This window comes from Canis lupus, chromosome 2, assembly GCF_003254725.2.
Source record: "Canis lupus dingo isolate Sandy chromosome 2, ASM325472v2, whole genome shotgun sequence".
Taxonomy (NCBI): Eukaryota; Metazoa; Chordata; class Mammalia; order Carnivora; family Canidae; genus Canis; species Canis lupus.
Window position 1 is genome coordinate 74,935,832 of NC_064244.1, and position 282,926 is coordinate 75,218,757.

Here is a 282,926-nt window from a genome sequence, read left to right on the forward strand (position 1 = left end):
GGCCATACCACCCTCTCACCTGCCCTGGATGGTGGGCCAGGGGTAGATAGATCTGGCAAGGTAAAAGCTGAGGTGAAATCTGGGAGTTTAGGGGCAGCCCAGGTGGCTCAGTGGTTTAGCGCCACCTTCAGCCCAGGGCGTGATCCTGGAGACCCGGGATCGAATCCCACTCGGGCTCCCTGCATGGAGCCTGCTTCTTTCTCCCTTTGCCTGTGTCTCTGCCTCTCTCTCTCCTCTGTGTGTTTCTCATGAATAAATAAATAAAATCTTAAAAAAAAAGTCTATCTGCAAAGAAAATTTCTGTAAAAAAAAAAAAAGAAATCTGAGAGTTTAGATCAAAGGGACAAATCAAGATCAGGTGGCAGGTTGAAAGGCAAGATCTGATTATTAGGTCAAGGACAAGCCAATTATTTGTACTCAGTTCTACACTGAAGACCTAATTTCCCTCAATATACAAAGATTGCCTACAAATCAATACCAAGACCAACAACCCAACAGAAAAATGGCTGAAGAACAGGAACAGAATAGACAGCTCACAGAAAAGTACAAATGGCCCTTACGACTACTAAAATGATGATCAACCTCATTCATAACAAAATGTATGTAAATTAAAACCACTGAACAAAACACCCCCCCCCACCACCACCATCAGGCTGGCAAAGGCCAAAATGGTGAGTGTACTAAGTTGGTGAGGTTAATGGTGAAATAGGCCCTCTTATCCATCCGTGGTGGGAACTTAAATTGGTGCAACCTGTATGGGGGACAATTGATAACATTTATCACAATTTAAAATGTATATATCCTTTGACTCAGCAATTACCCTTGTAGGAAATTCTACAGAAGCATTCACACGTGAGTGTTACGAGGTAGGCACACATTCATTACAGCCCTGTTTGTAATAGTGAAAAGTGGAAACACTTAAAGATAGGAGAGGGGTATACAATCAAGATGTAGCCCCAGAAAAAAGGGTAACAATGTTATGTACTGAGATGGAATAAGACATAATGTTAATTTAAGTAAGGAAAAAGCTCAAACAGTATATATTATATGCTACCATATGATAAAATATGGATAAAATAATACACACATTTAGTGCATACCTGTGCATGAATGTATATATGTAAGAACGTATAATGTACATATTATATAACACACTTATGTAAACCTAATGAATATACACATACTTGCCATTCTATCATCTCGAAAGGCCTGAGGTCTCAGTCAATGGACATGCCTGGTTATCTCTTCTGAGCCCAGATGGTGTCCCCAAGGCTCAGCGAGAGGATGGAGCCTCCCAAATTAATTCAGGCAGGACAGGATCAGTCATCGTTGTCGTCTTCTTCTTTAAAGATTTTATTTATTTATTCATTAGAGACACAGAGAGAGGCAGAGACAGAGGCAGAGGGAGGAGCAGGCTCCCTGCAGGAAGCCCGATATGGGACTCGATCCCGGGACTCCAGGATCACGCCCTGAGCCAAAGGCAGACACTGAACTGCTGAGCCATCCCAGGTGTCCCTTCCTCATTTTTTTTTTTTTTAAGATCTATTTATTTATTTGAGAGAGAGAGTGAGCAGGGGGAGGGGCAGAGGGAGAGAGAAAAGCAGACTCCCCGCTGAGTAGGGAGCGCAATGCAGGGCTCAATCCCAGGACCCCAGGATCATGACCTGAGCTGAAGGCAGATGCTCAACCGACTGAGCCACCCTGGCGCCCCAGCATCAGTCTTCTGGAGGGAAGGCGGCCCAGTGGTTAAGGGCACAAGCACTGAAATTCCAGCTCTGCCCTTCCCAGCTGTGTGATCTTTGGCAAGTCATTTAACTTCTCTGAGCTCTATGTTTCTCTTCCATTTGCATAATTAGTGGGGATTAAATGAGCTAATGAGTATAAAACACTTAGCAGAGCACCTGGCACACAGCAAGCACTTGTCAGGGTAGCTTTGGTTATTCTATAGCCAGGGTTAGACCCAGGTTCAGTGGGGTCTGATGTGGATGTAATTCTGGGGGTCCTTTTTAAGGGTACATCATTAAAAATTCAAAATTAGATACAGGCCTTGGAAGGGGCCATGCAGGTGAGGAACGTTGAAGCTTAGGCTCCTCCAGCCTCCTGTTAAATCCACCCCGGTTGTAACTCTGACTCTAGCGCTCCCTCTAGGGGTGTGTTGTGGATTCTTCTTTAATCCATACCCAGGGACCCAAGCACCAAGTGCTTGGTTAGTTTTAAAACATTCTACACATCTTCTCCTACAGTCTCAGGGGCCCAGCTGAGCCAGTGGCTGCCTGAACAACTCTGTTCTAGGCTCTGAAAGTCTTTCGTGATGGACTCAACACTATAACCTATAAACTCTCTCCCATTCCTGGAGCTTTTCATCCATTCTCCAGGTTAAGCCTTCCAAACCTCACAGGGAAACCACTGCAGGTGCTTAAGTCCATTTAAAGATGGGCAAGTAGAGGCTCAGAGAGGTAAAGTACACGGTTTTAGGTCGCACAGCAAGAAGTGCCAGAGTCAGGGAGTGCCTGGGTGGCTCAGTCAGTTAAGCATCTGATTCTCGATTTCAGCTCAGGTCATGATCTCAGAGTTGTGGGATTGAGCTCCATATTGGGCTCTGTGCTGGGCGTGGAGCCTGCTTGATTCTCTCTCTCCACCTCTGCCCCTCCCCTTTCCAATAAAAAAAAAAGAAGAAAAGAAAAGAAAAAAAAATTAGAATTACCAGAGTTAGAGTCAGAACTTAAACTCAGGACTCCAGACTTCATCTCCCAGTTGCTTGAGCCAAAAAGCTCTGAGTCACCCCTGATATCTCCAATCCCCACACCCTCCAAATCTCCTCCAATAGTAAATTCTGTTGGGTCCCCACTCAAAATATATCCAGAATCCAACCACTCCTCACCATCTCCACTGCTAGCACCCAAGTCTAAGCCACCATCAATTAAACATGGATTCTCAAGTCTTCTTACAGACTTCCTTGCTTCTGCCCCTGCCCCTCAAAAGTCTGTTTTTAAATAGCAACTAGAGCAACCTGATAAAATATAGGTCAGTCCTCTGCTTAAAACCCCTGCAGTGGTCACATCCCACTCAGAGAAAAAGCTAAGTCCTTCTAGCACTCTCTAGCACCCCATGGCATATCCCTGTATCTCTCAGCTCCAAAGTCTCCCTCTTCTCACTCTTCTTCAGCCACTTTGGCTGTTCCACACTGGTCCCCAAACATGCCAAGGCACTGTTGACTCAGGGCCTCTGCATTAGCTGTTCCTTCTGTGGGAGACACTCTTTCCTCACACTGCTGCGTGGCTCTCCCCCTCACCTCCTCCAGCTTTCACCTCTCAAGGGTCACCTTCTCTGTGAGGACTTCCTCTGGTCACCTTGGATAAATAACAATCCCTCCCTTCTTACATGCAATTATTTTTCCCCACAGCATGAGTATTTATTTATTATCTTCCCCTTCACTTGAATAGAAACTCCTTGTGGGCAGGGACTTTATCTTGCTCACTACAGAACCTCCAGGTCCCAGAACAATCCTTGAAACAAAAGGGATGCTTGAAACCCATTGAGTGGAAGGATGGAAAGAAGCCCAGTCTTGTGATCCTTCTAAGACTGGTTGCATTCAATAAACAGTAAATTCCAAGTGGGCAGAGGAGTCAGTTCCACAAAACCTGTTTGAGTACTGACCTCAAGAATTTTGTGGAATCAGACCTCTATGGTTGATGACAATTATTTTTGAAAGTTACTGCGACCAGACCCCATGCTAAGCATTTAAAAATTTTGAGAGAGAGAGAGAGAATGAGAGAGCGAGCGAGCACAAGAATGGGGGAAGGGGCAGAGGGAGAAGCCGACTCCCACTGAGCAGGGAGCCCAACGCACTGCTCAATCCCAGGACCCTGGTATCATGACCTGAGCCGAAGACAGGTCTGAGCCACCTGTGCTAAGCCAGGTCTTAGTCACCCTATGCTAAGTATTTTATTTCAACTAATCCTCAAATGAGCCCTATGATATAGGAAATTATTTCCCTCGTGTTACAGATGAGGGGACTGGAGCTCAGAGAATTAAGTGACTTGCCCAGGAAAACACAGCCGGGATTAGAGTCCATGCTAGACGACTCCTTCTGCTTCTTCTTCTTTAAAGATTTTGCTTATTTATTGATGAGAGAGAGAGAGAGAGAGAGAGAGAGAGAATGGGGCAGAGACACAGGCAGAGGGAGCAGCAGGCTCCATGAAGGGAGTCTGATGTGGGACTTGATCCTGGGACTCCAGGATCATGCCCTGGGCTGAAGGCAGGCACTAAACCGCTGAGCCACCCAGGGATCCCCTTCTTCTTCTTCTTTTTTTATTTTTTATTTTTATTTTTTTAAAGATTTTTAATTTATTTACCAGAGATACAGAGAGAGAGAGAGAGAGAGAGAGAGAGAGAGAGAGAAGCAGGCTCCATGAAGGGAGTCTGATGTGGGACTTGATCCCGGGACTCCAGGATCACACCCTGGGCTGAAGGCGGCGCTAAACCGCTGAGCCACCGGGTCTACTCTCTTCTTTTTTTAAAGTGGTTCTGTGGTCCTTATCTTTCAATTCATGGAAGGTGGGGGAGGGAGTGCACCCAGGGACCCACTTCCAGCTGGCCCAGCAGGTCTGATCACTGCTCTTCCCCAGGGCTGCCTAGAAGGCTCCGGTCCACTTCACTGCTGTGGAGGGGCAGCACCCAGGAGGCCCTGAGCCTGCTCAAGGATGATGTGCTGGTGGCAGACCCGGGAACCAGGTGAGGAGTGTGTCTGATGCCCCGACAACATTAGGAACCTCCCGAGGCGACATACCCCTCCTAGGAGAGAGCCTGTGTCACCTCATCGTAGAGAGCTGGAGCCAGGGGAGACCTCAGGGATCCCTGAACGCATCCCCTGTTCCACAGCTGGGAAGACAGGCCCAGACAGGCGGCACAAGGCAAGGGGGAGGCTGGGCCCATATCCAGTTCTGTGTGAACCTTGTATTCTGTTAATACATCAACTCAACTTTTTTTGAGCATCTACTCAACTGAGATATAGCACCTAGCTTTATTTTTATTATTATTATTAGATTTTGCTTATTTATTTGACAGAGAGCACAAGCAGGAGGAGCAGCAGGCAGAGGAGAGGGAGAAGCATGCTCCCTGCTGAGCAGGGAAACCGATATGGGGCTCCATCCCAGGACCTCGGGATCATGACCTGAGCCAAAGGCAGACACTTAACCCACTAAGCCACCACCCAGGCACCCCCAGCACCTAGCTGTTGAGGTACAGCGGGGAACAAATGTAAAGCAGGCTGCTCCTCATGTAGTGTGCATTCTTCTGAGTGAACAGAGGATATTTTTATCAGTGAACAGATAAACAAGAGAAATACAGATTTTGCCAAGTGCCATAATGGAAATAAATGGGACGCTGATGAGACGAGGAGTGGATGCAGTAGGGCTTGGGAGAAGGGAGGGGGTCCAGTCCTGCCTCCTATTTGTTTGTTACCCTTGAACTCCTGGCTGCCTGTCATTTTCACCCCACAACAGTCCGCGACTCTAGTTTTCCATTTGATGAAAATAAATCATACTAAAGTGTAAGGAACCAATAAGACTTGTTTACCACTAAAAAAAAAAAAAAAAAAAGACTTGTTTACCACCTTTCCCAGGTGCATTGCTGAGTCCAAGCTGCTGTGTGCCCCTGGGCAACTCTCTGCCCCCCTCTCTGGCTTTTAGTCTTTCCAGGGGTAGGATAGTGACTTGTGTGCAGTGACCTGTGGAGTGTCTGCTGGGTCTGACCACGTGGGATGCAGCGAGGCAGGCTCCTCCTCAGCCGCACCCAGTCCACATTTCACACAGTCTGGGTGGGTGGCTCGGGGCTCCTGAGGGCCACGCATCCCAGTTTCCACCGTTCGTTCCTCTTGCAGGTGCCACTACAGCACGCTGGCCTTCTCGCTCCTGGCCCACGTCCTGGCAGCGCACACGGCTCAGGGTGACTACCAGCGCTGGGTGTCGGAGAACGTGCTGGAGCCGCTGGGGATGGAGGACACGGGCTTCGACCTCACGCCGCGCGTGCGCGCCCGCCTGGCGGCCGGCTTCTACGGCAGCGGGCGGCCCGCGCCGCTCTACGACCTGGGCTGGTACCGGCCGTCGGGGCAGATGTACTCCACGCCCGCCGACCTGGCCAAGCTGGCCATCGCGCTCCTGGGCGGCGCGCCCCAGCGGCTGCTGCGGCCCGACGCGGCCAAGGCCCTGCTGGCGCCGCTGCTGGCCTGCCCGGGCGCCTACTTCGCCGACGAGACGGGCACCCCGTGGGAGTTCCACGCGCAGCGGGGCTACCGCGTGGCGCGCAAGGACGGCGACCTGGACGGCTACGCGGCCTCCCTCTCGCTCGTGCCGCCGCTGCGCCTGGGCCTCGTGCTGCTCCTGGCCGGGCCGCGGCCCCCCGGGCGCGACCTGGTGGCGCGGGCCTACGACGCGCTGCTGCCCGCCCTGGAGCGGGCCCTTCGCGAGGCCGAGCCCCGGCCCGCCCCGCCGCCCAGCGCGCGCCCCTTCGCCGGCTACTTCACCTTCGCCAACCTGACCTTCTACGAGGTGCGCCCCGGGCCGGCGGGCGAGCTGCGCCTGCGCCAGTTCGGGCCCCGCGTGGAGGCGCTCGTGCCGCCCGCCTTCCGCACCCTGGCGCTGCGCCACCTGCGCGGCCGCGTCTTCCAGCTGCACGTGGCGCGCGAGTTCCCGTGCGCGCTGCCCCTCGGGGCCGGGGCCGGGGCCGGGGCCGGGGACGCCTGGCTCTCCCTCGAGGCGCAGCACGGCCAGCTCGTCCGCTTCTACCCCCCGGACCGCCACGGGCTGTCCCCCGGCTTCGACGTGCCGGGCCTCAACACCTACCGGGTGCTGCGGCTGCAGCGCAAGCCCGCGCTCCAGGCCCCGTGACGCGCGGCGCGGCCCGGCCTTCCCCGGCCTCCCTCGCCTCCTCGGTCCCGCGGGACTGGGAAGGGGGGGCGGGGCGGGGCGGCGGTTAGAGACCCCCTGCGGCCGGCGGAGCGCGGCTCTGCTCAGGGCTGTGGCCTGCGGACCGCGGACCGCGCCGGGGTTGAGCTGTTCGTTCTCCATGGGGGGGAGGAGTTAAGCGCAGACACTGCGAGGAAGCATCTCGAAGCCGGCCTAGCAAGGGGGCGTCCCTGGGTGGCTCGGCGGTTTGGCGCCTGCCTTTGGCCCCGGGGCGCGATCCTGGGGTCCTGGGATCGAGTCCGCATCGGGCTCCCGGCATGGAGCCTGCTTCTCCCTCTGCCTGTGTCTCTGCCTCTCTCTCTCCCTCTATCATGAATAAATAAATAAAATCTTAAAAAAAAAAAAAAAAAAGAAACTGTCCTAGCAAGTTGACAGAGTACCTTCTTCTTCCATCTTCTTCCTCCTCCTCATCCTTCTTCCTTCTTTTTTATTCTTCCTTCCCTCCTCCTCCTCCTCCTCCTCCTCCTCCCTCCTCCTCCTCCTCCTCCTCCTCCTTCTTCTTCTTCTTCTTCTTCTTCTTCTTCTTCTTCTTCTTCTTCTTCCTCCTCCTCCTTCTTCCTTTTTTATTCTTCCTTCCTCCTCCTCCTTCTTTTCTTTCTTTCTTTCTTCTTCTTCTTCTTCTTCTTCTTCTTCTTCTTCTTCTTCTTCCTTCTTCTTTCTTCTTTCTTCTTCCTTATTTTTCCTTCTCCTTCCTCCTCCTCCTCCTCCTCCTTCTTCCTCCTTCTTCTTCCTTCTTCTTTCTTCTTCATTTTATCTATGTATTCATGACAGACACACAGAGAGGGGCAGAGACACAGGCAGAGGGAGAAGCAGGCTCCACGCAGGGATCCTGATGCGGGACTCGATCTCAGGACCCGGGACCACGCCCTGAGCCAAAGGCAGATGCCCAACCACTGAGTCACCCAGGTGCCCCCGAAGGCGTACTTATAAAAAAAGATTTTATTTATTTATTGGAGAGAGCACGTGTGAGCAGGGGGAGGGGCAGAAGGCGAGGGAGAAACTCAAGCAGACTCTAAGCTAAGCCCGAGTCTCACCACCTGCCCTGGAACCAAGAGTGGGTTGCTTAAGGGGCTGAGTTACCCAGGTGTCCAGAGTATGTTTGTGTCTGTTGAATATAAGACAAAATATGAGTTTGCATTTTGTCTTTTAGAAACAGGCCCTACTGAGTTTTAATTTGTATAAAACGAAATGCATACCTTATCAGAGTTGACAAATATTTATGCCCACTACAATCAAGATATAGAAAATTTCCATTATCCCCTAAACTTCTTTTGCTGTCAGTCTCCTCCCCTGCACCCAGCCCTAGGCAACCACTGATCTATTTTTGTCACTATGGATTAGTTTTGCCTGTTTTAGAATTTAATATAAATGGAATTATACAGTGTAGTCTTTTGTGTATGTCCTCCCCCCCCCCCAGCATGATGTTTTTGAGGTTAATCCATGTCTTTACGGGTTATCAATAGTTTGTTTCTTTTTAAAGCTTTCTTTTTTTTTTTTTAAGATTTTATTTAGTTATTCATGAGAGACACAGAGAGAAAGAGAGGGCCAGAGACACAGAGGGAGAAGCAGTCTCCATGCAGGGAGCCCGATGTGGGACTTGATCCCAGGACTCCAGGATCACAGCCCCGGTGGAAGGCAGGTGCTAAACCGCTGAGCCACCCAGGGATCCCCAGTTTGTTTCTTTTTATTGCTAAGTAGCATTCCGTTGTATGGGTACCACATTTGCTTATTCATTCACCTGTTGATGGACATTTGGGTTGTTTCCAGATTTGGGCTATAAGGAAAAAGCATTCCTGTATAAGTCTTTTTGTGAATACATGCTTTCATTTCTCTTGGTAAATAGATAAGTCGTGCAGTTTTCCAAAGCACTTGCATTATCTGGATGTCCAGCAGCAAAATGTGACACTTAAAAGTCGTTGCTCCACAGCTTTTAAAAACTTAGCATTGTCATTCAACTTTAGGCATGCTGGAGGTTGTGAAGTCCTAGCTCACTGCGGTTTCGATGGCATTGTAGTCCTCATATTGTAAAAGTTCTCTATATGCTCTGGGCGCAAGTGCTTTGTCAGATCAGGTATTGCAAATATATTCCCTTGGTCTTTGGTTTGCCTTTCCAGTTTCTCTCCTAATGATGTCTTTTGGTGAAGAACAGAAGTTGTAACATTTGGATGAATTTTATACCTGTTGGATCCAATACAAAACTTAGGCTTGTCTTTTGCATGTCCTTTAAAAAAAATTAACCTTTTTACTTTGAGGTAATTGTAGATTCACATGCAGCTCTAAGAAATAACTCATGTACCTTTTACTCAGTTTCCTCCAATGAAAGCATCTTGCGAAACTATAGTTACAATAGCATAAGCAATAATTGACATTGATAGAGTGAGGATACAGAACATTTTCATCAGGACAAGAATCCCTCATGGTGCCCTTTTCTGGCTGTGCCCACTTGCTTACCAACCCCACCTCCTCCTTAACTCCTAGCAGCCACCAATCTGGTTTCCATTTCTGTAATTTTGCCATTTTAAGAATACTATATGTATGGAGCCATACAGTATATGATTTTGGGGGATTTTTTTTTTTTCACTCAGCGTAATTCTCTGGAGATTTATTCAAGTTGTTGCAAGTATCAACAGCTTTTGTCTTTTTGTTATAGAGTAATGGTTGCATGGTATGGATGGGCCACAGTTTATTTAGCTATTCATTTGATGAAAGACACCTGGCTTATTTCCAGTGTTAGGCTATTACAAATAAAGCTGCTATTAACCTTTGTTTACAGGTATCTGTGTGAACATAAGTTTTTATTTCTCTGGGATGAATGCCCAGGAGTGCAACCGATGAGTTGAATGGTAGTCATTTGCTTTTGTTTTGTCTTGTTTTGTTTTGTGTTTAAGAAACTTGTCAAACTGTTTTTCAGAGTGACTGTACCATTTTGTATTCCAATCAGCAATATATGAGTGATCTGGTTTCCTTCATTTTTCTTTTTCTTTTTTTTTTTTTTTTAGCTTCCCCACATTTGTGCCATCTTTTGGTATTGTCATTATCATTATTTTCGTAACTGTAATCTCTTTCTTCTTTCTTTCTTTCTTTCTCTTTCTTTTTTTTTGTAATTCTAATTTCTTGATAATGAATGAGTTTTTTTTAAAGATTTATTTATTTATTTATTTATTTATTTATTTATTTATTTATTTATGATAGACATAGAGAGAGAGAGAGGCAGAGACACAGGCAGAGGGAGAAGCAGGCTCCATGCAGGAAGCCCGACGTGGGACTCGATCCCGGGACTCCAGGATCGTGCCCTGGGCCACAGGCAGGCGCCAAACCGCTGAACCACCCAGGGATCCCTGATAATGAATGAGGTTGAATTGAATTTCTTTTCATGTGTTTTTTTTCCCCCTACCAATCCATATATCCTCTCCAGTGAAATGTCTCTTATGTCTTTTGCCCATTTCCTGACTGGACATTTTAAGAAATTGTAGTTTTGGGAGTTCTTTGCATATTCTAGATACTGGTCCCTAGTTTGCAAATATGTTCTAGTCTGCGGCTTGTCTTTTCATCCTCTTAACAGGTGTGTGGTGGTATCTCGTTGTCTGCACAACTTTGGCACACAGGTCATTGTCATTGTGTCTTTGTCCTTTTCTGGCTTTATCATACTTCCTTGGCCAAACCCCTTCACTCCCTAATTTGTATCTCTACCCCAACTACTCCCCTGACTCCAGACTCATGTGTCCAACTGCCTACTTGGTGTTTAGGAGGCATTTCTACCTAATGTCCCAAAGGGAACCTCAGTCTCACCTCCAGACCAGTTCCTCTTGTAGTCTGTCCAACTCAGGTAGTGGCAGCTCTGTCTTTGCTGTTGCTCGGGGCAGACTCCTGGATCCCCACTTTCTCTCACATCCATTCCACCCACAAGTCATGTTGGCTTACCTTTACTGTGTCCAGAATCCAATCTCTTCTCATCACCTCTGCTCTTCTCGCCTTTTCCAAGCCATCATCTTCTCCCTCCAGGTTTATTATAGCAATTCCCTGTCTCCCCACTTCCACCCGCCCACACCCCCACCCCTGTGGTGGTTAGTTTTCTGTGTCAACGTGACGAGGGTAAATACTCAATTATTCAAGCACTCATCTGGATGTTGCCATGAAGGTATTTTGCAGATGCAGTTAACATCTGCAGTCAGTGGACTTTAGGTAGAGGAGATTACTGTCAAAAATCTGGGTGGGCCTCATCCAATCAGTGCAAGGCCTGAAGAGCAAAACTGTGGTTCCCAAGGAGGAGGGAATCTGCCTCTGGATGTGGCATCGGCTCCTGCCTGAGAGTTTCCAGACTACCAGCCCCAACTCCAGAGTTTGGATTTGCTAGCCAAATCATGTAAGCCAATTCTTCGAATTAAATCTCCTAATATATATCCTAGTGGTTCTGTTTCTCTGGAGAACCCTAACTAATATACTCCCAGCCATCATTCTCCAGAGCACTCAGAATGATCCTTTAAAAAGTCATATCATGGCACCTGTATTCTCAAACACTGTCTGGGCTTTCATCTCATTCAAAGAAAAGTTGAAGTCTATACCATGGCCTGTGGAGGACCCCTGTTCTTTCCACTCTCCTCTTGTTCTCTCACCCTCGGCCACCCTGGCTTCCTCGCTGCTCCTTGAACATGCCAGGTGTCCTCGGCCTTTGCTCTCGCTGTCTCCTCTGCCTCTACAGTTCTTTCTCTGAGAACCACTCCTCTCTTCTCTTTGATGTTTACTCATCCATCACCTTCTCAGTGAGGCCTTCCTTGACCACCCCATTTTTGCAAACTGATAATTTTTTAAAAGGATTTTATTTATTTATTTGAGAGAGAGAGAGAGCGAGCAAGCATGAGCAGGGGGAGAGGCAGAGGAGAGAATTTCAAGCAGACTCTGTGCTGAGCGTGGAGCCTGCCTGATGCAGGTCAAGATCCCATGACCCTGAGATCATGACCTGAACTGAACCCAAGAGTTGGACCCTTAACCGACTGAGCCACCCAGGCACCCCAATTGATGATTTTTGTAAAGCTATGTCTGCTGTATTTCCAGCACCTGGTGAACTGACCATCACTTGAAGGCAGTCAATAAATATTGGTTCAGTAAGTAATGAATCTCCATTTTCTAGGTGGTGACATTGAGGCTCAGAAAGGTGAAGCAACTTCCTCTTATGTCAGATAGCATTAGTGGCAGAGATAGGATTTGAACTGTCATCTGCCTGAATGGGAAGACTGTGCTCTTAACCTGCTGCATCAGTCCCTCCATGACTGAGAATCCATACACTCATATTCATATGTCTTTATGGAAGGAATGTATATGGGGCATGAGGGTATTGATTCATTTAGAAATATTTTCTGAGTGCCTACTGTGTGCCAGGCAGTGTGCTAGCACCAGGGGCATAATAATTAGCACAGACACATCTGTATGTTTGTACCTGTAGTTCTGTGTGCATACATGTGCATGTTTGTGTCTGGAGTGCTTGTCCATATGTGTATTTGTAAGTGCGTATCTTCTGTTGTGTATGTGAGTATAGCTTTGAGCCCGAGTGTGTAGGGATATGAGACAGCCCAGTTTTGGAACAGACCACCTGGGTTCTAATACTGCTTCCCATTCTTATTAGCTGTGTTAACTGTGGGCAATCTTCAAAATACTGTACCTTAGTTTTCTTATCTGTCAAATGGGGATAATGCCAGTTGTCCCCTTTCTGGCATGCTTTAGGGGCTTGCTACTCAAGACAGGACTGGTGCCTGCCCTACAACTGTTTGTTTCTGGTCTATGACAAGATAGGTACAGAAATTCCAGAAATATTTGTGGCATCGTGATATTGCCATAGCACCCACGTATGAGATCAGGGACTGGTCTCATGTAACAGGGTACAAACAGGTTTGGGTGTTGAGTTCACAGTCAGACCATATACTGGTTCACAAAAGACTGGAAATTAGGAGCAAAACAAAACCCCTCAAAAACAAACCTGGTCTTTCACCACAGATAATTTGAGAAGCATGGGTTTAAAAGATTAAGCAGGATGGTACATGTAGAGCACTCAGAACCACACTTGGCACAGGGGAAGGATTCTGTGAGTTACCTGTGGGGGTGAGTGCTGTGTATGTGTGACTTGATCTGTATGGGGTGAGTTTGAACATGAACCTGTAGCTATGGGTGTGTGTGTGTGCATGAATGTGTGGGTGGGTGCCTATTTGTAGCTGATGGCAAAAATGCATGCGTATAAAACCGCACTAGTTCCTTTTTTTTATTTTATTTTTTAATTTTTTTTTATGATAGTCACACAGAGAGAGAGAGAGAGAGAGAGAGAGAGAGAGAGAGAGGCAGAGACACAGGCAGAGGGAGAAGCAGGCTCCATGCACCGGAAGCCCGACGTGGGATTCGATCCCGGGTCTCCAGGATCATGCCCTGGGCCAAAGGCAGGCGCTAAACCGCTGCGCCACCCAGGGATCCCCGCACTGGTTCCTTTGGGCACGAGGGGGTCTTATTGCAGGTGTTTGAGTATGTAGGGGTGGGGTTGGGGCAGGCTTTAGCACACTTCTTGCTGCCTCAGGACCCTTCATCGCCAGGAGGGAGGAGGGGCCATGGCAGCAGCAGTAGTAGTAATAAAGTCTCAAGTTTTACCATTATGCCATCCAGGGGGCAGCAGGGGAGGAAGTGCCAGCAGTGGAGAGGGTGGGGAGGCTGCTACTGGCCCCAGGACCCCACACGCTGAGTCATCAGGGATTCTCGAGCAAGGCTGGTCTAGGCAGACACTTTGGTCTGATGGGATTGGTGGGGATTGGGGTGGGGGAAGGTGGTGGTGGGGTGGACTCTTATCTAGTGTGGGGGGAAGGGGTCCCATGGCTATGATGCCAAACCTGGTGAGAATCTATGGGGGAAATCTCCTCCTCTGTTTCTCTTTTTTTCCTTGGTGACATCTTTGTCATAGTGACATCTGTGTCCCTGTGAAATGACTGAGACGGTGGATGCCCATATAGAGCCAGGAAGGGCAAAGAGAGGTTGCAGCTACTTCCTGGATGGGCAAGAAGAGGGTTGAGAGGAACAAGGGTTTGGTGAGGATGTTGAGGGGCAAGAGACCGGGGTCAGTGTCCCTGAGCTAGAGCAACCCCCATGAGATTGTGCTGGATCTTGGAATGGGCAGGAGAGTCTAGGGAGGGCCCGGGGTTAGACCGGGGACTGGGACAGGTGGAACTAGTAAGGGGATCCAGACTTCTCAGAGGAGCTGGGCTAGGACAAAGGAAGCTGTCTGTGGCGTTGGGTCTGAGGCCCCAGGATGTTTAAGAAGGCCTTAAGTTTGGGACACCTGGGTGGCTAGTGGTTAAGCATCTGCCTTCAGCTCAGGGCATGATCCTGGGGTCCCAGGATCGAGTCCCACATCGGGCTCCCCGCATGGAGCCTGCTTCTCCCTCTGCCTGTGTCCCTGCCTCTCTCTTTCTCTGTCTCTCATGAATAAATAAAATCTTGAAAAAAAAGAAGAAGAAGGCCTTAAGTTTGCACACTGAGCTCTAATTGTGCTGTGTGCCCACAGGTGGTGTGTGACCCAATGGGCCTCACTGTGGGTTCTCAGAATCTCCTCCACCCAGTAGCCCTCAGCCCCTGATAGGAGCTTAGAGTCTGTATCTTTATATTTGAGTCTGTATGTTTATATTTGCACTACTTACATAGTAATTCACAAAATACATCCATGTTGGCTTCGTATGTTTGTATCTGCTGTTCCCTCCACGCGGAATACTTAGCTTCCAGAACTCCCGGGCCTGCCCTAGAACCCTGGTCAGGACCCCGAGGCGCTCCCACTCAGGATTAACTGCACCCTTTCTGGAAGCTGTAGGCACTTGGACTGTTGCACATTTGCCCTGAGTTGGAATGACCAGAGTACCTATTGGCTTCCTCCATTGACTGGGGAGCTCCTGTAAGTGAGGGCCCGCGTCTAAACCGCTACGGCATTCCTGGTACCAGCCTCATGTCTGGCACTGTGTGGGGGTGCCCAGTTGGTGTGCAGTGAGCCCTGCGATAAGCCTGATAATGCCCTGATAAGCTCTCCAGGGCGGGATGCACACGTGGGTCATTCCTGTGTCCCCCATGGGATACAATACAGCACCTTTTGTATAGTAGAAACACAGTAAGTATTTTTTTAAATTTTATTTATTTATTTGTGAGAGACACACAGAGAGAAAGAGAGAGAGAGAGAGAGAGAGAGAGAGAGAAAGGCAGAGACACAGGCAGAGGGAGAAGCAGGCTCCATGCAGGAAGTCCAATGTGGGACTCGATCCTGGAACCTAGGATCATGCCCTAGGCCGAAGGCAAGCGCTAAACTGCTGAGCCACCCAGGGATCCCCAGTAAGTATTTTTTGAATGAATAAGTATTGAATGAATGAATCAAATGACAGATTCATAGATTCCCATTCTCCCTGACTTGCTACCCTGTCTTGTTCCCAGGCCTCACTCCAGCCTCAGCTGTGCTCTACCTCTAACCTCAGAGCATTATTACCCAAGCACTGGCTCACTTCTCCAAGTCTGCTCCCAGAGACGCTGGTCCCATTCTCTCTAGAATGGGAAATTCATGAGGGGGGCACTTGATGGGATGAGCACTGGGTGTTAGGTAGGCTATATTTTGGTAAATTGAACTCCACTAAAAAAAAAAAATTAAAAAAATAGAATGGGAAATTTGGCAAATGAGAACACCTTTTCTTTTTTTTTTTTTTAAGTTTTATTTATTTGAGAGAGAGATTGAGAAAGAGAGAGAGCACATGTGAGCAAGCAAAGGGAGGGGCAAAGGGAAAGGGGGAGAGAGAGAAAATCTCCAGCAGACCCCCCCAAGCTGAGCACAAAGCCTGACCCAGAGCTCCATCTCACGACCCTGAGATCATGACTCTGAGATCACGACCTGAGCCAAAACCAAGAGTTAGACACTTAACTACTTATTGAGCCACCCTGGTGGCTTGATAACACCTTTTCAGATGTGCCCTTTTAGCATATTTAAGGCTCTGTAATACCCTGAAGTAAAGAAATTGCCTAACTTGTCAGGCCTAATTGTCAACTTGCCTAAGTCCAGAATTTGCCTAATGTATTTGACCATGAACCTTCTTTGAATCCCCCCAGCACTTTTTTTTTTTTTTTTTTTTTTAGCAGAAGGTCAACTGACATTTATTTGACAAATGTTTATGGAGAGTCTACTGTGGGTCAGGCATTGTCCTGCAGAGTGTATGACAGACATGGACCCCCCTTTCTGCCCAGCAAAATACTTAAAGCTGACATCTAGAGTGCGAAGGACCTGCCATGCTCCATCTCATTTAATTCTCCTCTGCCCTCTAGGTGTTAGGTATTATTGCCCCATTTAGCAGATGTGAAAATGAGGCTTAGAGCAGAAATATGATCTCTCCAAGGACACATAGCTAACAGATGGCAGAGTTGTGATTCCAAGGCTAGGATCCCTGATAGCAGAGCTCAAAATCCTATACATGAGTGTGCTCCTAGTATTTGCTCCAGCTCCACACCCAGCTCCAGCCCAGACCAAGTCCCTGCCCCACCCTCAACCCCAGTCCTAGCCTTGGCTGCATTCTTAGCCCTGGACAACTCCTAGTCATGCTTCAGGACCCTGCTGAGAACCTTTAGGAGCACCCATGTGTTCCCTGGGGAACCTCAATGGAAAAAGAAAATACCACAAACCATGAGTCCAGGTGATAATTTTTACAATTCACATTTATTTTGGAAAAAAAAAAAAAGGTTCTGCTAAAAATACTCCTACAAAGGCATTGGAGTAACAGGGTCAGGGTTGCTCATGACACAGCTGGTGAGATTTCCTTGGTCACAGCAGTGGGGGTCCGGAGCAGCCAGGTCTGACCCCCAGCCATCGCCACCCCAGCCGCATCACTTCCCAACCCCCCAGCATTGTCAGGAAAACCCATGCTCATGACCAAAGGAAACAGGGTTCTGTGAAACCCTGCCAGACGCCCCAGCCCCCGGCTGAGAGCTCTGGGCTGTATGGCCCTGGCTGGAGCGGACACCTGGGGATGGGGATGGAGATTGGGGCACTCTGGGTGCTCACCTCCACCGCCCATGGCTCTGACAGTGGCTCCAGGAGGCCGTGGTCAAAGAAAAGGTGCCCTGAACAGATTGCCTCCTGGGGATCTGGGATTTGATTGGCAAAGGGTCTGCCAGGGAGTGGGGCTGAGTGGGGGCCACTGGTAGCAGCATAGCATCGTGTTTATGAGGGCAGCTACTGGGGTCAGAGACCGCTGGCTGACTGTATGACCTGGGAAGGCCACCGTGCATGTCTCTGAGTTTCCTCGTCTGTGGAGTGGGGATTATAATTGTACCTGTCTCACAGAGCTGTGTGAGTGTTAAGCAAGACAATGTGTATAAAAAAGCTAAGCGTGTTTCCTGGCACGTTGTTGGCACTCAAGAAATAGCAGCTATGATTAGGATTTGGGGCTGGACATGATCAACCAGTAATTTCTCTTCTCTGGAGTCCTAAGAGGCTGGCTGGTGGGGAGCCTATGCTGGGCCAGCCTCAGGGGCTCAACGCTGTGCCCTCTGCTCACCAGAAACCCTGTCCACGGGAGGGAGGGCAGCCACACTGACCACTAGTTCTGACCAATCCAGAGGCACCTCCCTGACCTCCCACATCCCATAGGCAATGGCCTCATTAGAGAAGGGGAAGAGGTCCCTTGAATCGGGCAGGGGCTGTGTGGCCATGGACGCTGCATCCCAAGTGTCAGTGGGAAGGCACCTGGCTCTGGGGTTTGTAGCAAGACCCTATGGTTGCCCAGTGGCAAGCCTCTGGCTTGGAACAGAAAGGTGGTGTGTTTGGGCTCATTTCCTCAGCTAATCCCTTGTCTTGTACCTTCTACCCCAAAGAAGTCCCTTCCCAAATGGGGCCACGAGGGCCCCACTTGGCTTCTGAGCTGGACTGTCTTGCCCAACAGCTAGGAGGCAGCATGGCCTGCGTGAGGGCTTTGCTGGGCTGGAGCACCTGCCCCACTGGCCACCGGGAGGGCCAGGTGTGGGCATTTCTGTCATTTACCCAGGACAGAAATTCAGTATCGCACTCAAAAGGAGGGGTCCTGGGTCCCAGCTACAGTCCACCTCTGACTCAAATAATGGAGCTTTGCTAGTATTTGATTTTAGCTGTTTTTCTCACCGTCTTTAACTCTGTGCTCTGTTGCCTCTAGGGTCCTCCAGTTTAGGGACCAAGATGAACAATGGGACTTGAAGTTTTAAGAACTATCAGTCTAGAATCATATGGTGATGGAATCTTAAACACACGAAATCCTTCTGTTAGAATCTTAGAATTATAGGGCTTGTAGCCTTAAAATCTTGGAATCTCTCATCCATGGAATGTTAGATGGACCCTTGCAGCCTCAGTAGGGCCCCCAGAATGCATGTGGTCCCGGCCCTGACCTTCCTCCCTCTCCCGTTCCCCTCCTCCAGCAGGGGATGTTGGGCCCTGAGTAGAGACAGGGTCCTTTACTTGCTTTTCTCCCTCTGGAGAAAGCCATGTCTTAGTCTGGGTAGCAGAGGTTGAGGCAGGTGGTGTATAGGATGCTCCAGGCCCAGCTCGAAGACCCACCCTGACTTCGGCTGGCCCACCTGGCCAGGTGTTGAGTGAACAGGCCTGGATCGTAGCCTTGGACTGTGGGGTCTCCATAGGGCCCCTCGGAAGTATTATTTTCCTGTTTCTTCTCGCTATATCAGCTTTTCCGAGGCAGCCTTCATGCTGTGAAGCTAAACTCAAACTCCGGGTCTAGGGGGTCTTTCTAATTTTCCTGCAAGCTTAGCTCAGTCTGAACACATTCCTGAGGGTCAGCGCAGCCCCACTTCATGGGTCCTAATCCATGTCTGAGTTCGGGCATCTTGTCGGACCATGCCTTGCTGTTTTGCTAATCCCTGTCTACGCCTGACCCTCCCTCCCTGCAGGACACAGGTTGTCGTGGGAGATGTAAAGAGATGTCTGGAGGAATCTCCTGGAGGAAGTGGTTAAAAGTAGATACCCCTGGGCCTGGCCTCGGGGATTCTGATTTAGGGGGGTCACGACGCAGCCCAGGAATCTGCAAGGTGAGTGGCCCAGGAGATTCTAATCCAGGTGGGCCTTGGCAGACGCGTTGAGAAACCCCATGAGACGGGGAGGAGGGAGCATTAAAGGAGGATGGGTTGGTAGGAACGCTCTGGGAATCACTTCTGGGAATCTGTTTCCTCACTAGTAGAGAGGGGATGAGAACACCAGTAAAAGTCCCAGACGTGGGGCCTGGCGTAGGGACCAGCAATTACTGCAGTGTCTCTGGCATCAGGCTCCTGAGGCGAGCCTCCCACGGCGGCGTCCCTGCGCCTTCCTGTGTCACAGAGCAAAGGCCAAGTCACTGTCTTTGGTTTCCCTGAAGGGGAAACTGGCCAGTTTCAAGGCCACTCCTCATGCCGAGTGTTACGGCAGGAGCCATTTCATGGGAGGCTGGGGCAAGGCCAGCAAGTGGTATAGGCATGCTCAGTGTGGCTCCTGACTTCCCTCCAGGTGTCCCCAACATAACACACAATGGAAAACAGCAGGACCCCAGACCGACCCTCCTGACATGGCCGGGTAATCTCAGCAGGCCCAGGCCTCCCAGAGTAGGGACGGGCTTCTTGAGCAGGGCCCGTGCCACCCACCCAACCCCTCGCCTCTGCTTGCCCCTGCACTCCGCTCTGTTCCCCCAGGGCTCCGCCCTGATCCCCAACCTGCCTTCTCATGCCACCCCCGCCACCCACATCCACTCAACTCTGGTCATGACTGGCGGCTGTCTCGGTGCCTGGCACCTCTCAGTGAGGCCTGGCGGAAGTGGAGGTGAGCGTCAATTGAATGCAGCTGAATTAGGGATCAGGTAGCAGAAATCTAACCCTGCTGTTTTAAGCAGCTGAAATGACTCTTTGGATTATCTGCCTCAGTGAGTGAGGGTGGAAAATGAAGTGGCAGGGCTTGGATTCTCCTGGAAGGAACGAGGGCTTTTCCAGGGGGCTCTTCCTCCAGGAGGAGAAAGGGAGCGGTGAGGCATCTTGCCCCCCATCTGATGGCTGAACTGACTCTTCCACCCAGAACCCCATGCTCCTTCTGCTGCTCTTCTGCTCAAGAACCGGCTGTGGCTGGACTGGGCATCACGTTCATGCTACCTTCCCCTCCTCTTAGATCAGCCCCCACCTCCCACCACTCCTTTGGCTCATCCAGACGCGACTCTTGATGGTTGGACCATTCTGGCCTCTGTATCTTTGGTTACACTGTACCTCCCACCTGGAATGACCTTTTCAGCTCCTGTCATTTTCAAGACGGCCTCCTCCATGAGGCCCTTCCCTGACAACCCCAGCCCATTTGAGCTTTCCCTTCTCTTACCAGCCAGCATCAAACACTGCGTGCTTTATGTCATCTGACTGAGTGTGGTGGGGTGGGCATTGGGAACAGATGAACACAGCCCTGCTTGGCCCCTTCCTGGCTGTGTAATCCTGAGCAAGCTTCTTCCCTTCTCTGAGCCTCAGTTTCCCTGGTACCCATGGGAGGAAATAGTCCCTCCTCGCAGGACTGTGATGTATAAAGTGTTTTGCATGCCTGGCTCACCCAGTCCAAACTTCTCATTTTACAGATGGGAGATTGAGGCGCAGGGAGGCCAAATGGCTTGCCCAGAGCCATGTGTCAACTTTAGTGCCAGGAGCTAGACTGCCACTCTGGGGTCAGGATGCATCTTCCCTAAGCATCAAGGGGCCTCCTATACTTTGAATGCGTTTACGTTATTTCCTGTGGCCAGAATCTACTAGGCTTTAGTCCGGTCTGGGATCCACAGGAGCCCAGGAGAGAGCCAGGAGCGCCTGAGGGCCTAGCCCCAGGGTGGGTAGTGGCCTGGATCCTGGGTCCCTCCTGTGCTTCAGCCACGCTGTGGGGAGGGCTGGCTGGACATGAGCAGGGGCTCCGGGACATCTGGGAGGAGCCCCTGATCTGAGACGGTGCAATGCTAGCGACTGCACACAAGGGGGTGCTGGCAGAGAGCTCCCTGAGAGGTGGCGGCATGAGGACCAACCAGAAAGGACGGGGCAAAGGCCAGCTGATGCCACCTGAGCCGGAGGAAGCACGCTGCTTAGTGAACAGCACTGCCCGAGTCCCTAAGTGTCCCCGACTGCCCTCGCCACCCTAGCCCCTACTCCGAGGCCTTTCGGTCAAGCACTGAGACCATCGTCTATTCTGATTGATGGGCCCCCATCTTCCAGTTGACAGAGATTTTGAGGATCATCCCCCAGGAAGAGGCCCGCTGATCAACAATAACCCAATTTGGGGGCTTCTGGGGCAGTAGGGATACCAGCCTGGCCCTCCACAAATCTGCTTGTCACCCCCTCTGAGAGCAGCTGGTCCCCATTTCCATGGTGCCCTGGCCCGTGTTTACAAGGCAGCTTTCTTTCATCGGGACCAACTGTGGGCGCAGCAGCCGGAAACTCCTCTGACACTGCTGGGCAGGTGGGGGCTGGCACTTGGGGAGGTTGAGCCAGGAAAGGATTAGTAACCAGGCAGCGGGAGGCTCAGAGCTGTGTGCCCAGGCGAGTGGGCAGCGGCAGGGGAAGGCGCTTGGCAGCATGGCCTGCCACTCCCCGCCGAGAAGCGAGCGAGAGGTGGTGGTGGGGGGAGCTGCCCCAGCAGCAGGGAGAGGTGGGCATCCGCCCGAACCCCAGACAGTCACAGTGATATCCGATACCCTGAAGTGGGGGACACAGAGGGTCTGGGTTAGCACCCTCACTCTGAGAAGCAGGCACCTGGGGGCCCAGGACCCACTGAGGACTCAGCCCTCAAGGGGGGGTGGGCAAACGCGCTGGCTAGCAGACACCAGCCTAGCAGCTTAGGACAGGAAACCATCTGACAGGAAGCACCGAGTGCCAGCCCCCTGTGGGGCCCCGGAGTAGTGGGGGGTGGGCCGGGGAGATGGAGTTAATCTTTAGAGCATCAGGGCGGCTCCTTCCAGAAGGTGACCTTGTGTGCTAGGACAGCTGCCACCCGTGCGGGGCGGCTTTGGGGCACAAAGGGCGGCTGGCTGGGCCAAGGCTGGCCAGTTTGTAGGCAACCAGCCAGTGCCTTCCCTGTGGCTCACTCTGCTGTTCCCCCCAGGGGCCCGTGCTCCCCTCTTAATCCCTTCCTTCCCTTTGCATCTTGGGTTCTGGAAAACAGGTGAGTGACAGACGACAGGCTGGTTCAGGCTGCCCTCCTGGGGCCACCTGCAGCCGGGCTCCTTCCCACTGGTCAGTCTCCCATGGACAAGGGGGAAGGTCCTGGGATGCGCCATCTCTGCCTCTCCCTCCCCAGCTAGACCCGATAGCCACGGCACATCCGCCTCCCTGCCTCCTTCCGCACAGAGATTTCGGATTATGTGTGAGTAGGAGCGCATTTACGCGGAGATTAGCGTTGACCGGGATAAGGCGATCTTACCTGTGGCTTGGACTGGGGGTCCCGTGGGTACTCCAGAACCCTTACACTACCACTGTCACAGCTCACACAACACCCTGACCCCCTTCCTCTGGCCCAGGAGAGCTGAGTGCACCCCTGTGGCCTCCCTGCTCCTGATGCCTCCCGTAGTGGCTCGCCCTGATTTGCAGGGGCTGGAACACTGAATTCGGAGCCACTTTCAACTCGCTTCTTTGGCTGCCTGTGCTTTCGACAAGCCAGAGCCAGAAAGGCCATATGGACCTTTGGTGTCCTCCATGTGTTTTCTCAGCCCTGGGCCTTCTGAACCCTGAGGAAGGAAGGGTCCCTTAGAAGAGCATCATGGGACACTTGACATGTCCCAGGGTGCCAGGGTCTCTCTTGGAACTTACAGAGGACAGGGGTCATTTTATAACTAAAGTGTTTATTTCCATTCAATTCACTAACCGATTGTTCTGCTCAGCTGCCTGCATTTGCTCACAGGAGGGAGTTTGTGGCCAGACCCCCTGGCTGATGGTCTTCCCCTCTGGCTAAGACCTTCAGACCTGGGCAAAGGTGGGGGGGGGGAGAGTGGTGTGGGAGAGAACACACTTTCTCCTGAGTGGAGGAAAGAGCGCCTGCACATGTCTCTAAGGGTGACACTCCGGAGGGCTGGGATATCACAGTGAATGATCCGGGGCCCGGCTTAGGCTCCCAGAGGCGAAACTGGGTTCTGGCCATCTGAGGGCACTCAGGAACCTCGAAGGGGCCTATTTGCTTGGGAAGCACTGGACAGATTGGGGCAAGGGGGTGGAGAAGTGGACGAAGGTGTGTGGTCCTGCAGCCTTAGGGCCCGCTTCCTTCTCAATCTGGTGCTTTCAAAAGCAGTCCTGGGTGGGGGCTCCTCCACCCGGCCCCTCATCCTCCCAAACCTCACTCAGTCTCTGAAAGGCCCAGATGGCCCCGTGGCAGTTGGCTTTGGTGAGGCCTGGCAGCAGGGAGGGGGGGAATCTCTCTGCAGGGGGAGGAGGGAGGAGAGTCAATAGAGACCATATAAAAAAATCCAGAAATGTGCATATAAAATCTCGCCCTTGGTGTATTGCCTAAGTCAGTAAGCAGAAAGCACCTTCTTGGAGAAGGATCAAGTCCTCAAAAGGTAGGAAATGTCAAAGTGTCACTTCATTGTCATAAAAAAAAACCCGACAAACAAACCCCCCAAACCAAATCCACCCCTTGACCAAAATACCCCCGAGTCCACGAATTGCTGTAAACAAACCCAAATGCAGGAGCAATCCTCAGTGGCAGTCGTAGCTGATGGCGGACACCGCAGCGACAGGCCTCCGGGCAGGGGCTGCTGGGCACCGCGTGCGAGATAGGGACGCGGAGCTGCAGTCTTGGGGGGCGGTCATCCTCAGGAAGGCTGACCCTTCCAGTGTCCCCATGGTCTCCCTGACTGAGGAGGACAAAAGCCTCCTTTCAGCCCCATGAGCCGACAGGAGAAAGAAGTCTTTTTTTTCATTGGAGTTTCTAAAAGATTCTCCAAAGACAGATAAATTCTTCTGTGTGCCCAGTGGCAGCGGGAATGGATTATTTCCCCCGTGTGGTTCCTGTGGCGGCTGCCCATCCGCCCGCCTGCCCCGTCTGCCTGGCGTGTGGCTGTTGCCCGAGGCCTGGAAGAGCAGCCCAGGGACGGGAGAGAAGGGTGGCCCCCGTCTCTCCCTTCACATTGGTTTTCCTGAAAGTGTTTCTTGGCTCTGGCCAGGTCGCCTTCCCAGAGGGAGTTGGAGAGAAACTGCTTTTGGTCTCCGATTGGGACAAACCGCGTGGATCTCCCAAGCCCTTTTGTTTTGTTTTGTCTTGTTTCCCTAAGAACAATGATCGCTTTCCTTATGAGAATCCTCTTTAAAAAATATTCCTTGTATTTCCCGCCCCCTCCCAGGATCTGTTTTCTTTTGTCCCCGTTCCCTTTTTTCCATCATTTGAGTTGCACATATTCTTGGTGACGTCTCATGGCTGGAGCGCTGCTCGGTTCTTCCTGCTGCCCGTGGCCTCCTGGCAGGTGGCTGACCCTGCGGTGGACGTGGACGGAGAACCAGGGGGCCGGCAAGTGGGGCGGTGGGGCGGGGGGGTCTGGAGGAAGAGGTGAGCCGAGGCAGGTGAACGTCAAACCTCCACAGACTGGATCTGGTTCATCTGTGCCCGCATCACCTGGATACTGTTCAGGATTTTTTTCTGGTGGCCAGCCAAGGTGACCCCAACCCGGAGAATGTCCCTTTGGGAGAGAAGCATGTGTGTTAGGAAAATGTGGGAGTGGGGACTCTGGGCCAGGTGGAGAGCTGTCTGGACTTCTCCAGGGGGTTCCTGCTGAAGAGAGCAAGTGGGGGGGGTGGTGAGGGGGTGGATTCCCGGTGTCAGAGTGACTAGTGGGGGAGTCAGGACACTCGGGTACACAGGTCTCCTTGGTTATAGGAAAGGGGAAGAGAACTTGCATTTATGAAGTACCGGTCACTTTACATCCCTTTGGTCTTCCTTACAACCTCCAGTTTACAGAAGAAAACTGGGTCTCGGGGAGGTTCTGATTTGCTCACAGTCACAGGCAGACCTGGGTGTTGATCTGAATGCGACTCCGAAGTTGGCCATCTGGCCCCTTGGTCCCACACATCCCTGCTGGGACACTATCTATTCCTCACCCTCTAGAGCCCCCTGCTTGGTGGGACGGGGGGTGGTGGGGAGCAGTATTGATAATGGTGGGTGGAGGCAGCCAGGCACTTACTCCATCATCATCTGTGATACGACATCGAAGGAGGTGAAGCCTGCGTTGGCGAAGCTCTCCTTGTACTGCCCCATCTTAATAGCCTCCAGCCACTCATCCACGGTGTTAAAGCTGGTGTAGTCGGGGATCGTGCGGTCCAGCAGCGGCAGGTTGATTCTGGGGGCGGGGGCGGGGGTGGACAACAGAGATAGTTAGGGCAGGTGCTGGGACAGGGGCGAGGGTAACCATGGGTGGGGGCACATCTGCAGGCTTTGTACCTGCCTGTGTGTATCCATCTGCAGGGTCAAAGGTGAGTGTAAATGTATGCATTTCTGTGTGAGAGTGGGGGTGAATTTGCACCTATGTACATGAGCCCACATATGTGTGTGAGTATGTGAGAGCGAGTGTGTGTGCAGAACTCAACGCTGAGGCCACCTGGAAAGTCCAGGGATGCCTCTGAAGGGACTGCTGGGGGGCGGGACCACAGTAGTGAGGAGAGAGATCCTTCTTCAAGCCTCTGACTTTCAGGAGGAGGGAGTTTGGCTGGACTAAGTGTGTTCCTGTTCGCTGTTCCAACCTTCTCCAGCCTGGGTGTGCTGTAGGAAGCTGTGAGTTGCACCTCCAAAGTCTAGACAAGGCTGGCGGTGCTCATGGGAGCTGGCCAGGAGGGAAATGGCCCTCATGGGGCTCAAAGCTCAGAGTCAGGAGTGGCTGACGCAGGGTCATGGTGGGGAACGACAGGAGAGGCAAGTGCAAACTGTCGGCCACAAAAACTTGGCAGGTGAAGGACTTGAGTCCAAAGAGTCTTGGGACAAAGCCAGCCCTGGACCTGGAGGACACCTGGCTGGATGTCCCCCAGAAACTCTGCGTGATAGGGTTCCGGAGATAAAGAGTGTGCACGGCCAGAAGAGACGGGGGTCTGGGACAGCTACTCAAGTGAGGCAGTGGTGGTCTCAGCTCTGATGGGAGCATGCCCGGGGACCACTGGGAAAAGGCAAGCCTCAGGGTCACTGGAGCTAACACTTGTCCAGCGGAGCCAGTCTTTGTGATTTGGGGGATGATGACCAAGCATGGGCCTGTGTGTGTGGTCCGTATTTCTGGACGTGGGTGCTGTGGGTGCCAAGGGAGTGTAGGCTCGAGGGCCGGAGAATGGGTGTGTATCCATGTGTGTGGGAGCATAAGCATGAGCTTTTGTGCCTAATGGTGTATAGGATTGTATTTGTGTAAGCGTGTGTGCATGCAGGTGCGCGGCTGTACTGAGGAGGACGCAAATATAAGTTAGAGAGGGTCCAGGCTGGAGTGTGAAGGTAGCTAAGAAGGAAACCTGGTGACCAGTATATCTGTTTGCCAACCAAGACGTCTGGCAATTTTTCTTAAATGCTCTCCTCTCTGGCCATGCTTTAAAAAGTCCTTTCTTTACCACCACTACCATGTTCTTCTCCTCTTCTCTGTCCTGGGCTCCTCGTACCCCAAGGCAGGGCAAATGCCCAGTGAACTCTAGCGCTGGCCTTCCCTGAGCACAAGCTGCACTGCACAGCATCTGCCTGAAGCAGGGGGAGCCTGGGGTGGGTGGGGGTGTGCAGGGTGGATCTGGAGAGAGGAAGGGCTGGCTGGGGATTGGGTAGTGGGAGACGTACTGGGAGGAGGGGGCAGGGCCAGACCAGAGCCATACCCAGAGGAAAGGGGTGCCATGGCTTTGAGGCTGTTGGGGTTTCGGATCATCTTGTCCAGCGTGTTGACAATCTGGCCGAACTTGGGCCGGTGGTTGCGGTCCTTCTGCCAGCAGTCTAGCATGAGCTGGTGCAGGGCGCTTGGGCAATCCATGGGTGGCGGCAGCCGATAGTCCTGCTCTATGGCGTTAATTACCTGGGAACAACACGGGGCAGAGTGGCGTTGGGTGGGTACAACCTCATATGCGCCCCCACTCCGCCGCCCTCTGTAGCGCAGGACCCTCCAGTGGGCCACGTTTTCCTTCTCCTTTCTGAGGCTCCTCCTTGGCTTTGGTGGCCCTGAGGACTGCTCTCTCTGGCCCTTCACCCCAGGGTGACAATCATTGCCATTTATCGCTCCAGGTGAGAGATGTCTCCCAGGCCAGGCCCCACGGCATGGCTCACACTGCCCCCCCTGGACCCTCTGATCCGTCCTGCCACTCGGCCCAATTCACCTTCCTCAGCTGGACTTTGGTCCCCCCCGCTACTTAAGAAGCTCCTTCAAGTCCTCCCTCTTCTGTGGTGTTGCAAATCAAAATGCATAGGGTTGGCTTTCAAACACTTTGTTATTGAACCTTATCGACCTTTCTGATCATCTTTCCTCTCTACTGCTCCCCAGCAGGATCCCTCAGCATCCCGCCTTCGGGCCTTTGCACAGGCTATTCTTCGCATTCAAAGTCCTCATGTCTCCAAGTCCTACTGCTGTGGGTCCCACCTGTTCTATGAAGACTTCCTGACTGATCTTGCCTCAACACCTACAGGACTTGACACCTGTCCTCTCCGATTTAACATCTGATTGTAAAATTCCTGAAATAATCGTGTCATCTCCTCCCCTCCCTGCCCATTACATGGAAAACATCTCAGGGCAGATACGGTCTCATTTGGGGTTGGCCACAAGGTGAACGCATCTTGAAGATTTGCTGAATTGTGGATGTGTAGGCCTTTCCTACTCTTGACCCCTGGAGAGTCCAGGATCCTATGCAGACATTTGAATTGGGCTGGGCCTGGCCACCTTGGATACTTACGTCCTGGTTGGTCATGTCCCAGTAGGGTCGTTCCCCATAGGACATCACCTCCCACATGACGATACCATAGCTCCACACATCACTGGCTGAGGTGAACTTCCGGTACTGGATGGCTTCTGGGGCCGTCCAGCGGATGGGGATCTTCCCACCCTGGGGAACAGAATGAGGAGGGTTAATGGGAGGGAGGCTGCCCTGTCTGGCCTCTGCTCTCAACACTGCGCTTCACCCTATGCCCTGTGCTGTACTAATCACATGAAGTGCCACATTCTTTCTCAAACGCACCATGTTGCTTCAGGCCTCGGGAATTTGCACAGGCTGTTCCCCTCGCACAAAATGCCTTTTCTCACTCTGCCATCTGGAAACCTCTTCTCATCCTTTGAGTATCTCTGAAAACCTTTCCCTAAGTCCCAAAGAGTTGCTTGCTCTTTTTAATCTTACAACTGTGTCCCGTATCTCCCCATCCAGGAGGTGCCTCCCATACAGAGCAGTCCTCAAATCAGTCGCCTGTGTGCTTGGCTCTTCTTGTATTTATCTCTGAGCTCTTCGGGCAGGAGCTGTGTGTTATTCCTTTCTGTTTAAAACTCTTCAGCAGGAGAGAGTCCTGAGCTTAGGCATCAAGGGCCTCCACGACCAGCCCTGCCTGCCTCTCCCACGTTATTGTCACCACCTTCCCTCTGATAGACTGTGTTCCAGTCACATCTTGCCTCAGGAACATGGCATCTGACAACCTTTCACTGGCCTTTCAGCCGTCGGCTCAGATGTCACCTCTTAGCAAGCCTTCCTCGGCCTCCCAAGACTGATGTCCTGACTTATAGCTCTGTTCCTCCATGTTTCTCTGCACATCTGTGTCCCCCGCCAGCCTGTGAGCTCCAAGGAGGCAGAAACTGTGGTTTCTGTCTCTATGTCCTTAGGGCCCAGCACCATGCTTGGCATGAGCAGTTTTCGGTGAAAATATATTTTAGGGATAGATGGACATCTACATCTTCTTGCCTGGCACCATGACCCCACCGTTCTCTGCCTTTATCTTACCAGGGCGCTGGTGTAGGTGGGGTCCGAGGTATCATCCTCCAGAAAGCGTGAAAGCCCAAAGTCAGACACCTTGCAGACCAGGTTGCTGTTGACGAGGATGTTGCGAGCAGCTAGGTCACGGTGGACGTAGTTCATGTCTGCCAGGTACTTCATGCCGGCCGCGATGCCCCGTAGCATGCCCACTAGCTGGATGACTGTGAACTGCCCGTCATTTTGCTTTGGGAGAAGTGGAGAAAGCATAGTCAACAGAAGGGCATGAATCAGAGCTCTGAATCATCCACACAAAGGGAAACCAGAGCAGGACGCTGCCACCCTGGCCTGATGCTCCCTGTGGGAAGGATTCAGATGCTGGGGGTGGGGTGAGGGTGCTCAGAGAGGCCTGCGAGAGGCCAATTTCAGGGTGGAGGAAAGAACATGGGCTTCAGAGTAGACCTAGCTGGTCTGACTCTGGCTCTGCCCTTTGCCCGCTGAGCAACCTTGGACAAGTGACATCTCTGTGTTAAATGGGGATAAGCTATACCCACCTCCCAGGGCTGTCTGGGTTAAATAAGAAGGTGCATGGAAGGTGCCTGGCACTTACTAGATGCTCAATAAATATTTGTTAAATGGCAACTGGTCTAGCAGCATGCTTCTGTGTTCTTTTGTCCAGCTGGTGGACTGTGATCTCCTGGTGGGGGGAGTCTAGAAACTTTCCTCTCTTGACTTTGTGCTCCAGATTCCTTTCCCCAGCCCATATAGCTTTGGAGAAATCCAAAATCTGGTGAAAACCTGGACCAGGGTTCCAGAAACCAGGTTCCAGTCCTGGCTTTCACCTTGACCCTCCAGGCAAACTCTGTCTTTGGGCCTCACTGTTCTCTTGTGCATAATGTGAAGGCTGGCTAAGAGCACAGGTGGTAATAGATTTCAGGTTGCACGCCAACTCTGATGGACTGCTTGTGGTTTCCTAGATTGAAAAGGATTCTGAGATTGCTTCCTGGTTTAGTGGGGCAGACTTCTGGGATTGATTAGCAATGCCTGCCACGGGTAAGGGAAGAGCAAGAGGCAGCATGCAAGCCATTCCTGACTTAGATCTTTCCCCAAGACCCCATCAGGCTTTGGCACCATGGAGTTATGTCCACCACTCCTTTTCCACCCTATCTGTGGGCCCCTGGCCCTCCTGGGTTCCCCTACCCGGAGGAAGGAATCCAGAGAGCCGTTCTCCATGAACTCAGTGATGATCATCACAGGTGTGCTCTTTGTGACAACACCCTCCAGGTGGATGACGTTGGGATGGTCGAATTGGCCCATGATGGAGGCCTCGCTCAGGAAGTCCCGGCGCTGCTTCTCAGTATAGCCTGACTTGAGTGTCTTGATGGCTACAAAGATCTCTCTCTTGCCCGGCAGTTTTAGGTGGCCACTGCAAACCTCGCCAAACTCCCCTGGGACAAACACACACACACACACACACACACACACACACACACACCAAGAGAGGCAGGATGTCATTTGCTGGGTGGAAGTGCCACCTCCCACTGCTTGTAACCTCCACTCTTGGGTCCTGAAGGAAACTTTTTCTCCCCAGTGGTCAACACATCCTCTTAGACAAAGAACCCCTTTGTAGAAGGGGGAGCCCAAAAAAGTCCTAGCCACCACTAGGACGAAGAGTAAACTCTTCAGAGCTGTCCCACTGCATGTCCAGCTGGTATTTGGCTGACGGGGTGAGGCTCTAGGGGAGCCTAGGGAGAGGGAGAGAGGGATCTGGATGAGTTGCAGGGAGGACAGAGCACTAGACTGTGTCCAGAGAATGGGGTTCTAGAACTAGCCCAATCTCTGACATGATATGCAAGCTCCTTCCCAGCCCCGTGCCTCAGTTTCCTCATAGGTCGGTGAGGTGGTTTTACTGGATGACTTTTGAGGACTTTTCTACCTTGGGTGTTCTGAACATTCAGGCCTTGGAGGAGTCTCTGAAGTGCCTGCCCCCCATCCCACCCTCTGCCCCAAGGGTACTCCCCACTCATGGCTGAGGCCATGGAACCTGGGAGAGCATCAGCCACCTACCTGCTCCAATCACCTGCTCAATTTTGACACAGGAGATGTCAATTTCCTTGGCAAACTCCCGCACTGCCTCATTGGGGTCCTCATAGGTGAAAGGGTCGATGTAGATCTTCATGCCTGGGGTCACTGGGGGATAAGACCAGGCTTGGTCACATGCACAGACTCAAGATGTGGACAAATGGAAAGGCTAGAGCTAGTCCCTTGTGGAGGGAAATACACTCCCATGTGAACCCATAGAACTGGACAATCCTTTGCGGGTCACTTGACCTCTCTGGGCCTCGGTGAGCACTGGGCTGAGTAGAAAGGTGAGGAGATCACAGAGCTCAGCAGAGAGAACAAATAGGTCGTAGCTCTTGTTACAACTCTGATTCGTAATGTCTTCCTAAGGGAGCTAAGGGACTATCAGGATTGATAAGCAATGTCTGTTATGGGTATGGGCACAAAAGGATAGATTGTGTAGGGGAATCAGGGGGTGCAAAGTAAAGGGAGGGAGTAAAGGGAGAGGGAGTCAAGAAGGAAGAGAGATTTGGGATAAAAATACAGAAAGAGTAGGCAATAGCTCATGTTCTTGGGTGTCTGCTAAGGAGATCTCCCTGTCTTTGAGGGCCTAATTTAAGCATCCTCTCCCTTTAGGAAACTTCTTGGCTATCTCAGCTCTCTCAGGCAGGCCCCAGGGACTGGAGGGGCTGCCCACTCACCAGGGTCTGAGGACCCATGGCTTCTGGGTCCACTTCCCAGGTCTCCCATTAGCTAAGTCTTTAACCTTTCTAGATCTCAAATTCCCTGGTGATCAACGTGAGGCTGGACATGGAGCATATTAATTGGATTCTTGATTTGATTGTACATTTTTTATTTGATGTAGAAATTAAGGATGTAACTTGGATGCCAAAAACCTAATTCTGACCCTAGCACTGAGCCAGCAAAATACTTGGAAGGAAAGGATGATCTATCCCACATTCTCCCTCCCAGATAACTGGTCTTCTGCTGCCCAGGCCTCCTCCTTGCTTCCCCAGCTCCTTGCCCACATTGTCCCATTGCTCTAGGAGCCGTGACTTTGGAGGCAGTAGCTCTAGGAGTAGGGAGCTGGAGTCCCTGGGCCATAGGAAGGCTTGACTGGGGAGTGGGGCCATCAGCCCTACTTGCCTGTGTGGCCTTGGCCATGTTAGTTGACCACTCTCAGTTTCTGTTTCAGACATTCCGAGAACCTAAAGTCGGAACCTCTAACACATGAGTTGGCAAACTGGCCCACTGACCATTTTGTAAATAAAGTTTTATTAGAGCACAGCTGCCTGTATTCCTTTGCCTGTGGCTGCTTTCATGTTTCAGCAGCTGAGTTGAGTAGTTACAATAGAGATCATATGGCTATTGAAGCCTAAAATATTTACTCTCTGGTCCTTTTCAGAAAAGCAGCCAACTGCTGCTCTCATACATTAGGATTATTTTGGTCTAGCCCTTTATTTGATTAATTTATTATTAAAAAAGATTTTATTTTTAATTAATCTCTACTCCCAACGTGGGGCTCGAACAAAGCTCTGCACACAACATGCACCCCATGTCTGTAGAGCCAAGCAGAATCCAGGTGACAGAGATAAAAGAAGAATGACTGCAGCTACCCCTGACTGTGTCCTTTGTGCACCACACTGGGCAGGCTGCACCCAACAACTCGTGGAGGAAGGGATCATTATTTTCATTTCATGCATGAGGGAGCTGCAGCTCAGAGAGGCTGAGCAATCTGCCCAAGGCCACACAGCTGGCAAATGGCACAGCCAGGACTTGAAGCCAGGCCTGTCGGACTTGAGCCAAGGACCAATACTCTTAATCATGCTCATGGCCTCCTGCATGCAGTGCAACCAGATCTGGTCCATGCCTCCTCCTCCTGGACTGTTCAGCCACGACTCCTTCCCAAGTCAGCACTCCTCAGAGCAGGGACATTAGCTCCTGGGAGATGCTCCTGTGGTTCTTGGTGACTGGCTTATAGCCTCCCTCCAACAGAATTGGAGGAAACCCTTTCAGTCAGGCCAGCTGCAGAGGGGCGACGGGAACAGGTCAGCTCAGGGAGCTAAGGAGAAGCAGAGCAGGAGCTCAATGCTGAGTTGGGCACTGCCAGCCGATCAGATGCCACCTGCAAGCCTTGGCCGGGAGGGCTCTCTGCTGCTTGCAGGACTAAGGCGAGTGCCTTCACCTCGCATTCCACGCCTTCCATGTTGGGCCCCAACGACAGCTCCCTGCCCCTCTACATGCCAGCAAAAAGAATTATTCACCCAGACACACCTTAAAATTTCTTGCCTTTGTGCTTTTGTTCATGTGGTTCCCTCCACCTAGAATACCCTTCTCTTCCTTTTTGTGTCCAGATCAAATGCCACCTCCTCTCTGAAGCCTGCCTGGATCCTTCCAGTGGAGATCCATGCTTTCCCTTTAGGCTCCTGAAGCCCTGTCTTTGTCTGCACTCACTCCTATGGCCCTGACATCTGTATGGCTCTCCTGTCTTGTATTGAGTCTCCCAGATACGCATGCCCACAGCCTCCTGCCACCCCTTTCTGGAACACTCTGCTGCCTGTAAGGGCTTGCTTCACACTCTCTCTCAGGGGGACAGAGGCTGTGTCTGTCTAGTTCACGCTAAATCCCAGAACCTGGCACATCGAGGATGCTCACAAGATGCTTGTTGAAAGAATAATAGCATTACCTATTGAAATGTCCTCTTTTTCTCTTTCTGCCTGTTTGGGGTCATGAATACTTTTGAGAATCTGACAGAAGCTATGAATCTGCTCCTTAAAAAAATTATTCACGTGTGTGTCACACTTCCAGACTCAGTATATAATTTTGGAATGTTCTCTGGCCCTTGAAGCTCTCAGGGTCTGTGAACCCCAAGTTAGGAGCCCTTGCTCTAGAATGTTTTCTCTGTAAGTATGTGGAGGTGGTATTCAGTAGGTGCTTAATGTCCATGCTTCTGTGACCTCACTATTAATAACACAATCTACTTACAGTTCATTGTCAATCTACCAGGTGCCAGGCCCTGGTCTAGGTACTTTATAGATATCAGTGCGATTAGCCCTCCTGACAATGCTACCTGGTAAATGCTATCATTAGGCTGAGCCTTATGAAATTGTTAGTATTTGACTGTTTCTGACCTACAAAAATGGCAATATCATTTCGCCCAACCTAATATTACCCTCATTGTTTGGATGAGGACACTGTGGCATAAGAAAGCTTAGATGACCTGCTCCAGGGGACGTGGGCAGAGCTGATAAGTGGCAGACATGGGGTCTGAATCCAGGTCGTGTGGCTGTGAGTCTACACTTTTAACTGCCAAACTTTCAACTGGGTGTGTCCCCATCCTATTTCCTGGGATGGAAGGGGAGCTCCTTGCAGCTGAGACTCGCTCAAGGTCCAGCTCCCAGGATGGATATTTGCTGTCTGGAGGCTGGATAAGGATCTCTATAGTCAGAGTCTTCAGAAAATACTGGGCTGTTGTTTGGATGGCTTACCATTGTCAGGGCTACTACCTATTGTCCTGAACCCAAATGGGAAATTCAGGATGAAGGAGGGAAGAGGAATCAGATATTCAGACACCTGGTCTGAGTTCTGGATCTGCCAGTAATAACAGTCACAAATAAGCTGCTTTATGAGTTTGAATTGAGGATCAACCACGGTATTGATACAGCTGTGTGTCCTTGGGTAAGTTACTTAAGGTCTCTGTGCTTCAGTTTTTTCATATATATATAATATATATATAATCTCCATTGTGTGTGTGTGTGTGTGTGTGTGTGTGTGTATACACATAATGGAGATAATTAACAGCAGCCACCTCATAAAGGGACTGCAAGGATTAAGTAAGAATCTTTTTAAAGGGCTTAATATAATAGTTGGCGAATCAAAAACTGAATAATTGTTACCTGTTATAGAGAAGAGTTGGCTATTATTAAATATTATCAGGAAGCACTTTCATGTCCATTACATTAATTCATTTAATCCTCACAATTCTGTGAAAGAAGCCTCATTCTGGCTACTTCTCATGTAAAGATGCCAAGGTTCAGAGGGGTTCAACAACTCCCCCCAGGTCACATAGCTGGCCAGAAACCAGGTTGGTCCCTCTGGGCCACATCCAAGTACCATAGACCTTGGTCCTCACTCAGCACCTGCTGAGTGATGGGACAGGTGAGCTGGTGAGGGTGACTTCAAGCCAGTCACACACATCTCTGGGCCTCGGTTTCCTCCTCTGTCCTGGCCACACAGGGTACCACAGGGCTGGCAGTGGGACCAGAGGGCTGGTGGGTGGGGGACCAGAGGGCTGGCAGTGCTTTGAAAACAAAAAACAAAAAAACACCAAAGCCCTTTTTAGATGCAGGGAGTAGGAGCTTGACCTTGAGAACGTGTAGGTCCACGAACAAATCCTGGGCTCTATTTTAAAAATAAATCCCTGCTGGACGCCTGGGTGGCTCAGCAGTTGAGCATCTGCCTTTGGCTCAGGTTGTGATCCCCAAGTCCCGGGATCGAGTCCTACGTCGGGCTCCCTGCATGGAGCCTGCTTCTCCCTCTGCCTGTGTCTCTGCCTCTCTCTCTCTCTCTGTCTCTCATAATTAATAAATAAAATCTTAAAAAATAATAAATCCCTGCTGTCACTTATTTCCCTGTTCTCGATGGACAAGCTAAATAGTGATGCTCTCACATGGCTCCAGGTGGCAGAGTCCGTGAGCCCACCTTATCCCAGCTTAGTGAGGTGTGGACAGCACGGTGTGGCGAGGAGTGTGGACCTCAGCTCCGGCCCTGAGCTGCTGTGTGACCTCTCTGGGCCTCGGTTCCCTCATCCTCAAAGTTGACAAGTATAAGGATTGAATGAACCAATGCGTGTAAAGCATGAAAACAATTCTGGGCATACAGAACACACTCAATCCACCTGGCTCAATCTACAACCACGATTTCGCTACTTGGGGAAGAGGAGGGGGGCGGCACGTAATTTGTGATTTTTACTTTTGACGTACTGGTGATTTTTAATTAACAGGTGATTTTTAATTTCCATGTAAAGTGTTTCACCTCTTTCTCAGGAGCCTTCCATCGCTTTTATGCTTAGAATATCAGTTAAATAGTTGCCTAAATTGTCTTCTGGAAATTTTAATGGTTTCATTATTTTTTTTTTTACATTTATGTCTTCCCTGGATTGTTCTGACAGCCACCTCACAGGTCTCCCTGCTGTCCTGCCTGGCACTCTCCAGCCCCTTCACTCCATTTTCCACACAGTGGCCAGAGAAGTTCTGTAAAAACTGGAACTCAGAGCCTTTCAGTCTTTGGTTCAGATCCTTCTAGAGGTTCTCTGTCTCACTTGGAAAGAAAAACCGAGGCCCCTGGCTGACAGGGATCTGCATGCTGTGGCCCCTCATACCTGCCCCTCCTGCCTCCTGAATCTGCTCTCTAGTCACACTAGCCTCTGGCTGTTCCTGAAAAGCCTCAGGGCCTTTGCACTGGCTGTCCCTTCTATGAGGGAGGCTGTTCCCTCAGATCTGTCCATGCAACTCCCTCCACCAGCTCATTTGTCTTTGCTCAACTGAAACTCTCTCAGTGAGGCCAACCCCAGCTGCCCTACCTGAACAGACAGCCCTGACCCTGTAATTCTCAACCTATCACCCCATTCTACTTTGCCTTTTACTGCAGTGCTTTCATCTTCTAGCACGCCAGATGCTTTTCTCATTTACTACCTGTATTTCTTTTGTCCCTCCCAGTAGAATAGAAGTTCTGCAAGGGTGAGGATATGTAGTTTGTTTACCTGTGTATCCCCAGCTACCTAAAACAGTGCCTGGCATACACAGCAGGTCACAAAGACCGTGTGACAAGTGAAGGGCTAGGCCGATGGCCTCTCTTACCCAGTGGCATCCAAGAAGTCCTAGGATATCCCACGGAGGACAGCTTGAGAAGCCATATCGGACCCATGTGGAATTTGTTTGCTGAGTGAGTGGGTGTGAGGGTGAAGGTTGCCCAGCCACCCCCTACCCGCCCTCCGCCCCGCCTGCCCCATGTCGGTCTGCGAGGGTAAAATCAAGAGGAATCTATGCTCTGCTTTGGTCTCTGCTGGGCCCCTTGAGAGAGGACATCTGCTCTGGGTGTGTGGCACACGTGTCTCAGCCGTAGTCTGAGATAGGATGGGACAGTGGGGGAAACAGAGGCACTGGGTGGGGGGGAGTGGCTACCAGAGGAGTCACCAGGGAGGAGTGACAGGGCCTGCCACCTCCTGGGCTAGAGCCTGGAGTCCTCACCATCTCATTCAACTCATGGATTTATTGTGTGAGTACGTATCTAGTGTCCACTAAGTGCTGGGCAGCATGCTGGTGTTCGGGGGAAAGGGTGAGAGTCAGACATACTTTCAGGCCTTCAGGTGCTCCCACTATAATGTTGGGGAGACAAGGAAACGGCCACCAGCATGCAGCCTGGTAAGGGGGTGCTGTGCAAGCATAGACGGGGCCCTAAAGCCAGGTTGGGGTGGGGTGCTCAGAGCGGTCTGTATACGCTGTGCCTGACGGAGAGGGAGAGTCACACAGGTAAAGAGAGGGCCAGGGATGCTCCAGGGAGAGGGGACGGCAGGTGCAGAGGCCAAGAGGGGAGAGGGAGCTTGGCCTACTCAGGGAACAGCCTGACATTCACTCTGGCTTCAGCAAGGTGAGAGGTAGTAAGAGGGAGGATGGAGAGGTCGCCGGGGAACTGACAAGAGAGAGGTCCATGGATGCCGGCCCTGCTGGGGGGTACATACTGTGGCCACTGGTGTAGTGCTGCAGCTTGTCCGTGTACTCCGAGTCAGCACGCTCAAACCCCCGTCTTCTGGAACAAGAGCAAAGGGCTGGAGCCACCTGGAAGCCCCCGGGGAGCTGGGAGCCACAGTAGGTGATAGGGAGAGGGAGGGCAGGCCCTCAAAACCACACCCCTGCCAGAGGGCTCCCTGTCTGCCCCTGGCCTAGCAGCCTGACCTTTCCTAGCCACCTGCCCCCCAATCCTTCCCCACCTCTCCCACCTCAAATCCAGGCTCCCCATTGCCCCATTCTCTCTCTGGTCAAGCCCCTTTCAAAGTCATCTCCCATGGCCCCAGAAAGCCCAGGGGCTTCTGTCCATCTGACTTTATGGCCCAGTCTGTTCTAAAGTGGGGATCTAAGGAAGAAGAGAGTCTCTGCATTATGCCCAGCAGAAGTCAGGGAACAGGTCCCACCTCCTGTCTCCTGTGCCAGCCACTTGGGATGCCCCTTCCCCCACTTTCTCCTATCCACATTATTTATTTCTCCTGCCACCAAAGCCAGGGAGGCTTATCTGAGCTCATCAACCTCCCCTCGGACCCTCCACTTGTAGCCCTAGTCATGCAGGGGCCTCAACTAGTGCAGAGAGTGGGGCGATCTGGACTTCCTTTCTATCATCCCTTTAGTCCCTGCATCCTGCTGACTGTTCTGAGACATTCCTTCATGCGGAAGTATTAGTGTCTCTAAGGGCCACCTCCATGAAGAGCGGACTTGTCAAGGCAGCCCTAATCCAAAGGGATGGACTGTAGCTGATGGTGACCATTTAGGCAGGTGGGAGAGTATCCAGGCTTGCTTGCCTGGGCCTCTCTCTGGTCTGGGGTATGATGGGAATATCTTTTGGGGCTCACAGACTGTTCAGGAATGGTTGAAGAGACGGAGAGCCAGGCCTAGACAGGGCTGGGGATACCCACCCACCTGTTACACACGATGGCAATGACGACCACAGCAATGAGGAAGACCAGGCCAGCCGCCGAGGAGCCGATGATGAGTGGCAGCTTCTCCTGGATGCTTGTCTGGTACTCAGCTGGGGCAGAAAGCACGTGGAGTGTTGTCAGTCTGGCTCTGGGAGTCCTAATGCACCACCCCCCAACCGCCGGGTCTCGGGATCCCCAGAGACTCTGCTCCTGCTCCTGAGAGAGCACTGGAGAACTAGCTGGTACTCACTCATGGGTAACCTTGGACAAGTCCATGGACTGCTCCAACCCTTAGTTTCTCATCTATAAAATGGGCATAATACCTTAATGTTGACATGAAAATCAACAATAATAAGAAGCTGACATACAGAGAGGCAGTTTTTACCACGGACTCTGAGGCCAGCTCCCCGAGTTTGAGTCCTGACAGTGCCACTTCCTGTCCGTGATCTCTGGCAAAGTGCCTTACGTCTCTGTGGCTTAGTTTCCTTATCCGTAAAGTGGGGACAATAGTCTCCATCTCATAGGGTTGATGTGTAAAGCACTTAGAAGGACATGTGGCAGGAGAGTAATCACTCCGGAAATATGACCTATTATTGTTATTGAGTGTTTTATTTTTTGGTCACTGTGCTAAGTTTGTTATGGATCTTGTTTGATTCTCAGAATAATCCTATGATTCAGTGCCCATGACGCCCCCTCTCCCCATTTACAGATGAGGGCACGGAGGCTTAGCAATGCCATGACTTGCTTGCGGTCACACAGTTAGAAAGTGGCTAACGCCAGCATTTCAACCCAGGTCCGTGTATGGGCTTAAATGAAATAATGCATAAAATGCACTCATCATTGGTCTGGCTTTTGGAAACCACTCAGCACATTTTCAATGCCATCAACAGCATCATTGTTTTTAATTTTATTATTATTACTTCTCATTTGCTTCCATGACCAGACAAGAGCTTGTTGAAGTCAGGGACCGGGTAAGTGCTGGATCCTTAGCACCAGCATGCATTTGCCGAGGTAATAAAGAAGGATCTTGGGACAGTCCCTCAGGCCCCAGGTTAATGAAACCCATTCAACATGCAAGAGGGCCCAGAAGGGTGAAAATACTGGCCACAAGGAGGTGGGGTTTTACAGAGGAGGTGCTGTTAGCACCCTGGAAGGATGGGGGAGCCATTAGGGAGGAGTATTGTGATAAGACAAGAATTCATGGGTCTAGGAGCCTCTGGGATGTTCTGCAAGGCAAAGACCAAGGTCATGACCAGAGATTAAAGCAGGTCTAGAGGGGACGCCATAGTCTGGTCATAATTAAAGCTGCCCTGGAGCTTGGCAGGTTGGTGAAAGGGCTGCCAGACTCACAGCAATAACTATGACCTTTAACTACACTTGGTGAGCGCTAACTATGTGTGCGACCTAGTGCCAACCCTGGGCCAGGCTATATGCGTTTAGCCCCCATCTTTACACAATTTGGATAAAGATGATGATGATAATGAGGTAGTCATCATCCCCATTTATAGATGAGAAAACTGAGACTCAGAGCTGCTCAGGGCCACACAGTTAGGGCTGAATCAGCACTGTAATTTCCATCAGAGCCCATACTCTTAACTCTGTTGGTCTTCAAAGATTATTAGAGCAGGAAGGGCACTTAGAGACCATGTGGTCCCAGACTGGGAGACACACAGCATGTGGGCTGCAGCCTCCCACTCTCGCCCAGGGCAGACGTCACTAATCCACGCCAGCACTTCTTCCTGTTGAACTTCAGCATTCTTCTCAAGCCAACTGCAAGTCAATGCAGTAGTGAACAGACAAAATAGGTGTGCGCCCAAAGATTGAATATGATGCTTTCATTTTGTAGATGAGAAAAATTTGGACCATGGAAGGGAAGTGACTTGCTCAGGGTCTCTCTGCAAGTTAGGGCCGAGCTCCTGACAGTCCTGCGACATGATGGTGACAGAGGAGTCCACGTGCTTTCCAGCCACAGAAACAGTGCCTCTCTGTACGGCCTGTTCCTGCCCACCAGGGAGGGTTGACATCTACAAGAGGGGGAGCCTTTTCTTTTCTTTCTTTCTTTTTTTTTTAATTGGAGTTCAATTTGCCAACATATAGCATAACACCCAGTGCTCATCCCATCAAGTGCCCCCCTCAGTGCCCGTCACCCAGTCACCCCCACCCTCCGGGCGCCTTTTCTAATTTGTACCAAGACACTTTGGAGGAATGGTGGCCCTTAAGTTTATTCTGTTTGTGGAGTCAGTGCCCTCCTCTTGCTCACCTTCTGTCATGGTCTGGAAGTACATCTTGCCGCTGTAGCGCCCGTAGCCCGCCACGGTGCGTGCCCGCACCTGGAAGACATAGATGGCGCCGGCTTTGAGGCCCTGCACAGTGACCGTGTTGGTGGGGCTTTTTATGGCTGTGGCGTTGTACTCACTGAGCTCCTGCCAAGGAACAGAGAAGACTGTTAGCAAGGCTGTTGCCCACAGAGGGCCCAGAGCCCACTCCTGCCACTTGGGGTGGGTTAGGCCACTGGATAACCATCTGTGGTTCTCAATTCTTCTCTCCCTCCCTGTAAGAGAATTACACACCCATACTTTTTGCATGTGACTTCCCAGTACTTCCCACAAAAGAAGACAGAGTATATTTCTCTGCCTGGTAAGATGCCGAATTTGTCCATGTGGCTTGCTTTGGTCCTTGGAACACTCTAGAGGACATGATGCAAGTGGAGGCTTTAATGTGCTTGTGGAGTTGGCTTGGCCTCTTGTGCTCCTGCCTCTGGCCATCATGGGGCTGAACCTGGGGAACAGCTGGTTCCAGAATGAGAAATGTGTAGGGAAGACCTTGACCTAACTCCTAGGCTGAAATAGGGCCACTTCAGTTGACCCACAGACTCTAGCCAATGAGCAAGAAAAATAGGCAGTTGGAAGCCACTGTATTCTGGAGACTGTTTATTTTGCAGCAGCATCCTCAGTGATAGCTGACTAACGCACAGATGCTGAGTGGCCATCGTGTGCACACCCTGAGGTCTGGGCTGTGAGTTCTTGGAGACAGCCAAGAAGAAGGCCTACCTTACCCACTCCTGCATCCTCATCCCTGCTCCATGCCTTGATACGTTGTGTGGAAGGGCCCCCCGTTCAGCTATAGCACACTTGAGAGAGGCAAGAATTAAGGCCCAGATGGGGAAAATGATGCTTAAGTTCATGTATTAGCTGGTGGCTTCCTTGGGACTCAAAACCAGGCACCTACAGGGACCTACCTCTAATGCCCAAGGCTTGAGTACCCAGGAACTAATGTTCCCTGCAGAGAGCTGCAGAATGCGACTTATGACCGGAGTACTGCCCAGGGTGACCCAAGGAGTACGGGACAAGATGGGAACGGAGATGCAGTTGAACTGGATGCAGGTGCCTGCCAGTCTAGATGAAGCCTGTTCCGGCATCTGTCAGCTACCCCACAAACCTTCTCCAAACACCCTCTGTGCACTAGGCCCTGGGGACTCCAAGGGACGAAGGCACGGGCGCTGGATTCAGAGAGCTCAGTTCAGAAAAACAAACAGTGTGGAGACTTCAACCCCTCAGAGAAGCTGATGAAAGCTAAGAACGTTTGTGCAGAAACAGGCACACCTGATGGTACATGCCAGTCACGTGCATGCGCGGTCCACAGAGCCTTTGAAAACTCTCTTGAGACAATTAAATTCAGTGCGTGCAATGTCATTACGGGCGTCGTAGCATAGAGGTTAACATCACAAACTGGAGCCAGACTTTCTGGGTTCAAGTCCGGACTCTCCTACTTATTACCTCTGTGACCTTGGGCAGGTTTCCTTTCCTTTTCCTTCTTCTTCTTCTTTTTTTTTTTTTTTTTAAAGATTTTATTTATTTATTCATGGGAGACACACAGAGAGAGGCAGAGACACAGGAAGAGGGAGAAGCAGGCTCCCTGCCGGGAGCCCGATTGGGACTCGATCCCAGAACCCCAGGATCATGAACTGAGCCGAAGGCAGACGCTCAACCACTGAGTCACCCAGGTTCCCCCTTGGGCTGGTTTCTTGACTTCTCTTTGCCTCCTTTTCATCATCTGTAAAATGGGGATCATAGTCCCTACCACCTCAAGGGTTTGTTGGGAGGGGAAAATGAACTAATATGAAAAAAGCGCTGATACCAGTAGGATATGCACAGTGTGCTGGGGGCACGTGACCTCGCCGGTAGGAAGGGGCCATCCAGTGAAGTCAAGCAAAGCTCTCTGCAGAGTGGCGTGATGCAATGGGGTTTTGAAGAACAAACCAAAGTCACCCGGGTCAAAAAGGGCATGCTTGGTAAGGAGCACCAGGTGCAAAGGCAAGGAGGTGAGAAAGAACATGGGATATGGGGGCTGACCCGTGAGGGCCTCCTCCCCCCCCCGACCCCTCACATCTCCCAGGGGGCAGCAGCACAAAGAAAGTCTCTTTTCCTGAGCGAGCCAGCTCATCTGCCCCCTCCTCCAGGTAGCCTGCTTGACTTCTTAGCCAGAAGTGCCTCCCCTCCTCTGAGCCCCAGAGCACATGCTGTGGATGCCCTAGGAGGGTTTCTTCCATGTTCCCTCATCCTGGGCACAGGATGATCCCACAGCCTTGACTGTAAACTCCTGAAGGAAGCAGCTGGGTTTTGCTCCCCTGTACCAAGCACAGAGGTGTGTACACGGAGATCTGCCCTGATTCCCACAGGGTAAAGGCTGTACTCCTTAGCTTGGCATTCCAGACCCTTCCTGACTTGTCCTTTGCCAGTCTTGCCTGTCACATCCCCAGGTCCTCCAAATGCTTCCCCTTCCTTTCTTGGTAGGGCTGCCAGACTTCGCAAATAAAAATACAGGATGCTCAGTTAAATCTGAATTTCAGATAAACAACGAATACTTTTTTTTGTATAAGTTTTCCCCATGCAATATTTAAACCATAATTATACTAAAAATTATTTAAAAAAATTTAAATGTAACTGGTGTCCTATATTTTATTTGGCAACCCTACCTTCCCCAGACACTCTGAGGCTTTACAAGTTGCTGCTTCCCCTATCTGAAATACCCTTTCTCCATCTGCCTGGCAGTTCCTTATTCATCAAGACTCAGAACAAGTACCACTTTTGCTGGGGAGACTTCTCAGATGTCCCAGGAAGAGTTGCAGGTTCATTGTCTCCTCTCCCATCTGTTGTTCTGATATGCATGTGTGTTCTCCGAGGACTGTGGGTTTCCCGAGGGCAGAGACCTTGTCTCATTCACCTCGGGGACCCCCAGGATCAGCACACAGTGGTGCTCACTAACTACTGCCACTAACAAATGAAGGAACGTTGTAGACAAATTAAAAAATAATAATAATACGGGACGCCTGGGTGGCTCAGCAGTTTAGCGCTTGCCTTCCTTCCAGGGCGTGATCCTGGAGTCCCAGGGATCAAGTCCCGCGTCGGGCTCCCCGCATGGAGCCTACTTCTCCCTCTGCCTAGGTCTCTGCCTCTCTCTCTCTGTCTCTCATGAATAAATAAATAAAATCTTAAAAATAATAATAATAAAATAAATCCACGAACGTGGGTTGCAGTGCCAAGATTGTCCACTAGGTGCCCCCAGGCAACATGGAATCTGCTCTGGTTGATTCCACTTACAGAGGGTGGAAGTTTTCAGTTCCTGATTATAGGATGGAGATGGGGGTAACCGCCAGGGGCATAGGTGCCTCAGGAGAATGAGGAATCACTTCTCTAAAACAGGGAAGAGAACAGAGCGGGGGATTGGAAGCAGCTGGATGGCTCAGTGGTTGAGTGTCTGCCTTTGGCTCAGGTTGGGGTCCTGGGATCGAGTCCCGCATTGGGCTCCCCGCGGGGAGCCTGCTTCTCCCTCTGCCTGTGTCTCTGCCTCTCAATATGTGTCTCTCATGAATAAATACAATAAAATCTTTTTTTTTTTTAAAGGAAGTCATGTCAATGCCCATTCTTCCCCTAACCTGCACTGGGACCTTGGGAAACACCCTTCTCTCTCCTGGGCCCCTGTTTTCTACTCCAGAAAAGGAACAGTTAAATGCCAGCCTCTCACAGTTGTCGTGATCAGGTAATGTCTGGCACAAAGGGGCTGCTCTAGAGTCATCAGTTCCCCTCCTTTTTCTCCCGTGGCTGGAGTACTTTTATCTGAATAAGGACTAAGCATCGACAGGTCAGGGAAAGAAATTTAGTGTGAAATCCACTAGTCCTGGGGCGCCTGGGTGACTCGGTCAGTTAAGCGTCGGGCTCTTGATTTTGGCTCAGGTGGTGGTCTCAGGGTCGTGAGGTCAAGCCCCACATCAGATTCTGCTGGAGATTCTCTCTCCCTCTGCCCCTCCCACCTCCCCCACTTCATGCGCCCTCTCTAAATAAATAAATAAATGCAAAAGTAAATAAAATCTTTTTTTTTTTTTAAAGGAAAAAATCCACTAGTCCTTGGTTTGGATCCTTTTCCCAGAGACCAATGAGCCAGTGAGGCACTGGGTGCATTTCTTAAGCCCTATGCGCCTCGATCTTCTCATCTGTAAAGTGGGATAACACCACCATATGCCACATAGAGTGAGTGTGGAGATTCAATAGGAAAAAAATAGGTATGGCTTTTAGCATAGTCTCCAGGACACATAAGGACTTAATAAATACTGGTTATCGCCGTCATTGTTATCAACACCGTGACAGGGTAAGCCTTGATCGACATTCATGAAGTGGATGAGTGAGTATAAAAGGGAATGAGGGAGAGAACGACGCTCTCCACGTCCGCACTGGACAACCATCCACACTGCTCCACGTGCCCAGGACAACAACAACCTACGCAGCCCGGACTTTTGCAGCTCATCTCCCACGCCCCCAGCCCTCCTTCCCCTCCACTCTGCCAAGTAGAAATTCCTGTTGCATAAACACAAATCGATGAGGCCTACAGGGGCCCATCTGCCATAGGTGGCCCCACAAATAAATCTTCTCCTGGAGCGCTGGGGGAGCCAAAGGCAGCACGAACCTGCGTGCTTTGGGGCAGCTGCCAAAGGAGGCCACCTCCCCCAGGACGCTGGAGCCGATGGAAAGAGCCAGCGTGGGTCTGGCCAACACCATTCGTCAGCGGCATCCAGAAGCCTTCCAGCAAAGTGGTTTTTAGCTCCGGGCTCCGGGCAGGCTGGGAAATCCCCAGTGGAGCTGGGGAAAGGCCAAGCGGAGAGCTCGCTCCAAAAAGAGCCCTTTCTAAAGAAGGAAAGGAGGAGTGGGAAAGACAGTGGGGGCAGGGCCCACTCGGGACTGCAGGGCTGGCTGCCTAACTTCCCCACCTGGGAGGATGTGCAGCGTTCATTAAAGAAATCCATGGCAGGCCCCGGGAGGGTTCCGAGGTGTTGGGGAAGAGCCCGTGTCAGAAATCCAGCTCGCGCTCTGGTCGTCCCTCCCCGATGGGTTGGCCAGGCTGACCTGGAAGCCTGAGAGGTCGGGGACCGAGACTGCCCTGACCCCTGCGCTGGCGTCTCCTCCGACCCTTGCCATCAACTCCTTTTTCTTTCTCCCCTTAGGTCTGCCGTCCTCCTGATTCAGTCCATCCGTGTCCCTTTTATCTCTGCACATCCTCCTTTCTGTTCTTGGCCCTACCTTTCCACCCCTGGCAAGCACCGCACCTGTGTCTCCATATCACCAACCCACACTGGCCCCAGGAAAAGGTATCACCATCCACTGGGAGTTGTCCTTCATGCTTCCCTGGTCCCCTGAGTTTCAAAATGCTGTCTGAGTCTGTCGGCTTCTCACCATCTCTGCTGCCAGCCCCTACTCCATGCCACCGTCGTTTCTCACTTGGGGTCCTGTGAGAGCCCTCTGAAGGGTCTGTGCCCCCAGGTCCCTCTATAGTCTATTCTCCACACAGCAAGCTTCAGGGATCTTTAACATAATCCGAGTCAGATCACATCATTCCAGAACCTTCCAATGATTTCCCGTAGTACTTTAAATTGAATCCAGACTCCAAAGGCATAGAAGGCCCACCACATCCCAGCCCTGCCTCCCTCTCTAACTCTTTCTCTACTAGTCTCGCTCTTGTTCATATTGCTCCTCCACACTTGCCTTCTTCTGCCCCAGGACCTTTGCATGTGCCGTTCCTGCTGTCTGGGATGATTGCTCTCATCATTTGTCTGGTGAACTCCTAGCATCTTTCAAGGCTCAGCTCAAATGTCACTGGAATGAAGACTTCCCTTCACTTATATGCAGATCATGGGTCCCTCCTCGGTGCCCCTAAGGATCTTTGCTGGCCTTTCTGTGACCAGGTCACAACTTGTCTCATGGTAATTTGTGTCTGGATCTGTCTTTTGCCCTGGCCTGTGAAGGCCGTGAGGCCTGGGGATGTCTGGCTAATCTCAGCACTCCCAGTGCCTATCCCAGGGCCCAGCCCGGAGTTGGTGACAGTGGATATTGAATGAAACAGTGTCCATCTTCCACCGGCAGATGCCAAGCTGCCCCTCATGGCACCCCAGGACCTGGGAGGAGGGGCAGAGAGAGTAGGGCCATGTCTCATCACATCACCTCAGGCCTGTCCCTCTCTTGCCATGTGCACCTAAGATCCTTCTTCAGAGCCTCCCTTGGTCCACCTGTTAACAGTCATCCCAGAAGCATCCCTGAGAGAAAGCCAGTAGCCGCAGAGCCAGGTGAAGAGAGAGAGCACAGGCCCAGATCCTTGCTCTGCCACTTAGCAGCTGGGTGCTCTTGGACAAGCCACACAACCTCTCTGTGCCTCACTTCCCCCTCCCATCCAACCGGGTGAAAGGCACCGCCGTGAGTCGGAATGAGATGATGGAGGCAGTGCCCTTGGCACACGGTGTGCGCTCATGGAACATGCACAGGTGGCGGCCGCGGCCGCTGCAGGGGTGCTGGTCCTGCCACCTCGCCGGGGGCCCGGGGATGCCGGGCAGCAGCTGAAAGTAGGGCAGAGCTGCCTTCCCGGTTCACACCTCCATCAGCCTCCCTGGCTCCTCCCAGCTTGGTAGGAAATGGGTCGTAGGCAGGACCCGCGCCGGGATTCCTCATTTCCGCTCTAGTCTTCGAGGACAAACATGTTCAGTTTCATTTAATCATAAAGCTGCTTAATTAGTTTTTTTTTTTTTTTTGTCTTTTTTGAATTCTGAGTCACTAAGCTGTCCCCGCTAGAGGGGGTGGAGATGCTGGCTCCTGCAGGGCCTGGGGCCTCCTGGGGCTGGGAACAGCTGGTCTGGCTCAGGCTACGGGACGCCTAGGCTCCGTTAAGGCCCTCGAGGGCCCAGGAGGGGTGGAGCTGCTTCCCTCATGCCAGCCTCGGCTCAGGCCATCCAACAGCACCTCTTGAGCACCTACTGTGTGCCAGGCTGGGGAAAGAGCAGAGGTAAGGCAAGGTCTCCACCCTGGACAGGCCACAGGAAGGGATCAATTCCTTTATTCATTCAACCAGGGTGCTGGGGAGAAGATGGTGGATGGCCCTGGCCTCTCAGACAGCACTGCCTACAGCAAGGGATGAGCAAGGAAACAAGCAATAATAAGCCCACTGGGTGAGGCTGGATAGGAGTTGACGGCCCCCTGAGACTCACCAGAGTTGGGTTGAGCCGGCAGTTCAGAGAGTGGAAGGGAGGGGCTGGCTCAGAAGGCAGGGCTCCAGCAGGGGTGGCTGGAACTGCTTCCATCTCTCCTCCTCGCAGCCGTGAGGGAGAGCTTTTCCATCCATTTCCAGTTCTCAACCCTCAACCAAAGCACTTCTTACAGTCATTCACACCTTAGTCTAAATGAGATTCCCCATGACACCTTTCCCAGGGGCCATTACAGCCTCTTTGGCTGTTTGGTGCCTCGAGACATAGGTAAGAAAAGTCTTCAGTCAAAAAGAGGGAGTTTCCTGGGCCTCTGATGTCCAGCTCCTCTATCCACCCCCTAGTTCCTACCCCAGGCAGGGCCCATGTTCAGATGTGCTGGCCTCACCTGGCCTCATATCGTGTAGCTCTTGCCCACCATGCAGCAGGCAGGGCGGAAGGGAGGATGGGAAAGCATACTCTGTTAGGACCGGGAGTGATGCTGGGCACCGTCCCTGCCTTTTCTCCTTGACCTGCGCAGCCCCCAGTCAGGAGAGGCAATCTCCTTTGGACCTGACACAGGAGGAAACTGAGGCTCCGAGAGGTAAGATGCCTGTCCAAGGTCACATGGCTGGGTACGGATGGAGCTGGGATCTGAACCTACAGTCTCTCACTCCTAGCCCAGTGCTTCTCTACGACTTCAGTGGCTTCCAAGCCCGGGTACCTAGGTCCTTGAGGGCCCCAAGGGAGTAACAAGGGTCTGATCTAAAAGCTCAAAGAGAAACCACTCTGCAAACAAACGGCGCCCAGGCAAATGAAAACAAGTATTTTAGCTGGAATCAGAGCGACACCGGGAAGGAAGGAGCTCTCCGCTCACCCTGTACAGAAGCCCTCTTGAGTGCCTTTACCTCTCTGCTTCAGAATGGGTGAAACTTTTTGGGAAACCAGTTCTTTCAGAACATCGGGCCCACTGAAGTCAAGAGGAATGGTGTTGGGGAGGAAAGGACCGTGACCGTCACCTTTTCCTGAGATTGCTGGCCTGATGCCCCAGACCCAGAGAGGTCAAGGCACCTGCTTGAGTCTCACAGCCAGGGAGGACCGGAGTCAGAGCTGAGCCTGGCAGCCTGACTCTGAGGCCAGTGCTCTCTCTCTGCTGCACCAGGGGGTTGGGTCTCATGGGATGATGGAACCCCAGGCCCCAGGGAGGTGCAGGGGGGGAGGGCACCCAGGAGCAGGGGTACCTTCTCATAGTACTGCAGCTCATAGTCCAGGATGACGCCGTTGGGCTGGTCAGGCTGGGACCACGACAGGGTGATGCTGTCCACTGTGCGGCTCACCTGGTGCATGATGGACACGGCCGACGGAGCTGGAAGAGAGGTCAGAGGTCAGGGGTCAGGGCAGGAGAGGGTGCAGCCTCTGGCCTCAACTTTAGAGGTACCCAGACGGACAGAGTGTAGGATCAGAGAGGAGAAGGCATCTGGCTGAGGCCACACAGCCTGCCCAAGGGGCTGCCAGAGGCGGGGCAGAGGGTCTTGTGCAGGACCATGGGCGCTGCTTTCATGAAGCACCTTCAGATTTTATTTTATTTTATACTATTATTATTTTTTAAATATTTTATTTATTTATTTATGAGAGACACACAGAGAGAGGCAGAGACACAGGCAGAGGGAGAAGCAGGCCTAATGCAGGGAGCCTGATGTGGGACTCGATCCTGGGTCTCCAGGATCATGCCCTGGGCTGAAGGCAGGTGCCAAACCGCTGAGCCACCGGGCTGCCCGCACCTTCAGATTTTAGAAACAGACAACTCTGGCCATCCCTGGGGAGCTCAAGTCACACCAGGGGAGAGACAGATGCACTGGACCCTTCTCCAGACTCCCTGCCCCAAGCAGCTAGATGAAAGTGGTCTATTCTCTCTCGGAGCTCACAGCCTCCCAGACTAAGGAACCTCCAGACCCAAGACATGATGCCAGATGGGGCTCTGGGAGAGGGGCGCGATGGGGCTCTGGGAGAGGGGTGTGGGAGGCGGGGAGATTCACTTGTCACTTCAGCAAATATGCATCCAATGCCTACTGTGCGCCAGGGGTATAGCACTGAATAAACACGACCACCAGAAATAAATTCCTAAAAATAAACCCATAGCTCCCTGTGGGAAAACAGCTTGGCAGTTCCTTAAAGAGTTAAACATAGAGTTACCACATGACACAGAACTCGCACTCCTGATTTCATAACCCAAAGAACTGAAACCAGGTACCCAAGCAAATACTCGTACACAAACGTTTCTAGCAGCACTCTTCACCAGGCCCAAAAGGCGGGAACCACTAAGGTGTCCATCAACGGATGAATGGAAACACACATTATGGTATACACGTTCCATCCCATATTATTCAGCCATAAAAGTAAATCAAGGGCTCACACAGGCTACAACGTAGATGAATTTGAAAAACATGCAAAGTGAAAGACAGGCACAGAGGTCATATATTTTATGAGTCCATTTATATGAAATATTCAGAATAGGTGAATCCACAGACAGCAAGCAGTTGGTGGTTGCCAGGGCTGAGGGCAGGGAGGGAGAATGTTCTGGGTCTAGACAGGGGTGTGGTCGCACCGCACAGTGAATGTACTAAATGCCACTGAATTGTTGTTACACATTAAAATGGTTAATCGTATCTGAATTCCACCTCAATAAAATCCCACCCTCCATCCCTCCCCCTTCTGCCGCTAGTGCCCTCACAGAGGGTAAATGAAGGAGACAGGAAGGCAGGGGCAGCTTGTTCAGTGCTAGGAGGACTCGGAAATAATTTAGTCCCATCCCTTCGTCTTACGGATGTGGAAGCTGAGGTCTGGGGAGGGGCTGGGAGCTGCCCTTTCCTGGATCCCTTATTTCATAATTCACCCGGGCCTGTGTTTCTCGCCTCCTCCTCAAATAGAATAAACCTATGCAAAGCACCTACTATGTGTCACCCACAGCCCTGGGCCCTCCGCATCTGTTTCCTGAGCTGACCGTTGGTGAGGGGGCAGTACTGGCTCCGCCGACGGGTGAAGACGCCGAAGCTCAGAGTGGCCAGGGGCTTCCTGACATCACACAGCCCCCACGTCCCCCGTAGGGGAGCTGGGATTTGAACCTGGGTCTGCCGTGGCAGTGCTCGCCCCGTGAGCGGGATGGGGCGGGGTGGACTCCTGATGTGGTCCCTCCCTACTGTGTGACTGGAGTGAGCCTCCTTGCCTCTCTGGGCCTGAGGTTTTCCTGGTCTCAGGAGGGGCTGAGGACTCCCCAGGGGGAAGGGAGCACCTATTATGGTCTCTCTTGTCTCCTGGGCAAGTCTGTGACAAGCAGATGCCCCATCTCGGCTCACACTGGGGTGTCTGGAGCCTGAGACTGACCCTCCTCCTCCTCATCCAAATCTTGCTTCCCAGGTGCTCTGTATGAATGGGAGCATGGAGCAGGGACCGGTAGGAGCTCATCGGGGCTTGAAGCTTGGCAATGGCTCACCTGTTCCCTGCTGTTCCTGTCCCTTCAGCCCCAGGGTGGAGGGGACATTGTGTTGCTTCGAAGACCCAGGCTCTGTGCTCTGGCCTGCTGCTCACTGAGCGAGTGACCTTAGGCAAGCTGTCCCCCACCCCTGGACCTGCTTCCTCCTCTGTACCACGGGCAGGCTGGAAGGTCCCTGAGGTCTTCAGCTCGAATGCCCCCTGCTTGTCCTTCCCGGGCAGCCCCTCGCCTGGAGTTGGATTGGCCCAGAGGCCAGCATGAGCCTAAGCAGGTCCATGGGAACTGACCCGAGATACCCGAGACAGGCTGGCGGCGCCTGCAAGAAGGACTTAGACCGTGGTCCTATCATCCCTGACAACCTCTGCTTCTTCTGCACCCAAGGGGGTGCTGCTTGGCTCTTGGCTTGGCTCCCAGCCCTGCCTCTTGGGAAGATCAGGTCCCTGCGCCCTGCAGGTTCCTCCTCAGTCCAACACGGGGACTCTGTCTTCCTTATTGCCTCCCAGAGAGTCAAGAGACCCCAACGTGAGCGAAGGGGCCCCACTAACCATCGTTTATTGGGCACCAACTACATGCTGGGCACTGTGCTAGGCCCTGGTCATGGGTTAACCCATTGAATCCCCACCACAGCCTCGGAAGCAGACCTCCTCCGGCCCATCTTGCAGATGGGGAAGCTGAGTATCAAGCAGTATCTTCCCTGAAGCTATACAGAGAGTAAGTGGCAGCACAAAGCAACACACTCTCACCAGATGCCTGGATGGGAAGTGATGTTTCTCAGGCTTCAGGAAGTCACTTGAAGGACTTTTAGGGCAGTGCATACATTTATAATGCTAGCAATGATAAAGCCATGAACCTAATACCTACTGAGCCCTTAACTTTGTGCGCAGCACTGTTCTAGGCAATTTACGCCTGTTAACATAGGTGTAACAGAGAATTCTCACAATTGCTCCATGAGCTGGCGGCTATTCACATCCCCAGCTTATCATGGGGAAACTGAGGCTTGCAGCTGTTCTGTAACCTGCTCAAGGGTCACACAGCAAGGCAGTGCTGAGTTGGACTTGAACTCGGCAGCTTGGGCTCTTTACTAGCACAGTGCTGGCGACTGTGCCGTCAGCTCGGCTCCAGGAAGATGCTCACCGGAGATGAACTAGGTTGACTGCTAGAGTCCAGTGGAGGGACAGTCTGAGTGCTCGGTGACTCAGTTTCCTCATCCGTAAAATGAGCCTGAGGGTAACATGCCCCTGAGGGCTGTTGGGAGGAGCAGATGTGTGAAATCATGTCCAGTGCTCAGTGCAGCACCTGGCATATGGTCAGCGCTGGGGGCATTCACTAGTGTCACTGGGTATTTGCCACTGTGCCCTGAGCGGCTGACCCGCGTCACCTTTCGGTCCTCTCAACAACAATGTGGGATGGGGGTTTGCACAATTTGCAGAGGAAGAGATTGAGGCTCAGAGAAGCATGGTGACTTTCCCAAGGTCACACAGCTAGTGAGGCGCTTGAGCTGGGGCTGGAGCCGAGTTATGCTGCCCCACTATGCTCCCCTGCTGCCCCTCAGAGCAGTCCCTGCCACAGTCCCCTCATTCTCTGACCCCTTCTCCAGCCCAGACCCATCTCTCCCTCCGGAGCTGCCTTTGTGCAGAGCTGAGCCCTCTGTTCTGCACTGCTGAGGCCCTGGCTCCTCTGTGAGGCCCGGCTGGCCACCCTTCTCTCCCGCCTGCTGTAGGCCGCTTCCCCTGACAGTGCGCGCTATCGTCACGGGTCTGGCGTATCTGTGGAGCATCGGACACACGCTGCACCCACAAGCATGGGGAGCGGTATTGCCATCAAGCCACAACCATGTGAACCCAGTCACCTGGTGCTTTCTGCAGAGAACTGAACCCTCAGGGGAGAAGATTTCAACCAGCCCCAGAAAGGCAGTCCTGCTTAGTGGTCAGCGGCCAGAGGGTGGAATCAGACTTGCATGCAAACCTGCCCCCCACGCCCCAGTGCTGTGGCTTTCAGCAAGTTCTCTCAAACTCTCTGAGCCTCCGTTCCCCACTTGTCAAATGCAGACCCTTCCTGGCCAGGATGTCATGAGCACGAAAGGAGAAATGTGTGCAGATGTTTGACCATGGGGCAGCCCAGGTGGCTCAGCGGTTTACTGCCGCCTTCAGCCCAGGGTGTGATGCTGGAGACCCAGGATCGAGTCCCATGTTGGGCTTCCTGCATGGAGCCTGCTTCTCCCTCTGCCTGTGTCTCTGCCTCTCTCTCTCTCTCTCTCTGTGTGTCTCTCATGAATAAATAAATAAAATCTTAAAAAAAAAAAAGAAGTTTGAGCATGGTGCCAGCTACCATCAGGAGGGAGATCTTATTAAAAACATTTAAGGGGTGCCTGGCTGACTCAGTTGGCGGAGCATGCAAGTCTTGATCCTGGAGTTGTGTGTTTGAGTCCCACATTGGGTGTAGAATTTACTTAAAAAAAAAAAAAAAGGCAAAACCAAAACAAAGCAACATTTCAAGAGGCAGGGGGCGGACGCCTGGATTGCTCAGTCGTTTGAGCATCTGAATCTTAGTTTCAGCTCAAGTCATGATCTCAGGGTTGTGGCATTGGGCCCGGCATCCAGCTCCACGCTGGAGTCTGCTTGAGACTCTCTCCCTCTCCCTCTGCCCTTCCTCCCACTCTTGCATTCTCTCTAGAATAAATAAATAAATCTTTTTCTTTTTTTTAAAGGACATTTCAAGAGAGTAGAATGGTGTCAGGGGCTGTGGGCTGGGGGAAAGGAGGAGATGTTGGTCTAAGGATACAAACTTCTAGCTATAAGAGGAATAGGTTCTAGGAGCTAATGTACAGCATGGTGACTATAAGAAACAATGCCATATCGTATAATTGTAAGTTGTTTAAGAGACTAGATCTTAAATGTTATAACCACACGACATAGAGTCGTAATTATATGAGCGGATGGAGGTGTGAACTAACCTTACTGTGGTGATCATTTTGCAATGTATACTTTTATTAAGACACCAACTCATATACCTTAAACTTTCATGTTATAAGTCAATAATACCTCAACAAAGCTGAAAAATATTTCAATTCACAGAGTTGCTATAAGGTCAGCATGATGCTGGGTTCTGGGGCTCAAGAGAGGAACCTCTCAGGTCCCTCTATCTTCCAGGGGCTTGGGGTTAATGGGAAAAAGCATATTTGCTTCACACAACAAGTGTCTGCTCCAGGCTGGAGCTCCTGAGTCAGGACTCAGCCACGGCGATCCAGGCCTAAGAAGGGCCGACGCCTTTCCCTTTACTTCTCTCCTGGTGATTTCACCTCCCAACAGTGAAGAAAAGTGGTAGAAAGTGCCCCTAAAGATTACTGCCCTTTTCAAACTTGAAGGGGCATAAGGAAATAAATCAGGAGACTTTATTAAAACTCATGGTGCTGGGCACTGCCCCTCCCCCCCAACCTTTCCTAAGATTCTGATTCAACAGATCTGGGGTAGGGCCTGAGGATCTGCTGTTTTTTTTTTTTTTTTTTTTTTTGAAGATTTTATATATCTATTCATGAGAGACACACAGAGAGAGGCAGAGACACAGGCAGAGGGAGAAGCAGGCTCCCTGCGGGGAGCCCGACATGGGACTCGATCCCAGGACCCTGGGGTCATGCCCTGAGCCGAAGGCAGATGCTCAACCACTGAGCCACCCAGGCACCCGAGGATTGGCAGTTCTAACAACCTCCCTGGTCATGTTGATGTTGCTGGTTTGTGGACCACACTTTGAGGAGGAGTGGATTCGGGACCAGCGAAGGAAGGTGACTTGTTCCAGGTCACACAGCAGGTAGGGGTGGGCCTAAGAGCCTAGACCAGCTGGATCTTAGTCGAATGTATTTTCCACCCATCACACTGCGTGTCACAGCCTGGCTTCTGCAGACACCACCCCTCTCATCTTCTGGAGCCTTGAAGCAGGGGTACAAGGGATGGGAGGGGAGGTGCAGGGCTGAGGCCGCCCAGGAGTGGCAACTTGCTCCTCAAATAAAAAGCTTGTCATCTTGACAGCGCCTATATGCCACACGATGCCCAGTGGGAAAACAAAAGGAAGGTGAACATCTAACACTTACTCGTTCACTCTGAGCCAGGCGCTTTTCCAGATGCTTTACGTAGTGAACTCCTTTGACGCTCATCTGAACCCTATGAGGCTGGTATTATTATTATCATACCCATTTTATAGACGAGGAAATGGAGGCACTCAGGTATGAAGTAACTCGCCCAGAGCCACACAGTTAGCAGGCAGTGGAGCTGGGATTTGAACCCTGGGCCCATTCAAGTCCAACGCATCCTTCCCTTGGCTGCGGCCAATGCAGGCTGAGCAGGGAGGTCTGGAAACCCGCGGACATCACAGGGCCTCTGAGGACACCCTGGGCCGGCTCCCATCCTATTGCTGCAAAGCGAACTCCACCCGGCTCCCACTGACTCACCTCACCCACCGCCGCCCGGCCCGCCTCGGCTCGGGGAGCTCAGCTGTTAGTGGGGGCAGGTCCCCCACGGCCGTGGGGGTCTGGGCTTGCTGGGCTTAGCTGGCAGGCTTGGGTTACAGGCAGCTAACCCGGGCCTGATCCCATAAGCCCCGTAACCCTGGGCGTGGCAAGGAGGCGGCATTTGCTGGGAAGCTGATCAAGGCGGCCGTGGGGGCCGAGAGGGCTGGCCTTTCTCCTGGAATCCGGGGGATTAATGGGAGAAAGGGGAACAGCTGGATGCTCTCCCATCCTGCCGTCCACCGCCCACCGCCCACCCTGGGGTTTCAGGTTTCCCTGTAAGTTGGTCTTCAGGGAATTCTGGTATTTTCAATTACCAGGCGGGCACGCCGGCAGGGGGCTGGGGTCAGTGGTGCCCCGTGACCCCTGCAAGGAGATGGAGCCCCGGGGAGCAAGCACAAAAGAAGCCTGTGGCCGAGAGGGGAAGGGGGAGGCCGGCCAGGCAGGGCCCGCTTGGCTGGAGCAGGTGGTCAGGGGCCCTGCTGCCCCCGCCCGCCCTGGGGGGAGTGTCCAGTCCCGTTGTTCGCCGAGACTTGGGGAATCAGCCTTGGCCTGTGCCTCTGTTTCCCCCTCAGGGCATGAAGGGGTTGAGTGGGGACGTGTCTCAGGGCCTTCGGGGACAGGCAGGAAGACAGGAGGCCCGGGCACCCTGGCTGCTTCCAGAGGGCGTGTGTTTGGGCCTGGCCAGCTTCATCTCCGAGCCCTGAGCTCTGAGGCGGGAAGGAGACCCTGAGTGTGCTCGGCCTTTGCCCTTTCATGGGGCAGAAGACCCCAGGAGCTTGGAAGAGTAGGGAGGGACAGGTCGCTGGGCTTCAGCGCTGTGGGACCCCACGCCAAGGCCCAGTCTCAGCTCCCGCTGCCTCTGTGACCTCTTCACTGTTGTCGATGGCCCGCTGTGACTTCCCAATGCCCCCCAAATGACGCCCAGATGCTCCACACGGCTTCTGGGCCCACCTGCCTGGCACCCACCACCTCCGAGCACCTGCCACCTCCACTCCCAAGTGCCGTCCACACCGGCCAGTCACACCAAGGTCATCATTCCTTTCTCAGGGCCTTGGCCTCGCGCGCGTGGTGTTTCTGCCTTGGACACCTCATCCCCCAGATCTCCCTGGCCTCCTCGGGAGCCCTCCCTGACCACCCACCCCATCCTGCCATCCCACAGCGGCTTTCTTTACTGGCACCATCCGAGGACAGGGACCTTGTCTGTCTTGTTCTATCCTTTATCTCCAGTGCCCGGGACAGCGTGTGGCTCAGAGTCAGCACGTATCCACATTATTAGAGGAAGGAAGGAGAGGAAGGGCAGGCCCTCACCTTTTCTAGCACCTTCAGGAACCTGAGTCGCTGACCTTATGCAGTGTGCTTGTATGATGGGCACTAACCATTCATTCTCCCTCACACCCGGGGCTCTCGGAGATGGGACCTGCTGCTGTGGCTGGAGCCTCCCGCTGACCAACAGGCCTAGAGCCCCACAACAGTCCGTGACAACTGCGCCCGCATTCTCCAGGACCTGTAGCAGGAGCACTTTCCCCATGACAAGACTCCTGGAATTTCCGGTTGATAATGGGGGTCCCTGTTTTGACTGTAGCGATACAGTAAACTTCCAGAAAAATGGGCCTTGTTTCTTTCTGATTGGAGCAGACATTGGTGCTGTGGGCAGAAGAAAAGGAGAAGTTGAGAACTGGTGTCAAGGTGGCACTTTGCTATGAAAAAAAAAGGAGTTCCGTGGCCAAGAAACGTAGAGAAACACAGAGTTCTCTAGAACCCTGCTTGGAAGACTCACAGTGCACACTCCTTTGTTCAAGGCTCTGAGAAGTCCTGCAGGGGAGAGACCCAGTTAACCTGGCAGTTAAGGTCTCATTTGGCTTCAGAACCCCCTTTTCGCATAATAGTTAAATGTTGTTTGGAAGTAGCAATTTGTGGAACATATTTTTTGGGGAAAAATCTTCCCAAAACAACAAAAATTGTTTCTAGGAGATACTATACACTTTTTCCTTGAACCCAAGAAAAGATTGTGTCTAGGGTGGCCGTTCATCCGCTCCTTCATGCTTCCTTTGATTCAGCTCAGATTTAACAGCACCTTCTAGGTGCTACACAATCATATGGAGTGGGGTTAATCACGTCTGTTTCACAGATAAGGAAAGGGAGAGTCAGGTCAAGTCTCCTGCCTTAGGTACCTCGGCTCACAGGTGAGATCGGGACCCAGGCTTGCCTGACTCTACGGCCCGGGTTGGTTTATCCCGCCCCCCCCCCCCCCCCCCGCCCCGTTACGTGGCCTGAGCCCTGTGCATGGTCGGAGCAGATTAAGGCCAGGCCCTGGGCTTGGTACTATGGAAACACCCAATGGTCCACCTGCCAGACAAGGATGCTGAACACCTTTGATCTTACCTGTGGCTGCTGAATGGGACCCAGTTCTAACCCAGGATCTGGACCAGGAAGGTGGCAAGATCTGGATCAGGTAGCCCAGGCTGCATATCTCACCCCTCAGTGCCTCAGTTTCTCCTCTCTAGGTTACATGAAAACCTGCATATAAAGTGCTTAGCACAGGACCAGGCAGAGTCAGGGTCCGGGGACATCTGCCATAGGTAGCTGTCCAGGCTGCTCAGAATCTTTTGAATCTTTTTAAGAGAAATTATTTATTTACTTTATGTAAACTCTCCACCCAATGTGGACTCGAACTCACAACTCCCGGATCAAGAGTCGCATGCCCTCCGACTGAGCCAGCTGGGCGTCCCTGGGGTGCTCAGACCCATAAGCAGCACCGTGAGTAGCTAAGGGCTACTACTTTGCTCAGCAAAGGCCCTTGAACGGTGGTGGTGATAGTGGTGGTGGAAGGGAAAAGATGTAGCACTCAGGGTTCAGATCCCAGCTCTCATGCCCTGGCGACCCTGTGACCTCAGGTGAGTTACTTTGTCTCTGGGCCCTGTTTCCTCACATGTAAAATGGGATGTTGCAGACACGACTTACTGCCTGCCCAAGTATCCATTCTTTCTTTCTCAAATTAACAAAATCTTGGTTCTTAGCTAGGCACATTATGCCCAAATAAAATACTACATTTTCCCAAACTCTCCGGTAGCTACCAGTGGCCATGCGACAGCACGATTGCCAATGAGGTATAAAGCCAATGTAATATCTGGGACTTCTAGGAAGTCTCTCTTAAAGGGAAGGGCCTTTTCACTCTCCTTCTTCCATCCTGCTGCCTGGGACATGGATGTCATGGCTGTAGCTCTCATAGCCACGTTGGCCCATAGGACCAGAAGCTGTGTGCCGGGGAGCCCGGATCCCTGACGATTCCACAGAGTTGCCTAAACTCCTATCTTCTGACATCCTTTACCTATTGGAAAAATAAGCTTTCATTTTGTCTAAGCCACTATGGTAGACTGGTTGTATTATTAATCACCTCCTTGTATCTACATTCTTTGCCCTAGAACTTGTGTAATACCACCCCCACCCCACTTTCGGGTTAGCCATGTGACTTGCTTCGGCCAATGGAATATTAGCAAACATGGCATCAGCAGAGGCATGAACAAGCCCTTGCACATATCCGTTGCTGTCTTGCTTCCCTGTGATTGCCACAGAACCTGCCCAGGCTGACCTGCTGGGGAAGAGATACGCAGAACAGAGCTGTCGCCCTACTGGTCCCAGCCCGGGACCATCTTGACAATCTGACATCTGTCAACTCCAAACATGCAATAGAGCCCCGAAAATATCCAAAGATCTACTGAGGGCAAACACATGCGTGTGTAACCCGCCCCAACCCCCCCAGGATCTACCCGGCCAATCTGGGGACTCGTGGGCTAGATCAATGCTTCTTACTTTAATGCTGCAGGTATTGTGGTCGATTGTCAAACAGCATTACTGTGGCAGCAGCTATCTGCTATTTTTCTTCCTGTTATATGCAGCCAAACTCAATCCTAACTGACACTCCAGGCCGGCAGTGCCTCCCCTGCAGAAAGCTTGGAGTGATCAAAGAGGCCGATACGTGCAGAGGGCTTGGGCTGGGGAGGGAAGTGCCCTCTCCCTCTCCCTCTGCCTTCCTTTCTCCAGGTCTGGGCCTCACCAGAGGCTCTCTCGGCCCATCTCCTTCTGATCCTCTTGGCCCCCAGGGAGAGAAGTAGGTGAGTACATGCTCATGCCAGTTCTAGAGACTGAGCCACTGTATGCCTGCCCCCCAGGAGGGCGGGAGGATCAGAGGAGAACACAACAGCAGAAGGGGCTTTGGAAAGTTGAAAGTCTTTGCATGAGAAAGCCATATGGAGCGGTGTCATGGACGGAGGCCGTGATACCTAGCCAGGGTGTTGGAGACTGGCTGGGCCACGACCTGCTGCATCATCTTGGACGGCAGCTCGGGAACCTCTCCGGGCCTCCTTTTTCCTTTCTATAAGAAAAGAGGTTTGCATTCCAGGGCCCCTGAGAATGCTGATGTGCTTTAATTTGGCTTACATCACCTTCTGCAATAGGCAGGATAATGGCCCCCAAAGATGTCCACATCCTAATCCCAGAATCTGTGAATATGTGACCTTACACGGCCAAAGGGGCTTTGCAGACGCGATTAAAGTTATGGTCCTTGAGATGGGGAGATTATCCTGGATTATCCAGGTAGACCCAATGTAATCTAGTGAGTCCTTAAAGGAGGAGAAGCTTTTCCAGCCAAAGAGTCAGAGAACCAGAGGGCTGGAGCGTGAGGAGGGCTTGACGCCCCATTGCAGCTTCTGAGATGCAGGAGCCACATGCAAGGACTGGAAAGAGGGCTCCACAGGCGAAAGGCAGCTGCCAGCTGCTAAGGACAGGGGTACCTCACTCCTATCATCCCATGGCACTAGTTCTGCCGACACCTGAACGAGCTAGGAAACGGATCATTCCTCGGAGCCATCAGAAAGGAACGCAGCCCTGCCAACAGCTTGATTTGGGCCTGCTGAGATCCAGACTAGTCCTCTGCCCTACAGAGCTGAGAGACAGGAGCTGTGGCTCGTTTGTGCCATTTTGTTATAGCAGCAATAGGAAACTAAGACACCTTCTGATCTCGTTTGAAGCCTCGCTGCCATAGCTTATCCACTCACTATGTGCTGGGTGCTCTGTCTACGTGATAGCTAATCCAGCCACCATCCAGCAAAGCTGGAGTGAGAGATCAATGCCCATCCTCGAGGCGAGGACCCTGAAGCTGGGAGGAGTGAAGCCTCCCATGCAGCCTGGTGCTGGATGAGGGCTGAGCCTTTTTGCCCACACGACCCACTAGGACATGACAACAGGGGAACTTCCTAACATGTCAATCTCCTGTTCAGGACGGGTGATGCCAAAGACTGCCTCTGCCAGCCGGGCCGTGGTGCACATGGGCCCAGGCACACAGCTCGCCCCACCTCTGCGGAAGGCTTGAGTCCGGCCAGTGCTGGGTCCCGAGCACGCAGTGATAGAACTATTCACGCTCTGCCACTGCCTGCCTGCTGATTGCAGACAAGTCGCTTGACCCTCAAAGCCTTACTTTCCTTACCTGTGAGACAGGATAATAACAGGACCCACCTCATTCCGTGTTGTGAAGACTCATCATCAAGGACTCGGGATGGTGTCTGGCACACAGTAAACACTTGATAAATGGGAGCCATTATTATGATTAGGGGCAACGTAGGACGATCCCCGCGTTTTGAATGCCTGGATGTACCGGGCGGCCTGGGAGGCACCTTGAGACATGAGCTCAAAGCCTCCCAGCGGTCCCGCGAGGAGGGGTGGTGACGCTCACGAGGAGATGCATTCAGACGTGGGGTTAGTGACTTGCCTAAGGCTATGTGCCAGTGAGCAGCCAGGCTTGATTCCAAGCCAGGTTCGTTTGCCAGATTCCCAAACCCAGACCCTTCCCACCCCCTTCTGGAACTGGGCAGAGGTGCGGCTGCCTGGAGCTTGCTCCGGGTGAGATCGTGTCCGGCGCGGCCCTGGAGGGTGGCCAAGAGGACTGGACGCAGCGCTGAGGTTGAGCCCCACGTTACTGAAATGCGGCACACACCCCAGGTCTGCACGGCTGTCTCTGCCTCGAGGTCTCGATCGCAGCTTCAACACCACCTCCCAGGAGAAGCTCTCTCCTGACGCCCGCCCCGAGGCTCGCCCTCCTTCCTCCCGTCCCCTATGCTGTCCTGTTTGTTTGTGTCGAGGACCACAGACTCCGGACAGCAGATCGAATCCTGGGTCTGCCCCTTGCCAGCTGAGTGAGCCTGGGCGTGTGCTTGAGCTCTTCCCACGCCTGTTTCCTCCTTCCTCAAGAGGGGATCTGCGGCCCAGCCTGGCCTCCCTTCTCCAGGGGGCCCTGGGAGGAGCATGAACACGGAGTGGAAAGGCGTTCTGGAATGGCGGAGTGTGGTTCGAAGGTGGCATGACGGCTTTATGAAGTCAGAAGACAGCTCTGGCCCCGATGAATGCCAAGGGAGTGTGAGCAAGGCCCAGTCACTTGCACAAAAGGAACATTTTTTCCTTTTAAGGCAACAAGCTAGATATTTATATATTGAATTTTAGGGTCTGATTAAAACCGACCACTGAATGCATTTGTCTGGAAATCAAGTCCCCAGCCTTGCTTTCCAGCCTATCATACTTCTCTACACCCCACCTCACTCCATGCTTCTCTGAGCCCTTCTGCAAATGTTCACCGAGCATTCGCTGTGGCGTGCCCCGCGCCAGGTGCCAGGAAAACCGCGGTAAGGAAAAGCAGACCTATTGTGTCCCACCACATGCTCATGGTGGGGCAGACAGACAGGGATGACATGATCGAAGACGTAAGGCTAAAACCTCAACCAGGGAGGCCTGCGAGGGCCATGGTGCTGAGGGGGTGTGACCAAGTCAGGAAGGTCAATAACGATGAGCAAAGGTCTGCAAGAAGGGTGAGGAGAAAAGCAACCCAGGTCAAGGGAACATGTGTGGAGACACCTCATGCTCAGGAGGAACAGAAAGAACTCTCCCTCCAGCCTGCCTCCTGCACTTCCTTCCCCTGGGACACCTTCCTCCCCGCAGGATTCCATCTGTGCTTCTTACAAGCTTCTCCATTCTCCAAAGCCAAGCTCAAGTGCCTCTTTTTCCAGGAAGCCTTCCATGATTTTCCCTTCTCCCATTCCCCAGGAGGAAATGATCTCTCCTACTGTGATCTCTCTCCCCTCCCCTACACCTCCTTGGGCCCTCATTCATGCCACCTTGTATGCAGATGACTGTCTGTGTCCATGTCGCTTTTTCCCAACCGGGGCATGAATCCTCAAGGGGAGGAACTCCAGTGTAGACTTGGCAATCCCATAGTTCTGGGTTTATTTAAATCCTAGTTGAGGCCACTTAGTCGTGGGGCTTTGCATAACTGGCTCCACCTCTCTGGGCCTGTGTTTCTTTATCTGGCAAAGGGGGATAATGTGGTGAGGGTGTGGGGTGGCTGCATGGTTCCCAGCTGGGCCCTGACCACCTGGGGAAGAGTCGGCTTATCAAGGGGCTTGAAACAAAGAAGGGAGGGAGAAAGAGTATTCATGATCCAGAAAGCCTCAGGGCTTTGAGGGTATACAGGGGCTTAGGCCTGAGTTTCCCAAATTTGCCCGGTGAGAAGAAACACTCGAGCCACTTGTTGAACATGCAGATTCCCAGGGCCTGCTCCTGGAATCCTGATTCCACAGGTCAGGGGTGGGGGCCCGGGAACCTGTGTTTTGGAGAACCTCTCATATAGTTCTGATGCACAATTTGGTGGAAAAATCGAGGCCCTGAGGGAGGCAGTGACTTTCATGAGTGTGATGGGTTGGATCGGTTTTCTCAGTTTTGCCTCCTGGAACAGGATTATGAACCCACACCCTTTGCCAAGTAGCTCTGCGGGGCTCATTTGCTGTGGGTGACTACGCCACAAGCAGAGGCATGTGTTTGTGTGGCATGGCTTGGCTCGGCCGCTTGTGCTCCCAGCATTCACCATGACATTAACAAGCCTGGGTGGCTGCTGGTCCAAGGGGAATGGGAGACATATGGAACAGACTGAATCCAACCCACATTCTGGAGTCCTGCCCAGCCCAGAGAGCCCTGCTGATGATTAGCTAAACCCTAGCTGCCCCACAGACTAGTGAGTGAGAAAATAAATAGTTACGGTTGCAAACTACTAAGTTCTGGGGTGGTTTTGTTATGCAGCATTATCGTAGCAATAGCTGACTGATACACGGAGGTCACACAGCAAATGAATGGCAACGTTGGGATTCAGACTTGGTCTGAATGCAAGCTTCTCACTGCTTCTGTCTTATGATCCTGAGGGCTCTCCCTGCATCTTCCTCTTTGGAAGCCCCTCACTTCCACTCTGTCCTATTTCTATTCTCTGGGAACTTCCAGCTCCAGACAGGAAGAATCCAGCTCAAGCAGCCTGACTCTACCCCTTGCTGCTAATAAGCTGAGGCTTCTTGAGTAGGCAGTTCCACCCTCAGGGCTCTCGAATGGGTGCAGAGGAGGTTCCTACAGCTGGGGGAAAGAAGGGGGAAAGAACTCCCATCGCTCCACCCCATGGAGCCTGGGCGGGGCAGAGGGAGGAGTAGGGAGCCCAGGCTCCCCCACCCCAGGGCCTTGTCAAGTTGGAGGCCTCGTAATCTGTTAGGTGTCTCTGCCAACCGCTGTTGGCTTTTGAGAGTTCTCTCAGATTGCTTGCCTTGATTCAACTCCATCCAGACCCCAATCTGAGTGGGGCTGAAATGCACCCATGACCCTGTAAGAACTGCAGACACATGCTCACAAATATGCCCTCTCAACCGCAGCAATACCACAAACATTCACAAACAAAACCACACTCTTTCTCATGCACGAACACACAGATAGGCAGGGCCACATTCAGACATACATACTCGTGCTCAAACACACCCTGTTCCAAGCCCCTCAGATTCAGACACACCCATGCTCATGAATGCATGTATAAATAAGAAGCCACATGGCCACAGAACATGCGATCACAATCATAAACACATGGTCACCCAAGCACATACAGTGAGTGACACACCCACACCACACATCCTCACAAATACACTCGCTCACACGCACCGTCAGACCCTTAGTCAAACTCAAGTTTCCTTGGCCATACCCTGGATTGTGCCCAAGCACAAGAATCTTTTAGACCTAGTAGATTCCTTCCCTTTCCTGCTCTGTGACTCGACTTCTCTGAGCATCATCGGTAAAATGGGGACATGGATGCCTTCTACTCCAGGTGGCCCGGGGCATGCAGTGAGGTCATATATAGACAGTACCCCTCAACTGGGTGGAGCTGGCTGACCCTTCTCCTTCCATGTCCTCGTTCATGCTCTTCCTCATTCTCAAAAGAGATCTCTTTGTATCGCTCCTTTAAACGTCTTATTAGTCCTTTAAGCTGCAGGTCAAATCCTGCATCCTACAGGAAGCCTTCCCGGACTTCCATCTCTGGATCCCCTGAGAAGTTATTGTGTGGACCCCGCTGGACATCTGAAAGATAAGGTGGGTAGCCCATTCACCTTCTCTCCTGGAGCCTGGCCTCCCTTGTCTCTTCCTTGGACAGGGCCCAGACCCCGCTTGCAGCAGAGCTTGGCAAGAGTTGTTGAGTGCATAACTGAGGGGCACACTCAGAATTTTCAATCCACAGGTACCATGAGGTCCTTGAAATCTCACATGGCCCTTGGTTGGGGGGATGAGGCTGGGAAATGTCTCTTGGACCTGGCCATATGGAAGTCACCGGTGACCCAGGGCACAGTGGTCTTGGTGGAGAGATGGGGCCAGAACCTCAGTGGAGTGGATTGAAGAGGAAATGGTGGTAGTAGTGAGACTGCACTGTTTGGCAACATTTTTGCCATGAAGGAAGCAAGGCAGGAGATGGAGGGTGACATGGGGGTCCCAGAAAGGATTATGAAAGGTGAGCTGAGGGAGAAAAGTTTGCTGGAGCTGGACTGGAGTGGGCTGAAGGTGCCTGTGGAAACTGCTAGATATCTACTGGCTGTCTCCTTACCGCCTGCTGTGAGAGGTTTTGGTTAGGCTGGGAGGGATCACATCTGCCAGCCTCCTTTGTGGCTTGGCAAGGCCACATGACCAGGTTTTCTTCCAGGGGAGTGTGCACAGAAGTGATGAGTGCCAGTCCAGCTTCCCTGGGTCCTCTCTCTCCCACCCTCCCTGCAGATGGACATCCTGTGCCTCAGCTCCCACCACGCACGCAGGCGGGGAGCACGGGGCGGGGTGGGGGGGCGTTGACACAAACGTAAGAACCTGGACCTCCGCATCTCTAAGTGGATCCGCTCTACCCACGAATCTGCATTGCTGACCCCTGGACTCTTCCATGAGACAGGCCTGAAATTCTGTGTTCTTTTAACCACTGAACACTGAGCCTTTTTGTTCCAGCAGCTTCACGCTTACCTTCAACAACACACGTTCACCACGCGACAGCAATTGTTATGAACACCACAGCACCGGAGAGGGAGCGCTTACTCTCCCGGGTGAGTTCAGGCTTGGGAAGGTGGGAGCCAGTCCATGGGGGGTGTGTGTGTGTCTCCGACCAGGGCTGGCAGGATACCCTGCCTGCCCCCCACCCCTCCTGCCCCGACCTGGAGCATGCATTCGAAGTGCTCACCTGCCTGGTTGGTGGTGATGTTCACGGAGGCGAACTGAGGCGAGAAGGGGCTCTGGTCGGTGACGCCATTGACGGCCTGGATCTCGAAGGTGTACTGGGTGTGAGCCAGCAGGTCGCTGATGTAAATGCGCGGCTCAGTCAGGCCCAGCTGGCGGGGCGCGTACTGCACGTTGTCCCCACAGCGGGTGCAGGCGCCCCGGCCCGAGCCGCAGCTCTTGCAGATGATGTTGTAGACCAGGTCCTCGCGGCCCCCTGAATCGCGGGGCGGGGTCCACTCCAGCATGAGGGATGTCTCGTTGACACTGGAGATCACCGCCTGGGGCGCGGAGGGGATGGCTGAGGGTGGGGAGAGGTGTCGGTCAGAGGGGGCTGCGGAGGTTCATTCCCAAGAGACGGCTCTCTGCCCACTGCCCTGGCGCCAGCCCAGGCCCCCAAAGGCTTCCTTCAACTCCTTTCTCCCCTCCATCCACCTGAGAGATGCTTCTAGAATAGAACTCTCATATTGCCGCATATCGGTTTAGCCCTTTCTCCCTGGACTCCAGCCTCCTCGGTGTGTGTTACTAGGGCGAGTCTTTGTGTGTTGGAGACTATAGCCACCCGATTTCTCTTTTCCCTTCCTCTTTCTAAAAGAAACCAATTTTATTCAGGGTGGCAATATGTCCAGCTAGGAGACTAATTTCCCAGCCTCCTGTGCTGAAGGGCTGGCCACTGATATGCTGTAGAAGTTGCTGGCCAACACTTTTTCTTTAAAGGAGACAGCTGGGGGTGCCTGGGTGGCTCAGTGGTTGAGCGTCTGCCTTTGGCTCAGATTGTGATCCCAGAGTCCTGGAATCGAGTCCCACATGAGGCTCCCCACGGGGAGCCTGCTTCCTCCTCTGCCTGTGTCTCTGTCTCTGTGTCTCTCGTGAGTATATAAATAAACTCTTAAAAAAAAAAAAGAGGAGACAGCTGTAAAATGTCCTTCTGTCCCTTCCCTTCTCCTCTGCCTAGAATGTGTGTGATGGCTGGAGCTTCAGCAGCAATGCTGGACTGTGAAGTGACCCGAAGGCTAGGAACTGCACGCTGAGAATGGCAGAGCAGAGTGAGCCAGCCAGGTCCCAGAGAACTTCCTGGGTTTGCCTATCTTTGGGGTTCTGCTGTGTGAGAGAGTCCGTCAGTCCTGTGGTGTAAGCCCCTGGGGTCAGCTCTCTGTTGCTGGCAGCTGGATTCCGTTCTTGCCTGATACAGGGGTTGTAAGATGGCCCTCCCAGCCACTGCTTTCTTAGAGAACCTTGGCCTGAGATTCAGGCGGCCGCTGCCAGGTTAGAACACTGGGCATCGTTGCTGTCACAGACACCACCTGTGTTGGTTCTGTTTCTGCCAAGCCTCCCATTCACCGTCCCTTTGTGAATCGAGACCTTCACTTTATCCTCCATGTGACTAGCGGGAGGAGGTAAGGAGCCAGATGCCAGCTCCACGGTAGCTGCCTGCTGGCAGCACAACTACCCCAGGATGGTTCTTTTCCAACCAGTTTTTCATTTCCCCTCCCACCAGGTAATTGGCTGCTCCCCACTCAGGAAGGGCTGGCTGGAGCCAGGCCGCTGCCCAACCCTTGCTCTGAGCTTTCTGCAGGGGGCCTGGGGACCCGGTGAGGCATCGCTCTGCAGGGGCCCCAAGCGTACTTGTACAGGGCATGTCCAGGGGGTCCAGGTCTGCTCTGTAGTAGCCGTTGCGGCAGACACAGTTGGTCGCCCCTTCTGAGGTGGTCCGGCTGTTGATGGGGCAGTGCGTGCAGGCCTCGTCCCCTTGGTTGGCCTTGAAGGTTCCAGACGGGCACCCTGGTACAGGAGACAAAGAGAGTCGCTGGGGAAACCGGATGAGGTTACAGAGGTTTCAGAGGCCACAAAGCATGGGAAGACCTTGTAGTCTCCTGGAGAGGCCACACAGCATCACGCAGGGGCCATGGAGAGCCACTGTTGGGAAACCCATCTCCTAAGGCTCTTGGGGATCTCTAGGTTCCAACATGGCAGTCCTCTCTGCCCAGAAGGATCCAGGCTACCTGGTTTCTCATCTCTGAAGCTATCTATGGGCTCACCTGGGGCCCCTAGCAATCCCTCTTCACCGTTTCCAGGTTGGCTGTGCCACAGCTTCTAGGCTCAATCCTGACTTGTTTTGCAAACTCCGAAGGGGTCTGGGGCCAGACCTATATGGCCCAGTCTCACTCACTAATGGCTGGCCGAGCCCTGATTCTTATAACTAGGTTCCTGGCTTCCAGATGATTGAGATGATGACAGTAGACAAGTCCTAGCACAGTGCAGGCCATGCAGAAAGGCAATGTAGTAGAGCAGAAAAGAACACTGTCTTTGGAAGTAGTTAGACCTGGGTTTGAGTCCCAGCTTGGCCTTTTACTGGCTGTATGGCCATAGAAAAATGGCTTAATCATTCCTGAGACTCAGTTTCCCTATTTGTAAAATTATGATTCTGAGACTCATTTCTGAAGGCCACCGGGGGAATTTGGTATAGTGTGTAAGGCACGGGGCAGGAGGCGTGCACAGCACAGGTGCTCGATGAATTGAGCTGTTATTGTAGTAGGTGCTGGATCATTTTATTTCACCAAAGGGAGCCTGCAGTACCAGGGACAGCCTGAGCAGGGAAGTGCTTGCACTTGATGGGCAATCAGCAACCTGGCATCTTCCAAGGGTATTGGCCTTCTTCCCTGTGCTGGGGTGGGGGGGACGCTCAGGATTCGGGTTCAGGCCCTGCAGCTCAGGGCTTAGGTTCTACAAGCAATGACCCTCCTGTGTGGACCTGCGTGCAAATCCACCCTACCCTAGGCCTGGGCTGGGCATCGGAAGGCCTGGGGTCCAGGCCCTGCCCCTTTCCTGCCTCCCTTTCTTCTTCTGCTTACTGGGGTTCATAATCCCAGCTCTGCTGTGGAGCCTGGGGAGGGGGAGATCATGCCAGGGGTAAGTGAGAAGGTGGACCGGGAAGAGCTTTGCAACAGGTAGGTTCGCCCCTGGGGTAAAAGGTGGCTAAACAGGACAGGGGAGCTCACCTGGATCACATCCCATGCCTGTGTGTCGTGGGACCGTCGGCAAGCAACCCCACCCCTCAGAGCATCCTTCTCCTCACATGTAAATGGCCAACATACATTTCCCAAAATCATTTTTCTAGCCCCAGTCTTCAAATTTATCCTCCAAGTTAAAATCTTAGGCAACTGCCCTCCCCTAAACCCCTCAACCAGCTCGAGCCTCAGAGATCCCATCCTCCTTGATGCTTACATTACTGGAGTTCAGAAAGATCTGCTCCCTGGTCATAATTATTCATCAAGGGGACCCCTGTCATGCTCTTGGCTCCCTCAGGGTGGGAGCCGTGTCTGATTCACAGCTCCGTCCCCTGTGCCTAGCACAGAACCCAGCACCCAGCACATGCTCCATTCATACTTCTTGAAGTTGCCTTCCAAAGTGGGAAGAGCTTAGGCTTTGGGGATCATGGGATTAGAAGGGCAGGGAAGAATGGTGGTTAGTGTGCAGGCTGCTTGGCAAATGCCCGCTCTACCTCGGGCCGGTCACTAAAGCTATTTCCTTATCTGCAAAATGGGGACAATTGTATCTACCTCCTATAATTATGGTGAGGATGACATTGATTAAATTTAGGTAAAAATGCCTGGAATAATTCCTGGCATTATTGAACTGTATCTGGTTTAAATACCAATCTGCTGGGTGACCTCAGACAAGTAGTTCAACCTCTCTGAGCTCAAGTTTTCTCATTGGTATGAGAGCATCTACCCCAAAAAGTGGCCACGAGGACTCCATGCGATGGACAGTGTCTGGCATAGGGGAGGCGGGGGGTTGTCATTACAGTCTCGGGGCTTGCTGGATAAAACAAGTACTCGGTATATACACCATGGACAATTCCCCCTGGGTTGCTAGAAGGCAGCGCCCTCCCCCTGGGGCCCGAGTTTGCCTGTCTTTTGGAGAGGGCTTTCAGGAGGTGGCAGCCAGCTAACAAACAAGCGGGCTGATGCCACCCTGACCAGGCCCTGCGGGGACCTCAAAGAGCCAGTTCCAGCCTAGTCCTTAAAGAACTGATCAGGCAAGAGCAAAGTCAGGACTTTGATATCACCACCCAGGTCATCGTGACACCACTCGTGTCATCCAAGGAGGATGACAATGAGTGCTCTGGGGAGTTATTAGCACTTCCACTGTACAGATGGGGAAACCAGGACTTCAGAGGGTGAATATGAAACAGCCAACATTTATGGAGTTCTTATGAAATGCTGGCAGCGTGCTAAGGACTTAACCCATAGCAAGTCATCCAGCCCCTACCCAGCCCTCTGATGGAGGGAGTGTTATGACTCCCATTTTCAGATGGGGGCAGGAAGGCACAGAGTCGAAGTAATTTGCCAGGATGTGAGCTTACAGTGGCAGAGCCGAGACTCCATCTCAGGTGGTCTGACTCTAGGGGCTCCCCTAACCACACATGACAGTGCTCCGTGAGTGCTGGACAGGGATTGGCAGCTCCTGTTCTGGGCACCTGCCCAGGGCTCTCGCCACTTTGCTGCACTGGTTTCGGGGTCGCTCTTGCCCTCTCTCTTCTCATTTTCCTCTCAGGCACCAAACTTTTGCTGCAGGCTGGATGAAGAGACAGCCCTGCCATGTTGAGACACTCAGGCTGCAGCTCTGGCTCTAGTTAAGCAGATGACCTCTCTGAGCCTCGGTTTGCTCCCTTGTAGAATGGGGGCACCGGGCTCCTGTGGGGATCTAGGATCATCCTTACAGATGCTGAAAGGCTTTGGTCCCAAGATCAGGACCCTCCCGGCTCCCATTCAGGAAAGAGCCTGCCCTGCTTAGCACACCCCTTCCATCTGCTGGCAATTCCCTGGGTCGGGCTGGTGGGTCCCCCTCCATCTGGGCCACCTTCCTGGCTGCATTCTCTTGTCACTGTGTCCTAGCCCCATCTCAGACTCCCCAGGCTGCCTCCTCCAGAAGCCTTCCCTCATTCGGTGTGCTGCCCGGCCACCCCTCCCTCCTCCCACTGGGCATCTGGGGCTGCTGTATCTATCAGAACCATGCTTCACAAAACCTGCTCTTTTGTCTTCGAAGGTGACATCACCCTCCACCCAGTCACTGGGAACCCTGGATGCCTCCTCCCTACCCTCTTCCCCCGCAGCCAATCACCAGGTCTTCCCCACCCCAGCAGTGCCCCATCCCGGCTCTTCTCTGCTGCCGTCCTTCCCCTGCGAGCATCCAGAAAGCTCTTCCTACCTACACCTTAGCCTTTCATGGCCGCCTGGCCTCCTCCTGCCCATCCTCCACGGCCAGCTTTCTAAAGTCCAAACCTTTCTGTGTCACTTAAAAACCCACAATGGCACACAATGGAATATTATTCAGCCATAAAAAGGAATAAAGTGCAGATATATGCTACAGCATGGATGAACCTTGACAACATTATGTTTATAAAAGAAGCCTGACACAAAAGGCTATATAGCATACGCTTCCATTTATAGAAAAGTGTCCAGAATAGCCATCTATAGAGACACAAGTAGATTAGTGGTTGCCAAGGACTGGAGAGCGCAGAGAACGGGGAGTGACTGCTAATGGGTAATAGGATTTCTTTCTGAGGTGATGGACATGTTCTAGAATTGACTGCGGTGATGGTCGCACAATGCTGTGCATACACTAAAAATCACTGAATTGTACAACATAAATAGCTGAATTCTATGGTATGCGAATTATGTCACCATAAAATTGCTGTGAAAAATATCCACAATAGCTCCCCAAACTCCTCAGGGCCCCCAGAACCGCAGGGCTGGCACCTGCCCATCTCTCCGTGCCTGCCACCCCAAGCCTCGTGCCTGCTGCTCCGCATGGTCAACCACATATGGTGCCTGCCCCAGGCCCACCTCCACATCTCTGGCCTCTGTCCACCCCGCCCTCACTCCCTGCCACTGCCTCCCATTGTCATCAAACTCCTCTTAAAGAGACTTGGTGCAGGTACCACCTCTTCCAGGAAGCCTTCCCTAAGCCACCATTCGGAGTCGAGGTGCCCATTTTAATTACTCACTCAGGAATCTGTAAGCGCCTGGCTGGACTGGAAATTCCCAGCAAGATTCCCGGGTACCCAGTGGGTGGTGGAGGGATGAAGTGATTAGCTGGAAGAGTACCCAGATCAACCACCTTATCTGACATTTGAGGAAACGGAGGCCCGGAGAGGAGCTGACACACATGGCTCTTTGGCAGCAGAGGCAGATTCTGATCGCAGGCGTAGTGTGTGACTGTGGGGTGTGAGGGGCCTCAGCTCCGGTCAGCCCCTCTTCGCCCACAGAGAGATCTGGAACAGCTGCCTGCCCCCAGTACCCTGTGCCCTGGGGGCCACGCTACTCTTAGTTTCTCAGCTGGGAAAACATCCAGTCCTGCCAACGTCCAGATTTCATGCACAGAACTGGGAAATGAAGAGATTTGGCAGCTGTCCCTCTGATAGGCGCCCTCTCTGAGCCTCAGTCCCCTCCTCTGGAAAAGGGGCTGATGACACCTGTAAGGTGTGGGTACACTCAGAGTCTCTGAGTGGGTCTCCCTGCCCCACTTTGGCCCCCCTCAATCCCCTCTAGTCCTGGAGAGACCATTAGAATGAATGAGACCCACCACACCCCGTTTATTTTAAGCTCACCCGTGGCTCCCCATGGCCCTGAGAGCCACCCTACACCCAGTCCTGGCCCGGAAGCCCGCCAGGCTGGCTCTGTGGTCTTCCTGACGCTTCTGGAAGACATTGGCAAGAGCGCTGTCCCTGCCTCCCGTGGCTGATCTTCTTCCTCCTTCAGGCCTCCGCTTAAATTCACTTCCTGGAGAGGCTTCCCTGACCACCCCGGCCAGAGGGATCCTCTCACGACACTGTCTCCTCTCCGTGTCCCTCACTGGCCCTTGTCATAAGTGGTAATTATATTAGAAGCCAGCCTATAAACTTGCATGTTGTTTTTTCCCTGCCTTGGAAGTGCCTGCAAAGGGGAAGAGGAACGAGGTTTGTGGCTCTCAATGGGTCTCTAACTCCTGGCAGAGTGGTGGGAGCAGAGCAGATGCTCAGGGCACATATCTGTCCCATGAACGAATATGCCCCTTACAAGGTGTCCTGAGAAAACACGCGGCCAGGGAATGCCACCTTCGTGCCACCATTACCTGCGTGGCTGCTCAGATCCCGCTCCACTTCTCGGCTTCTCTCCCCGTGGGTCATCCCAGGGGCCCGTCCACTACTGTGACAACCCATCCTGCTGTTTTCAGACTGGAAGTCCCAAGTCCCAGGAATGCCCTCAGTCTCTGGTAACCCTATGGCACACTTCTCTGGCCCCACCTGTCACCTCTTTCACCTGCTTGCAGTTCCCTAGATGCCCTGGCTACACACACACACACACACACACACACACACACACACACAGGTCCCTTTGCCTGAATGCCCCTCTCCCCTTCAACCTTTCCCCTGGGACGGGGGTCTGACGCCTCTGGGAGGCCCATCTCCACTTTCTACAGCAGACACCTTAGACCTCCACTCAGGACACCAGACACACGCTCTGAGCAGTGACGTGCTAACATGGCTGTCTGGGGCGGGGAGGGGGACAGCCCTGATTTGTTGTATTTGCCGACTTCTGTGGCGTAAAGGCTCCCACGAGGGCAAATTTCAAGGTACCAATCTCACATAACTGAACATTGAGTAGGGAAGAAATGTGCATCGTTGGCTCTTATAAGCCAAGCAGACACCTGCTCCATCCTACTATGGACCTAACCCACTGGTTGGTGAACCCTGGTTGGGGTAGGGGCTGGGTCTTTAGTCTCTACATCCCTAGCACCTAATGCAAGGTGTGGTGCATAGTAGGTGCAGAATGAAGGCAGGTCTATCTCCCCGAGCGGACAGTGAGGGGCTCAAGGGTCGGATCGGCTGATAGGCACCCAGAATACACAGCAAGTACCATATAAATGTCAGCTATTATTACTCATCCAGTATGCAAGGACAATCATAATTCCTTTATGATTTTCCATTTATCATGTGCTTTCCGGGTGCCGAGCTCAGTGCAGGTGATTCCCATGGATTCTGTCCTGAAATCTATGTGACTACCCATGGAGGTGGTACCATTATCACCGCACCCCCCCCCCCCATTTTACAGATGAGGAAGCTGAGGCCTGGAGGGGGCAAGATGCTGTGTCAAGGTCACACAGCTACTAAATGACAGAGCTGAGGCTTGACTCCAGGTCTTTGTGATTCCAAAGACCTCTTGCCCAGGTATTCCTGGATGTAGAGATTATCAGGTGGCTTGAATGTCAGTACTGGAGACCATTTGTCAGGCCTAAGAGGGGACAGGGCTTGCTGGGCCACTCAGCAAGACAGAGGCAATGCCTGACCCCCAAACACAGGACTGGAGACCAAAGCAGCCAGCCAGGACCCGCCTTCTGCTGATGCCCAGAGCCCTTGGCCAGGCAACTAGAGGCAGGGATGGCAGCAGGCTGGGAGAGGGAGGGAGGATTATGGGGAAACAGATTTTCTCCCCACCTGCCCCCTGGGCTCCGGGGATAGGTGATAATTGACCGAGTGAGCCCTGAGTCAGGCCGAGGCAGGGCTCCATCTGGACCTGGCACGGCGGGGCCGCTAATTGGCACTGGGTGATCCTCGCAGCCTCCCTGGCAGCCCTGCTGCTCTGCTCCTCACTCTCTTCCCAGAGACTCTGGTTTAATCCCCAGACCACTGATGGCACAGCGGGGTCAAATGCTCAGTCAGGCCCAGTGTGCCAAGCCTTGGGGGTGAGGAAGGAGCTTCTCTGCCTTCCTGGGGGTCCTGTGGAGCAGAGGGCTCTGTCTGGACAGAGGCGGGCTCACCGTCTAGCTCCTGGGAACCTGGGCAGGAGGTCTGATGAAAGTAGAGCGTGGAGCTGGCTGCCAGGGCTGAATCCCAGGCCTGCCCCTTGGTAACAGCATGACCAGGGGCAAGGTCCCTGGCTCTCCGTTCCCTTGGCTGTGTAATGGGGACAGTACATTTGTACTGTCTATTTGGTGGGAAGATCACATGAGTTAATCTAGAGAAAACACGTACAGCAGTGCCTGCCTGGTTCACACTGAGCAGGACACAGGTGTCTGCTGTCCTATTTCCATTCATTCTTGGACCACCACCTCGCTATGTGCTAAGCCCTGTGGATACGGAGACAAAGATGTGGACCCTGCCCTCAGGAGCGTGGGTCCAGCTGGAGAGATGTTGAGTTATGAGTTTACTCAATAGGCATGTGGGAAGGCCCTATCCCGTGTCAGGCACTGTGACATTAGACAAAGGCCCAGACCCCGCCATGACTGAGCAGGGGGCTGGGACCATGACTGAGCAGGGGGCTGGGACATCTTCCTGCAACCGGGCCTGACTGCTGGCCACTGTGAGCAGAGAGGGAGTGGGCTCCAGGCTCAGCAGTGCCAGGTTCAACGGCAGCTGGCTCACTTTCCTGCCCTGGGATCTCCAGGATGTTTTGGCTTTGGGCTGGGGGGAGGAGTTTGGGCGGATGGAGAGTCCGGGGCCCAGGGAGGGAGGCTGGGCTTGGCTGCCCCGGTAGCTCCCTGCCCTCCTTGCTCCGTGAGCCCGGGGCCACTTCCTGCCCACTCCGGCCATGGCTGGGACCATTGCTATGGCCTCTGTCACCTGTGGGACTCTGGCCACGGACAGGCTCGGGCACTCAACCCTGGGTCCCACATTCTCCTTAAATTGTGGATAAACTGATTTGCATATTTTCAGGGCCTTGTGCCTTGAGGATGTCTGAGCTGGGCCTGTGGTACTCCTGTGGTGCAGCGAGAGGAGTCTGGGAGTCTTCCTCATGCAAAGTGGCTTTTGCAATTTTGCATGCCTCCCGCTTTTGCTGCTGAGGTTAAACCAGTGGAGTCAGTGGCCCTGGTCAGAGCTGGGAAGGGTGCCTGGTCCCCTGGGCCATGGGCACAGCCACGCTGGAAGCAGGTGGCAAGCTTCTGGGCTAGAAGGAGCTTCGGAACACTGTGTACCTGCCATGAGCCTGCGGGGTGCTGGGCCAGCAGCTTCCCTCGCTCATAACCTCATTCAGTTCTCACCGTCTCCCTGTGTAGTAGGTGGTGGTGTCTCCATTTTAGGGACGAGGAAACCGGCTCATAGAGCAGAATGCCGTGTCCAAAGTCACTCAGAGCCTGTGCGCCCACAGTCCATGTTCCTTCTAGCTCCTGCCTCCGAGGCCCTCAGTGTTCTAGCTTGACAAAGAGTGTCCCACCCTGCCTTTCTACCTCTTTCCCTCTCCTTCCCTGAGAAGGCCTCCCCTGCCCACCCAGCCTGGCCAGGTCAAGTCCAAGGAGTGCCTCAGGCTCATTCCCCTGCTGTGGTAGCTCCTCCTGGGACCACCCAGGGGATGTCAGTCATCCCGACACCCCCCCTCACCTCCCCCACATGCCCAGGCTACCCCTGCCCGCCCCTGCCGGGTCCCACGCTCTATGGATCCTCGCCAGCAGCTGGCAGGACTACAGAAGTCAGAAGGCAGCAGCAGGAACTGTGTTAACACGTCTCCTCTTTGCCTGAGGGGGGATCCCAGGGCCTCCCAAAGCCGGTCTCCACGCTGGCCATCTGTGGTGTCCCTCCTCTGCTCAAGACAAGACCCTTCAATGGCTCCCTTGTGCCTGTGGCAAGCCCAGCCTGCTCTGGCCTCCCCTCTATGGCCCACCTTGCCAGCACCTCTTAAGCACCTGCCAGCTCTTAGCACCTCCCAGCTGCACCCTGGGCCCCGGTCTCAGTAGACTGCATCCAGCTCCCCCACCAGCTGTGTTCCATCTCCCCACTCCGGGCCTTTGCTCGGCAGTTCCGTCTGCCCTGGTCAGCGCCAGCCTGGCTAACTCCTCTAGATCCTTCCAACCTTGGCTCCACCCAAATCACCTTCTGACCTTCCCCTAGGATGCCACCCCCTACCTGGTTTGGGGCCTCTTGCCTGTGCTCCCGAAGCATCGGCACTTTGCCTCTATTGCTGCATGATTATGTGGCTCTAAGTGTCTACCTCCTGCACTTGGCTGTAAGCCTGGTGCCAGCAGGAACCGTAATGTCTGGAACCTCCCAGACCCAGGGGCTGAGATGTGATGGCCAGGAGGCCTCAGGAAGTGTGTGTGTGTGTGTTGACTGACTGCTTGAGGCTCAGAAATACGGAATCTTATGCTGAAGGTCACTCAGCTAGTGTATGGACTGGAGACTTTGTTCTAGGCCTCTGAGTCCCCCAGACCACGTCGGAGCCCCCAGAGCTCCTCCCTGTGCCCCCAGTAATGGGGTCTCAAGCCATCCCACCTTCATCCTTCTTGGTACCTGGCTTATACCTGTCTCTACCTCCCACCTTTCCACTTGCTCAAGTATGAGCACCATGAGGCAGCTACCATGCCTGCCCTGCTCACTGCCTGCCACAGAGCCTAAATGATGGGCTACAAGGGGGCTGTAGGTGCCTCAGCCCCCAGGCCAGAGTAACCAGAACTTTCATAACCATTGGGTCTTTTGAGGTCTACCCTCTAGTTGTATATGTGTGTGTGTGTGTGTGTAGCAGGGGTGGAACTCACAGTATCTTGTGGATCCAGACCCTGAACCCCACAACCTGCGAAGGCAGGTTTCAGGCCCGGTGCGTCCAGCCTCTGGATCCTATGCTAGGCCCTGGTCCCGCTCTGGCCTGCCTCCCTTCGTGCCATCCCCACGCAGGGGCTGAGAGCTCCCGCACGCCCCGCAGGCAGCCCCATTCCTCCAATTTCCTCCCAATTAATCAAGCTCTGAACTTTTTAATTATCTGCCTGCAGGGTGACTCCCCACTCTGGTGAAGCAATTAAGGACATTTTCAAGTGCTGAGTGGCTGCCGGCAGGCAGCTTTGACCAGGCCCTGATGGAGGAGGTGAGTGGAGGAGCGGCTGGTGACAGGAGGGGTGGACAGGAATGCCCTTGGGCCGTGGGGCTGCTGGGAGGCTGTCCCAGGGTCCTGGCCAGGGCCATTCCGGGAATCTGGGCTCACACTGTCCAGGGCCACCCCCCATGTTTGTTCAACGGCCGGGTCTCCGTAGCTAGACTCTGGTTTCACGGATCCCAGACAGTGACTACGTGCCAGGCACTGGGTCAGATGCTTTACAATCTCACTGAATCCTCACCTTGACCCCAGGAGTAGCAAATAGAATTATCTCTGTTTTCCAGGGGAGGAAACAGAGGTTCAATAACATTAGGCCGTTTCAGAGATGCAGCTGGGATTTGAAGGCAGCTCTGAGTTCACAACCACTTCATCTACTGTCTCTGGGAGATTGGCGTGGCCTGTCGGAGTGCCCCGGGTCCCTGAGGAAGGGGACTGGGTCAGGGGAAGACTCTGGAGATGAACGTGAGCTTGAGATATGCTGAAGAACACGGGCTCTCCATGTGTGGGGTGGCTGGTGGCGAAGGGTGCCGCAGGCGGAGGGGACAGCCTGCGCACAGGCGCATGGTGTGTGTGTGTGGGAGCTACAGATAGTTCAGGGTCACTGAGGCATGAAGTTCAAGGCTGGCAGAGGTGGGAGATGAGGCTGGGGAGGCCCGCGGGGTCGGGTCACTGGAAGTCAGGAGAACCTTCACCATCTTCTGGTCCAAGCTCCTCATTTTCTGACCAGAGAATACACAACCCAGAGAGCAACGGTGGCTTGCCTAAAGTCACACAGCCAGTTAGTGGCTGATGGAGACTGGGCTCCAGCCCAGGAATCCTGATACCAGACCGGGGAAGCTCGAGAGGCCGAGGTGTGGTGGCTGTCAAATCACTGCGGTAGCCTCCCGACTGGTTTCCTGGCTCTCACCCTTGCCCTCTTACCTCCCGACTTGCCTCTAGCTGCAATCTGTTCTCAACAAATCAGCCAGAGAGGGATCCTGCGGAACAGGAATCAGCTGTGTGTCGCTCTTCTGCTCAAAGGTCTTCAACAGTTCCCACCTCAAAGTAAAACCCAATAGCCTATAAAGCCCCCTTTACCTCCCTGGTTAAATTTATCCATGATATTTTATCTTTTGTGGTGTAACTGTATCCCCCTCACCTCTCTGAACTCACCTCCTACTGCTTTCCCTCTCGTCTACTGCACTCCAGCTACCCGGACCCCCTGGCTCTCCTGGAGCACATTAGGCCTCCTCTCACCTCAGGGCCTTTGCACGTGCTACTTCTGCTGCTTGGTTCAAGTCCTAGCTCGGCTACTTCTTCATTATGTCCCTCTCTGAGCCTCACATCCCTCTTCTATAATTGGGTTAATGCTGTACACCCCACCTCCCTCTCCAGGCTAACAGGATCCCGATGACAAAGCAGGCAACAGACGAAGCCCTCCCTCCAGCTCTAGGCGATCCCTGCAAGAGGGCTCGTAAAGGTCCTCACTGCGTCCTTGAGAAAACAGGCCCTTTGATGAGCAGTGGGCTCTGGGCCCCCAGACCTTAAGCTGGATCGACACGCTGGAGCCTCCCAGCCTGCAATCCTCGGGACTTACAGATGCTGGAAAAGCAAGTGTTAAATAATAATCACGATGTGCCGGAGGGGAAGCCGGATGTGTTGGAAAGCTTGACACATCTGGCAGGGCCAGGCCCAAGTCCCCCGGCACATCTGGCTGCTGTATTGACAGGTGGTGCAGTGGGTCACTGAGGAAGGGCCTGGCGGGCCCAGTCCTGGTGCCACAAGCTGGGGGAGGGATTTGGGGGATGATGGCCGGATGTAGCCCGGGAGCATCTCCAACGCTGCCCACGGGCCATAGCCCTCCTGCGGGTCACCTCTGGGCCGTCCACTGTCCCTCGGTGTCTGTGCTCTAAGAGGCCACCTTGGGACCCAGAACCTGGTCTGCCAGATTCCCAAACCCCTGCAACATTGTGTCAGCGCCAGCCACCCCTGCGGGGGCTTGGAGAGTCAGGAAAGCCTCCCTCCCTTCTCCAGCTGGGGGGTGGGGTGGGATGGATTTTCGGGGTCACTTCATGTCGCACTTCCCTTTCTATGAGATCCAGAAATGTGGTCATAGCTCCACCTGAGGGAGCCCCCTGGGCTGAGGCTGGCCTCCCCCCTCCTCCCACCTGCCCTAAGAAAGCCATGGTCATTAATAAAGGACACAATTAGCTGTCAGCGGAGAACATGTCTGGAATTTCTTACCTGCTCTGTGTGCTCGGTTAAGGCAACAAAGCCCGGGACCCCCCAGGGAAGCAGCTACCACACACCTTTCAGGGGCCCCTGCGCCTGGGCCCGGGGCAGGAGGAGCCTGTGACTTTTGCAGCGTGGGCTCCGCAGGCCTGGGCCTGTGCGGGGCAGTTTTTTTTTTTTTTTCCTAGGCTAGTGGAGAAAGTGACACAGTGAGAGAGATTTCCTGGCAGAAGTGGTTTTCTTCAACCCAATAGGGCTATACGATTCAATACGGTCCTTTCCCCCTTTCCGTGCCCCCTAGGAGTCTTCAGGGCTAGGAGGACTTTAGAGAAAAGCTAGCTCAGCCTCTCATTTCACACCTCATTTTACAGCTGGGGAAACAGAGGCCCAGGCAGGGGAAGTGACCCTGTTTGCGGTGCAGGGAAATAAATACTCTTCTCTTTCACGCAATTTGGATTTGTAGCCAAAGTCCGAAGGAATGTTTCCAAAGATCCTTCCAGTTGCTCCGCACACGCTGCCCCGTCCTGGCTGTGCTGAGGCCGGGGAGGAAGGGCGGTGAATGAGGAAGGCTAGGGCCCTGTTCATGGAGCCGAGGGTCTAGGACAGCGACCGAGGGACACCGACACCATCCACGGTTTGTGATGGGCGTGGAGGTGACCACCAGGGGCTGAGGCAGGTGTACGGGGAGGGGGTCACTTTAGGGAGTGTGGCCTTTCTGAACAGTGGCATTTAAAAAGGCAATCTCGGGGATCCCTAGGTGGCTCAGCGGTTTAGTGCCTGCCTTTGGTCCAGGGTGTGATCCTGGAGTCCCGGGATCAAGTCCCATGTCGGGCTCCCTGCATGGAGCCTGCTTCTCCCTCTGCCTGTGTCTCTGCCTCTCTCTCAGTCTGTGTCTCTCATGAATAAATAAATAAAATATTAAAAAAAATAAAAATAAAAAGGCAATCCCTGGGGAGAAGCCCATTTGGCTGAGCAGGAGCAGTATCTACAAAGGTGGTATAAGCTCAGTGCCTCAGTTTCTCATTCAGTGTAATGGAGTAAGAGCTGGGCATTACTGGGCCCTTGGGGCCCGCTTGGGCCCCCTGTCTATGACCCCTACACAGACACTACTATGCCTGGAAGACACTCCCTGCATGGGCACCTCTGTGCTAACAACGCCATGAGATCAGGATTTGTCACCCCATTCTGCAGACGAGAAATGGAGGCTCAGAGTTATACAGGGCCTTTTCCAGGACATTTGGACATTGGGATCCTGGGCCTCCAATACTTGCCTCTCTCTCCGTGACCTTCTGGGTCTTTCCAGAACCACTGCTTTCCCCAGGAACCCACAGTTGGTCTGCTTGAGCCCTGGTGGCCTGTGACTTTAATGCTAATGAATTTCTCACTCAAGAGGTCCTGGCACTTGGTGCCTCAAGTGTAAGGGCTTAGAAACACAAACCAGGGGAGGGGGAGCTTACCCACATTTGCACAGAGGCTCTTGGGCTGGGGGCCTGCAATGGCTCTTTATCCTAGGGGTATGGACACCATCGCCTCCTCCTGCTGGCTTCTGGGGAGCAGGAGTGGGCCTTAGCTAACCCAAGCCATAAATCAAATACACAAGATGTGGCTTGGCAGCCATCCCAGTGAAAAAGATCTGGGGGTTTGAGTTGACCACAAGCCAAAAGCTGCTGAAAAAGCCAATGTGGTCTTAGACCGTAAGAGTAGGAGACTGACAGCCCAGCATCCTCCCTGCAGGGTCAGTCTTGAGTTCCACATTTTACAGAGGTCCAATGAGTGAGAGGGGACAGGCTTCCAGCTTGTTTGGCATCTGCAGCCTTCTCTGGGTTGTGCCTAGAGGTGCTTGGAGTAGGGTCCCAGGTATGAACTGTCTCAGGCAGCATTTTCTAGGCATCTCTCACAGAGTTCCAGAGCCCCATTGACCTGGATCCCTGGGAAGGATGAGTTCTCTCCTAGTCTTACTCAGCCCTTGCCTCCGTGTTCTAGCTCTCCTAGACACCAGAGATGTATGTGTGTGGTTTCACTAGGGCCTGCCCTTGATTTAAGGATGGATTTACTCAATAAAGAAATAAAAATAAAAAAAGAAAGCCCAACAAGTTTTTCCTAAGTAATGACTTTGTGTCCAGTTCTGGGTTGGGCACTCGGCCCAGAGTGGAGTAAGACACAGTCCCTAGCCTTGAAGTCCACTCCGGAAAGGGGAAGAATGAATATGATCGGCTACGGGTATCAAAAAAGGTTTCCCAGAGGAGGGGCTATTTGAAGTGGGTATCAAGGGATGGGTAGGAGTCCATCAGGGCTGGAAGAAATGAAGGACATTTGAGGCAAATGAACAGTGTGTGCAAACGTATAGAGGGGTGAAGGACAAGGTAGGGTGGCTGGAGCACAGGATGTGTGTGGTGGGGGAGAGGTGGGATACAGGGCAAGAATGGTGATCTGGGGTTATACCACTGTGGGCTTTGTGTGCTCAGTGATGGAGTTTGGGGTTTCTTTCTTTTTTTTTTTTTTTTAAGATTTTATTTATTTATTCATGAGAGACACAGAGAGAGAGGAAGAGACACAGGCAGAGGGAGAAGAAGGTTCCCTGTAGGGAGCCTGATGCAGGGCTCGATTCCAGGACCGGGATCAACCGCTGAGCCACCAGGGCATCCCAGAGTTTGGGGTTTCACTTTCTAAGAGCGAGGAAGCCAGTGGTGGTCTTGTGCTCAGATGGCCAACCTGGTGCAGCGCTTTCCCCCAGCAGCCTCCCAGGCCCCCGCCAACTCACGTCCCAGCCCTGCTGCTCTGGCCTCTGCCCGCCTACCCCCAGTCTCAACTCTTTCCCTGTTTCCTCTCCTTGTTTTCCCCTATTCTTCCCTTCTCCAGCTCTCAAGTCCTTCTTCTCGTGTTGTGACCAGTCTCATTTCTTCCATCTAAAAACGGACTACAAAAATGAATGGAGCTATCAACAACTGTCGACAATGGCAGCCACTGTCCATATGGAGAACCTACTGTGTGCCAGGTGGAGGGCTCCATGTACGTTGTTAGGGCTCCATGCATGATAGTGGTCAGGGGCACAGGCTCTAGAATCAGGGCCCATCTGGCCTTGAGCCCTGGTTCTCCCTACTGACCTCAGGCAAGTTACTCAACATCTCTTTGTGACTCAGCTTCCTCATCTGGAGAATGGGTTCTGCCAATAGGACTTACTTGTGAAGATTTGGAGTTAATACCATAGAGCCTGTTAGTGTCCACCAATAATTCTCTTTCTTATAGTTTAATTTTTAAAAGTAATCTCTGTGCTTAATGTGGGGCTTGAATTCATGACCCCCAAATCAAAGAGTCCCATGCTCCACTGACTGAGCCAGCCAAGCATCCCGCCAACAACTCTTAGATTAAGTCTATAAGGTAGGTACTACTGATAGTCCATTTATAGAAATAAGTAAGGTTCAGAAAGGATACGTAGCCCAACCCCAGGCAGGGTCAGGGCTGGGAGAGCAGTGGAGCACTACATTTGAGGCCAAAGTTAAGCCCTACTCTATCCCAGGGCCTCACGTCTTCCAGGCTCGTGCCTGGACCGGGCCTAGGAACCCAAAGCTCAACGGGCTCCTGGCCTGGTGGGGAAGATGCCCAAGTAAACAGGCAGTTTCCCCACAGTGTGATTAGTGCCAAGGGATACACAGGGGGAGGAGATGCTGGGCTTGGGAGCCCAGAGGAGGGGACCTTCCCATTGTTTCCTGGAGGTGATAATGCTAGAACTGTCTTTCGACGAAGGAGGACAAGACAAAAGAATGAAAGGAGGAGCGTGCTGGGCAGAGGAACAGTCTGCGCAAAAGCTTGAAGATGGGAAACTGTACAGGAAGACTAAGGACCTGCCGCTGGCACCCTGAGTCTGTGCGTGCAGGGGTGCAGGGTGTGAGGCTGGACAGATGAGCAGGGGTGGGCCGCAACAAGCCCCCCGCCCAGCACTGGGGGGTGTATCCATGTCTCCATGACCACCTGCAGGCCAGGTAGCTCTGGGCATGGCATGGGGATTTGTCAACCTGCAGAGAATCGGGAAGAAGCTTGCCCAGTCCTTGGACTGGAACACTCTTGGATCATAAAGAATGGGGCAGGGATCTACGGATCCTAGCCCCCTCTGCAGGGCTCCTTCCAACTTCCCTGGGGGTAGATGGCTTCTTAAAAAGTTATTTTAAAAACATCCTGTCCCCAAAGCTTATGGAAATCCTACATCTCAGTTTTAAAGGGTCAAAAGTTGAAAATTATGAGCCAACATCAAGATTTACAGAAAAAAATGATCTCTGGCAACAGCTAGAAATACTTCATGACAAATTGCCCAGACACGGTTGTTTTAGAGTGATCACCTTTAAATGATGCTTCCACCTTCTCCTAAATGTGTCATTTATTTGAACAGCGTGTTTATAGGACCGGGGGCTGCTCTTCCCAGCTTGCACTTTGGATTTTTAAAGAGGAGGAAACTGGGAGGGAGAGAGACAGAGGAAGAGAGAGAGAGACAGAGAGACAGAGAGAGAGAGAGAGAGAGAGAACACAAGAGAGACATCAAGGCGGAGGATGATGACAAACCTCTAATCTTATAAACTACTCTTATCTCAGTCTTTATAAAAATGGGGAGGCCTGGTTGTCTCTGAAAGCTCATAAACTTGACAAACACTTAGCTCTAGCACCCATAGGGAAGGACTCCAATCCTTGAAAAAAACCAGAGACATAAAGCGGAGAGGCAACTTCTGGTGAAGGGCAGCCTGCAGAGATAGCCCACGCTGTCACCAAGTGAGGGCTTGAGAGCACAGCTTCCCGGCTTACTTTCTCTGACCTCACAGCAGCCCTGTTGGACCGAGTCTCCCTGGTTACAAGAGAGGCCAGAACGACTATTTTAACATTTGTAATCTTCTGATAAATAACAGCTCACACGTAGAGCTTACTCTGGGCCAGGCACTGTTTTAAGTGCCTTATATGGATTAATTCATACGATCTTAAATTATAGTATAATTATCCTCATTTACAGGGGATATAGGCACAGGGCGGTAAGTCACTTGCTCAACATCACCGATTCACTGAGTGGTGACGCAGAGATTTAAGCTGAGGTGGGAGCCCTGTGGCCCCCCCTTACCTGCTGCTTGCTCACCACTTGAGAGGCTGGGTTCCAGGCTGGGTGGGGGCTTTACTCAGCTCTGTGTTCTCTTCTCGCCTCTCGAGACAACATCCTGATGAACTTCTGGCCCTGATTTACAGCCGAGGAATCCACGGATCCAGGCTGCAGGCTTTGTTTACTTGCCTGGGCTTGGGGTCCTTTTCTCAACCTGAGGGATCTGGAGCCCTGCCCGGCTTTGTCTCCTCAGACAGGCAGGACAGTGCAGTGGTTAGGGCCCGGGTTTGACTCAGCTTCAACACTTCCAGGCTGGGTGACCTTGGTGAGTCCCATAAGCTCTCTGTGCCTTAGCTTTCTCACCTGCAAAATGGGGACAAGAAAGCTATCTCCCTCCTAAGGTTGTCGAGAAGATGTTAGCACATGAGGCATTTAGAGTGTTGCCACACATGCAGTAAGTGCTCAGTAAATGTTAGGTGTTGTTTTCCTGTCCTCTTCTCCCTGAGGGTGTGCTCTGTGCCCTGGACCCTGCTGTCGAACCACATAGCCTCCGCCCTGTCCTAAAGCCCCTTACATTACAGACGGCTACCTGGCTGGGTCCTGCCATCCCTGTCGCTATCAAGAAGGCCGCATGTGTGGGATCCCTGGGTGGTGCAGCGGTTTGGCGCCTGCCTTTGGCCCAGGGCGCAATCCTGGAGACCCGGGATCGAATCCCACGTCGGGCTCCCGGTGCATGGAGCCTGCTTCTCCCTCTGCCTGTGTCTCTGCCTCTCTCTCTCTCTCTCTGTGACTATCATAAATAAATAAAAATTAAAAAAAAAAAAAAAGAAGAAGGCCGCATGTGAGTTCAAATCCCAGCCCCACCTCTTCCTGGCCAAGGCCCTTAGGCACCTGGGCACATCTCTCTGAATCTCTGCTATCTGTAAAACAGAGGTAATAACACCTGTTTTAATAACACAGCAGTAAGAGTAGAGAGTTAGACTCAGACAGATCCAGGTCTCTGCTTCTTACTATCTGCATATGACCTTGGGACAGTTGCTTGAACTCCCGGGGCCTCAGTTTCCTCAGCTGCAAAGTGGGGACATGCCCCTGCAGGGTTTTAAGTGTGCGGACAAAATGAAGTTACAGCTGGATGAGGCCATGGGCCTGGCAGGGTTTCTCAAGTGGCCGATGGTGTTAACCATGCAGGTCTCCTGCACGGATCATTCATTCGACAGACCCGAAGCCCTACTATGTGCTACAGCCACTGCTCTGGCTGCTGGGAACAGAGCAGCAAACAAGACAAGCTAGTTCCCTCCTCGTAGAGCTTCTAATCAAGTGAGGAAGAGGGACAATCGACAGCAAATCAATACAGAGTGACACGCTAGAGAGTCTCTCTAGAGTCCCCTAGGGGGGACTCTTCTTGCTGGGGTGGTACGGGAGGGCTTCTCTCAGGAGGGGACACATGAGCGGAGGCGCCAAGACTGAGATCTGGTGGTGGGGAGCGCACAGGGAAGAGGATTCCAGGCAGAGGGAACAGCACGTGCAAAGGCCCTTCTTCAAGGGGGGCTTAAAAAGGCCTTTGTGTGAAGAGCCTCCAGGATGCCTGTGTGGCTGGAAGGGGTGAGCAAGGGGCAGAGTGGGAGGAGGAAGCCGAGCCACGGGAGCTGGAGCTTGACTCTAAGTCCACGGGAAGCCCCTGGAGGGTTCTGGGCAGGGCTGTGAGGTGACCTGGGATTTGAACAGGTCCCCGTCTGCTGTGTGGAGAGGGGGCCACGCGGAGAGCCCCGGTGGGAAGGCTGTGCCACGGTCCGAGCAGAGGGGACGGTGGGTGGACAGGGTGATGACAGTGAGTGTGGAGAAGTGGTCAGGTTTAATGAGGACCTGTGACCACCTCTCCTGCCCACGGTCACACCCCATGTGGACAAGAGGGGTGCGGGGTGAGATGCTGCGCTCTGCTTCGCCATGTGAGCAGGGCCTCCTCCCCAAGGACTCAGTCAGCGGGCTGGCTGCCCAGCGAGGGCCAGTAATGAGGCTTCTGGGACAGGCGCCCGGGGGGCTGGCGGCGCCTCTCCTCTCCAGGCCGCGGGGCGCCCATGGCCATGCTGCTCCTTGGCAGACAGTTGAAAGGGAAGAAAGCTGCTCCCGGCAGTTCCTTGGCCCATTTTAAGGGTCCTCCTGTTGCCTCTCACTCAACCCCAGGCATGTGGCTCCCCAGGCTGCCCCGAAGTCACACAGGACCCCTGCTCCAGGTCCTTAGATCTCGCCCACCTCCCAGCGCCTGCCCTCTGCCCCCTGCTGCGCCTTGTTCCCTTCAACTCAGCTCACACTGAGAGGCCAAGGACGCCTCTTTGCCAGGGAATCAAAATGTTACACTGGCTGTACCCTGTGTGCATTCAAACAGGACCCCTCCTGGAGGCAGCAGGCCTCCATCCCAGGAGTTCATCAAACGGTGGACATTTCAGGCATGGTGACAGGTAGGGGAGGGGTGACCTTGCGTCTGAAGGTTCCCAAGGGGACCTATGGTTCCCTGCTGCTCCCACCTTCAAGACTGACCCACCTGCTCCTGAAACCAGCCTGTGAATCACAGCTTTCCAGAACAACCCCACCTCCTCCTTCTGTGTTTCCTGAGCGAGGCCACGGGTGAGCCCCTGGTGCCGAGGAGGAACACAAGACTCAGAGGGGGAAGTGACTGTCCGAGGTCACACGGATGGTGGTGGCAGGAGTGGGCCAAGACCTCCCCCTCCGGCTCTGAATCGAGTCTGGTCTCCGTGGCACGAGGCCCTCTGCCAGTCAGGTTCCCTCCTGCTCTCCAAAGACTGACGTGACAGGAGGAGGCCCTGGTTAGGATCAGAGGAGTAAGTGACAAGGCCACTCACGGGTGATGACAGACAGGAATGGGTAGCAGAGCTTTAAGTGAGCTTTAAAACTGATGATGACATTCACTTCGCTGTGACATGGCCATCCTAGATGATTTGGGCTCTAACCCACTGCCCTTTGTCTACCAATTAACAGCATGACGAGAGCCTGCCGCAGCGCTCTAACGGCGGGTGGTGTGCAGATTCATTCATTCAGCTGTTCATTCATTCACTCCATAGTGATTGAGAACCTGCCATGTGGCGGGCACCTCGATGGATAGAAAGATGCCGGACATAATCCCGGCTCTTGAGTGCTCCTACCTAGTACAACAGCTTGCTCTTTCCTTTCCTTTTTTTTTTTTTTTTTTTTTAAGATTTTATTTATTTATTCATAAGAGACACAGAGAAAGAGGCAGAGACACAGGCAGAGGGAGTAGCAGGTTCCATGCAGGGAGACCAACGTGGGACTCGAACCCAGGGTCTCTAGGATCACACCCCGGGCCTAAGGCAGACGCTAAACTGCTGAGCCACCCAGGGATCTCTTCCCTTTCCCTTTCCCTTTCCCTTCCCTTCCTTTCCTTTCCCTCTTTCCCCCTCTTCCTTCCTTCTTTTTTCTTTCTTTCTTTTCTTTCTTCCTTCCTTCTTTCTTAGATTTTATTTATTTGAGAGAGTGAGAGAATGAGTGAATGCACAAATGGTGGAGGGGAGGGCAGAGGGAGAGGAAGAAGCAGATTCCCCTTTAAGCAGGGAACCTGATGCAAGGCTCCATCCCAGGACCCCAGGTTCATGACCTGAACCGAAGACAGACACCTAACCAACTGAGCCACCCAGGCTCCCCCACAGCTCTGATTCTTCCACTGGGCTGGGAGCTTCCCAAATGGTTAAGAATGTGGCCTTAGGAGTCAGAACATGCCCTGGCTGTGTGACCTTGGGCAACTTGCTTTACCTTTCTGTGTCTCAGTTCACCCATATGAGAAATGGAGATGGTAACAAGGCCTACCACATAAGGCCATTGTGGGGGCTAAATGAGTAAAGTGCTTAGAACAATGTGTCTGCACAAAGTGCTTAGCTCTGTCCTTCCATGTTCTCAAGGGCTTGTAGGGTTTCCCGACCAAGGTCTTACTGTCCTGATGGGAATCACTGAATTCTATTTCTAACAATGGTTACAAATAACAATTTCAGGCATCCTCCTTTTTTTTTTTTTTTTTTTTTAAGGATCCTGACAGAAAGCATGCAAAATTCATTTGTCAGGATCTATCTGCTGAGAGTACCTTTGCACCTGAGTTTAAACAGTCATCATTATCCCTTCAATAAATATATTTTTAAAATACCAAGCAATATTCTAAGGGCTTAGCAGCATCATCTTATTGAGTCCTAACGATATCCCTGTGAGGTTGGCACTATCTCCCCCATTTTGCAAAGGAGAAAACAGGCTTAGAGAGGCTCCATGACCATCCATCCATCCATCCATCCATCCATCCATCCATCCATCCATCCATCCACCTACCCAGACACCCAGCCATCCACCCATCCAACCATCCATTCAAGATTTATTGAGTACCCATAATGAACCAGGTAAGCACTGTGCCAGTGCTAGTCTCAAGTCCCAACTAGTAAGAAATGAGACACATCTCTTTCCTATCAGGACTTCCGGTCTAGCCTGGGAAGACCTACCTTTGTTAAATAATGAGCAGTATGATGAGGGCTGCAAGTACAGGAGCGCATGGGTGAGTTGAATAGGGCCTGATGGTATATGTTGTTGGGTTTCAGCCTAACTAGGAAAGCAACCTAGGAAATTCCCCTTCTCCCCCTAAGTCACTCCTCCTAAGCCCCATCTTTGCCCCATCAACATTGCAACATTTATCAACATTGCAAACTCCTATTCACCGGGGTCGGTGGCTCCTCCTGTAACACCTTCTTGTCACCTCCTCGGCCACAGATGTCATTGATCCCCAAGGAAGACCAATGTATCTGGACTCTCTACTGGACCTCATGTTTGTCATGTGTTTGGGCTGAGTGCTGACTGCAATGTCCCCACTTTTGGAAGTCTTCCTCAATCACCACCCAGTCCCCCAACCCTGGCCCTGAGCCATCAGGTTGCTCTCTTCTCTCCGTTCCCACAGAAACGTGTGTGTAGCTCCAGCTGTCCCCCTATAATTATTTCCCTTCGACTTTCTTCTGCACCAGACTATGAGCCTGTAAGCAGGCCCTGCTCGTCTTTGAGTCTGGCACAAAGCTCAGTATGTGGTGGGGACTCGATACCAGCTGGTTTCAGGAATAAATGGAATGGCAGAGTGGGTGAGAAAATCTAGGTCGGAGTCCCTACGTGGATGATTCTAGTCAAAGGCCTCACTAGTGAGAGATGAGGATTCAGGATTTGTATGCAAATGGTTTCGTTTTATGCTCCAACTTCAACCCCTTGCTCGGGAGCTGCCTAATATTGTGTTGAGAAGGATCCTAAAGTAGTGCTGGAATTAGCGGGTCTTCCCGAGTACAATGCCTGATCCTCAACGTCTGGCTTGGAATCAGGGAGAAATGGCAACGGGCGCTTCTCATTTCTGATATCCTGGGAAAGCAGTTTTCCTTTGTAAGGCTTTGTTTTTTCCCATCTGTGAAACACAGAGACTAGACTCAATTACATCTTATACTGTAGGATCTGAGCCCTGCATCTCTTCTAGTGTCATCTTTCTTCAGGGACAGGAGCCACATGCCAGCCTAGCCCAGGGCCTGGTATGCAGCAGGTGCTCAGCGAATGCTGGTGGGATGCATGGTCCTCCTTGGTCATTGTGAGACTGGAGGGAGAACAGCCTTTCCACCCAGACTGATATGAGGAAGGTGGGGCCAACAGAAGCGAAGTGTAGGTTCACGTGCAGAGCCAGCTAGAGCCTTCTCAAGTGCCTGGGTCTTCTGACTTCTAGGCCTGTGGCTCCTGCCCCTGGTTGGTTGCACGTACCCATCTGAACAGGTATTTCCCCTGACGCCAATCAAATAATGGTCCCAGCCATGACCTGTTGCGCTTTGACTCCACAGAGCATTTTCAGCATCATTACTGCACTTAAGCTTCACAAGGACCCTGGCAAAAGAGAGCATTTACCCTCACCCTCAAGTCGACAGATTGGGACACCGATGCTCAGAGAGGGCATGTGATTTGCTAGGTGGGTCTCGAGCTCAGGTCTTCCGCTCTAAACCTCATGCTCTGATACTTGCCCCTTACCAACCAGCTCCTCTGTCCCACTAGTACTTCCTCTCCTCATGGCCACCTCCGCATTTTCAGTAAAAATAAAAGAGCAGAGACACAAAGGAGGTGTAACAGGAGCTAAGCTCTCCTCTCCCATGAGGCCAAGCCCTACTTTGGGCCGCATCTCTGAGGGGGAGGCCTTGGAGGGGAAAGAAGGGGTCACAGACCCGAGCAGTGGGGTGCCAGCTGGACGACAGGCCTCCCAGGTCCTCCCTGTGACCCTGGCCTGAGCTCACACCAGCTGGGTAAACAGGAGCCAGCCCGTCCAGGGGTGGGGGGCATTCCTGCCCCTCTCAGACTGCCTGTCTGTTGCTAAGGATTCTGGGAAGGAGGCGGGGAAGGCTTAAGGTGAAGAGCTGACCCAGAGCAGCCACACAGAAGGAATGGTCTGGAACTGTCCTCAGGAAGACAGGGATGACCCGGGAACAGGTGGGAAAAAGGCTGGACCTGGTCTGGCATCCACCCTCTCCCCTCTCTCCTGCTCCATACAAGCCTGGTTTTATCTCACACTAAATACTCTACAACTCTGGGTACTTGGTCTCCTGTGACTCAACTTTCCATCTGTAAATGGGCCTAGGGAGAAATCCTTCAGAGACGCTCTCTTTCCTCCCACCGCCACCCTCTTTTTAGAGACCCAGACCCTCCAGGTGGAGCAGCACCTATGAACTTATGAGTCTGTAAACATCACACCCCCTATAGCAGCCTGCGGACCAGGGAAAGCAGAGGTCTCTGTGTGTCTCCTCCTACCTGTTGCAACGCTTTAGGACTTTATCTGTATCTCTGGGAACATGAAAAGCTTTCTGCCTTTCTTATCACTGCCCTGCCCTGCCCACCTGCTGGGACTGGTGGCTTTTAAAGGTGGGGCTCTGTGCTCTAGTGACTCTAGTGTTCAGCCCAGGGCCTACCCCCATAACAGGTACCCATTATGGGGTTGTTTGCTGGACAGATGAAATGGGAAAGCGGGCAGATCACAGGCCCTCCCTGGCCCTGGGTCTAAGTTCCACGGTGGCCCCGCAGCCCAAATCCCCTCCTTTTCTTGAAACATACAGAAATGGTGAGACAAAATGTGAGCCCAGGCAGAGAGGGCTGGGGTTTTGAACGATCTGGTGGGATCCAAGGTCCCAGAGCACAGGAAGGCTCCAGACGGTCAAGTTCAGTTAACGGGCGGCTCTCAGGCCTTAGCTGGTCCATCCCATGACGCACTTCCTCCTGCCTGCAGGATAGAGACCTCCAGTGCAGACGGGAGGAGGCCAGCCGTACACGGAGGCACCTGTCACCAAACCACGATGGTGGTCTTCCCCCCACCGTGCTCTCAAAGGATGGCAAAACGGGGACGTGCAGGGCGGCCCTGACTCCTTGTCGGGTTCATCTTGTGCCTCGAGTGCCTGGTGCAGAGCAGGACTCGGCCGGGCCCGGCGATGAGCGGCTGACCCCGCACTGCTGAGCGCTCAGCACGCCTCCCCTCGGACAACACAGGCTCTGTGAGTGCAGACGATCAGAAGGCTTGGGGGAATCCAAAGCAGCCACTCAGGAAAGGCCGGGGCCCCCGCCCGAGAGGCCGCTCTGCGGGGCTGCTGGGCCCCCGGGCCGGTGATTCATGTCTCGCTCGCTCGGGGTGGGAGCACAGGCCGAGTATGAGCTGAATTCATAAGACCTTCTCTGTTTTATCTCACAGATGTTTCTGGGATGGATGTGTCAAGGAAAAAAAAAGGCTGAAGTTGAAAAATCCCAACTCAGCACATGTCCTCCAGCCCCTGGAGACGTGACAAGGGATTAAAACGCCTTTCTCCTCATTTGCCCAACATCTCAGGAGAAAGCTAAATTGCATGCCCGTCAGGGCCGTTCTGGGCACCTGCTGGCTGCGGAGGCGACCTCCTCATTAGCGCAGCTTCCCTCTGGAAGCAAGCTCACAAAAACCGTGTTATGGGTGCGCGTGTGAATGTGTGGGAGCGGGCGTGGTGTCATGCACCCCTCGCTGTTTCTCCAGAACCCGTTCCCACACGCGGACACTCGAGCTTCTGGGTTCCTACTATGCCAGGCAGTGCATCAAGCATCCTGTCATTTTATCCTCACTGCCCAGCGAGGTCTATGTTCTTGTTTTCCCATTTTCCAAAAGATTTGCCTCCAGGCAAAGATACATGCTCCTACACATACGTGTCTACCTGTGTGCACACAATGTGCTCATATGTACACCTGTCTTTCTCCATACATCCATGTGCAAACAGATCTACGCACATGCATGTGCCTTTGTGCGTACATGTATAACATGTGTGTGTGTACACATCCTCACGGGATGACCTTATTCACAAGAGGGGCTGTCCACTGAGCTCATTCCGTATAAGTCACTTTGCTTCTATTACTATTCCTTACGTCATCCCTAATCCTGGCAAGGCAAATGGTGTTATCTGCATCGGGGGTTGACAAACTATGGCCCACCGGCCAGATTCGGCCTGCCACCTGTTTTTGAAAATAAAATTTATTGGAACCCAGCCATGCCCATTTGGTTATGTATTGTCTGTGGATGCTTTTATGCTACAATGGCAGCGTTCAGTTATATATTAACTCTCTGGATCTTTACAATTTGCTGAGGGCTAATCTGCATTTTTCACATGAGAAAACTAAGACTCAGCTAGGGTATTTAACTGTCCAAGGTCATGGACCAGGTAAGTGTTTAGTTAGCTGAATACCTGCCAGACCCCAGGCCCCCTCCCTCCGCCTTCTGGGTGTCTTTGTTGGTGTGACACTGCAGTTGTGCCTACATACTTGTCACTCTCTGCCCCTGCGTGCTTATGCAGCTTATGCTTAAGGGCCGTGGGTCTGTGTGGCCCTCTCTGTGTGAGTGTGTCAGGAATAATTGCACAGTGTTTTTTTTTTTTTTTTTTATGTTGGGTTCAAGGTTCTTATATGCAGGTCATTCGAGTCTAATAATTTGTGTCTACTTAGTCACTTTCTGAGAAAGCGATGCTACAATATCTTACTAAGAATGTGAATTTGACAATTTCTTCTTGCAAGTATATCATTTTGAGTGTTTTTTAAAAACTGTTTTGAGAGGCGCGTGGGTGGTTCAGTGTGTTAAGCAGCTGCCTTCGGCTCAGGTCATGATCTCGGGGTCCTGGGATCGAGCTCCCTGCTCAGCGGGGAGTCTGCTTCTCCCTCTCCCTCTGCCCCTCCCCCTACTCGAGTGCACATGTGCTCTCTCTCTCTCAAATAAATAAATAAAATCTTTAAAAAAAAAGCTTTAAAAAATAAAAACTGTTTTGAAACTATGCTTGGGAGTGCATGCAAGTTCAGGATTATTACATTTTCCTGGTGAATTATTCATTTTTTTTTCATTAGTAATGACCCTCTCTGCCCCAATAATGCTTCTTGTCTTATTCCCTGATGTTTATCTTGTTACCAGTTTTATTACAGAGAATATGTTCTGATACATCATTTTATATTCCTTTACTTATACCCTTTGCGCATCATTATTTTTTAGGTGTGTCTCTTGTAAACAGAGAAGGAATTTTTTTCCACCGAAACTAACAATCTCTGTTTTTAAACAATTGAGTTTAATCCATTTGTATTTGTTGTGATTTCTAATATACAGCTGACCCTTGAAAAACACAGGTTTGAACTGTGGGGGGGGGCACTTATACATGGATTTTTTTTTTTTAAGATACAGTACAGTACTGTAAATATATTTTCTTTTTCTTACGATTTCCTTAATAATATTTTTTCTCTGGTTTACTTTATTGTAAGAATACAGTATAGAAGACATATAAAATACAAAATATGTGTTAATCGACTCTTTATGTTATTGGTGAGGCTTCTGGTCAACAGGAGGCTATTATTAGTAGTTAAGTTAGGGAGGATCAACAGCTATGTGCAGATTTTTGATTGTGTGTGTTCGGGAACAGGGTTGGTGCTCTTAACCCTGGGGTTGTTCAGACATCAACTGTTTTTTTTCTAAACAATTGTATTTATTTATTCATGAGACACACAGAGAAAGAGGCAGAAACATAAGCAGAGGGAGAAGCAGGATCCCAGTGGGGAGCCCAATGTAGGACTCGATCCCAGAACCCCGGGGATCATGACCTGAACCAAAGGCAGACGCTCAACCACTGAGCCACCAGATGCCCCTGACATCAACTGTATTTGACCTTATTTATACTCTTATGTGTTTTTACCTGTCATCAATTTAAAACTTTTTTCTCCTTTCTTGCCTTCTGTGGCACTGGTTGCATTTTCTTTATGTCTTTTAATTTTCTCTGCTGGTTCAGAAGTTATATATGTTAGTCTTTGATGGCTACCCTTACATTTTAACATGCGCATTTATTTCAACCAAGTCAAAAGTTACTTGATGTCTCCATCTGCTTCCCAACCAGCCTAGCACGCTTCAATTCCAGTCTTATTCCTTCTATATCTCCTTGTATGGCTGTATTTTTGTTCCACCTACTACTTCACAAAATCTCCTAAATTAAAAAAAAAAAGTAACCCAAGGATTTTCCTTTCTTCCAAGCTTTTGTCAATATCATCTCTCGTGTTGTGTGTTTGTATGCGTGTCGGGAGATGGGCTCATCCGTGTCAGCTCAATCTACCATATTCCAGAAAGTTCATCCTTTATCTGTACACATGTGTACTCGCCAACCCACATGTGCCTAACTGTGTCTATGCAGGACTAAATACCTATATGTGACAATATGTAGACCTGCATGCCCCTCTGTGTGGAAGCAGCTGCAGTTTTAATAAAATATTTATTGTGGCCCCTCTCCTTCCATAAAAAGCATGTGCTGGGCCCTCAGAGTCTTAGGTGGGGGTACCTAACAATGGTGACAATGTCTGATAAATGCTTTAACAGAAGTCTCGGGGCACCTGGGTAGCTCAGCGGCTGGGCATCTGCCTTTGGCTCAGGACGTGATCCCGGGGTCCTGGGACTGAGTCCCACATCAGGCTCCCTGCAGGGAGCCTGTTTCTCTTCTGCCTGTGTCTCTCCCTCTTTTTGTGTGTCTCATGAATAAATAAATAAAATCTTAAAAAAAATAGAAGAAGTCTGGAAGGCTGTAAGAGAGGAGGAGTACTTAACCAGGCTGTGTGGTCAAGGAAGGCTTCCTGGAGGAAGAGGTGCCTGACCTCACACTTGAGAGGAACAGACTGGAAAGGAGAGGGCTGGTGGGGGTGGCCCACTCTGTGACCATCACTAGGCTGCATCCCAGCCCAAGGGTTAGAAACTATGTGACCCTGGGGTGCCTGGGAGGCTCAGTCAGTTCAGCGTCTGACTCTGGATTTCGGCTCAGGTCATGATCTCAGGGTCCTGGGATCGAGCCCTGCATAAGACCTCCTGCTCAGGGAGGAGTCTGCTTGTCTCCCTCTTGCTCTGCCCCTCCCCCAGCACTCCTCATAAATAAATAAAACAATATTAAAAACAAAAAACAAAACTAAGTAATTCTGAGCAAGTCCCTGAACCTCTCTGATAAGAATCCTTGTACGGCTTGAAGAAATATTATGATGCCAATGAGAAGATGGATGTGAATGTGCCAGATAAGTTGAGAAGGGCTATCCTGGGGTCGTGATGTTAAAATCACAGCAATGGTAACAGCCACCACTTCTTGAGTACCTAACAGGTGTCTGGCATGGTATTGCCTCTGCCCAGCACCAAGAGGTGACACTGGTTTGTCTTTCCTACCAAGGGAGTACCTAAAGAGCAGAGAGTGATGTGACTTAGCCATGGCCTTCTGGGAGACGGGATAGGCACAGTGACTCAGGGCTCAGTGCTCTCATGGCCTGTACGCTGCCCTGCTGCTGCACCCTAGCCTGGTTTCTCTTATCCCTAATTTCTGGCTCTCCAGTCCTCTCCCCACTCTCTGCTCAAAGAGCCAGAGGCCTCAAAGGTCCTCCTGGACTACAAGAGAAGAAACTGATGCCATTCATTGGCTGCTTCATTCAGGGCCTGGGGAAGCCCAATTCTTCCCCTCCCCAGCTCCCCTCCCTCCCGGGGCTCCCTCTGCAGGTTTATGTGGGGCAGAGAATCAGGTTAATGGAATCCTGGCTGCCTCTGGCTAGGGGGGGGGACGGTGCAGATAGCCCCCCTCTGGAACCCATCATGGTCAGCCCAGACTAATACAACTCCTCCTGAGCCCTTGAAGAGCCCAGGGGATGGTGTCAACATTTCACACCTACCGGAGGAAGCCCAGATCAGCCTCTCCCACCAAGAGCTACCATGGGGATTTGATTTCAGTGTTCATTTTGGACATTCCCTTGAAACATCTCAGTCAGCAATTCTTGATATCTATGCCAGCACAGCATGGCGTGGGTTAAGGCTCTGGATTCGGAAAGCCCCAGATTCCTGTCTTGCTCCATGTGACCTCAGGCAAAACCCTCCCTGAACCTCAGTTTCTTCATCTGTAGAGTGGAAATAATAGTGGACTTATTCGTAAGAGTTATTGAGTTTAAATATGATTATTCATGCCAAGGCCAAGCAGGTTGCCAGGCACATAGAAGAAACTCAATAACTATGTGTTGAATAGATAATGTTATTATTCTAAAGAGTGTGCAAAGTGCTTGCAGCTGAATTTTTGTGCAAAATGCTGTCATGGGGGGGAGGTCAGCAGGGGGTAGTCAGTCCCATCTCAGTTTTGTGTTTGTAACTAGTGCTCACTTACCTGAGCATAATCCCTCCCAGGGCCTGCAAGACCCTCTGTGTGAGGTGCTTTACAAAAATTGCCTCAGTTAATGTCCATCACCTGCCCTGCGGCTCACCTTCCCCACCTGTGGCCCATGGAACAGCTGGACAGAGTGGAGAAGCTGCCAATCTGGACCTGCAAAGGCCGGATCAGTGCCTGCTGAGCTCATCTTGGGAGCCCTGGTGTTTATTGCTCATCTTGTCACCCCAGGTTCAGATTTTGGGCTTCACTCTACCTCTTTGCTTACCCAGCTCCCCCACTCTGGGCAACCAAATGATGGGCCACTCTGCCTCTGAGATATCTGCTACCGTTTTCCGGTCTCTGTTTGCCAACCTGTAAAATGGGGTTGAGTCCAACCATTTAGGTTGGACTAAATGCTTGCTGTCGATTCTAGGACTGCTGGCGTAAAGGGAACACACATGAACTGCAAGCCTGCTGGGGGCCAGGCATCCATTCCCTCCTGGCAACCCTGTGGGGGAGGTTGGGTCATCAACCCTGTGTTACAGCCGGGGAAACTGAGGCTTGAGAAGGTAACGTCACTTGCTCAACTAACTCAGCAATGTGCGGCCAGTCTGGAATTTGAGTGCAGAGCTGTCTGGCTCTTTTCCTGGTGTGCATGGCCTCCTGCTCTGAGAAAACAACCACAGAGACTGCCAAGAGCTGGAAGAAATTGCACGGTCCCCAAGCGGGACCTGTTCCATGCCTGGGGCCTGCCCCTGCCGCTTAGAGCACGGTGGCTGCTGCTGGCCTCCATGGACAAAAGCTACACAGCCAGCACCCCTTAGCACAGCCCTGGAATTCCCGCGGAAGCCCTTTCTCTGTGTTTTTGGAGCCCGGCCCGGGGTTAGCCCACCAGTCCTGGGAAGGAATTTGTAGTTTCTCATTTCTAAAGAAAGGAAAAGCAAACACTAAGTTCTCATCCTCCTTCCCGCCGGTCACACTCAAGCACTATCATGAACCTGCGTAGCCTTTTACCATTTACGAATCCCAACCTCCTTCGCCTGGCACTCAAAGCCTCCACCCAGTGCTCAACCTACTTCTCTTGCCCCATTTTCCATCACTTGGCACCTTTCACACAGCCTGAGCGAAAGCTCCCTGATGATTCTTGAACACATCCCACACACAGCTGTCTCTGGGCCTTTGCTCCTTCTGTTTTCCCTGCTTGGAATGCCCTCATCACTGTCTCTATATATCCAGATTATGCCTACTTCTAAGACCCAGCCCGGCCTCCAGGAAAGCCTCCATGATGCCCTGGCCATTTCTCCCACCTCTGACCCCATAGCCCATTCTCTGTGTTCCCAAACAGCCCCCACATATTATGCCGTTTCTGTGGGGGCTACTTCTGTGATTCATGTTCATCTCCCCGGCGCCCAGAACAGGGCTTGGCCCTTAGAGGGTTATCTGAAAACAGTGAATGAATGAACGGCTGAATGAATGAGGGAGGGAAGGGTGTTGGATGAAGATCAACGTGGTCATCAGTACACCAGACAAGAAGGTGAGGGTCAGGGCAGGTGGGGAAGGCCTTTGGGAATCAGGCACCCATGGCCCCGCACACCCTGGCTAGGAATCTGGGTGGGGCCTGCAGAGCCGACCCCACGAGGCCTCAGGCTTCCTGCCCACACACTGGAAGCTGACCCAGCAGGCCCTAAGACTCAAGTTAACAAAAGAAGAAACACCGTCCCATGCTTCCCTGCTCTGGGTATGTGCTGAGGGTTGTGAGGGGCCAAGCACAGGCCCAGGCAAAGGCTCCCACCTTCCCGGCCAAGACTCAGCGCCTGGGCGCCTTGCCCGTGGCTCCTGCCTCCCGGCCCCACCCTGCCCGTCCCGGAGCTGTGGCTTCATGGTTGCTGGCAGGGGTCATGAGTTAGTGGGTGTCAGGACCCATGTAAGGGGTCCTGGGATCGAGTCCCGCATCGGGCTCCCCGCATGGAGCCTGCTTCTCCCTCTCCCTCTGCCTGTGTCTCTGCCTCTTTCTGTGTCTCTCATGAATAAATAAGTAATATCTTTACAAAAAAATAGACATTCTCCTAGTTCTCACATTCCTCTAATTCTTGAGTGTGACATAACACCTGAGGATTGAAGTATTCTGTGCTTCTCGACTGTGACACTCTACGGCGACAGCATTTTATGATTCCTGAGACGGCAAGGGGATGTACACGTATGTGTGTGTTTACTGGAACAGGCCACAGTTCCATGACTGTAACGTTATAAAATTCCTGCTTGTAAAGCTAAATTTTTAATATTCTATAGTTGTAAAGTCTGTAATTCTATGATTATGACCTTTTTATGCCTGCAACGTTCCAAAACTCTTGCTTCTTAATCTTTTATGTACTTAATTAGTCTTCTTAGCGCCTCTATGATTACATGATTGTAACATTCTATAATGCCGTGATTATAACCTTTCCAGGCCTGTAACATTCTAAAATTCTTGCTTGCCTGTGATTTTAACACTGCACAATGCTGTGGCCATGATGGGCAGTGACTGTGACATCCTGGGGGCTTGCAATCCTGGGGTGCCTGACCTCTGACATTCCGGACCTCCAGCCCCTGGCCGTTCGCAGTTCTGGCAGGACTCACGGTCCCTCTGAAAGGTCTCCTGCTTTCTTCCAGAGCCTGGGCCTGGGGGCCTGAAGGCCTCTTCCTGCCAGAACGAGGATCAGGTGAACTCAATGTTCGCCAGTGCAGATGTGAAAGCTCCTGGGGTGGGATGGGCAGGGCTTTGGGGCTTCTGGAGGAGGCCTGGATGCCTTGGCTGGCTTCCTGCCTCGCTTGTTGGGTCTTGGAGCAGCACAGGCCCTGCTGGTACGTCCCACCAGGGTCCATGAACAGGTGTGTGTGCCTTCTGAAGCCTTAAGTCAGAAGAAGTCAAACTACCATGCAGTCCCCCAAATGCCCGTGGAGCTGAGGTCAGGGTGGCATCTCTATTCCTGGTGCTGGCATGAGCAGGAAACAGCCCTGACCCCCTGGGGACTGGCTCAGCCTAGCTAGAACTGACCAGGTGTGGCTGAAACCCACCCAGGAAGCCTGGGGAAGCAGCGCAATGGAGTTCTCTGCCCCACGGCTCCTGCTTTGAAAGGTTTGCCTTTGCCTGGCAGCCATCAAAAGTGGCCTCTTTCTCCTTATCCTGAGTGTGTGTATGTGTGTCTGTAGACACACAGGATGGTGGGTACTCATGTCTGTAGCTCTGTCCATCTCTGTGGGTATCTCTGTGCATGTCCCCGGTATATAGGTCTCATGCTTACACCCCCTGGGACAAGGCCAAGGTCAAAGGTCTGGTCACCTTTAGGCTGGTTATCCCTACAGTAGCCTGAGTGAGGGTTACTCATTCATTCCCGGTGAGTGAGAGAGGGAAAAACAGGTCTCACACAGGGCCAGACCCTAAAGAGAGAACAAAGCTTCTTTGAACTCCCCCCTGGGTCTGTGTGGACCACTCTGCCACCAGATATGGGGGTGCCAGGGATCTGGCTTGGGGCTCACGGCCATCATTGTCATTGGCTGCTTCCACTGAGCACTTAGGACGTCCCAGGCACTTTACATGGGTTTCCTCAGTTAAGGCCTCACAGACACCCCAGGAGGCAATAAGTGCAATCATCACCCATTTTCCGGATGAGAAAACAGAGACTTCAAAAGATGTGGCCCAAAGTTGCCAGTGAACTGGCAGGAGAACTGCAGTTGAAACCCAGGTCTGCTGGGCAGCAGAGCCACCGCCGTGACTGCCATGCCATCGGCCAGGCTGGTGGCCACCGGCCCCTCTGCTGAGAACACAGCTCACGGAGCATGTCTGCCTGCCAGGCTGGGTGTGAGGCTCTCTTCGCTTGCTCTGCAGGCTCCCTGCTGTGAGCCAGACACTGGGTGGGTTGGGGTGGGGGGGGGGGCATTGGGAGGGAGTAAGGGACACAGAACAGGAGCGATTCAGTTCCTGGACATGACTACCGACAGCACGAGGCAAGACCAGACCCGGAGTCCAGGGAGCAGCACATGTTCCAGGGTCTCCAAGATCTGACTGACACGCGTGTCTGGGGCAACCAGGGAGGGCTCTCTGGAGGCGGCGTGATCTGAACTGCGCCTGGGGAAATGTGCAGGGGTAAAGAAAGACGAATTTTTTTTCCTCCTTCCTTCCATAGGAGTTTTGTGCACCAGTGTGTATGTGGGGGTGGTGCAGGAGCTCTGAATTCCACACTAATTTACTGAGGATTTCAGGAAAAACTGGTTTGGCTCCACCGGACTGAAAACAAAGATCAACTGGAGGTCAAAGGCGGGGGTGGGGAGGGGGGCCTGTGGGGCATCCAGAGAGAGAATTCACCTCAATTCACAAACCCTCCTTGGGTTCAGACCTGTGTCAGGCCGCGGGGACGCCGAGACGGGCCAGAAATAGACTCGGTGTTGGAAGAGCTCGCTGTCCTGGGGGAAGGCGGGTCTGACAGCATTTCTCAGAGCTGGACAAGACTCAGGCCCTTCGGAAAGGGAAATGTTCTCTTGTGGACCTTGGAGACTCTCTCTCCAGACCTCAGGTGCCTGGCTGGGGAACGAGGATGTGCGAGGCCACTGTGAAATCAGCGCTGCTTTACAAGTGGTCAAAACAAAACAAAACTTTCCGGATCAGCATTAACATCTAAACATCTTAAATTCTCTCGCAGTTCCTAGAACCCCTGAGCATACATCTGGGCTCCCCCTCATCCTGGACTCTGCAGACCCAGTCTGCAAAAGCATGAGATACAACCTTGGAGCTGAGGCCACAGGGAAACTCGGAACATATTTGTGGAGCCCAAGGCCGCAGAGGGGGGCAGGGAGGAGAGGGAGGTGCATCCCACCTTTTCTACAGGGCACACACTTTACATATATTAGCTCCCTGCTTCTGGAAGTCTTGCTGAGCCGGCTTGACCTCTGCAAGACCTCACTGCCTTGAGTGAGACAGCAGCCTCATTGCAGCCCTCTCTGCCTCCCATCTCTTCATTCCACTTCACTCACCCCCTTGCCAGGGGCCAGTCTCCTGATCGTGCCACACTCCCACTCAAAACCCTGCCGTGGCTCCCCAGTACCCTCAGGGTTACAGCTAAACTCCTTAGCCGGCATACCTGCCTCAGAGAGGGCCTCCTCACTCCTCGAGCCTCGGTCCCCACTCCCTGCCCTGCACTCATAGCTCCCAACCAGGACAATGTGGACCAGGGGCCCTGACTCAGCTTCTCACTCCTCTCCACATCTTCTGCCTCCTGCCAGCCTCCCCTCAGATGATCCTCATTTGTCTAACTACCTTGGCAGGTGCTTCTCTGGCTCCCATCACGGGGGAAGGCGCGTTGATTTGTTTCCCACCTGCAGCAGGACCTTGTAACCTAGGCGGCCACACCCTCTCCGGTGGCGCCGACTTTGCAAGGCAAAGTTCCGAGGCCTCACCTGCCCCCCAGGCTGGCCCTAGCACCCAGTTCCCACCTGGACCCACCTGGACCTCCTGCTTCAGATTCGGGTTCTCTGAGCCAGCTGCACAGCAATTCTCCAACCCTGGTCAGAGCATGAGGTGGCTCAGAGCATCTGATTTCCCTCCCCTGCCTCTTCCAACTATGGTTGGGAGCCGGGGAGAAGCCCAGAGAGGCTGAGACATTTGGAGTTGTGGCAGAGCTGGGACTGGGACCCGGGCATCCTGACTCCTGCTCCAGTGCTCCCCTCACCCGATATAGGCTCCTTCTAAGTCCTCTCCATTCCTGCTGAAGGGTGGATCTGCCTGGACTGTGAGGGACCTGGGCGTGTAGCTCTCCCCCAAAAAACTGCATCCTTGGTGGGAACAGGGTGCAACACCTGGAGGATCGGCTCAGTTTCACAGGCACTCAGAGAGGTCAGGTGCTTTTCTTAAGGCCACACAGCTAAAAATTACCAGAACTAAGACATGAATCCAGGTCTTTCTAAACACAGAGCCCATGTCCAGGAAGTGTGGCCAGTCTGTGGAGCTGGATTGAGACCAAGACACGGTCACAGGCTGTGCTCCTGACCTATGAATGTTCTGGGAGCAACTGGTAGCCTGAGAACACTCCCTCGAGATGGGGAGGAGAGTGTCCAGTCCCCAAGTTCTCTGCCCGCGGGGCCGAGGAGGGGCCAGGCTCTCTGTGACCAGCTTAGCTCAACCCTGGGCTGCCTGGCAATGCTCCCCACGCCCCCCAGAACCTGGCTTTGGTCAGCCCACCCTGCCCTGGCCAGAGGAACCCTGGGACAGAATGCTCACCGGGCTGCCATCCTGGGCAGGAGCTGAAAATTAAATTAAAACCACGACAGGGACAGTTAATTAAAGCAGATTAGCGCGAGACTAATTAGGGACACTGACACTGGAACTATCGCACTCCAAGATGTTAATTAGCTGTTCATTAATGTCAGCTCCCCGTTCAAGAGAGAAATATGAACAGCCCTTCTCCGGGGCTTCATTCTGGAGCTGAGTAAACGGGCGGCTGCCCATTGGCAGCCCGAGCCCCAACCATGTTCCCTCCCTCCCTCTGGCGCTAGTGTCTGCTCACTCCCTTTGTCTCCCTCCTACATCAGCTTGAGCACTGGCGCTGCCAGAGACCATGGACTCATGGGAAGGAAGAGCTCAGCTGGAGCCCAACACATGGAGGCTTTTGAAGAAAGGTGGCTTATCTGTTTTGCAAGCCAGCCTTGAGCACAGGGAACCCTCTGTCCCTGCCTTATCGCTCTCCGGTCTGGGTCAGGAGGAGGCCACTCCCTGTCCTTCCTCCCACCTTCCCTCCGTTCCTTCTTCTATACACCCATCCATCCACCTTTAGTCCCTCCACCCAGACGGTCTTTACCTCCCACACACACAAATGCACACACACATTCTGTGTACAATGCCCATCCATCTGTCCAGCAGCTCATCTAATCTTCAGTCTGTCCATCCAACCATCCATCAGTTCATCTATTCAAATATCCCATAATCCCCTATATGCACACATCAAAATTTGGTTCCAATTTCCATCCACCCATCTGCCCATTCATCTACCATCTATCCACCCTTCCTTCCTTCAAGCATCCAGCTATCCTTCTACCCATCCCTGCACGAATCCGTCTGTAAGCCACCGAGTCACGTATTCATCCTTTCCACCCATCCACTGATTCTTTCATTGAAAACCTACCTACTTATCCACCCACCCCCAAATATCTATCCTTTTCTCTCTGCTATCCATTCATCTAGACAGTCACCCATCTGCTCCTCTGCTAACCCATCCACCAGCCAACCTTGCAACCACTGGTCCAACCATCCATCCATGAACTTACCAGTCCATCTGCTGAGTGTTCACAGATAGCAGCCACTCCCCCACTCACTCATCTACACATGGATGCCGCCTACCAAATCACCCACCCATCCACTCCTCTCATACACGTCCACCTACTGTGCGCCAGGCACCATGCCACGTACTAAGGCAAGAAAAGGAATGCAGAAATGAGGAATACAGATACTCTCACTTCCACTTTACAGATGAGGAAACCAAGACAGAAAGAGGCCATCCACCAAATTATTCATGCAACTGGCAATTACTGCCTATTACATTCCACTTGAGGATACAGTGACAGACATGCTTCCTGTTAAGATCACACAGTCTAGAGCAGTGATTCTCCAGAGAACATGGTGAAAGCTGTCACTGTTACTCCCCCAAATGCACATAAGCACGCGCAGGAAACATTCTGTGGACAAATCTAGTGAGTCTATCAACCTCCTGAAAGCCCAACCACACTGCTCAAGTCAAGATCCATGGTGCTGGTTTGGGAGACACACAAGTAGAGATGATGTCAAATCCCAAGTTCTACACTTTATAGGGCTGACCCTTGAACAACACAGGGGGATTAGGGTTCTGACCCCCTGCACAGTTGAAAGTCCATGTATAATTTTTGACTCCTCCAAAACTATTAATAGCCCACTGTTGACTAGAAGAAGCCTTACTAATAACAAACAGTTGAATAACATGTATCTTATATGTTGTATGTATCACAGACTCTATTCTTAATATGAAGTAAGCTAGAGAAAAGAAAACACTCTTAAGAAGATCATAAGGAAGGGGTGTCGGGGTGGCTCAGTCAGTTAGGCGTCTGACTCTTGATTTCAGCTCAGGTCATGATCTCAGGGTTGTGAGATCGAGCCCCGTGTCAGGCTCCATGCTCTGAGTGGAATCTGGTTGAGATTGTTTTGTTTCCCTCAGCCCCTCCCCGCTGCTCACATGCTCTATCTCAATCAATAAGTAAAATCTAAAAAAAAAAAAAAAAAAAAAAAAGGAGAGGAAAAGAAAATCATAAGGAAGAGAAAATACACATATTGTACTGTATAAAAAAAAATCTGCATATATGTGGACCCAAGCAGTTCAAACCCATGTTGTTTAAGGATCAACTGTAATATAGAAGTGAGGGGGGGGGTTGCTGAAGGCTTCCTGGAGGAGGTGAGCCCACATTAAGCTGGGCAAGATAGGCAGAGTTAGCTGAGTGAAGGCTAGCCCAGCTCTGTTCACGTGTTGTGTGTGCATGCCAAGCATGGAGAGGTGAGGCAGTGGAGGGTGCTGTCTGGGACCTGTGCGGGTGCTGGCTGCGATGTGACCACACCCTGCTGTGTGCGGGGATGTGGCAAAGTGAAGACTTGAACCCAGGTTCCCTGCCCAGTTCTTCCCAGGAAACAATGAGGACCCTCCTCTGGCCCCACTTTTACTGTTGCTCTGGGACTGGCTGGAGTTCAGGGGCTTTCAGCTTGGGGATGAGCCCTGACTGCTGCCAGACTGTGTCTGAGAGACCTCCAGGGCCTGCTGCCCTCTGCCAGGCAGGGGGACCTCCGCTCCAGGCATGAACCTCATCCCTGAGGCTCTGGGGGGCACATCTGCCCTCATCCCCAGCCTCTGCCTGAGGGCAGGAATTGGGAAGCGGGGGTGGGAGTCTCTGTGGGCACGGCCTGGAACAGTGCTGGGACCAGCTAAGGGCGGGCCTGAGTGGAGCACAGCAGGCACTCCGGGAGTCAGTCCAAGCTCTGGCCTGGAGGCTAGCACATGTTCTACCCAGGGCTGGTCCCTCCAGGGCCAATTCAGCCTTCCCTCCACTCTTGCCTACTCCAGCCTTGCTCTCTGATGGCAGGCACCTGGATCCAGATCGGTAGCCCATCAGGTCAAGGTCACGACACTGGTCGACTTCATTGGAGGCAGCTAGATATTCCCAAAGAAGTAGGAGTTTAGGAGAGAGAAAGACCCAGGTTCAAATCACACCTCTGCCAGTTGGGGCAGACATGACTTCAAGTGAGTCAACTTACCGTTCAGAGCCTCAGCCGTGAAAGAGGGATGATAAGGATATTGCCACTCCTGTATTCTTTTCCTGTCTGGTTTTTAATTTGTTTGTAGCATTTGTTTTTGCTTGGTAGGCCTTTTCCTATCCCTTCACTTTTGATCTTTCACCATTTTGCTTTAGGTGCGTCTTTCAAAAAGAACATGGAGCTGTATTTATTCTATTTTTAGCTCTATGTAAGAGTCACTGTCAATTATTGGGAGATATAACCTATTCACATTTATTGCAGTACTGTGTTGGTGCCTAGCAAGTGCCTGACAAAGATTACTCTTTCCTCCGAGCATCATCCAAGGGCCTCATCCATTAGCCCGCATCCCTTACCCACTGCCCTTTCCATAGGAGCCCTCCCTCCCCTCTAGTACTGCCCCTGGAGCCTCCTATGCTGAGGAATGTGCAGCTCTCCTGGCCCTAGGGATATATTTATTAAACAAAAGCTACCATTAGCTTCTGAGTATCTCATAGGCTGACTGTCATAGCAGGAAAGATCTTCAAGATCCTCAGACCAGAATACCAACGGCCAAGGTCAGCCATCTTTAATATAGATGTTGGGAACAGAATAAAGTTCTTTGTTACTCAATCTTAAAAGAAGCCCCAAAGTGTCAATGACCAAAGGCCCCAGAAAGGGAGAGGGGGAAAACGGGAAAATGAGAGGAACAACCCAAGAACCAGAAGAAAGGTCCCAGAAAGTTGGAGAGATGAGGGTGTTGTGCCAAGAGCTTGGGTTTTGTTACTAAGACAGTCTTCTAAATTTTTTTTAAAGATTTTATTTATTTATTCATGAGGGATACACACACACACACACACACACACACACACACACAGAGGCAGAGACACAGGTAGAGGGAGAAACAGGCTCCATGCAGGGAGCCCGACGCGGGACTCGATCCCAGGTCTCCAGGATCATGCCCTGGGCTGAAGGCGGCGCTAAACCCCTGAGCCACCCGGACTGCCCTTAAGACAGGCTTGTAAATTTGGCTCTGCCTCAATTTTCTGCTCAGTCCTGGGCAAGTCACATCCCCTCTCTGGGGTTAGACTCCTCTTCTGGGCTACCAGGAAGTGGGGGTTTAGTGACTTTCCAGACTGTACTATAGAATTCTGCTTATACATCTAGAGGGGCAATTAGAGTGATACTAATGGATGTCACTAATAATTGTACCAAATCTGATCTCCTCTCTTTCCTTAATACACTTGATTTATAGCTGGGCACATGGTCTTCTGGAACCAAGTTTACATTTCCTGCCTATGTTACACCTGAGCACGGTCATATGATTTCGTGCTGGCCAATGAGATGTTACAAAAACAGGAGGTGCAATTCCCGGGAAGTGTCCCTGAAAGAAACATGCATGTCTGTCATTACCCTGTCTTCCTTCTTGCTGGCTGGGATATGGATGTGATGGCTGGAGCTCTAGCAGCCAACTCAGACTATGAGACCCAGAGAGAGCAGGGACCTTCCTGATGGTGGAGCTGCCATTCCAACGGTTAACTACTTACCTAGGACTTCACTTAGTTGAGAGAGGAATAAACATCTATCTTGTTTAAGTCACTGTTATTTGGCTTTCTGTCATTCACAATCCAAACTGAAACATTCACCATCCAAACTTGGTTAAAAGCAGATGTGGATTCAAACAGACCTAGTTGGAATTCTAGTTTTAACACCAGCAATCTGAATGATAGGATGTAAGTCACTTAACCTTGGAGCCTGTTTCCCTGTCTGAAATGGTTAAAACAATGCATATTTCTCAGGAGGATGCGAACTACAAATATAAAACTACTGGCATAATCTTTGTTTCATAATTAAGGGCTCGGCAGGTAATGGTTGCTATTGTAGTTGTCAGTATTAATCTCATCAGCCAATCTCTTCCCTAGGAGCTCTTGAAAGCTGTGACTTCTGCAGCTCTCTGGCTTTTAGGGGGATCCTCATCACTGTATATGTGACGTGATGAGAAGGTACAGGTAAGAATGGGAAGATGAAGGCTTTGATTCCAGGAAGAGCTGAGTTCAAATCTCAACTTTACCATTATTAACTGTGGGATCTTAGCCGAGTCTCCTCTTTTCCTGGGGATGGTGATGCAAATCACAGTAGCACCGTGGTGAGCTGCCAAGCTGGCCGCCTCAGGGAGGGCCTATGGCAGGGTCACTGCCGGAGGAAGTGGGATCCCCGGCTGTGCCTTCAGGAAGTGCCGAATGGACAAGACACGGGTAGTGTGGGTATGACCAGCCCTGCTCTCAGCTTTTCTGGAGAGTAAAGTCATGCCATCACTCATCTTTTGGCCTAACTAGCCCTGAGGGGGTGGTTAGGATGCAGGGAGAAAAACCAAAGCTCCATTAAAAAAAACCAATCAATTTGCAGCAATCCAAATAAAAGCCATTAGATGTGGCTTCCCCACTGGAGACACCCAGGGGCCTCTTCCCCACCAGGATCCCAGGAAATTGATTGGCAATTACTGACACTAATGGGGGCCAGAGAGGCCTGGTGACTTCCCCATCACTCTCTGGGGACAGTGATGACACGTGAAGATCTGTCAGGCTGAGCCCTTCCTGGGGTAGTCGGGATCCCAGATCTGGCCAGAGACAGGGCAGCCAGCTGGGCTCGAGCCCCCCTGGGGACCCTCACCCCTTTACTTATTTATGGCTTCGTTTGACTCATAGTGAGTTAATGGCTCTACTGGGGCTGTGCAGATGGCAGATCCCGTGACAGGAGGCCGGTAGAGGGACCAGGGAGGCTTCTAGGCCTGCCCTTCGACCTGGATCTGGGGTTGCATAAAGGAGGCTGCAGTCCTTACAGGAAGTCTAGGGCAGAAAGGGAGAGAAAGGGTCACCAGACAGCCCGAAACAGAAGTTGTGAGAGGAAACGGCTGGAGATGGACTGAACAGGCACACAGAGCAGCAGAGGGAGAAGCATCACAGGAGACCCCTCTGTGGAACTGTGGGGCAGGCAGGGCCCTGAGCGGTCATCTAGTTCAGCCTCATGTCTTTGCAGACCCTTGGCAGCGAAGGCACAGAGAGGTGAAGGCACTGGCCCCAGGTCTCACAGCACAGCCCTGGAGATGCTGGGACTAGAGCCTGACCAGCCGTGCAGAGAGCAGGGAAGCAAGACTGGCCCTGGGACATTCACACTCACCTACTAGGGCCTTCTCTGAGCCTGGGGGTGGGGGGGTCCCGTCTAGTGGGCAGGGAGACGTGTAAATAGGCAATGACAATAATGAGGGATGGCAGCTAAGATGGGGGTGTAGGAGCTCAGGATGGCCCAGCCTTGGGGAGTGGTGGTTAAGGAAGGTTCCTGGAGGAGGTGATGTCAAAACTGCCCCCTGAAGGATCAGTGGGCATTAAACAATTGGGGAGGACGAGGGAGAGGAAAGAAGGGAATTCTAGGCCAAGAGCACAGCATGTGTGTGCAAAGGCTCAGGGGTAGGTCCAAGCAAATCCAGCTGCCCAGTGGGGCTGGAGGCAGAGGGGCGCCAAGGGAAGAGGTGGGTGAGAGGGGGCTGGGACCAGATGGTGACAGGCCTTCCCTGTGGCATGGAAAGGAGTGTGAGCTTTCCTCTGTGTGCAATCAGGATGTGTTAGGTAGACACGACCAGCTTTCCATTTTAGGAAGATGGTTCTGGAACTGCCAGAGGGGAGGTGGGGGGGGGGCAGGAAGCAGTTAGAAGGCTGCTGCACAAATCCGGGGGAAAGACAACCAGGTCTGGACCAGAGCAGGGACAAAGAGAGGCCTGGTGGGGAGGCAGCTAAGCTGATATTCAGGAGGGAAAGTGGACAGGACTTGGCACCTGACCGCATAGCAGGCACGTGGGGAGGGAGCGCTGGAGGAGGCTGAGAGGTGGGGGGCTGGCTGGGCGCACTGGGCACACTGAGGGAGACAAGGGATGGGCACAGTGACTCAGAATGAGGAGGAACCACATGGTCTGGGGAAAAGTGAAAGGGAGGTGATAGAGCCTCAGAGAGGTTAAGTGTCTAATCCAAGGCCACACAGCCAGGGCGCGCCCAGGCGGGTTTAACCCCAAAGCCTACAACGTTTCCTGCCACTTAGGGAGAAGACAGGGCCGGGCCCTTCCCTCTCAGCAGCGCCACATCTCATGCCCGGACTATCTGTCCCCACTCCAGCCTAATCCCAAGAAGCTCAGGGCTGTGGTTTCTCCTGCTTCACTTGTGAGGTGTGGGGCTGCAAAAGCTCAAGTTGGCCCATCCTTGGCTACAGGGATGCCATCCTGCGGCAGAGGGGCAGTGAGGCTGAGCTCACTGTGGTTGAAAGGTTTAGGCCCCAGAGAATTCATGCCAGCCACAGGGTGTCTCATGTCCAGAGTGACCTTGGGGGCCAGGCCTACCTTTAACCTGCCTGCTGTGAGCTCTGGCAGAATGAGGCTGAGGATGAGCACCTGCTGGGTAGGTGCCTCCCTCAACCTGCCAAGGAGAACCTGGCCAAAGCACATTCTAAGCCCAGAAAATGTAGCTCTGGAGCCTATGCCCCAGTGCCCAGAGTACAGACAAGGCTGGACATGGGGCCCCAAGTGGGCATTCTGAGCTAGTAGGGGCCTGCTGGGTGTGTGCGTGGCCACAGAGCGCTCTGTATGACTAAAAATGCAGAGTGTCTTCGCAGCAGCACGGGCTTTGAGCCCAGCAGGTGTGGGTTCTGGTCCTGACTAGGATACCGCCTAAGCTGTGTGACCCTGGATAAGTCACTACACCTTCTGTGTCACGTCGTATCTATAAAATAGGTTTGATAGCAGTACCTGCCTCAGAGGGTGGCTGTGAGGATCCAGTGAGGTAGCACATGCTAAAAACAAACAAACTGGGCACACTGGGTGGCACGGTAATGCTGCCTGGGTACGGTGATGATGATGCCACAGGTGGTCACGTCAAATCCATATCATTCTGGTCTGGCCTGGGCCGACCCCATGGAGGGAGCAGGCCTGGCTCTGTTTATTCCTGGCCCATTCTCACCCTTGGGGGATGGCTGTGGCATCGAACGAGGCTGCCCGCCCTCCGAGGTATCGATCTTCCTGTCTCCCAGGAAGGCACGATGCATTTAGCACATCAGTCAGCACCGGCGGATCGTCCCAGCTGGGAGCCAGCCTGTCTACTTGCAGCTCCGCAAGTGGGTCAGGGAGTTGGAGGAAGTAAAACTTCTCAGAGGGGCCCTGAGGATGGTCCAGGGCCTCAGGGGGTGGAAACCCTCATCCATGTCCTTGTAGGAGCTGTGGACTGTGGACCTGGCTTGGCGCCCAGCTCCCCGGGATGACCTTGGGCGAAGCACTCAGCCACCACTGGCCTGGTCACTTCTGAGTTTATAAACCTTATCCCTGTCCATCACCTCATTTGACCCTCACAACAACCCTGAGAGTTGAACAGAGCACGACTTATCATTTCCCCTTTATAGAAGGGGACACAGAGGCTCAGGAGGGCTCAGCCACTAGCCTGCCCAAGGTCACGCTGCAGGTAAGACGCCTAGTTAGGCCTGGGGTCTGTCTGACTCCACTCCCAAGCCTACCCCACATGGTGCAGTGGGGAGTCAGCAGGCAGTAACAATTTAGCTGAGGAGGTGATGGACCCAGATGGTGGACCGCACCACTCTGCTCATGACATGACAGAGCAGCGGGGGCAGTGGAGGCAGCACAGAAAGAGCTGAGGGGATCCAGGAGAGCCATAGGGTGTGTGTGCATGCGTGCATGTGTGTGTGTGTGTGTGCATGCATACGTGTGCAACATGTGTCAGGGTGGAAACAGGCATTCTGGGTCGAGGGAATGGCATGAGCAAAGGCCTGGAGGGAAGTGAAGGTGAATCTGAGACATTAGGTATAGATGGGTGGTAATGGGGTCCTTAGGCCCCTGGAAGGAGCAACACCAGGGATGGCAGTGTGGTATGGAGAGGCCGAAAAGCAAGACCAGAGAGAGCCTTGCATGGGGATGTGGGCAGGTGTGAGCGTTCTGGTCAACCAAGGCCTTCAGCCCAGCTTGCAGCCCCTCCCCCATGACAGGACACTGAAGGGCTGGACCTCGGGGTCAGGAAGGTCTGGCTTGAGGAGGGCTGGGAGTCCAGTCACTGCAGGTCAGGCTTCCAGCCTGCAAATCACATCCAGAGGCAAGTGCGTACCAGCCCTGGAGGAGGCTGTTCTCTGACTAATCCCACATATGCCTGAGATGAGATGGGAGGGGGAGAGTTGGGCCTGCAGAATAGAATGAGTGGGAGAAAGGGGGAGGGGGCAGAGAGGTTAAGCAATCGGCCCCAGGTCACACAGCCTGTGAGTGGCAAAGCTGGATTCTAAACTCTGTCCCCCTGCTGCCAACACCCACGCTCCTTCTGCTCCTCAGAACGGCAGATGCTCCAGTGGACTCAGTGGCTTCACAGGCTGGGTCTTGGGAGAGAAGGCTGGGGGCTCGTGCTGCCGGGAGCCCCACCTCCAGTGCCAACCAGGGCTCCCAGCATGCTTCCAGCCCCAGACCCCCGCACTGCCTCGGGGACCTCCGCCCAGGACCTCAAACCACTCTAGAAACCATGAACAACAGCCTTTGTAAACACAACAGATTCTGGAAACTTTAAATAGTTTTTGGAGCCTCCAAACAGCTTCCACGACTGACAAATTGCTTCCAAAATGTTCAAATGCCTTTGGAATCTTTGAGCAGCCCCGGAGACTCGGACCAAAATTGAGAGCCAAGAAGGGCCCGGGGCCAAGGCAGGACTCAGGCCGTCTTCCCAGCCAGCAAGCAAGCCCTCCTCCAAATGGGGGCTGGCTGCACCCTGGCCGTGGCCTGCAGCGGGGCCCAGCCTCATCTCAGGCCTGACTGAGCAGCTTCATGGTGGCCCAGAACGAGCGCTGGGCTCCGAGGAGGAGGCGACGACGCTTCCTCCGGCCTCTGCCTTGCTGGGGGACCTCAATCAAATCACTTCTCTCTGGGCCTTGGCTTCCCCCGCGCACAGAACGGGGCGGCTGTGTGAGAGTTTCAGGGTGTACAGATGTGCGGCCCATCTCTGGGATCCACACCCGGTCCCCACCCCCACGGCTTCAGCCTGTCCAGAGTGCAGGGCAGTGGGCCGGGGAGAAGGCACCGCTTCTCCGGGCGGAGCAGGCCCGCGGGCCCGCGAGGGGCGCCCCAGCCCACGGGGCTCTGCAGCCAGCGGGGTGGGCTCGACCTTTCCGCTTTCCGTGGGAGCTGGATGCACACCCCCACCCCCGGCCCTCAACAAGTGCGTCTCAGGAAAGGCCTGTGCGGGTGCCCCACCCGGCGTGGCGCCGACCCCAGCACCTGGCAGCCTTTCCGCGTGGCCACAGAGGGCGGCCGGTTCCAGCCACCCAGAGCCGTCTCCATGGTGACGGGCGCCGAGCCGAGCTGGGCTTTTGAAGAAGGCTCATAAAGACGCAAACTTACCCCAGATGAGCCGTCGTGCGTTTGTGAGGCAAACATCTCGGGCCAGCCCTGTGCCTTGTAAACCCCGGCTGGCCAGTGGCCTCGGCGGCCTTGGCGACGACGCAGCTGCTGGTGTGCCAGGCTTGGCGCTCCTGCCTCAGGCCCACCCACCCCATGTGGGGAGCTTCGGAGGTACATGCCGTCAGCTGGAGTCAGCTGCCTGTCTGTGGGACTCTGAGCGAGCGCCTCCACCTCTCGGAGCCTTGGCGTCCTCATCTGGAAAATGGGCAGGAGGCTAGACTGATGCAGATGGGCGGGATAGGGTCGGTGCTGGCTTCCCTCCGCCTCCTCCTCCTTTTCGGCATCACCCGAGCGCAGGTGCGTAGGGCCCCCTCCTCCTGGCAGTGTCGGCGGGCCCTCCTCCTGCTCCGGCACCCTGCACGTCCACCCGCGTCAGCACTCGGCGCACCGAACCGCAATAGTCTGTTCGCTCGTCTCCCAGACAGGCCCGAGTGACTGACAGCGGGGCCCTCCCCTCCCCGAGCCCGGCTCGACGGTGGCACTCGACAGGTCTTCAGTAAATGTCTAAGAGCAAATGAATCAGCATGGTGACCGTTGTTTGTGAGGCTCAGATCTAGGGCTGGGGCCTGGGGGTGGGGGCGGGCAGGGGGCATCCTGCAGGGTGGAAGGTGGAGGTGACGGTGGCCAGAATCAAATACTGGTACCTGACCGGGACACAGCCCGGTGCCCTGGGTGCTTCTGTGTGAAGGGCTCTGGATGCTGAGCTCTCCGACTTCTACTGTAGCTTCCGCTTCGCAGAGAAAGAAGCCAAGCTTCTGAGAGGTGAAGTCACCCGCGGTGGTCATGTGGCCGGTGGACAGTGATGTTGGCACCCACACACTTCATCCAGGAAAATCTGGGATGCCTGCCGGCCTCCTGAGGCCTGCGGTGTCTGCTGCTGGCTCTGCCACCACTCCTCATCCTTCCACCAACGCGCCCTCAAATGCCAGGCTTGAGGTCCACCTCCTGCGACACAGGCCCCCGTGGCCTCCACAGAGACAGACCACACTCTGGAACAGGCATTGAGCTGCCCCCACCCTCAGCCTCTGACCTGTGACCTCTCACCCAACCTCCCCTTTTCCTTGATCCTGCCCTCGGTGGCTCCCTTTCTCTCCTTTATTTCTTCATGGCAGGCTCCAAATTGCCTGGAATGTCCCACCCAGAATGATCTAGACAGTACACCGTGAACACAAAAGTCCCAAAGTTTGAATCCTGACCCTGCCGCTTGTGAGCTGTGTGACCTTTGACAAGTTACTGAACCTCTCTGAGCCTGGATCTCTCTCCTGGAAAACAGGAGGAGAAGAGGACCTGCCTGACAGGTTGTTGTGAGGGTGGAGTTGATGGGCGTGGACGTGTCTTATAACAGGGAGGTGATAGACTTTCATTAAAGAACTACAGTGACTTATTATATCAAACCAAAACATAAATACATAATATGCCTAATTCTAATTATTCACAAATAGTCATCGCAAAGGGTCGTGGCTGTCGGCAGCTGGCTGGGGGGTGGTGGGTGAAAGAAGAGAAACACACAACGCAGATTTAAGCTCCTGTGCCCAGTAAGCAGGGCTGCAGTCATTCATTCATCTCTTCTGTCCATCGGTCCGGCCGCCCCTCAGTCCACCCTGCAACCATCTGGCCGTCCACCAACACTCATCAAACCCCTGCTGGGTGCAGGGTGCTTGCAAGGCTCCAGACGGGGTTAGCAGTAGCACCGCTGCCACCCACCATGAAGACCAATACTGGCTACTCTTCATGGAGCCCCGGTGACACCAGACTTGTTCCCAGTCCCCCTTTAATCCTCATGCCCATTTTATAAACAAGGACACTGAGGCTCAGAGAGGCTGAGGCCAGGATCCAGTGATCGGGAAGCCCCTCCTCACCTCTGCGCCACATCCCTCTCCCCCACTGGCTGGCCCTGAAGTCCCCTCCTGTCTTCATCAGCTTAGGAGCACCTCACTCTCCAAGGCACCCACTCCCAACTCCTCTCATTCTGCCTGAAAGGCCTTCCTACTGTCCCCCCTCCCCACCAACATAGGTGGGTGGGTTTGGCACCTCTGGGTGCCAACCCCGCATCCCTTCTCCCCTGCTCCAGTTTCCAAGGCCTCACAATTTCCGCTTCCTTCTGTCCCTTATTAATTTTCTTTCAAAATGTGTTCTATGATTTCACTGCCATCACTGCTCTGACTGGAAGACCTGCAGAGAGTCCCCAGAAAGGCCTCAGAACGATCCCCTAGGGACACCTCCCTCAGCAGGGCTGCAGTTCCCCTGCTTCCTGCATGGCTGTTTGCCCCCCTCTGCCAGGCAGGGCATCTGGGGCCAGGCGGCACGGGCTGGTGGTGCCTAACTTTGCTGTTATTTCTTGCTCCTCCCAATACCAATACCCAGGCAGGTAGGTGCCACGTCTGCATTTTACAATGAGTGGTCAGGGGTGTGCAGATGGGAGCTGATCGGCCCAGAGCCACAGAGCTAAACCGGGCACAACGCTGCAGGCTCATCCCCTTGGCCTGGGGTACCTGGTTTTTGCCCTCCCTCTCTCCCAGTGCCCTGGTGGGGTTATTTTTAGCTCCTTATCTTGGCCAGGCCACTCCTGAGGACAGACTGGCTGGGTGACCAGCCATGTTGAGCGGGGAAACTGAGGGAAAAGATGACCTTCTGGCCTGGATATCCTGAGTGTGGTGGGGCGATCGCTGACCTGCTCTGTGGTCCTGGTCATCACGGTGCGAGGGGTCAAATCTGGGTTAGATGGAGAAGCAGAGTTCACAAGTATTGGAACTGGACTGGGCCCTCGGGGATCTCCTAGGGCGGCAGTGCTCTGATGGCCGGGCCCTTCCTCAGATCAAGAGCATCGGAGATGAACCTGAGGCCTGGAAGATTCCCATATTCACTTGGGGCTTAAGGACCACTCATCTATCCGACCCCCGTTATCGTACAGATGAGAAAATGGAGGCTCAGAGAGGACAAGGAACTCACCCAGGGTCACACAGCAGTGAGCTATCAAGCTGAGGCCAGACCCTGTTTCTTCTGACTCCCCAGTAGGCCCTTGTCACCTCACCCCGAAGACAAGGAATAGGGCATTTTAATAACAGGCCACTCAGGGGCTGCCAGTGGGCTGGGTGGGGTGGGGAGGAGGACTTGGGCTGCCGGGCCCTTCTCTGGTGTGTCAGCATATCTGAAAGTCCTGTGTTTGAGCTTCTCCAGGCTTGGGGTGGGATGACAGGGGCTAAATGACACCTCAGGGGAGATTAGGTGACAAGGAAAGAGATGGGGTCCAGATGGGGTGGGTCAGGAAGGTAGAGAGGTTGGAGGACAAACTTCCTGCCTTGATAGCTCAGCTGGGGGCAGTTGTCAGGCGAAGGCCTTAAACTCCCTGCCCCCATCCCCACCCACCGGGCAACTCCCCAAAGGCAGAGCTTTGCACTCATTTTTCAGACAGCTCTGGGATGCAGAGGTGTAAGCACCTTTGGAGACCTCTGGTGTACTCCCTTCTTTGACTTTGGGGGAGACTATGGGCCAGAGTGAGGTGACTTGTGCCAGGTCACAGAGTGAGCTAGTAATGGCTTGATCTGGGGACTGAGGGAGGACAGATGGATTTGTAGCTCCTGGAGGACAGCAAGGAGGAAGTGGCTCAATGGCCAAGCAACCAGCTTGTTCTTCCTCTGGCCACCACGAGGCCCGGGGAACAGAAGAAAGGCCAGTGGGCCCTTTGTGCTGTAGGATGTGCCAGCAGCAGCCAGGCTCCTGCTCCCAGCCCGTGTCTCTCTTCTCTTTGGTTAGTGCCCAGTCCCACCTGCTTAGCCTTCAAGGCCCTTGACCATCTGTCTCCGCCTTCCCCACCCCAGTTATCTCACCAGACCCCAGACCACACTGGGCACCACTTCCCCGGCACACGGAACCCTGGAGTGTTTGTGCTGAACTCTGCGCCCTTAATGTCCTTTGGCACCTCTTCCCCTGGCAGGTTACTTACTACTCAACCTTCACGGTCAACACCATGGTTTGTTTCCTCAGTGAGGCCCTGGCTGCCTTCGGCTCCTATTCAAACTGCCCCGATCTTCCTGGGCTCGTGTATCGTACAACATATACCTCAACGACGGCATCTCCCGGGGCAGGGAAGGGGTCTCCTATTCATATCCTTCCCTGGGCCTGGTCGGAGTAGGTGCCCAGCACACACTGGGTCGTATCTTGCCAGTGGTCATCCTGGGTGCCTAACACAGGGCTACCTACGCTTAAAGACTGGGAAGGAGACCCACTGCATGGTAAGAAGCAGAGCCTTGGATTCAGATGGACCTGGGGCCGAGTTCCAGCTCCCCTCTGCGACCTGGGAGATGTCTCCTAATCATGCTGGGCCTCACTTTTCTTATCCGTAAAATGGGGATGACTATGTCTACCTTGCAGAAAAAAGGAGAGGATTCCACAAAGTAACCTGGGTAAGGAGCCTAGCACATAGAAAATGCTAAATGAATGGATGTGTGTATACACACACACACACAAACACACACACACAATATAGGTTATAGGTATTAATATATCATATACTAGTAAAAATGACTAAACACCCCGGTTCCCTGGAAACTTGTTCTCAGGCACTGATCCCTTGGAAAAACATCTTAGAAGGGTTTTCGTCTGATCTGTAGACATCTCTGCACCCCAGCCTAAGCTCCACTTAATTGTCTTGCTCTGAGGGTGCCGAGTAAATACTCCAGGCCAGCTGGTGCCTGGAAACCGCCAATTGTCGGGGAGCAGCTCGTTAATTTTCCAGTCTCTGCATACAGACCTCGCAGCTTCTGCAACTCATCTCGGGAGATTGAGTGAAGCGGGTCAGCCTGGGGCCAGGGGTCGCAGGAAGTGGGGCTGGGGGTGCCAGGGGACTTGAAAGGGCCTGCAGAGACACCACTGGGAAGCCGTCCAGGCTGGAGGAAGTGGGCCTGGAGCTGCCGAAAGGCAGATGGATCCCAGGCCCGGCCTGGCCCTGCCGGCTCTGACTGAGCTTTCTCGGGTCTCCGCTTGGAGGGGAGGAAGCCGGGGAGCTCGCAGTGACACTGGACGTGCATCGGCGCTCAGGGTGGTCAGCACTGGGGACCGGGAGGTCCCACGCCCATAGAGGAAGGCAGGGTGGTGTAGTGGTCCAGAGCGGGACTCCCTGCAAATTAGGGACCTGCGCTCTTGCATCAGGTATTGACTTTGTGGCTCAGCCTCTCCCTCTGTAAAATGAGGAGGAAGACGAGGAAGACGACTCACGTCAGACGGTGTTGTGGGAATCAAACACACATTAAGAGCTTTAGAACGGTGCCTTGCGTGTGGAAATCACTCCGTAAATGTGAAGCTATTAGTACTATTATTACCATCCCTTCCTCCCCATTGGGAAGCATCCTACTTGGAAATTCTCATCCACAGACTGTGGGCCTGGACTTGACTCTGCGGGCGCACTTGCGCGCGCGCACACACACACACACGTCCCCACTTGTGCCAGCTCCGAGGGGTCCGCCTGCATCCCCCTGGGTGGGGCGGAGGAATGCGACAATGGATCTGTGATGTCTGTCCTGCGCCTGAAAGGAAGAGTGGAAGCCCACGCGCCTATCCCACGCTGGCACTAGGAACATTTCATTTACTCAGCAGATATTTACTGAGCTCCTGCTCGGTGCCAGGACTGGGTGAGGCCCTGGCACACAAAGGTGAGCAAACACAGACATGGTTTTCCACTGGCAATCAAAAGTCCGGTGGAGAAGGCCCTCATTAGCTGGTCTCAAAAGGATGCATCAATTTAGATCAGTGGAAAGTGCCATAGAGCCTGGTGGCGGGGGACAGGCCCCCCTTCTGGCACTAGTTTTCCGTGTGACCTTAGCCCACTCACTCAGCCCGCCTGGGCCTCTGTCCCCTCATCCACAATGGGCACAGTGACTCCAGTCCTGCCTGGATGGCTCACCTTTCTTGAAATTTGCTTTTCTTTTATGCCCCAGCTCTCTGCCCAGAATGTTTTTGCCCATTGTCCTCTTTTTTTTGAGAATAACTATTAATCCCTGAGCATTAGCTCAAGTAGTCCCACCTTTCCCTGCAAACAGTCACTCTTCTCTCTGTGCTGCTAGAGGATCCTGAGGAGCCCTCTGCTACTGCAGGGCACTGCCACCACGCACAGGTCTCACTGGGGCATCTTCCCTTCGGTCGGGAGCTCCTGGAGGGTATAGCTATGTCTGTGCCCACTTCAATACCCAGAAAAACCAGAGATTGCCTGGCACATGGCGCAGACTCTGTCCCTGGGGGCTGAGGCAGGTGGGGAGTGGGACATGATGACCCCTTGACCCTAAGAGGTGGGGCCTCTAGTATGCCTCAATCCAACTGGTACACTCCAGTCAGGAGGCCTGGCCTTGCGTGCAGGTTCTGCTACTCCCTTATCATGCTCGGCTGAATTACCGAGCCATTCTGAGCCTCGGCATCTCTGCCTATAGAAAGGGGATACCTCGGAATTATGCTGTGCGGGCTCAGGGTCCTAGCATACAGCAGGTGCTCAAAAGAAGTCATGTCTCCCTTTCCTTCCTTCTTAAAGTGGCACTCAGGGCCACCACTGAGGCCAGCCCTCAGTGCCCAGATCGGACACAAGGTTCTGGAAGAAAACACATGGGTAGCTCGTATTCTAAGAAGCAGGGCCCAGAGGACCAAGGAAATGGAGGGGAGAAAGGAAAGCAGCAGGTCCCTCAGAGATGCCCAGCTGGAGCTGGCACTCACAGGCCGTCACAGAGTAGGACCTGTGGCCCACGGGTGACAGGCCACTCCGGGGTCCTCAGCAATTCCCACTGCCCAGCCTCTCTAGAAAGTGCTCCCATCCCTCCCTTGCGTGAGGCGCCCGTCTCTTGGTGCTGCAGCCTGAGTGCTGATAATAAAGGCACCTCTGTATGTCTCTGGGGAAGTGGGGCTAGGGGCGGTGGTGGGGGGGGCCCCACAAAGCTCCCGCAGCTGTGTGTTTGCAAACAGGGGAGCTGAGCTGTGCAGAGGGGCTGAAAGCACTGATTGTCTTTAATTAAAGGAGGTTGGAGGCAGCGCAGGCTTTGACAAAAGAGGTTTCCAGCCTGTTAGCGGCTTCAGCCTACGCGGAGGCTGGGCCGCCCAGGCGCGCCCCCGGCTTTGTCCCCAGGGGGCCTGGCCCCCGCAGAGGGCACAGCCGACACCTGCCCGGTGGGGGTGGGGCTTGGAGCCAAGCACACGCAGTAGGGCCGGGACGAGGGAGCTGGGCTCCAGGGCCTGGGAAGATGTCCTCGTGGCGAAGCCCCTGCTCACTCGCTCGCTTGCTCATCCACAAGCACTGCTGAGCACTTGCCATGTGCCGGGCCGCTGCTCAGAACTGGGGGCTCCGAGGTGGGCCAGTCCCCGCACTTCAAGGATGTCACTTTCTAAGAGGCCAAATGGTCCAGTGGCGGCAAGCACAGACTCCGGCACCGGCTGGCCTGGCCTTGAACCCTGGCTCTGCCGCCTATGAGGTGTATGGTCTTGAGCAAGTCCCTTCACCATCCTGTGCCTCAGTTTCCCCATATGTAAAAGGAAGATGATAAAAAACAGCACATGCTCTATGGGTTGCATGAGGATTACCGAGGTATCCTACAATGTCTGTCCCACCAGTGCACATCACAAACCTCCACCGTCATTGTTTTTCCTTCATTTATCCAACTCCATAGTTGGGAGTCCCCAGGAGTGGTCAAGTAACGAGAAGAACCCTGGTCTAGGAGGCCACCTGGACTCCGGTCCCAGCTATGTGGCTTCCCAGCCTCAGTTTCCCCACCTGTACCATTGCGGGCGGGCAGGTCGGTGTGTGAGGGAGGCTCTGCAGACGCAGACGTCTCAATGATCCCTCCAGTGCCCTGGGAATTGAGACTCCTCTGAAGAGCCCGCCTCGCGGGGCTCCTGCTCCTGCTCCTGCTGCATACAAATGGGCTCAGCTTCCCACCCCAGCGGCTTCTTCAGCTCACTCCATTCTTTTGTCTTCTCTCTCTTGCAGGCTTGCCTTCCCGGGTCCTCAGACACATCTGCAGGCCCCCTAGCAGGCACACGTGCACTGGCGATCTCCAGCTCTCTCGCGCGCACACACACATGCACACGCATGCACACGCACCTGCCGGATTCTCGCCCTCACTCCCGCCCCCCTCCCACCTGATAGAATCGCAGTCTCCATCCTCCTCCCACACTCCAAGGCTTGCTGATTCCCTGGGTCCAGGGTGGGTGGGAGTGGGGGAGGTGCCTCGCAGCCTCTGATGGCCTCGCGCCCAGCTGGCTGGGCTGGGTGGTCGCAGGGAAGAGGAGGGAGGGGGCGGAGGGCGCAGTGTCCAGGGGCCAGACTCCTCAGGCAGTAGGAGGGGAGGTCAGTTCCTGAAAGAGAGGGCCCACGTGGGGCCCCAGGGGGAGGGCAGGTCTGGAATCCGCCCACGGGAGGGGGCACTGCTGGAGGCTGGGGGTGTACCCAAAACCCACTCCAGCCCCACAGCCCTTTGTTTAATCAACTCGAAGGTCCTGATGAGGAAACTGAGGCTCAGCGAGGGTGATGTGGCTCAAGGACCACATATGGGGTCATGCCAAAGCCGGACACCACTCTGGCCCTTCAGAACCCATTTCCCGAAGTCCCTTCAGGAACAGGCCAGCCCCCTGCTGGAGACGCCAGGTGGATGATGTGGATTCTAGGGGCAGGTGACTCATCCCATACCTGCAGGGGATACCGTTCCAAAGCTGTGGGAATCCAGCCTTGGTGGGAAGGGTAGCAGACAGACAAACTCCCTGCTGGCCAGGCCCCAGTCTGCGTCCTCAGCAATGACTCCCACTGAGGCCTTCACCTCAGCATCACTCAGGACTGAGGCTGGCCTCTTCCCTATGACCCCTGACCCCCGCCCGGCCCCTCACCCTGCTCTCCTGTGTTGACCTCAGGGGCAAAGGGGGGCAAAGGGCTGCACCAGCCCCCCAGAGCCCAAAGGGGTGAATTCTCCCAGTTATCTGCCTTCCACTGGGCCGTGAGGCCCCTGAGGACACAGCCCAGAATTTCTCTCATCTTCCATGGCCACCCTGGAGCACCTGCTGTGTGTCAGGCAGAAACAAGGAGCACTCTGCCGGCTTTAGCTCATCTGCGCTCCACACGACCCTTTCAGGCTGACTCTCCTGTCCCCATTTTGCAGACAAGAAAGCTGAGACTCGGAGGTGGGGCTCCCGCTCAGGGCATGGAGGAAATCTGAACCAGGGCTATGTGAATCCTCAGTTCCTTGTTGCCTTCCTCCAGGGCCTCACCTGTGCTGGGCAGGGGCCCACATAGCTCAGTAAGTACGTACAACAAATAAACTGGTGAGTAGGGAGCGTGCCCAGCCTGGCCAGATGATTCCACCAGTTGGCAGGTGGGGAGACTGAGGCAGCCAGACCTCCTCCCCCACCAGTATGTGTGTACCACGCCCCTCCTGAAGGGGAAGGTGATGCCCGAGGGTCTGGGTAGAGGACACTCTCCAGCCTACAGCTCACTAGGTTCCTGGGGTCTGGGCAGGGGTACGTGGTCCCCTTAGGGCCTGAGGAGAGAAATGGGGGAGGGAAGGGGCAAGGCAGGGAGACAGGAGACGAGATGGAGAGGCTGAGGGCAGTCAGATGGTACAGCAGGAAGGGCAGACAGAGGACCAGGCCAGAGGGCGGATCAAGGCAGACACCAAGAGAGGAGAAGACAGGAGAACACAGAAGAGTAGGGAAGGAGGGACAAAAGGAGGGCGGGAAGGGGAGGAGTCAAGTTCAGAGGATGAGGAGGGGTGGGTGTGCCGCTATGCTGGGAAGGGCTGGCAGGCAGGGGCTGAGCCCAGAGAGGCCCACTCCGGAGCTGGGGGTGAGGGGCAGGGTGGGATGAGGTCCCCAGCAGGCCATCACTGGAGCTGCTGTCCTAGCCTGGGGCACCAGCTTGTGAGGCAGGGTGTGAGTGGGTCTGGGTGGCTGCATGTGTGTGTTGCAGGGTGTGCTTGTGCTTGTGCTTGTGCATGTGCAACCCAGGCCGCGGCAGGTGTGGGAAGCACACTGGGGTGTCTTTTCTTGCTCTCCTGAGTCCATGTGCCCTTCTCATTTTGCATTCACAAGAACTGAGCTGAAAGATTAATTCATTTAATACAGCCTTCACTGGCAGGATGCGGGTTGGCGTAGTTTATGATTTTTTTTTTTTTAAAAAAGGCACCAAGTAGGGGAGAATTGATCAACTGATTGATATGTTTTATCCATCCATCCACCCACCCACCCAGCCACCCACCACTTACTGAGCACCTACCATGTGACAGCCACCTCGCTGGGGCAAGAGTACGGAAACCATATACCCAGTGAACTCAAATCTGCACCGACTGCCATAGCCTGGAGGGGTGGGAGAGGTCCACAGGGTCCTGAGCTTAACTGTTGGTTCCATGAATTAACATGCTCTGTGAGACCAGGCAAGTCCCTTCGCCTGCCTGTCTGAGTCCACTTTCTCACGTGTAAAACTGGGTGGTGATTCCTGCTCCGTGGGGTTGGTGTGAGATGAGGAGATGGGGTGGGGAAGGCGCTTGGCTAGACAAATGTTGGTCCTCTAATACTGTGCTCTCAGGCACCGTGGCCTCCTAACTACTACCACCGGCCAGGGGCCGCCTGGGGACTCCCCTGGCTCTCCAGTCCCACCCTGTGGTGATTCTTACTGAAGATGCCGAGCATCCAGAAACTGCCAAGTGGGTCAGGGTGGGGAGGCGGCTACAGCTGTGCAGCCCCACTGGGGCGTTGGGGTGGGAGGGGGGGTCAGCCCTGCCCAGCCCAGGCAGCTGTGGAATGAGGATGGAGACAGGGGTGGGCAGGTTCCCCACCCTGGGAAGCCCCACACCTGCCCTGCCTCTCAGGCCCATAACAGCCAGGACTTCCTCAAGCCATTTCTGCTTGTCCTCTTAGCCCAGGTGTCCCTTCCTCCCGGAAGCCCTCTGGGGGCTCCCAGGCTGACTGCCGTCTTGTCCCTTGCCCTCTAGGCCCCCTTGTGGGTTCTCACAGTCCTCGGCTAACCCCTTCACATGATCCATCCTCTGGACATCAGGGTCTCATCTCTCCTGGTCTCTCCACTAAGAGTTCCTGGAGGCAGAGGCCGTGTCGGATCCCCCTGTGTTTGGACCCAGCACACTAGAGGTTCTGGCCACTTCCAGAGGCTCTGGAGCATTTGCTGGTCACGGGCAGAGGGTGAGACCATCCTCTGTCTGGTGCTCCTGGGGACAGGGATGGGGCTGCTGTTTTCCCAGAGGGCCTCAAATACACCTGCTCAGATACCACATGCCTGCCTGGGGAGGGGTCACAGGGACTCTCCTCACAATCAGGAGGTTGGGGTGGGGGCAGGGTGACATGGGGGTTAGGGATTCCAGCTCTGCCCGGACTGGCCTCATTATCCCTAGGTAAAGCAGGAGGGCAACTTGTGGTGGAAGGTGTAGAAGGGCAGGGTCTTGGTCTTTGCCTGGTGGCCATGCCCAGGGCTGGCTTGTGGTGGCCGTCTCTTTAGGTATCATGTCTCATTGGCTGGCCCCTCCCCTTTACATGGGCTCCCCCCTCACCCCATCATATGTAAAGTATTTAGACGGTGGCCCATCGTTGCGATCACATCGGCCCCAAAAGCCCCTCCGAGGTGGACACTCTGGTGGACACTCTTGTCCCCCACAGTAGGCAGACCCAAGCTGGGTGGCCAGCTCTACTTCAGTCGAGATTTGGGCCTTGTCCCTCCAACATGGACCGTCGCTTCCCCTAGCAGCCCCTCTAGGTCAGGGTGGCCACTCCTCACCCAGCCAGCCGGCCCCCTGCCTCCCTCCACCCTCCACTGGGACGTGACATTCGCCAGCGTCACTTCTGGTCCCATCTGCGGAGCACCCCCCACCCCCACCCCCACCCCGGCAGCTAATCCCCACAAAGCCCGGCGCAGGGCCCGGCATGACAAGCAGGCCCTGCGCGCCTGCAGCTCCAGCAGGCGTGCTCGGAGGGGCCGAGGCGGGATTCGGCGCGGCTGTCACTCTCTCTGTCCGCTCCTCTAATTGGATTCCCGACACGCAGAGGTCAGCAGAAATGCTGGAGAGAAGGGAATCAAAGGGAAGGGGCATTGGGGAGATAAAGAGAGGCATTCTTCTTGGGCCACAAAGACTAGGGCTCGAGGGGTGGGAGGGGACCCCATCTGGAGGGGGAAGGGGCAGGGAGAGCCGCAGACCCGGGGCTTGCCTTCCTCCGGCCTGGCCTGGCGGTGTGACTCCGGCCTGGCAGCGTGACTCCGGCCTGGTGATGTCCTCCGGCCTGGCACTTCCTCACCACATTCAAATAGTGTCCGGGGCTCCTGTACCATCCTGCCACCCCCCTGCCACTCCGTGGGGGTCTGGGCATCCTTCAAGGCCTGGCCTCTTCCTTCTGCCCACTCTAGGAAGTCTTCCTGGGATGTGGCAGGAAGACTCAGGAGGTGGGCAGACCTGGGTCCCAATTCTGACTTGCCACCAGCTGCGCCCCGTGGGGTGCAGGCAAGTCCTCACGATTTTCTGGCCTCAGTTTCCTCCTTTGTGGGATGAGGAGAGCACCAGCTGCCACAGAGGGCAGCGGCCAGTGACATTAGGGACACAGAAGTGACATGAGCAAAGTCCTTGGCGCACGGGGGCCAGTGCACAGTAGGGGTGCACAGTTCACGGGTGCCCTTCCTCCTCTCAGAGAAGAGCCGCGGCTCCTCCACTGGCCTGTCCAGGACCCGCCTGGCTTTGGGGTATTGTGTAGACACTGCTTCTCTCCCAGGAAGGAGAAAGTGCTGCGTAAACATAACACCCGAGACAGATGTGAGAGGAATGACAATCCCCGGCCTGGGCGGGGGCTCCGTCATCAGGCCTTTTCCACCCTCTTCTGCAGAGAGAAGCTCGAGGCTCCAGGAAGTGAAGGGAAGTGCCGAGGCCAGCCGATTGGAAAATCGTGGAGCCCGAGGACCCTGACCCCAGCCCAGCGCTCTCACCGAACACCCCCCGGGTCCCCGTGCTTTCCCGTGAATGCCAAGCACATTCTGCATGTACGTGTTGTCTGCGCGAGCGGCGGGGGAGGCGGGCAGGCCAGGCTCGCTACAAAACGGGTCCTATTTGCTTTATGAACATTGCTGACTTTGGTTCATGAAAGAGACATGAAGAGGACCTCAAAGGGAATTTCTAAGAGACAGAAAATCAATGGCCCTGACATCCTGGCCCCCGAAATGAGTGTGTGTGTGTGTGTGTATATTCCACACACATACACATACACACACGCACACATGTGCACGGTCTGCTAGTTGATCCAGTGCATGTACACACACACGTGCTCACAAATACCCATTTTCCAGAGCATGTACCCCTGGCTTGATACAGCATATATACGTACACATGAACATATGTGTTCTGGCTGGGTCTCCCGTGGGTGGGTGTGCACAAATGCACACAAAGCTATCTGACCCGGAGCACACACAGCCAGGGACACCGACAGGGACCCTCACATGCAAGGAGAGATGCACACACTTGTTTGATGTGGCACCCACATTCCTTTACACGCACTGGTCCAGCTGATCCAGCATACGCATGAGTGTGCTCCCCACTGCACACACATAGGCTGAGGCAGGTCAGAGAGACGGAGGAACACACAAATACCGGGAGTAGTGGGCTGTGGGGTGACCTGCTTGGATGAGAGTATGTACATGTCCCACCCCTGAAACGTATACATGTGCTTATATGTCCAGATATGTTCCAGCCACACAAGTGGATGCTGGGTCAGTGGGTGTACTTGTGCACATCCAGACACACAAACACACTCCCAGCAGGCCCAGCAAATGCTCTCACACACCTAATGGGGCCAGCGCACATGCACACACATGTGTGCATGCATGTATGCATGCAAGCGAGCCGGGGTGCTCTGTGCTGACCCAGCGCATGTGTGCATGCACAACCCTCCCAGGCCTCCAGGGAGCTCCCACAGACAGTTCTGACAGCAGGGTGTGGGGGGAGGGCAGCCCAGGGCTAGGGTTGCCAGGGATACGGTTGTGGGGCTCCTAAAGCTGCACGGCCGCCCAGGCAGCACAAAAAGGCCAGCGACCACTCTTAGGTCTTTAAAATGTTGCTAAACAGATGGCAACACCTTCAAGGGAAGAAACTCGAGGCTGGTTTCCTAGAAGAAGCCAGGGTACCAAGAGCCTCTGGGCGCGGAATTTGCTGAGGACATAGGGACAGAGGTGGGCAGAGCTCTGATAGCCCCCAGACCCCACCCGGCCCACGACCCATGCTCCACTGCAGAATAGGGTTATGGGGCCTTACGTGCTGTGTGGCCTGGAGCAAGTCACCTACGCTCTCTGAGCCTTACTTTCCTCCTCTGTAAAAGGGGATGGTAACAACCCTGAACATTTAGATAGCAAGTTCCAGGCTAGGATGGGCACCGACCACACGCCACCTGCTGGGTGCTGTGCCCCGTGCTCTACTTTCATTATCACTGAATCCTCACGGCTTCATCTATAATATTCCATTTATTATTATACCCACTTTATAGATGAGGTGATCAAGGCTTTGGGAAGTGAGTCACCTGTCCAGGGTCACATGGGGAGTAAATGTTGGAGCTGGTATTTGCACGTAGGCAGCTGGCACTTACCTATGTTACTAAACTTTCCTGGCAGGCAATGTGGGGTCATTGTCCTCAGGTCACAGACAGTCACAGCTGCCCTGCTGGCCTCACCAGGGGTGCCGTGAGGACCAGGCATCACAGAACCAGAGGCTGTTAGTGCAAGAGTCATTCTATAGGTGGTGATGCTGAGCCCCAGATGCAGGAGGGGAGGGGGCTGCTCTGCAAGAGCCCAGGGCAAGGGGGGTAGAGCCCAATTTGGACCCAGGCACTATGACTGTGAGCTGCTCCTGTGCTGCTCAATAAAAGCGCCCTGTCTGATTAATATGCTATTCCACAAGCATGTATTAGGCTCCTGCTGTTTGCCCAGACTTGCTTATAACCGAGAGAGGATTATCAACGAACCCCTGTCCCCCGAAGACATGTACAAACAGCTTGTTCTCCAAGAGCTCCGCCAGGGCACTGACTGGTGCCCGCCTGAGAAACATTCCTTCCTGGAGCAGAAGCACCCCCTGCCCCTCCCTATCGCTGTCCATAACTCCTCTGAGCCTCTCCCAAACCCAGTGAGGCTGGGGCTGCAGACCACATTTCACAATGAGGAAATTGTGGCTCTGACTCAGTGAATCAGGCAGCAGGGTCAGGGTCTAAACCCACGACCAGGAGACTTGGGGTGCTGTACATCCCCCCCATCTCCTCCAGCTCTCTGCACAGACCCGGGCACATAGTGGGCTCCCACAAGCTCCTAGAGAGAGAGATGGGCGCCTTGGCAGGCTCTGTGCAGGGAGTGCAAACACTATCAGGCCAGCTCAGGCAAGGGAGGAGGGGCTGGGATTACGTTTGGTAATGTAAGAACATGAGTAAGATGTAAAGATGCTCCCTGAGGCCCCCAGCTCCGAGAAGGATTTGGGATTTTATGAGAAATGCTGAGTATCAAGAATAAGGACCCCAGGGTGCCTGGGTGGCTCAGTCGGCTGAGCATGTGCCTTCAGCTCAGGTCATGATCCCAGGGTCCCAGGATTGAGCCTCGCATTGGGCTCTCTGCTCAGCGGTCTGCTTCTCCCTCTCCCTCTGCCTCTCCTCTGGCTTGGACTCTATTTATAAATAAATAAATAAAATCTTAAAAAAAAAAAAAGAATAAGGACCCTCCATCCACACCTAGAAACATCTGTCCCAACAACAGACAGAGCTGCTAGGCATCTTGGCCACGTTGGTCTCCCCAGAGCCCACCGGAGGTGGTCGGAAGAAGCCCAGCCTCACCAAGGGCCTTTGTTTACGATCATCATGGGCATCAGGTGAACGGGCTCTGCAACAAACCTTTTCTGGGTAGCTCCTATGAGCTAACACTACTCTAGACACTGGAAACAGTGGTGGATAAGTCAGAAATGCCTGTCCTCAGGGAGTGCACACTCCAGCTGGGACAGACAAGTAGTAAAGGAACAAACACGTGAACGCACAGTATGTCAGAAGGTGGTTAGACTCACAGAGAGAAATAAGGGAGGGAAGGGGCAGGATGTACATAGGCCTGTGTGTACACACGTGCGCTCTTCAACACTAGGGCCGTGGGGGGCCTTGGTGAGAAGGTGACATTTGGGCAGAGACCTGAAGATGGTGAGAGGCATATCTGACAAAAGAACATTCCAGGCAGAAGAAACACCAAGGAGACCAGTGTGCCTGGAGTGGAGGGGGCAAGGACAAAGCTTGGTCAGAGGTACAGAACGGAGGGACAGCCTATAGGGCCTTGTGGGCTATTTTTAGGAACTTGGCTTTTGCTCAGTATAAGCTGAGGGGCCTCCGGGGGTTCTGAGCAGAGAAGAGGTATGATCCTCCTAATTTTTAGAGCTCTGGCTGCAGGGCGAAGAGGATATTATAGGGAGCAGGGGGGAAGCAGGGTGGAGATGTCCAGGAGGTAGTTGGGTATGTGAGTCTGGACTTGAGAGAAGGGGTCCAGGCTGGAGATAAGCCCAGGGAGGGCATTTGAAGCCATGGGGCTGGAGAGAAACATCCAGAGAGAGAAGAGAGAAGGGGAGGCCACTCAGCACTGGGCCCTTGAGGTGACGATGAGCTGGAACTGGCTATGGAGCACCCAGAGAAGCCACAGGGACACCAGGAGACAGCGTGGACCCAGAAGATGCAGCAGGCTCTTTGTCAAAGGCTGCTGACAGGTCAGGGAAGATGAGGCCTAGGAACTGACCATGGATTGGTGACATGATTTCACTGGTGGACCTGATTTTGAGCAGTTTAAAAAAAATTATTTATTTTAAAGAGAGAATGCAAGCGGGGGGAGGGGCAGAGGAAAAGGGAGAGGCAGAGAATCCCATGCAGACTCTGTGCTGAATGTGGAACCTGATGAGGAGCTCGATCTCACAACCATGAGATCATGACCTGAGCAGAAACCAAGAGTTTGACGCTTAACCGACTGAGCCACCCAGGCGCTCCAATTTTGAGCAGTTTCCATGGAATGATGGGGCAGAGGTGTGACGTGAGTGGGTTCAGGAGAGGCCCTGGAAGAGACTGAGCTGCAGGATGGGGGCTGGGAGGGCCAGTGCCTGGGCACCAGGGCCGAATGGGCATGGCAACAGTCTATGGTCCCACCTCTGACCCTTCCCAGCCATGAGCCTTGGGCAGTTCACTCCACTTCACTGAGCCCTAATTTCCTCATCTGAAGAGTGGGGGTAATACCCTCTTATTTCCCAGGTTGTCGAGAATCAAATGAAATAAGAATTGTGAGGGCTGCCCAGGTGGCTCAGCAGTTTAGCGCTGCCTTTAGCCCAGGGCATGATCCTGGAGACCTGGGGTCAAGTCCCACGTCGGGCTCCCTGCTTGGAGCCTGCTTCTCCCTCTGCCTGTGTCTCTGCCTCTCTCTCTCTCTCTCTCTCTCATGAATAAATAAATAACATCTTTAAAAAAAAAAGAAATAAGAATTGTGAGAAAATCTTGCTCACAATGAAACACTGTACATATATTCCAGGGGGAAGAGGACCAGTTTTGGATTTCATTTCTGGCTCACCATCTATTCACTAGCTGTGAGATCCTGAGCTGGTTTTTTAACCTCTCTGAGCCTCCACTTCCCTCTCTCTAAAAACAAGAATATCAACCATAGCCAGCTCCTGGGGCCTGTAAGGATTTAGTAAAGGATTACACCCCAAGCTAGGACATGAGGCCTACTGACAACAGGTGCTCGACCCACCTATGTGTGTCCCTTCCTCCTTGGGCTTTTGTCTCTGTTACTGACAACTGGGGTCTGACAGGAGGTACAGGGAACGAGGGTAGGACCTGACTGGATGCTGGGCCCCTGGGCAGGCCATTGCATCTGACATCTTTGGGCCTCAGTTTTCACAACCATGAGGTTGGCGATCAGTTGCCGCGGGCCCTTCGCTTGAGGGAGCAGAGAGGACAGGAGGCAATGCGAGTGTGCTATTTGGGTGCTGGTGCAATGGGAGTGTGCATTTGTGGGCCTGCTGGTTGGCTGGGCAGACAGGTTACCAGGACTGGGAAACAAATCCATGTGATTAAAACAATAGCATCACGCAACCTCTGTGGGGCTCTGTGGGAAAAGACTGTTTCTCCCCAGGGGGAAAAACAAAGGGCCAGACATACCAGCCAGGGTAGGAGTCCCAAGGCCAGCCCACCCTCAGGGGGACCCTGGTTGGTCCTCCCGGCCCTGGATTGGTTTATCTGCAGGGTTGTCGGGAGCAGGTTGTCGTATCTCACCAAACCCACCCCCACATCCCTCTGCACACAAACCTTGCATTCTCCGAGCTGCAAGGGACTCTTCCCTGGGGCGGACCACCCCTTCCCACCTGGGATGGACACTGGGGTCCCCTGCGGTGTTTTGGGGGGGCCTTGGGGTCTCATCCCTGCAGAGACAGAGGTTAAGGATGGAAGCTGTCTCTCTGAACATCTCAGAGACGACAAGGGGCTCCACAGGGAGCCCCGGAGCACTGGGCTCTAGTCCTGGTTCTGCCCCAGAGTGCAATGTGACTCTGGGAAAGTCAGGTCTTCTCTTGACTTCAGTTATCCTTGTCTCTAAAATGGTGATAGTAACCTTCACCTTGCTTCTCTCATGTGGGTATCATGCAGATCAAAGTATCTCATAGGGTGAGACCAAATGCTATACAAAAGCAGCCTCTAATCTTTTCTGGAACAAGGCAGGGTGTAAGTAAATAAATACCGTACATATGTAAGACATTATAATTACAAATGGCATTTCCCCCCCAAGCTATGGAAAAAAACCCCACCAGTTTGGTAGAGTGCGAAGAATTCTCATTAGGGCTTCAGGAGGCCTGGGTTCTGATTGGAGCTCTATACCTGACAAGGTGAGTGAACGTGGGCCGTCACCCCACCCGCTCCCTGCCCAAAGCCTTGGTAGGGATGGATCCCATGTCAATCATCGAGGAGCTCCATTAGTTCTGCAGGTTCATGTCCCCCACCTGCCCAGGGAAAGCAGGCTGGGGTGGGGAAAGGGGCTCAGGCTTTGCCAAGCAGGTCACTTCAAGCCTCTTACCTGCTGTGTGGCCCCGGCCAACTCCTGGAATTCCCCTCTCTGGGCCTGTTCCTCCTCCGAGGCCGAAGTTCACACCTAAAGGTTCCCAGTAGGGGGAACAGGGCAAAGCAGCGGGATGGGGGCTGAGGACAAAGGGCCCCAGGAGGGGGTGCCCCGGCAGGGCGGGGGCGGAGGCCAGAGTGGGGCCTGTGGGGCCTGAGCCAGCTGCCGCAGAGCAATGAAAATCTCTTAACCACACAGAATTGTTAACGGCTCCCAAATCCTGTTGTACCACAGGCTTAGAAAGGCTTAAACTGTTAAATGCATAAACTTCCTCAATAAACGGGCCTCTCTCGCCAGATCCTGAAGCCCCGCCAGATGTAAAGGCAGCGGCTGGAGGGCGGGGAGCTTCCCCAGCTGTTTATGGTCTTGTTGGAGTGCCGTGGAGGCAGCCTGCCACCAACCCGTCACCCTGGTGCCTTCAGGGTCCCACGCCAGTCTGGGGCCCAGACAGGAGAGCACAGGGGCTCCAGGGGCGGTCGGCCTGGGTTCAAGTCCCGTCCCTTCCTAACCGAGTCACCTCAGACGAGCTGCTTACTCTCTCTGGGCCTCAGTGTCCTCTTCTGCAAAACAGAAATGATGATCTCCAGCCCTAAGGGGGCCTGAGAGTCAGGGAGACCCTGGGTGACCGCTGCCTGGGCCACAGGAAGCTCCAAATGAACGTGAGCCCCGGGTGCCTGCCACAGGGCCTTCCAGGCACCTTCAAGAAGCGGGAGAAATCAGAAGTGGGGGGCACGAGAGGGCACACCTGCCTCTGCCACCTCCAAGAAGCGTGACTGTTGGCCCCAGTCTGCTTCCCACTCGGACAGGGGCAACCAATAAGGTGAGTGCGCAGTGAGACACACAAGGTGAGCATTCGGTAAATGCGGTGTGGGGCGCACGGGACGGGCTCTTCCGTGTGGCCAGAGCTTCGCCGGGGTGCATGGGTCTCCCTCCTGGGGCCTTCTCCCCCTGAGCAGGAGAAGAGACCCATAGGGGCTCCTCCACCCCGAGCCTCCACCCTGGGACAGCATTCCACAGTGCTCAGCATCTCCAAACGAAAGCAGCTCGTCCTCCCGAGGCCCCAGCCACGAGCCTCCCTCTTCTCCTGTCACCTGGAAGCCCTTCTGGTTGCCCCACCAGGGCGGCCCCACAGTCCTGAGTGTGAGTCCCTTCACCAGTTGCGTGTCAATCCTTTCACTTCCCCCATTTCAGGGGCCCCCTAGTAACCTGGGAGGTGAGCAGGACAGAGTACATTCAGGCCTCGCCCCGTTCTGGTTAATCAGTTGTCCCAGCAGGTGGAGAAAGCCAGGTTCACATTCCGCTGTTTACTGGCCGTGTGGTCTTGGGCTGACCCTCCCTGGACCTCAGTCTCACCATGTGTAAGATGGAGCTAATCACATCAACAGGAGATCCGAAAGGGTGACAGAGCACAGCATGGAACGCAGCAGCACTGGGCACACAGCGGGGACTGCCCAGCCCCGGCCCGCAGGACTCCTTGCAGCCTCTGCCTCATTCAGCGCTTCGACAGCATGGAACTAAAAAGCCTGGCAGCCCCTCTACCTGTCTTATCTCCCTTAGCCAACGTTTCTCTCACCCCATCCTCCACCCCTCAGTTGGCTGCATCTTGTGTGTCAGCAAGAGGTCAGAGCTAAAAGTATCATTTCTGATCATCTCTATCTTGGACTAATTCCTGCCGTTGGTTTCTTCCATTCTCCAAAGTCCTGGGAAAATGGCTCCTCCTCCAGGCAGCCTTTCCAGCTTTCCCTTGACTCCCTCCTAAGTGCTCCAAGACAATAGTTACAGATAGAGCCATCTCCCTCACCCTAGATTGGAAGCTCTAGGAGGGCAAGAAGTGTCTTCATCATCTCTGCAGTTCTCACTTCTGGCCAAGGGTCTGGTGCATAGAAGGTGCCTAGGGAAGGGGGTTTTAGGGACTAAAGTTGTTCAATATTTCCTGCCCGGAGCCCTGAGGGAATATGAAGACCATGTCATCTCATGCCCTGATATCAAGATCCTTCCATTTGGTTGACTCAGAGAAGAAACTGGGTTGATGTGGCTCTCCTTCCCTTTCTAAGAACACCCAGTCTGCCTGCCTCTGGAGCTTTGCACCTCCTCCTCCTCTTCACCTGGCTAATTCCTGCTCCTCACTTGGCTTCCATTTAAACAGCTCCTCTTCCCGGAAGTCTTCTGACCATCGTGGCGCTGGGTGGGTTGGGTGCCTTTTACTCTTCCACCTCCACTATCTGCAGATACATCTGTCAACATCTCTAGACTGGGTGTTCCTTAAAGGCAAGGGCCATGACTGATCTTTCCCCAAACCCCAATACCTGGCACATGATAGGCACTCACTATGTGTTAGCCTCCTGGACCTCTATGATGAAAGACATCACTGACCCCTCCAAGAACCAAAAAAAAAAAAAAAAAATAGAAGCTGGTGTTTAGTGAATCTCTGATGGCTAGCTGGCGGGACAGGTGGACCAATGTACGGATAGAGAGATGGACAGTTGTAAATAAAGATGCCTTGAGAGCATATAGGAAGGGGAAGCGGGGGAAGGGGCACTTCAATTTTTAATAACTAAGAACTGAATAATCTGAGTGTGTTGGCCAGGCTCCCTATCCAATTCCCTTCTCAAAAGGCTGGTCTGTGTGGTCTCAGTCCTGGTCTGAGCCTGGAGGCCTGGAGGGGGTGTCTGTTAGCACCCCCCAACTCCCCTAGCTGGGCGTCTCCATCCCACCCTTGAAGACATGCAGCAGAACTTCTGTGTGGGGGCCTGGACCTCTCCTCCCACCCACCCAGCATTCCAACCCTCACACCCTTTCCCTAGCCAGCATAGGCCCTGCCAGCTGGCGGCCTCCCTCCTCCTCACCCCAAGACTGACCGCACCCTACCCCATGGATTTGCCAGACACATCTGGGCCACTGGTCCAGCCTCTATGGGTAGGGCTGGGACTAAGAGCAGGGTAGGAAGGAGGCCACCCCGAGCGTGGCCCAGGCCCCAACCCTGAAGGCCCAGAGACATCCCTGGGGCCTCTCCCTACCTTGGCTGAGGGAGCACAGGATTCTGGGAGAAAAGCGAAAAATAAAGCGACAGATAGAACATCTCCTGCTGGTGAGCATACGGGGAAACAGGTACTCTGGATGTCTACTACCTGGAGGGTACCTGGGCCGTGCCTTTCTGGGGGGTAACTTGGCAGTATGTGTCAAAGCTCTAAAATACACACATGCCCCCCCCCCACAATTCCACATCTGGAAACATATCTACTCAAATACCAGTAATAGTGCACAAGAATACAGGGGCAGTGATGTGCATCCCGGCATTCGTGAAGACAGTGAAAAATGGCCAGCAATCTACATGTCGATCAACAGAGGACTGGCGAATGAATTATGACACATCGTTCCTCTGGAATTCCAGGAGCCTTCCACAATGACACTGGCGATCTAACATGACACGGAAAAGTGTCCACAAAATGTTAATCAGTCAAAAACCTTTGTGTGTTTCCTTAGTGGGAAGCCCCCTTTTTCTTTACATGTAATCAATACGCATAAATACCCCCAGAAGGATCTCCAGCAGCCTGTTGACAGTGGCTATCTCTGGATGATTTTAACTTTCTCCTTTTTGTTTCCTAGTACGTTTCTAAAGAGTCTACAAATAACCCACACTGCTTTTGTGATAAGAAATTTTTTTCCCCTCAAAATAAAAAGCTCATCAGAGACAAAAAAAAAAAAAAAACAACAACAACAAAAAAAAAAAAACAAAAAAAACCAACCCAAAAAACAAACCAAAAAAACCCCACAAAACCAAACCAAAACAAAACAAAAAAACCATTCACGGTAGAAGACAGTGTTGATAGAAATCCCTGTTCTTGTTTTTATAACAGTTTTCTAGGTATTTTCTCATTTATTCTGCACAGCAGCCTTTGTGTTTATCCTGTTTTGCAGATGGGAAGAGAAAGGCTGGGAGAGGGTCAGTTGCTTGCCCAAGGTCGCACTGTGAGGAAGAGCTGGGATTTGAAACCAGGTCTCCGAGGCCAAGGTCAAGGGGAGAGCAGGGCTGGGGGCTGTCAGGCAGGGCAGGGTGGAGGAGAGGGAGAGGCTATGAGAAGCCCAGCAGCTGGGAACTGGGAGTCTAAGCTAGAGCCAGAGGATCAACATGTGCGTGCAACCCCGCCCCCCATTCCCCTCCCCACTGGCTCGCAGCCCCTCTCCCTGTCCAAGCTAAATATTAAAAATCCCATTACGCCTCAACAGTACGCAGCAAACACGATCACTGTGGACCTGCCTCCAGATCTGTTATAGATGCCGGTGGGCCGTTGACAGAGAGGAGGGCAGGGGCCCCAACAGTGGTTTGGATGGGAATCTGATGGGCAGGGGCACAGTTGGGGCTGTGCTAGGGAAGGAGAGACCAAGAGGAATCGGGCTACAGAGACAAACTTGGGGAAACTGAGGCAGGGGCACATTCACAATCCAGTTCACGAACCTCTGGAAAGAGGGAAACAGATTTGGGCACTTGCGGCGAGCAGCTGCTGCAGGGAAGGAATTCCAGAGCCACCCTCCTGCCACCTCCAGCAGATCTGCTGGCGGCAAACCCCACTGGGGACTGTGATGCTGAGACTGGGGATTTGGGAAGGAGAAGGGGACAGAGTTCTTCTGGAGAAAGTCCCTGGAGTCCCTAACCTGGCAGCCGTACGGCCTGTGCGGGTCCTGTCAGGCATCCAACAAAGAGTGAAGAGACGAATAAATAGGGAGAAGTCATAGCCTAACACCCACACCCGATCAGGCCCTGGACACCCACCAAACACACCTCGGGGCCTTTAGTCATGCAGTTGGGTCCTCCCTCCTTTCACTCCTCCAAATCCTACTCACTCTTCAGGGCCTAACTCAAATGCCACCTCCTCCTTGAAGCCTTCCTAGACCTCCAGTCAGAAAAGATGCCTTCTTTCTCGTATTCTCAAAGTGCTTTGACGGGATAGACTTCATTTCTGGAAGGACCATTCCATGCCTTATTCTCTATGTGTCTGAGTCCCCTGCTCAGCCAGGAGCCAGTGAGACAAACTCTGCGTCTCAGGCGCTCTCCCGTCCAGCCTTCCCAGGGCGGCCGCTGTCAGCTCAAATGACACCTCTTCCAAGAAGCCTTCCCTGGCCCACCTGGCTAAAGCGAGTCTTCCTTTGTTCCCTCTTGCTGCATGCCTTTCCCCCTTGCATTCATCACAGCCTGTAACTATTTTATTTATCTGCTCACTGACTTTTTCCCTCCATCTTCTTCTGTCCACTGACCCAGACCAAAAACTCTGGAAGGGCAACGAACGTATCCCTCTCGTTCACCTCTGTGTTCCCTGGCACCGGTATGTGCTTGGCTCATAGACGGTACTCAATACCACAGATCTGCCTCGACGTGAGGTTACGTCCTGATAAATCCACCGTAAGTTGCAAATATTCTAAGTGGAAAACTCACTTAATACCCCTAACCTATCAGACATTAGTGCTTAGGCTCGCTTACCGTAAGCGTGCTCAGTTGAGCAACACTGTCTAACGCAAAGCCTGTTACATCTCACGCACTTGATTGAACCCAATACTGAAAGTGGAGAAAAGACTGGTTGCGTGGGTGCAGAATGGTTGCACGTGTATCGGTTGTTTACCCTCATGCTCTCGTGGCTCACGGCCCAGGCTAAGGAGGGAGTATCATCAGACCACCTGTCACCAGCCCAGGAAAAGATCAAAATTAAAAATCTGCTGTATATGTATCACCACTGCACCATCGTTACGTTGAAAAATTATGAGTCTGACCATTGTAAGTTGAACCATCATAAATGGGGGACTGCCTGTATTTGCTGGAGGACTAAATGGCACACAGAGGGTGCTCAATACATGCTTGAGTGGTTGACTGGCTTCTGTACGCCCCTCCTTCTCCCACTATGCCCTGCATACGGTTGGCACTGGAGGGAGTTGGTCAGATTGAGTTTAGGCTACGGTTCTGTGAAACGCTCCGGGCACTGGGAACTCCCAGGCCTTCATTAGCCACCCTGCCCACCCCTGGGATGGCCGCGCCACTCCCATGAGGACTCACCTACTCGCCATCTGTCAAGTAGATTTTATCCAGCCTTATCTTCTCAAAATTGTATTAACAAAGCAATGGATTTTTTTCCCTATCAAATTATACTTCAGTATTCAATAGATCTTTCCAAACCACGCTCCTGGAGATTCTGCTGATGACCCCTCGCATTCCTAGGGGTGGATGCTCCCTGGGGTTGTGTGTGTGGTGGGGGCTGGGCCCGTGGTCATCCATCCGGCTTTGAGTCCTGTTTGTCTGACCAAAGGTATGTTACCACATCGAGTCGGAGCTAATGGTCCTGCTACAGAAGCATCAAGGCTGCTTGTTTAAAAATGCTGATTCTTGGCCCCACCTCAGAGCCAAAGAACCAGACCTGGGGGATAGGTTTGCACCAGACCCAGGAATCTGCATTTTAATGAACTTCCCAGCAGATTCTGAGACAGAGTCAAGGCTGAGAATCCCTGAGCTGGAGACCAAGGAAGTACTGTGCCAACCACTCAGATGTGAGCTGTAACCACCATTCCCACATGTCCCAGGCAGGCGGGAACAGAGGCTGTGGGACTTGGGCTGGAACAGCCCCACATCTGGGTGGCTACAGCACAGGACACAGCATCAGCTGGTGTCCTTCTGGATTCCCTGAGCTCATTAATCACACCCGGACTGGCCTCCACTCACACCCCATGACTGACTGGGCTAGGCTGGGCTGCGCCTGTGCCTGGAGTGGGCGGGCTGTAGGTCTGGGGAAATGAGTTGGAGGCGGCCAGGGCCTCCTTGCAAGAAGCCCAGACTTGGAGAACCTGCCTGTGCCAGGCAACCTCTGTGATGGCCCCAGTGACCCCTACTTCCTGGGCACTCACAGCTCATGTAATTCACGCTCCTGGAATGGGGGCTGAGCTGAAGGACCGGCTTTTAACAAAGAGAATTAGCAGAAGCAATGAGATGAGGTCACAAAAAGATGGTTTCTGTTGTGGGTGCTCTCTTGAACTCTGGGGTCAGTTGCTCTGGGGGACACCACTGCCCACGTGGGTCCCTGTGGCCAGGGGCCGAAGTCTATAAACAACCATGTGGGTGCACGTGGACTCAGACCCTACCCCGGCACTGCCATCAGATGACACTGCAGCCCCCAGCCAACAGCTGGACCGCAGCCCCAGGAGAGCCCTTACACCCGAGGCACCCACCTGAGCCCCACCTGGATCCCCGACCCTCGGAAACTGTGTGATTACAGATGCTTGTTGTTTTCAGCTGTGACATTTCGGGATGACTTGCTGGGCAACAATGGGTAACTAATGTACCTCTTCATCTAGGCACCTTCCAGGGACAGTTCTTCCTCCCTCCCTCCCTCCCTTAGCCACGGCCATGCCAGGCACCGTACCAGACCCCACAATGGGACTGCTGCACACTGCTGCACGTCCCTGGATCCTTGCAAATCACTCATCCGGAAGGCCTGGGCCACCTATTTAACACATGGGTCTCCCAGGACTCAGCCCCAGTGGCACCTCCCCTGTTTCACCTCCTTTTCTTTCTGGGCCTACCACAGCCCAGGTGGTTCCAGCCAAAGCCAGCCAAAAGCATCCCCTCCCTTGTCCACTTACAGTCTGTCTCCCCTGCTAGACTGTGGCTCCTAGAAGGCAGGGCCGCGGTTGTGTTCTTCTGTCTTTACCTGACGCTAGGCACGAGGTCTGACACAGAGCAGGTGCGGGTGAGGTTTGACAAGTGAACAAATAATGCACGACAAGTGACTGTTCCTGCCCCCCATGGCCCACCACCTCCCAAGGCTGTGCAGTTTACACTCAGGTACAGAAAACTAGCTCTGTTATCTTCCCCTAGAAACCAGCCCTTTCTCCCAACTTTCCTGATTCTTTTCTAGGACCATCACCTCCCCACAAGCTGGAATCCCCCTGTTTCCTCCTTTCCAGCCTGTCTGCACACACCATCCTTCTCATTTATCCTCCTCATGTCCCTTGATCTTGGCACTGCGGCTGCTGCGTCCAGACAGCCACCATCTCTCGAGCGTGGCTGCAGCTTCCCCATGGGCCGCTGCTCCTGTCCCTCGTGCTCCCATTTATCCTCCCAGGAACCCCTCAAATGCTGCCTCAGAGCATGGAGGAGGGAACTGTGGGATGGTGGGCATGGCAGCATTTTATAAAGGGGAGGATCACGCAGCCACCTCAGGCCACGCTTTTATCGGCACTTCAGGAACCCTGGAATCAGGTCCAAACTCTTAGCCTGGCACCTGGAGGACCCCCAGGATCTGATTCCAACGAGGAAGGCAAGAGGAGGTGGTACAAGCAGGCTTTAAATCACCATCAGGCTCACACTGGGGAGTACCTGCCCCAGGCTGGGCTTCCTAGACATCACATATCATTTAGTTAATATTTATTAAGCTCTTACATTTATTAAGCTCTGCCCTCTGTGTACTACAAGCCATCCTAAGAGCTCAACGGTCTTGAATTGTTGAGTCTTCACAAGTACCCTGAGAAAGAGGGTTTCATGAGCAGCCCAGGACAGATAGCCAATAACAGGCAGGGCTTGATTGAACCCAGGTCTGCCTACCTTCACAGCCTTCTGACCACCATGCAGTCCCTCTTACCACCCACCTATGTGGTTGTTTGCCATAATCAAACATCACCTGTACCACCGCTTACTTAGGACTTCTTAAAAATCAACCCAAGTGGCTAAGGGGTGGGCTTGGAATCACACTACCTGGGTAAGACTCCTGGCTGCCCCACGTACTCTCTGAGCCTTGATTTCTTCATGGAAAATGGGCACCTTGCCTCACAGGCTTCTCATGAGGAGTAAGCAAGCTAGACATATAAAGTGCTCAGCACACAGTACAAGTGGCGGTCAGGAGGCCTGGCTCACGGTGGCCTCCCCTACCCCCTTGAATCAGAAGGAAGCATGTGACACCTCTGCCACTGAAGTGGCATGTGGGCCCCACCGCACGTACACTCGAGAGCCAGCACGCAATCCACCCCGCACTGCTTCTCTCCGTCCTCATGATCCCCACAATCCAAATGCAGGCTCCTCCATCCGCTTGGCTCCCCAAGGGAGGAATCCCGAGCCGACCCCCGATGGACAGGTAGCATTGCACGAGAAATAAATTGTGATTGTCTGGTCACTTCGGTCTAGCCTGGCCCTGTAGTCCCCCTGTGGGGACTGATGCAGCAAAGGTCCAACAAACGCTCACTTATAAGTGTTATTTACTAGGACTTATTTCCTTACCAATGAAACGACAACACTTTTGCCAATGACGACACACAGCACCGCTTGCTGTTGTTCATATTCAAGTAACAATTGAAATGAGAGACATTAATCCTCGCACCCACTAAAATCACCTGCACTCCCCGTAGGACATACACATACCGCCGTTCGAGACGTGATCTCCAAACGTCTCGCTCTGAGACACTGAACACCGGCTGCAGATTTGGAAAGCCTGGTCGGCTCCAGGCCACTGCCCTTGCCAGCCTGAGTGCCCGGGCCCACTTCTGCCCCCAGGCCCAGCTCCACAGCCCCCCGGGTGCAGGGGCACCTGCCCCGCTGCAGCCCTTACCTCTGCACACGGTGCCATTCTCCACGGCCTCGAAGCCTGCTTTGCACATGCAACGTCCGATGGGCACCAGCCACTCGCCGTCCCCGTTACAGTACAGCTTGATGGGCACGTCCACCTCCTCGGCATTGGGGATGCAGCTGCCCCGGGCAGCCACCAGCGAGGTGCTCTCGGCCCCCGACAGGGTCTCCTGGAAGACGGCGCCATTCTGGATGATGCGCGGGCACTTGCGGTAGAAGACGCGCACGGCGATCAGGGACATGCAGCCACCATAGTCCTGGAAGGCCAGATAGAAGCCGCTGCGGGACACGGGCCCAAAGCTCCGCACCTCGGTGTTGATCTTCATGACCCGGCCCCCCAGGTCCACCTGAGAGAAGCTCTCATCCGCCGCGATGGTGTCCACCTTCACCCACGGATTCTCCATCCAGTTGGGGAAGGTCTTGGTGGCCGAGTCGAAGTCGGCCTCATAGTAATAGAGGTTGAAGGTCTCCTTGCAGGAGCCGGGCACACTGGGGATGCTGCTGCAGTCACGCACCGAGAATTTCATTTCCACATGGATGCGGTGGGCGCCGCGGCGCCGGATGAACTTGGTCCGTAGCCAGTTGTTCTGGCTCGACTCAAACACATTGCATACCTGGTACGTGCGGATCGTGTTCATGTTCTCATCGTAGCCACTCACCTCTTCCCACTGTGGGTGAAATGCTAGTCAGGTGGGGGAGATGGGGCTCAGCCCCAGGGGTCATCTCTCTATAGGGGAGACACAGACCCTGTCTCAGAGAAGCTTTCAGTCCAATGGGGGGTAAACAGGGCTCTTACCACTGGGGGCCTCCTAGTCTAAAGGGGGAGGCACAGACTCTACCTTAGGCACCTTCTAGTCTGATGAGTAAGACATGATTCGTATCATCAGAGAACTCCTGAACCGAGGGAGAGACGTGGCCTTGGCCCCTGAGGAATTCCCCCGTCTGTGAGGGAGACATGCCAGTCTGATGGGAAGGGCATGCACCCTGCTCTTGGTTTTCCCCTGATGAATACGGGAGATGTGACCCTCATCCCCAGGGTGATAAAGGACACAGGGCCCCTGCTCCTAGGAAGCTCCCACCTGGAAGGGAAAATGGGGTGAGGCCCACACTGAGGGAATTCCCTTTGCTGAGAACAGACATAGTTTTGTGCCTGGGGAGTACTAGTCTGATGGGGGAGTCAGGACTTCTGCCTACTGGGAGCTCCTAGTCTGACCAGGGAGACACAGTCCTTGCCCTAGGGGATTCCCAGTCTGAGGGAACAAGAGTCCTTACCCCCATGATGAGGAAGTCAGGCAATCCTGTTCTGGGGCCTTAAGTGGTTAAGATACCACTAATATAGTTAAGGTACTTGGACAGAGACTTCCCATCCTTCCTGCCTGGGGTAGGTGCTTCGGCATCCTCCCTGGGCCCCAGCCTGGCTCTCCCACACCCAGCTGAGAGTTCCCGAGCCCCACTGCTGGCTGGGGCTGCGCAGGGCCATGGGAGGCTGGGGATGAAAGGCACAGGCCCCATGGTGTCTCCTCACAGACCCTCATAAGCCAAGCTCACTCACATGCTGAGCCTTTGTTCATAATTTTGTGCCCTCCTTGAGTACCCTCTCGTCTTCTCTATCCATCCTTCTGGAATCTCTTGCAACAGGCTCTCTCCAGCTGCAGTGTTTGCATTCGCTTACTCTCCCATGGGCCTTTGGGGATTACTGGCCTGGACGAGGGCTGGGCATGCTTGGCCCTCTTGGCCTGGTCTCCCCAGTGGGGCTGAGAGCTTGCTGAGAGTAGCTACCCATCCCCTCCCTCCTTCTCCTGAGTCGTCCCCTTTGGTATTGAGCTAGCTTTTCCTAGGCTAGACCTAAAAGAGCCAAAACAGCAGAGCACCCCCTCCCACCCATGCTGGTCTGGGGTGGGTGCTATAGCAGGACCTCATTTCTTTGTTATGATTATCACACATTATCATCACCATTTTACAGATGAGCAAATAGAGACCAGGGAAATGAGGCCATTTGGCCCAGGTCACATTGACCCAGACCCATTCCCATGCTTGTGCACGCTGCCATGAAACACAATGACCCACAGGTACTCCAGGAGTCCTGGGTTTTGTCCCAGCTATGCTTAACTTGATGCATGGCCTTGGGCAAGTCACCTCCCTTCACCGGGCCTCTATTTCCCCAACTGCCCAATGGGACTGTGGGTTTGGGGTGGGGGGGAGGCAAGTGGTATTAGAGGTGTCACCCTCGCATGGGTGTTCTTTGTCCTTTTCCCTCTTCAGATATCTGGGCCGAGTCTATGCAGGGTGGTGTAGTGGCTGCTGGCCTGGGGTGGGTCGATGTTGTGAAAGGCCAGTGCCCGTGAGGAAGGCCAAAGTGGAGCCTGCTGGCCCAGCCTCTACGTCAATGGCGGCTCCGAAGCTCCCTACACTGCATTTTTTTTTTTTTTTTGGTGGCACCATGTGACAAAGTCAGCCCCTTGTTACAACCACTGCTCTTCTTCAGAACTTAATTAGAGCACTTAATTAGAGCACTCTGCCTTTCTCCCCTCTCTCTAATTAACATGCGGAGGCCCTGCAGCCTAAACACCCCAAATAATTGCGTCCGGGGGCCCCACAGCCCAGCCTGGCCTCATTCCTGCTGGGGTGGGGCTGCGGGCCCAGCCGCCTTCGCAGATGGAAAACTGGTGACAAGAAAGAGCCACAGAGAGAGGCCTGACCCTAGGGCCCTGCCTATTGAGAGCACAGGCCTGGGGTGGGGGGTGGGGGGGATGCAGCTCCTTGGGGCAGCGGCCGAGTCCCAGGGGGAGGACCTGGGAGAGGGGGAGGGAAGGGACAGGCTGGGGGAGCCCAGAGCCCTCTCTGGAGCCCAGGGGGATGAGAAAGGAATGATATAAAAATTGATGACCGTGACAATGATGATGGTAGTGCAACTATAGCTACTCATCATGGGGGAGGGGGTTCCCCACTCTCTGCCAACACCATGCTAGGCGCGGTGCAGGAAAACCTCACAACAATCCGGTGCACAGGATGTGACCACCATCATTTTATAGGTGAGGAAACTAAAGCTCAGACAGGTTCAGGAACTGGCCCCAAATCACACAGCTGGTGAGGGGCAGAACTGGGACAGAATTTCAGGCGCATCTGACCCAATAGCCTGTATGTAAGTGCTGGGCCGGTTGGTGCTGGAAGAAAGAGGAACCTTAAATTGTGCCTGCACTTGCTCTTGAGTGACTCATAGCCTATATGGGCTCAAACCACCGGCCCCAGGGAAGTATGGGACTCATCGGAAGTGTGATGATAAGGGCTCAGGGAGGGGGATTCTTGTTATGGGGACCCAGGAGGGGGGCCCAGAGGACTCCATCAGAGCCCTGGATACAAACCTGAGCCCCATCATTAACAAGGTGTAACATCCGTGGCAGGCGGCTACAACTGTCTGAGCCTCAGTTTCCTTATCTGTAAAATGGAGGTGTTTCCTCCCCATATGATTGGAGATGATGTGTATAAAGGTGCTTCCGTGATACAGATATGCGATAGAATAGGTGCTCAGAAAATGACGGTTCACTTTCCTCATCTGCAAAATGGGGATAGAGCCAGTTCCTACTCCCAGCCTCGCCCTGAGGACACTGGGATAAAGGCTGAAAGCCTCTAGCATGTTGTCATGGTAACCAGCACTCCATCAATAGTAGGGGACCAGGAGGGTGGGGGCCATGAGAGGCCAGCTCTGGGCCCTCGAAGCAGGGAAAGGGGCTGGAATTTAGGGGGCATCCAGGCCCTGCGGCAGAACCCGAGGTACTCTGAGGGTCCTCGCAGGGTTTGGGGACCACCGACTCACCCCTGATGGAGGATGCACGATCCAGCCCAGCTCCGCCGTCGCTGTGGTCGAGTCCATCAGCGTTTCTGTGAGGAAAGCAAAGAGTCACTGCAGCCCACCTACAGAGTGCTGCCCATCACCCCAAGACCCTCATCCCTTTGGGCCCATCAGCCATCGGGCTGCACTCCTGCAGACTGCCCTCCCTCGAGGTTTCCCACTCTATAATCCCACCCACTCCCACCTTCCGGGCCAGTCGTCTGATTCTCCCCAGTCAGGCTCCATCCCTCAAAGCCCAGACCCCAACCCTTCTATGCGTGGTCAGGCCTCTTCTCAGCCCACCATGTCCCACCAAACCTGGCTCCTGCCACTTCCCTCCCTTGCAGGTGGAGAAAAGTCTTAGCCCGGAGTCTCCTGGGTGGGCAACCCTGCAAATTTTACGTCAAACTCAGGGTGTCCGTTTGCTTTTTAGCTTGTGTCAAATTCTCAAAAACTGGAATGTGGCCCTTAGAAAGGCCTCCCTGTAGTCCCAGCTGAATCCTATGAGTTACCCCACCTTGGCTCTCTGGCCCAAACTTCCTATCAGCGACACCCTACCCCCTTCTCCTCCACAGTGTCCCCACACTGGGGCTCCGTCAACTGTCCTAGGATAGGGCCCCAGGAGGGGAGGGGGTGTTGAGGGTGAGCACTGTGCCAAGTGGGTCCAGTCTGTCATCTGCCCTCTGGGGGTTGAGGACATTCAAATGAGCTTCTGAACCAGCCAGCGCCCCACCTGCCCCTCACCCCACCCCACTCCAGTAGCTGGAAGGAAAGAGCCACACAACCTATGACAAAGGAGACCCCTAGGGCCAGAGGGAGCCCCGGTCATCCCCAGGTAAGGCCCAGGACCCCTTCCCACTACCCCTTCCCTGCCACAGGGAATTCAAAACACTTCTTGAGCTGAACTGCATTGAACAGATTGACATGGGTCCCTTTCAAGCATTCATTCAACAAATCTATCCTGATGCTCCTTCTGTGCCAGGCACCGGGTACCCTGAGAGAGAAAAGGGCGAAGAGCAAGGCCCTCCTGTGGAGTTGTTCACAGTCTGTAGTGGTGATAAGGCGTGAATACAAACAGCCATGACAGAGGAGACAGAGAGACCTAGAAGGTCACAGCTGGCGCTTCCACACCACCTAGCTCTGCTTGCTGCTATGCTCCACTGCGGTGCCCGAGCAGACCTCACTAATCGATCCCCACACCCTGTGGCTGCACGGTGGGTGCTCCTCGCCGCTGTGTGCCAGGAAACTAACACCCACCATCTGAGACGTCATCCCTGGCCCTGTCGTTTTGGAGACAGGGCAGCTGAGGCACAGAGAGGGGAAGTGACTTCTAAAGATCACACAGGAGTTGGTGGCAGAGTGGGAAGTGCCAATCTCCTGCCTCCGACCCTATCAACTCCTAGATCCTTACTTGGGTGGCTTGGGCTGGACTTGGGTGAGGATAACGGGAGCAAGGGACATGGCATCCAAGCCACCATGAAGGTTGAAACGGGGGCAGCAAGGTCTTGAACTAGGGCAGGAGCGGCATGGACGGGAGGAAGCACGCAGCCAGAGGTGACCCGGTCAGACCCGCGAGCTGATGACAGAGGATCCAGCAGTGTCCCCATGACCCCCCGTGGCTTCTGTCCATGGTCACTGTGTCCCTTTGCACGGGAGGGGGGCTGGGGAAGGGGGGAGGAGAGGTGCCAGGGACGGTGGAGTCCAGTGCCAAGGGCGTCCTTTTGATGGCAAATTGGAGGGAAGTTCTATTGTGCTGCTTTGGAGCTGAAAAAAAGGGTTCCTTTTCACACTCCGAATGCTACAGATTTTTCTTCCTGGAGAGAACAAGGGCTGAACTTTTAACCTGTTTTCTCTCATCGGCCTCAGCCAGAGACGCGCCAAGCCGGGCTCTCTGCCTGGGCCTGCGGAACAGCTGCTGGGAGCCGTGTGGAACAAGGGAGAGGAGACTCTGCTCAGGACTAGAAACGGGTCGGGTGGGGGAGGCAAGCCTGCCAAGCAGGTGGCCCCACCCCTTGGCTGGATTCTTGGGCTGACCCAGAGGCCAAGCACTAGAGGATTCCACGGCCCAGAGGAGGGGCTGCGAGCTGACATCCTCATTGTATGGGTGGAAGCTCAGGCCCAGAGAGGGCAAATGACTTGCCAAAAGTCACGGACTGAAGGCTGGTGCTCAAACTTGAGGCTCCCGGGAGCTCCGTCCGGGGGTGTGTGTGTGTGTTCCACGGCCCCCGCTCGGCCTCCCACCACACCTGGAACCAGCAAGCGGAGGCTTTCAGGAGGCTGGAAGTCAAGGGGCGAGTTGGTTCACAGTCAGGAAGGGACAAAGGAGTGGTGCAGTTTGCAGATCCCTCGGGAGGGATGCAGGAGGCTCCCTTCTCCCTGTGACAGTCCTGGCTTCGCCCGGAAGCCTGACTCGGGGAGAGCTGTCACCCCTCGGGGCTGCAGCAGGAGGACACCCATGGGGCCTTGGCTTTTGGCTTTTCAGTGTTGACCTCCCTTCACCCTCCACACACATGCGCAGAGCAGATAAGAGCAGGGGTCGGGAGGTCAGAGGGACTTTGATTCCAACACCTGCTCCGCCATCTATTGCCTTGTAACCTTGGACCTGTAACCTTCCTAAGCCTCAGTTTCTCCCCCTGGAAAATGGCCATAGTGCCTTCTGAGTGGAGCCAGGAGACTGAAGCACAGGGAAGCGTGCTAACTTGGAGCCCAGCACAAAGCAGAGCCTCGCTGAGTGGCAGATATTCTTTTTTTAGACGGAGCGTGGTGCTTTTTGGCTGACCCGGTGCCTGCATACACACACCATTTCCTTTGGGCTCATTAGGTGGCCCCTGAAAGTGAAGGCGGGTCCAAGAGGCTCCCACTACCCCCAACTCCAGACAGTGCTTGCCAACATCTGACAAACATCAGCCTCTTGCTCCAGCTCCGTAGCCTCTGGGGAGCCCTTCTTGGTCCGTCTGGTGCTGCTTCCCGGGGATGCTCTGAGTTTCCTCTGTTCCTCTCAAAACAAGTACAAAAGTCACATCCAGTTCCCTGGGGAATCTGGAGTTAGTAGTTCTTGCCTCAGGAACCCGGGTGGGTTCAGGAAGCCAGGCCTCTTTCTACCACCAGCATTTCCTTCCTTCTTCCCAGAACTCCCCAGACATCTCCCCTCCAGCCCCAAAAATCTGCAAAAGGGAGAGAATGCATGTTCCCTGAGATGGAGACCTGTCTACTAGGAGCCAGAGACCCTCACCAACGAAGACACAATTGATACCACCCCATTTCACAGATGGGGAAAACTGAAGCTTATAGAGGCTTAGGAACTTGCCCAGGGTCACACATCTTGCATTCACTGGCCATGCTCCCGGTGCACAGACTGTGTGGTGTTCTCTCTCACCCCCATGCCCCACCCGGACGATTCTTTCTGACCGTCTCCCCCTCTGCACCTCCTCTGCCTACACCCGAGATCCAGCACGGGGCCTGGCACCTAGTAGGTCTACAGTCAGAGGCTGAAATCACAGCCCACCCCCAGGCTTGCGTTCTGCTCCAGCAGAACAACATTCCTGACTTCAGTCATTGCCACCTACAACTGTGCTATGTTTAGCTACTATTTTTATTCCAGTGGACTCTTTTTCTAAAGTGCATTTTAAAGAGGAAAAAGTGATCATTATTATAAATGGAAAACCAATATCACTTGCCATAAAGAGAAGGAAAATAAACACGCGACTATTACAATTAAAAATGTTCGTCTGCAAAGTACCTAACATCATTTCACTTCCCACACTTTGGGGACCGCGAGACTGCACCGAGCTGCTTTTGAAGCACTAGAAACGTCCCCATCCCATCCCCACTGTGACAATGACAGTCCCTCACGCAGGGGAAGCTGTTTTTGCTGTACACAGATAATTAATCACCACACGAGGTGACGGAGACTGCAACAGGGATGCGCGTGGGGTGCTGTGGGTATGGGAACTGGGTGGGTGTGGAAGGAGGAGAAAATGCTCAGTGTAGGGATGGCTTCCTGCGGGAAGGGACACGTGGATGGAGGCTCGAAGAATGAGTTCGAAGTCAGGAGAGGCTGAGCGGGAAGGGCCTGTGAGCCACAGGGCACCGCAGCGGCAAAGGCAAGGAGGTGAGCAATAGGACGGCCCGTGGGAAGAAGTCGAGGTTGGCAACGCTCAGCAGCTCTCTGAGGCCCCCTGGCTGGACCATGTCTGCCTGCCCACACCCCTGCCAGCTTCTCGGGTGCCCCCCGCCACCCCCCGGCCAACACCACCCGCTTCCTCGACCCTGCACACTCCCACCCCAGCCAGCCCTGCGGAAACGGAGTGAGTCCCAAATGCGCTCAGTGACTGTCTTTGAAAATCCCAATGGCTAGATGGGGAGACTGAGGCTGGGCGGACAGAGATTCTCAGCACCCTGGACGAAGCTGCAACCAGGGCCTCCAGCCGCTGACTCGGACGGCCCTCCTCGGTGGGGAAACAGGGTTCGTGCCTCGGCAGAGGCTTTGGCCGTCACCCCACTGCGCCCGCGCCCCCTCTCCTTCCTGGAGACTGCACAGAAGAAAGCAATCAGGAGGCCCTGATTGCACGGGCTAGGGAGGCCCGCAGGCCCCTCTGGCTATGTGTGAACGAGCAGTGTGCATTTCAGAAATATTTGAACTCAAAGGGGAGACACACTGAAGTCGTTAGTGTGGAGCCGACAGCAGGGTGGCTGCACGAGGAGGCCCCGGCGGACGCTACCACCACCCCCTGTTTCAGGCCGGCGGACGCGGCCACCCTCTGCTCCCCGGTCCACCCCCGGTCAGCTCTGTCTGACCCCCACTGGGGCCGCAGACACTGTCTGTCCTAATGGCAGTGTGTGTGTGAGAGATTTCCAAAGAGACGAGCAGGAACTTTCACGAAGCGCCTCCTGTGTACCGGCACCGAGAAGGGCACCCTAAATGCAGCTTCAGGCTCATGACAACCGTTTTACAGATGCAGAAACTGAGGTCCGAGAGGTGAAACAACCTTCAGGGGCACACAGGCGAGGCTGGCATTTGAAACCACATCTGTCTCATTTTACATCTGTATGACTTTTTTTTTAAGAGAGAGAGAGAGAGAGAGAGTGCAAGCAGGGTGAGCAGGGGAGCCAAGAGAGAGAGCATCTTAAGCAGGTTTCGCACTCAGTGCAGAGCCTGATGAGGGACTTGATCTCATCACGACCCTGAGATCATGACCTGAGCCGAAATCAAGAGTCAGATGCTCAACTCACTGAGCCACCCAGGCGCTCCCATCTGCATGAGTTTTAAGATGTTGCAGCTGTGGCCTTAAAAAACAGACCACACACACACACACACACACTCACCGGGGCTCTCTCTGGGGCTCTCTCTACGTGCTAATTTTCTCCCTCTGTTTAGGCCTGAGTGAGGATGGGAGGGGAAAAAGGGGAGTGTAGCAGGGGACTGGGGCTCAGCCTGTCCAGGCTAGAACCCTGGCTCTGGTACTCTCCAGGGTGTGGCTATAGGCAAGCCTGTGCTCCTCTCTGGCCCTCAGTTTCTCCATCTGTAAAACGGGTTGTATGAGCATTAGGTGACATCAAGTAGGTGAGTCCTGCTGACCTGCCCTCCCCCAGGGTCCTCGTTCTGGGGGAGCTCTGTGTCTGCCTCCTTCACCGCTGGATCCCTAGCCCTGAGAACTGGTTCTGACCTGCAGGAGATGTGTTTGACCTCCGCATGGCAGCTGGATGATGTTTCTAAAGTCCGTGTCTGATCATGTCTTAACTGAGCCTAATGCCTGTCAGAGCTCCTGCTGACGGCAAGAGAAAGTTCTAGCTCTTAGCTCCTTGCCCCAAGGCCCCTGCTGACCAGGCCAGTTAGTTCTCTCCTAGCCATGCTTTCCTATGTATCCCAGTCTCCAGCCGTCCTGAAGTTCCTTCTGCTTGCAGAAGGCACCATGTTTCCATGGCCCTGGTCACTTGACCATTCCAGGTTTTTCTGCCTAGAATGCCTGGCCCTTCCAGCTTTGTTAACCTGGCTAACTTCTCTTCCAAAACTTCACTCATGGGTTCTTTCTTCCTGGCAGCTGTTCCTGAATTCTCCTAGGTTAAGTAACAAGATCACAGTCATTCCAAGAGCATTGAATCTACCTACTGTGTGCCAGGCCCTGCACTGGGCATTGGGGACGTCAAAATAGATCAACAAATCCTTCCCTCAAGGAGGTTCTAGATTAGTGCCTGACATGTGGGCTTTCTACAGAAAGTGGCAGGGGGAGAATGCTGGTCCAGGTCAGGGGCCAGGAAATCCAGGGGCAGAAGGCGTTAGCTTCGACCAGGAAATTCGCAAAGGCGGAGGTGGCATTTGAGCTGAGAGAAGATGACAAGAGCACGCCAGGTACAGGGCACAGCAGCGTCAAAGGCACAGAGGCATGACACTGCAGGGGCGCTTTGGACAACAGTAAAGCCTGAGGACTGGTCCGCAGTGGTGAGCTCTGGGCTGAGGGTTTAGCATTCATGATCTCATTTGGTCGCACTGATTCATAAAGTAGGTACTTTATTATCTCCCTTTGCAGATGGGAAAACTAAAGTCAGGAGAGATGGTTTGAGGTTTGCAGGGCCAGGAAGTGGTGCCATCTGTGTGTGCCTCCCATCAGAGCGCATGTCCTTAACCCTGCACCGTGCTGGAGTTTCTGTCCCATGTGGTAGGAGCAAACTGCTTCATGGAAGGATATGGGAGCTTAGGATGGGGCCAGAACTTATAGGGTCTTGAATGTGGGGCTAAGGAGTCTGGATCTTGTGCCCTAGGCAATGGGGAGTTATGGAGGATTCCTGAGAAGGGTAGTGACGTGGTCTGTACTGAGAATATGGATGTAAGAACATCGTCTCTCTTGAAAATGGACACCTAGTAGTTGTTCCCCCGAGGTCTTTGTTCCAGACTGGCCAGCAGCCCACAGCCCAGGTAGCAAACCAGCCTGGTACATGACCCAAGCAGCAGATGCTGCTCTGGATCCTTTCCAGAAGCTCCAGCTGTTCCCTGTCAGGGCTGTGGTGACTTGAACTCAGGCCTGTCTACCCTACCATGGGCCATGCCCACGAGGTCACTGGCTGGGAGTTGGAGCATTCTTTCCACAGTCCACATCCACATTAGAAATTCCAAGAGGAAGCAACAGGCAGGAACCAGGAGAAAAAGTTCAAGGCCATTGACAAGCTGGGTGACTTCAAAAAGTCACTTTGCCTCTCTGAGCCTCAGTCTCCTCATCTGTAAAATGGGGATCACAAAATCTTTGCTCTGTGTACTTCATGGGGTTGCTTTGTAGATCCAAGGAGACATTGGGTACAAACTTTTTAAAAAGATTTATTTATTTATTAGAGAGAGAGAGAGAGCATGAGTAGGGGTGGGGCAGAGGGAGAAGGAGAGAGAATCTCAAGCAGACTCCCCACTAAGCACAGAGCCTGACATAGGGCTCGATCGAACAATCCTGAGATCGTGACCTGAGCCAAAATCAGGAGTTGGATGCTTAATCGACTAAGCCACTCGGGCACCCTGCAAGGAGTTTTATAACATGCAAAGGTCACGTCATACAAAAGCAGCAGTGAAAATCGCTAATACTCATGGAGGCTGATGTTGGGCAGGTACTTCATCAACACTGTCACCCCAGAGCAAGCCTGCAGGGAAACTGAGGCTCAGAGAGATCAAGAACTCCTCCAGGACCATGTGGCCGGTAAGGGATGAGGCAGGATCTGACCCCTTTGGTCTGACCCTGAAAACCCCAGGCTATGCTGCCTCACAAAAGGGAGGGACAAATCACACTTTCACGTCCCATGCCCTGAGGCACTCTGCACATCCTGCAAAGCCGGCAGTACTGTCCCCATCGTGTGGATCAGGAAATCGAGTTCAGAAAGGCTAAGCAGCTGGCCCAAAGTCCCATGGCCAGAAAGCAGCAGAGCTGGATTTGAACCCAGATCAGCCCGACTGGCTTCCCCAAGGCCCCTCCTCTGAAAACCAATGAAGCTCGGTGGCGAAGCAAGTCGGCCCAAAGCAAGGTGAGTGGGGGGCGATGCCAGAGAAGGGCTGAGCGGGCTCTGGGAAGATCCAGGCTCCAGGAAGACCGTGGACTTTCTAAGGCGAAGCCTGCCAACAGGCAGCACGTTGTTTTTGCAGCTTGGCCCCCTGCTCCGCCCTCGGGCTCCCGGAAAGGGGACGCGGCTAATGTAAAATCCTTCTGCCCCAGGACTCTGGCCCCCACGCCCCTCCTGGTCCTCCTGCCACTCGGAGGCCCTCCTCTGCCTCGGTTGCCTGCCTGGAGCGGCTCTTGTTTGCTCAGGCTCGGGCGGAGGGGTCCCCGCGACGCCGGCTCCTCCGCTCGGTCCCCCGCCTGCCCGCTGCTGGCCTGGGCATCCGCCAGCGCCCGCCGCCCTGCTGAAACCCAATCCTCCGGGCCAGCCGGGTTGCTCGCTAACAGCGGGCCGCATTGTGCGGCGGGGGCTGCGGGAGAGTTTGGATTCGCTGCTTGGGGACCCACTTAACCTCTGCAAAGGACAGGATGATGGATGGAGGTCTGGGAAGGGGTTGCTGGGGGTGGGGCGGGCGGGAAATGAACACCAGGACCTGACTGGGGAAGGGGAAGCGGGGAAGAAGGGACGGGAACAGGTCTGCACACAGAAGAGCTTCATCAGCCCTCAGGACGACCCTGGGGGATGCCCGTTACCGGCCCCACTTTACCCATAAGGAAACTGAAGCTCTGAGAAGTTAGATGACTTGGCCAAGACCACACAGCAGATCAGTTGAACCCAAGCCCATTGCCCTTGAGCCTTCCTGACACACCAAGCTGCCTCTCGCAGGCAGCATCTGCTCTGTGATTTTTTAATCTTTAAAGCCTCTTTCCTTAAGTGAATCCCCAGACCCTTCCCACCTACTGAGTAGGTAATAAAGATATAGTGATAGCAGTTGGCATCACTGAGCACCAACCGTGTGCCTGGTGCGGTGCAGAGAGCTCTTTGACTTCGTTTCATGAGATCCTAACAGTGACCATTAATGGAGAACAACTGTCATGGCCATTTTAAAAGGAGAGGAGAGAATGTCAACTATACTTCCATAACAAAAATTGAGAAAATAAATAAGAGGAGAGGAAATTTGTCACCCTGTCTTGCGACCTTGACTCATCAGCCCAACTGGATTGTGAGCACCTTGTGGGCCAGGCCGAGTCTGGCTTGCTGCTCAATCCATCTAACCCCCCACCTCATCTCCACCCCCAGCCTACCCAGACATCAAACGTTCTTTCCTGCTTACACCATCAGTCTGGGTGTCTGGATTTTTCCTCCAGGAAATATGGCCTCCGGTATCAAGATGACTCCATCTACTATATCATCCTAAGTGCCTACTGACTACAACCACTGTGCTGTCACTCCTCGGATGCTCACAACACCCCATTCGCTCATCCACCCATCATCCATCTACCCATTCACCCACTCGCCCTCACTTACCCTCTCCATCTGTCTTCTATTCCACTGGCCCAATCACCCACCACCCGTTCGCCCACCCACCCGTACATCTAGCATCCCACTTAGGTAATCCATTCATCACTACATTTCTCCATTAAACCAACTTCCCTTCCTTCATCTTTTCCTCCCTAGCTTCCTACAGATGTGGGAAAATGAGCTTCAGAGAGGTGAAGCAACCTGCCTGAGGTCACATAGCTGGCGAGCAGCAGATCCAGGACTTGAACGCAGGCAGGTATGCTTTTAACCACTCTGCTCTGTAGCCTCTCACTTTCTCACTTTATTTTGAACTGTCCTGTTGCATGCAGGTTTTAATATTATGTCACCTCAAATCCTTTTGGATGTGTGTGGAGTGTAAATTACAAATCAATAAGACACAGGCCACTGTAAGTCCAAGCCAGGGTCTGTCAGGTTGGAGTCAATTAGCAAGCCTGCTGCAGGACCTGCTGGGACTGGATCTATTTGCCTAATTGGCACTGGTTTCTCCCAGTGAAGGACAATTAACTCAAATCCCAGAATCCAGACCACCCCTCAGCTTCTGGGCAAGATGTCAGGCATTTAACCACATGAAATTTTACTGTTCATTCATCTACCCACTGACCTACACCCCCACTCATCCATCTTTCCAACCATTCAATCCTTGCAATCATCCATAAACTATTTTGCTATCTACTCACCCATCCACCTACCTATTTACCCACCTGCACACTCTTATCCTTCCATCAATCCATCCATCCATCCATCCATCCATCAATTTAGCCTCTCACTTACCCAACAGTCCACCCGCCATTTATCTATCTACCCATTCTCATACCCATCCATCCACTGAAACATCAAATCCAAAGAAATATTTATGAAATCATTCTGCCTTCTTGCCATTTGCCCATCCATCCATCCATCCATCCATCCATCCATCCATCCATCCATCCTTTCACCCTCTCACTCACCCCATCCATCAGTCTACAATTCCTTTCCCCAATAATCCACCATCCATTTGCTGCCCCATACATCTAGCATCCCTCTCAGGTATCCACCCAGCCGTCTTCCCTTCCTCCTTGCCTTTTTTTTCATTTGTCTATCCACCTGACCGTTCATTTACCTGTCCTTCTATTCATACCACTTATATATCTGAAATCTGCTACCCATCTATCCACTCCTCCTACCCAGTTAGGCTGCATTTATTGAATACCTACTATGTGTTAGGCCCATGCTAAGTACTAGGGGTTCAAAACTAGACATTGTCACTGACCTCAAGAGATGTTCTGATTTGGGACAGTCTCAGAGACTGAGAAGGAGAAGGAAGGCCTAGGAGAAAGAACTCAGGACACCACAAAGAGCCTCGAATGTCAGGTCAAATGGCTAAGATCATCCTGAGGGCAGCAGGGAGCCACTGAAGCGGGGGTGGGGTGGCCTGATTCAGCTGTCACTGCATTCTCTTGAGTAATTGATCCATTTTATAGATGAGGAAATTGCAGCCCAGGGGTCAGAGAGGTGCAGAGGACTGTCCCAAGCTACACAGCTGGTTAGGGACAGAGTAAAAATTCCACCCCAGTTTTGACATCTCCAAAGCCCTCGCTTATTCTGAGAGCAGCTGCTGCCTCAGAGGAGCTGTTTCCAGAATGCCTGCATCCCTCCTATGTTAACACTCCCGCCTAGCTCCGCTTCCATGGCCCTCGGCAGCATGGGTGCAGACCCCCCAGGGCACCATCTCTGCTCAGTGTGACTCTACCTGTTCCCTCTTGGTCCCTGGGCTCGCTTGTCAACTGCGCCTGGCATCTCGGGCACGTAAGCAAACATGGCCCTGCTGGGGCATCCTCTCATGTGTTTCACAGGGGAGACATCCAGCAAGTTCCTGCCATCGTCTTCGTAATCAGAGCCTCCATGTCTTTGTCATCAGTTACTGTTCATTCCCCATGGCCCCTGACACCCTAAGAGATGATGCCAGACAAAGAGCCAGGCCTGGGAGCTTCTGGCATGAGCTACTTGTGACATGGCTGTGCACAAAAAGGTTGATGACAGAGAAAGACCTGGAAAGGAATGGGACTTGAAACAATGGGGCTCTTGGGGCGGAGAAGACTCTGGAGGAGGGGAGCTCCAAGCCAGATACAGGGAAAAGACAGACCAGACGGGGAGGGAATACCACCCCTGCCACCAACATCCCCATCATCTCAGAGGGACCATTCACTGAGCAACCACGCTATGCCAAGCACTGTGCCACACAGTGGACATCCAGGATCGCACCTGAGTTCGTCCAAGCTTCCCCCAAACCTCCAAGGGATGGATATATCACTGTCCCCACTTTGCAGATAAGCAAACTGAGGCCCAGTGAGGTCAGGCGAGTGGGCCAAGATCTCCTGCAAGTCAGTGGCGAATTCTGAGCTGTATGAGCCAAACACCTTTTGTGAGTCCAAGGGAAGTCTGGGGAGTCTGCGGTCTCGGGTGAGGGCTGAAGCAGGTGGTGGGGTCAGAAAGTGGGAGCTCCCAGGCCTGAGGGTGGCAGCATGGACTCAGGGAGTAGGCATGGGCTGATCTGGAGGTGGGAGGCTGCTGCCAGGGAGGGTGAGTGGGCAGGGGACAAGGCCACTTGACCCCGAGTCCTGAGCTCTTCCTACAATAACCTCTGGATGCCTCTGCAGCCTGATGAGTGTGAGGAGCAGGGCGCTGGCTGTTCCAGGAGGTACACAAGGTGTGTTGTGACAGTCACATCACCTGCAATGGGCTTTCCTGGGTCTCTGACAGTGGATGGCGGCAGAGGAGACTTCTTGCCTGCATGAGATCGCTTCGTGTCATGAGCCTTCCCATGGAAGGCTTCCAAGGGGGAGTCGGCCACAATGCTGGGAGGACAGGGCCCCTCTTCCCTACCTATGATTTTACAGGCCTCCGGGCTGGCGCTGCCCTGTGACCCTGACCAGGTACCGACTTGCCATCGGCTGCCCTCGGGATGCTCCAAACCAGTCTGACATCCAAGGCCTTCTATGCGCTGGCCCTGGCCTCTGACCCCAATGGCACCTCCCTCTACCCCACAGGGCCAGGCTGCTCACTGTGGGGAGGCCACACCTGCAGCTCCTCCACTGCTAAGTTTTTGCTCTTGGTCATACCCCTGCTGGGAACACCCTCTCTGAAAAGATGGGAGCGTGGCAGGCAGGCAGGCAGGCAGACAGCCAGACAGCAGGGGTGAGGCCCAGGGCAGGAAAGAGGAGTTCCTTAAATGTGCTAGACACTTCTTTTGTGCCCATTGCCTGCCTAAGCTGCAGGCACCTCCCTTCTTCACCTGGAAAACTCCTCTTTACCCTTTAAGACTTAACTCAGGCATCTCTTCTTCCAGGAAGCCTTCCCTGACCACCCTTGACCCCTTCCCTATCCCTTTCTCTGGACCACAACTCACCAGAGTTTGTCTGACGCCCTTTCCTAGCTGGTATTTGGATGGGGCAGGGGTCCTGCAATGCTGGCTGCTGAGTGGAACATGGTGTCCCCGGTGTCCAGTGCAACCAGAAGCCAGCTCCCCACAGGCACTAGGAGAGGCTATGTCAGACGGTGAGCAGATGGCCTCAAGCTCACAAACACGGCCGGCCAGGCCTGCTGCAGAGCTGAGCCAAGGAGTAGACTTCCCAAGCTGCTGGCTGTGCCACTTGGCTTGTCCATCTGGGAGCAGGAGACCACAGGACCGCTGGCCACAGTCAGGCCGTCTCCCTGTCCTGATCAGCTCTCCAGCCCCCAGCCCCACACGGGCCTCCTCCTCACTGGGAATTCCGTGGTGGTGGTAGTGGCATGGGGCAGCCAGGCAGACGTGTTGGATGCTGGGAGCAGGCCTAGGAATTCCTGTGCTAACTGAGAAAGCAGATCTGGAACCTCATGCATCTCAGCCCCCGGGTGTATACCCTGCTAGGATGGGGATGCTTCTCTGACATGGGTAAGGTGTGTAGTGGGCGGTCCTGTGCCCTCATGCTGACCGCAGCTCCTGACCCCTTCCTGCCAGCCCTCTCCTTCCCCACACGTGCCCCAGGTCTGTAGCCTCAGTGACTTCATCTGGGAAATGGGAGCAGTAAACAAGATGTACCTCTAGGTATGGATGCAAAGCTCTGACCATCACACAAGGCCTGGTACAGTCACCCTGGCTCGGGAGAAGTTAGTACCAATTTTTATTACCCTCCTTGCCAGGAGGCTAATAGGACTGAGACCAGGTCCCAGAGAAACCTCTGGGTAGGGTGGGGTAGGTATCTGGATTCGACCAGGAATAATCATCATAATCTGGATGCCCAGCTATCGAGTACCTACTATGTGTCAGGCACCACGCTAGCTCCTCTCTGGAGGTGATGCCCATTGGTCCTCACTTGACAGATGAGATAACTGAGGCTTTGAGAAGGGCAGTGACTTGCCTGCGGCCACTAGGGAGTTGGTGGCAGCCCAGGAAGCTGAGCACGGTCCCCGACTTCCCGCCGCCTCCCATCAACACTCAGGAAGTCCCCCGTGCTGGGCCTGGCAGGGAGCGTTAACTTGGCCTTATTTAAAGTTGCAATTATCTGCCCCATTTCCCGCTGGTGATAGCTGAGCTCTCTGGGGAGATGGGAAGACCCTGATGGAAGATGCCACGAACAGGGAGTTTCTCAGAGAGCCTCCCTTGAGCCTGAGACTAAGTGCGCCTGGAGGACGTGTGTTCCCTTCCCGTTCCTGAATCTCTCCCCCTCTGCTTCTGCCCCACGGCGCTGACCAGGCCGGCACGGGGACTGCGAAGATGGCTGGACAGGTGCCTTGTCCGTCCTGCAGAGGCTGCAGGGGCTCACGCTGTGGGCCGAGGCCCAAGACAGCACCCAATGTAGAGATGGGAAGACTGAGGCTGCAGTGTGTGTGGGATACAGACCCAGGGAAGGGCCCCAGAGAGGCCGCTGAGAGATAGAAAGATAGGGCCTGGGAAGGGCCCTGAGGACTGCAGTCAGAGTAACAGGCTCACAGAATAGATTTGGGCTTCTCAATGGGCTGGTGTCTCCAGAAGACCTTATAGGGGACAGAGAGGCCACAGGAGCCTGGAACCACAGGTAAAAAGCCTCAGAGAGGAAGGACTGGGCCAAGGCTGCATGTTGGCCCCTCGCTGGTATGGCCAGAGTCAAGCTCAGGGAAGACAAGTCAGTGGGCCAAGACCCTGTGCAAGTTGGTGAGGAGGGGAGATTTTGGTTTCTGGGCTGTGTGACCCAAACTCCCTTCCTAACCCCAAGCCCAGAGAGTCTGGCTCCCAGTCCCCCTCTTCCCACTCAGACACAATTATTCAGGCACACACCCACTCCCCTTTCCTTCGTGCAGTCTCAATCCCACCCACCTTCCCTCCTGGCCCTCCCTGAGCACCTGTTGTGCAGCCGGGGCCCCTGCCTGGAGGAGCTTGGGCTGGCTAGAGGGAGACCCAAGCAAGCAGTCATGGTGCTTGCCATTAGGGTGGGGAGCATGCTCCAGGCTGCGGGACGAGAGGGGCAGGAGAGAAGGAGCCCGGCGGTGGAATCCAGGTGTTGGATCCAAACACAGGGAAGCAGCATATCCTGCCTAGCCCAGGGAGCTGACGGTGTGGGCTCAGCAGCGAGATCTACATCTGAACCCTTCTTCCTACCCCAGTGACCTCAGGCAAGCCACTTCCTTCCCTCTCTGGGCTGCGCAATGGGAATAACATTAGCACCTTGCAGGTGGCGGTGGCAGTTAGTGAGATCATGCATGGAAGAAGGTGTAGCCCAGTGCCTGGCTGTAGTACATGCTCAGTAAAATATTGGCTGTCATTACTAAAACTCTGATTTCCACACCACTTGGCACAGTCGCTCAGGAAAGGAGTTTTGGTACCGTGACCATCACCAACATTAGCGAGGCCCCTCTAGAGCAGACTCTAGCTTTCCTGTCTGTGGTGGAGAAAACCACAGCCCCCCTAAAAGTGTCCATTAGTGTCCTAATCCTCAGAACCAGTGACTGTTAGCCTTACAGAGCAGAAAGGACTTGGCAAAAATGCAATTGAGGGTTTTGAGATGGAGAGTTCCCTGGACTGTCCAGGTGGGTCCAGTGTAATCACAAGGATCCCTGTGGGAGAGGCAGGAGGGTCACAGTTGGAGAGTTGGGGGTACACGAGCAGAGGGCACAGGGGTTACTCTAAAGATGCAAGGAGAGGCTACAAGCCAGAAATAGAAGCTGGAAGAGCCAACGAAACGGATTCCTCCTCTGATCCCCTGGGGAAATGCAGCCCTGTTGACACCTTGATGTCAGCCCAGTGAGACCCAGTGCAGACTTCTGACCTCCAGTATTGTAAGATAGGAAACTGTGCTGTTTTAAGCCACTAAGAGGGGGTCATTTGTTAAGCAGTGGTAGGAACCTACGATACCATCCTCAACAGATCAAGTGCTCTTTTCCCGCACACTGGCATCTGCTCCATCCTTAAGAACCCATCGAGGAAGGGCCTAGCCCCTCTGCTGAGAGAGGTGGGGCCTGGGGGCCCACGGCTGTGGTGAGGACAGTCCTCCCCTCCAGTATTCCCAGTCCTGCCTGTCTGCCAGCAGCACGCGTGTCCAAGAGAGGCCCATGGCTGCAGCAGGCCACATGCTGGTCCCATGTAACTGGGCACCGGTGGGCCCAGTGGGTCTCTGTTCTGGACTCAAGAGCGAGCTGGTAGGGATGGGCTATTCTAGGGGCCACTGTCTATCTAGTAGGTATTTACCTTGCACCAAGCCCTGCCCAGGATCCAATCTTCCTAAAGCTTGGGAACCTATTTTACAGAGGAAGAAACTAAGGCCCAGAGCAGGAAGCAACGTGCAAGGTGGTCTGGCTTCCACGTGCACAGGCACAGGCATGGGCAGCCCAGCTCTGTCTGGATTCCCTGTCTGCACCCAGGCCATGCGGACCTGACACAGTCCTCCCAGGCAGCGGCCCTCTGTTACAGGCCGGGCTGTGGAACCTGGGGCTACTCCCTGCCCAGGCTCCCTTGGGGCCTCGGGGGGCGGGAGGGGGAGTAACTGTGCTTCCTTGTCTGCCCCATAGAGGTCCGCACGGTAGCCGAGGTCACAGCGGCAGGAGGCCCCCCAGAGAGCTGAGCCCCATGGGAGGAAGAGGCGCTGAGAGTCACGGAACCAGCGCTCCTGGAGGGGTGCCAGGCCTTCCTCATGGTGAGCGGCTGGAGCTTTGTGCAAAGCCCTCTCCCATATGACCTCACTCAGGCTGCCTACAGCTCGCCAGCACATTCCCATTTCACAGAAGACAGTAAGAATGAGAATGATGGTAGTAATGGCCATTTAGGAGCCCCTATCCACGCCAGGCGCCGAGCTAAGAGCTGGCCGATGTCCTCTCAGTCCGTCCTGTGACACAGCCCCTAGGAGGACACTCCTAAATCACGCTCGTTTGCATCTAGCCCCCTGGGGTTCAGAAGCCCATCCCTGCACCACTTCGGGGCCTCCGTTAATGTCCTTGCTGTGCAGAGGAGGGAGCAGGCCCAGAGAGGTTCCTGCCTGCTCTGTGCCCAGCACGTGAGCACAGGGGTGTGCAGCGAACCCAGCTCTCCAGGCCCCAGATGGGTCCGCTTTCCTTTGGGCCACAGGGCATCCCTCGTGTGACATCCTTCGGGGGCAGGGCCTCCAGCTGAATGCCCTGGGGACCTGAAGGGGGGACGGATGGATCCAGAGTCTGCCCAGTGGGGTGGCATATGCCTCTACATGCATCTTCTCCCTCCAGCAGGACCCCATGACCCTGGACACAAACAGCTAGGAGCTGGGAAGCTGGAACTGAGGGGGGTGTCCCCAATGGCCCCTGGCACTAATGGGGACACTGCCTATACCCTGGCCCCTCCTAGGAGCAGTTCGCCTCAGATGACTTCCTGGTGCTGTCGGTGCCAGGCTGGGAGGAGGGAGGAGGCAGGCTGCGCATCTCTGCCACAGCAGGCCTCAGAGCCCCGCTCGGAATCCCAATTGAGCTATTTTTAATGTGCTTCAATTTTCATTTTCTTTTATTGGAAAACACAGATGGTGACTTGCTGCCCCTCACACACTGAGCAAGGCGCCGGCAGGGAGAGAGATGTGCAGCGAACACATGCACACCCCTCCCGTGGCTGGGGAACCGGAGCCAGCAGCCAGGGTCTGCAGCTGCTCCAGGCCTCAGTTTCCCCGGCTGCAAAGTGGGGATGGCTGAGGCAGCCCCCAAAGCCCCTCCCGGCTGCACAGCCTATGAGGGTCTGGGCTAGAGCAGGGGAGGAGGCTCCAACCGGACACTGGTGACAAAGGGTGTCCAACGCACAGGGCAGCGTAGCCAGGGAAAGAGGCAAAACAGACACTGGCAGGAAGGACAATCGCCGGCCGTGGGGAATGATCCTGTTTAACACTTTCAGCCGCACTTTGAGGATTTCCTACTCCCATTTTACAGATGGGGAAGCAGAGGCCCTGCCCGAGAGCCCAGTAGCTGGGGAGGAGCAGAGCTGGCCACTCATGGACCCAGGTCTGGTGGGCACAGCTCCGGTTCTCACTCTCGCCCCTCTCCAATCTGCTCCTGTCCGCTGTTATTTATTTCTCCCATTAAAAAAGGCAATATATGCTCGTTACAGACTATTTGGAAAATGTAGTAAAGTCAGAAGGAAATGGGAAGTACAAGATCATAATCTTCCTCGTATTGGCCCTCCCCCGCTACATGACCTCCTGCTCACATTTTGGTACGTTCTTTCCACTCTGTTTTTTAATTCACATAATTTGTGATGCTTTTAACATCATCTGGTGGCGGCACAGGGCAGCAGCTGGCCATGCAACACAATGGACTCAGGTGCCTTTTAAAAACACCAATCCTAGCTGTCCCTTACCCTGTAAGACAGAATGAATTAGGATCTTGGGAGAGGCTGGCAGTTGGTGGCTGGGAATCTGTATTTTCAACCAGCTGCCCAGGTAATGCTGGAAGCAGCTGGCCTGGGTCTAGGCTGCAGACCTGCACTTACCAGGGCCATGGGCTCCGGAGACAGCTGGAGCCCACCTGGCTGGACCGTGGTCGGAGCTGTGTGGCCTTGGATGAGTGAATTCACCTCTCTGAGGTGCAGTTTCCTTGACTGGAAAAATGGGAACCTCCTCTGCAGGGTGGTGGCAAGGAGGAGAGAGAAGGGCCCAACAGGATCTTACACCCACTGGAGACACTGCTACCCTCCCAAGGCTGTCATCGTAACTGTCCCAAAGCCACCATCATAAGGGTCCTAGGGCGATTTTCCTGGGGTACAGCAGGTATGGTGGAGAGGCCCCCAGAGGAGAGAGGAATGGGTACAGCAGAGGAAGCAACCACCACAGTATTTGGGGTATGATCTGGTGTCTCACATCCCCAGGCTCATCAGCCCTCCCGGACTCAGGAGCATGTGGGACCCACAGGTCAGAGCCGTCCCTCCTGCAGCCAGGGAAGACAGGATGTGGATTTTTGGGGCCCAGGCTTTGGGAAGCATGAGAAGCCACTCCCTGAAGCCAGGGGTAAAGCCACCTGGAACCAGGGAAGAGCGGCACAGGTGGGGTAGGGCTAACTTTGAGAAGGAAAACCATAATACACGTTGATCAACACTCTGCCTCTGCCTCCCCAGAGCCTCCTTTTCCACGACACAACTCGGACCCTGTCACCCAAGGATGATCGGTGGGTCTCCATTACCACAGGGGAAGGTCCAAATGAAACTGGTAGTCAGAACCATTCACTTACCGAGAACCTACCATGTGCCATGCTTCCAGAATGAAGCTCCTGCCATTCCCTCCCCTGCTCCTCCCTGCCCCTCCTACTCCACGCACCAACCACTCTCATCCTTAAAAAACCAGGCTCCCACTGCCATGCATGGAATCGACCTTAGCCCAGCCCACCCTACTTCCCAAATTCTGTTCATCCTTCAGGGCCTGGCTCAAAGTTCACCTCCTGGGCTCCCTCAGCCCCCTTTCTGTGTGTCTCTGCTCCTGCACTCATGCTGGGACAGAAGGGTTTCTGGGCGCCCCGCACCCACCAAACTGAGGTTTAGGAGGGTTCGGTTGGATCAGATTCCATTCTATCTGAATAAACCAAGAGTGAGCTTCTCTGAGTCTGTTTTCCTAGCTGTAAAATGGGTGAATCATGTTATTTCTCTCACCTACCTCAGAGGCTTGTCATCTATAGCAAATTAGAGGGTGTGGATGCATTTTGGAAACTGTAAAGTACATAAGCCTTAAGCTGATGGGCAGAGAGAATGTTGCATGGGTGGGATTTAGAACAGGTCCCCGAGGTCGCCCTGCCACACACACACACCCAGGTCTGCTGTCAGCTGGGCCCAAAGTCTGGTGTTGTGAGCCAGGGGCCGCAGGAGCCATCAGGCAAATGTGGTTGTGTGTGTGGGGGGTGTGGCCCTCTGGAGGGTGCTACTGTCATCAGGGAGGTGAGCTGCTAATTGCTCCATGTGAGAACAACATTCCCCACACCTCCTCTACAGTGTGTCACAGAACACAGTGGGGGTGGTGGTGGAAAATACTTGGAATTCTCTGTCCAAAGGCTCAGAGACACCGAGAAGGGTAGCCCTGGAGGCAGAGCCATGGAGGGGGTGTGGTTGGTGCAGCCAGGGGCCAAGACAAGACTCCTTAGAGATGATGGCACAGTGCTCCACAGTTTACAAGGCACTTGCCCCTTCATCGTCTCGTGTTTGTCCTACAACCATTCTGCAACAGGGACATTCATTCATTCATCAGACCTTCCCTGAGCATCTACTATCTGCCTGCCTCGTGCTGGAGGAACGGGTTCCAGCCTCTGGGTCAGTGCAGATTACGAGGAGGTGGGGACAAGAAGAGCATGGGACAGGCCGACCAGCCTTACATGTAATAAAGGTTAATAGGTACCACAACGAGGAACACACGAGGGCACACAGGAAACAGGTCTCAGTGGCCTCATCTTACAAGTGAGGCCAAGGGTTTTGCACAAGGCCCATGGCGATCAGTGGCTATGCTACACTCTTTTCGAGATTCCTTGTGGAGGTGAGGGAGTGAACCAGGAAAACAACAGGAAAAAATATTCTAAGCGGAAGAAAGAGGAAGTGCAACGACCCTGAGAGGGAGTATGCATTATTTGATTCTAGTGTGTTCTTTGGCTACCTGGTGGTTGGGCACCATGGTGTCCTACTTATGGATGTCACGTACCCCCATTCGGGAGGCAGCGCCCATGCAAATGAATGCCAGCTGCCACTGGAAACCTGGACCTGCGGGGCTTGGATCCAAGAACTGACTGCCTGGTGCTCTGGTGAGGTGTGGCCAAACTCCCTGCCCTTGACCCGCTGCCTAAGGAAGCCCTTCCAGGAGGAACTGCCTCCTCTTCGCATTGCTTCACATAATCCTCCCTGACCCACTGCCCTTTCAGGTTGAGGTGCTGGACATCTGGCAGGGTGCTTTCAAGGTCTGCAAGGTCATCCCCAGGTTTGGGGGCCCCCATACCTAAAAATAATAGTTTACACATAGTGAGCACAGTCTTATTTTTAGTAACATTTAGGATGCCCATTATATAGATGAGAAAACCGAGGCTCAGAGACAGGACAAAATTTACTCAGGGTCCCATATCTGGTAAATAAAAGAGCAAGAATTTGCATTCACACTGACCCCAGACTCTGGTGTACTCCAGTCCTTCTAGAACATCCTCACTCTCTTTCCCATCTAGCCAAATCTTACCATACTTCAAGGGCCACTGCCTTTGGGAGACCCTCCTTGACTGGCCCAACTCATCTCAATGCTCCCTACAGCCTGTCTGCATGTGGATCAGTAGCATCTCCCGGAGTGGGGGTTCTCAGCAGAGACAGAATGACCCAAACCCTGAGCACCGTCGGGGCCTGACAACAGCAGCCCGCCCATCACCCAGAGCACGGAGAAGGTTCTCCCTTCTCTCTCTGACATCACACCCTGCCATTACTCTGAATTTTAAAAACATAGTTTTTAAGTGACAGACGTATATGCTTATTATAAGACATTGAAACATTACTGAAGAGTATAAAATGGAAAGTCAAAGCTCTTTTTCCAGAGGGAGTCACAATTAGGTATCATTTAGACATTTCCTGTGCATAAAATGTATAGAGGGAGAGGCATAAATGCATATTTATCCCTTTGAAAATCATAAGTGAAATCATACTCAACATACTGTTTGTAACCAGCTCTCAACATTTTATAGACATCTTCTGACCCTGGTACAGAAGGTTCCAGCACATTCTTTCTCCTGGCGACTGGTAATCTAGTGTGGGACAGCTTCTTTGTATCTAAAGATTGGAGTATGCAGCTCCTCTCTGCTCACCCCTTAGGGAGTCTGTGAGGAGAAACTGAGGCAACAGGTGCAGGGCCCTCAGGAACGGTGGGTGGAATGGGGCATGGGGTCATACCCTCTGCTGGGCCAGCTGGGGTCCAAGGTGGAAGTGGGGTCAGAGCAGGTCCATGGGCTGGAGAACATCCTCCCACTCTCCCCTCTTCCAACAGCTTGTCTCACGCGCCCACTACCCCCGCCTGCCCCGGCCCACTTCCCCCACACCTCATAAATCTGCAGACAGCCAGGCCTGCTCAACCCAGCCGGGACACCCTCCAGAGACTCCCAGATAAAGCGGCAAACTGGCAAAGGGTTGGGTCTCCAGGGCCCATTTGGCACCTCAGGCCCGGGCCCTGACCCAGCTGGGCCTCGACCCGGGGGCACCAGGGGTCAGTGTGAGTGAAGGTGGCCTGTGCCTGTCTCAGGGGACCTTTCCAGTCCAGCTGCCCCGCTAAGCTTCAGCCTCCCCTCTGGACCTTTCCACTGCCCATCCATCCTGAAACCGCAGCCACGCAGACCTGTCCTGAACACCCCTTTTATCATGTCACTCCCTGCTCGTAGCCTGCTGGTGGCTCCCCAGTGCCTGTGGGAGAAAGTGCAAACTTCTTCCCCCGGAATTCCATCCTGATGTCTCCCTACCCCCACCCCAGGGGCCCTCGCCTGGGCTGGCCTGGGCTGCTTCGGCTCCTCTTGCCGCTTGTTCCTGTCTCCCCAATCTGCCTAAGTCCACGTAGTGAATGTCCACGTGAACAGAGACAGATGTGGGCTGCACCCCCACAATGATGTGACCCTGGGCTCCTCACTCATGCTGTTGGAGCCCCACCTTCTTAGGGGACAAAGAGCTGCCCTTCTAGAGTTGTTGTGTGGATTGCAAAGAAGGAGCTATGCAGGGGCACCTGGGTGGCTCAGTCAGTTAGGTGTCTGCCTTCGGCTCAGGTCATGATCTCGGGGTCCTGGGATCGAGCCCCCCCATGGGGCTCCCTCCTCAGCAGGGAGCCTGCTTCTCCTTTTCCTTCTGCCCCTCCCCCTCAGTGTGCTCTCAGTCTCCCAAATAAATAAATAAAATCTAAAAATAAATAAAGAAAGAAAGAATCAGCTATGCAGATTAGAGGCAAGCACTTGGCCTGTGGAAGGACTAAATAAATGTTAGCCTCATCATCCTGCGCATCCTATCAGGATGGATAGAGCTTGTGCCAGGACAGATGGAAACATGTATCACTTTATGTAATCTTACTACTCCTCTAAGACAGGCACTGTATCATCCCCACTTTACAGATGAGTAAACTGAGGCACGGCACAGTGACGTAATTATCCAAGGCCATGTGACCAATCAGGAGCAGAATAAAAACTTAAACCCAGGGCCCCTAGCTCCCCCAGGAAGCCTCTGGAAGCCTAGCGAGATGGTCCCTGCTTTGTCTTACGTCATTTCTCAAATGGCAAGAATTCAGAGTCACCCTGGGGGCACTAAGCCTGGGTGGGGGCGAAGGGTGGGGAGGAGGGGGGAGGGCTGGGACACATGAGCCTTTCTTTCTGAGGCTCTGTCCTTTGCACACAACACAGCCTGGCTGAAGGCAGCCTCTTGCCTATTCAGTTTTGGGGATCCCCTGTCCTGCATCCATCTAAAAATTATTTTCTGGTCTTTATTTTTCACAACGCTGGCAAAGTGAGTGAAAATGAGTCTGGGGCCGGCAGGTCAGTGTAGTGAAAGGAGGAGTGAGCCTTCCAGCTTCCACGTGACTCGGACAAGGCCCTTTGCTTCCCGGACCCACTTCTCATGGGGGGTGAGTGGGGGGCCCCGTCTGCAAGAGGTGTAGCGGGACCTAACAGCGCTTCCTGGACCCCTGCCCAGTGAGACCGTTCCCTGCAGTGCCCTGACCTCAGAGGGAGAGCCTCCCCTGGGGGCTGCTGAGACTTTAACACCTCGCAGGAACCTTGGTCTTTTTAACAGGAGCTTCAAGCAGCCTCAGGTGTGGGGCCTGTGAGGCGCAGCCCTGTGCTCTCGCTCCCCACATCACTGCACCTGCTCTTGCCTTACCTGCTGACCTCTCCTTCCCGCCCCAGAGCCTGAGGGGCCTCTACCCTGTCTGGCAAACAGGGAAGTGCTCGGGAAGCAGCTGCCCCGGAGCAGCCTTGGCCAGGGAGGGGGGCAGGCTGAGGCTTGGCCTGACATCCTGGGATGCAGAACCCCAGGTGCCCGCAGCTGCCTCCAGCCTCAGGACAGGCCCTTGCCTGGCCTTTGCTTGCTTCCTCGTGCCCCTCTGGTCCCCTAAACCCCACCGCACCCCCGCCTCGGACTCCCCTCCTTTCTGCCAGGGCCCAGCTAGGAGAGAGAGCGTCAGGCTGGAGCTAGACCACAACCATCCTATCCTATTGCTGTTTTATTTATCGCGGGGCTATGGACTTTCCTTCTAATAAGTTTCCTCCAGTAAACAGAAAAGTGAGTCATTTCAAGAACAGCGGTGAGAACGTGGTTCCAGCAGGTGGAAGTTGAGACGGGCGATGGGGACCCGTCGTGGGACAACAAAGGGTTTCTGAGGCCCTCGAAGCCCTACCGCTCCGGCTTGGCCTGGGGACACGCCTGATATTTTTGTGGGGTGAAAGAGCTTCCTGGCTGCCCCGTCTCTCCCCTGGGGTGGCCACAGCGGGCCCGTCATCTCTGGGGTGCCCTGGAGGGGCCCACCGACGCCCCGGCATGCAGAGTGCTCGGGCCCAGGCCGCAGGGTCCCGCAGCAGCCTGGGGTCCCCATCCTGACCCAAGTGTCCTAGGCCCATGTGAAGATGAAGCCGAGGTCAGGGAGCAGACGAAGCCCTTCCAGTGTCCCCCAATCCCAGCACCCTCTGGGCTCGAGGCAGAGGTTCTGGGAAGGCCTCCTCACCACATCTGGAGCTCATTATACCGAGAAGCTGGAGAGTCTGAGGATATAAATGGGTCCAGCAAGGGTTTAGATAAATACGGGGATGATAGATCCGCACCAGGTTATTGAGGGGAAGTGAAAGGATGTTCGAAGAAGATCCTTAACCTTGTCAAGCTCCTCGACAAACTGTCCCCGGGGGGGCCGTCTACTCAGCAGCCTCATCTCCTGCCTCTCCCCCACACGCAGCCCAAGTGCGGCCAAAGGCAGAAACGGCTCCCCCCTCAAGACGCCAAGTGCCGGTCCCTCCGCCTGGCGTTGCTCTTCCCTTCTCTTCCCTTCCACTGGGCTCCGGGACGCCTTCGCTGGCCACCCAGGCTGGGTGTGGCGCCTGGCTTCCTCCCCCAGCGCCGGGACTGATTGACTTGTACGTTTGCCCAACTACTCGACTCGGCCACAAGAGTCTGGTGGAGGGCCCAGAGTGTAGTAACAGGACAACAGGGACCGCCACCACTTGGCGGGTGTCCACCACGGGCCAAGATGTACACCACGCGTTCCACATGCATCGACTCATCGAATCCCCACGACGACCTGGTGAGGCAGGTCCTCTGATCATCCCCATTGTACAGACAAGGAACCCGAAGCTCAGAGAGGTGAAGCAACCTGCCCAGGGTCACACAGCCAGAAACGGGGAGCAGCTGGCATGCAAACCCAGGGCAGCCGGACTTTGGAGCTCAGGCTCTTTATTCCACACTGCAAAGCTTCACCAGGGTTGTCAGTGAACAAAGACCGTGGACTGGAAAGACGAATGGGAAACCAAGTATCTGCTCAGATTCAACTCCACGGGGTCTTTTTCAGAGCCTCTTACCGAAAAGAGGGTTTTAATTTCCTTGTAGGTCCTGTCTACGCGGTAGGAGTGCGGCACAGTGATTTTTCTGTCACACAAGGCATGCAGACGGTCATAAATAACATCTGTAGAGTGCCTTGGATATTATAGAGAACATTCATCACATAAGTCTCAAAATAACCCTGTGTGGTAGGCTTCATATGACAGACGAGGAGACGGAGACCAAGGAGGAGAATCGACCCACCCAAGGCCACAGGTGCTAGTGCTCACCCAGGGTCCAATGCCTGTGAGTGGGGCCCCTGCCCACCGGTGGCATCCAGACCACTGCCTGACTTTGGGAGAAGCTGCCCCCCATCCTTGGGGCCTAGCTCTGCTCGTCTCTATGATGGGGACAGTGACCCTCATTCATTCTTCTCTTCAATGGAGCCTTATGCCCCTTGTGGCTCAGTGACTCTGAAAGAAGCTGAGCAGTGACACCCACTCCTGTGCCCTCCCAGCTAACTGTCCCTGATCTTGTTCATCCTCATTTCATTTATTTTAAAAAATATTTTATTTATTTATTTGATGAGAGAGAGCACACAAGCAGGGGAAGAGGCAGAGGGAGAGGGAAAAGCAGGCTCACTGTGGAGCAGGGAACCCGATGTGGGGCTCGATCCCAGGACCCCAGGATCATGACCTGAGCTGAAGGCACTCAACCAACTGAGCCACCCAGGCACCCCTCATCCTCACTTTATATATGAGGACAGCAAAGCCCAGAGGGACTAAGCATCTGGGTCCATGGCGAGACCACAATGTGAACCCTGGTCAGCCACGTCCTTGTGAGGCAGAGGCTGTGGAACCTTCTGGAAATGTATCAAGGTGTAAACGTGAGCACTGACATGCAGCTGAGGACAGAGCTCCACACTTGGGCTGTAACGAGTCCTGGGAGAGAAGGTAGAGAATGTGACGAAAGTCAGCTCAGAGGTGGCCAAGACGCCGTTGGGGCGATGGCCTGTCTGTGCCGGGAACAGCAGACACGGGAATTGTGTTACCAAGACACTTCCAGGCAGGGGAGCACAGCTCGGCACTCCCCCCTCCCGGCGCCCCATCAGCCCCCCACGTGCTTGCAGGAAGCAGACAGGTGTGAGCTGCAGGTGAGAGTTCAACCCTCCGTGCCCTGGTGGCTTACAGGCTCACCTGCTGTGTAACCTTGTCCTGTCCCCTCTTTGGGCCATCTGGCATAGGAGGGGCTTGGACTAGAATGGAGTTTCTCAAACCTGTCATTCTGGAATTATTTTTAGGACTTTGGCCACATCCATGTAACCACTTGACCTCGGCTTTACCTTTAAATTAACTCACCTATTTTTACTGAAATACGCTCATCAGCAGAGGAAAAAATCAGGTTGCTACTATAACTAGAAGCCAGCACTGATTCCTATAACCAGAAGTAGTTTGGCGAGGTGGTTGAGAACATGGCCTCAGCCTATTCATCTGTAAGACGCAGATAATAATAATGCTGATCTCATAAAGTTGTTATGAGGATAAAAGGAGTTTATATTTGCAAAGCACTGGCACTTAGTAAGTGCTGTCTATGTGTCTGTTAAATAAAAATAAGTAAACAAGCTATGCACCCTGGAAGCAAGACGACACCCTGGCATTCCAGCTCCCTAGTAGGGTCTGAGCCTGAGGCCTGCTTTTCCCTATTGAAAAGAGAGATTAGCGGCTGTCAGAGAGGTGTTAGAGACACGTTGGCAGGAAACAGAGACTTTCTCCATGAGTAATCAACAGGCGTGCAAGAGAGAGGAAGGGGAACTTTCTTACTGGGTGATTCAGTGTTATTTAATGCCATTTCCATGTCCCCCCGCCCCCACCCAGAGTCTGCGCTGTTGGACACCCCGGTGAACACAAGGCACATCCATCCGAAGCCTGGCTCTGATGCCCTGGGGCTCCAGAAGGAGAGGAGAGCAAAGCTCTGACGGCACGCAAGGGTCCGGGCTGGGGCACCCTTCCACCCCATGCCCCTCTCTGTCCTGCCCTGCCCACTGAAGACGCTGCCACCACCTGCCCTGGATTTTCTTGGTCGGCCCCATTCAAACTGTTCCACTCCGCTTCCTTTCACCGGGAGGTGGTGCCCGGTAGGAGTTGAGAATATAAAGCTTCTGGACTTTAAATTTCATCTCTGACTTGCCTCGGGCAAGTCACATCCCTGGCTCTGCTGCATTTCTTCACCTGCCAAATAAGGATGAAAGTGCCTACCTGAGAAGGTTGGTGCAGGCGTCAAGGCGATGATGCAGCGAAGGGCTTAGCATAGCTCTGGGCACACACTGGCCGCTGCTGTTTCAAATAAATGCAAAATCTGGGAACGAAGTCCCTTGTCCAACTATGTGTGTTGATTATGGTCATCACTTCATGCTCCATGAGAAGCAGGGACCAGCTGGCTCAGGTCAGTACCCTCAGCCCCCAGCGCAGGGCTGGACCCCAGCAGAAGCCCAGCTGCCTAAGTGTTTGTTGAGCGAATGAATGATGTAATGGCTCAGGTGGACTTAAGACACCCTGAGGATAGGGAGAGGTAGTGTCTACCCTTCTCCATCCTGGGCCCCATGCCTTCAGCTTCTTTTCCCCTCCCCTGAACAGAGAACAGGAAGGACAACTCTCCTCGGTGGGAGCTGATGTCACACCAGGATCTGTGATGTCAGACAACCCAAAACACCTTCTGTTGTCACCTACGAAATTGAACACCTTAATCTGAAGGCCTTGATTCACACCCACCTCTCTGCTGGAGGTCTAGGACGTGCCCAGCCCTGGGCTAGGAAGTGTGCGGGGAAGAGAACTCCAAAGGAAATGCATGTCCCAGGCCCTGCCCTCCGTTCCTCTCTTCTCCCAGGGCACCAATATCTGCTGGTAACCAGCAGTCACGAAGTACAAAAGAATGGGACAGGCCCTGATGATAAGGAGCTCACAGATAAGAGGCTCCATGGCATGGGTAGCCTACCCTGTTGGCTTTCATAAAATACTACATACTCAGTTGTTTCTAGAATTTGAAGGGAATTTATCATTTAAAAAAAATCTATACACGACAGCTAAATTACATTTATGTTAAAAAAAAAAAAAAAAAGCATCCAAAACCCCATGGAGGTAAGGGAAAAGAACCGTTTCATGAATCTGGGATGAGATCGTGATTGTAATCAGGAAACCATGTTTTGCCCTGAGCTTCCTGGCAGCCAAAGTGAGAAAGGAAACAGGTTGAGAGCGGAAGAGGAAGGAAAATCAGAACAATAGTCAAAATTTAGGGAGTGTTCACTCTGTGCCAGGCATTAAGAGCTTTACGTGCGGAAACAAATATAACAATATAACAAAGTAACCCAATGAAAGAGATCTGCCTCATTTTACAGATGGAGAAAGTGAGGAAGAAAGGACTGAGTCACTTGCTCAAGCGGCTAGCAGACAGGGGAGCCAGGACATGAACCAGGAAATCTAGCTCTAGCAGCAGGCAGCAGTTCGCCCCTGTGCTGTTCCACCAGGCCCTGTACCCACGCTTGTCCGCTGGCTTCGCTCAAGCCTGCCGGGCAGCGTGATTATCTTCATCTGCCAAGTGATGTAACTGAAGCACAGAGAGGTAAAGTGCCCTGCCCAAAGTTACACAGCGTGCCAATGGCACAGTGGGTCCTGGCCAACCTCCCCGCCTTTCCCCTCTCAGCTCCACAGCACGACAGCTTTTAGGGTTCGTGCCACTGACAGTGGGAAGCAAAGGAGTTAATTCCAGGTGATGAGACAGGTCACCCCGAGTCCCCAAATGGCAGTGGAATCCTGGAAGCTCACAGGCCGCCCCTGCTGGCATGGGTCCGTGATGACTGGGGGTCTGGCAAGGCCAGTTCACAGGCCACAAGCCACCCTGAAGTGTCTGCTTTGCTCCCCTGGGCAGGTGAGGAGTCTCAGAGCCCCTGCCCCTTGCCTGTGGCCATGGGGTAGGGGTGGGCGGGTGTCCACAGAAGGGATCTGGACTCCAAGCCTCGCTTGATTTGCCCTACCAGGATCACAGAGCCCCTGGCATAGCCTGGTTGGTCCAGAATCCACAGTCCTTGACGCAGTGTGACCTTGGGTAAGTCTAACTTCATTACTAGGGGGTAACATCGAGGACCGACTACAATAATTCAGGGAAAGAAGTGAGCACCATGTTTGGCACACAGAAAGCGCTTAGTCCATCTTCGCTATTATTAACCTGGCCCGGGCCTATCTGGTGTCCGCAGCTGCTCCAACCGGGTTGGATAGACACAAGCCTGCCTCACTGGGACCCCAGCACAGCGACGGAGGTCAGAGCAAGAGGCAGTCCTGCCCTGTCTACTGCTCTGCCTGGGTTTCTGGTATAAAGCAGCTGGTATGGAAACCAGAGTTTCAATCCCAGCCAGCCCTGCTCCTAGTGGGCTGTGAGATCTGGGGTCAGCCCATCCTCCTCTCTGGCCTTCAGCTTCCCAACTCCTATAAAGTAGGCTTGGACCGAGGGGCTCACCCACCCTGATCGCTTGTCACTTCATCTGTTACTTCATCTGACTGCCTGACACCTCCCAGGAGGGAAGCAGCGTTGGTCCTGACCCCTCTCCAGAGAGGAGGAAAGCAAGGCCAAGTGAACAGTGAAGGGATTTAAACCCCGAGGCTGTTGCGGAAAGAAGGGCGCAGTGGGGAGCGTGTGGACACAGCCTCGGACGGAGCCGGGTTTGCAGCCCAGCCCCTCCACTCCCTAGCTGGAAGGTCATGAAGGAAATACTTCACACCCTCCTGACCCGACTTCCCCACCTTAAAGGGTGGGAGCGAGAACCCCCCACCCCTTGCAGGAGAGGGTCAGGAATAGGAGTGGGGCCAGAGGGTCCAGCACGGAACACAGCCCACACTCAGTGGTCAATGAGGAGGCTTTGTTATTCTTCTCAAAAGACCAATTTCACCATCTCCTCTCTCTCCTGCAGGCAAGTCTGGAATGGCTTCCTGTTGCTCCAAGTAGGAGGACACACAGGGTGGGGCTTGACCAAGAGCTGGAGGCCTCTCTCCTCTTCTCCCTCTCCAACCCCCAGGTCCTCTCAGCCACCCATAATCCACACTCCTGCTGGGTCTTTGCCCAAGCTCTGGCCCCCGCTTGGTGCACCCCCCCTCCCTCTGAGCCAGGTCAGTTCCCACTCATCTTTCAGGCCACACTTGTATGTCCCTTCCTCCAGGAAGCCTTCCTTGGCTTTCCTATCAGATCCAATCCTCCCTTACAACCTTTTCTGAAGCAGCGAATATCTGTTTGTCCCATGTCTGTGAGGTTCTTTGATGACCATCTGCTCTGCCAGCAGCTCTAAGTTCCTTGAGGGGCGGGCATCTCGCGTGGTCTTCCCATTGCTGTATCCCAGCCCCTGGCTCGGGGCCCGGCCCACAGCACATGCACAGTCATTACTGGATCTTGATCAGTGCAGAGCCAATCACTATATGGCTGGAGGTCCTGTTCACCAAGCCTTAGTGGCCTACTGAGGGGTCACACCGATCCCACTGTGTCCCCACTTTGCAGGCTGATTGCAGGGGTGTGGAAACGCATGGGGCGGGGAGCGGGGGAGAGACGTGCTCTGAAAGATAAGCTGCAGATCATCATAGAAACCAGAGGAGTGCCAGCTAGCCACTCCAGTCACATCTGTGGGCAGACACCAGACCCCTCCTGGGCTCAAGGCTGCCGGGCCGTCTTGGCCCAGCCTGGGCCCCACTGGACCCCATCAATAAAGGCCCCACTGCTGAGCACCCGCCGTTTGTCAGGGCCCTGCATGGGTCATAATTCTCTGCACCGTTTGGATCGTTTATCTTTTAATCGAGGTATAATATGCATACAGTAAAGTGCACAGATTCTACAGATACAGTTGATGAATTTCTCAGATGTCTATACCCACATTAACTACCACTCAGAACGCTCCTCATGTCCCCTTCCCCGGACCGGCCACCGCAGGCACTCGCTATCCTGACTTCTACCACCATTGATTAATTCTTTTTTTTTTTTTTTAATTTTTATTTATTCATGATAGTCACAGAGAGAGAGAGAGAGGCAGAGACATAGGCAGAGGGAGAAGCAGGCTCCATGCACCGGGAGCCCGATGTGGGATTCGATCCCGGGTCTCCAGGATCGCGCCCTGGGCCAAAGGCAGGCGCCAAACCGCTGCGCCACCCAGGGATCCCGATTAATTCTGTTTGTTTGTGAAGTTGCCATAAATGAATCACTCAGATCAGATTCTTCAGTGTCTGGCCCTTTTTGCTCAGCATAGGGATTTTAAGATTTATCCACAACGCCGTGTTACCAGCAATTTGTCCTTTTTTATTGCTGTGTGGTATTCTCTTGTGTGGCTACACCATGATTTATCGACCCAGTCTTTGTGGATGGACATTTGGGTCTTTTCCAGTTTGGGGGCTATTATGAGCACAGCTGCTACGAACATTCTAGCCCAATACCTGCCTTGGCGAACACGTGCACTCATTTCCTTTAGGTACAGGCTGGACAGGGGAGTGGGACTGCTGAGCCACGGGAAGGCATACATCTAGATTTATCAGAAACTACAAAGCTATTTTTCCAAAAGGTTTATGTGCCTGTCTTCACATCATTGCCCCAATCTGTTTCTGAGGGGAATCGTGGTGTGGGGTGATTTTGTTATTTTGGATAAAGGTGCTCTATTGTGTTAATAATCACACGTTAATTGGACTCTTTGCAACACTACTGGTGATTTCTGTTAGAAATAAACTCATGAATCAATTATCAGCCCTTTATCAGACTTCTTATGTGCAATTTAGGGGTTCAGATAAATGGGGCTCCCTTGATAGCTGCCCCAAACATCAGGTCAGGCTCTTGGACTCAGAGCTGGGAGAGGGGCCTCCAGTCCAGAAGCAGATGAAGGGGCTTAGGGGTGTAGGAAGAGGCCAGGCACTGTACGCCAGGCTTTTAATCATTTCCTCTAATCCTGCCAAATGTATTTTAAAGAGCAGTCACGACTATCCCGTTTTACAGAGGAGGAAACTGAGGCTCAGAGAGGGAAGTGCCTCAGCCCGGGTCTCACAGGAAATAAGCGTATGGAAAGGGTGGCTTCCTGGGGTTGTAGGTCAGAAGCCTATGAGGACATTAGGGACAGCCCAACCGTCATCGAGCCCTGGGTTAATGCAACCATGAACAGCCACTGCATCCTAAGCCAACGACGCCTAGCAGTGAATCTGTGCTCAGTAAAGGCTTGCTGGTAACCAAATGACCAAACGAGTGTGGCTAATGTCAAGATAGAAACAGAACAAGGACCCTTCGGCAAAGTTGGAGGTTAACTTCTCTGCCTACAGACAATATCAAACCACTTGGAAAAAACAGTTAATAAACTGGATCCTCTTTTGTGCCGGGGGAGGCCCTTCCAGCTCTGAGAGCTATTCCCAGCTCCTGGTGTCGTTCCCACCCCAACCCTTGCCACAGACATGCCATCCATTACTCCTGACCGGTCCCCTAGGCCTGTCCTGACTGCAGAAATGGTCGTCTGTCTCCAACCTGTCTTCTTCTAGGTGGCCTCCTCGAGTGGCCTGGCAGCCTCGACGCCAGCGACTCTGGGACATGACCACACCACATGCCCAGAGCTGTGCAGGCCCAGGAAGGTGATACGCTTGGACCCTGGGAGCTGGGGCCCTGGGTCTGGCCCTGGCTCGACCCCCCACCCCCGACCCATCCACACACCCAGGGGCTTTAGGTTAGTCCTCCTCTCTGAGCCTGCTTTCCCATCTGTAACAGGAGGAGTCTGCAAGGAAACTAAAACAGTGCAGAGGGGATGTGGGGCAGTGATGATGTGCGTGGGCCCTGGAGGCTCTCACGCTGGGTTCAAATCCCCACTCTCCCACTTCCCTTCTGGGGCAGGTGCCTTACCCACACTGAGCTTCAACTTTCTTACCTCTGAAGCCGGGAGAAAACCAGAGCCCGCGTGGCAGATGGGCAAGAAAGGCAATCAGGCCAGCGCACGGCACGTTTTAAGCGCTCGTGCAGGTTAACTATTCCTGTTGCTCTCGTCATGACTGTTCTCCACTCCGGCTGGAGCTGACATGAGAAACTGATCGAGTTTTTTACTGGGAAGAAAACCAGGCTGTCAGAGTGAATACATCCCGCCTTCCCTGAGGCTTTTAGATTTCATTCCAAATCTCTAAACAGGAGGAACAGATGGGCCACACGGTCCACTCACTCACTCAACAAGTATTTAAGTGCCTACTATGTGCCAGAAGTTATTCTGAGTGTCAGGCAGTGAGCGAGTGTCTGACATGTGACTGTGGTGTTGGGGGGCGGGGGGTGCAGGGAGAGGGAATCCCCTTATCTCTCCAGGAGAGACAAGATGGCTTGGGATTTAGATAAGAGGGAGCCTGGGGGACGTGGGCTGGGGGGGAGAGCGGCCAGGTGTCAGATGGGAGGGAAAACAGACGGCTCTAGGAACTTGGTTTTAAGGAGTTTTTACTTAGAAGGAGGATAACATGGAGGGGACAGACTCTCGAGGTATCAGTTTGGGGAGACAAGTCCCAGCAGCCCCGGGGTGAGTGAGGAGACATCTCCCAAGGCTGCCGCTGGATGGGTGATTGGATAGAAGAAGAAGATAAGAGGGTGGGGGGCTCTGAAGCCAGCGCCAGCCCCACTGACCACCGTTAGCCCACGCCCGCCGGTGCACACAGCACCCTATGCAGTCAGGCCGCTGTTGCTGGGTAGGAGCCTCTGGAGGGTATGACTGCCCCCCTCCACTGCTGCAGGGCTGGAGGGGGGTGCAGGCAGGCAGCAGTGAGCAGGGTGCACAAGCTGGGGTGCCAGTCCCTGCCTTCAGCGAGGGAAGGCATGGCCATGGCAGGGGCAGCTCACCTTTACCCGGTGCTTACTTGACCAGGCACCAAATTAAGAGCTCTGCACAAACCCTGCTCCACACCTGAGGAAGGAAAGTTCTATTCTGCTCCTCATCTTACTGCTGAGAAAAATGAGGCTCAGGGAGCTGAAGAAGAAGTCCAGGGCCACCCATCAGGAACGGTGGAGAAGCCACCATGCTGCCGACTGCTCTAAGCAGGGGCTTCTGGGGCTAAGGGGGTACGGGACTCTGGAAGAGAATGCAGAGGGTGGGGAAGGGCATTCCAGGGGAGGGAACAGCAGGAGCCTGGGCTGCAAGGCAGCGTGAAAAAGGGTGAGTAAAAGGACTAGCAAGACATGGAGGGTGGCAGGACACAAGGGCAGTAGGTCTCGACTGGGCACCTTCCCCCTGGTTGGCATTTGGAAATGTGTAGAGGCAGTTTGGATTGCTGTGTGGACAACAGAGGTGTACGGTGCCGTTGGCAACCTGCTAGCTCGCAGGGCCCCAGGGTCGTTGTGGGTCCCCCATTTTAGGAACTGTGGAGGCCCAATGGGGGCTGCTATTGGCATTTGCGGGGTGGAGGCTGGGGTGCAAAATATTCTGCAATGGGCAGAAAAGTCCCACAAGAGGAAGAAATGTCCTGACCAAAATACAAACAACAACCTTGTTTAAAAAATCAAAGTACATTAGGCTAATCATGACACCCGCCCCCCCAAAGGGAGGACCATACCCCAGTGACCCTCTTTGAAGAGAATTACAGTGAGGCCAAATGATGGGGACATTACCCAGATGGAAAGGACCGGGCTGTGTTGGTACCACTGAAAGAGATCTCAGGGTCACTGGGGACCTCAGGCTGAGTACAAGGAAGCAACAAAAGGCTCAGGCAAATCGTTTGGGCCTGAAGCTTCAAAAACGGGGTTTATTTAGATAATCCCTCCCCAGGCCTCCCTGCCTCAGCGCCTGGTTTCTCTAAGGATTTATTTTGTGAAAATGTCTCTCTCAACAAGTAAGTTATCCTACCCTGAGCCGATGAGGGAATTCTTCTCTACGTTCAAAACCACAAACCCTGGGCAGCCCTTCTGCGGCCCAGCAAACTTTCTGCAGCGTCAGGTTATGAATCACTCATCAAATCTGAGTCTGATTCCAAGCCAGGCAGGGTGTGGGGGCAGGGAGCCTGCACCGCACTCCCTGCTCCGGGGCTGGGCCAGGGCCGGGATGCTGCGTGGGGCGGGTTCACACCAGTCTCTTCTGATTCTGACTCCCCAGGGGCCACCAGAATATCCCCAGACTGGCTTGGGTTTGACCCCTGGTACCAGGCCCTCCACACAGATGAGCTCTTTGGGGTCTTGGAATGGCCAGGTGAGTGGGGCAGGTTAGACCATTTCGGAACTGAGGCTCGGGGAAGGGGGGATGTAGTAAACAGGAAAAGGTGACAGCTAAGCCTAGAAGCTCTAGGGGCCAACTCCATAACCGCGAGGGTGCCTCCGTCTGCCAACCCAGACTCCTCCGCACGCTCTCTCACCACTGATGTGCTAGGGACACCATCCCTAACCTGCCAGGTTGCAGGGATAGCCTGGCCCTAAGGATTTCTCCATCATGGCTTGAAAGCACCTCTTCTTTCTACCAATCTCTAAGGCCCCGCTCTTGCCTCCTCGCCCCCGGAAGCCTCTGCAGCAAAGCCCCGGCACATAGTAGGTCCTCAGTAGACATCTGCTGAACACAGGCGTGAATACATGATCAGAATGAACGACAATGGCACAATGACCTCTTGACAGTGAATGAATGAATAAATGAACAGATCCATAGCTGCAGTGTGGTCCCCGAGCAGAAAAGTAGAAGGAACGCATATGGACATTTGAATCCTGGCTCTGCCACTTACTAGCTGGGTGACTTCAGGGCAGTGACTTTGCTTCTGGGAGCCTTGGTCTTCTCATCTGCAATATGGGGAGAATGGTAGCACCTACCCCAAGCAGCTATTCTGAAGATGCCAAGGGAGAAGGGACCAGAAGAGCTCAGCACAGCACCTGGCACCCAGGCACGTTCAGAGATGGAAACTATTACTCTACTGACCATCATCCTTATTTACCACTGATGCTTGAAGGGTTTGAGACCAAGAACATTTAAGGTTTCCTGGCTTCAGAAAGATCATCAACACAGCCATGGATAGAGCCAGGCATATTTAGGAACAAGAAAATGATAACGGGAAGAGAGGAAGGGAAAGCTAAGACCAGACTCTCAAGTGAATAAAGCCATCTGTGCTTCTGTGAAAATCATCCCCAAAGAGGAGGCTGGGCCGGGGTGGGCCCCCAAGAATCCCTCCAGCCCCAAAGTGGAGATTTCTTATCTCTGAGATGAGTTGGTGTTTTTCACCTGTAAATAGCTTCACTAGGGACCTGCTCAAGGCAGGGCATGAACTCAATGGGCTTCTGAAGCCTGGACTGATAAAAGAGCCACCTTGTTCTGGCCCGAGACCCAGCTCCAGTCTCCTTCTAGGAGATGCCTAGTTTTCGATGCATTGGGAACAGCCTGTGCATTATGATCACTTCCTCCCACTTCCAAGGTCTTGAGAGGGCGTCACGCTGAGTTGTAAACGCTTCTAGGATAGAGGAGGAAGTTATTTTTATGGGCAGACAGTGTCTTCATTCATTCCCTCATTCATAAAGCATCAGTTTAAGAGCCTGCTGGTAACAGACCCTGGGCTGGGCATTGGCAGCCCAATGATGAATCAGATGAAAGTCTCTATATTCTGGTCTAACAGGGGAGGCCAACATGGTCAAAATTAGCTACACTTTGTTGTTATAAAGAGTTGCGAATAAAGGGCCGAGGGTGGGTGCAGAGCAAGATATACTAAGGTGGGAGGGGGCATTTGAGTTGGGCTTTGAAGGATGACTAGGAGTTTGCTGGACAGTCAAGAAGGGCATTCATTCTTTTCAGCTAGAGCCTGAAGAGAGGTCTGGCAGGCACAGGAGTTTATGACATACATGTATGAAACCTAGAGCTTATGGATGAGAATGACAAGGACAGGCAGGGAGGTCAGCAGGGGCTGGGTCACCCAGCAGCTGGGTTATTAACACCAGGAGGAGACGTTTGACTTTGATTTTTTAGAACAAAGAACCCAAGGTCTGAGCGGGGGAGTATTGTGGTCTGAGCTGTAGTTCTGAAGACTCAGTGGGGTCCATCACTGAGATGGTCCAGGAGAAGAAGGGTACGGTGTTGAGCTCGGGTGATGGCTGTAGGGATGGACAGTCAGCAAGCAGCTGGAACGGCCCGGGAGAAAGGGAAGCACAGATGAAGAGGACTGTGCTCGCTCTGACTCGGAGACTCTCCCAAGAGCCGTAAGCTAGTCAAATTAGGAAACTGAGGCATGGGAGGACTGGCCCAAGATTCCCAGTCAGCCCAATGGCTGCAGATACCCGGAGGCCTCTAGGGGGAGTCTCCCTTCAGAAAGAGCCATTGCCAAGGTGGCAGCTGACATTTCTAAGCCAACCAGCCGCCCCCAGCCCCCACCCCCCCCACCGCCCCCCAGCTCTGATGAGGGGCAGTGAGGGGGCAGGCTGGGTCCTGTGTCTCCATCAACGAAGTTCCATTATGCTCCGAGGCTGGGTGACCCCCTGCCGCCACCCCACAGTGCGCTGGGAAGAAAAGCTCCTCTCTGACAAGAAAGCCCCATTCCAGGCTGGGCCCGGGGTCTGGGCAGCGCCTTTATCCACAGTGACCCTGCCACAGTGTCATCGGCACAAACGTGTCGGGCTGCAGAGGCTGCCCCCACCCCCAAAGGGCCTTGCGCTGAAGCTGTGAAGGGGCCTCCTATGGGAACCAGACTGCGGCCTGCAGGCCCCACTGTCGCTCCCAGGCCCTGTCCCCACCCCCCCCCAACCCCGGGGAATCATGCTCTGGCCGGCCTGGTGACCAAGGCGGGCTGGTGCAGTTGGCGGGGGGGGGAGGCTAAACAGAGCCCCTGCTTATGTGCTGGGGGGGCGGCCGAGGGACTCTTTGTCTAGCCTCCAGAATTATTTGGGAGGGAAGCTGAAGGGGAGAGTCTTTTGTGCCTCTGGGCCCAGCCCCTGGGCCTCACTCCCCACACCAACCAGGCAAGAGGGGCCTCCTTGTCCCCAATCCCCCGCCCTCCCCACTGGCCTGCTCACTCCTCGCTCACCCCCTCCAGGTATAGTCTTGCCAGGGAAGAAAGGGAGCCCAGCCTCCTGCAGACACCCATCCGGACACCCATCCGGCCGACGTGATGCCTTATACACCCACACCCCCTCTGCTGTCGGCAACAGTAATGATGACCCCCTCATCGCCTTTATCCAGCACTTCCTCTGTGCCAGGCATGGTGCCATGTGCCTCTCTGGGCTATATTATCATCCTCAATTTACTGATGGGGGACTGGGGCTCAGAGAGGGAAAGAGGCCTATCTGAGATAACAGAGCATGCAAGTGGCTGAGTCCATCGGACTCCGGAGCCCACGCTCTTAACCATGATGCAAGACTCCAGTAGCTGCTCAGCTAACGAGGGGTGAACCGGCAGGGGCTCTGCTCTAAGGAGGGTGACCTTACCACCTCCCCGGCCGGGGGGCAGACTCATTTCTGAAGAGCTCCGAGCACCCTGGACAAATGAAGAGGTTATCCTGGGGTGGGAGAGGCAGTTTTGGGGAAGACAGGCTCCCCAAATTAGAGAAAGAAGCATTTGGATAAGTCCACAGGAGTCCAGAGGAAACTGCAGATTTTCTAGTCGTGTAGAACCGAGAGGAGCTGTCCCCAAATCAGACCCCTTGGAAGTGGATGAAGAGTCACCACGTGCTGGGAGTTCCCAGGGAGTTAGGGAACCAGGTGCTCAATCGGGCTCCCTGCTCTGGGGCCCCGGGGCTTCAGGAAGCCAGTGCTCCTCTTGCAAAGGCCCGAGAAGCTAACTATGGACTTTGAACTTCCTCAGAGCCTCTGCTTCTCCACAAGAGCCTCAGGAGGATGCTGCAGCACTGTGCCCCCCACCCCCCAACCCCAGGCCTGAGAGAAAGGAGTACCACCTGTGGACCGGGGCTGAGCGGCCTTAAATCCCTGCTCTGCAGGCTTACTGAGGGCTATCCTCTCTGAGCCTCAGTTTCCCCACCTGGTAGGGCTGTTATGAGGATTAAATGAAAAAAAAAATGTGTATACAGGGCATCAAACTCTCTGCCTTCCACGAAGGTGGCGCTCAATTAAAGGATACTGTCATCACGATCATGGGCACCATAGAGCAATACAGCAGGAGCTTTGAGTCCCCTACAATTGTACACAAAAGCATGTGTGCATGTGTCTCCAATTTTCTCGGAGGCGGGAGGTTCATAGCTTCTTGACGTTCTTAGTGACCCCAAGGAAGCTAAGAACTGTAATTAAAGACGTTGATGTTTCTGTAGCACTCTCCTGGGGTATACATATCTCCAGGGCCTCAGTTTCTCTAAGACTGGGGAACCCCGCCCGGCTGGTTGCAAGAGGATGTTTGGAATCTCAATGGAGAGTGGAGGTAAAAGGACCCTGAAAACTGTGGGGACTGCTCCAGAGCCCCTCAAAAAGGGGCCCGGGAGAGATACCAGCTCCCTGCCCACCCTAGGCTGGCCTCTAGCCGGGTGGAGGGGGGGGGGATATCCAGGGCACAGCTCTATCTTTCCTACTCAGGAGCTCCTGATGGGTGGAAGGGGAGCTCCTGAGTATTGTTTTATTTCTGGACGCCAGGAGGCCAAGAGTCCGGAGTCCTGAGTTCAACTCCTGGCTCTCGCCCCAAGGCCCACAGACCTGATATAGTCGTTTTGAGAATAGGCTGTGGACTCAGAAGATCATGGGCTCCAAACCCAGCTCTGCCACTTACTGGCCACATAGCCTCAGGCAAGGCACCACAGCTCTCAGAGATTCAGTTTTCTTTATCTTGAAGGCAAAGATAATAATAGGCTCAGCAGTTGTCTGAGTCTGCCTTTGGCCCAGGGCGTGATCCTGGGGTCCCAGGTTTGAGTCCCACATCAGGCTCCCTGCATGGAGCCTGCTTCTGTCTCTGCCTGTGTCTCTGCCTCTCTCGCTCTGTCTCTCATGAATAAATAAATTTCTTAAAAAAAAAAAAAAGACTATTATGTGAACCTACTTGATAGAGTCAACACCATTTTAATCCTTTGTGCCATTCCCATCATTACTCATCTCTGTGGGACCTTGCATAAGCCCTTTGTCCTGGGTCCTGTCTCACTGGGTCTTGCTCTCCCCATCTGAAATGAAAGGGCAGCGAGGATGGGACACACAGAGAAGGTGGACAATCCTGGGCTTGAATTGGAGCAAAAATCCACGTGGGCAAGGGCTATCTCCTCTCTGAGCCTCGGTTTCCCCATCTGTACGTGGGCTTCATGCTTCACCTGTATTCAACAGACACTGACTGAGTTTGAGTGTGGAGTGTGCAGAGGCTGGGGGGGGGCTACTGGCAAAAAAGATGACGGTGGCATGGTGCTCCCTCCGGGTGGCGGAGCACGGCAACACTCGCTCCCTGGATGAACAACCCAGACAGGACCTGTGAACACACCTTGAATACTGCAGAGAACTGCAGTGTCAGCCTTGTTAGAGGTCCCTCAAGGGCCTCTGACTGCAAATCAGAAAAAGAGGGGAGGTCCCCTAAATACTCACCTGCTAGGGAAAAAACAACAAAAAACCCAAAACAGAAAAACCCTCTAGCAGAGGCACAGAAGGCAGCATTAACTTCTAGTCTTTGTGTGTGTGTGTGTGTGTGCGTGTGCGTGCGCGTTGGGGGGCGTGGAATGAAATGAGGTCATATGGAAATGGACTATTTTTGTTTCAACACAGCATTTTAAAAATACTCTTAATTATATGAAGATGGGGGAAAGGTTTTCTCAAAAATTAAAGAGAACTGTTAGAGCCTCCCTCTGGCCGCCCCCAAGCCCTCCCCCGGTCCTCCTGACTCCCATCTCCAGGCATCTGCCCACCCCCTGCCCTGTGCCCCCCTCACCTTTCCCAGGGCCCTGCAGCTCTCAGCTCCCACCCCTGGGAGGCAACTGGCCCACACATCTGGGCAGAAGGGAGCCAGAGTTCCCTGAACCCCACCCTCTGAGCCCTTTCCAAACTGTCCTCACAGCAGCCCTGGGAGGCAGCTCTTCTTATCCCCACCCACAGATGGGGCCCGCTCATCACCCCTGGCGCCCAGAGAGGCTGGGTCCCCAGCCTGACACGATCTTGCAGATGGTCTCTGGTGCTCTGAAGCCAAGTCCTTTCTCTAGAGGGCGCTGGCTCCCAGGGCCACAGCAGCCGGGCTCTGCAAGGTCTGAGACCCAAGGGTGAACCCTAGGACTGTGGTCACTGAGGAGCACACAAATTCTCCTTGGATGTAGGCTGGGTCAGGGCACACCGCCTGGACAGACGCAATCCCACTTCTGGCTTCGGTGCCCTGCCCTCTACACAGTGATGATGACCATTTATTGAGCACTTACTATGTGACACAATCGAATAAGGGAGATACCGACTATCATTATCCCCCATCTACAGGTCCAAAAGGCACTGTGCAGTCACCCTGTGGGTCCTGACCAAGGCGGGGCCAGGACGCAGGCCAGGCCTGTCCCCTGCCCACTGCCCTCCGGTCCCCCAGCACAGCTGCCAGGAGGTTGAGTTGTCAATAAATTATTAATGTACGTTAGAAACAAGAAGACAGGGACGCCTGGGTGGCTCAGCAGTTAAGCATCTGCCTTCAGCTCAGGTCATGATCCTGGAGTCCCGGGATCGAGTCCCACGTCAGGCTCCCTGCATGGAGCATGGAGCCTGCTTCTCTCTCTGCCTGTGTCTCTACCTCTTTCTCTCTCTGTGTCTCTCATGAATAAATACATAAAATCTTAAAAAAAAGAAAAGAAAGAAAAGAAAAGAAAAGAAAAGAAAAGAAAAGAAAAGAAAAGAAAAGAGAAGAAACAAGAAGACAGATACTTCCGCATCACAAATGCCGATAGAGCCTCCTGGAGCGGGTGGAGGGGTGAAGTCAGGACCAGGACAAATGCATTACGCTTCCTCCCCTCCCCATCCTCACCCCAAACCGAATGAAGCAGCTCAGAGAGCAAAAGGAGGGCAGTCTATCGACAGGTTCCCACCGCCCTCCTACCACAGTCCCCTGCCTGGACCCAGCCTCCAGGTGTCTCCAGGTCTGTACCCTTCACAGCAGTCAGGGTAGCGCCTTGTGAACACAGGTCAGATCCTGCCACTCCCTCAAAACCCTCCATTGCTCCTCTCTCACTCAAGGTGGAAGCCACGTCCTGACGGTGGTCCCTGTCTCCTCTGATGTCATCTCTTCCCACTTGCCGCCTGCCACCCCTGGTCCTCTTGCCCCAGTGCACTGGCCTCATTGCATGTTCCTGCCTCAGGGCCTTTGCACTGGCTGTCTCTCTGCCTAGAACACCCTCCTCCAGGTCTCCACAGTGCTCCTTCCCTCCCTCACTTCCTTCAGGCCTCTGCTCAAACATTGCCTCCTCTGAAAGGCCTCTCCTGACTCTTCTCCTCTGCCTAGTTCTCTTCTTAGCACCCTTACCACCCACCCTGCTCACTGGATACCATTTCCAGTCTTTCCCATTTAGAAGGAAAGCTCCTTGGGACAAGACAGTCCGTAATGCCTACAGTCATGCTGGTAAGAGGCTTGGATGTCAAGGCACCAGGATGCAGACCCCCAGAGGCCACGGACCTGCTGGCAGCACCTTTCTGAGTGCCAGAGAGAAGCAGGGGAAGGCTCTACAAGCTTGATGTCCACCATATCTGAGTGTACATCTGTCCCTACTTACCCACTATGTGGCCCCACCAAGCTACTTCCCCTCTCCGCATATCCAAAGCCTCCTCCATCCATCTAGGAGACTAGTCCCAGTGGGCTCCTCCTCCCAGGGGGCTGTGCACATCCAGCATGTGAGCTCCTGAAGGCAAGGCCCATGACGCCTGATTCACTGTCAATCCCCCCACCCCCACCCTGGGGCCTGGCCCTGTGCCAAGCCCCTGCAGACTTCAATACCAGTCTGTTCAATTAAAGAGAGATGACGGATGTCACAGCACTCTGCCAACTGTCACCCAAAAGAACAAACAGAAGCGTATCCTCCTTTCGTTTATCCCGAGAACTGTTCGTTCGTTCATTCATTCATTCATTCATTCATTCATTCTTCCCCCTCAGTACATATTTACTGAGCACTTACTATGGGCCAGGCACTGTGCTAGGCCTGGGGAATCTAGTGATAAAGCAATTCAACAACGGTCCCTACTCTTACGGAATTGACAGGCTGGTGGGAGAGACAGATGAGCAAAGAAGCACGCTAATGATTTTAAAATAATGACTTTGACAAATGCTACAAAAGATTGGCCTCTGGGGCTGTCAGGAAACTCAAGGAACCTTCCCTGGAAAAGTGGAGGATGAGTGAGAATTATCCAGGTGACAAGTGAAGGGAACAGCATTCCAGGGAGAGGGACCAGCCAGTGCAAAGGAAGTGCTGGAAGGGAGTGTAAGGGATGAAAGGTCACCTCTTAGATGAGGTGGGTGATGGAGACCAGCCAGAGAAAGGGCAGCAGCCAGACCGAGCAGGGCCTCTGGGCCATCGCAATGGCGAGTCTTTACCTTAAAGGAATAGGAAGTCATGGGAGTGTTTTAGAGAGACATGATGGGATCCAAAATCCAATTCCAGGTGATGTTCTCTTAACATAGGTCCATATGTGTCTGTGTCCCTGTGTAGCCAGGGTTGGTGGGGGGGTGGGGAGGTCAGGCTCAAATCCCCTAATTTGGAGGCTTCAAGGCAAAAGATCTTCTCCTCTCAGCATCTCAGGCAAAGGTGAGAACACCTGCCAGGACTGAGCGTTCCAAAGATGTCTAGGTGTCTGCCGCCTGAGGTCTACTCGCTGACTGAGGTCTGCCCAACAGAACAGTTGTCACAGAGAATTAAAATCTGCCCAGAAACTCAGGAAACTCTGCGCGGCTCCCCCTGTGATCCTAACTGGGAGGCATTACCCCGAGTGAGCAGATTATCAGGATGTGTAATTTCTGGAATAAACACAGCTGTGTTTGTTTCTCTGAGCAGTGCTCCAGACAGAGCGGCAGCCCGGCCGCCGCGTGCAGCTGGAGCCTCGCACCTTGGGACAGACGCCATCGGGGAGAAAACACCCCTCCCGAAGGCCACCGGGTGCTGCCATCCAGGTGGATCTGTCTGGAGGCCAACTTGGGGCCCCTCAGGAAGCTAGCAGAGAGACCACGCTGGTGCCAGAGCCCCAGGAGAGGAGCTGAGGGTCGAACAACCTCCAGAGGCCTTTTCTCTTTGGAATGGGAACTGGTCACCATCGGCGGGACAGCTGGCCATCAAGCTGTCAGCTGGGATGGTGGAGGGAAGGGGAAGGTCCCCCTTAGTGGGAGAAGTCCAGGTGGAAGGACCCTGAGAAGGCCATAGTCCAGCCCCGGAGCTTTCCAGATGGGAAAAACTGAGGTCTGGGGAAGGGGAATGGGGGAGAACAGACTACGAGACACCATATCCAGCTCTGCGTGGTGCCAGGCCCGGAGATAGGTCCCAGAAACACCAGGGGCTCACTCAGCTCTGGAGCAGCTGAGGCCCTGCAGCCTGCAGGGTCACACAGAGCAGGGATGCAAGCCCAGCAACATCGCCCAGGAGCCCTGTGCCCACGGGCAAGTCATACAGACGCTCTGAGCCTCAGCTTCCTCACCTGTGAAGTGGAGATAATCATACCCACTCCGTGGGGCAGTGCTGAGATTAAGCAGAAGTCTGCACGTGAAAGCCTTTGTGCAGCATCTGGCACATTCGAAGGTGCCCTTAGTCATTCGTTCATTTGCTGATGATTGACACGTATTATGTCGCAGGCACCATGCTGGATGCTTACAAACGAGATACAAAAATCCCTGCCTTTACGAAGCTTATAGTCTTACTGGGAGAAAAGCAATGACTAACTGATGTATTGGGTCTCCCCCCGCCCCCCGTTATTATAATTCTCATTTTACAGAAGGGTAAACTGTAGGCCAAAATGGTTAAGTCATTTAAAAAAAAAAAAAGTCCATTATTTATTTATTTATTATTTATTTATTTTTTCATTATTTATTTTTATTTGACCTCGTTCTCAAAAGGGCTAGAGGCAGATGTTAAATGATTAATCCAAGTCTCTACGGCCCCCGGAAAGGGAGCCACGGATTTGCATGGTCTTATCTCCCTTGGGGAGAGTTTCAGTGGCTACGGACCCAGCCCCTAGGTCCAGGCCTGTGGCTGGCGTTGTGTGACCTCAGGCAGGTTGCTGTCCCTTTCTGGGCTTCAGTTCCCCCACATGTCCAGCTCTGGTATTTTGAATGTTGGGATGGTTCCCTGTACGCCGCTCAGCTTGTCTAGGCTGGGTCTGTGGAGGAGCTGAGCCCCAGCAGAGTGCTCACAACCCTTCCCCGGGCACAGAGGGATGAGGTGGGTGGTGGGAAGGGGCAGGATGGGATCCCAAAGAGCACTCTAGGAGCTAGAGGGCTCCGGTGAGGGAAGAAGGGGCCAGGCAGCTGTCCTCTCCTGACAGGTTCACTGTGTCTGGGTCCCCACCATCCTGGCCCACTTCCCCATTATATTTGCTACATCCTGGCCCCTCCTACAGCCAGAGTAGCTGGGCAGGTAGGACTGCCCTACACCCAAGGTCTGGCTTATTGGAGACCAGACCTGGGAGGCCCCTCCTAGCCTTGCTTCCCTGGATGCCAGCCTCTGCGGCCACCTTCCCGAACCCTTCCCTGCTTTTGCTTTCTTTCAGCGGCTCCCTACTGCCTCCATCACCAAGTCCAAACACTCTAGCTTGTACTCAAGGCCTCTCTTCCCTGGCTCAAACCTGCTCTCCAGCCTCACCTCCCATTTCTCTCACAGGCTTTTGTTCCCCGTGGCTTTGGAGAACCTGCCCTCTTCCAGCCTCCAGGTCTTTGCTCAGGCTGTTCCCATCGCTAAGAATGTCCTTCATTCCATTCCTTGTGTATCAAAAATCCTAGGTAGACAAATATGCCTCCCCCAGCAGCCCAGGCTGGAAGACATTTCCCCTTTGCACTCAATACATTCCATCATCTCCGAACCTGCTTTTTCATCTGTAAAGCAAGTGTTAATACTATTACACACAGTTGTTGAAGGGATTCAGTGAGAACACGTCTGAAAAGCAGCCAGTATGGTGCCTAGCATATAATAGGGACTTGGTGGTGGGAAGCGGTTATGATGATGTTGATGAAGGAAGAGGAGGAAGAGAACGAAAAGGGGAAAGGAATAAGAGATGGAACAGAAAGAAGAGGAAGCAGACCTGTCCAAGCCTCCACTTGGATATAACTCGTTGACATCAGAATGTCAATTGTATTTAATTCCTGTGTCCTTTAGCATCCTACAGGGTTTCATAAATGACTATTGACTCAATAGACAATGGATGGATGGATGGATGGATGGATGGATGGATGGATGGGTGATAGATGGATGGAGGAATGGATAGATGGACAGAAGGAAGGTGGAATATGAAAAGGAAGGAAGGATGTATGGACAGATGAACATAAGCATATAGGTCTGGAGGAGACTGAGTGTGCTATCCCAGAAGCCTAGCAGCATAGCATCCCACTGGCAGATGAGGATTCTGGGACCAGATGCCAAATCTGTTCCCCCTGGCTCCAAGCTCCTGTGCTCCTGGCCAGCATCAGTCTGCTCTCAAGGTTGAACGAGTGGAAGCTCAGGGCAGCTGATGCCCAGGGGAGTTTCAGCTCTTCCTCCACCTGTCACCAGCCTCTGAGAGCACCAGCCCCTGACAGCAGGAACATATCTCCAAAAGTACGAGCCAAGTCAATGGGAAAATAGGATTTACTTTACAGAAATTCACTTTGGGGGCCAACTTCTCCGGAACTCCTCAGTGCAGAAAGTTTGGCAAATCCACCGTCAATGGCTCAGAAGATTTTTCCAAACCTGGGGAGTATGCTGTTTGTCAGCTCTTTCCAGGGCCAGAAGCTGGAGAATAAGGAAATATCACAGTCTAGAGACCAAAGGGCATCTAGAGAGGTGGAGAACTGAACTCTGGTTTTGGCGTTTGTTAACTTTTCCATCCATCTATCTGCTCAACTATCTAAAATGTACAACTATGCTGCCATTATCCAGCCAGCCAGCCAACCATCCAACCATCCATCCAACCATCCATCCATCCATCCATCCATCCATCCATCCATCCATCCATCCAATCACCCAACCAACCTTCAAGTTGTTCATCATTCATCCCACCATCTAATCCATGCAAATATCCATTCATTCATTGTCTATCCATCCAGCCACCCACCATCCAACCGCTAATCACTCAAGCACCCATCCAACTGTCAGCTGCTTTCCACTTATCCAACTGTATATTATCCAATCAGTATGGCTGATACAGTATGGTTCCAGGGAAGGCAAATATGTTGACACAGTACACATATGATCTAAACTACACATTATTAGACAGGTATGTACAAGGTGCCACCAAGGATAGTAGACTCAACACTGCATATAGATGCAGGAAGGACCAGAGAGAGAGGTCAGAGCAAGCTTCAAACAGGAGGAAATACTCAAGCGTGGTCTTGATAAGCAGCAGAAATTAGCCAGAGAGAGGAAACCCAGGCAAGGGAGTAACATGAAATAGCATGATGGATTCTAGAAGTCCAAAGGCCTGACTCTTCATAACCAACTGGTTAACTGTGGACCATGGGCCAGTCCCGTTTTCCCAAGTCCACTGGACTCTGTAATTTCCCCTTGATTCCTAGAAAGAAAGAGCCACCTCCTACTGCAGCTGGAAGCCAAGCTGCCACCTGCTGACCTGAGCTGTGTTCTGATGGTTACAATAGGGGTGCATCTGGGAGAAAAGTGGGTCCCCCAAAGTTGTGTGGAACAGGCTTTGCTGTCAAGCAGACACAGGTATAAATCGCAACCTCATATTTTGCTCCAACTTACTTAATCTCAGAGTCTTTCTTCCTTCCTCTGAAAATGAAAAAGCCACGACTTAGCTCCCCACTTGGTCATGGTGGAAAGTGAACAAGGCAATCCAGGGGAAGTACGTGGTAGCCCTATTTACTCTTCCCAGTGGCTGCCAATGTTCAATGTGTGATCTAAAATATTGGTTAAGGGGGTGCCTGGGTGGTTCAGTGGGTTAAGCGTCTGCCTTCAGCTCAGGTCATGATCCTGGGGGCCTTGGGATTGACCCCTGCATCGGGCTCCATGTTCGACAGGGAGCCCGCTTCTCCTCCCTCTGCCTGGTGTCTGCCTACCTGTGTGCTCTCTGTCAAATAAAAATATTTAAAAATTAATTAATTAATTAAGATAAAGCAAAATTAAATTAAATTAACATAAAATAGTGGTCAAGAATGTGGGCTTTTGACATACACGGATCCATTCCCGGTAAACACTACTTCTTTGTCCACGTCTGCCACTTCTGGTCAAATACACATATAAATGCACACATATCTGTACACATAGGGATGCAGATGGGGCGAAAACGTTCACAACTACTGAATCTAGGTGAAGGACACATGGGTGTTCATCCTACTACACTTTCAACATTCCTGTGTGTTTGAAATACTAAAGAGAAGAAGACAAGAAACCAGCTCTTTGTTGATCTGTCTTGAAGTCAGGGTCCCTGAGTACGGATTCTAACTCCATGATTTTCTGTAGGCAAAGTATTTAACGTCTGTAAGCCTTAACTCTTTCGTCTCTAGGATGCAGGTAACCGTTAACACCTAAACACCTTGCCTGGCCTCTAGCAAGCCCTCGATAAATGTCAGTTGAGAAGCCGAGGCTGGGAGAGGTTCAGTAAACACTTGCCTTTCATACATTATCTCTTTTAATTCCCCCCAAATGACACCACAGGGCAGGTGAGGTCATCTTATTTTACAGATGAGAAACTGAGGCTGGGAAGGATGAAGCGACTCAGCCACGGTGATACAGCTGGCGTGGGGAGGAGCCAGGATCGGAACGGTCTGCCTACCTCCAAAGTCTGGGATCTTCCTCCGCTGTCTCCTGCCTCTGCTACGTCCCTGGACCCAGGCCAACGAGCCATCAGAACCCTTTCAACTCCAGAAGGGAGTCCCAAGCTCTGCTGGCAGGGCTGGGCTTCCGGGCCGGCTCGGGGACACCCAGCGTCAGGGCCTCCTTGGCAGCTCGGGGGCCCTTTCGGCTCTTCTCCCGAGAGCCCCAGGAGCTGCCATCCGAGGCCGTGGGGAATGACAGCTGACGCTGACGGGGGACAGGCGAGAGGATGGACCGGCCCGGGCCCTGACTCGCGCAGACTCCCTGGGCCACGGCCTTTCGTGGGTTCTAGAAAGGCCCCGCGGGCTCTGGCCGACGCTGTTCCCAGGCTCTGCCTCCCTGTGAGAGGCGGAGAAGCCCCATTCAGGCGGGACGCATCCCACTGTGCGCTAAGCCGCTTTCTCCCCACTTACACGTTTCAGATGCTTTTTGTCCTTCCGGCTTCCCATGGACTCAGGCCAAGTGACAAGTTGGTGCTGTGGACATATGTCGTCGCCATAATGGGAATGTTGACCTCACGCTCTCTCCCCGCTGCGGCCAGGCAGCTCGCACCCCGCCCTGGGCCTTGGCGTGCCCCGTTCTCAGCCACACAGGACTCGGGCTCCCCGCGCCGCACGCTCAGAGGCCGCCCATCCGGACCCTTGCACATGCTGCCCCGCGGCCTGCAACGCCTGCCTTGCCGCTTCTTCCTGGCCCCATTTCACAGGGGAGGAAACGGAGGCTCAAGGAGGGAAGTTAGAAGGGCCAACGTCACGCCATAGGAGCCGGAGCCAAAGGTCCAACCTGGCCTGGAAGGTTCCATCGCAAGAGCGCGTGCTTTCCATTCCAACAACTCTGCCCCGAAGAAGAAACCCAAAGGAAGACATGCCCTCTGCCTCCAAACGCGGCCCACACCTGCAGGAAGGGGCTTATGCTTCTGGGTTGTTCCAGAAGGCAGGAAAAGGAACCGGGGAGGGAAGTTACGGGCAAAGAAATTCCCCTAATTCAAGGTTAAGAGGCATTTCCAGCAACTTCACTACCTACCGTCTGCGTGACCGTGGGTGATTCACTGCGGCTCCTAGAGCCCCAGTTTCTCCATCTGTAAAATGGAGATAACGATGCTCTTGTTATTTCGCTCCCACCCCGACACACCTGAGCTACAGCTTGTTAACTGCCAGCCGGTGAGCCAGATCAAGCCAGCAAACACGGTTTTGTTTGATCAGGACAGTGTTTTAGAAGAAATTGAGCAAACATTTAAAAGCTCAGCTTTCCCATAAACACCAAAACTCTGAAAATCAGAAGATGTGGCAAAATTGAATCCCAATTCCAGCACGGCGACCTGGTCAGGAGAGGGTTGCACCTGGCTTCCTTGGAGGACACGCACGGGCTCCGGGGCACTGCTGTCTGTCTAACACGCGGCTCACACTCAGAGCTCAGGGTCGCCCACCCACCCAACTCACCACTGGCACAACATCTCTATGTGCTCTGGAACAACCTGGGGTCCAGACTTCGATCTGACAGCAACAGGCCAATGCCTCTAGACTTCTTCACTTCCACCACTGCTTCTCTACTCCTACGGTGGCCCTTGACCAAGGTGGGAGTGACAAACTGCAGTCACATCATTACAGGTTCTTTTACAGTTGAACGGAGAACACAGTTGCTCCTTGCCATCACCTTCTGAGGTGGGTGAAATCATGATTCTCCATTCACAGATAAGGAAACTGAGGCTCCGAGGGGTGATGTGTCCTGCCCCCAGGCCACAGGGGCACCTTGGTCCCATTCTGCAAATCTGGTCCCACCAGACCAGGGCCCCCTTGTCTGGCCTCTAGCCTCATGCTAGATCTTGACTTTCTATGATTCTGGCTGCCGTTTTTAATCATTTGTAATTTACTGCATAAATATCTATTTCGTGCCTATCATGAGCTTTGTGCTGAGCATGGGATAAGGTGAAGTGTGGAGAGCCCCTTGCCCCCTTAGGGGAGACAGATAACACTGGAAGCCAGTGCAGGGAGACAGTGCTGGAGGTGGAGTGGGAGGGAACAGAAGGTAGGGAATGAGGCTTCTGGCTTCCTGTTACCCGCACCCCTGCACCAGACTATAAACTCCCCGTGGCAGATTGTCTCCAAATATGGCCACCAACAATGCCTCCCATTGCTAAACACAAAACCACTCTCCCATTAAGGGGGGAGTAGTCTAAGACTAAGTTTGGACCATAGGTTGGCTCGCAGCACATGGAGATGTGTGCCCATGGTGAAGCGGGTGGGTGGGGGATACCGAGCTCTAAGCATCCCCTCCAGAGACGTGTTGAAGACTCTGGGCAATGAAGTGTCAATTTTTATAGGTTAAACCATTGAGCAAGAAATGGGGCTTTCCTGGGAGCACGTGGCTGGCTTAGTTGGCAGAAGGTGTGACTTTTGATCTCAGAGTTGTGAGTTTGAGCCCCACGTGGGGCGTAAAGCTTAAAAAAGAGAGAAAGACAGACAGAAAGAAAGAACAAACTGACTTTCCTTTAACAATTGAGCAGAAAATCAAGCCCACTCTATTTCCCCCCACCTGGAACCTGATGAAGAAGCCTGGGATGACCCTGAGATGGCTTTGTGACCTTTTTTTGGCAGCAGGGGTGATGTTTTGTGATGTTTGAGCCTGGGTCTTCAGAGGTCTGGGCAGTTTCTGCTTCACCGTCCTGGGAGCCAGCCACCATGGAAAGCCAAGTCAGTCTGGCCTGACGGGAAGAGATCCTGAGGAATGCGATGGCGGGCCCAGCCCTGCCAGCCCCATCAGGGTCTCAGAGAGGTACGGGAGGCCACCATGGACTTTCCGGCACAACCTAGCTGAGTATGGGCTCATGAGTGACCCCAGCTGACACCGCACGCAACAGAATGAACACCCAGGGGAACCCAGCCCATCTACTGAATCAGAAGTAATAAATCATCGTTTTAAGCCAGTACATTTTTGGGGTGACTTGTTATGCAGCAAAAGATAGCTGATACACTTTCTGGGAGCAGAGTCCTGCACTTTCTATAGCTCTCCCCTCCCCTGCCTGGAGCCTGGCACTAAGCATTGAATCTCAGAGCTGGAAAGGGCCACCCAGACCCCTGAGTCCCACTGCTTCACTTCATGGAAGAGGCAGGCCCAGAGTGACAGGCCTGAGAGCAGGGAAGCAGTTTACTCCAGATCACACGGAGAGATGGGGGCAGATCTAGGAGGAAAGCTTGAACCCACACAAATGTGGAATGCGAGTTGGTAGCAAGTTACCCCTAGCACTCCTGCCGTCTGCAGAGGCAGCCACTCTTCGGCTCCAGCCAACTGTGGCCGTGTGGGACGTGGGCCCAGCGAAGCCAGATTGTCTGACTTTTCACAGAAGCCAGAAAGAAGATTTCTCTCTAAAAATCTCTTGATTTTTAAATGTTGGCTAAGAATTCAAGTTGGATTGATGATCTCTGGGCCATTGAGACTGGCCCTGGGCTTCAAGCTTGATCTGGCTGCAAGCAGCATTGGCACCACCCCCACCGGCCTCAGTTTCCTCATCTCTAAAATGGGCCCCATGGCTCCTGCCCACTCACTGGGTTGCTGCGAAAACCCGATGAGCTAATGGATTTGGAAGTACAAGCTACAAATGGCCCTGCCACTCAGTTCTCTGTGGAAGCGCCCCTTACGATGTAACGAGTTAACACCCGATTTGTCTAAGTTAGAACAACATTATTCTGGCCATTATGACAAAGATTGTATTTTTATGGCAGGTTTGTGAGTTCCAGAACCCTCTCGCTTGCATTATCTCAGGATGTTGATGGAGTCGGAGGCTGGACGGCTGCCCTGGAGACCCTCACCAGAGCCAAGCCCTTCCACTGAGCTGGGAGGCACATTCCAGAAATGGCTGGAGTGGCAGTGAAGAACAAGGGCTCTGGAGTCACCCGGACCTGGGTTTGAATCCCTGACTCCCACCGCCTCATTTTATGTCCTTGGGCTAAACCCCTGAGCTTCCGTTTTCTCATCTGTAGAATGGGCATCGTAATAATACCACCTGGAGGGGCTCTTGGGGTGACTGCAGCAGATGACACACACACAGCGGTAGAGTGTCTGGCACAAGAATCGATGGCCCTGATCATTATCATGGCACAGAAGTTGGTGCCTGGCAGGCATAGGGCCAAAAAGGAAAGCATGGCTCTAGAGGATCCTACTACTTTCCTGAGATTAGGGAGGCAGACCTGGGGGAGGGATGGGTCCCAGAGACAGAGTCTGGGGGGGCCTCTCAACCATCCAGGAAGAGTCAGAGCCTTGCCCCATAAGGCTCAGGACTTACTACTGCATCTCCAGTCTTTCCCCACAGTTGAGTGAAGAGGGGTTGAGAGAGACATGGAGACGGAGTCCCCCTAGTCAAACAGCACCCACATTCCCCTCCACTCTGAAGCCAATCTCCTGTCGGTGTCCAGCAATAACAACCAGTTAAGATTTGCTGCACGCTCATCACACTTGAGGCCACACTCAGCTTTATCTTTTATGGATTAACACACTCATTCTTCACAACCACTTCCAGAGCTGGAAACTACCGTTCTCCCTGTTGTACAGAGGAGGGGGGAGGTGCTGGGACTCAGACAGGACACCCAGCAAAGGATGGTCTGACTCTGGAGGCCCTTCCTGTAGCCCCCAGGCTATGCTGTTTATGGAACAAGAGAAAAGCGGTCAGGGCTAAGCTAAAGGGCTATGGGATTTCGGAGAAAGGAGCAAGTACTCTGGCAAGGAGTGACATTCGTAGGACGTTTCGTAGGAAAGGACAACCAGTGAACATGGGCCGCGGCCACCGGGCAGGCTGCACTGCTGAGCATCTCATTTAATCCTCGCCAGGATGTGTTTCCATCTCCATTTACAGACGACGACGAAGCCGAGGCTCAGCACATCCCTTGTTCAAGGCCACAGAGCGGGCGAGGTCTCCTCCCTGAGGACACCCCCACCCCCAGGGGGCTGCAGCAGGGCAACAGGTGGTTCCAGGAAGCTCACCTGGCGTGGCCCGGCTAAGGTGGCCTGGGCAAGCTCTCCAGGTGACACAGGGGCGCCAAAGAGACAGGTGTCCCTTCTCCCACCCTCCAGAAGGCAGCTGCCTTAAGAGGCCCTTTAGGGCTTTCAAGCAGCCTTATCAGACTGAGCTGATCCCAATCAGGAAGCTTCCAGGTGCTGTCACATCAACGGCCCACCCCGCCCCTGGGAGCTGTGCAAACATCCTTCCCCGCCCTCCCCCAGCCCAGCCTCTGTCCACCAGCAGGCAGGCAGCCCGGGCAGGTGGTGCTAACTCTGATTGATTTCGCTTTATTTCAGTCTTTTCCAGTTTCCCGCTGCGGCGTCTCTTCCTCTTTCCCAGGAGTCCTGTGTTTTATCCTCTGGGGAACAAATCTGCCTGCCCAATGGACAAGCCTAGGGGAACGTGTTAAAGATACAGACTCCCAGGCCGTATTCTTGATCTACCAAACCTCCAGCAAAGTCAGGCAAGCAGGCCAGGCCCACCTCTGCCAGGAGGCCGCCCTGATCTCCCCCCTCCACCCAGGGAGGGAGCACAGCTCCCCTGCCTTACCCGGTCCAGGCCACCTGTCACCACCAGCTCCATCCGCACCTTCCGCAGGGGTCTCTCTGTGTGCGGGGTCCGACCTGTAGCCTTAACTCATAGGTGAGCTCTGGGTGGCACAGCTGCCCAGCTGCTACCCTGGGCTTCGCGGAGTGCCCAGCACGGCTGCCCGGAGACCCTCCCTCCCCCCCTGCTCTGAAGCTGATGCAAACCTTCATGAAGTTGGGGGGGGGGCAGCAAAAGCACCAGGAAGGACAACCTCGTGGGAGGGATGGGGGGTGGGGGCACAGCAGAGCAGAAGGGCTGGCTGGCAGGGGTGGGAGCGAACCTGGGATTCCAGAATTAGGGGAAGCAAGCCCCCCACCGTGCGCCCTGGCATAGGCTGGTGTTTTCACAATGACTGAGAAATTTCTGAAACTAAGGACCTTCTTCCTGGAAAAATCTGTATTAATATCCCATGTTCAATGATCATTTCAGGCTGATCACAGATCCCCAGAACTAAGGAGGTCTGCGGAACCCTGTTGAGAGTCCGTCTGGTATAAGAACCCAAGTACCTGCTCCCAAGAAGGCCCTGGAGGAGGAGGCAGAGACGGAGCTCTGGGCCCACCCACACTTGTGGGGTTGCCATCCCGAGACTGGGGGATGCTGGGAGCCTGAGCGATGAGTTGAGAGAGACACTAGGGTTGATGTGTTGCCTGGACAACCCAAATGCCAAAAGGGGGCCCAAATTAGGACACGGCCATCACTGACTACGCCTACACTCCAAGGAGGGGGACCTCACAAGGGCCAAGAAGAGCATCTAATGTTCACGGCCGTGTGCCAGGGTGCCTGACGCTTCATGTGGGTGTCCACAGAAACCCCTGGGGGAACAGAGGTCCGGGGAATCTGAGTTCCTTGCCCAGGACACAGCACGCTGGCATTTAAACCCAGGTCCGACTGCCCTCGAACGCCGTGTTTCTTCTCTACCCAACCCTGTCTGTGAAGCCGAGCGGGCCCCGTTCCCCACCGGAGCTGGAATGCCTTCCCCCTCCCCGGCACCTGACACGAGCTAGGTGCCCACGGATGGATGGGAGAATAAATGAATGAATAAAGTCAACTTGCCTCTGAATTCTACAGCATTTGGGTTTTAAATCTAAGCCCGGATTTCCTGGCTAAGACGGATACATGAAAGGAGCCTCCTTTAAAAATGAAAAGCAGAAGAAACAAACATAAAAGGAAAACCAATTCCAAATTAATCCCACTGAAGGTCGCTGGGTCTTAGGGAATGCCCAAGAGGTGGACCCAGTAGAGAGCCGGGGTGGGGGTAGGAGAGACAAGAAGTGTGTTGGGGGGCTGGAGGGCGGGCTCCCTCAGCCCTCACAAGAAGGGGACCTGTCTAGCACATAGCCGCTGCTCATCCATTTGACTCCTCAGCCCTGGATGAACCGTGACCTGTGACCATGTCCAAGCCAGCCCCTTGGCTTCTCCCTCCAGGAAGACTTCCTTGGTCTCCTTCATCTCTGTATCGTTCCCCTGATTCTTCACATAACACAATGCGATAGATCCGTTCACGCATTCACTCAACATACATTCAGTCAACGTTCCTTAGCTGACTGTGTCATTCAGTTCCTGGGGCCCCATGGGACTCGGCACAGCTCTAGGCACTGAGGATGATGCCATAGCAGACGTGACTGATAAAAGCCGCTTCCCTCCCCGAGTTTATCGTCTAGTGGGCAAGGTGGACTCCAGACCAGGAAACTAATGAAACTCTGAAACCGCTTCGGATGGCCATGGGTGTCAGGAAGCAAAACAAAGCAGGTGGGTTAGAAAGCGGCCGAACTAAGTCTGTTTTAGATGAGGTACTCGGGGAGGGCCTCTGGGGAGGTGGCATCGGAATTGAGCTCCTCTTCCCACAACTGTGGACATAAAAATAAGCCAGGGGAGCTCTCTCAGGGAGCTTACACTCTAGCAGGGAACAGACAAGCTGACCTTTTCTCAACTGTGCGGGGCCGGGTGTGGCTCATCTGAACATCCCACACACTGGATGTCAGAGATCTTTCCAGAGCAAATCTGGCCAGGTCCCTCAATGGCTCAAGAACCTTCAACGGCTCCCCACGGCCCTCACCATCAAGTCCAAATTCCTCAGCCTACCGTCCTAGCCTTTTAGGACTTGCCCTGCCCTCCATTTCCAGGCTCATCCCCCATTGCTGCCCTCGACACCCGGTCCCCTCAGATGCACCCAAGCAAGTCCCCAGTCCGAGCCTCCATGTCCCTGCACAGGCTGCTTCTCTTTCCAGGTAAAAGTCTCCTCATCCGCTAAGTCTTAAAGGCAATCTCCTTAACTTTTGAGAACACAGTTCTTTAGCGTGACAGGTGGCTGGGGAAGTCTCATTGCAGGGAGAATGAAGTAGTCAGAGGACGAGGCACAGAATAAAGCCATAAAAGAGGAAGTAGCCCTCTTCCATCCTAAACCGCCTCTGCCACCCCAGTGGCACACAACTTCCTCCTGGCAGCACTCTGGGACACACGTATCACATTATATGTGCCAATGTTTTCCCTATCAGCTTGTCCCCTATCTCCCTGCTCAGCCCCACACCGGCCAGAGGAAGCTCCTTAAATATTTGGAGACCAAAGGAGCAAATGCACGGAGACCGATTTTCCCTAGACTTCAACCTTTGGATTCCATCTAGTGGCTGGTCTGTCACTGGCCTCTTCTCCTGTTGGATGTGTCCCCAGGGCGCTTCCATCCATCACTAAGCCCCCACTCCAGATGCTGCAGACTTGTGTTTCCCTGGAGCGGGGGGGTGTCTCATGGTTCAGGGGAGACATTAGGTTCACCGTACCAACCCAGGAGTCCCCCATCCCCCAATACACATATACCTTCTCTCCCCTCTCTTGTTCTGGGGGTTTCCTAGGATCTCAGTGCTCGGGACAGCCTTGTTGCTACAGAGTCTGAGGAGCGGGGAGGGAATGGGGTGCTGGCCATGTGACTCAGGGGATTGGGAGCTTCAGGGGAAGCCCTTCCAACACCCCAAGCTTCAGACGTGAAGCCATACACTCTGCTGTTCCCAGTTGAACCCAGTCTTTTCTGGGATGTGCTACAAGCATCCCTGCCCAACCTCATCCTCCACCCCCCACCCCAAGGCCACACACAGTTCTTCAGGGTGGGCTTTTCTCATTCGTTATGTGGTCTGAATCTCACAAACACCCCCGTGAGATAAGGTGGGAAGAGAATGATCATTACGCCTTCATCTGACAAGAAAGAAACAGGCTCAGAGAGAGGAAGTGGGTGCATATATCATGGGATCCCAAGAGATCACCCAGACCATTTTACACACAGGGAAACGGAGGCCCCCGTAAGGGAGGGTGCTGGCCCAGAGTCCCAAGTATATTAGAAGCAGGGCCCTTGACCTCCACCTCACACCATGTCCCCATCCATCTGGCCAGCTCCTTGTTAACCCCTGACAGATTAGATTCCTTGGTGTCTTGGGGCTTGGGGGGCAAAGGAAGAGCCTAAAGCAAGGTCTGGGGTGCCCTCCCCCACCTGCCCCCAAGCAGCCACCTCCTCCTGTGATGTCAGGGGCCCATCGACCGGGTGTCCAGGGCCCACAGTCCAGCCAGGCCACAGCCCACCAGATCCCAACCATCCCCAGCCAGGGCCACGGCCGGACAGGCACGGGCCTTCCATCTACCCCACGGTAATTAAAAACACACCAGGCCTCTTCCAACGCGAGAGGGGCCAATTTTCTTCCCCTCCAGCACCGCTGACTGCAACCTAAATAGCAATATTTATGCCAAGCGCCCCATAATACTGTAAACATCCCAATGTATAGCGGGCCAACACATGAGTCATTTCCCCAAAGCCATAGTTAATAAGTGGTACCTCAGCCATATTCTAGGGAGCTCCAGCCAGCATCCAGGCCTCAGGGCTGCCCTCCACACCCAGGGCCCCGGGGTACCCTCAGTGCCCCAGTGGCCCCACTCTGGGAAACCACAGGCAACCGCCAGATCCTCCAGGAGCCAGAAGACAGCTGCCTGCATTCGAGAAACTGCCATCTAGGGATACCCCTGCACCCCCAAAGTGTGGTCACTAAAGCACTCCTTTACCAAGAGAAGAACTAAAGTTATAGCACAGGGTCCCCCCAGACCGTTTACAGAGGCCACAGCCCCACGCCTGGTCTGATCAGGTTTTTGTTCTGGGGCTTGTTTGTTTGTTTTGAGTTGCAAGAGGGGAAGGGGCTCTCCACCATCCCAAAGTGGCCTGAGAGGAGGGCACATATGCTTCACTCCTCAGCCCGTGGGGGCAGATCCTGGAAGGGGTCGCCCTGCCGTAGGGGCCAGAAAAGCCAGCAGTATGAACAGAGCCCGGGCTTCAGAGACCTCAGACCTGGGTTCTGTTTTTACCACCCAAAGGCCATGGGTGAGCCACTGAGTTCTCTGAGCCTCGGTTTCCCTTCCGCTTAAAAGGGAGTAACAGTCATACCCACCTGGCTTCTGTGCAAGACTTATTTGGGAGAATCCAACAAAATTGTGGGTGGGAAAGCACTTTGCAAAGCTTAGAGTACCCTTGTCAACCGTACAGCACGTTGTAAACCACAGAGAGCTGCATATAGTGCGAAGTACTTCATAAACTGTAAAGCGGTTTGGAAACTGTAAAGTGCAGTCCACATGAGAACCATTATTCACATTCATTCCTTGCCCTACAAGCTTGGCCATTTCTGGTGGACACACCCAGATCCCACTAACTTTCCCTCCAGAGCGAGCTGGCTCGGGGAGACCCGGCTGCCACCGCGACGCCTTGGGGCCCGGGCGGTACCGACGCACGGAGCCACGGGGAGAGGGTGGCAGCGACCCCGGCCAAGCCCGACGCGGGGCAAGAGCATCTGGTCCGGCCCTGGCGGCAGCTGGAGAGTTCCCGGGGCTCCCGCGGCCACGCCGAGCTGTGCCGCCGGCGGGGCGGTGGCCGGCAGGGGTGCCCGGAGACCCGGCGCGGCGGAGGGATGCCCACGGACCCATCCCCCCGCGCCCCCCCGCGGTCCTCCCGGGGAGGGGACCCCATTGTACGCCGCGGGCGATGGGCAGGCGGCGGCGCGGGGGCTGGCGCGCGTTCGCTTCCCCTCCGCGGCTCCCCGCTCGTCCTGGGGGCGCCGGGCGCGTCCCGGGGGCGCAGACCGCGGGGCCCCCACCCCGGCCGGCCGCGGGGCCTCCCTGCCTCCGCTCGCTGCCAAACTTTCCAGCCCCGACCGCGCGCCGGGCCCGGGGGCGGGCGCCCCTCCACGCCGTGGCGAGCCAGGCCAGGCCCGCGCGGCGCGGGTGCGGGGCGGGGCGGGCGGGGCGGGTGCCCGGGCCGGGGGCGGCGGGCGCGCGTGGGCAGCCCCCGGCCCTGGGCGGCGCTCCCCGGCTGGCTACAAAGCCTCGGCAAGATGGTCCCTTCGCCTCCTCCTGGCACAGTCAATCAGCGCCCGCCGCTCCCCGGGCGCCCGCGGGGCCCGCGCTCCCCGCGCGGCCGGACACACCTCCCCGCGGCCACCTGCGCCCGGCGCGAGCCCCCGGGCAAACTTCGCGGCCGCGGGCGGAGGTGGGCGCCGGCGGCCCCGTGCCCGGCCGCTCCCCGCCCCCATCGCCCGCCCGCCCGCCCGCCCGCGCGCTCACCTTCCACCGCGGCGAGCAGCGGCAGCAGCAGCAGCGCGGCCCCCAGCCTCCGCAGGGCCATGGCTGCGCCTCCCGGGGCCTCGGGCCGCCGCGCCGCGGGACCCGGGCGGCAGCGCGCGCCCCGGGCTCGGGGGGCCGGGGGGGGCGGCGAGGCGCGGCGCACACACAGCCGCCGCCACCGCGCAGCCAGCAGAATGAGCCATCCAGCCCGGGCAGAACGGGGACCCGGGCTCCGCCAGCGCCGGGCACGGCCCACCTGAGCCGCGGGCGCGGGGGGAGCCCGGCCCGGCCGCCGCCCCCCGCGCGCGCCCGGGACCCCGGCCGGCCGCGCGCGCCCCCCGAGCCCCGGCCCCCCGCGCGCCCGCGGAGCCCCCGGGGGCCACGGCGCGGGCGCGGGGGCGCAGAGACCTCGCGCGCCCGGGCGCCGGAGACCCCGAGCTCCCCCCGCGCAGCAGTGGTCTCTCCCGGCGCTGTGGCTCCTCCAGATAAAGCAGCGATTTCAGCCCAAATGTTTCTGAATTTTTATTGAATGCTGCAAAGCCGGAGAGCGTCTGGCGCGGCTGACAGGGGCAGGGAGAGGGGACCCCGGGGGGGGGGGGGGGGAGGGCGGGGAAGGGGCTGCCCAAAGCGAGGGCTGGCCCTACCTGTCAGGGCCGGGAGTGCCACCCCCTTGCCTCAGCCCTGCCACCCGGGTCCCTGCGGCTCCGAAAGGGACCGAACTGCAATGAATGAAAAAAAAAAAAAAAAAAAAAAAAAGAGAGAGAGAGAGAGAAAGAGAGAGAGAGAGAGAGAAGGGGGGGTGGAGATGGGAACAAAACAGGCGGCTTTCCCAGGCGCTGGGGCTGGGCTGGGGCCTCCGCCTGGGAGAGAGGGCCTTGGCGCTAACACGAGGGCCTTGGGTGGGGGGGTCACTCCAGCGGGGGTGGGCCGGGCCTGGCAGACAGACCCCAGGCCTACCTCCCCGCCTTGTTCCGAGCCAGCCCGTGAGCCTCTCCCCGCAGACCCTTCTATCTGTACCTCAGGTTTCTCTCTCCGTTCGTCTTGTTCCTAATGCAGTTTTGGGGTGAAAAAGGCAGATGGGGGGCGGTATCTGGGGAAGCCTCATTCTCCCCCATGGAATGGACCTCTCTCTGTGCAGCCATGGTTTTGTGCATGGCAGTCCCTTCGGGGAGGACACAACCCCTTTTCCATCCCTGTGGGCCCGGCCCTGCTCTGACAGCCTTCATCACCATCATCATTAACAGGCTTTGCGGAGGCCGGATGGTGGGCAGGCTGCAGGGGGCCTGCGGGAATCACCCAGGCAGGGCCCCTGGCCTTTGCGAGCTGCCTCCTGACAAACAAGACTTAACCAGGAGCTTCCTGCTCTGTGGAGTGGGTGTAAGAGCCCAGTAGAGGTACAGATGGTTTAAATTCGCTCTACACCATCCAGACCTCTCCTGTCCCTTTGTCCTGCAAACTATCAAAATGTCCCCGCAATCCGCTCCCTTCGGAGCCCACCCTACAGTCCATACCAACGAAAGGGCCCCCCAGACTCTGAGACTCCATCTAAGGTTGGGAAAATTGGGTCGTCTTTTGAAGCTTTGGGAGCCCAACTCCTGGAAGGTCACCAGGAGGAAGTGGGCCCTGCCAGCTGGGAAAGACAGCTTGGAGAGGAAGAAGAAATTGGGGGGTGGGGGATGTCCCCCTCTCAAGCCTATAGATTCCTCCTTGACCAGGGTCAAGATCCTCTAGGGTAGGGATGGCCTTTATTTTCAGTTCTTGCTTGTCAGACTTTCCAAGGGACCCAGGTTTTGAGAGACGCTGAGCTTGGCCCATCCTGGGGCAAGAGTCCCTCTCCTGGGCAGAACGACCCCGAGCTAGCGCACATGCTGGAGCCAACATCCAGGTGCCCCGTCTCGTCTCTTCCCAATTCAACAGATGTTTCCTGAGCACCTGTTACTATGTGCTAGGTGGATCCAGCTCTTCTGCTCTGTTTCTCTCCACGGGGGCCCTTGTCACCCTCTACCCACTGCAAAGAGGTACCTCCCTCTTTGACCCAAAATGGGAACAGCAGTGGCATTGATTGCGGGTCTGGTACCAGGCACTAGGCTAAGCTTTGTGTATACATTGTGCCCTGAATCTTTTAACCCCGTGAGGCAGGTGCTGACCTTTTCAGATAAGGAAACGGAGGACCAGATAACTCGTCCAAGATCATATGGCAAGTCGGAGCTAGGGTTCAACCCTAGGCTTGTCTGATCCCGGTTCTATCCCCTCTCCGTACTTTCACGGTTGCATCAAACTCCGGGAGTCATTTATCAACTTCCCACATCCCCTCCGCCCAGATAAGGAAACTGAGGCCTATAGACGGGAGTGACTTACTCAACATTATATAACTGAATACAGAGCAGTCCAGGGGCTTTAACTGGCTAAAAAGAAAAATAGTGATAATAATCTTTGTCTCCCTAAACAATATCTTAGTCCCTATTTGGGATCCCACAGGGAGGCTGGGTTCTGCAGTCTGGCCGGGCCTCTCCTCACTGGTCTCTGGCAACTGCCTTCAGCCGGCCTTTGTCCCAGCTGCTCCCTCTGCCAGGGCGCCCCCTCCACTCTAAGAGCTTAGGTTTGGCCCCACCCCACCCCCCACCAAGAGCTTTAATTGACCTTGGCCTCACCCCCTCTCTGAGCTTTTGCACTTTTCTATTTCCTGAAAGATGGTCAGCCTCCTACCGCCCTTTGCGGGTGTCTCAGATTGTTTGTTTCTGATTTGCATCTTATCTCTGCAACCCCTGCAGACTGTGAGCCGCCTGCAGGCAGTGCCCGGACTCAGAACAATACACTGGCAGGACCGGAGGCCCCCAGAGAGCACCTGACCCAATCCCCTCAGCTGCGAGGACCAGGCGGCTTAACTTCATTTGTCTAATGACAACAGCTACTCACATTTGCAATCACGCTTTAACAGTTTACAAAGCAGTGTTCACACCCATCAGCTCGACTGATGCTAATTCAACCAGCCTATCCTGCCAGCCAGCCTGGCAGCAGTGGAAGCTCCATTTCTCAGAAGGGGAAAAAAGTTTCCAGGGAGGGGAAAAAAGTACTTACCCAAGGACACACAGCAGATTTGGGGGTAGAGGTACAGCTGGAACCAGCCTGCAGTGACCGGATTTGTCCAGATCTCTTTCAATCAAATTTGATTAATAAACACTAATTTGGGGGGCACCTGAGTGGCTCAGTCGGTTAAGCATCTGCCTTCGGCTCAGGTCATGATCCCTGGATCTTGGGATCAAGACCCGCATCGGGCTCCCTGCTCAGTGGAGAGCCTGCTTCTCCTTCTCCCTCTGTCTCTCCCCCTACTGGTGTCCTCTTCCCCTCCACTCCCGCCTTCTCTCTGTCAAAAAAATCCAAAAAACAAAAAAACATTAATTGGGCATTTCCTACATGCTAGACACTGGGGAGGCAAGGCCAGCTGTGAGAAGACGCTGCTCTTCTAGAACCCACCTTCTGTCGTATAAGACCTACGTGGACGCGAGAATTAAGATAGTGATAAATGCCAAGAAGACACTAAAGCAGGGTGATAAGACCTTGGGTAACTGGGGAAAGGGTTTCTCTAGCTGGGGGGGGATCAGAGAAATCCTCTGTGAAGACTGAAACAAACATGACAGCCAACACCTGGATGATGAGGGGCCCACCATGTAAAAGTATAGAAAAAGAGGGCTTTCTGAAAAGGAAATGTGTTATGCTGAGTGACATAGGGGTCACCTCACAGTGTAACTAGGTCTCAGGCTCCCATCCTAATGCCCCTTTTCTGCCCACAGGTAGGAACTGCAAATGCAAAGACCCTGAGGTGAGAATATCCTGAGCACCTTCTAGGAATAGTAGCTGGAGCATGGCAAGCAACTGGAGTGTGGAGAAGATTAGGTCAGGGAGAAAGAATATGGATTGTATTTTAAGCACAATGGGGAACCATCGAGAATTATTATTTTTTAAAGATTTTATTTATTCATGAGAGACACACAGAGGCAGACACACAGGCAGAGGGAGAATCAGGCTCCCTGCCGGGAGCCCGATGCAGAGCTCAATCCCAGGACCCCCAGGATCACACTCTGAACCAAAGGCAGACGCTCAACTACTGAGCGACCCAGGCGCTCCACCATCGAGGATTATAAGGAGAGAATAACCGTGTGACCTCGGGCAGTGCACTCACCCTCTCTGGGCCCCACTTGCCACAAATGCAGAATGAGGGCATTGACCGAGATGGTTTTTCTGAGGCTGCTTTGGAGACAGCAAAACCTGTATCCTCATCCCCCCCACACCAGGGATGCCAGTTTCTGGGCCCCCTCCACTCCCCCTGAGGCCTTCTTCCTGAGGGCCTTCTGTAAAGGAAATGTGTTCTGCTGAGTGACAGACACAGGGGTCACCTCACAGCATAACTAGGTCTCGGACTCCCATCCTAAGGCCCCTTCTCTGCCCACAGGCAGGACCCATGGCGGGGGAACAGCCAGTTGTGGGTGAGACCACAGCTGGAGCTAGTGCGAGGCCTGGGGGAGTTCAAGTCCTAGTTCTGACACTAGTTTGCTGTGAGGCCTTGGACAGGGCCCTTTCCCTCTCTGGGCCTGCCCTGGCAAGGGCAGATCTTTCCTCATGAAACTCACAGACCAGCACTGTCCAGCAGCGTATAATACAAGCCCCGTATGTAACTTTTTAATTTTCTATTAGCCACCTCAAAAAAAGAAAAAGAAACAGGTGAAGTTTGCTTTAATGTATTTATCTACCCCAGTATGTCCAAAATAACAACCATTTCAACATGCAAATAATGAAATATTTTATACTTTTTTTCATACTAGGTCTTTGAAATCTGGTGTGCATTTTATATTTTAGCATCTCTCAATTTACACCAGCCACATTTCACGTGCTCTGCTCTTGGCGACATGTGGCTAGTGGCTCGTGGTCACCATATTGAATAGCATAGATTTAGACACTGACGTCAGTAATTACCCTATGGAGCAAAACGTGCTCCTTAATACAGGCTGTCCAAACACTCGAAGGGCACAGAGGAGGAAGTCGCTACCTCCCTCCGGAGAAGGAAGGCTTCCTGGAGGAGGTGACCATTGAAAGACCAAAAAATCTTATTGACGGCTAGTATCTTTCCCCTCTCTTTTAAGAAAACTTTTTCTACCTCGTGATAAAAGTGGAACACATCCGCTGGTAAAAATAAAGAAGATATAAAGGAGTTCGGAAGGAAAACAAAAACCACCCATAATTTCCCCAGCCTGAGAGCCACTGTGCATGTTGTTTTGATCCATTTCCCTTCAGGCATTTTTCTAGACTCAAGTATTTTGCACATAATTAGAATCTTACCAAATGCACGACGCCGTGTCCTATTTTTTCTCCACCTAGCACTGTGGAGTGAGCATTTCCCTCGGTTGTTACAAACTCTCATGCAGCAGTATTGCTATCAGCTGCGTACTATTCCGGGGACAGGATGGCCATAAACCTGGCAACCTTTTGTGCCTTCTTCCTGCTTCACCTGAAGGTACCTGCAAACCCAGCTCCACTCTGGGTGCCCCTCTAGGGCAGAGGCGGGCCAGGAGCAAGCAGGAGGGGAGGATCCCCTGAAAGTCTCGCTGTGCTTCACTGCTCGCCACCGCCAGGCCCTGGGTCTTTGTGACTTGGAGCTGGAGGCTGGGCTGGGCCGAGGCTCCGAGCGGCCAGTCTCCCCACTGCCACCTGGCGGCCTCGGAAGTTAATGCACCCTCCGGAGCACGAGCGGAGGATAGAGACCCAGGCGGGAGGGGCAGGGCCCACTTGACCTCTGGGTCTCCACCAGACTCTGACCAGCCTTCTGCAGTGGAGGTCATCTGAGGGTCTATTCTGAAGAAGAGCTTCCCTCTTGCTCTCATTCTGAAGGGCCATGGGTTTGGGAGAGGAACGGTGAGTTCAAACCCAGCCCCACCTTTTATGAGCCCTGTGATCTTGGGCGAGCCACTTCACTTTTCTGTGCCCCAGTCTCCCCATCTGCAACCGAAGCTAACAACAGTGTCTATCTCCTAGAGTTGTGACATGGGACATTGCACGAGATGCTTACCACGGAGCCTGGACCACAGAAAGTGTGTTCGGTGTTTTTGAATGATTTGACGACAGAGGGAAACTGGATGCCAAATATAGGGGGTGGATCTTAATTAGCCTCATCTTCTTTTTCCAGGACCCTGCTCACGACCCTCCATCTCCTGGAAGGTTTTCCCGAAACTCTAAATCTTCGAGGGAGCCACGTTCCTGCTCAACAGTCCTCCATGGCTCCCCGTGGCTCCCTATTCAAGGTCCTTTAGAAACAGGACCTAGCCCATCTTCCTAGCCTTGCCCCCCATGGTTCACCTCTAGGTCCCCTCTGGTTCAGCCAGGGTGTTGCCCTCCGTACCCCAGGAGCCCCCTCATCCCTTGTTCCCCACATCCAGGCTCTTCTCACACACAGCTTCACCCTGGACCACAATCTCTCCATCCTGTCTTCAGAATAATCTGCGACTTCCAAAGTCCTGCTCACATGCCATCTCCTCCAGGGACCCTTCCAGGGATCAACTCTCCCTCTCTCAAGGTCCCCAGTGTGCTGACGACACACACCCCAATTTCCTTCATCTTAGGTTCTTACAGCCTCACAGAGTAGTAGAAAGAGTCTGGGCTTTGGAGTTAGGGAGGTACGTGTTCGAATACTGTGTGATCTTAACCTCTTTGAGCCTCAGTTTCTTTCTTTGCAAAATGGGTCTAATCCTTACAGGTTTGCTACGAGTGCAGAACGAGAGGGCGTGATGCACAATGCCTGCCCCGAGCAGATGTCTGTAGAATGTTACTTTCCTTTTCCTGCAAATTTATGCTCTCTCTAAACAGGAAGCCCATTTGGGGCGGACTGTGTTCTGTTCACCTCTAAACCCCCGAGGGCCAGGCACAGGGGTACTGAGTAATTGCTTGCTCTAACTGAATTGAAATTTCTCTCCAGGCAGCAAAAGGAACCTGCTTGGTATTGGAAACAGGTGGTAAAATGCTACTCAGTATCCATGAGCCAGAGTCAGTCCCTCCTGGGAGCCCTTCATAGGTCCTGGTAGGGGACGGTGGGTATGGCTTCCCATGAGCAGCCCGGCTCCACAGCCTGTTTCCACCCATCATCTGTTTTGATCCTCCCAACAATCTCATGAGCATGACGGCCTTCCCCACTTTACGGTGAAGGAAACAGCAGCCGGGAGAGGAAGTGACTTAGCTAAGGTCACTCAAGAGACTCGTGAATGCTGGGCCGGGAGCCAGGTGTCCTGACCACATCCCCCTACCCCCAGATGAAGGCCCTTTAGAAAAGGCATCAGATTAAATGTGAGGAGACCTGAGTTCAAATCCTGGTGCCGCCGTTTACTTTCTGCGTGGCTTTGGGTGGTTGTGTCATATCCTGCGTCTCAGTGTCCTTGCGGCGGGGCCCCTTCTGGGAGATGAAAGGCGCCAGGAGATGGGAACCGCCTCTGTAAACCGTGGGATGCTGTATCCAGGTAAAAGGTGGTTAGGGTTACCCATCTAGCCTGATATAGGATGCTTTGATCTTTGCGCCACCCGGGAGTACACAGGGTTTTTATGGCTGCTCACCAGGCCAGCCGTTTCCCGGTTTACCTATCTCTTGGGTTTTGAAAGAGCTGTTTGGGTGAGTGCCTGGCAATAGAGGTGCAGCAGGGAGGGGTTGCTGGCCCGGTGAGCTGGGCGCTGGGTGTGGAGGCATTGAAGACCGGGAGAGCTGCCCTCTTCCAGGCACACTCAGAAAAGACCCAGACTGGGCTGGGCACTGGGGTGGCAGGAGCACAGGGAAGGGTCAGGCAGTCTTTAAGGACTATTGCACATGACCAGAAAAAGTTATAGAACCAGGTGTAGCTCAACTGTCTGGAAAGATTTCGGGGAAAGAGTAGACCTGCAGCAGGGCAAAGATTATGGCTGGTTCACACTGAAACAAGACCAAGCACAAGGAGGTGTTCTAGAAGTATTTACCAACCAGGAGAGTGGATGGATGGATGGATGGATGGATGGATGGATGGATGGAGAGGAGGGAAGATGATGACAAGCAGGTATATTTCCAGGAGGTGATGACATAGGAGTTGTGACAATTCTCTTGATCATAAGAAATGGACTCAGGACACATCTGGCAATCGAAACCCAGGAAGCTCTACTCTGTGATCAGGACTTAATAGAATCCAGCAAAGGGAGGCCTGAATATGACTTGTGATAATTCAGAATCGAAGGCATCTCTAACCACTGAGATCATGAGAGTAATCACAAGAGTTGCCAAGGCCTGTGCTGAGCCTTTCACAAATGTTATCCCATTTACCGCCCAGAAAATTCTCCCAGGGTGCCTGCCTGAGGCTTCTGGGCCCTTCCTTCTCTCTGCAGATAGCTCTCCCCTGTGCTGTCCCTGACTGCCTGGCTTCGCTTCTTGGGAGAGTCTGGGGTTGGCCTCGCCAGCACATCCGTGTGGCATGGACAGAGTGTCACGGGCCCCTGGCCAGTCCAGAGTCTGGCTGTCCTTGGATGTTGTGCTGTCCAGGGTCTCAGGCAGGTCGGAGCAGTGTCAGGACTAGAACTCAGATCTCCTGGGAGCAGGCATCTGGGGTCTAGGACAGGTTCTGAGAAGAGGAAAAAGAGAGGGGGCTTTGAGGCTGTGAGCCCAAACTTCCCAGCCTTCTCCGACTTGCCTTGGATAGACTCCTTCTGAAAAGTGCGCTCAACACAAGCGATGGGGAGTATAGAACCAGAGAATTTCTAAATTCGGAAGAGCCCGGCATCAGCTTCTCCACCCCTCTCATTCTATAAATGAAGGAACTGAATCTCAGAGAAGGAAAGTGATTAGCTCAAGGTCACACAGCAAGTTAGTGGTAGGATGTTCCCCAGGTTATGGGGTGGAATTAGCAATTGGCTTCAGACTATGGGGCTGGGACAAGGAGCTCGAGGGGAGTCCAAGGAGACCAGGCAGGTGGCTCTCATCTTTCTAGGACCATCGCAAAGGCTGAGTAAGGTTCAGTGCCGTAACCGCCTGAGATGGCATTGGAAAGCAGCCAGCTTGTCAATTCTACCTATTAACTAATAGTCTATTATTTTCCTCTGGGATTAATTTTTAAATGCAAACGGTGTGTTTTATCACACATTTGAACACTTAATATCCACCAATTGCTGATCTTTGAGCGGGGGCCAGGCCTTCCTTCCTCCAGTGGTTCCCAGGGGCCTGAGCGGCCCCAAGGGAATCAGGAACGAAGGGACACACGGCTGCAGGTTCAAGCCTCTGGTTCCTGAATCTTGACTCTGCATCATACCCATGACATATTTGGGAGGGGCGAGCAGTAGGGATAGTGCGAGGGGACAATGGTTGGAAATCAGGAGCCAGTCTTCCCTGCCCAGGACATTTTCCTCCACATAATTAATATCACAAAGAGAAGCTGAGTCTGCATTGGATTGTGGGGATTATGCAAATGAGGCCACAGAAAGGGAGATTTCTGAGCTCATGGTTATTCTGGTTGCAGTAAAGGCCTGTCCAGAAAGCAACCAACACGGCCACCGCCAGGACTGGGGCCATGGGGAATGGGGAGGCAGTTGGAAGGACCCTGACCTAACCGGGATCCAGCCAAGGGCCAGAAATTCTAGAGGCAGGTTTTCCTGGCAGAGAGGAGCTTGGGCAGATCATCCTTGCAGGAGCCAGCCAGGCGACCCAGAGCTTGCTTCTTCTCCAAGCAGTCGGAGGCAGGGGAGAAAGGGTGAAGTCCTTGGAGCCACAATTGGGGCCAAGAATCCCTGCTCTGCTACTCTTGGCTGTGCGGCCCTGGCCGAGCCACCTCACTCCCGGGAGCCTCGTGTCATCTATGCCGTGGGGGCAGGGAGCGTGCCCTCATGGGGTTGATGTGAGCACCAAATGAGATAAAGTCCATTAAATAGACCCAGTTATGCCCCCTCTTCCACCTGCTTCATGTGGAGTGAATACAACCATGATTCACATAATATAATAATAGCAGGATTGTAAATAATATAACACGTCAAACTGTACATATAGACGTACACACGTATGATATAACAGTGAACACTGGAAGAGTACCTGCAGGAGCTGGAGACGGTTCTGAGCTCCTTACATATGCTAGCTCACGTAAGGTTATAGCAGCCCTACGAGGCAAGTACTAATGCACCCATTTTATGGATAAGGAAACTGAGGCAAGTTAAGAAGCTTGCTGAAAGTCACACAGCTGGGGAGTTGCCGAGCTGGGATGGCTAGTTGGTTCCTGAGGATGAGCCATGCAATCACGTTTCTCTCACCCTCCTCAGCCAAGGGAGGGGGTGACAGATACCTTGAGGTCAGGAGACCTAGGGTCTCCTCCCTCAGAGTGTGGGGCCTGGGTGTCCTCATCCATCATCCCTGGGAGTGTGTACTAAGGAGGGGCACATCTGTTGTGCTGTCACCTCTGAGCAGAGCCTGGCTGGTCGGGGACCCTCATTACTAGCTGTTTAGATGCCACAGATAGGCCTTAACATTCTTTGGGTTTGACCTGCCCATTTTTATAATGGGGAAACTGGAATAATCCAACCAAGGTAGTCGCTGGAGTTACCAGCAGGTCTCCCGTCTGCCAGCCCAGGGTTTTCTTCCCTTCCTGCCCCCTCTCACACAGGGGGACAGATTTCTGAGCCACAACTGCCTCACGGGCTGAGAATGTTTGCTGAGCTTGAGTCATGAGCCACGAGCGAGACCCTGGGGTGGGGACAGGCACGAAAGCTGAACAGCCTTCACACTTGTCTGACCACAGAGAGAGGCCCAGACAGAGCGGAGCTCTGGGTCAGGTGCCGGGCCAGGGGGGAGGCAGTGTGTGGCGGGGTGGGGGCAGGTGAACAGACCCAGGGGCCTGTCCTCCAGGACTGCTCGGCCTGGTGGGAGTGTCAGACCCGTGACAGTAACCCCCGCCACCACCGCAAGGGGCATCCGCTGAGAGCTTACCCTGTGGTGTACACTGCGCTCCAGGCGTTACGCTCATCCCCTTCATTAGTCCTTACCACAGCCGTTGCTGGCATAGTCATAATATACCAGATAATGGCATAATAGTAATAATAATAATAATAATAATAATAATAATAATATCAAATCTAGGATGTAATGGTACCACCTTTATCATCATATTGCATACAGAATATCATAGACATTTTACAGATAAAGGCTTTGAGGCTCAGAGAGACAGAGTTACTCACCCCAGGCCACACGGCACTGCAGCCCGTGGAGGAGGTGATACTCCCACTCTCTGCAGGTCCCCAGGGCCTGTGTCCTACTACTCCGTCTGACGTGCTATGGAGCAACTGAACTGGGGCTAGTACGAATTGAGATATGCCATAAATGTAAACATACACTGAATCTCAAAGACTTAGTAAGGAAAAAAAAAAGAAAGGTATCTCATTAATAGCTTTTTTTCTTTTTTTAAATATTGGTGACATGTTGGGCAGCCTGGGTGGCTCAGCGGTTTAGCGCCACCTTCAGCCTAGGGCCTGATCCTGGAGACCCGGGATCAAGTCCCACGTCGGGTTCCCTGCATGGAGCCTGCTTCTCCCTCTCCCTGTATCTCTGCCTCTCTCTGTGTGTGCCTCTCATGGATAAATAAATAAAATACTAAAAAAAAATTGGTGACATGTTGAAATAGTATTCAAGATATACTGGATTAAATAAAATGTGATTAGAGTTAGCTTTACCTGTTTGACATTTTCTTTTTTTCTTAAAAAGATTTTAAGGGGGATTTGATCCCGGGACTCCGGGCTCACACCCTGAGCCAAAGGCAGATGCTCAACTGCTGAGCCACCCAGACATCCCAATATCTTCTTTTTTAATGCGGCTACCAGAAAATGTAAAATTACACACGTGGCGTGCGTTTTATCCTTCCGGACAGTGCTGCTCTGAACCTATGCTGATGGGACTTGCTGCGACGGTAAAATGTGCCATTCTGCACCGTCCACTATGGCATTACTAAGTCACATATGGCCACCGAGAGCTTGAAAGAGGACGACTGTGACTGAGAAAGTGAATTTTTAATTTTATTTCATTTAATTAATTTATATTTGAATGTAAGTAGCCGCAAGTGGCTAGTCGCTACCTACAGACAGCACAGCTCCAGACCATTATGCTTTTCTGCCTCGTGAAGACGAATGAGCGCCCAGCGTGTTAGAGGATCCCTGATGGATGTGTCTATGCTGGGGCTGGGGGCTCAGTGGATGTCACTGTCTCCACGTAATTGTGGAACCGAGGCTCAGGGAGGTGTAGAGGTTGCCCCGGGACACACAGCTCAGGGGTGATAGAGTCAAGAGAGCTTCCCTCCAAGCTCCAGGCTTGTCCCCTCCTTCGCTGGGGGTAGGGGGACTGTCTCCAAGGACATTGGCCTGGACCACCCCATCCCGGAGCCCACTCAACCTCCGGTGACCTTGCTGGAAACCCTCAGATGTGATCACCTGCATCCGCTTGCTCTCAGGTACTGCTGACACCTGCCATCACCTCCCTGCCCTCATCCCTCAGCACTTCATGCTCCAACGGCAGCTTCTCTGCATCAGCCACGCCCTGTCTGGTCCCATTCCTCCCCACGCTCGCCAGGCCCTTTCCACCCTGTGCCATCCTCTTCTCCCGGAGGAGTCGCTGCCTTGCTCATCACCTGCTGGATTTCCATGACTTCTCACGCATCCCCATGTACTTTAGAATGCAGACCCTGAGCTCCCATCTCGTGGGGAAGCGGTAACAGAAGCAGCTGCTGCCGTCCTGCCAGGCTGACCCTGGGCTGGGTTCCAACCCCAGCTCGAGCCACCAAAGTCTGGGTGACTCTAGGCAAATCACATCACTCTGAGCCTCAGTGGCCTCATCTGTAAAATGGAAATAGTGACACTAAAGGGTTCTTTGAACATGGGATGTAGGAAGGGGTGCAAAGAATCCTGTTGATTGTAAAATGAAACACAAACATGGCAAAGGATTGTGACACTCACGGATCCTCCACTAAGCTTTTCATGCTGCTGTGGTTTGAAATATGTCCCCACATTTTAGGTCCTCCTCCCTTTAGGAGGTAGAGGCTAATTCCCTCCCTGGAGGATGGTCTGGACTTAATGATGTGCTTCTAACTAATAGAACAAAGCAGAAGTGTTGCTGTGTGACCCTAGAGACTAGGTCATTAGAAGGCATTTGACTTTCTCCTCTTGCTTGGATCTCTCATTCTGGGGGAAGTTAGCTGCCATGTCTGAGGACACTCAGGCCCATAGCCCCGGGCCCAAGTTGAGAGGAGCTGGGGGTCCCGCCATTGGCCGCATGAGGAAGGCACCTGGCAAGTGAACCCTCCACCCAAGGCCAGTTCCTCGCGTGACTGAAATCCACCATGACCTGGTGAGGCCCTGAGCCAGAACCACCCAGTGAAGCCAGTCCTGAATTCCTGACCCACAGAAACCACCAGAGCCATACAATAACTGTTTGTTATTTTAGGCCAAGAAGTTTGGGAGGAAATTCGTTACACAGTAATAATGAAAACACACATAGAATCTTTTTTTTTAAGGTTTTATCTATTTATTCATGAGAGATACACACAGAGAGGCAGAGACACAGGCAGAGGGAGAAGCAGTCTCCCTGTGGGGAACCCAGTGTGGAACTCGATCCCAGGACCCTGGGATCATGACCTGAGCCAAAAGCAGGTGCTCAACCGCTGAGCCACCCAGGCACCCCCCACACATAGAATCTTATTTAACTTTTGTAACATTATGACGTAGGTGTTATTATTCCCATTTTACAGATGAGAACACGGAAGCTCATAGAGGAGGAGACACCTGCCACGGCCACTCAGTAAGGATGTGGAATCAAGACCTCAGCCCTGGACCATTTGAATTAAGAGCTGCTGCGACTGGAAGCATGTGCCATACACCTCCTAGAGACGCTCCGATGATGGACTACAGGTCTTCCTAGGCTGGGTTCCACTATAGGCCAGTGTCCTCCCAAGAACAGCGGCTGTAAACTCCACCTTGGCCCCATCCCCATACCTAGCAACCAGTAGGTGCTCATTAAACGCGTGTTTGAATGCGATACAAGGCATTTGGATCGCGTGTGGCCCTGGGCAGTTCCCTTGGCTAAACTCACACAGATGTTTGTGGGGCCCCGGGGGCAAGATACAGATAGAGTTCCTCATACCATATATCTGAACATTTAAAATTTAGAAATTAAACCAGTCAACAGTAAATGAGTTATGACAAATACATATAACAAAATACAAAATATGTGTAAAGCTATGGTTTCTATGTAACTGAAAGTCAGCAAAATATCAAAGATTACTGGATTGAATTATTACCGCACGTCTGGGTTGTCTCTTGAGGGGCTGATGATGTTTGCATGAGTGATAAAATTTAAAAAAAAAAGTGATTCATAAATTGTATATTTACTCTATCGATTTTGGTTTTTCTTGCCTTTATTTCAGCAAAATCAGTAATTGTGTTGTTATAATCAAGATTTTCACATAATTTCTGTTCTGCTGATAGATGAAATTAGACAACCTTTCTCAAGTTATTGTATTCCTTAGATGGGTTTTAATTTCAGTCAAAAAACACTTGCTCTGTTGAGAAGGTGGCAACAAATTGTCAATAATATTCTTAAAGCAATATTTAGATTAGGAAATGAGCCATGACTTTTCACATGACAAGCTTAAACGTTGAAATGGGGTTGCATACGTTATGATTATCGTGGAAAATATCACAAACAGTTGCAGTTCTTCGTGTCAATCCTATCTTGTGTATCTTGATTTTGGCCGTCTGTCGAAGCAATCTCTAGACCCAACAGTCAGAGAAGCCACTGGCTTCATGCTTTAAGCATGTTATGTCTGGACCTACATATATGCACAATTAAGGGTACTATGGATTATTTAATATTGTGATATTGTGAAATGGTCATTGGCTGCGCTGTGCACCTCTGGCAGACATAGGGCCTCATTTGAGTACCTCCGAAACCACAGCCTGGAACACGGAGAGAAGCAGGGAAATGCATGCTTGGTCCTACTGAGAACTGCCTGTGTTTGGGCCCAGAGAAAGGACTTCACGAGTGAATTATTTTCTCTTTTCTTTGACCTCAGAGCAAGGGCTTTCCGCACCCGGCTGAAAGCCTCCCTGCACTCCAAGGCAGCGTCCCCCTGCAGTGTCAGCCACCCACAACCCACAAGCGTCGGTGGCATCTGCACGCAGCCATCCTTTGTGTCGAGGATGCAGAGCAAGGGATGAGCAGAAAGCGTTTCCCTCGCCTCCCAGGGGCCTGAGCAGCGTCAGTCAGTCACGAGAGCGGATGTTGACAGTGAGGGGCTGTGCTGTGGGCTGAGGGGCCCAGGCTCCACGTGTTCCTTAAGCAATCGCTTGCATTTGTGACCTGGGGGTCTCCTGTGTGGCCTGGTAGGCAGGAGCTGGCCAAAACCCAGAGGACTTCGGAACTGTCATAGCAACAAGGTAGCTCACGGTCAGAGTTCTAGTAACTCTTCTTTTTACAATTATTTGATTTTTTAAAAAGATTTTATTTATTTATTCATGAGCGACAGAGAGAGAGAGAGAGAGAGAGGCAGAGACACAGGCAGAGGGAGAAAAGCAGGCTCCCTGCGGGGAGCCTGATGTGGGACTCGATCCCAGGACCCCGGGATCATGACCGGAGCCAAAAGGCAGACACTCAACCGCTGAGCCACCCAGGTGCCCCAAAACTTAATTTTTTTATTGTGGTAGAAAATGCATAACATACAATTGACCATCTTAACCATTTTTAAGTTTAGTAGTTCAGGGTGTTTATGGGCTTGTGAAACAGGTCCCAAGATTGGTTTCATCTTTCCAAATGGAAAGTCTATACCCTTCCAAAGACTCCCCCTGCCCCTGCCCCCTGCCTCTGGTAACCACTGCTCTCTGCTCTCTGTTTCTATGGATTTGGCCACTTTAGGTATCTTTCTAGTAGTTCACTTTTATTGTCTTTTATAAAAGTATCAGCCTATGACAGATTGCAAATTTAAAAAGCAAAATGGTCCTTTGCCATGGAAGTTTGAGAAGCACTGCTCCAAAGGGCAGGGCCCAGAACAGGGTCCCTCTGGCCCGGATGGGTCTGAAGACATTTCAGAGTTACTTTGCTGGATCTCAGTTTCCCCGGTGTAAAATGGGGTGATAGAGCAGCAGTGCTCTGAAGCCAAGTCATCCCAGGATGCTCTGGTCATTGGAATTCCCCCAGTCAGGACTGGCTGATGGGCTGGGCAGCCACCCTCCATCCCCTCCCAGTGGGCCCTGCTCCAAGTCCCATTTCACGCGCTGAGGACTCTTTTGTCTCCACCGACACCTGGTTTCCTGCCTCTGCAGTCACAGGAGGGCCTTCCCATGGATGACACACACGGGCAACTTCCACTGCTCATGTCTTGGCCAAAGGTTCACAGCACTCCCCCCTCCAAATGCACATTCCTCTTCGGTTGACTATCTGTTCGCCATGATTCACCCAAGGAATGAACCAAAGTTAATGAGGGTGCAGCCAAGGAGGGGGCCTCCCATGCTGGCATTGCAGAGCTGAAAGGGGCTTGATTCTATTTTTTTTTCTTATTCCACAAGTAATACACAATCACTACAAAACAAAGCCAAAAGACGATATATGTGTATTTTTCTTTAAGTTTTTATTTATTTATTTATTTATTTGAGAGAGAGAGAAAGAGAGAGAAGAGCGAGAGAGCACAAGCAAGGGGAGCAACAGAGAGAGAGGGAGATTCAGACTCCCCGCTGAGCAGAGAGCCCATTGTGGGGCTCGATCCCAGGACCTGAGATCATGACCTCAGCCAAGAGCAGACACTTAACCAACTGAGCCACCCAGGACCCCTTGTATACATATATTTTTAAAGGCCACCCAGACTCCCAGAATCCAATGATAATTACCTTTAACATTTTTAGTGAATGTTTTGCCTGTTTTTTGAAACATACATTTTAAACCAACAACATTAACAGGAATGTGTTACCCGTGTTGTTTATAATCTTCTTTTTTCATTCAACATTTTTTCTACATCTATACATGTACTGCTACATCATCAGTGTGAGTCGCTGCAGAGTATTCCATTATGTATACGTTCGGTAATTGACAGGACCAATGTCCTTCTTCTTTTTTTTTTTTTAAGATTTTATTTATTTATTCATGAGAGACAGAGAGAGAGAGAGAGAAGCAGAGACACAGGCAGAGGGAGAAGCAGGTTCCCTGTGGGGAGCCTGATGTGGGGCTCAATCCCAAGATCCTGGGATCACAACCTGAGCCAAAGGCAGATGCTCAACCACTGAGGCACCACCCAGGTGCCCCAAGGACCAATGTCCTTTGGTTGGACACCTACTCTCTCTCTCACTTGCTTTCTCACTGTGTTAAGCAATAAGCAACATTCCCGAAGACAATTTTTTTCATTATTTCCTTAGAATGAAATTCTAGAAGTGGAGTCTCTAGGCCAAAGGATATGCATTCTGTATTTGAAAGACTCTGGGGAGGCGCCTGGGTGGTGCAGTCGGTTTCTTGCCTGACTCTTGGTTTCGGCTTAGGTCATGATCTCAGGGTTGTGAGATCGAGCCAAGCATTGGGCTCTGTGCTAAGTGCAGAGTCTGCTTGAGTTTCCCTCTCCTCTACCCACACCCCTATCTGCAGCACTCCCTTCTCTCTCTAAAAGAAAATAAATCTTAAAAGATTTTGGCTATAGGATTTGACAGTATTGATGAATATTGCCTTCAAAAGTGTGCCAATTTCAGCTCTTGCCTGCCAGCATTGGGTATTATCGCTTTTTGTTTCATTCTTGTTTTAATTTGTATTTCTTTGTAGGGAGTTGTATGTGTTATTATGGTTGTTGGTCAGTTATACTGAAAAATATCTTGGAGCTTATCTATCCAGCCCTTTATTTTGACAGCTTTGAAAGCAGGCACAGAGGTGAGGCCCTTCTTCCCCAAGCAAGTTAGGGACAGCCCAAAGTGGAAATTGAGTTTTCCAATGCTTGAGAGAGGAGGTTTTCCCATGATCCTGGGGTCCCTTGAGCTGACAGAAGGAGGTGCAGTGCCATGAGTTACAGCACCTCTCTTTATTAGGCTACAAAATTCACTGAGCACCCACTGAGTGCCAGGCTCAGTGTCAGTGGAGTGGGTACAGAGATGAGCAAGGAACTTGGATTCTGGGGAGGGAGACACACCAAAATAGACCCTTTCAATAGAGGGTGATAAGTACTTTGAAAGAGGGCAGTGCGAGGTGGAAGCCCACCAGGGGAGGTGAGATGTCTGGCGGGCTTCCTGGAGGAAGTGATGTCTGACTCTTAAAGAGGGAGTAGTGATAGAGAGATGGAGGACAAAGAAGGCATCGGGGGCAGAGAGAATAATGTGGGCAGAGATCTAGAGGTGAAAAAGGGAACAGCACCTTCGGAGAATTCTAAAAAGGTCACGGGGATTGGATTCCATCCAGTGACCGAGCAAACTTAGAAATATTTATTTATTAATTCATTTCAAAGTAGCAATAAGAAACCCATTACACGTTAAAATAAATAATAGATTTTTATTAAAGATAACTGTACTTTCTAATATAAAAGTGTTTAGTGGGCAGGGTGGCATTGATTTACATGCTTGCGGATCTCTTTTATGTCTGGCTTATTATCATGAAAAACTTTTGATCTCACAGATTCCCCGAAGGGGTCTTGGGGATCCACGCTCTGAGGCGGATGAATGGGTGAGGGGATCCTGGAGACAGAGGGGCCAGTGAAGAGGCGGCTTTTGTATCTCATCCCTTCCTGGGAGCTGAGGGCAGGGCGATGACTGAGGGCCAGGGGAGGAGGAGGCAGGGCTGATGGGTGTTCATGGGGGTAGGATGCAGAGTCTGGGCGCCTGGCTTAGGTGCTGGGGTGCTGGGGCTCTGGCGGAGGAGCATGCTTGGGGAGGAGATGATAAATCGTGTTTGGAACTTTTGAGGATCAAAGCGTCCGTGGTTCCCCAAGGACTGACGCCTGGGCCTTGGCGGGGATGGGTTTGTGTGGGAGAGAAAGTGCCACTGAGGACAAGAGGAGTGGCCCCCAATCTGCTGTTGTGGGACTAAGGAGAGAGGGTGGCAAGGGGTGTGTGGCCTGGATCCTGCTCACCAGACAGCAGGGGCCATGGCAGGGTGGCTGCAGGGGTTCTGTGTCCCCTCAGCCAAGCCAAGCCGTGCTGAGCAAACAATGCATAATCCAAGCCAGCTCCAGGGAGGGGTAGCCAAGGAGAGGCTTAGTGAGGGCTTCCCCCCACCCCGGGGGGAAGTGGGGACACAGTGAGGGATGAGCTGGGGGCCCAGAAGCTGGGTAGTGGTTCTGGGGAGGCGGTGCACGATGTGTCCAGAGGTAGGAGAAACTCAGGAGAGATGAAGAGGCCAGAGAGGGCCTCATCTTTGAATCTCTGCTGCATTTTAAGAATTTGGACACCTTGCCAGGTGGAGACAGAGGTCCCCAGCGTGGGCCCTTCCAGCCTCCAGCCTTGGGCCTGACCTCAGCTCTCTGGCCTGCCCCTGGTCTATGGGGTCTCTTATGGTTGAGTTGGGTTGTAGGAATGCCAACCCCAGGCTGCCCTGGTCCTTCCTCAGGCAGCTGGGTGAGCTCTGCGCATGCGCTAGCCCCACGCTGGCACAGCTGGCTCCAGGCCCTCGCATGATGTCAGCAGTCACCTTGCCCTAATTTTCCTCCTCAAGGGCTTTGTCCTCAAGCGTTCTCTCCCCATGTGTCAGCAAGATGGCTTCCTCCATCGTAAGCCAAGTAAAAAGAGGACTCCCTTTTCTCAATGTTTGTCCACAATGTTCCTGGACTGATTGTCGTTGCCTTGATGTGAGTCACGTGCCCATGTGAACAGGTTACTACCTTCTGAGAATAATGGACTCTATTGACTGGCCAGGCCTGGGACGTGTGCCCACTCCTGGCCCGGGAGGTGGGATGGGTGAGGGCAGCAGTGTCAGCCCCTCCGAAATGACATAGGCTGCCAGTAAGGACAGGAGTTCCCCAGAGGAAATCCAGGAGGCTGCTGCCGGGAGGAGGGGCAAGCCATTCCCTGAGGCTGAAGCCCCCAGAGCTGAGGGCCATGCCTTGGCCAGGAGTAGACAAGCCTCCAGCACCCCCTTACCTGTAGCGTAGACCCGGGGTCCCCACATAGCCCTTGAAGATTGGTCAGACGCGGCTTCCATCTTGGCTGCCCAACCCCTGGCTGTGTGACCTGGGGTGAGTCATTTCTGTCTGAGTCTCAGTTTCCTCCTCTGTGAAAGGGAGTGAGTCTTTGTAAGAAGAGGAGCGGATACAGAGAAGAGGCCGTGTGAAGACAGGCGAGACTGGAGAGACGCTGTCATAAGCCAAGAAATGCCAGGAGCCGCCACAAGCCGGAAGAGGCAAGGAGAGCCTCTCCCTTCATCTTCAGAGGTTGCGTGGCCCCGTCACACTTCGGTTCCAGACGCCGGGCCTCGGGAACTGTGAGATGCCATGCTTCGGTTGTTTCAAGTCACCCGGTCTGTGGCAGTTTGTTCCAGCAGCCCCAGGACACCAAAATACTGAAATGATTTTATTTATTTATGTGTTCATTCCCCATGCTTCTCCCCAAGGGATCAGCTCCATGAGGCCAGGGGCCATCTGTTTTTGTCACTGCTGTGTCCCTAGTGTCTGGAACAGTACCTGTTGCAGGGTAGATGCTCACAAAGCAGTTGGCCAAATCAAAGAGTGGGTGACTGCATGAACCCCCCCACCTGGCACTCTCGAAGGACATTTCCTCAGTCTGGCATCAACCTGCCATTTCACTCAGGCCCTCCCTGGCCCCCTGGCTCCTGCTTTCCAGGCGTTTTGCTTTGACAAATTACAGTGGTGATAGGCCATGTTCCCATCCCCTTCGCACCCCCGCCAGACACACCCACTATTCCTACAAGGGCAGTGCAGTCTAGGGGTGACAAGCTCAGAGGTGTGGGAACCCCGGACCCGGCTTAAATTCTGGCCCTGGCTTGCCCAATGACATCACTCAGGTTGGTCTCTTAGTTCTCAGATTTTTCCTCTGGAAATGGAGATACGATCCCCACCCTTTCAGGGCCTGGAACACAGCAGGTGCTCAATAAGTGGTAGCTAACGGCAACTCTCCTTGGACATCCTCTCTTCCCCACGAGGCTGGCCTGAGTCTTTTCCTCCTGCAGGAAGTCCTCCCAGACCACTCCCGCCCTGACCCCAGCTGGGCACAGCTGACCCTCTGAATGGCTCCCTTGCCGCTCAGCACGGTCTGCCTGGGATCATTAATTCTCCTTTTGTGCATACGTGGCTCGTCTCCCTGGTTGCCTCAGCCGTTGGCCATGTTTTAATGAGGATTTCTCTTTGTGAATAAAGAAGTAGGCCTTTGATCCCCCTTCTGGAATGGGCTGTCTTTGATAGTCCGCACTGAGTAACTGCTGAGAGCCGGGCCAGAATTCAGGTCTGGGCTCTGCTGCTGCTCACTGTTGGACCCTTGGCGGGTGGCCTCCCTGCTCCCAGCCTCAGTTTCTCCTTGAGGATAAAGGGCTTGTGCTGAGCAGACATTCTGTTGTAGGTAAATTAGCTGATTCATGAATTCGGCGAAATGTCACCTTAGCCTTCATTTCTTTTGTAAGATCCGCTTCTTAAAATTTCAACTACAAATCAGAAATTATCCCCAGCTTACTGATGAGGAACAGTGAGGCCAAGAGACGTAAAGTAACTTGTCCGATCACCTCAGCCAGGTATGGGGTAGAGGTAGGATCCCTCCTTTGGTTGTCTGAGAATTCCCGGTCTCACTTATTTCTGTGACTGCCCCCGGCCGAGGTCCAGGTTACCGGGGAATGCCACCGTCAGCTTGGGGCGAATTGGGATCAGGGCCCATAGGCTCACTGTGCTCTGCGAAGGGGAAGTCCGAGAGATGTGGGCAGGAGGTCAGGTTGGGTGATTGAGATGGGGGTCCCCGGGGGGCACAGGGCAGGGAGGCTTGTCCAGGGAGGCTGGAAGAGACACCAGGATTCGGAGGAAGAACCTTTCCCAAAGGTGAATAAAGTTCTTATGTAACTTCTCAATCCCTTCTCAAATCTCAAATCGCTGGATCTTGGGGCCGGAATGTCTGTGAGGCCATGTACCCCAAGCTGGGTGTGCAGAGGAAGAGGCCCTATGAGAGGAGCCAAGAGTTGCCTGGGGCAGCTGACAGGGCCCTACACCATGACCCAGAGGGACACAACCAGTCTGGGAAGCTCCCAGGATTGCTGCTGGTTCAGAGAGAGGGACACAGAGCCCACTCTGGGCAGAGCCCACTTCCAGAGCCAGGGAAGGGAGGGGCTGGGACAGCTTACTCAGCCAGTTTCAACCGGAGCATGAAGACTCTGGCCACCTTGTCCCTGGGCGGCTCCTCAGTGGGCATGGCAGGGAGGGAGGCCTGTGGGAGCCAGGGCCAGACCTCCCCTGGGAGGGGAGAGGCCGGTGGAGGCCTGGGCTGCGCTCAGGGGCTGGGTGATCTTCTGAGAGGCATGGCCTCTTTCCTGAGCCTCGGTTTCAGCATCTGTGAAATGGTCGGAGTGGGGCCAGTGGTGTGTGTTTGTGTAGAGGACAGCGTCTGGCCTCTGATATCCTGGATTCTGGCACTCCCAGGCTCAGGGCCTCACAGGGTGGGGAGGTGGGGGTGGAAGCAGCTGGTCCACAGCCCCCTCCCTGGAAGGGATTCAGCTTGGGCCTCAGCTGCTACCTCCCCTTCCTTGTCCCAGCGCCTCGCCCCCCTCGATTGGCTCCTTCTTCACTCCACTGGGCAAACCCCAACCACAGAGGGGGAGAAATGAATGTTGGGGGCAGCCATCGACGGGCAGAAACTCAGTGATTCCTTCTCTTTGGGTTCTGGGATCCATCCCACTATGGGCCATTATTGAGCACCTACTGTGTACCAGGCCTGGAACTAAAGTCTCAAATGCATCATCTCGTCAAACCCTCAGAATGACCCTCTCTGCAGGTGCCCACTTCACAGTGAGGAGAGGGAGGCTAGGGGAGCACAGTGACCAGCCTGAGAATGTGAGCCAGAGACGGCTGAGCTGGGCCTGGGGCCTGCGTCAGGCAGAGTCTGAAGCCAGGGCTCCCCACCCCTATCCACCACCCCAACCCCAGGACTACAAGGGTGCTGGAGGAGCAGCCAGAGAGGTGACTTCAGGTCCCCGTTCTGCTCCTGCCCTCAGGTCCATCACCCTCCTGCTCTGATCCCCTGTGTCTTCACCAACAAGACGGTACCAAGGACGTCATCTGTCCACTCCTCAAAACTGTTGTGAATAGTTCTACAACCAATAACAGCTAACCCTGTGGGACACTTACACGTGAACAAGGCACCATTCTAGTGACTATAATTAATGATTTAATTAATTTAGTGCTCAAAACACCCCAATGAGGTGGTTAGTCCTATCCCCATTTTACAGCTGCAGGTCTTGAGGCCTGTAGATGCTGACTCACCCAAGGTTGCACATGGAGTAACGGGGGCTGGGACCCAGGGACAGGATAGAGATGGGACTTTTTAAAAATGTATTGATTCAGGAGAGACACAGAGAAAGGCAGAGACATGGGCAGAGGGAGAAGCAGGCTCCACGCAGGGAGCCTGATGTGGGACTCGATCCCAGGACTCTAGGATCATGACCTGAGCCAAAGGCTGATGCTCAACCACTGAGCCACCCAGGTGCCCCCTGGAGCCGGGACTTTATCGGTCGGTGACCTTGGACAATTCACCTTCTGCCCCTGGGCCTCAGTTTCCCCATCTGTCCAAAGGTTGCCGTAAGAAAGGGAGGGGGTTGGAGAGCCCTGGCTGCATGAGCTGCAGTTACATGAGTGAACGAATGCAGATTCAGCCCCTAGCTGAGATCCCAGCTCTGCCATGGAGCAGCTGGGTGACTGGGCAAGCGCAGCCTTGCTGAGCCCATTTGTAAAACTGGGTGCTGCGAGCTTCCTATAAGGACCCCACTGGGGGCCTGGCCCTTGAGGGAGGACCTTGGATCCCGGCCCCTCTGCTCCTCCCCTGTCCCTTGCCCCAGCCTGGCTCGCGGGTGTGGGAAGGGAAGGCACAGGGCAGGCAGGGATTAGCCCGGGGTCCCCCTCCTGGGGCGGTGCTTTTAACCATGTTCTCCTCCCGGCTCAGCCCTGCCCCCTCCCAGGCCCCGGGCCAGGCCTGTGTTTGCCGTGGGGATCTGGGATCTGGGCCGGCCAGGCCCGTCTTTCATTCCCGGGCAGCTTTTGCTTGCTTTCAGCCGTGGGGCCGGCCGCTGTGCCCGGCTCCCCGGGAGCAGATGGGCCGCAGTGGGAAAGCGCGTTGGCCCTAAGAGGATTGGCGTCTTTCTTCCCACCCTTTGTGCCGCTCCCTGAGGCCGCCTGAGCCCCGACCACAAAGGCCGCTTGTTTGACTGCCTCCGGGGGCGCAGGGGTCACAGCTGACAGCGGCGCCCTTGGAGACAGCGGCACCCCGTGTGCGCTGGCGCGCCCAGGCTCTGGGAAGGACCAGGAGTCCCGGGCTGCACCCCGGGGTGAGCACGCAGCGAGTCGGTCGGGGTGATGCCTAGGACAGGTTCGGAGAGGGTCTGTGTCCCCTCCCATCGCCTCACTGAAAGCCCGAGACCCAGAGGGGTGAGGACTTGGCGGGGTCACACAGCAAGTTGGTGCCCTACCCGTTCTTGCTCCCAGGGGCCCTGACACCCAGCATTTCCCTTCCATCGTGGAAATGAGGTCTCCCTCCTCTGTGGGCTCATTCCTCAGGAGCCCGGGGATCGGGAACACCTGAGAAAAGGAAGGCTGGGGCCAGCAGGACTGGTGGGACGTGGCAAGCTGGAGCCTTGAGACCAGGGAATCACCCCAGAAGGGGCATCCGACAGCAGCGTTTGAGACCAGGCTCTAGGTGAGAGGTGGTGGCAGCTGGGGAGAGGAAAAGGACAGGAATTATCTCACCAGTGAGAGAATTTCTTTAAGATGTTGATTTAAACAAACTGTTGAGGGGCGCCTGGGTGGCCCAGTCGGTTAGGCACCCGCCTTCAGCTCAGGTCGTGATCCCGGGTTCCTGGGATGGAGCCCCATGTCGGGCTCCCTGCTCAATGGGGAGCCTGCTTCTCCCTCTCCTTCTGCTCCTCCCCCTGCTTGTGCTCTCTTGCTCTCTCTCTAATAAATAAATAAAATCTTAAAAAAAAAAAAAAAAAAGACTGAGTGCCTGTTTCCGGTGGGTGCAGAGGAAACAGAGAACTAAGATCAGATCCCACCCTTGAGGGCCCACTGTGTGCAAGGGAGACAGATTGGAATGTAACCAGCTCTAGACCAGGGGTCCTCCAGCTTGGCACTACTGACACTTTGGGACAGGTAATTCTTGGTCGTGAGCGCTAGTTCTGTCAGACTAGTTCTGAGTAGCAAATCTGCCCCCCTCCCAACCGTGTGACAATGTCTCCAGACATTGCCAAATGTCACCTGGGGAGCAAAATCACTTTGGTTGAAAAACCATTGGTCTAGGGGCTCCTAGGTGGCTCAGTCGTTAGGCGTCTGCCTTCAGCTCAGGACGTGGTCCCAGGGTCCTGGGATCGAGCCCCTCATCAGGCTCCCTGCTGAGCAGGGAGCCTGCTTCCCCCTCTCTTGCCCCTCCTCCTGCTTGTGTGCTCTCTCTCTCTCTTAAATAAATAAATAAATAAATAAATAAATAAATAAATAAATAAAATCTTTAAAATAAAAAATCCCATTGGTCTGGACTATAATTCTGTCCTTGGTCTGTTCATGCACTCGGTGTGTTTCTCAAACTCTGAGTGTGTGCCGGGCCCTCTTCTAGGGCCTGTGACTTCAGCTGGGGGTGGGGGGAGGGTCCAGGTATTGATTTTGTGCCTGTTGCATTTGTCTGCTGGGGGAGGGAGTGAACTATGTCATGCAGGGATAAAACTGGGGGCCAGGGTGACCAAAAGGCTCTGAGAAAGTGACATTTAGCCAGGCCTGGAAGGTTGACTAGAACGTACTGGGGACACAGAAGATGGGAAAGAGGGCACTTTAGGCTGAACGGGATGGAATGGCCAGCCTGGATCTGCTCCCCAGAGGTTCACGGAGGGCCTGCTGTGTGCGGGGCATCTCCTTGGGTATGGATGGATGAGGGCAGGCCCTTTCTGGCACGCAGACAGGTCAGGGCACGCAAAGAAGGGTCTTTACCCTATCTGGAAGCTGCAGAGGGATCAGAAAAGACTTTCCAGTGAAAGGATACAGGAACCAAATCTTGAAGCTGAGCAGACAGGGGAGAGAAGAGGAGATGGGGGAAGAGGGAACAGCCCCCCTGCGTAGGCCTAGAGCCTAAGAGAGCCTGAGGCTTTGGGGGACCTGCAAGGAGTCTTCTGGGGCAAGAGCATGGCGTTCTCACAGCAAAGGGAGGCAGATGAAGCTGCAGAGGGAAGTGGGGTGGAGTGGGACTCAGCTACAGAGCCTGGACTTTTGTCCTGGAGGTGCTGGGGAGCCATGCAGGATATTTGAGCAGGGGAAAAATCACTGGGGCTACCGTGAAGAGATGGGGTCTGCGGGGAGCAGGTCAAGAGACAGGAGACAATGGCAGAGGTTCAGGAGTGAGATTAGGCTGTCAGTTGAGTCTGGAGTGGAGCGAGCAGATCCCACAGACACTTAGGAGGTGTAAGCATTTGGATATAGGCTTGAATGTGGGGCTCAGCAAGCTGGAGGCAGCATCTGGGCAGATTGTGGGTGCCTGGCAGTGCAGCCCTGAAACGAATCACCAGATTAGAAACACCAGATTAAAGACCAAATAGAGAACAATAAGCCTGTGGATCCCAAATTACAAATTATTTTTGAAACTTTGCTCTCATGCATCATCTTTAAATATTAATAACCAACATCTTTTGAGAGCTTAATGCTGTTCCAGACGCTGCTAAGCACCGCATGTGCATGAACTCGGTAAGTCCTCACAACAGCCCTATACGGGAGGTACCTTCTATCCTCTCCATTTTGCGGAGAAGGACATTGAGGCACAGAGGGAGCAAATAACTCGCCCGAGTACACAGCTAGCAAGTGGCTGCGCCAGGATTTGAAGTCAGGCAGTCTGGTCCCTGAGTCTGTGCTATCTGCTGTTGTACTGCCAAAATGCAGTTTGTTTAAAGTCTGCTTAACTTCAGCTATTTATAATCCTATATCCTTAATATAAAAGTAAAAAAAGCAATGGCGTTATATTTTATAGGTTGCGGTGGAGAAATATAAACTGGAGAACCACCTTCTGGAATCTCAGGGAAACCCTACACCTTCGCGGTGGCTACTGCCACCTGGTGGCAGTGTACCCCCAATAGAGGAGCCATGATAAAGGCCAAGACCCAGTTTCTTTGGGTGCTGAATTTATGAACCCCCAAGCCAGGGTGATGAGAACTTGCTAATACAGGTACTACTACTGTAAAAATGTGTCTTCTCGTGGCCAGAAAAAAGGGGTGAGGTTCTTGATGCCCAGACTGCAGGGTGTGGGTTCTAAGGGACTACGATTGTGGTACTTGGGATTGGGGTTGCCAGGCCCCGATCCACACCCCTTCATCAGTTCCCTAGACAACCGGCACCAGGCATTTCTGAAACAGCTGGTGGGAGCTAGGGGTGGGATGGGGTGTTGCTCTGCAAACATGGGCTGTACCCGTGACCCCGACCTTCTAATCCCAGGGCTTAACTGACTTCATTAACTCCAGGGGGCTCAAAAGAGACCCCCCAAATCATTCTCTGTCAAACCACATTCATAAAAGTCCCGTTCCTGAGGGTGGTGCAGGAAAACCTCCTGCCTGAAGGCAGGGGCTGGAGGTGGTGACCCTTGGATGTGAACCGTCCATCCATCCGTAGGCTGGTGACAGGGCAGGATCGACCCCACCCCCCTGCCTGCCCAAGGGCAGCGAGGGAGAAAACTGGGTGAAAGCAGAGCATGCTGGGTAGCCTGGCCAGGAGCTGAGCGGTCCAGCCTCCCACCCCCCACTGTGGTTACCATGACAACCGAGTGGGGGAGGGAGGAGGAGAGGCGAGACCACTGGCCCCTCAGACAATGGGAACCTAGTCCAGATCACCCTTGGCCTTGTCTTAAGGGACATGGGGTAGTCAGGGGTTCTGGGTGCTTCATACCCTGCGGTTATCAGGATTTGGGGGAGCAGCCTCAGCTCGGGCCAGGCCTGGCAAACCCAGAGTGAGGGTCACAGGCAGGATCCCTGCCCCTGAAAAATCCCAACCCTACCAGAGTCTCTTCCCTCGAGGGCTCCCGGATGAACTCACATAGGCTAATGCCGGATGAAGTTAGGTTCATATTCCGAGCCTCCCCGCAACACTGAAGAACTTGACCTGGTAGTGGGGGGTGAGCAGCAGGCGCAGGCAGGAGGCAGCAGCCACTTTGGGGACAGGCCAAATATTTTATGAGTAATTTAATATCTGGAGCGCGAACCACTGAGCAGAGAACCCATCAGCTGCCGGGAGCAAGGAGCCGGTCTGGTCCTCATAATGCGGGGGAGAGGATGGGTCTGACAGGCTGGTTAACCCCCTGAGGGCCCTGGGAGGGAGCCGGGAGGGGGCAGGGCGGCCCTCCACGTACGACGTACCCGCCTGGCACTAGAAACCATGCGCTTTTGATGGGTTGAACCCTTGAACTCAGGAGGGAAGATTTGCCCTGTTGAAAGGCACTGCCTTTGAGACGCAAGGACCCGAGCTTGCCTCCTGCTACGTGTGTGACCCTGGACTGATGGCTCCACCTGCCTGAGCCTCAGCTTCCTTATCCAGAAAATGAGGGTGACAATAATGGCACCTACATCACAGGTAAGAACTCGCTTACCTAAAGACAAAGAATTTAGTCTGATGCCTTGGACACAGCAGGCACTCAATAAGGACACCTGCACTCAGGACTCTGATGCTGCGTGACCTTCACGGCAGCTCTTCAGAGTTCCCAGACTTCCTTGGTGGGGCTCTCCCCACCACCTCGCTCTGTCCTGGGCCCCTCCTCTCTGGCTCTGGGGTAGGGCCTAAAGGGCTTTCATCACGTTTTACACAGCCGTGGTTGTGTCACTCTTGATGCCAGTGTTAGCACCCCTTCAGAGTTTCTGGGGAGGGGTCCTGTCCAGCCTGGTGGCGTCGAAGGAGCACAGGCCCCGGACACAGGCAGGTCTGACTCAGAATCCCAGGTTAGCCACATTCTGGCTGTGTGATTAGGGGCAGGCTCTGCACCTCTCTGGGCCTTCATTTCCTTCTCTGCAAAATATGATTAACATGTTGTATGATGCTGGTACCATTACAGCTAACAGCGATCACCCTCGGGGCGCCTGGGTGGCTCAGTCAGTTAAGCGTCTGCCTTCGGCCCAGGTCATGGTCCTGGGGACCTGGGATTGAGCCCCGCAGGACTGACCCTTGCCTTGGGCTCCCTGCTCAGGGGGGAGCCTGCTTCTCCCTCTCCCTCTGCCCCTCCCACTCCCCCTGCTCATGCTCTCTCTTTCTCTCTTAAATACATAAATAAAATCTTTAAAAAAAATAGAGATCACTCTATAAAGATGAATACTTAGAACCTGTTAAACAGTAGGTGCTCATTAAATGTTTCATCATCAATACTCGAAGAGAGCAGCTTAGGGACCACACTGTTTTAGTTCGCGTCCAAGCTCTGCCGTGTACGAGCTGTGAGGTCTTGGCCAAGTTACATGGCCTCCCTGGACCTCAGTTTCCATCTCTGCGAAATGGGTATGAGAACATCAGTGATTGCCTCATGGGAATTAAACAAGTTGAGATACAGAAAGTGTTGAAAACAGAGCCTGGAACAAAGGAGGAGCCTAGTCAATGCTAGCTGCTCTTATTCTCTGCTTCTGAGGTTAAGAAGCGGTTAGGAAAGGGGTCTCCCCCACCCCATCCCACGATTCCTGAGTCCGGGGATGCTGGCTTCCTCATGTCGCCTCTGTCTGGGGCTTGGGGCTGTAGCTCGATGAACTCACCCCAGCTCTGGGCTTATGTGTCACTCTGCCGGGGAACTCGGGGACTCCACCAGCATCCAGGGGCTTCTCCCACCATATGACTCTGCCCTTCGGTTCATCATTACTCTGCCTTTTCCCGTAGCCCAGTCCCAACCGTGATGTCACTTCCTGGAAGAAATTCGATGTGCCTGAATTTGGTTTTTAAGATTTTTATTTATTTGTTCATGAGAGACACAGAGAGAGGCAGAGACACAGGCACAGGGAGAAGCAGGCTCCATGCAGGGAGCCCGATGTGGGACTCGATCCTGGGACCCCAGGATCGCACCCTGGGCTGAAGGCAGATGTTCAATTGCTGAGCCACTCCAGCGTCCTGACGTGCCCGAATTGAAGTGACCCAGAGATCATGCGGTCTCGCTTCTTTGTGTTACAGATGGGGAAACTGAGGCCCGTGAAGGGAAAGGTGGTTCACAAAGCCACATGGCAAGGAGATGCTCAGGCCAGAACTTGAACCCAGATCTCTGGCTGCCAGTCTGGTGTTGTTTCTCTCCCCTACGCTGCCCCTGGGGGCTTGGTCATAACTGATGCCCAATCCTACTGAGCATATGGAGGCCCAAGCTGTGAGGGGACGGGCTCATAGTCCCACAGCCCATGGCGGGGCAGGGGTGGAGGGGTGGGGGTGGGAGTCAAACCCAGACTTGCCGGACACCGAAACCTGAGCATGTTCTCTGCCCTGTGCATCAGGGCCGGCAGGGACCTGGCAGGCCAGTCTTCGACTTAATCACATTGTCCAGAAGGAAGGGCCTGGCAGGCCAGGGATCAGCCCCCCCATTATACAGATGAGGCAACCAAGTCCCAGAGGGTAGAATCACTTAACAGAGGTCACACAGTGGGTCGGTGACTCTGGGACCAGTGCTCTCGAACCTTACTCAGTCCCTATTACCTATTTTCGGTATCATTTCATGAGAATCTCAAAGTCCCTACCAGCCTGGATCCAGTTAAAGGGATATTCACTGAGCACCTTTGTATACAAGGCGTGCAGCTTGATTTCCCAGAGTCTGTTTCGTTTTCCTGATTGCGGCGAGCGCTTCCTCTGTGCCAGGCACTGCCCCGGGTACCTTACAAATGTTATTTTTATCTTTGCAAAAGCCCATGGCACATCGATTATTGTCCCTATTTTATTTGATTTTAATTGTCCTCATTTTATAGGTGAGGAAGCCGGCTCTAAGGGGACAGGTGACTCCGGGTCACCCTATTATCCTCCTGGTTGAAAGCAGACTGTCCTGCTCGCCGCTCCTCGCAGGCTCTGCCCAGACGTCCAGCCCTGCGAACCGCTCTGTACAGGCCGTCGATGGCCTGGGCCGTGGCACAGAAGCCATGAAGACAGATCTCTCAGGTCTTCTTCCCCCCCGGAAACCAGCTGGGGTGGGTCCCGGCAAAGCTGACATTTATGTAACTGTCGTTAATCCCATTAGCCGACGTGTTCCGAACAAGGTGTTCAGACGCCTTTTTAACGAGGGCCCAGCTGTCTCTCTCGTGGCTTCCTGGGCCGGTAGGCAGGGCTGCCCCAGAGGGGCTGCGTCAGGAACGGAGCCTGCAGACAGGCCCGCACTGTCCTCCCCAGCTACCAGCCCACGCTGGAGGACAAGAGGACATTTGTCCCATGGTGAGCACAGGACCTTTGCATTTGCAAAGCTTTTACCCCGGTAGCCCATCCGAAGGAACGTCACAACAACCAGTGGTCTCACTTTATAGATGACAAGGCTAGTATTAGTTGAGGACCTACTATGTGCTGGGTGTGGCGCATGGTTCTTTCTGACAGGCACGCGTGGCTGTGTGCCTACCGGGTGTCAGGCAGGCACTTCACACACACGTAGTGCTCATACCACTACGAGCCAACGCAGCTCCCTTTGACGGAGCAGGGATGCCTTCCTTGCCCAGCAAAGTCGGATTTGAGGCCGAGGGGGACCCTTGTGAGAAGCCAGGAGGGAACGTGCAGCGGATCCCGGGCCATACAGGGATCTGTGATGCACAGCAGGTGCTCGTGCTCCACAATCTGCTTCTCTTCCCCTCGTTCTGCTGTGGCCTCGTTTATGTCGTCCCCGCTCCCCAGATGCTGTAAGAGCTCATGGGGACAACACATGACCAGAGGGCCAGGTGAGAAGATGCTGTGACAGGCTGCAGGAAGCCTGGGTGGGGGAGGCTGGAAGATCTAGAACGGAAGGGAGGAAGGAGGCTCTCAAGAAACTCTGTTCCACGCGGACCTGCACGCTCGTGGCTGGCGCGTCTCTCTGGAGCGCCCGCGAGCCTCACTTCTTTGCTGCGTCATCAGGGCGTAAGCCATAGCCTCTGTGCACCTGAGTGGGGGCGACAGCGCCCGTGTCGGGTGGGGGGTGGTTGCGAGAATTAAATGACTTCCATGACCTCAGTTATGTTTCTCCCTGCCTGCCTTTGTTTACCGTGCAAATGCCAAACCTTCACATCGAAATTGCCCCAAGGGCCTAGGAAATATTATTACACGGCCTCTCCTTCTAGGCAGGACATCATGTTTGTTTGTTTGTTTGTTTATTTATTTATTTATTTTTTTATTTATTGGGAGAGACGGGGGTAGGGGCAGAGGGAGAGAGAGAATCTTAAGCAGGTACCACGCTCAGTGCAGAGCCTGATGCAGGGATCCATCTCACGACCCCGAGATCATGACTTGAGCTGAGACCAAGAGTCAGATGCTTATCCGACTGAGCCACCCAGGTGCCCCAGGAGGGACGTGATTTTGGCATTCCTTCCATTTTGCCTTTCTTCCTTCCATTGAACTATTTCCTTAGCATACATTATGCATATCTGTCTGTAGGCACTGCACCCTCTGGAGTAAGAAAGATTCAATCCAACAAATCCACGGGATGCCTGGGTGGCTCAGTGGTTGGGCGTCTGCCTTTGGCCCAGGCCGTGATCCCAGGAGGTTGGATCGAGTCCAGCATCGGGCTTCCCATGGGGACCCTGCTTCTCCCTCTGCCTGTGTCTCTGCCTTTCTCTCTGTGTCTCTCATGAATAAATAAATAAAATCTTAAAAAAAAAAAATGAATCCGTCCACCCATGCTTTCCTTCATTCATCTGATAAACATGAATCTTCTGGGCTCCCTGGACTGTGGCATGTCCCTGTCTGGCCTCCTTTGTTCCCACCTGGGTCCTCGCTGTGTTCTGTGTAGGTGGGGCTGCTGGGTATAGGTGAGGTATGATGGGGCACTTGGCCACAGCTTCCTCCCCCATCCTGACCCTGTCAGAGCTCTTCTCCCTTGTGACATCCTTAGGTGTCCCCTAGGTTTCTGGTCAGTAGGTGTGGGGTGGGCCTGAGAATCTGTGTCTGTCCCAAGCAAGTCCGATGCTGCTGATCTAGTTCACCCCCCTCTTTCTAGGGGGAACTCTGAGCCTCAGAGAAGGGTAGCGACTCATCTCAGGCCACACAGCAAGTCAGGTTCTTAGCCAGCCTAGAACTGGGAGCTCTTGACTTGCCATCCAGGGGATTGCATCTGCCAGGTCCCCTCGCTGTGGGTGTCCCTCCCTGGGTGGGCCCTGCTGGATTTCTTGAACAAACACCCGCTTTTCTCCTGCATCTGGCCAACAGGGTTGTCTATGAGAATGCCTCCTGGCTACGTGCAAAAATAAACGCAGCTTGCAGCTTGCTCTATGAGGAGGGCATGGGTTTGTGTGTGTGTTGGGTGGGGGCAGTTGAAGGCAGGGCACCTGCTGTCCTGTCGTCAGCAGGAGACTGGAGAGGCGTGGATGTGGAGGAGAAATGGGGTGAGGCCGCAGTGCCCAGAGCAAGGGGTGCTCGGGGGCAGGAAACTGACTGCCTATCCTTCTTCCTTTCCTTTGTCTGCTCCCTGGCCCAGCCCTAGCTACCTCCAGAGTGCTCCCTGGGCCAGCCCTGGGCCACCTCCAGAGTACTCCCTGGCTCAGCCCCAGCCACCTCAGTGTGCTCCCTGGCGTAGCCCTGGCCACCTCCATAGTGCTCCCTGGCTCAGTGGCATCGACACGTCCCCTCTCCCAGCTTGTTAGAAAAGCGAATTCTCAGGCCCCACCCTAGGCCTCATGAATCAGAATACGCATTTTACCAAGACTCCAGGTGCATATTGAAGTGTGAGGAGCCCTGCCCCTCCAGCACCTCAATTCTAATTACAACCCACCAGTGGCTGTGGTGGATTCTTGTGGAGGACTTCCCGTGTGCCATGGGCTTTGCACATAGAATCTCACTTAACTCTCTTCAGCTTTTTGGGGTGGATATGATTATCACCCTCATGTTACAGATGAGGAAACTATAACCCAGAGAGGTTAAGTGATTAGCTGGAGAACACAGAGCCTATCCTATAAGTGCAGAGGTGGGATTTAAATACAGCTTCTCGGGGCAGCCCGGGTAGCTCAGCGGTTTAGTGCCGCCTTCAGTCCAGGGTGTGATCCTGGAGTCCCTGGATGGAGTCCCACGCAGGGCTCCCTGTGTGGAGCCTGCTTCTCCCTCTACCTGTGTCTCTGTCTCTCTGTGTCTTTCATGAATAAATAAAATCTTTAAATAAAATAAAATAAAGCTTTAAAAAATGAAAAAAAAATACAGCTTCTCTGTCCTTCCAATTCCCGAGCCCCCAGGCTTTCCTTCTTTGCTGCATTCCTCATCTTGTATGTGTTCCAATGGATAAGAAGTCTGTCCCCCCTTCCTCCCTCAGCCCCATATAGCCCACGGGCTTCTGTGGACAGACATGAGGTTACTCATGGTCACACTTTCGGAATCATTAGCTCAGCCTTTACATGCGGGGGGGTGGGATGGGGTGGAGAGAGCCCCCTGCGTTGGAGTCTCAAACACGAAGTGCAGATTCCCAGGTTCCTCCAGATTCTACAGAATCAGAACCTCTGTGATGGGGCCTAGACACCAGCAAGCCTCCAGGGGATTTCATTTTCCTACAATTGGAGATCCAGGGCCTCAGATCACTCAGGGCAGGGATGGCAATGCCCGTTTTATAGTCGAGAGCAACGAGAGACTTTCCGTCCATGCCCCAAGATTGGAGCTCTGCAGACCAGCCTAATGGAAGGAGCTCGTGGGTTCAAGTTTCCCCTCCTCTTCTTCTGCATCCAGAACCATACCCAGGTCTGCAGCAGGTTGGCAAATCTAGCCCACAGATTGTGTGCAGCTTGCTACCTAAGAATGGCTTTTACAGCTCCAAATGGATGAAGAGAAATCAAAAGAAAAAATGTTTGTGACACGTGAAAGGAGTGTAAGACTCTCATGCCAATGTCCATAAAGATTGATTGGAACATAGCCATTCTCGTTTATTTATATATTGTCTCTGGTTATTTCCAGGCATCGAGCAGGCCTGAGTAGCTGCAGCACAGACTGGATGGCCCCACAAAGCCTGAAACTGTTCCTGTGTGCCTCTTTACAGAAAAAGTTTGGCAACCCCTGATCTACAGCAGTAATTCTCACACTTTCGCTCTCTCAAAATCACCTGTGGGGCTGGAGAAACGCAGACTGCAGGGCCTCATCCCTGGAGTCTGAGTCGCCCAGCCCGGAGCTTGAGAATCTGCATTTCTGATACGTTCCCCACTGATACCGAGGCTGGAACCACGCTTTGAGGTCACCAGGTCTTCAAAGCTGACCCTCAGACCCACCTCGGAAGCTCATAGCCCAGGCTGGTAGTGGGGTGGGCTTGCGGAGTAGAGAGAGAGAGGAAGGTGGAGCTCCCACCATCCAGGCCCCACCTCACCCACCCGTCCAGCGGCCCCTCTTTCAGGCCGTCCTTCTTGTGGTGTCTGCTCCCCCCTGGCGGCAGCGAGCCTGGAGCTGGCCTAAGCGCCCACCCCTGCATTTGGAAACACACTTCAAAGCTTTCAACGTTTGCACGTCCTTGCCCTTAGGGAGTCCACTTCGAGGAATTTAATCTGAGAGAAAATCAAGGATGCATGTCAGGATGCTCATGGCTATCTTGTTTGTAAGAGAGGAAAATGGGGGCAGTCCCTTGACATGGTCACACATCTGGTAAGAAGCCCAGGCAGAACTTGAACTTGGGTCTGCCTGATTCAAGAGCTCGTGCCTTTAACTGCTACCCCGCACAGCCCCTCGGGATGCTTCCCGCCTGCTGTGGCAGAGCAGTGACCAGGAGCATGACCTCTGGAGCTCAGTTGTCTCGCGTTGAATCCTGGTTCTATTACTAACTGTGCGATGTTGGGCAAGTCACTTAACTGCTCTGTGCCTCAGTGTTCCCATCTGTGAAAGGGGAACATAACTGTAAAGGTTACAAGAGTTAACATGAGTGCTCAGAGCTGTGCACCGTGTGAGCTATTATTATTGTCATTCAGCCCCTACCTGCCGTTTTCTTTGCCCTTTACCCTCCTTTCCTCTTCTTTTTTTTTTTCTTTAAAGATTTTATTTATTTATTCATGAGACACACACAGAGAGAGAGGCAGAGACACAGACAGAGGGAGAAGCAGGCTCCATGCAGGGAGCCCGACGTGGGACTTGATCCCAGGTCTCCAGGATCACACCCCGGTCCGAAGGTGGGGCTAAACTGCTGAGCCACCGGGGCTGCCCCTCCTTTCCTCTTCTTACCTGGCTCAAAGCATCATGGGCCACCAGGAGGGGCACACTGGTCAGGATCAACTGGGGCAGAAGTGGCACCGGAGCCAGGAGGAGGCAGACATTCAGCAGAGCCTGCCCATGCTGCTCTGAGATCTGCCTCCACCTGCAGGCCCAGGCCTCGGGTCTGGCCAACAGGGGACAGAGCTGAACACGGGGACCGCTGGGTTACATAGGATCTAAATCCTAGACCTTCCCCTCCCTGAGCCTCAGTGTTCTTATCTAGGGAATGGGAGCAAGAAGATTAAAGCAGTGGTTTGTGAAGTGTGGTCCTGAGCGGCAACAGGACAGGGCAGCTGGGAAGAAATACGAATTCTGGGAAGCACTCCTGGGGGACTCTGATGCTCCTGCAGCTTGAGAGCCGCTCCCTAGGCCCGTTGTGACTAGTACAGGAGAAACGCTTGCAGAAGGTGAGCTCGGGCCTTATGAGCTGCTGTCATTGCTACAGGCTTGCTCCTTCCTGTCCTGTGTCCTTGGCCAGTTAGGTGCCGTGTCCTTACGGAGCGGCTACTGTGCATATCAGGCGCTGTGGGTGTGGGGGTGGGCAGGGTAAGGAGCTCGCCGCCTAGCTGGGCAGATGGACTGGGCACGAGTGAGAAGCAGATGCAGGTTGTGTGTGCTCAGCCCCACACAGGTGAGGAATGGGGTGGGGAGGTCAGAGGAGCGAGAAGAGTGAGGGCAGGGAGGGCTCCGCCGCAGGGAGGTGATGTGGCCTGAGTGGGGCTGTGTAGGACGGTAAGAGAGGCGGAGCAGAAGGGAACTGTGAGCATAAGGGCACGGAGCTGGGAACCCTCTGGGGGGTTCAACGGTTGGGCATCTGCCTTCAGCTCAGGGTGTGATCCTGGAGACCCGGGACTGAATCCCACATCGGGCTCCCTGCGGGGGGGCTGCTTCTCCCTCTGCCTGTGTCCCTGCCTCTCTGTGCGTCTCTCATGAATAAATAAATAAAATCTTTAAAAAGGGGGTAGGGGGCACCAAGCTGGGGCAGCACGGGGTTGGCCTGACAGGTAGAGGGCCTGGTGGTCCCCAGTGGAGATAGTCTTTGTCCAGGAGGGGCAGGGGTGGGACTGGACGGCCAGACTCACAGGCTGGGACTCTACCCAGTTGTCAGGGGAACCACGGAAGGTTATTGAGCAGGGGAGTGACATTTTTGTTCTAACTGGATGGCCGAGCATGTGCCAGGCCAGGAAGGTTTTGGGGTGGGGGGAGTGTGAGGAGAATCAGGAGGGGTAGGGTCTTTGTTTCAGGGTCAGTTAGGTCATTGCGGGAGGACCCTTTGATCCCTTGGGTGGGGGTATGTGACGTTATAAGCAGAAAACCTCTGTAAGTGGGGTGCCTGGGTGACTCAGTCAGTGAAGTGTCCGACTCTTGATTTCGGCTCAGGTCATGATCTCAGGGTTGTGGGATCGAGCCCTGCGTCAGGCTTTGCGCTCAGCGTGGAGTCTGCGGGAGATTCTCTCTCTCTCCTCTCTCTCTCTCTCTTTCACTCTGCCTCTGCCCCTCCCCTGCTTGCATGCTTGCTCTCGCTCTCTCTTTCTTTTCTTTTTTTTTTCTCTCTCTTAATTAAATAAATGAATCTTAAAAAAAAGAAGATGAGAAAACCTCTGTAGTGGCTGGCCTCAATAGTGCTGCCTTGAAAGAGATCTTGGGTCATCAGTGGGTAGACCCAGTTCTGCTTGTGGGGTGGAGGATGATCCCTTCCTCCCTCCCTCTGATCCTCAGTTTTCTCCTCTGTAAACTGGGCGCAGGGCAACCTATCTCCCAGGATGACTGTGAGGCTTAATGAGAGAATAGAAGGGTCTAGTCCAGTGCTCCGGGCATAGGAGGTGCTCGATAGATGGTGCTCCCTTCCCATCTCCCACTGTGTGGCAGGCACAGAGCTGGGCACAGAGCCTGACTCTCCAGTCGCCTCCCATCAGATAGACTTTCTGTTTTCAGAGGTCATTCATTCATTCATTCATTCAACCAGCATTCAAGCAGCATTTCTGAGCACCTACCGTGTGCCAGGTGTTGGGACACAGAGTTGGATTAGACCGCTGTCCTTGGGCCTTGAAGAGTTTATTTACTCATTCACTCAGCAACATCTGTGGAGCCCTACTGTGTGCTTTGGCCGGGTGTGGGTGGTGTTGGGGGTAAAGTGAGCATTGCTGGGGGTTGGGCGGGGGAGGAAGGGATTCAGCCCCACAGCTCAGGCCTCTGCATCCGGGAAGAGCAGGAAGCCGGAGAAGATGCTATTGGCACCTTCCATGCCCAGCAGGGAGTTCTTGTCTGTGGCCTGCAGGTAGACGTTCTCCCCCTGGCTCAGCTTGAGGACCACACTGCCCGTGGTGACCTGGAAGGTGTTCTGGACGTAGTCGCAGAAGGTGACCACCTTCTGCATGCGCTCCCGGCCCCGCATGACATTCACGCACAGGTTCCCTCTGGAGCTGGCGTGGTAGGCGAAGTAGTAAATGCCGGGCACGTTGCAGGTGAACTTGCCGCTGCGGGGTTCGTAGTTGCGGTTCTCGTTGGTGACTATGTGGTCGAAGCGGATGGTCTGGTCCCGCCGCAGGGGGATGTTGATGGTCCTCATGGCGGAGAAGGCGATCTTCTGGGTGGCCTTATAGTCTCCCGATTCACCCTTGGCACCGCGGGCTCCGGGGGGACCTGGGGAACCTTTAGGGCCCACGGGGCCCTTGGGGCCTACTTTGCCTGGTGTCCCAGGAATCCCTGGGTCTCCCTTCTCCCCAAACTCGCCGTGGTCTCCAGCCAGCCCTGGCAGCCCTGGAAAAGGGGAGACAAGAGAAATCTCAGGGTCAGAGATTCCTGAAAGCCAAAGGAAAGAGCCCTGGGCTGGGAGGCCGGGAGCCTGGCCGTGTGACCTCTGACACGTCCCTGCTCCTGTCTGGGCCTCAGGGAAAAGGAGGTGGGGGGGTCTCCTTCCAGCCCCACTTTCTGAGTCTGTGATGTGCCTGGCTGCAATGGGACGTGCACGGACTGACGCCCGGGCGTGGACAGCAGCGTCTCCCTAGGAAAGGTGCTGGGCCTGCCCTCCTCACCAGCTCACAGAGGCTCCCTGGTTCCGGCCTGGAGCTCGATACTGAATCCTTGGCACTCGTGTCATCCCTCTACTCCCCGGCCCAGGGCAGACAGCTCTAATCAATCCCGGCATCCTTTCCTGCGGAGCCTGCAGGTGGGCCCTGGAACCTTCTCACAGCCACTCCCGGCAGCCGCTCCCCCTCTGTTGGGCACAGTGTGGGAACAGATGTCTTCTCCAGTGAGGTAGCGGAGTATGGGGCTGGGAGCGTGGGCCCAGGGGACAGAGATGTACTTCTCCTGCCGCACCTGCCATGGTTAGTCCTGCCTACCTCGACGGAGTCACATTCTCCGGGGCTCAGCTTCCTCCTCTGGAAAATGGGGATGAGGCTATTTTGCAGGATCGTGACGATTACATGTGATTTAAGTGAGGACAGGGCTTGGTTTGGGTTAAATGAACATTTTACAGGGAGGCGTCTCTGTGGGAAGTCTCATTTGAACCCTGTGACAACCCCACAAAGTATCTGCCTGCATTTTATAGGTGAGGAGACCCCATTTCAGAGAGGGGAAGCCACCCCCAGCCGGGGGGTGCAGTCTGGGGCTGCATGCCTGCAGTTGTGCTCTCTCTCTACCTGGAGTTGGGGGTGAGAGAGCCATGGTCTGGTCTCGGCCTCAACATTTACTGGGCTTCCTTGGGCTAGCCAGTAGCTTTTCTGGACATCAGTGTTCCTGGCTGTAAAATGGGAATCAGAATTCTCTCTGTGTAAAGCCATCGTGGGGTGGAGGGGGCTTGGCAGGCGGAAGGATTTGCTAGTGCTCTTGCCATCTCTCTATCTCTCGGGTAGGCAGCGATGACCAGGAGGTAGGAGGTAGTGCCTCGCTCAAAGGCACAAGCGAATCCCCAAAGCCTGCAGTACCTTTCTCTCCCTTTGTCCCCGGGGTCCCGGGTGTGCCATCAGTGCCTGGTGCCCCGGGGATGCCCGGGATGCCAGGGATGGCGGGGTGTCCGGTACAGCTCTGGGCCCAGGAGACCTCGAGCAGACCCAGGAGCAGCGGCAGCAGCAGTGCCAGAATGCCGCCCCTCGGGGTCTTCATCACCGCCCTGTCTCAGCCACCTCCTGCGGGAGGACAAGAAGACAGAACAGGTTACTACCATGGAGACTCCTAGCATTTGTTCAGTCATTCATTCTCCCATTCATATGTTCACTGAGCGTGTCCTAGCCACCAGACCAGGCCCTGCGCTGGGTCCTGCGTCCACGGAGCTGGCGGTCCAGGGGCAGGGGGACATACAAGTCATAAACAGGTCAACCTACAAGTAAGTGGAGGTACTTAGAGATTGTGCAGAGTGCTCTGTAGGAAACGCAGGGGTGCCTGGAGCGAGAGGGAGAGTAACGGGGGGTTCAGGGGGTGGTGGATGGTTTTTCTGGGGTGGGGTGGGGTGGACAGCATCTCTGAGAAGTGCTGTTAAGGCTGAGACTTGTAGGTACAGACCTGGAGCAAGAATATTTGGAGAGGAAAGGAAATGGGGGCAAAGGCCCAGAGGCAGGACTGCCTGGAGGACCCGGTGTCAAGGACCCGGTGGGGGTCCAGTGTAGCCAGAGGGGAGTGAGAGGTCAGAGGAATGGGAGGTCAAAGCTGTGGTTCTCGGGCTTTGGGTTTTCTTGCAAGTGTTCTCATTCCTGAGAGTGTCTGAATTCGGGGTGCTTGTGCTCTTCCCACAGCGGGCCACTTTACATCCTCACAGCAGCCCTGCTCCACTGTTGTAAAAAATTGAGGCGACAGGAGTGCCTGGTGGCGCAGTCCGTGAGGCGCCTGACTCTTGGTTTCAGCTCAGGTCATGATCTCGGGGTCGTGAGATCGAGCCTGGTGTCTACGTGTCAGCACGTAGAGTCTGTTTGGGATCCTCTCTCCTTCTCCCTCTGTCTCTCCCACTCATGTTCACCCTCTCTCTGTCTTTCTAAAATAAAATAAATAAATCTTTTTTAAAAATTGAGGTGACATTCACATAATATAAATTTAACCTAAAGCATTTATCTTTGCATGAGTCTCAGTTTCCCCTCTTCCTGGAGGTTTTACAGGATGGTGGATTGGACAACTTCAATAATCCATATGCGTTGGGCACTCAGCCAGGCTCTGGGACACACATACATGTGCCACTATCTCATTTAATGTGGTCCTTACCATAGCCCCCCAGTCAAGCACCCTGCTCTATCCTTCTACAGGTGGGGAAGCGGGGTATTCGAGAGGGCGGGGCTCCCATCAAGGTCACATGGCCGCCTTGTGGCTGGGATGCCAACCCACGTCCACTGGATCTTGTAACTCGCAGGATGTTCTGTTAAGAGACTGCTGAGCCTGGTGGTTCAAACGTGGGCTTTGGGGCCAGACAGCCTGACAGGGGCTAAGGTAGCGCTGGGTGCAGGCCAGTGCTCAGGGGAGGGGGCTGCCATCTGAACTGCTCCTGCTGCTGTCGCTGCCTAGCAGACGGTGTGTCAGAGGCAGTGGTGAGAGGACCCCCTCCCCTGCCCCGGTTTCAGAAGGATGGCAACACAGCCAAGGCCCAGATCAGGCCTCTGCCCATTCCCGGTGAGGGCCTCAGGCAAGTCACTCCTGTCTGGCACATTTCCCCTTCCAGGAAATGGGGATCATACTCATCTCTGCCACGTAGGCTCAGGGGGAGGACGGAGGAGTGAGGGCCTGGTGTATTGGAAGTGCTAAATGAATATTAGCTATTTTTGTATTGTCCCCATCATCCAAGAATCCCCAAGCTTTGGGATATGACAGAGGATGGTCGGAAAAGTAGAGCAGGATTGAGCCTCTTTGGGAGACGGGGCTCAAGAGAGAGGAGGTCTCAGGCGGGTGCAGCCGGGGGGTGGGACAGCTGTAACCAGGGGGTGGGGCTGGGTGGGAGCAGAGGGTCCAGACCCACAATGAGATTTGGGCTTCCTAGGGAAGCAGGAAGTGGGGTGGGGGAGTGGGAAGGTCCAGGTTCTGGCCCATCTCAGGGGCCACTGAGTCTCAGATTTGGGCAAGGACCTAGGACTCATCTGGTCTGACCCCTGCCCTCGCCACCCGTCACCACCGCTGGCCTCGCTCCTCACATCTCTCCCGGGTGACCAGCCCTCCCATCTCCTTCCAGCCCTGTCAGTCCCTTCCCACCCCCACCGCCCAACTTGGAGTCAGGCCAACCGGACTTCCAACATCCCCTCAGCCACCACCTCGCTGCATGACCTCAGGCAAGTGCCTTAACCTCTCTGAGCTTCTTCAGCAAAAGGTCACTTCCACCTGTCGGGGCTGCCAGAGGATTAGAGGAGACGGAGTCTCAGAGGAATAAGGTTTCTCGTGTGGTGTCTCTGATCTCACCCCCTCTGGTACGAACATGATCGGGTTCACTCAGGGCTAACTCATGACCGATCACAACTCCACCTACAAGTCAAATTAGTTGCTTGAAAGAGCCAGGCTGGGCTTTCTCAGCAGCCCGAGAGGAAATGAGAGAAGGCAGGTGTTGGAGAAATGCTGGGCTGGGTGGAGGGGGACCTGCCTCTGCCAAATCTTGAACTAGGTGGTTTGCTAGGCACCGGGAGAGCCTGATCCCCTTCGGGGCTCCCTAGTGACCCTAAGAGCTTCTGTTATCTCCAGAGAGGGTGTAGGTGGAGAGGGGTTATGTGACTTGCCCCAGGTCACCAGCATCTAAGAGACTCAGGCAGCACTCAGCTTGGGTCTTGGTGACTCCAAAGCCCTTATGTTGGTGGCTCCCATCTTAGGCTGCCTCCCATCACCTGGGGCCCTGGAGAGCAGTGGACTCCCCAAGCGTACCCCCAGGGGGTTTGGTTCCCCAGGTCTAGGAGTGGGCCCTGGGGATCCGCACTGTCAATCGCCCCAGCTGGCTCTGAGGCAGGGGACACAAGGGCTACCCTTCAGAAATCATCACCCTTGGCCATATTGGTCCTGCAGGCCCGTCCCCCCGGGGGCCGAGCCCCATCCTCACCTGGGAACCTGGCGTCCGGTGATGCCGCTGGGCTGGGCAGCAGTGGGACCAGGAGCCAGGAGCCTCCTGCTCTCAGCTCAAAGCGGAAGTTCCATTCCCCAGAGACAGGAAGGGCCTTCCTCTGACGGCCCCCTCCCCTGGGCCCAGTGGGATGGCCACCCCCTCCGCTCTTAGCCCATCCAGGCAGTTTCAGGTCCCATTTTTGCAATTGGAGGGGTTTACTGTAAGTGAGGAGGGTAGGTGGCCAGTTTGGTTTCGCCAGCTCAGCAGCCGTTGGGGGAACAGGCTGTCCTGGGAGCCTGCCCACAGCTGGTGGCTTGCATGCCAAGGCCCCTGGCCGTGTGACCCCCTTACAGCAGACATGGGTGTTCCTCACTGAGATGAGAACATGGCTGGCTTGTTGCCTGAGCACTGGATTTGGAGTCAGAAATTGTGATTCATGTTCTGGCCCTGCCGCTCGTCAGAGGTTGATTCCTGAGGTCTCGAAGGGGGATCTAAATTTTCTCAGCCAAGAGGGCCCAAGGGAGCCCCAATTTCCTCTGCTAGATGATGGGACTGTAATCACCCTTGCTCTATAGATGGCACAGAGCACTGGGGGGCTCATTTGGGATCGTGGAGGAGAAAGTGGAAGGTAAACCATAAAGTATATTGCACACGATACTCGTTACTATCACGCCATGTCCAAGGCTTCCCTTTTCTGGGCTCATCTTTTCTGCCTTCTTCCCATTCTATACTTCTGCTCTGGCCTTGTTCTCAAAAAATTATCTAATAATGAATTTTAAATGTGGTCATTATTTATTTATAGCCCTTCCTCTGCTTGCAGCAGGGCTCAAAGCCGGTGACAATAATGGGCATAGGCAGGGGCTTATTGCTTGTTGATCCTGGAATCACACCAAGTCAGGGCTGGAGAGGGCCTTGGAGGTCACCCTGCTTATTCCCCTCACCTTACATATGGGAAACTGAGGCACAGAGGGAGAAAGTCATCACTGAGCAAATATTTATCATGCGCCTCGCTGTGCTAGGTGCTGGAGACAGAGCCACAAGCAAATCACGGCTCCTGTCCCCATGGAGAGCTCCTTCTACTGGGGGAGACTGGTGTTAAACACTGAATGATACACTGGTTTCATGGCTTCTATGATAAATGTCAGAAAAGAGAGGGGATTAGGGACCCCCGGGTGGCTCAGTCGGTTGAGCGTCGGACTCTTGGTTTCGGCTCAGGTTGTGATGTCACAGAGAGTGGAGTCGAGCCCCACCTCGGGCTCCGTGCTCAGCGGGGAGTCTGCTTCTCCCCTGCTCTCTCTCCCTCTGCCCCTCCACGCTCTCTCATGCTCTCTCTCTCTAAAATGAATAAATAAATTTTAAAAAAGAAGAAAAAAGAGGGGACTGTGGGAGCCCACACCTCATACAAGTGGCACTGTGGGACTGAGGGCCAGGCGTCCCTGGCACCAGGCTATCAGGCGGCCTGCTGAGGCTGCATCCAAGGTGATGTGATGGCCCTCGCAGGGATGCTGGCCCAGCCAGTGCCAGGAGCTGCCAGGAAGGCCCTGCTTGACATCTGTGCTTGGAGACAGAAAATCTTTGGGCTTGTGGATGCTGATTGTTGGAAAAAAGGGTTACCTGCAGCAGGTATTAGGGAAAGAAGAGACCAGTTTGGTAAAACCCAAGGGTCTCTGGGCTCTGTCAATTTTACAGTCCCTCAGCCTGGATGTAGAGGGGAAGGCAATGGATTCTGAGCCAGGAGAAGGATGGAGCTCTGTACCACTTAGTCTCTGTACCTATAAAATTGTAAATTTGGGGGCACCTCAGTGGCTCAGTGGTTGAGCGTCTGCCTTCGGCTCAGGTCGTGATCCCGGGGTCCAGGGATCGAGTCCTGCATCGGGCTCCCTACATGGAGCCTGCTTCTCCCTCTGCCTACATCTCTGACTTTCTGTGTCTCTCATAAATACATGCATAAATAAATACATAAATAAATACATACATAAATAAAACCTTTAAAAAAATTGTAAATTCATATGTTGCAGGTCCAGTGTTCTTCTGAGGGTTCCCAAGGGCCACCTGGGCCCGGGCTTCTAATTCTTTGGTGGCTGATGGCAATGAGAAAAGGTGAGCTTGAATTTGAGGTTCAAGGAGACAGCTTGAGACTAAGAGCAGGAAGCAGCCGGGAGGGGAGGATGGACATGGGCTTGGGAATCAGCCTCTCCCAAGTTTGAACCCCAGCCTTGCCTTTGTCTGGCTATGTGGCCTTAGGCACATTTACTGGCCTATTTCCCCATATATGAATGGAGGTCATGGGTTGGGAGGGGAGCCAGTGAGGTAGTAACCTGGTACGTCCAGGGCCCAGCCTCTGGCAGACTCCCATGCAAACCTGGGGACAGTGTTACATAAACGAGGTGAAGACTGAGTTCTTGGATCCCGGATGCACGGGAACCATGCCTGGATCAGGGACCAGGAGCAGAGGGAGTCTCTGGGCCTCGGCCCCTGAGTAGGAGCCAGCTGGTCTCCATGCCTTGCCTCCCTGATACAGAGGGGATGATCCCTACCAAGGGAGGGAGAAAGAACACAAAGATTTTGTGGTCCGAAAGGGACTCCTTGAGGCTTGGGATGTCTTCTTCTTCTTCTTTTTTTTTTTTTTTTTTAAGATTTTATTCACTTATTTTATTCGAGGTGGGGAGCAGCCGAGGGAGAGAGAATCTCAGGCAGACTCAAGCCACCCCTTGGGATGTCTTATTCTTGTTCCTGTCCCACCCCCACTCCTCCTCACCTGTCTGTCCCCCCTTAGAAGCCCTCACCGGCATCCCCTCAGCCCAGCAGACAAGCTGGCATTTCAAAGGCCCGTCTCTCCCGACAAAGAGGACAACAAGGAAACAATTATGGAAAATAAAAATGGCACAAAAATTGTCGTTTCCAAAGTACAGGTTTCTGATCTGACACTGTGGCCTACATAAACGGTGTATTGATTTTTTAAACAAAAGAGAAATGAGAAGAAAGATGTATCACTTGAGGCACTGCTGGGCGGACTGCTAAGTGGTTGGTGGGGGACAGCCGTGAAGGGAGTGGCCCCGTGACCTGGCCCTGGCCCTGCCAGAGGTGCCCCGGGGAACCAGGCTGGGTTCCCAGGCCCTTGCCTCTGCTCCCACTGTGTGTGTGTGTGTGTGTCTAGCCCTCCTTCCTCCCTCCCCGGCCCACCTCCCACATCCCTACTATGTGCCAGGTATGTATCAAAGTGGCCCCGGCCTCAGGGATGCTCACCCAGCGGGGCAGACGTGTCAGCCAGTTAGAGCAGGAAAGCCAACTGGAGGACCACGTACTTTGACTTCACCAGGCAAACCTCCCACCCACCCACAGCCCTGTCCTCCCCAAACTTCTGTGAAAACAGCTTTGGTTCCAGAAAGCTGTTTTTTGTTTGCTTGCTTTGTACATAAATCTGCAGATGATTTTGTTTTACGGCCAGATTTGGCAACCTAGGCTCTCAAGAAACACTGGTTTGTGATCCAAGGCTCTGGAGGGCGCTGTGGAAACATGGAAACACAAATGGGAAAATCGAGGAAGGCTTCATGGGGGAGGTGATCTTTGTGTTGAACCCTGATAGATGAGTGTGTGCTATCCAGGTGGAGGGAGGATTAGTGGGGGGGGGGGGGCGCTCTGCAGGACGAAGAAAGCACATGGCAAAGGCAGGAGGGGGTGGAATGGCCCTTTTCACGAACAAAGGAGCCAAGGTGGAAAGGTGGAGGTGGTCGTGGAATTGGGCCGCGGCCGCTGCTCTGGAATTGGGTCGGGGCCTCTGTGAGCTCTGGGAGGCTTGTGGAAGCAACCTGAGATCCCAGCCAGGCCGGGGCACATTCTCCTTGGGTGTCAGTGGGTTCCGAGGCCAGGCTGGTGGTCTGCACAGGGAAGTTATACTTTTTTATCCTTTTTGAACTTGAACTGTCAACCCTTCTCGTGGTCACCCCGGTGAAAGTGCTGTGGCCAGTGTCGGGCCTCCCGGTGCTCCCACAAGGATCGTAGCAGCTGGGCCCGCGAGTCAGGAACCTGGCAGTGGAAGCCTGATGGTTTGTGGGCAGCCGTGGTTTTCGTTGAGCTCCTGGGGGCTCCCAGAGTTTGTCAGTTATTTGGGGGGCATCAGGCACCTGGGGGACAGATTCTTACTCTCTCACTGGCTCATGCCCATCTCATTCATTGGCTTACTCTGCTTTTCATCACTCATTGACCCACTACCCATTTATTCATTCATTCACCCAAACTAACTCATTAATATTCGGCACAAATTCATTGCACGTCTGTTCTTGGTCTTCATGGCGCTTACCTGAGCCCAAACCCCTCCTGTGACAGGTGCTTCCAAAATTCAACATAGGTCAACATGAATCTGGGAATTCAAACACTCCCGTTTACCTGTGAGCCTGGATGACTTTAATGATGGCAGCACCTCTCACCCAAACAAATGACAGCGGGTGGCCTAATGGGGACCCGTTGCAGCTTTTAATCGTACTCTCCCAAATGGCCACAGGACACCGAGCATCTCACCATTGGCACCAGACTTTACTGAGCACCACCTAGATGCTCTGTCTAAATCTAGAGCCTGCAGATGGCTGTGGCAGGTGCACAACTGAGGATGAAGGGGCCCGTTTTTTTGAGAACTTGGCAATGAGAAGCCTGAGCCGTGCATATTTATCAGTTTATTTATTTATTTATTTATGTATCTCCTTGCCTTTCCCAAGACTTGGGGGAAAAAAAAACATTGACAGTATTGGTGTTGGTTAAGGTCTCAAAGCAGTGACTCCTGAAGGAGCTCAGAGGAGGGAGAGAACTTGGTGCAGGGTGTCAGGGCGGGCTTCCTGGAGGAGAGTGGATCAGGTGGAGAGAACCGCCTGAGCACAGCGGGTCTTGCAGGGAAGCTGAGGAGGGGCAGGGCGGCCCCGGGGCTGGAGAGTGGGCCTGACTGCCCTAGTCAGGAAAGAGCAGGAAGCCAGAGAAGACGCTGTCGGAGCCTTCGGTGCCCACCATGCCGTTGTAGTCATTGACCGCCAGCCACACCTGCTCACCCATCTGCAGCCGCAGCAGCACACCGCCCGAGCTGACCTGCTTGCTGTTGGACATGTGGTCACAGAAGGTGGTCACCCTGGTACCACTTCGGTACAGATGCACGCACAGGTTGGATGTCAGCGACGTGTGGTACACAAAGTAGTAGAGACCCGGGACTTTGCAGGTGAACTTGCCAGTGCTGGTGTCATAATCCCCCTGCGGGTTGGTGATGACTGTGTTGAACTTGACCAGGTTGTTGGCCAGGGGGTACTGGGCTGTCTGCCGTGTGACGGTGAACACAGACTGGTGCTTCTGCTTGTATCTGCCCTCCTCGCCCGGCTCCCCAGGGGGTCCCACAGGGCCGGGAACCCCTGGGATCCCAGGGGTTCCCATGGGGCCGTTTTTCCCAGGATAGCCAGGTGTGCCGGGTTCTCCCTTCTGACCCTTGGGTCCTCGTGTTCCAGGGATGGCTGGGATTCCTGGGGAGAGAGCAGGTGGGAAGGAAATAATGGGGCAGGGGACAGGGACCCTGGGGGTGTCCTCCAGGGGACATCACAGCAGAGTTTAGCCTCTGGAACTTCCTTCCCCAGATGGACCAACACCCCCGGGGGCAGTGTGCAGGGAGTTAGAGGGGAGGGAGGCCCTGGTTGGAGTCCTGCCTCCCCGTGGACTTGCCCTCTGACCGTGACTGAGGTCTGTTGGCCTCAGTCTCACATTTATGATGGAGAGGGGAGGCCTGGCCAGCATCAGGAGGTGTCTCAGAGGGCTTGTCAGAGGCCAAGACTATCAGCCCACGGACAGCACGTGGCCTCAGAGAGCTTCCATTTGGTCTGCACAGTGGGTTTCAAACTTTTATGTCGACCCAACATTAACCAATTCAAACCTCACCTGAAAGGTCTGCTTCTTTATTGCTTGTCGACAAGAATCAGAAGACTGGTCAGAGGCCCATTTCCAGGAGAGCTGCCGAAACTTATACCTTAGGCCCCATTAACTGGCATTGGCCCCTTCAAGAACCTTTGTCTAATTTGATACTTATAATTTTTTCAACTTCTTATGCCGAAATAATTATAGATTCATAGGAAGTTGCAAAAAAAAAAAAAAGGGACAAGAAGACCCCATGTACCCTTTACTTGGTCTTCCCGGGTGGTACATCTCACATAACTACAGTGCGATATCCAAACTGGAAAATTGACCTTTGGATAATCCACAGAACTCCTCTCTTATGCGCCACCCATTTGTGGATGCGTATCGTTCAAACACAATTCCATAGCACGTGTGGATTTGTGTAACCACAAAGGCGCCCCGGACTCCAGCGCTTACCCCCTTCCCTGCAATCACATATGTACCTATAATTTTGTATTATGTTTTTAAAGAGGGCTCTCAACACTTCATGAGCTTCAGAGCCCCACAAAACTCGTGTCTGTCCCGGGGATGGAACCAGCCCAGACCAGCTTAGCCACGGGAGCCACTGATGGAGCCAAACAGAAATGCCCCAGTAAGGGGGTGGCTCTCTCCAGCGCCCCTGGCCCCATTCAGCCCACTGGAGCCCCTTATGACATCTGGGCTGGTTCAACTTCTCTCATGGTACAGATGAGGAAACTGAGGCCAGAGACTCACTCAAGGCCAAGCAGCCAGTAGGAAATGGAGTCAGGATTGAAAGTCAAGTCTGGCTGAGTCCCAGTCAGAGAGTGGGATTCTTGTGACAGCCCCGATTATGTGAGACTCTGTGAGGTTTTCCTCCCCTCATCCAAACTGTACTCATCTTTTAGGGTCTGGCTCTAGTCTCCTCTTCCCGGAGGTCCTCTCTGGGTGACCCTGCCAGCCCCCAGGGCCCCTTCCGCCTCTGACTTCCTTAGGTCTGAGTGTCTGTGCAGACCTCTTTGTGACAGATCCTCTGTGGCTTTGTGAGCCCTTTAGGTCCTGGGGTTAGGACACAGGGATCAGGATCCAACAGACCTAGGCTAGAGCTTTGTGACTCCGGGCAGGTGACCTCCCCTCCCCTCCCTGAACCTCTGCTTGCCTGATTGAGGAAAGGATGTAATAGAACAGATCCCAGAGAGTTCCTGGGAGCTTGGAGTGGGGAGTGCATGTGCGGAGCACCTCGCAGGAAGTGCTCCATACGGTCAGCTCCTGGTGATGCTGTCAGTGGTGCAGGGTCATGTCTCATCCTTTGGGTCATCTTCCAGCAACTGACTGGGAGGGGGAGGACCTGCCATGGGGAGGGGCCTCAGAGGCACTGGAAGGTAGTGGCCAAAGGCATGGCCTTTGGAGATGGACAGGAGTCCACTGGACTTTGGGCAAGTTGCTCAATCTCTCTGAACCTCTGCTGTGACATTTATAAAATGGCAGTAAGGCATTTTTTGAGAGGATTTTGGCCTCAGTTTTCTCACTTGTAAAACAGAGTTAACAATTTTATCTACTCCATAAGGTAAACACATGCTGAGCGTTTGGAACCATGCCTGGCATATAGTAGGAGCTCAATAATTGATGGCCATCAGCCACCCTGGGCCAGGAGATGGCCAGAGGCAGCTCTGTAGTCTGAATTCTTGAAGGGGCCTCATTTGGCTCACTCTGAATTAGAGAATTCCTTCTGGAATGTTGACAACATTCCATTTTATTGCCAGGAGAGAAGAGGACAGTGGGGAAATTCCTAAGGACATTCCTCACCACTGGCCTGCCCCCCCTGCACCCCACCCCCGCCCCTGTCGCCCCCCCATCACCTCTGCCCAGCCTCACCCCTCTCACACCACCCCCCTGCATGCACCTGCATCCCAGATATGCACCTTCTGATGGAAAAGGCGCCCCGGACTCCAGCGCTTGCCCAGCTCCCGCGCCCCCTCACGTCCTCGGCCCCCTTTGCTCATGCTAGGGCTTGCCTATCAATCTGCAATCCTGACTCCTCACGCCCCATGCCCCCAGCTACCCAGCATCCTAGGGAGGGAGGTGGGCACAGATAGGATTTTTTAAAAATGATGATAACAACTATAATATACGCATAGCCCCACCCACCCGAGACCTACCACGCGCCTGGTGCAGTCTTACATTTCAGCTTGGTTAGCCATCCCAGCACCCCTGGGCGGCAGGGAGTACCATCTCCCATTCTACAGATGAGGAGACTGAGGCGCTCCACACAGGGAAGTGGTAGGGCTGCGATTCGAACCCCAGCCATCTGTGCAATGTGGACATTCACTGCGGGGGGCCCCCTCCCCCCAGGGGTCCATGTTGCACAGCGAGTGGTGCAGGGGCTGTAACAGGAGAGCACAGCGCTTTAGAGTTTGTCAAAGGTCTGCAGGGTCATCTCCTGCGATCCTCCCTGCCACCTCCTGGGACAGGCGTTCTTGTTTTCTCCCTTTGGTCAGATGGGAAACTGAGGCACAAAATTGGGGAACAGGGAGGACCGAGTCCTGGGCTCGGAGAAGAGATGGGCTCTACCTGCCAGGAAAGCTGGACTCTGCTCTGGGAGCAGGTGCGACATGAGGGAGTGTGTCTTGGCCACAAATAACTGTACCCTCCCCGCAGGTTAGCCCCAGGCAGGCAGACCCTTTGCCCGTTGCCCCCAGGCAGGCCTTTGGTGACCCCCACCCCCAGCAGGCTGGCAGACTCACCTGGCTCACCCTTGGGCCCCGGCAGCCCATCGTGCCCATCCTTTCCCGGGGCCCCTGGCAGGCCCGGCATCCCGGGGATCCCGTAGCAGCCTGTGCTGGCCTGGCCCCCCAGTGGCAGCGCCAGCAGGAGCAGCAGCAGGTTCAGGCCAAGGTGGGGCCAGGAGCTGGGCCCCGTGTCCATCCTGGGGAAGGATCTGGGCAGGGAGAGAGCTGAGTTGGCCCCCCCAGCCGCTCACCCACCCTCCCCATCCTTGCTCCCAGCCCTCAGGAGCCCACCTCCCCTCCCTGGGCACCTCGGCTCTTGGGGGCTGCTAGCAGGACGGATGGAGGATGGGGCCTCTAGCGATGCAGACCCAGCTTCCTCTTGCAAACCAACTCACCCCCATGGGCGAACTTGGGGGCAGTGCCATTTGCCCTCGCCGGGGCGGGGGGCCTGGCCTCACCTGGGGTGGCAGGATTCTGGTCTGGTCACAGAGGTGTCCTGGAATCTGCTTCCCCTCTCTCGGGCAGGAGGACACCGTGTCAGAGTAGACCCAGCAAGGAGGGCCCGGAGCAGGCTGGGTGGCCTCCTCCCCTCGGCTCCCCCTGCCCCCAATCCTACATCCCCTTTCCCATAATTTTTCCTGACTCAATACTTTCTTTTTGGGTCCTGAGCCAGGCTGACCGCAGCGATGCCCCTGTGTTCCCCAGCCCGGCGTCATGAGTGTCTGAAATGAGGAAATGTCCACTGCCCCGGATCCGCTGAAGGGAGCGCGTGTGTCCAGGTCAGCGCGTCCTCATCGCTGGCCTTTACTATGCCTGAGACTCAGCTGTTTTACAATGTCCCCAGGAGGAAGTTACAAGCCCCCCTTTACAGATGAGGAAACAAGCTCAGCAAGGGAAAGTCCTTACCAAAAGTCACATAGCAAATGGTTTCTTGGGGTCCAAAGCCTTGCTCTGACCTCCCTTGTTTTTTTTTTTTTCCTCAGAGAACTGATGTTTGTTTTTTATTATTTTATTTTATTTTATTTTATTTATTTTTTATTGGTGTTCAATTTGCCAACATGTAGATCTGACCTCCCTTGTTTAGTAGTCCCCAGAAACAAGCCCCACGTGCACGTGTCAAGTGGCAGCCCTTATTCTAGAATCTTCCATCTGTGCCTCCCATTTGTTACACTTGGGGGTGGACACCCAGGATGGGCAAGCCTTGACGGCAGGCAGCCTGCTGTGGTGGACAGACTCTGGCCATGGAGTCAGTGGTCTCGGATCTCCTTCCAGCCCTGCCTCTTGCTTGCTCAGAGGCCCTTAGCAAACCCATGGCTTCTCTGGGCCTCAGTCTTCCCATCTGCATCCTGGGCAGTGAGGGAGGCCCAGGGGTTGCATGCCGGTGCCTCTTCCTTTGCTGGATGATCCCAGCTTCCCTGCCGGCACTACCTCCCTCGCCCCCATCTCCGGCGCCCCTGCATCTGGCCTTGGAGTCTGTGGTGGCTGGTGCCGGGTTGCCGGTTGGGACCAGGCTGGCAGAGCTGAGAGAGACAGCTCTCCTCTCTTCCTCTCCTCCTCTGATATTGAGGGTTCCAGCCCTGACCCTACACCTGCCACCTGTGTCACTCAGGGAGAGGCCTCCGACCTTTCTGAGCATCAGTTCCTCCTCTGTAAGTGTGGGATTCTAAGAGCTCCCATGCAGGGCAGCGGCGAGGACCCAGTGTGTGGTGCAGGCTCAGTGCTTGGCTGGGTGCCAGGCATGAGCAGGAGTTCACAGCTCTGTTCTTGCCCCACAAAGTGACTCTTGGGACCTCAGTCTCCCCATCTGTCCCTCCACCCCACAGCTCAGAGCTGTAGAATGTGGGATGAGAGCAAGGACGTGACTGTACTTGGCTCGGGGAGTCCCCAGCAAGTGGAGGGCTGGGAGAAGGGAGAAGCAGAACCAGTAGGCACAGCATCGGTGGGGGGCCCCAGCAAGATGGCACCTGGGGTCCCCATCTTCCGTTCTCACCTTCTTTGCGCCTTGGTCTGTCTTGTCCAGCAGGTGGCAGCCTCGGCCCATGCTCAGCCCACCCTGCCCTAGCAGCCAGGCCCAGGCGGCCCGGTCCCCTCTTCCTCTGAGCCGGGCCAGTGACTTGCCACAGGGAGGGGGGTGCTGTGGGTGCCCATGGGTAGAATTTAGGATAAGGAACAGCCCTGCACTCACGTTTCTCCAGCCTGGTCTCTCCCACCACTTATGGGACCTGCACACCTGACACCTCTGAGTCCCATTGCAATGAAAGGAGCTCTTCTCCACATTGGGTTCAGCCAGAGCTGGTTCAAATCTAGGTCCTGCCACTTTCTGACCATGTGACTTTGGGTAGGGAGCTCCTTTCTCTGGGCCTCAGTTCCGAGGGATTGCTGCGATTCATGCATTAATGGCCAGGAAATGCCCAGCACGTCGTGGGCGCTCAAAGATCTGTTTCTCTTCCTGGTCCACGGGAGTGTGTGTTCTGGGCGGGGAGGCAGAGAGCTGGGGCAGAGGGGAGGCCCAAAGGAGGCCGAGGGGCCCGAGGAGAGGTCACTCTCTTCTTCCCGATCCCCAGAGGCTGTTGGTGGGGCTGGGCAGGGCAGCCCCAGGAGAGGGGCTTGGGTGTATGTGCGAGGCCTGGGTGGGGAGGTATGGGCTTATGAGGACTCCCAGGCTGCTCGCGTGTCAGTTCGTGGGTAAGAGAGACAGTTCCTGTGGCTCGGAGGATGGCCCAGTGGGAGCAGGAGCGTGGGAGCGTCCGCATGTGAGAGAACCGGGGCACATCTAAGGCACACGCAGGTTGGAGGGTGAGGAAGACGTACACCTGTGTGTCAGGGGTGGGACACATGTCTCAAGGTGGGTGTCTGTGAATGTGCTTCTGCCTATTTATGAGGGGCCCTTGGGTATCTGAGGCAGGGCGTGCATGGGTATGACTGCATGTATAACCTAAGAACGTCTGTGGGTTTGGAGGTGTAAGCAGTGTGCGTGTCCAGGGGTGTGCACAGTGTGTCTAAGGGAGTGGGTTGGGTGTGTGCTCAAGGAGGGCATCACTGTGCCCGTGTTTCAGTGGGGAGCGGGCAGGTCTGAGTCCGGGAATGTGGGTCCACGTGCATCTCGAGGGAGACGGGTGTGCGGCGTGGTGTGCAGGTGTGTGGTGTGTGCACGGCACAGAGCACATATGGCTTCCTTTGGGAGAAGGCACGGGCGTTAGACGTCCTCAGGACTGAACTCCCGGCCTCCTTATCGTCGTCATATTCGGAGGGCATGGCAGGGCTTCTTGCTTCTGAGCAGCTCTGCACAGGCTCAGTGGGATGCCAGGGATGCACCATGAGCACCCCAGACCTGAGTCCCAGCTGGGGAGGGATGCCCAGCCCAGGAGGGATGCGGCCCCAGCCTCCACGCCTGCCCGGGTGGAAGCGCAGGGCTGGACTTGGGAAACCTAGCTTTGCGGAGGTCTGCTGGCTGCCCTTGGGCCAACTGCTCCCCGTCTCTGAGGCTTGCCCATGTCTCTCTGGTTCAGGGTGGGAAAGCAGGTGTCAGGTGTCAGGCACGTGGCTGTGGAGGCTGGCGAGGGTCGCAGTTAAACACACAGGCTTGGGTACCAGTAAGATCTGGGTTCGAATCCCAGCTCCTCCTCTTAAACGCTGACCTTGGGCTCTTTATGTCCACCCCCATGCTCCGGCCTGCTTCGTTGTCCGTAAAACAGGGTCACGCTACCCACCTCACCCCCCAGCTGTGCAGCTTACACGAAATACAATAATAGCTCAAACTTACACAGCCCTTACCACGAATCAGGCACTGCTCTGAGTTTTCATGTATTAAGTCACTCGATCCTCCCCACAACCCTCTGAAGTAAGTGCTGTTGTTATTCCCACTTTACAGATGAGGAAACTGAGTTCACTGAAGTTACACGATACACACACGGTTGGACAACTGGTAAGTGCTGGTCCTAGGGCTTGAACCCAGGCCGATGAGGTTCCCAGGACCTGCCAAGTACATGTGGCAAAACACAAAATACAGGTCTGCCCCGCAAGCACTCAGTAACTGTCATTCTTAAGCTCCCTCCCAGTGCCCAGCGTAGCAACAGAACCTCAGGCTCGGCAGACATGGATTCGGGTATTTATTCTAAGAAATCCATCTTCTTACATGAGCGGTGGGCAGCAGGCTCTAGGGCTCCGGTAGCCAGCCCCCTCCCTTCAGGCAGCTAAAGCGACAGCACCCCCAGAGCGGACCATAGAAACCAGAGAGGTGGCGTGAGTGGGCCAGAGTCACACAGCAGGAAGCACGAGAGGCCAGGCCGGGCGGGGTCCTTCGCTGGCTCAGAGGGATGGGAAGATGAGGAAGCCACTGAAGATGCTATCGGCCTCAGGACCCTGGTAAATGCGGCCCTTGATGGGGTCTTTCTCAATCCAGACCTGGTCTCCCTGCTGTAGCTGGAGAGCCATGCCCCCGGACACCACCTGGAAGATCCCCTTGCTGTTGGTGTCGCAGAAGCCCAGGGAGCGCCGGATCTGGGCCCTCCCGGAGGACACGATGGACAGGCAGATGTCCCACTTGGACACCACCTGGAAAGTGAAGTAGTAGTAGCCGGGCACGGCGCAGATGAACCGGCCCGAGTGGTTCTGGTACGGGCCCTCCTGGTTGGTGATGACCGTGTCGAAGATGACCACGTTGCCACCCGTGGGTGGGTTGCGCCTTATGGCTGAGAAGGCCGGTCGCGGCTGGTCCCTGATGTTTCCGGGGTTGCCCTTGGGGCCTCTCCGTCCTGGTATGCCAGGGAGCCCCATGAGGCCGCTGGGCCCAGGGAAGCCCATGTTGCCAGGGTTTCCAGGGGGCCCAGGATCCCCCTGGTCCCCTTTAAGGCCCCGGATGCCCGTCCGCATGCCAGGAGCCCCTGTGGGGAGAGAGGCCAGATCTGGAGGGGGAGTCCAGCGTCCACCAGTCCCAGGGAGATGGTGGGACCCTCGGCTGCTGTGGGCGAGGGGATGGGGGGGTGTCTGGCCTTTCGAGGTTGACCGCGGGACCTCTGGCAAGTGCTTCAACCTCTGAGCCTCAGCTTCCTTATCTCCAAAGTGGAGCCAGGTGGGAAGAGGTACTTGGGAAGCTGCCAGGTTCTGGCAAAGGCAGGACACTGGCTCCTCCGTGTGTCCCTGCCCATAGCCTTGCACTCCACGCCCCGCCAGGCCACTGCCCTTGACTTCCTCAGGCTCGGGACTCCATGGCGGGTGTCTGGATGCCAACTATGGCAAACATCCATGTGGATCTTTCTGGTCCGCCACGGGCTAGGGGTCCCGGGGACTGACACTTTCCTTTTCCACTCTGAGCACGTCCTCCTTCCTCTTCTTTCACCCCCAACTTTTTTTTTCTAGAATGTGAGTTTCTGAAGCTGAAAGGGGTTGGGAATGGGGAAGCAGGGACAGGGGCGGGTGGGGGAGCTGGAGGGAAGCAAAGAGGACGGTTGCCATGAATTGATCCTTTCTATGTGCCAGGTGGGTTATTTTTTTTATTTTACAGATGATGGAACCGAGGCTCAGAAAGGGTCGCTAACTTGCTCGAGGTCACACAGCAGGCTAAGGCGCCTGGGTCTAGGGGCTAGCACCAGTATTCATTCTGGTGACTGAACAACGGCCCAGGACTGTGTGCTACTCCAAGACCTTTCACCTTGGTCGCTTACAGTGGCCGGTGCTCCAGAGCAGGAAGGCGAGGCCAAAGAAAGAGGACTCAGGCAGGAAGGAGGAGACGGAGAGGCCTGGCAGTCCAGGGAGGTGCCCAGCCAGGAGCCTGGGTTCCCCTCAGCCCCTGGAACCGAGTGCAGAGCGTAGGGGCTTCCCTCGGGGGCCCAGGTGGATTCTTGCTCCTTGGCACCAGCTGCCCCAAGTCTCCACCCTGAGCCCAGGCCCTGCCAGGGGATGAGGGCTGGGGTCCGGAGGGAGGTGCTTACCTGGCTCCCCTTGCTCCCCCTTGAGGCCTGGCCGTCCGGGTCGGCCGGGTGTCCCTGCAGCCCCATCCCTCCCGTCTAGGGCTCGGCACACATCCTGGGTCACAGCAGATGCGAGGGAGGTGGCCAGCACGCAGAGCGCCAGCCAGCCCCAGGGGGCCTCCATGATGCCACTGCGGAGACACGGGTCAGGGCCAGACCTCACACACGCACACACGCCCATCTCGGACGATGATGCACGTACACACACCCTCGAGGACCTCAGACCCAGCTCCAGCGACCCCACACGTAGATGAAGAACGGGGAATTTGCCCAGATAGATACCCACACCCCACTGAGCACACCCGTGTAGCTACACACTTAGGCACACACAAACTTAGCCTCTGATCCCACACCTACGCTACGCAATGAGCAAACTCAAAATCCACTAGACACTCCCCGATGCACAAACTGACACCCAAATAGACTCCCTCTCTCACTCACCCAGACACACATTCATAGACTCCTACAGATGATCAATTCCATTGAACAAATATTTATCGAGCGCCTACTCCTTATTTAATTAACACTCCCTCGCCCAGATGGCAGAGCTGTGCGTACACGGAGGAATTCACGGCCCCCTGACACAACACACGTGCTCACTCCCCTACACACTCGGCCCCTTTCAGCTCCCACTGGACCCGCTATGGGACCCCTCTGCTGGCTCTGACACTCCCAGCCTCTCCCCAGCTTCTCGGTTTGGGGGGCGGGCACGAAGCCCAGGAGCTCTGGTTAGAGCTGATGGCTCTATGTCACCACCTCCCACCATCTCCCAAACCCGAGGAGTGAAGAAGGTGTCCCCACTCACTTATCCTGAGTCCTGGATCAGCACCCCCCACCACCTCCCCGCGCCCCCCCTCCCTGCCTTGGCCCAGGACCAGCTGGTGGTGGTCTCTCTCCCCTGCCTTCCTTGTCCAGCCCCCCAGGCCGGCTCCCCTGGCCCCCTCCCCGTCAGGCGCAGGCCTCACCTGCCTCAGCTGGCCGTCAATTCAATGGACCGCTTCTGTCCTCCACCCAGGGACCCCTGTGGGACGCCCCAGCAGGGGTGGTGCCTGCCTGGCCATGGCCAAGTTTCACATCCCTTCCTACTTCCTCTTCTCCTTCTCTGGGCCTGCCCCCGGCATTACCCCAGGGGCCAGAGGCGACCGGGGACATTTTGAGCAGACATCAGCAAGACTGGGACACCGGAGTGCTACCGGTCACCGGTCAGCCAGCCAGGCCAGCGGCACGCAGCTCGCACGCAGCTGGTGTGGGGGCAAGGAGAGCGAGGCAGGAGTCTGCGGGGACAGAGGCGGCAGGAGATGGGGGTACGGGTTGGAACATGAGAACCAGAGAAGCACAGAGCATCAAGGCAGAAGGAATCTTTCTAAAAGTCGGTAAATTGTAAGCATTTTTCATGATTGTGAAAGCAACCTGCATTCATCGTCCAAAGCTTGGAAAATTCAGAGAAACACAAAGGACAGTGCAGTAGGGATGAGAAGCTTAGTAATTAGCTTTCCAGACCTGCCACTTCCTAGCTGCCCTTGGGGAGTTACTTAACCTCCTGGAGCCTCAGTTTTCTTATTCACAAATTGGGAACAACAGAGTCTACCTCATGGGATTATTACAAAGTTTCAATAACATAATATACATACAAAACCCTTGGCACATGATGAGCACTTAATAATTAGCTTTTATCATCTGACATTTGAAAAACAGCAACAAAAAATATAAAAAAAAAAAAAGAAAACAGCAACAAAAGCTGGTGAATGCTACCGTCTAGAGAGTTGCTGTTACCCTCTGGCCGGATCATCGAGCCTTACTTACTCTTGCTGACAGGGTGCTCACTACCTGTCAGCCCACCTCACTTCACCAGCTTGGACCATGAGCACATTTTAGATTGAGCTACTCTGTTTCTCCCAGGCTGGAAACCAGTATGTTCAGGCCTGGGCTGACCAGGTTTTTCTGCTTCTTCCCATGACCATGTTTAGTCCCCCTGAGTATTTCACCAAAGGGAAGAGGAAGAGGAGAAAACGGAAGGCTATGGACATGGGCAGATGAAGGTTGTCTGGGGTCAGGGTCTTCAGGCCTCTGGGACTCTTTTTTCATTGGCAATCTTGTGTGGCACCCAGTATGTATCTGACAGATACAAATGGGGATTCTCTGGACAAGAGTGGGGTGTCAGAGCAACTCCTGCCAGCCCCTCTCTAGCTCCTGGAGATTCGGGAGGTTAGGAGAACTGGAGTCTCAGGGGGCTGTGCTCACATGAACTCACTGTGTGACCTTGGGCAAGCTACATCATTTCTCTGGACCTCAGTTTCTTTCTTTCTTTCTTTCTTTCTTTCTTTCTTTCTTTCTTTCTTTCTTTCTTTCTTTCTTTTTTTTTAAAGATTTTATTTATTTATTCATGAGAGACACAGAGAGAGGCAGAGACACAGGCAGAGGGAGAAGCAGTCTCCGTGCAGGGAGCCTGATGTGGGACTCAATCCCGGGACTCCAGGATCACACCCTGGGCCAAAGGCAGGCACCAAACCGCTGAGCCACCCAGGTGCCCCTGGACCTCAGTTTCTTTATCTGTCAGATGGGATGATACAGGCTCCTCATTGGGCGCTGAGGGATTCTATGAGGAAGTTGATACTGTCAAACGCCACATTAAAATAAGTCATCATTATGAACAATATCTGTGTGACCTTGGCCAAGTCACCTAACCAGACTGAGCCTCACCTTCTCCATCTCTTGAGGCGAGGGGGTGGTGGGAGGCAGGAAGTTTGCACCAGGTGGTCCAGCACCCTTTCCAGCACCCATCTTCTTTGACTGCAGCATGTCAGTGTTGCTTCCCTGCAAGAAGAGTTAGAAATACCACATGTCGGAGCCAGGAAGGCCAGCCTGATGGCACTCACCCCATTTCACAGATGAGGAAACCAAAGACCAGAGACAGAAACACTTGCCCATGATTACAAAGAAAGGGGCAGAGTTGGCATGAGGAAAAACCCAATACTGGGAAAGGCTTCTCAAAGTATAGTTTTCAAAATGTTATTTTATTTGTAAAGGTTTTATTTATTTGAGAGAGAGCACCTGCACGTGAGGGGGGAGAGGCAGAGGGAGAGGAGGAGCAGACTCCCCCCAGAGCAGGGAGCCTGATGCAGGGGCTCCATCCCAGGACCCCAGGATCATGACCTGAGCTGAAGGCAGACCCTCAACCAACCGAGGCACCCAGGTGCCCCTAGTTTCCAAAATTTTAAATACATCATTCTTTTAGAAATATATAGTGAGTGCATGTGAATGGTTTGTTTTTTTGTGTGTGGGGGGGTTTTTTTGTAGCTTAGTAATGAAGGAACCAGCAGGATGACAAAGCTAGCTCAATGAAGAATATGAGAAGAAAGCATTTATATGCACCTCTACATGAAGAGAGGGAGGGGAGAGAGATTTATAAAAACAAAGACAATAATAACCCAAAAACTAGAATTCTGGAATATTCATAAGGTTGCCAAGTTAGATGCAAAACTGGTTAACATTATTACAGGGCAATAAAATCATAATGTCGGGGGTTATCGTCTCTATTGGAAAGAAATCATTTGCATGATTTCTCCACCAGACAAAAATAATTTGTAACTTATCAGTTTTCTACCAGCTAACAGCGATCTTTGCAGAGCCTGGACCCTGATCAATAGCAAATAAGTCAAGCAAAGTGACATTCCCCTAGAGTGTCAGATGACCCTTAGGAGGGCTTGTTAGACAATGTTTTAATTTGACTTTGAAAGGACACCGGTTATCTATTTGCCTTATTTCCAAGTGTTGGATGATTTTACTTATCAGGCTGTTGCAAGAGTATAAACACTTCCAAAGAAATAAAAGCCATCGATAGTGATGAACATATCATCAGTATGAAAGTAAATGGGTCAGCGATAGCCGGCGAATGTCACCACAGAGACACTTTTCAATCAGAGGGGTTGGATGGTAGTCTTCCTTTTTCTCCAGAGCTCAGACTCCTGCAGGGGAGAGGTGGAGGGGAGCAGGGGCTGGGAGGGGAAGGGGGAGGGATGAGAGGAAACGCCCTGTAATGCCTGTGGAGTCAGGATCCAGGAAGCCCAGGTGTAGTTAGGAGTCTAAGAAATAACCAAAAAAACAATTTTTAGATTTTTTTTAATTTATTTTTTCACGAGAGACACACACACACACAGAGAAAGGGGGGGGGGGGCGCAGAGGGAGAAGCAGGCTCCATTCCATGCAGGGAGCCTGATGTGGGACTCAATCCTGAATCTCCAGGATCACACCCTGGAAAAACAATCTTTAAATTAAATTCTTTTTTTTTAAGATTTATTTATTTATTTATTCATGATAGAGAGAGAGAGAGAGAGAGAGAGAGAGAGAGGCAGAGACACAGGCAGAAGGAGAAGCAGGCTCCACGCTGGGAACCCGATGCAGGACTCAATCCCGGGACCCCAGGACGGCACCCTGGGCCAAAGGCAGGTGCCAAACCGCTGAGCCACCCAGGGATCCCCTTAAATTGAATTCTTAATGGTGCCGTTACATCTCATCCAAGGGTGGGCTTCCAAAAATCAACACATGAGGCAAAAATTGTAAATAGTCAATACTACCAATGGGGGAAAAATCTTAGGAAAGCACCAGGTTGGAAACCATATTATCGCTCTGCTACAGTCCTGCACCGTCAGTTTTGGCTTTGACGTTGGAACAGAGTTCTCTCCCCTCAGTCGGGTACCAGTTGGGTACTGTCTACCCACATCGCCCCCCCAAACAGGAATGGAACCTTCGAAGGCTGGAATCATGCAGTGCCGAGGTGTTTAGACCATGAGGGGCTTGTGGGATCTGAGGCCGACTTGGGGGAGGCAGGTCCGTTCAGCTCCCCCTGTCCACGCTCACTCCACAAATAGGCTCCTGGAGGGTCTGGAATGATGACAGCATCCCCGTACCTTATTTCAATTGGTATTTGTGACTCTGTCTCTCTGGATCTTATTAGGCAAAATGCAGATTGCCAACTGTTACATAATGTGGCTCTGATGTTCTTGTATTTTTTTTATTAAAAAAAATTGAGGTATAATTTACATACAGTAAAATGCAGAAATCTTTTTCTTTTATTAGAGATGGAGAGAGAGGGGGGCTGAAGGAGAGAGAGAGAGAGGGAGAGAGGATCCCAAGCAGGCTCCCTGCCCCCGTGTGGAGCCGGACACGGGGCTTGATCTCACACCCCTGAGATCATGACCGGCCCGAAATCGAGTCAGATGCTCAACCCACTGAGCCTCCCAGGCGTCCCCAGACCCAGCAATCCTAAGCGCCCTGCTCTGTGGCTTTTCACCTGCCTGAAGCCACCCTTCTTCACCCAGATCGAGATAGGGAACATTTCGCCACCCCCGCAAGTTGCCTAGCGCTCCCCCTCCCTCCAAAGTGACTGGCAGGCTGACTGCTGCCACCATAGGCCACTTCTGCTTCTTCTGGAAACTCAGTGTAAATCGAATCGTTCAGGATGTGTCCTTGGGTGCCTGGCTTCTTTCGCGTCCGTGCTCGTGGGACTCACCCATGTGGCTGTGTGTGTGTGTGTGTGTGTGTGTGTGTGTCTGGTCGTTTCTCAAAGCTGAGTCGTATTCCATTGTGTGCACATCTCACACCTTGTCAAGCCCCTTCTCCATTGGTGGGTATTTTTGGTGACGATGAATAAAGCTGCTGAGAATCTTCCTGTACAAGCCCCTTTGCCCGTGCAGCCCCGTGGATACAGGCTCTCAATCCTCCGCTGTGCTGTTTGAACACCGTGAAGGAGGCAGGGTTTACACCTGTACCCGTCCTCCCCGGCCACTGCCACACGCCTGTCTCTTCAACACCTCCGCCCTCAAAAGAACTCAAACATCCAGGATCCTCCGCCCCGAACCCCCCTCTGCTCCCCCCCCCTGCTCTTTATTATGGAGATTGTCTTAATCACAACGTTCTTTCCTCTTTGGGGCTAAATCCTTCCCCTCCTCCTGGGCCTTCGGGTTCTCTCCTTGTCTTCTCCTTCTTCACCACCCAATAAGATCAGGGTTCTCCTTGGCAAGGTTGGTGGGGGGGGGCGGGCTGGGAATTGGGGAGGGAGTTGTCAGAGCCTGCCACGCGTCTTCAGTGCACATTCTTTATTCTCTGCCTCTCTCGGCAGATAAAAGCGCTTTGGGGGATTGTTTTATGAAAAACGGAGGGGATTGTAAACAGCAAATAATGTGTTGGGGGATGAGAGACAGCATGGGTTCAAATTCAGCGCCTGCCTTCTGTTTGCTATGTGCTCTTGCACCAGAGAACGCCTGGGTTTGGCTGTGGGGTGGGGGCGGGGGGGCAAGTGGTCCCTCAAACTGTGACGGGGCTTCAGATCAGTGTGGCTGGTCCCTGGCGCCGTGAAGGCACTTAGCAAGAGTCTCGCCTCCTGCTTCTTCCCCTACCTGCCAGTCAGGGAGCCTGGTCACCCAGGGTTCTGGTTGAAAAGTTTGGGAAAGAAAATGTAAAGGGAAAAGAAAACAAGGGAGAAGCAATTTCACCGGGGGAGGGTGACGAACAAGAGGGAGAAGCTGTACAAGCCCCCCTCTAACCGCGGGTGCCAGCGGGAGCCCAGCACCCCGGACACCCCCCGGAGGGAAGCAGCCACACCTTCCTCCCTGCCCTCCAGGGGCCCCGGAGCAGTTGCCCACAGGCAGATCCAGAGGGAGAGGCGCTAAAGGAAGCCACCAGGCCAGGTAGGGGAGATTAAGAGGATTAAGAGAGTTAGGGACACAACCAGAAGCACGTGATGGGAGAGTGCAAGGGCACATTGTCTCTGCCTTGTGGTGGCCCGGCCCTGGGTTCCCAGGGCTACCAGGACATCACAGCTGGGAAACGTGACACCTCGAAGGCCAAAGTGATGCCCACTTCCCAGGAACTCACACAGATGCAAGGGTTGCAAGAGACTGGCTGGGGAAAGCCCCCCCCCCTGCCACCCTGCAGACACCCTGCAGTCTCCCTCGTCTGCCCATCGCCGGGCCTGAAATTCCACCTCTACTCATCCTTTCCCTGGGGTAAGCATTGCCGTCTTGGGGTGTTTTAAAAACGGAGCTGTGTCTGGGTGCACTGGCAAGATGCTAACCGTCGCCCTTGGCAAGCCCAACCGCTAGGCTTGCTCCCAGTGCTTAACACGAGGCAACCGAGGCTCAGAGAGGCTGCGTGACTCTCATGAGCTCACACAGCTGGAGGTGGTAAGAGATATTTCTCCCACGTCCGAAACCTTTCTGAAGATGTTCCCCTGGGGTCTAAAACAGGGACTCTGAAAGGGACAGGAGCATGGAGGGGGAAATGCATTGGCCACGGGGACTCTGAAGGCAACCTCCCATTTAATTTACCCAGTATCCTTACAGGGTAACAGGGTTCCTTTTTTTTTTATTTTTTTTTAATTTTTATTTATTTATGATAGTTACAGAGAGAGAGAGAGAGGCAGAGACACAGGCAGAGGGAGAAGCAGGCTCCATGCACCCGGAGCCTGATGTGGGATTCGATCCCGGGTCTCCAGGATCGCGCCCTGGGCCAAAGGCAGGCGCCAAACCGCTGCGCCACCCACGGATCCCCGGTAACAGGGTTCCTTTTCAAAGGTAAAGAAACTGGGGTTCCGAGAGGCAAAGTGGTTTGCCCACGGGTCTAGGGTTGCCAGATTTAACAAATAAAAATACAGGGTGTTCGGTTAAACTTGAAATCAGATAAACATCAGCCTGTATGGGATATATTTGTACTAAAAAATTTATTTGTCCTATATTTTCTCTGACAACCTACAGAGGTCACACAGCCCGGTGGCTGTTGTCCTGCACCTGCCTGACTCACTGGGAAGCCTCTCTTGGGAGGGAAGGGTGGCCTGAAGGGATTGTTCTTCTCTGCCTCCAGGTGAATATGGGTCTTCATCTTCACCTAGGGTTCCCCGTACTGTTCTTGTGGGTGAGCCAAGGACCCAGCCAGGTTTCCCCACCGTGACCCCTACGTCACGGTCATGGCAGGCGGTCCACTGGGGGAATCTCTCCCTGCCCCAGACTTTCATCAGGAGCAGCAACTGGGGTCTGGAGACAGGGGAGTTGGGTTCTGTTTCCAGCTCTGCTGGGTGTGGTCCAACAAATCACCCTTCTGGGCTTCAGTCTGCGAAAAAGAGGGTGGAGTTGAACCAAAGCAGTGGCTCCCTTGAGTCAAAGTCACCTGGGGGAGCTGGTTAAGGACACCAGTGTCGCAGCTGCACCCCGCCCTACTGCTTTAGAACCCCTGGCTTCTGGGTTTATCATGGGTGCCCTGGGTGACCTCACGCAGCCAGCTCAGCACCTTTCTGGAGCTCTGACGGCAACTGAGGATCTTTCCAACCTTGACACATTGATTGGGGCCACCCTGGACCTTTGGACATGACCATTCTGCATCTTACAAGTAGAGACCAGGGGCGGAAGGGTCTAGAAACATCTTGATCGAGTAGGAGAGGGAGGCAAGTCCAGATACGTTGGGTGGGAGTAGGAGGGAGGGAGGGAGGGAGGGTAGTCACTAAATCTCCCCTGGGGCTGCGACTGTTTCCAACCTGGAATCCAGAAATATGTCTTATATTTGAGTAGAGATTTATGTTTTTCACAGTCCCTGCCTGGCTCCCATGATTCCCCACCAGGTTGTTAGCCCCAGTGATGGGAAGACCAAGGTTCAGAGAGGGCAGTGGGTCCTGGTGTCACACAGCAGAGCTGGGCCACTCTCCAGTCTCTGGGGCAGGACTCCACCCACCAGCCCCCCCCCCCCCACACACACACACAATGTCCTGTCCCAGTCTGTTCCTTCCCCAGGCTCCTGGGTTTGGGGTCCTGATTTCTTCGTTGTGATGTTCCGAGCCCTGTCTCTGTCCCACCAACAGCTCACTGTGGGCAATGGTCCCACACCCGCCCCTGAGCTCAGGCCCAATCAGCAATCACCCCCCTCCTCCTTTCTCCCAGCGGGAGTGGGGGGCGGGTGGGGGGGCTTGCCCAGGGTCACATGGCAAGCCCCAACGTGGACTGGGGTGCTCCAGCTCAGCTCACTCTTCCACCTGCAGCGCGGCTCCAGGATTTAGGCTAAGGACAGCTGCTTCGGCCCGCTCCCCCCCTTCCAGCCCTCTGCTGATTACAAATAAACACCCGGTCTACGCGGGAGAGTAATTAACTCTCCAATGTGGGGAGAACTAATCAGCCTGGAGTTTGCTGCAGGTGGGAAGAGTGAAGGCTTTTCCTAAGTAGTATGCAAATGACGCCCGTAGTATGCAAACCAGCCCCGCCAGGGCTCCTGGGAAAGGCTGCCAGAGCCTCAAGCTCTGGCTGCGGAGCAGGGACGGGCTCTGGGAACAGGGCTCCCGGCTGGCGGGGACCTCATCGCTCGGGTTGAGGGGGACTGGAGGGGTCAGAGTAGGGGCCGGGGTTCACCTGCTGGGCTCCCAGCACCCCTGCATCCAGAGCACCGTGAGGACGCTGAGGGGGGAAATAGGCTTGGAGCTCAGGGAGGACTGGCTTTGAGTCTGAGCCCCACTGGTCCTCACCTATGTGACTTGGGCAAATCACTTCTGTGCTCCCGAGCCTCCGTTTGTTGAAATGTGGGGATACAAATACATATTTTTTAGGCTTGTTCCGAGAGCTGGACACCATACAAGGTGCCTCACATGATCTGGTGCTTAGTAGGTGTCCTGCAAATAGGAACTCTCTGCGGAAAGTATCAAGATCTGCCCATAGCATCCCTATGGCCACATGGTGTCTTGTCGAGGCCCGGTACTCCCGGGGGCTCGTCACCGCCCGGTCTGCCTTTCAGGGGGACGGTTGGCCTTGTGAGATATGATTTGAAAGGCTTCGGGAACGGCCCTCTGGCTCGCAGGCACGTATGTCTCCTGTCCTGCCTGAAATTCTGCACTGGGCCTGGGGTAAGAGAGTGAAGCTCCCCGGGAGCAGCATTTCCGGAGCGTTCCCTCAGAAGTCATGCAAGTGCAGAACCGACCCCAGGAGTGAGCACCTGCTCCAACTGCCCTGCCGCAGGCAGGCGTCTCGCTCATCTCCCCTTGTCCAGGTCCTGCTGGCGCTGCACTTCTGTTGAGTCAACCTCCCTTAGCGCCAAGCATTGCGCCCTAATGCTGCAGGGATGGGGGCACGAGCACACTTCCTGGGTCATAGAAATATTTTATATCTTAACTGCAGCGTCAGTTACAAGGATGTACCCCTTGGTCGCAATTCATCACATGGTACATTTAAGTTATATGCATTTCACCGAATATACCTTTTGCCTCAATAAAACATAATTTGCAAGTAAATAAAGTGTAGGTACCTCCCGGGAGCTATCACACATTAATTAATGTACGATGATGATGATGACCAAAGCGGTCATCCAGCTTCCGTTTGTATGCCTCTTGTGATGGGGAGCTCACCACCTACAGAGCCAGGACATCACTTGTTTGGCAGTGGGACTGGGCTTTGAACCCAGATCTCCCTCCAGGGTCCAAGGCCTTGGTCTCTTCTCTACTGACTCTCTCAGGACTGGGTGTGCTCAGGAATTGTCACAGGTGTGATACGTGAAAGGTTTGTCACTTGTGGAAAGGTGATAAGAGCTGCTGCGCTTCCCAGCCCATGCTAGCAGCTAGGTGGAGTCTGGGCTAGTTCCGTGCAATGACGCTGAGCAGAGCGAAGCCGGTGGTACACATCCGCCAGTACGCCCTCGCCTTGCTGCTGTTGTAGAGAACTCGTGTTGCGATGCAGGAGACCCGGGCCCCAAGTGGCCTGGCTTGCTGTCTTCGTGGAGGACAACTGTCCCAGAGAGTCATCGGGGCCACAACAGGCTTTGCGGGAGTGATGAGTACACCTGGGTGGCATCGAGCCACTGAGGTGTGGGCTGTCACTACGCACAGCTTACTTATCCTGGCCGACGGGCCCACCATGGTTCTGGTTGCCGACCTCACAGTCTTAGTCGCCACCCTCCTCCCCTCCGGTTCCAGGTTTCCAGGGCTGTCATTGTCATGACGATGCCCTCACAGATTGCTTCAGGTGGCTCATCTCCGCTGAGCTGTCCAGGGCCCTGTCCTCAGACTGAGCCTCCACCCCTGTTCAGACTTTCATTAGTTCTGTGCCATCCAGGCTGGGCACCCAGAATCCTACAATGAAAAAATACCCAGACCCACCTTTGGAGAGCTTACGTTCTGCTGGGGGAGGCAGACACGAATAACTCCCAAAGTGAGCAGGTCATGGGGTGCCAGAGACACCTAGAAACCAGAGGTGGGAGCTCCCAGTGGGTAAGACAAGAGTCATCCCAGTGCAGGAATCTTGGGGGACTCCTTGGAGAAGGAGGAGGGGTTGGAGGAAGGAGGTGGCAGTGGTGACTCCCCTCCAGGGTATTCGTAGGCTCTCCTCATGACTCTGGTGTGAGTCCCAACTCTTGCACTTCCCATCGGATAATGTTGAGCAGGCCTTTTCCCTCCTACAGCCTTGGTTTTCTCATCTGTGCACTGGGCACAATAAAAAGTCCATCTTCAGAGAGCGGTTGTGGGAACTGAACAAGTTAATAGATGTAGAGTGCCTTACTCAGTGCCTGGCGGAGAGCAAGTGCTCAAAGGACAGTTGTCATTACCACCTTGTTTGGCCCTTGCAGCAGTCCTGCAAGAGACTAGAAATGACTAGGATCATCTCTGCTTTACAGATGAGATAAAGGAGGCGCAGAGACGGCAAGCGACTTGCCTAAAGCACCCAGCTAGGAAGTGCCTGAGCCTGGACCATATGCTGGGCCTGCCTTCAACCAGAGCCTGTCCAGGGTTAGGATTTGTAGCCTCAAGCCTGGAGCCTCCCTACTCCCTCTGGTTTGACTGCATCTCCCACTTTTTCGATGCCTGACCTTTGAGATCCCACGATTTTTTTTCTCATTGTGGCAAAATATACAGAGAAATGTTTATTTAAACCATTTTTAAGGATACAGTGTGGTAACATTAGTTGCATTCACCTTACTGTGTGACCGTCACCACCATCCATCGGCAGCACCATTACCATCCTCCCAAACTAAAACTCTGTCCTCATTAAGCACCAAGTCCACCATCTGCTCCCCACCCTAGCCCCTGGCACCCACTAGTCTACTTCCTGTCTCTAGGAGTCTGACCACTCTAGGGACCTCATATACCTGGAATCATACAACATTTGTCCTTTTTGCCTGGCTCATTTCATTTAGCGTAAAGTCCTCAGGTTTCCTGCATGTTGTAGCAGGTGTCAGGATTTTCTTCCTTTTTAATGGTGAGTAATATTCCTTTGTGTGTATATTCCACATTTTATTTATTTTATTCATTCATTCATTGATGGATACTTGGATTACTTCCACCTTTTGGCTATTGAATAATGCTGCCACGAAGGTGGATCTACCAATAGCTGATAGAACATTTGCTCCACTACTGTCACCACCTCCGGGGCCACTCCAAGGGCTTTGCCAGGATCCACACAGCTCCCAGTGATCCAGGAACCAGACCCCACCCAGGCCACAGCGCCCTGGCCACCTTGCTGTCCCGTCAGCTCCATGACCTTGTTGTCAGGGTCCTCTCCTCCCGCCTGCCCTTCTAAACCATCTCCATGGTCCAGATCCACCCATTCCCCAAGGCTCATCTCGAATTAACTAGTCCTCCAGGAAGCGTGCTCTACCCTCCATGGCCTTCTCCTACTCTCATAGCACCCAACCCTCCATCTACGCCATACTCAAGTCTCTGATTACTTTAAAGCTTAGATTACTGCTCTCTGTGCCTGGTCTCACCTATACCCTCCCTTCCAAAATTGGAAGTTTCCTTTAAATACTGTGGAGATAATTTCCCCTTGAAGAAAAGCAAAAATGAGAGTTTCCTTCCAAAATATGTCCAGCTTACACGACCAAAGAACCTTAGGGTTTTAATGCATCAGTGTGACAAATTATAAGCAATGTGGCTTGCTGGGTCTTGCCACACTGTCTTTTCAAGCTAGAAAAGGCAGCAGAGCCAAGAGTTAAGTACTCGCCTCTTCTGAGTGGGCCTTAGAACTGAACAAGCCCTGGGGAGGTAAAGGCAGGAGGGCGCTGGGAGCCAGCCAGCCCCGAAGGCCACAGTGCAAGGAGGTGGGCAGGGAGGAAATGGTGGGTGAGAGCTCCAGGGCCTCGTCTTGCTTTATTGATGGGGATCTGAGGCCTGGCTCCACCCCAGGAGCTTGTCCATGAGAACACAGGATTAAAAACCAAGTTCCCATCAAGAGAGCCTGTGAGCTATGTCGTTCCCAGAGAAAATGGGGGGAAGACAGGTAGGGGAACAGGGACACAGATTCCCCTTATCTCTGGCATAGCCCCCAATCCCCAGGTAAAAGACATCTTATTTTAGGGGGAGAGGATGCCTCAAGTGGAGGGTCCTTGTGACTGGACCCCATGATGGGTCGGGAAGGGTCGTAATGGATGTTGAATTCCTTGAACCACATAGAAACCCCAGCAGACTGTGCATCCTGGAGGGCAGGCAGGGCAGGGCAGAGTCACCTTCTCCCAGCTTGATGCAGTGCGTGGCATTTACGTGGCTCCTCCCTCACCCCTTCCTCCCACTCACTTTCCTCACTCCCACTCACTTGCCAGAGAAGCAGCCTAGACACCTGGGTTCACATCCTGTCCCTGACCCTCCCTAGCTGTGTGATACCGAGCACGTTCCTTTATTCCTCACTCCTCCGCGCCTCAGTGACTCCATCTGTAAAATGGGGGTAGTAATAGAAGCCACCTCACATGATTGTGGGGAGGAGGAATGAAGTCAACATGGTAATGTCTCCAGAAGAGTGCCAAGCATCTAGCAAGTGCTTACAAAATACCAGATACTTTTGATTCAAGAAATACACAGTGGTTGCTCAGGGAACCGTGACCAGATTAATGGGAAGCCTGAGCCTGCAGAGGAGCTTGCGTTCGAAGTCAGCAGGTGCCCAGGTTGCCCTGAGAGAGCTGCTTCGCCCCCGGGAGGCTCCTCGTCTCCTCCAGCACACGAGCAACCAATTCCTGTTGCCCTCACTGCAAGGCTGTCGTGGGCATTACCGGGGGCTTGAGGTGCAGGCATGGGGGGCTGCAGGGCCCTGGCCCTTAGCTCAGCCATTGCCTCCTCTGCAGAAGGGGCTTCTGAGAGCCTTCTCTGGGCTCCCCCCTGCTCCATTTCTCCAGCCCCAGGCTCCAGGCAGACAGGCAGTTGCTGGGACACACTGAGGAAGGGGCTGGTGGGAAAAGCACCCTTTGCTTCGTTCCCACCAGCTCCCATGGGAACTGGGGCTGCAGGGGGCTTTCCAGAGGCTGGCCTGACCCTGTGGGGCGGAGGAAGCAAAGCCTGTGGGTTGGCCTGTGGCGCCAGCCTGGGCCTTGGGGTCTGCTGATTGAGCTAGGCCGGGGCACCAGCCGTGTCGAGAGAAAGCCCTGGCTTGGGAAGCTAGAGGCTGGGTGCTCCCCTGGGCCCTGTTCATGCTGCCTTGACCCTCACCCTGACCCCGTGGGGTGTTGGCATCTTCGTCTCTAACAGGCACTGTCCCGCCTGCCTCGTGGGGCTGTGGGCTGGCTCCAGGGAGGACACCCATCAGGGACCCTCCCAAAGCCAGGCACCCCTAGGGGCAACAGGGTCCCTCAAGGGGTAACTCGCTCAGGGTCCCCCACAGACATCAGCAAGAGGCAGAGTCAGGTCTGAACTTTGAGACGTCTCTGGAGCAGAAGGCTCACTGGCTGGCAGTCCTCTGCTCCCTGCACAGCTTGCGTGCTGGCCTGGAGTCAGTGATGCTGTCTCAGCCTCACTGTCCCTGTCGCCGAGGGCACCAGCGATCCACCACGCTGCAGAGCTGCAGGGTTCTTGTTTGGTTGGCTTTCTTTCTTTTTTTTTTTTTTTTTTTTGAGATTTTATTTATTTATTCATGAGAGACACCGAGAAAGAGGAAGAGACACAGGCAGAGGGAGAAGCAGGCTCCCTGCGGGGACCTCGATGTGGGACTCGATCCCAGGACCCCAGGATCACTCCCTGAGCCAAAGGCAGACGCTCAAGCACTGAGCCACCCAGACGTCCCTGTTTGGTTTTCTAATATCTAAATGTCCACAACTCTTCCGCATGGTAGATATAACCATCCCCAGTTTAGAGACGAGGAAGCGGGGGCTCTGGGAGACGGTGTCGCTTGGCCCAGACCACCTGCTTAAAGGCTAGGACAGCAGAGCTTCCAGCTGGGCTTCAGCCCAGGCAGCTGTGTGGCTCGGGCAAGCATTTTGCCTCTCAGAGCTTCCGTTTCTACATCTGCAAAATGGGACTGGCAATCTCTCCTGGGCAGACACTACTGATAGGCAGCCCAAAATCCTAGGAGGCCCGGCTCAGGTTTGAACCAGGGGCTGCAGGCCCCCGTGGCCCTGCTTGAGGGTCAGCTCGGGGGCCCTGACCTCTGGCACCCGACAGATGGGGCCGGGTGGGCGCTGGGAACCTTCGCAGCTTGCCTTGGACGTTCCTGGGCCTCATCTAAGCCTCCAGATTCCTTGAAGGCCTCCGCCTGATTTCATCTGGCCCGCTGCCTGATGTTACTCTGCACTCAGGGCTGGTTTCGGTGACTCGGTGGCCCTTGTCGCCCACTGCTTCCCAGCGCCTGCCACGTGCGGGGTCTTCTGCCACAAGGAGGTGGTCTCGGCTCCTGGCACTTGCAACATCTGGGAAAGGCTAACTGGGGGTGCCCTGTCAGAGCATCCCCCTTTGCTTCTCAGCAGGAGGGGGCGGCTCAGTTATTTTTGTGATAAAAGTTTAATAAATTGAAAGGCACGGTTTTCATTCTGTGGGTAATTAGCTGCCGCCACTGTGCTCCCTCCTAATTGTCTCTCTCACTCCAGACGGGCGGAGATCAATAGGAAGCGGCCGCTGCACGGTGAAAGTCACAATTAATTAATTGTCGGGCGTGTGTGTGTCTCCATCTCTGTCACATCAAAGGCCCAGGGGCAGCAGCTGCCCACGTTTCTGGCTCTGCTGGGCTAGCCCAGCCCAGAGTCCCCAGACACACGTGACCACGAGCCACCGTGCACACTTCCTGTCTCTCCCTCAGGCAGCAGGAGGCTCCTGGTGAGGGGGTCCCCTGAGACCCCAGGCTCGGGGGCCTTCTCTGACAACCAGCATTTTCCTACCACCCCATCTCAAATGCAATCCCTGCTCTATCCCTGCCTGAGTACCTGTGCCCTGGTGCCCCCCACCCCACCACCCTTGCCTGTCCCATCCATCTCCTGCGTGCAGTCTAACCTGGTAGATTTTCTTTTTTTTTTTCCCCCGGCAGATTTTCTAGACTAAAATTTAGGCTGCATCCAGAACAATATTTAGGTCTGATGGTAGGGGGAGGTATTGACTGGGAGAGAACATTCTGGGCTTCTGGGGTTGCTCTACATTTTTATTTGAGTGGTGGGTTCATGGATGTATACTTATGTAATAAGTCCTTTTGTAGTACGCTTTAGATCAGTGTAAACCATTACACACACACACACAGAGTAATGCCCCTCTGCCATTCAGTGACAACTCACTTTTATTTTTATTTTTTTCTTATCTTATTTATGTATTCATGAGACACACAGAGAAAGGCAGAAACACAGGCAGAGGGAGAAGCAGGCTTCCTGCGGGGAGCCCGATGTGGGACTCGATCCCAGGACCCTGGGATCACACCCTGAGCTGAAGGCAGACGCTCAACCACTAAGCCACCCAG

The 282,926-nt window shown here is 53.7% G+C and overlaps 5 protein-coding genes and 3 long non-coding RNA genes across 14 annotated transcripts in view; 4 read left to right on the forward strand and 4 right to left on the reverse strand.

Annotated features, from left to right (window-relative positions):
• The window catches only part of LACTBL1 (lactamase beta like 1), an 18,145-nt gene extending 11,258 nt beyond the window's left edge, over positions 1–6,887 (forward strand). The window contains exons 6-7 of the mRNA XM_025447929.3: positions 4,629–4,734; positions 5,882–6,887. Coding sequence (XP_025303714.3) covers positions 4,629–4,734; positions 5,882–6,887 — 1,112 coding nt within the window. The remainder of the gene's footprint in view (positions 1–4,628; positions 4,735–5,881) is intronic.
• Positions 6,888–22,796: 15,909 nt separating this feature from the next.
• On the reverse strand, positions 22,797–208,408 carry EPHB2 (EPH receptor B2). Of its 7 annotated transcripts, none has more exons than XM_049105949.1 (17): positions 208,182–208,366; positions 147,770–147,834; positions 143,939–144,623; positions 68,305–68,460; positions 66,644–66,979; positions 57,397–57,732; positions 49,339–49,463; positions 40,862–40,931; positions 38,603–38,711; positions 37,654–37,721; positions 30,921–31,043; positions 30,054–30,301; positions 28,884–29,099; positions 27,855–28,004; positions 26,793–26,986; positions 25,142–25,297; positions 22,797–24,640 (listed from the first exon to the last, which is right to left on the reverse strand). In XM_049105949.1, exons 1-17 carry the CDS (start codon positions 208,240–208,242, stop codon positions 24,532–24,534), a joined length of 3,207 nt encoding a protein of 1,068 aa, XP_048961906.1. In that variant the 5' UTR covers positions 208,243–208,366; the 3' UTR covers positions 22,797–24,531. The 7 variants fall into 7 exon arrangements, with proteins under 7 accessions (XP_048961906.1, XP_048961905.1, XP_048961903.1 ...); XM_049105948.1 differs by having other exon boundaries at positions 26,758–26,986; positions 40,862–41,024; XM_049105946.1 differs by having other exon boundaries at positions 23,439–24,640; positions 37,654–37,718; positions 40,862–41,024.
• On the forward strand, positions 77,422–80,816 carry LOC112659978 (uncharacterized). Its single transcript, XR_007408391.1, has 3 exons — positions 77,422–78,512; positions 78,806–78,983; positions 79,461–80,816. It is a non-coding gene; the product is annotated as an uncharacterized LOC112659978 (long non-coding RNA).
• Positions 113,128–115,780, forward strand: LOC118353931 (uncharacterized). The gene is made up of 2 exons (XR_004813630.2): positions 113,128–113,273; positions 114,146–115,780. It is a non-coding gene; the product is annotated as an uncharacterized LOC118353931 (long non-coding RNA).
• A 38,324-nt stretch (positions 208,409–246,732) lies between the features above and the next one.
• C1QB (complement C1q B chain) lies at positions 246,733–251,879 on the reverse strand. Its single transcript, XM_025447812.2, has 3 exons — positions 251,694–251,879; positions 248,626–248,826; positions 246,733–247,456 (listed from the first exon to the last, which is right to left on the reverse strand). Exons 2-3 carry the CDS (start codon positions 248,801–248,803, stop codon positions 246,882–246,884), a joined length of 753 nt encoding a protein of 250 aa, XP_025303597.1. The 5' UTR covers positions 248,804–248,826; positions 251,694–251,879; the 3' UTR covers positions 246,733–246,881.
• Positions 251,880–256,355: 4,476 nt separating this feature from the next.
• Positions 256,356–260,925, reverse strand: C1QC (complement C1q C chain). The gene is made up of 3 exons (XM_025447530.3): positions 260,761–260,925; positions 260,318–260,511; positions 256,356–257,191 (listed from the first exon to the last, which is right to left on the reverse strand). The coding sequence occupies exons 2-3, from the start codon at positions 260,496–260,498 to the stop codon at positions 256,635–256,637; spliced, it is 738 nt and encodes a 245-aa protein (XP_025303315.1). The 5' UTR covers positions 260,499–260,511; positions 260,761–260,925; the 3' UTR covers positions 256,356–256,634.
• Positions 259,429–264,529, forward strand: LOC118353932 (uncharacterized). The gene is made up of 3 exons (XR_004813632.2): positions 259,429–260,178; positions 260,976–261,081; positions 264,174–264,529. It is a non-coding gene; the product is annotated as an uncharacterized LOC118353932 (long non-coding RNA).
• C1QA (complement C1q A chain) lies at positions 264,395–267,395 on the reverse strand. Its single transcript, XM_025447531.3, has 3 exons — positions 267,237–267,395; positions 266,233–266,402; positions 264,395–265,185 (listed from the first exon to the last, which is right to left on the reverse strand). The coding sequence occupies exons 2-3, from the start codon at positions 266,393–266,395 to the stop codon at positions 264,611–264,613; spliced, it is 738 nt and encodes a 245-aa protein (XP_025303316.1). The 5' UTR covers positions 266,396–266,402; positions 267,237–267,395; the 3' UTR covers positions 264,395–264,610.
• Between the last annotated feature and the right edge of the window lie 15,531 nt (positions 267,396–282,926).

Coding starts and splice junctions, on each gene's coding strand:
- EPHB2 (XM_049105937.1), bottom strand. CDS start 208,242: ATGGCCCTGCGGAGGCTGGGGGCCGCGCTGCTGCTGCTGCCGCTGCTC. Junction 57,733..66,643: donor CATCACCACCAACCAGGCAG/GTGAGCACTTCG, acceptor TTCTGCCCACAG/CACCAATGTCTGCTCCAATC. Junction 28,005..28,883: donor CCACCTACACCAGCGCCCTG/GTAAGATAAAGG, acceptor TCTGTTCCCCAG/GGTGGGAAGATCCCCATCCG.
- C1QB (XM_025447812.2), bottom strand. CDS start 248,803: ATGAAGACCCCGAGGGGCGGCATTCTGGCACTGCTGCTGCCGCTGCTC. Junction 247,457..248,625: donor GGGGACAAAGGGAGAGAAAG/GTACTGCAGGCT, acceptor CCCCTTTTCCAG/GGCTGCCAGGGCTGGCTGGA.
- C1QC (XM_025447530.3), bottom strand. CDS start 260,498: ATGGACACGGGGCCCAGCTCCTGGCCCCACCTTGGCCTGAACCTGCTG. Junction 257,192..260,317: donor GGGGCCCAAGGGTGAGCCAG/GTGAGTCTGCCA, acceptor CTCTCTCCCCAG/GAATCCCAGCCATCCCTGGA.
- C1QA (XM_025447531.3), bottom strand. CDS start 266,395: ATGGAGGCCCCCTGGGGCTGGCTGGCGCTCTGCGTGCTGGCCACCTCC. Junction 265,186..266,232: donor GGGGGAGCAAGGGGAGCCAG/GTAAGCACCTCC, acceptor CTCTCCCCACAG/GGGCTCCTGGCATGCGGACG.